General features: G+C 40.4%; 5 protein-coding genes across 9 annotated transcripts; 2 read left to right on the plus strand and 3 right to left on the minus strand.

Annotated features, from left to right (window-relative positions):
* Nucleotides 1-9555: 9555 nt before the first annotated feature.
* CYSLTR2 (cysteinyl leukotriene receptor 2) lies at nt 9556-10528 on the minus strand. The gene has a single exon (XM_038146592.1). The coding sequence runs from the start codon at nt 10526-10528 to the stop codon at nt 9584-9586; it is 945 nt and encodes a 314-aa protein (XP_038002520.1). The 3' UTR covers nt 9556-9583.
* Nucleotides 10529-62409: 51881 nt separating this feature from the next.
* LOC119702398 (RCC1 and BTB domain-containing protein 2) lies at nt 62410-95224 on the plus strand. 4 transcript variants are annotated; one of them, XM_038140556.1, is made up of 13 exons: nt 62410-62712; nt 70814-70874; nt 72809-72967; nt 73452-73602; nt 75167-75333; nt 76016-76174; nt 77124-77231; nt 79361-79503; nt 81220-81410; nt 84317-84443; nt 87446-87582; nt 88183-88313; nt 91570-95224. In XM_038140556.1, the coding sequence occupies exons 2-13, from the start codon at nt 70836-70838 to the stop codon at nt 91708-91710; spliced, it is 1653 nt and encodes a 550-aa protein (XP_037996484.1). In that variant the 5' UTR covers nt 62410-62712; nt 70814-70835; the 3' UTR covers nt 91711-95224. The 4 variants fall into 4 exon arrangements, with proteins under 4 accessions (XP_037996484.1, XP_037996658.1, XP_037996572.1 ...); XM_038140730.1 differs by lacking the exon at nt 62410-62712 and adding an exon at nt 62797-63021; XM_038140644.1 differs by lacking the exon at nt 62410-62712 and adding an exon at nt 63040-67204.
* Nucleotides 95225-96273: 1049 nt separating this feature from the next.
* RB1 (RB transcriptional corepressor 1) lies at nt 96274-168445 on the minus strand. The gene is made up of 27 exons (XM_038140323.1): nt 168232-168445; nt 167931-168048; nt 157894-158006; nt 155829-155963; nt 154885-154923; nt 154034-154101; nt 152445-152555; nt 150022-150170; nt 149220-149297; nt 145572-145681; nt 144572-144649; nt 141790-141877; nt 141220-141336; nt 140465-140521; nt 140345-140376; nt 140190-140266; nt 139773-139975; nt 104360-104478; nt 103828-103973; nt 103015-103160; nt 102438-102542; nt 101302-101415; nt 101051-101217; nt 100150-100180; nt 99681-99826; nt 99385-99434; nt 96274-98405 (listed from the first exon to the last, which is right to left on the minus strand). Exons 1-27 carry the CDS (start codon nt 168318-168320, stop codon nt 98332-98334), a joined length of 2760 nt encoding a protein of 919 aa, XP_037996251.1. The 5' UTR covers nt 168321-168445; the 3' UTR covers nt 96274-98331.
* Nucleotides 108473-130682, plus strand: LPAR6 (lysophosphatidic acid receptor 6). The gene is given in 2 exon segments (XM_038140855.1): nt 108473-125057; nt 125060-130682. Coding segments are annotated over 2 exon segments (939 nt in total). The 5' UTR covers nt 108473-124177; the 3' UTR covers nt 125119-130682.
* Nucleotides 168446-176831: 8386 nt separating the features above from the next.
* Nucleotides 176832-203409, minus strand: ITM2B (integral membrane protein 2B). Of its 2 annotated transcripts, none has more exons than XM_038139859.1 (6): nt 203161-203409; nt 186375-186503; nt 184049-184252; nt 182003-182113; nt 178740-178890; nt 176832-177562 (listed from the first exon to the last, which is right to left on the minus strand). In XM_038139859.1, the coding sequence occupies exons 1-6, from the start codon at nt 203257-203259 to the stop codon at nt 177474-177476; spliced, it is 783 nt and encodes a 260-aa protein (XP_037995787.1). In that variant the 5' UTR covers nt 203260-203409; the 3' UTR covers nt 176832-177473. The 2 variants fall into 2 exon arrangements, with proteins under 2 accessions (XP_037995787.1, XP_037995777.1); XM_038139849.1 differs by having other exon boundaries at nt 184049-184255.
* Nucleotides 203410-213255: the final 9846 nt, after the last annotated feature.

Consider the following 213255-nt stretch of genomic DNA (forward strand, 5'->3'; position numbering starts at 1 on the left):
CCTGCACACCACAGGGTAAGAAACACTATTTTACTATACCAGCATCAGGCCAAAAACCTGTTCTTAATTTCACAGCTGTCAGTAGAGATTTTTGAAATCTTTTCCACATGGTTTTCCCAAGTGTGAAAAATAGACAGCTTGTCAACTTCTTTAAAAAGACAGCATGTCAAAGGTTTTACCTGTCACCTCAGGCCAAAGGGAGAGTCACTATGAAACTGGAAGCAGAAATTTTCTCATAATAGGGATGTCAAGCAAAATTTAGCAAGATGTAGTACAAGAGGTATTTGGGTTTGAATTTTCCCCTATTGAAGAATGCTCATCAGAGCAGGTATGAATTTCGATACATCACTTAGGGAGCAAGCTTCACTTTCTTATACTTCAGATCTACATTACAATTTCATGATGGAGGGGAGTTAGTCCTGAATATGTTCTTTTTATAAATCCATTACTGAGATATTAATGGAATAGGGTTATACAAGACATTAATTTTGAGAGGTTTGACACTGATTGCTAAATATGTATTCATTGGCTTTGCAAATTAAGATCTGTGGTCATGTACATAAACATGTAAACACATAGAAATGTAAAAAAATTATTAAATAAATAAATATGAGAGTGTGTATGTTCCTGCATTTGTATATATGTGTATATATATGTGTGTGTGTGTGTATGTGTGTATATGTGTATATATATATGAATATATTTAACTCTTTTACTTATTATGGTTAAAGTATTTTATTTTTCTGCTGCTGTCTTTAATTACTGGATGTGAAGTATAAAATCCAAGACTAATAAATCACAGAATCGCAGAATGGATGGGGTTGGAAGGCACCTCTAGAGACCATCCCAGCCAACACCCCTGTTAAAGCAGGCTCTCCTGGAGCACGTTACTCAGGATTGTATCCAGATATTTTTTGAATATTTTCAATGAGAAGACTTGTATGGGCAGTCTGTTCCTGTGCATGGTCACTCACACAGTAAAGAAGTTCTTCCTCATGTTCACATGGAACTTTCTGTGCATTGGTTTCTGCCTCTTGTACTATTGCTTGGCACCACCAAGAAGAGCCTGGATCTATCCTCTGGCATCTCCAGGGCACCAGCATAATTTAACAGCAATCCCAAATTTTTGCTGTTCTTCCCTTTGTTACTTGACTACTGGAAGAAATAAGGAATCAGGATGGCACTCTGAAGGCAAGTATATTATAGTACTGTGTGATGGCAATGATGTCTTTTATAAGCCAGAAATTAAATATCTTGAAATGTACTTTATGTGAAACAAAGAAAGTTCTTGGCTGTGAGACACAGCCTAAGCAACAGAGGCACAGTTCTTTGTGACTTCTGAGGCTCCTTCCTGGTACAGCAGTTCAAAGTAGATGAATTTCTGAAATGGAGATTTGCCCATGACTTTCTATTCACAGAACACAGAGCCACAGATTACCTTGAGTTGGAAGGAACCCACAAAGGTCATCAAAGCTCAACTCCTGGCCCTGCCCAGGACACCCAAGAGTTGCACTGCCTGAGAGCAATGTCCAAATGTTTCTTGAACACTGTCAAGCTTAGTGCTCTGGCAACTTCCCTGGAGAGCCTGTTCCAGTGCCCAACCATCCTCTGAGCGAAGAACCTTTTCCTGATATCCAGCCTAAGCCTCTCCTGACTCAGCTTCTCGCCACCCCTTTGTTCCTGTTGCTGGTCACAGAAGCAAAGAGATCAGTGCCTGCCCCTCCTCTTCCCCTCACAAGGAAGCTGTAACTGTGATGAAGTCTCTCCTGTCTCCTCCAGGCTGAGCAGACCAAGTGACCTCAGATGCTTCTCACATAGCTTCCTCCCAAAGGCCTGTCGCCACATTTGTAGTCCTCCTTTGAGCACTCTATAAGAGTTCCATGTCTTCCTTACGTCGTGTCACCCAAAACTGCCCCTAGCACTCGAGGTGAGGCTGCCCCAGTGCAGAACAGAGCAGGAAAATCCCCTCCCTTTCCCGGCTGGCCATGCCGTGCCTGATGCACCCCAGGAGAGGGTTGGCCCTCCTGGCTGCCAGGGCACTCCTGACTTGTGTTCAACTTGCCACTGATCAGAACCCCCAGGTGCTTTTCCAAGGGGCTGCTTTCCAGATTCTCATTACCCAGTCTGTCCCCACATCCAGGTTTGCCCTTCTCTAGGTGCAGAATCCTCCACTTGTCTTTGTTAAACTTCATGTAGTTGGTGATTGCCCAGCCCTCTAATCTGTCAAGATATTTCTGCAGGGCTTCTTCGCCTTCAAGGGGGTCAACAGCTCCTCCCAAATCCTGGAAATATATATAGTATAGATATTTTACAAATAGTATTCCTAATGGAGGTTTCATAAGTCCCTTGATTTTTGCAGCTTTCTGAGAAAGTCTCTGGCATTCATGCCTGACTGTTGGTTTCTCTTTGCTAAGTGACCCTGGTTCCCTATGAAAAATGCAGCTGAGCCAGCCATGCTCAGCTCAGTATTTTCCCTCTGCTCATTGGACTTTCAAGGTAAGAAAGTTGTCATATATCTGTTTGAGTGGAGAGGGGGACAGGGAAGATGGGCAGGTGTCAGGGTATTCTTGATGGCCAAGCAGCTCAGGAATGATTTTTGTTGTTGTCCCTTCTCTTCTGATCAGGTACAAATTCTCTGTGAACGTGTGAAGTCTCTCCAAAGCTACCTACTCACACGGCCCTGTCCTTAGATGAGGTACACACTGTAGGGGTGGAAACAGCAAGGTGTACTAGACCAGGAGAAGGATAGGAGAGGGGATATTTTGGTTTGGCAGCTTCCTTTTATCAGTGGGTTTCTCTGAACTGATCTTGCTATCTTGCTTGAGTGGGTAGCTCTGTGTACAGTTTTTCTCTAGAGGATGTCTTAAAAGAGCACAGTTGCCTAAGGATTTTCAATAAGAGATCCTGTGGCTTTTAAAAGCTCTTACTGATGGCTTGTTCAGGAAAAAAGGCCTTATTTGGGTAGAGGTGTTGGGAAAGGCTTGTTTAGATGCCCTCTGTCTTTGCCTCAGCATGCTGGTGACCATGGTGTCAGTGCAGTTGAGGGTGGGTTAGGAGGAGCTCCACCCATGGGCAACTGCAGTGCCTTGGATTGAAGCCAAGGGACATGTCTGTGGTGGATGGTGGCTTTGAGGGCCTGATTTTTTTTTCATAGTTTTGAATAATCCTAAGAAAATACATGGGGAGACAACAATACTTTCCAGTAATAAGAATGTTTTGACCCTCGCCAGTGTAAAGTGCATCACTGGAATTGGTGTCTGAAGCAAATCCAGCACTTCCATATTCTTTCTCTCCCACAGCCCAACCCAAAGAACATGTTCTTCTCCCCGTTGCCAGGCTGCCTGTGTCATGTCATCCTGTGCTTCTGAGCTTCACTGATTTTGAATCAGGTGTCCAGGATCCCTCCAGAAAGACATACCATGCAAAATCTAGATCAGATGGTCAGAAAATAACAAGAGACGCTACAGACCATGTCAGTAGTCCCTGAGCTCATCTTGCTCCTTGCAAGCATGAAGATAGATTCTCCCTGTGAGAGCGTGGCCTGCTACTTGCTCTGTCATGGCCCTGACAGTGAATGTCACAGTGAGAGATGGTTCAGCAGGTGGACATCAGCTCCTTCGGGCATTGTCTTGAAGGTCCCGTTCCTCTGAGAATGGGGCAGCATGTTCTCCTATACCGTTCCCAGCTGGGCCATGTGCCCATCCACTTACATTTCCCAGGGCAAACTTCACCTACATAGCCCAGCTAGCTCAAGTGTCACTAGATGCCATCAGGAATTTGAAGGGAAAGGAACTGGGAAGCGGCAAATCTGGAATTGTACCTGGCACTAACAGGTTGGTGGAGGTGGCATGGCCAGACACATCACTTGGGTGTGTCATGCATGCTGGTGACCTGCTGGAGCATGTCCTTCCCATCTGGTCTCTGCACCTGGTTTTCCTTTCCATGGCAACTGTGACACACAGGTGTGGGAGGGGCTGGGCTTGTGCTGGTGTGGAGTCAGGTGTATCTGGATGGTTCCCAGGCCAAAGGAAGGTTGACAAACCTGGCTGGCCATGGGGCATCCTTCTGCTCAGCTCCACAGACTGCCCCAGTGACTGTGTGCCTGGGAAAGGCTGGGGTAGCAGCTCTGAGCCAGGTACTCCACATGGCACCTCCACTTCTGGAGGATCCAGGCGTGCCTGTGCTGCTGATAGCAGCTTTACCAAGGAAATTCTACAAGCTTCGATGTCTTTAGTGGTTAGGTGAGTGAGATTCAAAATTAAGAAAAGAAAAGAAGAAAAGAAGCCTATCTGAGAACACTGTTTTCAAGAGGATATTCTCATTCATTATCTGCATGTATACTTTCTTTTTTAATGGTGAGGGAGCACCAGAAAAGATTGCTCCAGCTGCAGTAATAAAGATCAGTAGATGGAAATGGCTGACTCTTGAACTGGATTATTTTGCTCATTCCTTCTGAATTACTTGTCTTCGCACACAAGTTGCCAACAAAAAGCTAACTTACAGCATGTAAGGAGTATCTTACCAATGAGCAAAACATCCTTAAATATCCGGAAACTCTGGTGAGAGACTGTTTGCAAGAAGAAACTAAACACAAGAAGATATTTATCTGTTATGGAGGGCTTTTTGGGCTGGATATCAGACTGGTACTGGAGCTGGCCTGCCAGAGACAGTCCGGCTCCTTGCCTCCCAAACTGAAAGCTGGTTATAATGTAAAAAAAATCTGCAGAGAACAAAGATCCCTTCTTCAGGGGTTCATTTGCCAAAATTTTTGTAATGAAACACAGCTCCATGCTGAGTACGTCATCCCCAGTTGCATTTCCCATGGCTGCTCAGAAGACATACTATCATCCAGCAGTTAGCATGATCAGCATCTCAGCATCTGGAAATGCAGACAGCAAACATGACAAACAAACCTGCCAGCCACCATTCTGAGCATTCAAGCTTTGAGTGATGCAATATGAGAGGTGGACTAAGGTCCAGAGCTTTATTTCTCAGCTTCAGAAGTAGAGACTCACATTTTGCTCCTGTGAACAGGAATGTGACTTGTGTGACGAGGTCTCTGTGTTAGGCAGCTTCATCCTTTCAGCTGTAAAATCAAAAGAAGCAGTGGTGGAATTCTGGCCAGTTTTTCTGAAAGGCAGAAAAGGAAATTGGGACAACGAAAGTTACTTAACTTCTTTGGCCTCCTTAAGCTGTTGACTGGTGGATGAACAGATGTAGCTACATAATATCAGCTGAATGCAATTAAATATACTGCTTGCCTTTGCAGATGTCCAGGAAGGTTCCTGTGTATACACAGCACAACATGTGAGAGGGACCAGACTGCACAGCATGTTGGGACAGTCACAGTGCCTGGCAGGTCATGCTCAGTGCTAGCCAGGAAGCCGAAGCACCTCAAACAATACTGGACTCTCTCAGGAAATTTGTGTTTGCACATAATTTACACTGTCTTTTAAATAGACCATCATTTAAACTGCCTCAGATATAATGTAGGAATTCAAAACACTAGCCCAGGGATGGTATCACTGTTGAAACAGCATCTGACTCCTCTTGACTGTGATTACACTTGGTTGCTTTGGCTAGATCTTATTTCCACTCCTATCAGCAGCAGGTGGTTTCTATCTTGACCATCCCAAGTGACCAAGAGAAGTGTCAATACATCCAAGATGGAGAAAAATCATGATGCCTGCTCTGCTGCCAGCACAGCGTGCTGTTGTAGCATAAAGGAATAGGCAACTCAGAAGCAGATGCTGATCAGTGAAATCTGCATCCCTTTCTCCCAACACACTTAGGAGCCAAAGCAAAATATAAGCTATGGTGACAGGATGTATGATGAGGAAGGCAGAGGATGTATCATGAAAATTAGTGGTATAATACTTTGATTAAAATAAAAATAATAAAATCATAGAATGATCGAATGGTTTGGGACCTTAGAGGTCATCTAGTTTCAATCTCCCTACTGTGGTCAGTGATACATGTCATTAGACCAGTGTGTTCAAAGCCCCATCCAGCCTGGCCTTGAGCACTTGCAAGGGTGGAGTGAACACAACTTCTTTGGAGAACCTGTTCAACATCCTCACAGTACAGAATTTCTTCGTAATTTCTAATCTAAACCTGCCCTCTTTCAGTTTCAAGCCTTTTCCCCTTGTGCTATCACTACATTATCAAAAGTCCCTTTCCAGCTCTTCTGTAGCCACCTTAAGGTATTGGAAGGTGCTATAAGATCTCCCTGAAGCCTTTTTTTCTCCAGACTGAAATACCCCCCACTCCCTCAGCCTGTCTTCATGGGAGAGGTGCTCCAGCCCCCTGACCATCTTCATGGCCCTTCTCTGGGCTCACTTGAACAGGTCCAAGTTTTTCTCATGTTGGAGGCCCCAGAGCTGGACAGAGCTCTCTTCGTGGGGTCTCATGAGAGCAGAGTCGAAGGAGAGGATCACAGTCATGTAATGCTTCCCTGCTTGCTGTGACACCATTGGGCAATCACAGCCACACGTGGTCTCAAACTGGGGCTTAAAAGCTGATGTGAAGAGTGGCATTTTCTTCTGCTGCCTCTCTATGACTCTAGCGTAGCTTTGAACTGAAAAATTAACTTTGTCTAGAAGTACCAGGGATTCCCTGAATCACAGAAAAATGGGCATTGAAGGTAGATCTTTTGCTGCTGCTTAAGGGTCCCAGTCACTTAAAGACTTCATTTCCTTTTCTTATGTCTCCTTCAAGCTCACAAGTTTACTGTTGCTTTAACTTTCTATGCACACAGCTATTCTTAGATTTTGCTTCCTAGAAATTTGAGGAAACATATCAAAGTACTTTTTAAGGGGAATGTGGTCCCTTGAGGGACCTAGAGGCATAGCTAGCAATTTAACTGCCAAGAGTTTTATTTTTTTAGAATAGATATGATGGTGCTTTTTTAACTGCATTTTTTACTATGATACTTCCACAGTGAAGAAGCCAAATCTTCAGCTCCGTGGGCAGAAACATGCAAAAGGAATAAATAGAGAAAAGGCAGTAAATGGGAATGTGGCATGTTATACAAGTGTTGTTGAAACTTCATGAGAAAATCCCTAACAAGGATGATCTAGAATCCTTTTGTAACTAAATCATAATTTAAAAATTTTATTACTTTATCTGCACCTCAGACTTTGACTCATGTTCCCCACTATTTTGTCGGTAATGTGAATAAGGCAGCAGGATGTCCTCACACATCCAAGGACATTTCATGGCCCACATACAGAAACTCAGTATCTGTTTCTTGTTCCTTCTCCCCTGCGCTCAGAGGAGATCCCTTGTTAGCTGTGCGATCAATAAAAAACATTTCTTCAGCCACAGGTAAATCTAGTTTATTAAAACGCAGTTCTGACAGTTAATTCAATTGCCAACAAAGTGGTAGCATGATCAATACAAAAAAAAGTGACCTCATAAGTGAGATACATATAGCCACTAAATGCAAAATTATCTGATATTCGGGTGCACTGGACAGATACAGACAGAAGCATGTGGATGAGATTAGACTGTGGCTAACTTTTTGCATTTTCTTGCAGTATTTGAAGTGGGTGGTATCTCATGAGAGGCTTCAAGATTGTCACTTGTTGCTGTTCAGGTTTCCTCCTGATGGGTGAAAACCACAGAAAAAGAGTTTGCCCCTTCCTTCCAATTATGTGCCTGCTATATCTGCATGGTTATCATCTCAATCAAATTCCCATTGCAAACCACTGCTAATATTCCCTTTTTCATCAACAGCATGGGATCAAGGAGTTCACGTGGCATCATTAGGTCAGCTCTCAGGTATGCTGCTGCATTATTGAAATAAGGATTTGGAGCATGAACTTTAGTGAAGACTTCTGATAAAACTCTGTGCTTACAGCAAAGGCAGCATCAAGTGACTGGAGCAGATTGAACATAACCCTCAGATAGCCAAGAAAAAAATGTGCCCTTTCCAGTGATTTGTCAAGTACTTTTCCACCTGACCAGCAATGATTTGTTTTCTGCATCTTTCAGACAGAGCTAAAAATAGCTTGTTGCTGTTATTTTTGTTTGGGAGCAATAGCATTCAGTTTATGGAGGACTTTCTCCATAAAAAGTTCAGAGCATTGAAACGTATCTTCACAGAGAGAAACCTTCCATTGGTTGAATTTCACAGTGAGGGAAGGCTTTCAGCATTTTTGTTAGTTTTCATATAAGTCCAGCTGCTTTCTTGGAAAATATGACTAAACTTCTTGTCTGTTTTTAGTAAAAGATGAGGTAATTAAACCCAAAATCTAAATATGGTCTAACTGAGTTTGGAGCCTGTTTTCACTTAGGTCTAATATTTAGAAAACATATTTTAGAAAATATTCAGAGACTTACAAATACAGACAGCCATTTGATGAAATTTTCCAAAGTACACACAGGAGTAGATTCCCTTTGCTTTCTAAAAAAAGCTCTCCTCGACCTTCTCTGTTGCCCATCTTTCTTTCTTTACCTGGGTTAGTGCCTCCCTGTTAGATTCTTCCATGTTTGATGTAGGAAATTCAAACCAATAGGAAGTTAATCCTATGAACAAAGGGATCAGTTTCCTCCTCAGAGGAGACTGAAGACAAGTGATTGGGAGTGCCTTTTGCAGCTGTTTGGTGTCAGACTGATTTACCTGTGCAGTGGAAACCACTCCCTAGCAACCTTTTTGGAGGAAAATAATTTTTAAAGTTTGTCTTTGGATCCCTGCATGGGAATGGAACTGCTTAGCCTCAGCTTTGTGAAAAGCACTGGTGACACTGGGCATAAAAACAAAGTGTTGCAATGACCTTGAAGGAATTGACTCCACATGAAGAGCTGCAGGATGCAGCCCAGTGCTCTGGGTGCCCGCATCCTGCCCTCACTGCCAGCAGTCATCTTACTCACAACACTCCAGGACTATGCCACTTGCTTGAAATCATTCTCTCGCTTGACAACCCACGAAATGTTAAGCAGAATACCTTGGTGGCTGGCTTAGAGTGGAAAATTTAGACATGTTAGTGACTTCTGAGCAGCCTGAGCCAGTGCTGGGTCCTGTTTGCCTCTCTTCCTGCTTTTTAAGTCAGCCTCAGTAGAAAGCATAAGTGGTGATTTATATTTCTTTAATGTGCAACCCCTTTGACAGTGTTTGCAATGGGAACTGGCAGGGTACTGTGAATATGTAGGGAATCAGTGTCTGAACCCCTGCACATGCAGGGAAATGGAGTGCTGAGAGGTTCAGTGGTCAGGTGAGCAGTTTCCCTTTCAAGTTATTTACTATTGTGAAATGAAATAACAGGACTCCAGTAGCAAGGTGAATTCATTTCAATGCCTTGTCCTGGCAAGGGTGAACCACAGAGGTGTTGCTACCCTGCTAAAGAGAAGACAACCAGGGATCATACCCAGCCACCTGTCCTCAGATCATCCAGACTCAGTTTTGGTCACCCACAAAGAGTTCTGTCCCAGATACTTCTGCTCCAGAGATGCCTGACACTGAGCAGCAGAGCTGCAAACTGCCCGCAACACAGCACACAGTCTCTGTCATTGAACAGCATGAGCCCAGTCTAGAGATCCCATCAGGACCGTATATATATATTGTTTTGCAATTCTGCACCAGCTATCTGCAGCACAAACTTCTGATTTTTGCTTTGAAATTTTCAGCAGCAAAGTAATAGAGGAAGGGATCAAGGCAGCTGTTCATGGCAGCGAGGCAGAGAGTGACCACCAGTGCCTTGTGCAGGTTGGCCTGGCTGCAGCTGCTGTACATCAGGTGCACAGTCCGCAGGATGTGATAGGGCAGGAAACAGATGAGGGAGAGGACGAGAGTGATGACAATGGTTAACAGCGCCTTCCTGTGACAGACTGCCCTCCCGCTCTGCGGAGCCCTGGACTTGAGCAGCGCTCTGATGGCAAAGACATAGCAGAACACAATTGTGCAGAAGGGCAGAATGAAGCCCACGACGAGGACAAAGCTGTTCATCATGAGGAGCCTGTGCGTGCTGGAGGGGTGGAGGTCCAAGCATTTGACTGGGTTGCTGTAGCCAGCGATTCCCTTGTTTAACAGAGGGCTGGAAGCTGCCAGCACGAAGATCCATATGGCCGCGCAGGTAATCTTGGCATACTTCATGTTGGTCACTTTTCCGTGTTTGAACGGGTGGACGATGGCTACGAAACGAACCACGCTGAGCACTGTGAGGAAATAAATGCTGCAGTACATATTCATGTACAAGGTGTAAGTCATGATCCTGCAGAGGATGTCACCAAATATCCAACGTGATCCCATGAGGAAATACGAGGCCCGAAAGGGCAAAGTGCTGACAAACATGAGGTCTGAAATAGCCAAGTTCTGCATGTAAATGTTTACTGAGGTTCTTGGCGAAGTCTGGAAGAAAACATAAATGGAGAGGCTGTTTCCAACAGCACCCGGGAAGAAGATAAAGAGATACGTGATGGGATAAATTACTTGTTTGAAGCCGTCAATTGTACAGTTGGAGGAGCTGTTAGTGAAGCTGCCATCTAGTGCCACCTTGGAAATATTCATAGTCTGAGCCAGCGTCTCCATTATTCTGCCAAAGGGAAAAGAAGTGGTGTGAGTGCTGGGTTACAAGCTGGGCAGGGAGTTTGCCTACTTGGGACTGTTTCACTGAGGGCAGAAATTGCAAGATGCAGATGACAGTGGGAAGTAAGGGTTCATTAACAAGTAATTACTTGTGATGTCCCAATAAATACACATCTCAAGACACAAAGCCCCAAGTAAGCTCTAATGAGTTTCAGTGCTACAGCAGCTGGTTGTGTTCTCAGCCTGTAAGTGCTGCCTTTTAGAGGTGCTCTGTGTGTGTTTTAATGACAAGTCTCTGATCTTTGCTGTGCAAAACAAGCCAACTTGCTGTCAGCCATTTTGTGGCAGGGAAGTTTTGAGTCCACAGTCACCTACCATGGAAACATCAAAACCTGATCAGAAAAGAAATCACTGCCCACTTCTAGGCCTGCACTTCAAATTGGGATGGAAAGCCAAAAGAACGGAATCTGCCTTTTGGAACCAGGGAAATTTTTCTGGTATGTTTTTAGCAGTATTTCCTGAGCAATACCAGACGTATTTTGATACACGTAAAAATTAAGGACATTTTGACCTTAAAGACTGTGCAAACACTGTGCTAATTATGCACGGTTCATTTTTTAACTCCCTCCTCCTTGCCCTGTATTCCTACTTTCTTGTTAGCTCCTGGTGGCTTTCTATGTCTCTTTTTGTGGGGCCTTTGCTCCACGTACCACTCTCTTTACCTCTTTTGTGCTTAGCTGTTCTGCACCAGTCAGTCATCCGCACACACTGCAGCTTCCAGGGCAGCCCACACTTGCAGCCCTAATGAAAATGGCCTCTGAGAAAATGGGCTGTGCTCAGAGAGATGCATTTCTCCTCCTGTGAAGCTATAATTCAATCAAATCAAAACCACTCACCACTGAAACACTCTAAATAATAAATTTTTTTCCCATTAGTGTCTATTTATTTTCTGAACTCTTGATTTCTTATCTCAGCTGTCCTGCAGCTAGTAGTATTTTCAAAGGAAGGTGTCAGTATTGTTTCTTGTTTGACAGTGGGAGCAATTCCCTCTTTGTATCTGCCAATATATTCTAAAGATGGGGCATGGAAATTTTTAGCCTGAAAACCACAACCACATGGTATTTTCAGATGCATGGAAAAGAAGCTTTTAATTTGGCCCAGTGTGAGTGATAATGTGTCCATGGTACACAACAGCAACCTATCTCTTATTCTGAACCTCACTGGCTTCCCAATTTGAAACATATTTATTTGTATAGGTGGAGCCTCCTTGGGGGTAAATTTGGCTTTACGTTTGGGTGCTTCTAACACCCCGCTACCCAGTGTGCTGTAAATGGGAGCTAATTGGCAAACTGAAGCCATGGCGTGGGAGCCTGAGCTATGTTCAGAGCAGGCCATGGTATTTCCAGGGCTGCGTCTCAGAGTCTGTCCAAGTCCCTTAAATATAGCAACCAGATGTGCCCCAGCAGGCATCTTTCTATCCAGCCCCACTGGGATGGGAAGCGTGGGAAGCACAACCCCAGGCTGGGCTCCCAAGGAGCACTTCATGGATATTAGGTCTCAGGAAAGCCCTGGACTGACTAAACATGTGTTCCTAAAGGTAATCTCCTTCTCGTTTGGGATCCTCTTTCTTCATGAAGGAGATGGAAAAGATATTCTTCTTAAAGACAAATCTTCAGCAATCAAAGGGATTTTAATTGTTTTCGTTTTCTTTATGGAACAACTGTCTGATATACACATTTTCTGTATGAGATCAAAGATCAGCTTTTCTCTGGAATTAATGTGATTCCCCCATTTTTCAGGGAAACATTACAGCCTGAGGTACGGCAAAGGAAAGAGCCTTTCTAACTCTGTTTTCCTGTGGTCCAAGAATCCTTGCCTTTAGAAACCCCAAAACACAAGAAAATATTAGTGAAGAGATCTGCCACCTTTTGAAGCATTCTTGTTTTGTGTGCCAGCTGTGAGGTAGAGGAGTCAAATGAGGTTGAAGAACTTGGACTGTAGACAAATTCCAAGTCCTGCTCAGCACTATGAGTGATGGCTTGTGTGCAATGCTATCTGATGAAGGATGGGACTGAGGCAATGAAGATTCAGTTGATGAAAAGCCCTTGGGTCCCTGCACCCTGCTGAAAGGACTACAAGCACAGGGGCTGAGGCACTTTGCTCAGGCTCCTCACACGAGGGTATCTAGCCAACAACTACCATTTAAGCAATTTTGTCCTCTTAACAGCACAAATGCTCCTCAATTCTCTTTCCAGCTAGACCAAGAGTAGAACAGTGCACGTGCAATTGAGAAAATTCAGTATCCTTGACCCTAGCAAGAAAATCCCTTCTCAGGCTCCTCTCCAAGTTATTCCAACACAAGTTTCAAGCTGTTATGGGATGTCCAAGAGAAAGAAGCTGTAGACCAGTCAGCTGAAAGCTCTTAAAGCACCATGGTGCCTGCACTCAGTACAGGGCCAACAATGACCCATACAATTTTCCTGAGTAGATGCTCCTGTTAGCTGTGTCTTGACACACAAAACAGTGTGGAAAGGAAGGTGAAGTAAAAGATATATTTCATGTGGGACTGCCTCAACCAACCACAGAGGATAAGGGGAGAATTTTAGCCTTCCTTGAATCCAAGAACTGTTATTAGCTAGCTAAGGTTAGGAGATAGCTCCTAGATATACAGAACTAATGATCTACCTACGGACAGGCCATAAACTTCATTTTCAGCAAAAGTATCCAGATGGTCTCCTGGGTCAGGAATGACCAGGATGGGTGAAGGCTGAGAGACTGGACCTATAGGAATTTTCTGTGTCTCCCAAAAGAAGGGAGAAAGAAGGGAGATTTGCAGTAAGATCTGACAGCCCTCCAAAAAAAAAAAAAAAAAAAAAAAAAAAGGGACAAACTGAAATGGGATTCTCTCTTCAGTGGTACTGCAAGACTCCTCTGATAGAAATATTCTAACATAATATTTTTTTCTATATACAAGTTTGACTGATGGAAGCTATCAAATGGAAGCAGCTGACACATGTCCTGAGGCTCTGACAATCTCCCTGGCAAGAGAAAGAGAAAATCAGCTGAGAAAGAAAAAGGGAGCCTTTTCTGAAATAATTGCTGCATGAGTAGATTAGATGTAGAGTTTGGGTGGGTTTTTTATCTTTTCTTCTGTGAAATCTTTAAAAAAATATTTACAGCTTGATTAGCATGGATTTTATTAAGAAATATTTATATTTCATTACAAATTAAATCTATATTATAAATTATACATATTTATTATGAATGTATATTCTTCCTTTTATCTTAACCTGGGTTGAGTGCAATTTTAGGTAAGATGATAGCAGAAAGACATTCCTTGCCTAAGGTGAATTTTACATCCTTAACAAACGGATGGGTGTGCAAGACCGGTAGGGGGTTGATAGAGCAAAAGTAGGAGGAGCTTTGTTTATTTGAAAGAGGTACTAAACTAATGAAAGTGCCCCAAACCTCTCATATTTTAAGCTCAGTTTCCAAGTGCCTGCAAATCCAATAGACTGGCACATGCTATCTTGAATGTCTGATCAAATCCAAATCTTACATGTAATTCTGCACTGATCTCAAACCTGAAAAAGAGACAGCACCCATCAGGCTTGGCGTGAGACCAAAACCCTGGTGCAAAGGAAACCTCGGAGACTTGCAGGAGGAAGGATAATCAATAGGAGCCTGTGTTGCCATGCTACCAGCTTTATGGTAATGATACTGTAGGATGCTCAGGTGGAGGAGTGGCACTGTGCAGGAGGGACTACATAACTCACAACACTGTAAAAATATTGCGGCTAAAGAGAAGCACAACAGTGCTCTTGTAGGCAGACTCTAATAATAAAAATATCCTACTAGGAATGTACTACCAAGCTCCTTACCAGGTCATGACAGTTGCCAGAGCACATTAACTAAGGGTAGGAAGATGAAAGCAGGTAGCAATGGGAGGAGGTTTGGGGCGTCTTTATAATGATGCAAATGCAGCAGGATGAGATGTTATGTCCATAAGGAACAACTTCCTGATTCCTAGAATAATTAGTCCTGTAAAAAAATCAGCAACACAAGATGCCATTCTACCTTGGCATTGTACCTCCAGAAGATGCCATCTGATCTTTAATGCCGCACAGGTTTTGGTGGAGGTAGCTCTGTACTGTTAATCACAGTAGAGCTGGGCTCAGCAGCATTGTGGGACGGGGAAGCAGTCCCAGAAGGAAGAAGCCTACATAAATTTGGGGGCTGTTTTTGAAAACAAACAGAAAATTCAACAAGCCTGCATTCCAAAATAAATAGGCATTTTAAGAAATATTGAGCCCAATGTCTATCAGTAAAATAGTTACCAAGACCACTCTAAGGAAAAGATCTCCATTTGGAAAGCAGAAGGCTTGTCAAAATGGGGAGAACAGCAAAGTCTGTATCGTGACAGATCAAATGTGGAGAGGAAACCAGGAGCATTAAAGAAAAAAAAATAGTGAAGAGCTTCTGATAAAGGATGTTCTGGGTTAACAGTAAGTTTTGTAAATCTACTGAAAGATGAAAAACCACTTGGGAACTGGCAGGAGAGTTTGGTGGCAAAGATCTCCTAGGAACAAGGTAATAGCAGGAAAACTCGGGGAATTCACTCTTCCCAACCAAAGATGCTGGGATATTTTCAGGACTTATAGAGTAAAAAGGACAGAGGAGCCAGCTCCACTCAACAGATGTGGGCAGGAAGTGTTAAACCAACTAGATAAGTGGGAATCCAAAAAGTAATTGAGACCAGATGGCACTCATATCAGTATCCCAAAGGACCTCAACCGTGAGACTGCTGGCCAAGGCACGTAACCCACCATTGCAATCAGGCCCTGTGCCAGCGGACTGATGTGTCATCAGTGCAGCTCTCATTTACCAGAAAGGCTTGATAAGGCTACTCAAGGCTGTGAGCTCATCATCAGTCCTGGGAGCTACTGACCACCAGGACCAATCTCCTCTGGGACATTTTGGGGGCATTTGTAATGAAGAACGAAGGCACTGAGCTCATTGAAATGCCAATCTGCTGAGAAAAAGTCATTATGTCTTCTGAAAAGGGAGATCCTGTTTGGCTTATCCCCTGAAGGTCTGCAATGACAATGGATGACGGGGACCCAGTGGTCGTCTTATACATACATATATGGATGTACATATATGGCTGAAGGAGATTTTCCCCTCTCCTTCACTCTTGTGAAACCCCACCTGAGCACTGCACTCAGCTCTGAAACCCTGACATAAGAACATCATGGACGTGCTGGAGATAGCCCAGAGCAGGACCATGAAGACAGACTGAGAGAGCTGGGGCCATTCATCCTGGAGAAGAGAAGAACCCAGAGAGACCTTAAAGCACATTCCAATACCTAAAGGAGCCCTACAAGATTGCTTGACAGGGACTTTTTACAAGGGCATGTTGTGATAGGACAAGGGGGAATGGAATCCCTGGCAGTGTTCAAGGCCAGGTTAGATGGGGTTTTAAGCAACCAGGTCTAGTGGAAGGTGTCCCTGCCCATGGCAGGGGGCTTCAAATGAGATGATCTCTAAGATCTCTTCCCACCCAAACCATTCTATGATTCTATGATGTGTGTGCATTTATCGAGTTGCATTTGTCAAAGCCTTCAACATAGCTCTGCAACAAAGGTTTCTTAAGTACCTAAGTTGCCAGAGAGCTGGAAGGCATGCTCTTTTGTGGGCTGAAAGCAGGCTGAAGTGTAGGAAGCAAAGTGGGGGCTCAATAAATAAGCAATAGAGTCCTTTAGCGTTTGGCACTCTGACTAGATTTATCCGGTGTCTCTATCAACAGTCTGGAGATGACAGTTCTCCATGTTGGCAGATGCCATGCTGGAAGGGTGGCAGATGAGAATTAGTACATTTTAATGTACTAATGATGCATGCTGGGGAAAAATAATCCAATTTCTGCCTAATTACATGGACTTTAAACTGGCTGTTGCATTTGGGAAAGGGCACTTGGCACTGGCGTCATTGGCCATTTGCTGAAGTCAGTTCTGCATTGGCTACAACAGCAGAAGAACCAAAATTGTCAGCAAAATGAGGGGCACCATCAAGTAGGGTATCAAATCTTGTATAAAATCTTGATGCATTCCCATAGTGGACAGTTCTTGTCTCCACACTAAAACCAGAGATTTCAGACCTCTGATGGGACAGAGAATGTGCAGAAAAAGGCAAGTAAAGTAGTCAGCAGCCCTGGGCTACCCCTGTTCTTACATAGGGCAGTCAATCAAGTGATATGGCACCCCAGCAGAGAATGGGATGGTTTTCTGTGCCATGTCTGGACAGAAGAACACAGTCCTTTCTGAAGATGTGTGGTGGAGGTGTGCTGCTGCTGAAGGGCTAAATATGAAACCTCCACTGTCTCTAAAGGTCTAAATAAACTCTCCATTTCCAAACTGTTGATCTGAGGTCTGCTGCTCTAAAATGCTGCACTCACTATAACATGAGGAATGACAAAACAACTTTTTTTTAATAAGATGTTCTCCATATGCAAAGTTAAACAGGGAAATCAGGCTGTTCCATCAAAATATACTACTTTGCTATGTAAAGTGAGAAGCAGTTAGAACCTCTTGTATGATCTTTGCATCTATCACAGTCACCTTTTGTCTAAAGAGAACCCCAGACACCTGAGTCTGTTTTTTATTTCCCAAATAGGAAGGCAATTATAATATTTCTGCTATATAGGAGATCATTTGCATTTGCCGCTGCACTTCCAAGAAAAACAGAAGTTCTCATGTTTTTTTCAAGTTCCCACTGGCTTTCTTGCTAATATTCACTTTGTGTTTCAGGAGCAGCATTACCCAGAATAAATGAAAAAAATTGCAATATTTAGAATCAACACTAAATTGATCAAAACATGGCATATTATTCACCTTTCTAAATGCACAATAATGGAGAAAACCCCAAGAGTCTGACATTTAATACCTTTTATTTTTAAAGTTCGCCATAAGCTGAATACAAGTTTTTCATCTAGTTAAAAAACAAGGCTCTCTTAAGCAGATCCACAACTTCATTGTTATCTTCCATCTGGCAAACAATACTAGTTACATAAATCTACCCTTTTTTCTGCCAAAAATATTTCTCAACACCAGCTTTGTCATAGAGAAGTTTGGTCAACTATCACTGTCTCTGGCAAGTAATACCCTAACTGCAAATAATGAGAAAGAAAAGTACATTGTATTTAAATCATTGCAACCATTTTATCTACAGCAGAGAAAGTAAACCAATCTTGTCTTACCTCAGCTCATGGGCCTTCTGGTGTGTTCAGTATTTCCTTCTTCTTCTTGCTGTTGCTCACTGACTTCAGAATTTTTAATGGAAAGGAAACCCACAAAACTTGATGCAAAACCTGAGTGCTACTAATGCAGAAGCCAAAGAAAAACCATGAACAGGGTAAAGGGAAGTAAATCCTGATTCAAATTTCGCACATATACTTAAAAGAGAAATGTTCTCAGCTCAAGGAGTGGTGCTAGCAATAACAGGGCAGTCTTTCATTATTTTCACCCAATGAAAGAGGTTTCACAGCTACATGGCATGTTGAGAAGCGTTCTGAATTTCTGTGTTTGAGCCTTTGTTTCTATATATGTGCTTTCATTAGTCAGACTTGCCCAAAATATTAGTGGGATGCCCAAATAATATTCCCACGAATCACGACAGATGTTCTTGGAATCAGGGAGAGGATATTTGGTATTTTACTTCCCAGAAAACACATTAATAACAGAATTGTTAACAGGCTTCTGGGATTTGGGGCATAATCTCATTCAACTCATAATTCAAGGCTGAGTCGACAAGCTGAGAGACTAATTTTCTTTGAATTTTTATAAGAACAGATAGAGCTCTGTTAGGCCATGAGCAAATGGCTGCAGTGAATGCCTTACCCCCTCTTAAGCTTCACCACTTCTTAGTGGAGCAACGCTGACAGCACAGATGGGTTCTCTGAGCCCACTGCTGTTGTAAAATAGGTTTCTATACACACTGTAGATGTAAAAGCTTGGTTATTTCTTTTCTTGTATGTGCTGTCAGCATGTGCAGGTGGACCAAAGACATCCAAGTGCTTTCTGGTTGCTGTGCTGTATTTCTTACCGGCAGCAGGTCAGGAGTCCACACACGGCTGCCTAGCGCAGCAGATGAAGAGTCTCCAAAACAACCCAACCTTCTTGCCACCCACACTTGTAGTTATCTATACCCCAAAGCGCTTTGGATAAAGATTGTAATCTCTCCTCTATTTACCACTTGTACATGTCACCTTGAGAATGGCCAAAATAGTCCTTTGGGTGTGCTTCTCATGTGGGGTGATGGTGGCAATGTGCAGTGGTTGCAAAGACTTGTGTCACCTGAGCTCACAAATCCCTAGACCTGCAAACAGCTCTGTTGGTACTCTTCTTTAGCATGGAGCTGAAAAACGACATAGAAAACCGGCTCAGCTAAGAACTAGTCTAACTCTTTTGGTCTCCAAAGTGGGCACAAAAAGTGGTTTTTTACACTTGCCTGCATTTGAGTTGACAGAGCAAAGTCAACTTAAAAAGCTTCCCAACAGAGATCCACATCAAGGGAATTTTCAAGGTGCAGCACGACAATGAATTAAGACCCTCTTGAAACAACTGTTTGCCAACTCTTGTGGCACCTAAGCCCATGGATAAGCATCCTCTTCCAGCTCTGGTTGTGCTGGCTGCTTTGGTTGCTGTCCCAGCTGTTTCCCTGTCTGCCAAGGTCCGCCTGCAGAGTGGCTCCTGGGTGCTCCCTAACCCCACAGAGTCGTTGGGACAGGTTCTGTAGACACCTGAAACTGGAGGTGTCTTCTCACCCAGGTCACATGGATTAAAGAGGGATGGAAATGATCCTGTGGGCATCTTTGTGAATGGAGTTCTTTGGGAAAGAGACAAGACATGCCTCAGGAGCTGAGGCCACATCAGCCAGTGAGACCACTGCCAAAGGGCAGCTCTGGCCTCAGTCTTCACTTGGGTAATGCCCAAGTAACTCAGACTGCATCTTTTCTGCAACTGGCAGAGACTAATTTAGGCATTGCAGTAGCAGTATGATGACATCCCCATCACAAGGCATTTGGCGATAATTACTTCGGGACTGATAAAGGAGGCTGTTCTCAGACACAGAATCAGAGACTGAAACACGCAGAAAAGTTAAGACATTGATCACATTTTATTTTCCTGAGATATTTTGAGAACATCTTTTTCACCATGTGATATGACTATCTTCATTGCCTGGGTAATTTCCCACATTCACCTTCTTAAACGCCCTGCTTTCTGGAGAGTACAGCTTCCTCCCTTTTATAAAGTAATTCTATGTTTTGCTTTAAGCCTGGCTTTGAATAAATGAGGTTGGCTGCCAACTCACCCTGCACCTGATGAGCTAGATCCGGAGTGACTGCTTGGAATTTTTTAGAAACATTCACTGTATGACTCAGCTTCCGACGGGAGTTTATTACATTTCTTACTAATAAAAACTTCAGTAATTCTGGAGAAGACATCTCAGAATATCATGAAGAATCAAAGACTTTCATCACAAGATACTGCGTGCATATCACATATTTAACAGTTAGGAGCCTAGACTATTTCTGAATTTTGAGTCCCTAAAATGCATAGATGTTTGAGGACACAGCCGAGTGCAAACCACCCCTCTGGGCTGCAGTCTCCATCCTGCCTCTGTTTCCTTTTGCGTTTCTGGGTCCACAACAGCCCAGTTTCAAGACAGAAATGCAGGACAGGGTTTCTCATCCTATTCCTTCCCCTTGGCAATAAAAACACATGCCCTCCAGCTCTGCACAGAGGTACTGCCCACAGGGGAGGGCCCCAAATGTATGAAGAAGCCAGATTTGGGGTCTGAAATAAGTACTCCAGGCTAAGTAGAAGCAAAAATTTGGATTCTCCTTCACCTTTTCAAAGTTTCCTTTAGGCTAGTTCAAGTGTCCTTGTAGGCTGAGCACTACCTGCTGGGGGTGCCAGTCAAGGAGCCTGTGCACCACACTCCCTATATAGGACACCTTGGACATCCCAAATACACATCATGCCATCATGTGCTCCATAGGCCAGGCTTCCCCCTCCAGCCACCCTAAAGTCAGGTGAGGGGCTGTCTCAGAATGGTCATCCCTACCCCCTTTTCTGGTGCATCCCTCCAGCACTGCAGTCTCACTGGGCAGTGGTCACCAAATTCACACCTCAGCAGAGGTGCTGAGAGCCCCTGAAACCCACCTGGGTCTGTGCTGGAGGCACAGAGCCCAGCAGAGTCCTGAAAGCTCATCAGCTCACAGAGCATGGACAGCCTTGTGCAGCAGCTCCAGTGTCTCAGCCTCCCACAGACACAAGGAGTGTGCATGGGAGACACAGCCATCCCCAGCATCAGGAGAGCCGGGTGAGATACCAGGTCTCCCAGGCAACCCAGGTGAAGGAGCCTGCATATTTTTCCAGTTGCTCAGTCAATGTTTTGCTGTCTGGAGGCACAAAACTCTAGTGGCAGAGTTTCACTTTTTTTCATGCCAAAAGATTCTTGGTAAAAATGGATCTGTCAAAAAACCAGAAGGGATTACCTCCATTGAAGATTTTAGCACTGCATGACTTCAACACGGCAGCTTAGCCTACTAACACATATCTATTTCCAGAGACCAAAATTACAAGCCTACATTCATTTTCTGTGCAATCCAGAAAAAAACCAGCATCCAATGTTTGTAGCTCATCTGCTGTCAGCCATAAGGCTGGATGGATAGGAAGACAAAAGTGACAGCTGCATGAAGAAAGGGGAAGAAGCAGGGGCAATTTTGAAAGGAATTTTGCAGAAGGGAAAAGCACAGACGGTTTTCAAGCTGTTTCTCTTGCAACATTAGTAATGACATCTTTTTAAATTGCCTATGGTCCATTCTTATTTGTTTGCAGCTCCTCATTAAAATACTGTTGAGAGTGGAGGAGCATTAATATATAGCTGGAATGGAAAAAAAACATCTAATGCTGTCTTTAGGTAAAGCAAACTGTTCTTTATTAGCTACGAAGCACTAAAACTGGCAATATTTTTGCCAGCTCCTTCAAAGGTGGCTGTGGGCCTTGGGAAAAATTGATTGTCTCCAAAAGCTGTGGAGCTGATGGCAGCTGGGAGCATTACTGCTCTTCCCAGAGAATAATCGATCCAATTCTTGATTCTGAAAAGACTGAACTGGAGCAGGACAAAACACAAAACACCTTCCAAGGCCTTCATCTAAAACCCATTGAAGTCACTGGAAAGAATAGTGTCTTTTAGGCTTCAAACCTATGTTAGACAGACTCAGGAACTGTGACTGTAAAAAAAAACAACTCTTCTTTTCTTTTTTCTCCAGCTAGCTAAAAGCATTTCAGATCTAACATGTGCAAGCTTGTCAGCATGTCAGGTGTATTCTGTCTTCTCCATGTAATGTACCTCTCAAAACTTTTCTGCAGCCATTTCTCTACCTTCAATCTCCATGGTGCTGAAGTTGCTTTCTGCTTGTTATTATTTCTGGTTTGCACGTGAGACATTGCAGGATTACACACTGTCAGAATAATGAAAGTATGGAATTTGAAGGATTTGGCAATGAATCTAGTTACCTCTATCTTAAGATTTGGGAGACCAAATGCACACAGTGCTGTGCATGCACACAGTGCTGTGTTTTGGTCTGTGTTTACCACATATTAAATATTCTGTGAATCCTGAGAATTCTGCTGAACTCTCCTTCCTCACAAATATAGAAACTCAAAGCAAAACAAGATCTCTTTTTTTTCTTTTTCTCACAATACCACTGACCCAAGAGCTGGATAAAATCCAACCACAACATTCTAAAATCAGAATGACTAGATGTAGATGCTGTGCTGCTTCTATCCAATGGCCAAACACCAGTGTGAGATACAACCTGCAAGTCCTTCCACATAACCCACTACAACCAAGTCCACTTTCATATCAATGTACTCATTAATGATGGTCACCAAAAACTTCAGAGACCACGATGTCCCTCTCTGCACAATGTGGGACATAAGTCCCCCAATCTTTTCATCTGAGGCTGATGGGTCCCACTGCCAGAGGGCCCTCTCCCTGGGGCATGTGGGAAATTCTTCCTCCAGGCATTGGCTGCTGCCAACACAAAACAAGTTTAAATTTCTGTCCTCAGTCTGGATTTTAATGATGTTCCTTTGGATAAAACTCAGATGGGATTAGACCTCAGTAGACACATTTCTATTTTACTGACTTTGGGAAATGGTTTATGGTGTGCTGTTTGATATTTTTTAAACTGTATTTTATAATGCCATATAAAGTTATCTATAGATGTGATTTTGAAAGAGATCATTTTTTTTTGCTTGGCATTTCAGGACAATATCCACATGTCGGTGATGAGCCATAAATACATTGAAAAAAAGTCCATTTATAAATGAAATTTCTAGCCATGAAAATTGCTGGGATTATATATATTTTTCATAATTAGTTTGCAATTAGTGACCCCCAGATAAAAAAGAGAATTTATTTAAGCTCATGTTTGTCACAGGCTACATGTTTTTGTGACATGATCTCTCACTCCTCATGGTAATGAGTCCACATGTTTTTTTATCCCTATTATCATCTTTTTTTCAGACAGGGAATCTCCAACTCTCCAGGCTGTAATCTCCTCTGTATCTTCTGGTTACTCCATTTTATCCTGAAAGGGACATAAATTTAACATCCCAGATATGCAATCTTTGACTCCCTCAAGCTTTGTTTATTGAAGCTTACCAGGGTAAGTTTAGCAAACTTCATGTTTTGGTGATTTAATGATCAAGGTAACAATAAGAGTCTGTGAAAAAGAAATGTAATTTGTGTTGGCTACAAGTGGACACTGCTTATGAATAATAAAACAACTTATTTAAAATTAGTTGGGAAAGTTATATCATTTCGAATACCAGCACCACTCTTTGTGGTTGGTTGTCATCAGGTGACCTTGTTCACCAGTTCAAGTAATGCTGGGGACTAGTCTGGGCAGCTCTGAGCTGCCTCACATAGGCTGGCTACAGAACCAGTGACAGGGTGACAGTCAGTCACCTTACTAGGGTTTTTCAATGCTGACTAAACTACCTCATGTTTTGCTTTCAGAGTCCTCAGTGCAATGTGGAGAAGCTGGGCAGAGGCTGACTGGTCTTTTGCTGGAAGAAAAAACTAAAGAGAAAGACATGATTTTATTCAGTTTTGTTTGGCAGAATATTTCTTCCACTTTGTTGCTGCTGCTACAAGACCAGCACTGTAATTCTCTGGAAATACAGAGCATGCCACCAGAGAAGAATTAGCTCAATGGTTTTAGTTTTACACAACTTTCTCAACACCCAGGGACTGATCATTTAGAAGAGAATAAACAAAATGAAGTCAGCTGTTTGTTCAGCATGTTCCAACACCCGTCCATCTGCTTCCTTTTGTACTCACAGTCCCTCAGCCACAACTTTTCTTATCATTCAAAAATATGACTCATTTTTCACATAAAAGACTGGGTGGAAAGTAGAGAAGTTTTTATTTGTAACAAAGCTTTCTCTTGCCCAGGATCTCCTGCATTAGCTCATATTCTATTTCTCATTGCAGAGAATGACACAATGGAAATGCACTCTTCCTAGCCCTAGTTAGCTGCAGCAGGGCTCACTGTCCATGCCACAATTAGCTCTACTTGGCTCTTCACAGGACCAGGTACATGAAGCTTTGGTCTAGCTAATTCTAGGACAAGGAGGAGCCACAAGGGGACTAAGTGTTAGTACAGTTTATGCACAGTGTTCTCCTCTCTACTCAGGCATCTTGTAAGCTCAGCTAACACACTTTCATGGCTGCAGAGCAGAAGCCACTCTGAAGTGCGAACATTGGCCAAAACATCTGCCCACACAGCTCCCTCAGGTTTTGAATCTGTGTTGCAACACCATAAAAGCCATATCCCCAGGCAGATGAAATGGTTCCATGGGAGACGTCTGTGTAGTCTTCCCTGCTGATGACATCTTCAGTAACCATTCCTTTTCCATGGTCTCTGCTGGCAACAAGGCTGATCCTGGATTCCCAGGTAAAGGCTGTGTTTGCCTAGCACATTTATCTCCACTCTTGCTTTCCACATGCTAGACTGGTTTTAACAACATCTTGCCTGGCTGAGAGACAAGTGGCAAAACACAGAGCAGGCTGCCAGTAGATTTCCAGTTCAGATGAAATCTCATGGCTTTTGTCACACAGATTTTGTGCTTTGTCCCAGTGAGACCCTCATGTGCATCAGACTACCACTGCTGCTGTAGAAATCTCTTATGAGCTCAACCAATTTCCCTAGGATCAGAACATCAGTGCTGGGCTAAGGAAAGCTCCTATCAGTGTAAATTATGTGTCTGACTGACAAACTGATGTTTTGCATTTCTCAGTGTTGACCTACGTAATTTTTCTTTCTTGCTACAATCACAAGTACCCATCCACAGGACAAGAGTGGGACCGAGGCCCATCACATCTGGTTGAGATGCTCAGACTTTGCTAGGTTAATTTGTGATGCTAAGGTTATTGCAGAAAGTCAAAGGCTTATGTAAAGAGGAAACAAGATGAAGTTAATATGCTTTAAAATCAAGGGAGCAACTCACCTTTTGTATCTGATAATAACTTGAGAGAACTACATGATGCAAACTAAAAAACATCACTGAGGAAAGTTCCACAGAACAAGACCTTTAATATGTCTTTTGCACTTCATTTGCTCCATTCTACATTTTAATTTCCTAGGCATTGCCTAAGTGCATTCAGTAGGATAGTAAGTATAATTCCTATGAGCTAGCTAAATTACTTCTAGCAAATTTGTATCAGCACTTATATTGCATTTGCATCATTACATTATAATTTAAACCTTTCATTTCACCACTAATCAAAGACAATTTTTGCATATAGACCAAATCTTCTAATTTGCCTACAGTCTCATTTTTTACTTTCTTTTTTCACAATTAAGCATGGTCACTATAGCCTCTGTAGGTAATAGAGTATCTTCTACATATCAGCAACATTGCCTTTTGTCAAGCAAAATTCCTAGGTCTAATATCCTCTTTGCATCTCTGCAAAGCAGCATTATGTACAATATCCACCAGATATAACACTGGAAAATTCTGCTTCCCTTTGACAGGCAATACTGAAAACATCTGCTGGTGTAAGCAAATTGGCTGAGGAAACTGCATGCTCCCACTTTAGGAATGTTTTCTATTCATTTTTCATCTCTCTAGTGCATAGATCCATCACTTGTATTGCTGACACATATTAGAACAGGAATTGTAACACTAAAGTGCTGGAATTATCCAAAAGACGAAAGCACAATTTTGCTATGTCAAGAGTTTGCAAATGGATGATAGAGGCTCTTTGCTATTTGAAATGGCAAACTGTAGTAAACCTAACACAATTTTAAATATTCTAAAATGAAAACTTGCTTTGCTTCAGCACAAGAAATCTTAGCCACAGCTAAGATTCTCATCAATAAAGATACCATACAAATTACGTTTGGTTCTTTCTTGAGATACGATATACAACGTCTGCAGGCCATAGCCACAGAAACATAAATATTTTGCTTCCTTTTATGCAACTATTCAATTGAAGGAGAAAAGAAATCAAACTAGTGATGAAGAGCTGGTCTAAATGTATGAACTCACTCCTGGGTGATCATCAGGCCATGCTTGCGTTCACCAGCAACAGGAGAGACTGCAGCTAGAAAGCAGGGACTACCTTTGATAGAAAACAATAGTAACCTTCTTTAAACCATTCAGCTATAAAATACAAGCTATACAATAAGAATTAGCCTTGTGTCTCCACCATTTGTGTGTGCCTGGGAAAAAGCTCTTTCTGGTGTCAGTGATGAAAATAAAAGAGATGATATATCCAACATACTGCTGGCAGATGACTTAAAAAAAAAAACAACAAGCTTTATCATGAAGATCAGGTTTTGGAAGATCAAACCTATGGATGTACACACACATTCTTCACATCACTGCAGGAGCAAGTCAAATGTCAAGAAAGGCCACACAAAATCAGTCAAGATGCTCGCTTTGCCTGGCACCCTGATTGTAACAGGGGACAAATCAAGGATGCCTGTGGAGCAGTTCAATAAAAAACAAGTATGTAGTGATGCTTTCCTAGTCTTTCAGCTGTCTACAATTCTTGCTTAAAGATTTGCTGCAGGAGAAAAGTCTGGAGATTTAATAACCCTTGATGGGTTTTCCTTCAATGAACGTCAGCCTTTGGCAGCACAACATCTTGCACAGAAAACTTCCTTGGAATGAGTATACATCAAGGAAAAAAATGTTGCAGAATTAGATCACGTACATTAGACATAGATACATTAGAACTACCTGCATGAAATTCACATTCTTTCATCTTTATTGAACCTGCTGACTGTCACCTTTCTTTGAGACTCCTTGCTTCTTCCACTGAAAAAGGAAAGGAAAAAATTGCTCCTTCCTACATACAAAGAAAACATTGTCTGGTTCAGAATGAGGATGTACCTAGAGCAGCACCCAGTCTTCTGTGTGCATGGTGAAGAAGTACAGGAACAAGGCAAACTTATATACTACTTCCCCTTAGTATTCTGCCACCTTGCAATTATTTTTAGCATGGACAATGTTGTTTGTTTATTCTAAATAATTTTTGGCCCCTTGAGCCAGAACAGAAAGTCATGGTGCACGTGACAGAAAGCATGCATCTTTCTGGCATTTACATTGGTGAAAGATTTTCATTCAGTCAAGAATTTGATTTCCAAACTTGGTGTAAGTACAGTCAATTTGTAATCACCTCTTCCAGGCTGTAGACCTTTGACACAATTCCAGGTCATTTCTGGCAGGCTGGAGGGTCCCAGCCTACACATTCAATCCATGAATGGAAGCCAGGTTGCTCACCTTGCTCATTTTTATCTGTAAACCTTATTGGAGTTAATAACCACTGAGCAGGTGTCCTCAAAGTTGCACAGAATGTAAAGACCTCTGGATTTACCCAGTGGTGCAGTAACTTGGGGGTTTCGTCTTCTCCTGAACTCCTAGGTTTTCATATAATGAACTTTTGTGTTTGAGAGGCAGCTGTGAGTTTGGAGCACCCCATCTTAGAGATAAAGGTAAAACTGCCAAACACAGAGGCTTCTGATGCACATCATTTTGCATCCATCTCTGCTAAATTTCATGTGTCATTTAATTGCTCTGTTATTCATACTCACATGGTGCTTTTGCAGCTCTTCAAAGTCAGTCCTCATCTTTGCTGTTTTGCAGAATAGCAAAGTATTCTGCATATCATCTTCAAATTTTATCTCCTCACTTTTTTACCTTCCTTTCTAGACTGTTTCATTATGTGGAACAGCTCAGTCCCAGTAAATGCTTTTAGAACACACAGGTAGCAACCCCTTTTTGCCCTTAAAAATTATTTTGCTCTACAGTTTCTCCTCATTATTAATACAAGGACCTTCCCCTCTAGGCACCAGCTGCTCAATTGTTTGAAAGGTTTACGTTCAGATTCTTCAATATTGTTTAGACATTATTAGATATGTTGAATCCTAGACCTCCTTCATTCTCATAACTTTTCTTTCAGAGGAACCCAATATGCTTTTTGTGAGACAATTTACCGGTGTAAAATTTCTTCCTCACTAGAAAAAAGTTCTTCCTCACACTGTCTGGTTTATGCACTGATTCTCTATGGTTCTTTAAGAGCATTACTAGTCATTTGCCCAGTACACACGCCAGGTTTCCAAATTAGTGGCTTAATTTTTCACATTAACTCTCTTCCATTCATTTGGTAGTAAGACAGCTCTAAGTGCAGTGCTATACATTGCAGTGAGAAATGCAGCATTTCTGCCTGGAGCTGCTTGGGTGCACTTTGGATAAAAACCTTCAAGTAATGGGGACTCATTAATGGTAATACTCTCTGCATCTTCCAAGACACTTTTAGTTAAAATTGAGATGTTCATTGATACGTTCTCTGCAAGAAGGGCTATCCAGGTTCTTCTTCAGTGGATAGATCCAAAAAGCATGAATACTTTTTTTTTTTCTTCTATCCGTGGCTTTTTCTTCCCTGTGTGTTTCATACTCCAGTCATTGAGCTACTGAAACAAACCCCTGTCAGGCTTTCTGACATGGTTTTAGGGTTTATTAATTGATTTTAGTAAATAATTCCCTGGATAATTTGAATTTGGAAGGGGGATTTGGGAGGAAGTTGGCCTCCTTGCTACACTTTTGCCCTTAATTACAGCCAACAGATCTTCCCACTCACCCTGTTTGGGCACAACTTCAGCTGCTCAAAGGAAGACTTCTTGTCTGTAACAGCATTCTTTTCAATGGTGTCTATGTATGCTGCCCTCCTTCTGTGCTCCCTCAAATCTTTTTTGATTAACAGAAAGTTAATATTTGTTAATGTTACTACTAACAGAAAGTTAGTATTTGTTTTTTTCCTCCACTGTGGAACACTTACCTGGTACTAAAGTTGTGTGCAGAGATTCAGTGCCCTTGTAAACACTTAATAAATACATGTTCCTTTATATAGCTCCCCTTAGCAAAATTTAAAAGCTGTAAGGTGTTTGTTGCTTCGTTGAGTGTTCTTGCTTCTTTTGATCCTGAAAATGCTGTGAATTCATGTACATCAGGGTCACAACGACCAAATGGCTCTTCCACAGTTAGTGGTTAAATGCTAATATTGTTCCTTCATGAAGTCCCAGGTAATCTACTCCAGCTGAGGCAGAGTGACATTAAAAAAAATAACACACAACACATTTACTTACTGCCCATTGATCAATGCCCAGGCAGTCACTGTGCAGCCATCGGCCCCTACTATCTCCCCTGGAATTAATTTTAAATCTTTCCCTCTTCTTGGCCTTGCACAATGTGCCAGTACAGCCAAAGAGATCCTGATATTCAACTTCCTGCTGAACACAGGTCACAAGTACTAACACCTCTCCAGTATTTCCTAGAAGCTAGTTCAGATGCACTTTGAGGTTCACTTGGCAAGGAAGCTACTGCTATGAGCTCAGTTATTTCTATCGGTGATGATCAAACTGGCCACTGCTACAGCTTTTCCTCCCTTCCATGGGCATCTCTGCCTCCAGAAGGTTAACCTTATGCAAGCAGCTTAATTCTGATATATAAGACCTGGGGGAGGGAAGGGAGTGATGGCAGCTGGTTCATTCTGATTAGTAAGGGAAATACAGCAATATCAGAGCACCCCTGGGAAAAAATTCATCTACTTGTGGTTTCCAGTGTAAGGTAGAAATATGTCAGTATTAAGTTACTCCTGAAACAGTTATTTAAGGACTTAATAAAGAACCTAATTTCTCAAATTAAAGATCAGGGGATTAATTTTAGCCTGAAAAGAATATGTCGGATGCAGGAGAATCTGTTTTTATTGAAGCCAGTAGGGCAGCTAGTAGGCCACGCTTGGGTCATACTGGAAATGAAATGCCTTCCTAAGTGACATTAAAACTCCATGGCAAAAGAGGGGAAGGTTTTAAGACTGAAGATTTAACTGAAAGGCTTTAAGGGGGCTTCTTGAAGCACAGGAAGAGCTAAAAGGAATCAAGGGAAAAGGGTGGTTTTGGGTTTTTTTTCATTTTCACAGCACAAGATGACAGACTCAGTCATGTTTCATACTTGTCAGACCGTGACTAGAAGGCTCAGAAGATGGGCAGAGATGTCTCCATCTCTCCCAGTGGCATCACTAATCAATAGATAAAGACAGGCCTTAGAGCAAAGCACACAGATCAACACTGAGACCTGAAGTGACAGAGACAAGGAATTGTCTTGTGGGAATTCTGGTTTGTTCATATCAATGATGCCTGCTTATACTTGGAAAAGTATTAATAAAATGTGGACAGCAATAGAATGAGGTAGATTGTTGCTAACACACTGTGAAAGAATATTGATATTGCAAATGCTTGTTTCTCTCCCAGGAACTGGGCTGGCAAGGCTGGGTTTGAAGGAACTTAGAATACTATCATTCAAAATAGTGCTGGGAGAGAATGAGGCCTTTGGTGCCCAGACATTCATTAGGAGCACAAGTCAGGTCCTTTGAAGGTTGTCTTGGACTTGAGCATCCAGTTGCTGCATGGCTAAAATTCAGCCTCCCAGGAGGACAACACCCAAGGTATGCAATTTGCTAAGGGTTGTCACCATATTTTCTGAAAATCCTCTTTGCCCAGGATTCTTCTCCTGGGAAGCTGAGAAGCCTAAGAGAAAAAGGAAAACAATATTATCTCATTTGCTTCTCCTGTGTTTTGCTTCTTTGGAATGTGGTTGGAGATTGTTTATCCAACATGTGAATTGTTTTAACTTAAGGACCAATCACGGTCAGGCTGTGTCAGGACTCTGGAAGGAGTCACGAGTTTTCATTATCATTCTTTGTAGCCTTCTGCCTGTATCCTTTCTCTATTCTTTAGTATAGTTTAGTATAGCATTCTTTAATATCATTTCATATCATATCATATCATATCATATCATATCATATCATAAAATAACAAATTAGCCTTCTAAGAACATGGAGCCAGATTCCTTCCTTCCTTCCTTCCTTCCTTCCTTCCTTCCTTCCTTCCTTCCTTCCTTCCTTCCTTCCTTCCTTCCTTCCTTCCTTCCTTCCTTCCTTCGTCCAGGGCACCTCACAAATATGACAGAGGGTGACTTACTAAATCAAGAAACAAAGGAAAGAAGAGTTTTGTTAACAGATTTCATCCAGTTGTACAAAGGAAATCAAAGAAAGTCTGCAACAGATAGATAGGACTGGGTACAACAGGATAATAGAGTGAGAAAATAAATATCAGCTTCTGAGGCAGGGGAAGACTGTCAACAGGGTCACCAGTGTCCTGTGTCCACTGAAAGCTGTCCCTGGGATCTCCTCAGATAGAGGTGAGGAGGTTCTGGCTGCAATTACCAACAACTCTGTGTATCTAAGGTTTTTAGATGAACAGTAAACACTAGTAGCATTTGCAGTAGAAAAAAATGCTTACCTTAGACATTATTTCTGGAAAACCCCCCACTGGGAAATCTCATAAATGGATATTTCTAGGAAGACCATGAGTCTGTGGAACAGCTATTTTAAGAAATGCAGGCTAAAATGAGAAGAATGAAATGATACATGCCCAGAGATGTTCTCAGATGTCAGAAGTGTTCCCAGATAGTCTACAGTGACAAATGCTTAAAACAATCTGGTAATGGGAATGCCAGCCTGGGGTCTTCCAATTTTTGTGTATGTTTTGGAAGTTACCAGGGTCACTACGATGGGTCATTTGGAAAACACGGGATCATAAAGTCTGAAGCAGTCAGTTTTGCAATGTGTGTGTAGGCCATTCAGTTCAGTGTTAGAGGATGGTTCAGCACACTTAGTAGTTTAGCCAGAGTCATGGGAATTGCAATAGGTCTGGGAAGTGAGATGAAAAATAGGAATGACTATAACCTATCAGAGCAGACTCATCTTCCCTGCTAATTCAGAGATTCAGGACAAGAGTTGAGGCATGATCTGGATGGGAAACAGGAGATTTATGAGTAAATAAAGTATGATTTTATAAGAAAACAGACACATCTGAATTGAGGGAGAGGGTCCTTGGCTGCAAAAACCTAAAGTAGCTCCTAAAGCTGGGAAAAGACATTGAAAAATATGCTAACAATTGCCTACCATGCAAAGGCACCAACACTAATTGTAATGAACTGAGCATTCCTACTTTTAATATAATATCTTGTCCATGGAGCAGATTACAAGGAGATTTTACAAAACCACTGCCACTTGGCAGGCATACATACTGATTCAGCAGTTACAGGACTTGAAACATTTCCCATTAAAGGCAAAAGAGAGAAAAAAATCTACCTGGAGATGTCAAGAAGAAGAGAGACATTGCCAGAGGAGTTGCTTTTTTGGGAGACATTATTAAATTGTACCTCAAATCCATGATGATGAATGAATTAGCCAGTGAGCCCCTATTCCCCTTTCCCTCAGTGCAACAAACCCGCAGAGAACACTGGGGCTATGAAATTTTTGATTCCACTGCAGCATAGAAAACAGTATTAGAATACTGATAGACAATATTCCAGTTAATTTAAAGGGTGCCTGTTTTTACTTTGTTTCTGGTGGTGCACAAACACTTGTCTATTGGCATAGGATGCTGCTTGAAGTCCGGTTAAAGAATTATTTGCCTGAGCCAAGGTAATCCATGGAGCTGGGGTGTGCAAAGCCTTGCAGAAGTATGAGCAAAATATGCACAAAGGAAAATGATTAGTCTTACAACCCACCCATCTGTGGCTCTTCTGTCCGAAGACCAGGTATTCTATTAATGACCTTGACTCCAGAGCAAGTCTTGAATTGACTCTTTGATGTCTCATCTTTGTGACTGCACCTCTGACAGGTGATGCAGTGGTATTTCACTAAGCAGGGTATGTGCACAAAATTCACTTGATGCAGATGGCTTTCTTATATAAACTATTGTAAAACTCCCAAAAAAGCTGAAGGAACAGCCTGAGTTATTTTAGAGTCCATCTGACTGAGGAGCCGGATTACCTATTCTAAACCAAATCTTTCTCTACTGAAATTCACTTGGATATATTTTTGTTTTAAGACTGGTTGTTCTTGGCAACTTATTAGCAAAAGCAAAAAAAAGCTTTCAGAAAATGGCTTAAGAACCTTGACCTAAGCAGTCAGCAATCTAAAACTACAAATGTCTAGTGCATACATGGAGGAATAGGAAAGGATCTTTTTTACAGCAAAATTACTTACCTATGCAGTAAGAAAGGATCTTTGAAGTGAATCAGTATGCATTCATTTCTGATACACATTAAAATTATGGCTTCATCAGTGAGAAAATCATGACAGTGAATAAAAAGAAAGGTTATTAATTTTGAAATAAGTTTGGGTTGTTGTCTCATTATGATTGCATGCCAGAAGAAAGTAATGTTCGAGGCACTTTGTAGATCTTGCCTTTCCAGCCTACCTGCGGAAGGAACTTGTACTAAGCAACCATCTTCATAAAGGTATAGAAAATAAGTCTCGAAAATACCAAGGAACAGCTAAATTATATCTATTTAGGGAAATATCTGTAAGAGATTTCACTTAGAGCTCTTCCTTCCCACACTCCGGTATATCAGTAACTGCACTGCCTACCCAAAGTGTCCAGGAAGATGAAGATGGCAAAATACAGAATTGTTACTTAAGGTACAGCAACACTGATTCTCAAATGCAGTATTTTCTTTTCAATTGTATGTGTTCCTGGTTACTAGCTATGAGTAAATGATATGGCACCTAAAATAGTCCCTCTGGTACTGATCTATTGCAAGTAATGGTTGTACTGTGCCCAGCACATGAGCTCCCAAGCCAAGGCTTGAGGACAATGTCATAAAGTGCACCAAGTTCATTTTGTGCTTGATCTCTTTCCTTGCCAGGTGCTAATGAAGAGTGATGGGCTTTGCTGGGTTTATTGTGGCTGAGAAATGATATGCCAAGAATGATCTGAGAGGCGACAAATCCCTGACTGTCAGAAGGGACAGTGTCTTCAAGGATCCCGGGGGTGCTGCAGCCCCTGAACTGAATACCCCAGCAGAACTGGAGTGCTCCAAAAAAACTAGATAGTGGAAGTCACATTTTAAAGGGCCAAAATATGAGTGGTTGCCTCCTCAACACAGTGCTCCTTGCATTTCAGGTCTGCTGTTCAATAATATCTCCATGTAGACAGAGGAAAAGAAAATCTGAAAAACAAGCCTGAGCAAAGAACTGAAAGCAGAGTTTTTAATATATCTGCAGTTTTATGAACCACCAAAACAAGCACAGGCAGACACTGCATTAAGAAGTACTTTAACACCCTCTACAGGAACCAGAAATGAAAAAGAAAGTAATTTATACCTGTAGCTAATTCTGACAAAATTTAACAAAAAGGCTAAAATTATTTTAGATTACTCAACCAATCTTGGAGCTCTCACTTTCCTGACCAGGTTAATAAGTGTGTTATATCCTAGAAGCTATTACATGTCTGGTTTGTATCTCAGAAAAGATGTTGCCTTGAAGGATACAAACCTTCCTCACCTTGTCACTTTCTTCTTTCTTGGTTTCAGGAATGGATTGCTACCACCATGCACTCTCTGAAGAACTTTATAATGTTAATGTTTGAGAGTAAATTTAGTCCAAGTGGTCCACGCTATATCTAGAAGCCAAATGTGCCTCTTGGCCAGCATCTACTAACAACATTGTATATTGTTTCTGTGTAAAATTCTATGTCCTAACTTATTTAGGAAGTGCTGGGAAGGATTTACTTCATTCCTGTTAGCTCCTATTGTGCCTCAGCCTATGAAAACATCATTTCCACTAGGGTGGCTTTCTCTGTCACAGAACAAGGGAGAACAGGATCAGGTGGTCATGACATAACACAGACAAACACACAAACCACCAGCACACTGAGGCCTTCTTCTGGCAGGGGGCAAGGTCCTGAAGGACTTCTTCCAGAGAAGAAGCTTACAAGAGTCAGACAAAAGCAGCACAACTTGGGAGCACCCATGGACATGACAGACCACATGCCTAGGCCATGGGAGAGGGGGAACAACTATCCTCATGGATTTATACTTGGGTGTGATGAAGGAGTGGTGCGGGATTTGGGAGCTTTAATGCAGCAAGTCAGGATGCAAGGAACACACAGTCTAGCAATACACATTTCATTTCCACTTCCCCTGCCAGGCTTAACACATTGGTTTTCCTTCCTCACTCACAGACACTGCAGGGCTCTCATGGGCAGTCTTCTGAGATAGCCTTGCAGAAGCCACACAAGCCTGGGTCTGCAGCCTGATCCACTGAGTGCCCAAGGAGAGCCTGCCCAGGGCACTTAGCAGGAGACAGGCAGTGTTATAGATAAATAGCCAAATTAAGCCAAATCAAATAATTTGCGAGAGCCAAATTACGGGGCAACAAAAATATAATTTATTTTGTGAATCGGATCGTTAAATTTGCCAGCCACGAATCAAAGGAACAGAGCCAAGTACGGGTCTCGACTCTGGGTGAACGCAGCTCTGACCCTCTGGCGCATCACAACTGGTGAGTTCACTAAGTCCGTTCAAGTGAGTCCAGGTTTTATACTCTTTTTCTTGCCCGAAGCTACTTTTCCTTCGTCCTTTTCTTTGACGAGTATTTCGATGTTTTTCTGGTGCTGGAGAATCCTATCAGATGGGAAAACTGTGCTGAATCTGGAGTCTCTGGAATATTCATGTAGTCCCCTTATTCTCTGTCTGTTGGCTGTAGACTTCTGTCTCTCACTTCAACAGTGCAGCCTCGGAATACACATTACACATCCGAGAACACATACGTGTACAATGAAGGTTACGGGAATCCCCTTTTACATGCTAGTTACATTTTAGGGGAACTCTTTTTACATGCTACTTGGTTTACGGGAACTCAGTATTCACACAAGACAGTTTGCTGGCACCGCATCGTCTCCGGTTTATCTAGGATCCCTAAGGGCCGATGATGGCTCAGATGTTTCTGAGATCCGCTCGGAGCTTCTATAGGAGAAGACCCTCTTTACTTACTAATTGGAGTTTCTATTCAATGGACACCTGTGGAAGTTACAAGATGATGAGGAGACCGATGTCTCAATTCCTGCGTAGGATTTTTAGGATTCCAGGTGCCCTTTCTGTGTTAAACCCTGAATCATGATTTTAAGTCATATGTTTCATATATATTTCTTTAGTGTTATAATTTATTGAGCACAAATCTTAATATATCTATAACAGGCAGCATCAAGAGAACTCCTGATGGCCACAGCCCCACAGCTCTCCCTGTACCCCTAGTCCATAGCACAGTGAGGTTCCCCAAAAAAAGATGCACAATTCCCTGTGTGCCCAAGTGGAACCTGTGGGAGAAGTCAGACGCATGTACCCTCAACCCACATTCCAGGGGAAATCACCAAGGCAAAATCAGGGTGTCAGCTCTGTTGTTTGGGTTTTCTATCTCCATCGGTTTTTTAAATCAGGCCGTGTGCTGGAATGCTCTGTGCCCTGAAGGCCTGTCTATCTGTGCTGTCTCTGTCAAAATCTTGGGAGGGTGATACACACGTTCAAGCCAGGACAGGCTGTGGCTGCACACAGCAGCTACTCAAGCATAAAATCTCTTCAGGCACGTACCTGTTGTGAGGTAAATTTGAGTCCCTTGGCCGTGGGGCAGCACTGAGGCAGGAGATGCCATTGAGGGGTGGCACAAGGTCTGAGCAAGGCCAGATGTGCCAGCTGTGTCCTACTGGGCAAGTCTGTCCTTGACAGCAGAAGAGAGGAGCTCGGTTATTCTGGAGGGTGACAGCAATTGCACAGCAGTGCTGGAATGATGCAGGATTTGGTCTGGGGTACTGCTGACAGGGTGGTACCAGTGTGAATACAGGCAGAATGCCAGAACATGCAGCCACAGTGCCTACAAGCTTAAAAACCTCACACAAAATTGGATGATTTGTTAGCCACAAGCCTCTTGCCCCTTGTTGTACCTGACTTTATTAGCCTCTTCTAACAGATTTGATGTGATTCAAGACATGGGGTGGTAAAGCCTCTATTAGCCAGAGCTGTTCACAGTGAAGTTTCAGTTCATCTTTGAAAAGGTCAGACTTCTCACTTGCGTGTTTGGAAAAAGGAACAATTGTGTTATAGAAGAACTAAAAATACCTAAAAACTGACTTGGAATTACTTCTCAAAGAGGTGTCAATCTGCTTGCTAAGTGAATTTGTCTGAATAGGGAGAATTGGTGTGAATAGGGAGAGCAGAATTTCAGGCATGCTGGTTCTTGCAGTCTCTTAATGGATGCCTATTTGTCATATAATTTTGCCATTTGCTATTTGATTAAGGGGTTTTTAACTTTTCCAGTAATCTGCTGAATTATGTGTGATCTGTGGGTGTGAGCATTCTTTGATCTCCATTTATATCTACAGAGTTAGCAAAAGTCCCTGCCAGTTCCTGTTAAAGGAAGAAAGCAAGTTCTTACGTGTAGAGTGGTTCATATGACACTTTGCAATCATCTGGATTAAAAACAGTGCGGTTTTTTTTTTTACTGAAGTGGCTTTAGAATTAAAATTCCTCAGTTAAGCCTTTTTCAGTCTGAACACAAAACTTGCTTTTATGTACACTTGTATTTTCTCTCTTTTCCATGTATATCAAAAGAGAGACCAGGGATTTTTGTTCTTTTTTATGGTTGAAGCATGTGGGCTATTTTTAGGAACACCACAGTGTCACTGCAGGATGGCAGAGGACTGCCATCTTTGTGCTTATGATGCACAAAGAATGTTCCAAGAGGTGTGCATGCAGTTCTGTTTGCAGGTTCTGCATCTGATGGCTGACATCTACTCTGATGCTGAAAGTTTGTTTTTGGAAGAAACAAAAAAACACCACAGGAGAGAGAAGGAAGAAAGGGAATACTGTCTGAGTGAACAGCCAGAGCAGGAAGAGCAGTGATGGGGGCCCAGATGAGAATCTCCCTTTGGTAGCCCCTTAGGTGCAGGCATTGCATGTAAATTACTGGACAATATTCATTCAGTATGTAAATTATTTCTATCTACTTTACTAAAAACTATGTTTTAGATTTCTCTGATTCAAACTACAAAATGAGAGATAAGGAAAAAGGGGAAATAAGGTGGCAGACTCCTGCCAGTGGTAATTGTCCCCTGTGAAAATACATTATAACCATGCCTGGGTTTGAGGGTACAAAGCCATGAAAAGAGCATGAAAAATAACACGAGGATGAGCCCAACAAGGAAACGGCACCACTTCAGAAGCTCTGAAATCTGCCACCACAACAGCTGTGGTAAGGCTGTGGAGCTGGGAGTAAAATGCAGGCTGCAGGGCTGCAAATAGCAGCCCCTCAGCACTAGCAAGGCAGTGGGATTGAGGTATTGAAGGTGCAGAGCAGCACCCATCCTAGGAGCTGGGCAGAAAAGCATCAGGTCCAGGCACAGACACCTGCTACAGTGGGGCTCCCTCTTCCCTGTGCCACCTCGGCGGCTGCTGGCTGCTGAAACAAAGCTCAGTGTCAAAGCCGTGAGTCACAGACAGATGTTTGCAGTTCAAGATTTCCAATGGGGAATGAAACCCTGAAGGAAATGGAAATAATAAAAACTGGTTTTAACCTTCAGGTATGCCACAAAATCCTCCTTCTTCTTTCAACATTCCTACTAGAAAAACCAGAAAAATCCCAGTTCCACTGAGGGCATTTGGGATTTTGGATGATACATGCTGTAGAAAACCTTGTGACAGGTATGGATTTTGACTAGCAGAGCAAAATAATAAAAAATCTGTTAGGCAGGGTGGGTAGACAAAAATAAGTTGGTCCAGAGTTTAGAAAGCAACAATACCCTTGTAACAAAAAATCATTACTTTAAGGAGTAGCTCTTTATACCTAACATCTCCTTTGCTTGGGTCTTTGTATGATTCATCTGAAAGTAAAAGGCATAATCTTTTCTTGAAACAAGTAAGTGTGGAAAATCACATTTCTTTGTAGCCAGAGACATGCACCCTCCATTTAAATTGGAAGAACCAATTTAAATGTTTTACCACCAATTAGGTGGTAAAGCATTTAAAAGTACAGTGGTATAGAGAATACAAACTGAACTGCATCAGCTACACGTGAAAGGATACCACAAACCCCCTGATTTCTTCCTTACACGTGAACTGTGATGTCTCAGCACAAACAGGCTCCATTCTGCTCTTAGAGAATATCTGTTCCTAAGGAGCAGCTCTCCTGAGGGCCCAGGAGCATGGGAAAATCAGACTAATATCATTAATCTTCTTTCATATTTCATGTTAACTGACACGCTCCATTTAACGACAATAAGGCATAAAACAGGTGTAAAAGAAATACTAAAACCATGAACACCTGCAGAAAATATTCCATGCCATAAAGTCAAGAGTGTGTGAAAAATAACAGCCACTGGCAAAAGTTAGCAGAAGAGCATGCAAACCTGGGTCTTGGCAAATACCTATTTCAGTCCTTTACATAAGCAGTCACTAAAATAAAAACATAAAAATAAGATGCACGGAGAGCAGTGAGCCCTCTCAGTAATGAGACACTGGCGCCATCTAGAAGAGGAATAAAACACACACCTAAAAAAAGTGGAGTGGAGCATAAAAAGCAGCTCATCTTGGTTTACAGGGTATAAAAGGCATTTCTCATCCACAGTATTTTTATGAATGACAAGGACACATTTCAGTGAAAAGTGTTCTCCATTTTCCCAACTCTCAGTGACTCTAAAAAATACTTTAAAGTGTCTTAATCCTGTTTTTACACATATTTTTCATATGGCTTAGACCCTGGATGTTTCTGCCCCATGAAGCAGGAATTTTTAGGGAATTCTTAGGCAGCTCCTGCCCCCTCTTTGCCTGTCGCTGGCAGGGCCACAGCAAGGCTGAGAGAAGCACCGTGAATTGCAGTGGTCTGTGTGACTGTGGCTTGCTGCTGGGGAAGCTTAGGGAAGAGTGAGGGAAAGAATGACGGCTTTTTTCTTCCTTTCTTTGCCGCAGCAGACAATTTAGCACAGATGAGGAACCATTTCCAGATGGGAGAGCAAAGGTGGGAAACAGAATTGGTTTTGCTGGCATGTTGAAAATTAATTCTTCGTGCTGTCCTTATTGAATTCTGGTATTCACAAACATTTTGGACGTTATTGAACCTTGTGACACAAGAGTCAGCACTCAGATATAGAATGGATATGTGTAGTCTCTTCCTTCCTTTTTTAAGGGAGTTGTTGCACAACATTCCTGCAAGGAGGTACAGCAGATGCAGCTTGTTCTCTCTGCTAATAGAGCCATAGAGGAGAAAGACCAGACCAGCTGAGCCACAGCACAGCTCAAACTGATAACCAGGAACCAGAGCTTCAGCTATCCAAGATGTCCCCCTAACTGGGAATTCCCATCTGCAACTGCCATGTCTTGAAAACATCTACCTGAGCTGTGTCTTTACACACACATCTCTAATTTTGCAATCCTGTCTTCTTCTTCACGCGTTGTTGTACTAAAGACAAGAACTGACTGCTCTTCTTAGCTCCACTTGCCATGAAGAAACTGTTCTGTCCTTTCACTTATAAAGGACAAATCAAGGCCCTTAGCAGATGCCCTCTTTCAGGTTTAAATTCCATCTGACATCCGCCTGGGTTCAAATGACTTTCAGTTTGATTCAGTTTCTTTTGTGTGCTTGAGTCAACAAATTTCATAACTGTGGTACGAAGTCTCTAGCGTGTTTCCACGAGACTAGACAGGCCATAATTTCTGAGTTCAAAACATACCTGTACACCCATGTTGCTCAGAGAGTGGATTCAATCCACAAATTAGCTTAAAAAAAGGGAGAAAGAAATCACAAAAGTATTATAATCTGTGGCTCCAACACAGAACATTTAGACAAGATGGTACTAAACAAGGAGAGCTTTAAATGCCCATTTAGCAGAAAATTCATGTGTGATTTATGTACCTTGTGCATTCATTCACTCAGCAAAACCCAGGGCAGAAGCCCTTAACAAGGATAAGATTACTGGGTCATGGAGGTTCACAGAGTCACCTACTAGAAACACCAGGGACAGTTTCACCAGCAACGTAGGAGTAGCCGGAGGAAAGTGTGTGGGCATGATGCATGTGCCTCTGTGGCTGCCAAATAACTGGCTGGCCAGGGCTGTGGCTTTGAGCTGCACTCTGCTGACCAGGTCAGCTGGTCACTGCTGCAGGGCACACAGGGCTGCTCCAGAGGCCAAGGGGGCTGGGACCCTGATCGAGGTGCTCCAAGGGAAGTATCAACCATCTGTCTTTGAAACAGCAGCTCTCATGAGACATGTGTAAGGTCACTGAGAGCATCCAAGAGCCTAATATAGCCATAATGACATAGACATAAATTAACTGATGCTTGGCCTGTGGGGAACAGCCACAAAATAGCCAGAAAATTGCATGATTTGGGCAATGGCTGAGGAATGCTTTTGGAAATGCCCCTCAAGCTCATTGCCCCTACATCTGCTCTTTCTCTTCTTCTGGCCTGAAAAGCAGCTTGTGAGCATGAAAAGCATAATAAACTAATATAAAGTTATTCTTTGTGATTTTATTTTACTAAATTGTAACAATTATAAACATTAACTCTACCTCCTGATTTCTATTTAACTAAGCTTCTAACTTCAGTGTTACACTCTTGGAATGAGTTATCCAAATCATTCCCAGCTAAAATAAGTGTTCTCTTGGCACCATGTCTAAACTCAGTCTAATCAGATGTAATTCTGTGCGTTTAATTCCAAGAAAACTGAGATTAAATTAAAATCCAAAAGTGGATTCCAGACTTTCTGGTCTCTGAATTTTCAAAACATTCAGTCTTGGATCAAGGTGTTAAAATGGAAAACCTGAAATGTAGAAAAGTTGTCAGTTGTGTTTGATTCTGCCTCTGAACTTTGAGGGCTGGCAAGCTCTTTTCCCCTGTGGTAAGCCTAAAGTAATAGCAGTCACAACATGGCACAAAGTCCATAGGGCCAATATTTTAACGAGGTCAGGCTTTTCTTTGGATAAGAAATGTACAAGCAAAGCCAAAATGTGACAAGAAAAACTACTGTGAGTGGAAAATAATTTATCTGAACCAGAGTCTCAACTCAGTGCGGCAGCTGACCTATGGACTGCTGGATATTCTGTATTTCAGATGTAGCTTCAAACCAGAGCCAAGGTGGTTACTTAATGCCAAGACAATTTTTTAAAGAAGGTCCCTGTAAAGAGCTATTCTTGGGAGACCCTTCTACTGTACTGAGGTAGCTGAGGAAGTTTCCTGATGTGGCTCAGGGGAATGAAAGCCAAGACTGAGGTAGCTGAGAAGTGAAGGGGGCCAAGAGGAAGGCAGACCTGGAGCAGGAAGACCTGAACTAACAGGAATTGTAAGACAACTGATGAATGAGGTAAGGGAAGGAGGAGAAAGACATGCAGTTCAGCTGACAGAAAGATGCTGTGGAGAAGGATGCTCTCTTTCCTGAATGATGCTGAGCAGATTGTCCACTCAAGACCACTCACAGTGGCTCACAAAGTGCATTTTTCTGGGCTTGCCCTGAATCCTGTCAGGTGATCTGGTCTTCATGCATCGACACAGAGCTACAGCCAAAGGCAATGAGAACCCCCTCTAAATTTATATACAATGCATAGTATATGGAAGCCAAAATTAACAGGGCTTTTTTTTTTATTGTTATTCAGAATATCAGCTCTCAACAGACAGTTGGAAGTTGTGTCATCCTCTCATTTTAGAGGACCTTGAAAAAATGTTATAATTTGGAAAGCACTGAGATACTGAACCAATACATATCATGGCAAATCACATAGCAAAATTGACCATTGTTTGGAGAAAAGGAAAGGAACATTTTCTGTAAACAAAGCTTATGGAACAGCTTTTTTTTCACCCAAATAAAAGGTAATTTAAAGTGTATGATACAAGCACTTTTTCTCCTTAGGCTCCCTGCTGCAGAAAGGTGAGAAAGAAATGCTTCCAGAAAGCAACTTAAAACCTATGCTGAACTGAAAAACTCTGAGGAAGCACTAATGTGTCTCCACTGACCCCAGAGGGAGCTTTGGAAACTGTCCTCTAATTCCATTGCCAGGAAACCAGGCCAAAGGCTGAAGGCTAAAGCAGGATAAAGCAAACTGAGAAGCAGCTCTTGAACAATCAGCACTCTTCCTCTTTGTGGAGATCAAGGCAGAAATTCTTTGGAGGAAAAGTAACAGCTAAAGCCCATATTATAACATGTCTGTACAAAGGGGGGAAATTAAGGTTCCCTGTGCATTTTTTCCCCTGGCATTTCCTAACTTTTTAGAGATTGGGTCCAAAGCATTCATTCTCTTTTAGCACAGCTTGGTGTGCCAGATGTGCAGGTAGCTCTCAGGTATTCAGGCCATCTCTGTTGCCAGCTCTAAATACATCAGTCTCAACTTACTGGCCAAAATGGCAACCAAAGACCAGTCATAATACTTGGCCTTTTTCCTTCTTGTTACCTTTTAATTTTCAGTTTTCAGTTGGATACAGGATTTCTTTAAATTTCAGGGTTGCTCTGTGAATGCGTGAGCTGGGTTTTAGATTGCACAATCTCTTATTTTAAACACAATATGCTGAGGTGTATTGTAACACATAGTACATTTAGGAGTAGCATTAGGTAATAAAAACATGCCTGAATGAAGAGGATTTTTTTAGAGGAAATAACAATATCTCAGTGATGACTGGATTCTGGTTTTCCTTAGCTTTTTGTGAGAGGAAGAAATGTGGCTTTGACAGCCCCCTCTTCTGTACCTGTGTTAAAGGCAGCTGAGATACTCCCTTTGTGAGGCTGAGAAAGAGGTTACACACAAGTGCCCTAATTCAAGTACAGATGTTTCCAGAGAGGATGTAGAGTTCATTTCTAAAAAGCAGTGTTGAGCAGCTTTAAAGGGAGCTTTCCCAGGAGCCACAGAAAATTTCAGCCTGCAGCAGCACCACCAGCAAAATGCCTTCGGCCAGAACTGCTGGTGAGGTGCCACTTCTCATCTTCCCGTTTTCCTGCTGCTCTGGGTGGAAAAGCCATATCACTGCATATCTGGAACATACCCAATTGTATATGGAAACATTATTTATAGAGTATAATTATGTAAGTATCAATGTCTTTGGGTTGAATTGCATACAGTATCATTCTTCCTGTATTTCTCCCTAAGGGAATTAGCTGCTGCAATGATTTACACATTTGAGTAGGAATATTTGAGTGAAACCTTTGGTTACTACTGTCATGTGAGGAAAACAGCCATGTTATAGCAAGCTACTTTGGTGAAGTTTCACTGGAATAAAAGATATTTTAGGAAAGGAGATTTTGCTTCCATTTCCAACATCTCCCATCAGATATAAGCAAACAAAGTGACAAGTTATAGCTCTTGACACATGACAGCACCCACAGACAGGCACAGCAAACAGTGCTGTGCTTCTCAAAGCAAACACAGCTGTGCAGTGTTATGCAATCTACCGGCCCTGCTCCATCTTGTGCTCTTCCAGGAACACAATGGGAATTATCAAATTACAGACAATCCAGAATAAAATCTAGAACCAATTACAGACCTCAGTAAAACTAAGGGTGACCTCTTGCTTTATTTATTTTCTGAATCTACATCCATCTATGGTCTGTCAGAATTTTTCTCCATGGTCTAATTACTGGCTGATTTGTGGCCAGGAGTCAAACTTCGAAACCATTTTGCTTCAACTCAGTAATTTCTCCCTCTGCAGTAGCTCTAAGTGTTGGCACTGCTCTCTTGTTTTCAGTTATTTCAGACTGAATATCTTATTACATCCATGATCTGATTCAATTCATGCAGCATTGGCTAGGGTCACAGGAAATGTTGGATGTGCCTTTTAATTCTGAGTGGCAATTCCAATCTAAACATTGTCTTACTGTAAATTCCAAGCAAGCTGGAACACATTATTACAGTAATATGAAAAATTAAAATTAGAATTAAAATTTTAATATGAAAAATTAAATTTTTATTAAAATAAAATTAAATTTAAATTATTACAGTAATATTAAAAATTTTAATTGGGTTTTAAGGTGCCACTGTTTCTGAAGTAGAATTCCTATTAGTGCCAAATCGTACACAAGTTACAATCTGTGTAGTTTTACCTATATCCCATGCTTTCTTTACAGTAAAAAGAAGTGAGCAGGCAGGTCTGAGGCAGTGCATCTGACCTAGTTCAGACATTTAAAAAGGAATCAAGCCCCAACATCACTGCCCCTCTCTAATGACTCACAACCAGCTCAGACACAGGCATTGACACAATACACTCCAATTTGCTCAGAAGGATCCTACACAAAAGCTTTAAGTTAAAAAGTCAGTATATCAAAAAGCTTACATGAAAATAAGAGCTTGATTGTGCTTATACAACCTGCTGAGAGCACAGGTAGAGTGTGTGGGTGCAGAGCCCAAGGAACAGGAACTGGTTGCTGTCAGCAGAACTGCTCCTGACTGCAAGGACATGATGAGCTCCCTCTTTTCTCCTATGTGCCACAGTTGCTCAGATCCCATGAAGCGTGCCTTTCCATCCCTCCCTGCCTGTTTGTTCAGAAACTCAGGTGCTGGACCTAGCACCTTGGGCATAAATGCCACCAAACCCAATGTTTGTAATTATTTTTCACTGGCAGGTGGCCTGTGAGACCAGAGATGATGAAATCTCATGTGTCTGATGCATTTTGCTATGAACAAATACATACATATCATGTGATTCTCCCCAAGAGAGAACAGGCTTACAACAAAATTGAAAGCAACAACTTCCTGATTCTTTGGTTCACTTCCAAAACATCTAAAATTTGTCTGCAGATTGTCTAAATTTGCAGTAATCAGCCAATGTCAGCTGTACATTGCAGGAGTGGGACATAATTCTGCCACTCCTTGAAATAAAACTGCCAGCACAAAGAGGAGTTGAATGAGGAAGCTTTCTCTATAATCTTCCCTCTGTTTAAAAATGCTAATCCACACTAACTCTTTCTCCAAATTTTGCCTCAGACTTTCTTTTCCAATCCAGATGTAAATTTTGAGGTCAGAAGCTTATTAATCACACTGCCTGCCTTGGTTCACTGCAAGTCTGGGTGTCCATCAGTCCAAACAAAATGATCTGCCTTACAATGTGTGGTTCAAAACATAATTCTGTGATGGCTGAAGTAATTACAATCTATGAAACCATCAGAAAAAAATAGCTTATTTCCATTTTGGGGAAAAAAAGGGAAGTTTTTAAAGTTTAAAAGTACTGTAAATACTCCTAGAAAAGAACAATAGGAAAAGAGTATTTAGGCTTCAAAATCCAGCAGCACTTTACTGGAAGATTGTGTTGATCCCACCAGCCCCAGTCACCATCCCTGGAGCCATTTAAAAGGTGTGTAGGTGTGGCACATAGGGACAGGGTTTAGTGATGGACTTGGCAGTGCTGTGTTAATGGCTGGGCTCAATGTTCTCAGAGGTCTTTTCCAACCTAAACCATTCTATGATTCTTTGATTCTATGCTACTCAGCAAATTACCCAATCCACTCCCATACCAGATCATGAACTTTTAAGAGATAGGTTTCAGGGCCTATATGTGATAAGGAGTAAAAAACATATAATTTTTCTCTTTCAAATGCCTCAAGATGTCACAAGTAGGAATTTCAAAATACCTCATTTTCACAGCCAAGGTGGGTTGAAATCTGTTCTGTGGTAGAGTGTTAAAATCTTTGCAGGGTTAAGGGTTTTACCCAGTTAGTACAAAATCACATGAGTGCCAGATGCACCATGACCTCCTCCTTACAAAGTGACAATTGCCTCTTGCAATGAGATCCCAGCTGGAGTTAGAGCCCACAGTGGAGGTGCCAGTCTGCCCATTTCAGGGCTGTGGGGAGCTCACCCCATGCTTTGTTAAGGAGAAGCTGCCACGACCAGGCTCACATGGATCCTTCCATAAGCAGGACATCCAGGGAGGGGGTTGTGATAAGAGTTCCAGGACTGAGCTTCACCACCCAGTATGAGAACTTTCAGAGAGGTTTTTTTCTTCAGACAGCAACAGCTTTCTGCACAGGGCAGACCAAGCCAGGGAGTTCTTTCTATCACATGCAAATAATGAAACTGAAACAAATGCATTTGTACGAAAAGGAGTTTTCATTTCAGATAACTGGCATTTTGTGTTGACAATTGCCTCGGACAAAAGTTCATGGCCATGTCTAATCTACATAGAAAACGTCACTGAATGTTTTTTGCTTCTGGTTTGTGTTTCAGTCTGCTTCTTGCATGCATGCACTTGTAAAACATCAAGCTCAGAGGCCACAATCCCATCTGAGGCTTCCACAAGTAGTGAGTAAATGTAACGCTAATTACAGTGTATCCATAGTGTATGTCATTCTCTGGCACAGAAATAGCAGCCCTGATTCTGAGTTCAAGGAGTTCATGTTAAAACTTTGAGATCACAAATCACTTTTCCTGGAATTTTACTTGCCTTTCTTGAAAACACCCTGAAAAGCTTCTCCTGAGGCAGTGAACTAAGGTCAAATGGACTCTGTTTTCAGTCTATTTGCATATTTGCACAAGTTTAGAAAGCTCTTATCAGTTCATTTAAACAGAGTAAAGTAAAGAAAAACAAACCAGAGGGCAAAGAAAGGCCCCTTCAAAGAACCTGATTCATGCAAGACACAAGTAATAGGTAAATCAGATTTCTTGATTTGAGTCCCCTTCTTTTATGTACACTTAAGCGCTACTACAGTGGCCCAAATTCCCCCCAAGTCCCCTTGGAATCCTCCAAGGACCACAAAAATAATTGCATTCCAGGGCCAAAGCAGTGCCATGACCTAAGTCTGCTTGTTTGTCCATCAGCAGAGCCCTTTGTTCAGCTCTTTCCTCTTCTTAGCTGTCAATCTTCACAGATCTGGTAGGAATGTAATTATTCTGAAAACTTCTCTCCCTCTGTTTCATTTGGTTGAAACAGGACAAGAAATGTAAAAGTCATTTGTTGAGGGGATGGGATGGGGAGAGGTCAGCAAATGAAGTGGTCATATGGATTTTTATTTTTTTAGTAAAACTAAAAACTTTAAAACTCCAGTGAGGAACACCCACAAAATAGGAAGAGAGAGAAATAGTATTAGGATTATTATTAGCATGACCAAAAAAAACCCAGAGCTAGTCAGTGACAAGAATAGATATCAATAATGAAACCTTCAGGTTTAGGAATTTTCAGAAAGCAGTTTGCGTTTTAAGTAACCCAGTACATAGTGAAACTAATAATATCCAATATCCAATTTTTTTATTGCAATGTTCTGAAGAAGTTTCTAGATTTTTTAAAATTATGTTGTTTAATATCTTCATTGCAATTTAAATGCCCAGAGAAGTTATCAATTTAAAATTAAGCCTGTGGGTTCAAAGATTATGTTCAGCTTTTCCTGATGGAGTGAGAGAACAGATATTTTTGATTTTTTTTTCAGATCAGAGTAAAAATAGTGTGACTTAAAGTGATTTGTCCTGCTGAAAATCAACTGAAAGCATCAGATATCATTTGTAGTTCACTACAGTGTTGCAAAAAATCTCAGTGCATTTCAGCAGGTTGTCATGCTGCTGCCTTGCAAACAGCCATGTTCCCATGAAGCCTAGTAGCCTGTGATGGATTTACCCCATCAAACAAGGACTTCTTGTCAGTCACCATCCCAAATTCCAACTATTTTAGCAGAGAGAAAGAGCCACCACTAGGATTTAATTCACCTTGTCCTACAGGAGACCTCTAAAATAAAGTAAATCCCCCCTCAAAAAGGGGATTGTACTTCCCTGATTAGAAGAGATCCATGGGTGATTGTATAGGTCTACCCTGTGGACATCTAAAGGTAGGAAAGATGCTCCTACCCCTGATGCCTGCTTGTGTGGGGACTGGATCTGGACTCACTGAGGAATACAAACATTGCTCTCAGCACATGTCACCGCGAACTCTGGTCCCTGCTTAAGAGATCATGGCATTTCACAGCAAGAAGGAAGGAATACTTTAGAATCATTAACAAGGGAAGTCATTTACACTTCTGTGAGGCCTCTTCTTTTTGGAGAATCGAGACAGATTCCTCTTGATATCCCACATAATAAAAAGACTCACTTTTAGCCTGGCATTCTTCACATAGATTAGCTTCTATCCATATTTATTTGCTTATGTATTTTTTCCTGTCTCTGAAACATTTTCCCATAGAGTAGATGGCAAAGCCTGTATGTGCTGGGAAGATTAAGGTACAATTTGAACAGCACTTTTTGGTTCATATTTTAATTCCTAATTACCTTGCTTCATAGAACTCCATCCCATCAAGATTCCTGTTGCTCAAGCAGAGCAATGAACAAACTGAAGCTTCAAATATAATTTCAAGCTTCCTTAATCTAGGCTGTGATACTGAAGTTAAGCTACATCCCTAATTTAGTACTCACAAAGACAAACCAGTAGTAGTTAGGTTTTTTGCTTCACTGTAACTGATTTTTCTCAGTTAAATTTCAGGTTTGATTAGCCATTTGGACTCAAAGAAACAGGTAGAAGAAGTTAAAATTTGCTTTTAGAAGATTGGGTAGAGGGCAGAAGAGAACTTTTTTAGAGAGGATTGTAACCATAGGTCTTCTTTAGAAAGAAATTCCACTAAGGGGGAATAAAAGACAAAGAAGGAGATTCTGAAGAACAATTCCCTATACATGAAGCCCCTGTGGGGGACAAAATTGCATTAAAGGAATACTTTAGGTAAACTGGACCTAGGAGAAACTTCTCTTGAAATTTTGAATAGTTCCATCCCAGGATTCTCTATATGAAGCTTGCACCCAATGAAAAAATATCTATTTTGACCAAATGCCATTTAGCCCCATTTTGCTTCTTTTTCTGTCCACTGAACCGTGCTAATCTGTACCCTGCATGTTCTGTCACTTGTCATGCAGCATGCTTAGAAGTCTCCAGCCTTGCTTCAGTCCCCTGGCAGCAAGTCAACCAGTCAGCTGGCAAAGCTGGATAATTACTGCTTAGCCCTAAAGAGCTTAAAGTTTGTTTGCATGGACCTGTGTCCTGGCAATACCAAGGCATTGAACCAGAGGGCAAATTTTCCTTCCCCTGAACAAGTTCTGTAGGGAAGGAACATGGGGGACTTTCAAACAGATGCTAAATGCTGGTTACCAGGAAGGACTACCAGGGACTGAGATATGTGGACTATATTCTGTGATTGATTTGCTGTCATTATAAGGCAAAAGGGACCACTGAGCTTCATCTTTTCCTTCCTTCCTTCCTTCCTTCCTTCCTTCCTTCCTTCCTTCCTTCCTTCCTTCCTTCCTTCCTTCCTTCCTTCCTTCCTTCCTTCCTTCCTTCCTTCCTTCCTTCCGCCACTTCCGCCACTTCCGCCACTTCCGCCACTTCCGCCACTTCCGCCACTTCCTTCCGCCACTTCCTTCTGCCACTTCCTTCCTTCCGCCACTTCCTTCCTTCCTTCCTTCCGCCACTTCCTTCCTTCCGCCACTTCCTTCCTTCTGCCACTTCCTTCCTTCCTTCCGCCACTTCCTTCCTTCCTTCCGCCACTTCCTTCCGCCACTTCCTTCCTTCCTTCCGCCACTTCCTTCCTTCCTTCTGCCACTTCCTTCCTTCTGCCACTTCCTTCCTTCTGCCACTTCCTTCCGCCACTTCCTTCCGCCACTTCCTTCCTTCCTTCCTTCCTTCCTAGAAAAGTGCACATGGTTCCACTGACCTAAAGGGTTTTTTGGGAACTGTCTTTGTGGAAATACTTAAACAACCTGAAAAGCAAGCTGTAGTAGAGACAAGACAAACACAGACATCAGGTTACACATTCTAAGTAAAGCTGGTGTTTTCTTTGTTTATTCAGTGCAATTTGCTCACGATAACTTCTGTCTTTTGAGTTTCTCCTGATTGTCATTGCTGTTTTTCATGGCTGAAGCAGCTTGGCTGGCTCCATGTGGAAGAAATAACAGACAGGTGAGGATGATAAGGAATGCAGTTAAGTAAGACTAAGCCACATTCAGCACTGTTCCTCTTGGCTGGCTGCTCTGTGGTGTCCATGTACAATGTGTAGCATGTGACACTGGAGAACAGCCCACCCTTCATGTCACAGTCATGCCTGAAGTGAGGTGATCCTAGAACCACAGAATGGAAGCCCTAAAGTACTTCCTTACTAAATCATCTTGAAAATGCTGGCAGTGAGGTTATACAATCCTGCTCATGGTCTGAAGCAAAGCATTAAAACAATCTTTAGTATTCTAAGTACCCCCATGTGTCAGTCGTGCTGCTAACTCCAGTAGCACACAAACTGATAAGCACTGGGGTGGTTCAAAGCTGTGTTAAACATGATGGATGAGGAGTAGCAAGACACTCTGGAGTCCAGTGTGAGCATCACCAAAATAATGAGGGGAGTTGCATCCTGCCTCATTATTCAGCACTTGTCTGCAAAAACAAACTTGAACTACTTTAGGACCAGATTTGCTGCTTGATCGCAAAAAACCTGTGGGAGTCTTCTGAGGCAGCCTAAACTGTATGTCCAGAGAAAAACTTACCACTTTGTCAGGGGGATCTCAAGGTGTTTTTCATCCCTATAGACCAGCCCTGCTTCTCTAAATCATTTTGGTTTCACATGGCTGAGTGGCAAACCACTCCGTGGTCTTTCCTGGAGGAACATTGGCCCTGCTGTCAGCCAGGGTAGATGGAAGTATAAGGAGCTTTAAATTGGGATGAGAGAAGTGTAGATGTTCAGGGAGAGGTTTAAGAAATTCTTTAAGCTTTGGGTTTGCAGCAGAAACATAAAGAGATCTTTGGAGGGTTTTTTAAGACTGAGAGGTTGTGGTTTGGTGTGCACCCCCAAACCTTGAGCATTAAGCACCAGAAATACATCGTGCCTAAGCCTCTTAATCCAAATTTATTCTTAGAAAATATTCTACCTATGTCCCCTAAAATGTTACTGGCCACAACTCTGAGGAGATCCAAACTTATTATGTGGCAACAAATGGCACCCAACATCTCAGGGATCTGATTAGTTATTTAGATATGCTTTTTACTTGAAATTTTTATGGGGTTGTAATAACACTTAATATGTGATATTCCAGTGCAAACTTCTCTTACAGCAACAATACCAATCACAGCTTGCAATGTTACTGTGTTTGTCCATTAACAGCACATTTCTTTTTCCTAATTCAGGTGGGGCCTTTTTTGGAAAGCTGTGTATGGGGCAGTTGAATTTTTATGGATAAGCAGTTCCAAAACAAACAAACAAAAAATTTTGAAAATGTGCTAAGGGCAAGTCTGTTCTCTAGTTACTTGATGCACTCCCTTAAATCTGTCTAGCAAAATAGATGGCATCTTAATTTTTTTTTGTTTACTTAGCAAATCCTGCAATGCTGATGTAAACTTTATTCTCTTGGATGGTTAAACTATGGTGGCAGAAACATAAGACTGTAGTGCTTCCATTAATGATGCATGGGAAGGAGTGACAAGCACTTTACTTGGAGAACCTCAGAGGATTTACATACTGAAGCTGGGACATGGATGGAATGTCACTTCCTGATTCCACATTGTTACGAAACCTGCCAAAAAGCCATTGCCCAGCCTCTGACATGTGAGTGTCCTGGGGAAGTGAGCACAGCTGGATACTGGCCCTGTTGAAAGGCCTGGGTTCCCATTTGTTTTTTCATCCTGACCAGCACTCACAGGACAAATAGAGACTGGTGTGCTGGGCACAGTTCCAGATGGTCATTTCAGGGATTCTTTGGGTTTTCTTGGTCCATCTTATCCCAAAAGGGAAATAGCAATGGACATGAAAGATGAATGAAATCTGGCTCCCTGACATCAGGAAAGTGGTCTCCAGCCTGTACTGCCCTGCAGTGCTCACAGTCAGACCTCCTTCTCTCAGGTGCAATCACACAGGTCAGGTCTGGAATTTGCATTGGCCCAGATGTCAGTTGAGACAAAGCCATTGGATACACAGGCATACAGATCTGGAAATGGCATTTGGACTCAGGGTGAGAAATACAGTCAAGTCCTTGAGAAACTAGGCCTTTGTGCATTTTCAGAAGTTACTGAAATTCAAATATTCATTCTTCTCCTTGCCTGGGGAAAGAGAAGGTTCCTCAGGGAGGAAACTGGTCTCATTAGAGAACTTCTCTAGCTGAATATACAAAGTTCCAGCCTCTCCTGGCTGGTGGTCATTGTCCAAGGGAGCCTTTCTCCCCACATCCTTTCCATCTGCTACAAGGATGGTGCCCAGAAAAGCCATTAGCGCTGGTTCGAGCAAGCAGCTAAAGTGGGGTACAGCTCTGCTGCTTATCCCCTTTTCTCCAAATGAGAACTTTACACTTCTTTTCCACTTGATCTTGCTGCAGCTCATCCACCCAGACCACGGGACTTGCCGGGAAAGGGCAAATCAAGATGTGATCCAGCTGTATCCTGATGTCCCTGGAGATTGCTGTTCCTGTCTGATGGGGTTAACATAAACCATTATGGTGTACCCAGTTACCTGGCAGCTGGAGTCCTACCATCCAATTACATGTTAGCTTTTATACACATATTGTTAAAATTTAATTTCGTTTTGCTTGTTTGTTTGTTTAATCTGCCCCCACTATATTATTTCATGAGCTGTGGGCTAAAAGTGTGTTCTGTCATGAAAGTCCTCCTTCACATGAATAGAATACCTTTAGTGATGGTAGGCCTGATTTACAGATAAGAAAGGTGTGGGCATGGAGCAGTGACAAGAAGACAAGAACAAGTCTGCCCTTTGAAAATGGAGTCAGTGGAATGCATACCTATAAGGTGAGCTTCTGAAAGTGATACATGCAGGAGTTCTCAAGGATTTCGGTGCTAAGGTCATTCCATCCATTACCCAACTCCAAGCCTTTTTACAAATTAATATGTAGAACCAACATCTACATAATAAAGCAGTGCACCAAATGTTGATAACTCTTCTCTGAAGTTAGAAAACAAAGGAAAGACTGAACAGGCTGTACTTAAGGCATTGAACTTCCCCCAGGAGGCCTTATTACATACCTGACTGCGCCTGAAACTCTCTGCGATTGTGATCAAAGCATTTTCTAGTTTAGTCTCTGTATTGGATTTGAAAAGGAAGAGAGAGGAAATAGCTCACAGCAAGGATGTTTAACATTGTAGAATCTTAATGTTTTAGATAGAAAAAATGCTAATCCACTGATGGAAGGCAAGTTACTTAGGGCGATGAGACTTCTCCCAGAGAATGCCAATTCAGACACATTCCTTGGAAAGTCAGGACCAGCTGGGACCCTTCTGTCTTTATCTTGAAACAATGAAAAAGAGAACACCACTAACAAGTAAAGTTGTGGTGAACACAAAACCATGTGACCTCCACTACTGAAAGAAGTGTAATTGACCACCACTTGTGTTCCTTGAGCATTGTCCTAGGAGAGTTGTGTGCCCCAAACTTGATCCCAAGACTTGTTTATACCATACACCAGTGCTTATGCATGATGCCCAGACCCAGAGGAAGTAGCAAAGAGGAGTGACATCTGAAATGGTAATTCTGCTTTGGTGCTTAATTACAGGTCTGGGCTAAGCACTCTACTGAAGAATGTGATTTACATATCAAAGGTGCTTCCTGGACTCCTGCATCTATTGTTTTAACAAGTGGGTTTTGTATTATAGCAGGGAGGTCAGAGCCCTGTTTTGGCCATTTAATGACCAGGCCAGAGGTCTGGCCAAGATTCAATTGAAGCAATTTCATCCAATTTGTGAGATTTTCAAGAAGACAAAGGAAAGGTAGGGGCGTTGAGGAAAGAGAAGGGAAGGAAAACTGTTGAACATGTGGTGTATAAATGAGCAGTAGTAATAAAAGAGAAAAAACATAGCCCTTAAAGACAAAAGAAGTGGAACAAAAAAGACACGTAATTCATTTTCCATGCAAATCAAGAATTATAGATTAACTATTCTGTTCTGTTATTGCTAAACTGTAAAGCATGATTTGTATCTATGAGTCCAATAAATTAATTTTACTTAGAATAAAGTTTTTTCACGTTAAAATTAGGACAAAATTATCATTTTGGCTTCTTTATTCTTCCAGTTTTTCTTGCAAAAGCAAAAACTCCCCCGAATGGCAGAATTTCCATCACGTTTTTAGAACCATCTTCATTTTTCCATTGGAAGAGAAACTGACAGGGTGACTGATGAATTGTCACACACCGTGACTTGCACTTAGAGAAACACATGAAAAAGCTGTGAAGCGCAGTGTGAGCAATTTCCTAGGCTACAAAAAAGAACATTGAAACCTTGTGGTGATCCAAAGACTTCTGTCACTGGGAAAGATTAAGGGTTTCAGGAATATTTCAAATGAAGCTCAAATTGTCCATGTCCAGTTTATAGCTCCAGCTTCTTCCCCTGAGCAACTTGTTTATTTTCCTTTCCCCGTGTATTTCAAGAACTAATGGTTCCACATCACTTTGGGGAAAACGAAACATGATCACTTCCTCAAGTAGATCCAGATTTGTTGCTTAATTGATTCATCTTCATTTCAAATTCTCCGTTTATTTTTTGATGTTGCTGTTTAATAAACATGACCATCTATTTCCCTTAAGTGTGGTGCTCTGTAAATCGTCTTTAGAGCTGCTGTATCACAGATTAGTGTAGCATTTTAAGTGTATCAAGAGCTATATATGGAGTAGACTTCATAAGGAGCATATGGTAGGATACTACAATACTGCTAACGGCAATAAAATACTTTTATACAGAACATATAGTATGCTTTCTTTTCAAAGCTGTTAATTTCTGTATGCTTTAATATAGTAGTATAAAAGACACCCTCAATGTTAGATTCAGTGTGGGTTGGGGCATGCCTGGCTGCCCAGCTGGTCTTACAGGGAATTTCCGACTTGTCCAAAATCTTCAGTCCCTCTGACCTTAACAGAGAATAATCCTTACCTCAACAAACAGCAACAATGCTTCCATTAAAAACAAAACACAAAAAAATACTCCAATCCCAGAAAGCATTGAGCATTTCCTCACAGGAAATAAAAAGTGCATATCAGTGTTATGCAGTGTCAAAAGCGAGACACATACTTCAACATCCTCCACATAAGGACAAATAATGGGAAAAGTGCCGTAAAGGGTCAGGCCTTCTAACAAAGTCTGTTCTCTGGCAGCGAGTTAGAAAAGAACAGGGTAAGTAAATCCAAAACTTCCTTTAAATATTATCCTAGGCTTTGAACACTCATACCTCAGAGATTTCTCAGCAGGAGACCCTCGTGAGCAGCCTCAGTCAAGTGCTCTCCCTTGACTTGTTCATGCAAAGTTTTAGCACTTCCAGAATCTTAAAATGGAAAGTTCTGAAAGTTGAATTGCAGGAGGAAAACTACTTTTTTTTTTTTTTTTTTTTTTTAACTCTTAGGATTAATACTGTACATTAAAAAAAAAGAAAAAGTCTTCTGACAATTAATTTTATAAATTCAAATTTTGATAGCAATCATAAATAATGTAACATTGCTCTTGGCTTCTGATAAAATGGGATGCTTCTATCATCTGTAACATTCTTTCTAAAACACATTCAAAAAGCAATTGCTTGATTTTATTTAGCATTTCAACAGCCCATAGAGTGACTTGCAAATTATTTCCAATGGAAAAAAATCCAGACTGTTTTTAAATTGTTTGCACCAAATAACAGAAATCCCACAAAACCTGAGATATAAGTCATTACCTCTCATAAGGTTGCTGTGTATGTTCCTTTCCAGAGAGATATCTGAGACCAATATTAAAGCATTTGCCTAAAATTAGCAATTACTTGTCTTTCAATAAGACAGTTATGCAACTAAAGGCAATTTGGTGAAAAATGTTACACCTCATCAAACATATGCTACCATAAATTTTACATTTTTAGTACAGGAAACTGCTTTATTCATGAGGGTCAAAGGCAACGTCTGCTGAGATGTCTGTTCCACAGAAAGCAGATGATGTCAATGGACGCGATACACTATCCATAAATAGCATTCACTTTGCCTTACTTATTACTTATTGCTAGAGTCCAACAATAGAAAATCAATCTACTTTAGCCTCACCATTACTGGACTCAGTGCAATCAATTTTGTTTCCTTTTGGAATTCCAGAAATCAAGGTTGTGAGTTCATTTTCCTGCTCCACAAACACTTCATATTTTTACACTCATCCTCAGTGAGTGACATGTATGATAACATCAATGTCACCTTCTTTCAGATGCCTTAATAGATTGTGCAGTCAGCACTGGGTTGCATGACTGGGACCAACTCTTGTAAGAATACTTTATTTACTCTCTTCCAGTCCAATTAAAGCAAACAAACAAACAAACAAACCCCCAAAAGACACCGTCAGATTCTGTTTCCTTGGATATTTTCCCAAGAATGCATTCAGGACATGCATGCAAAATTAGTTATCCACAACACACCAAATTGATTTTTTTTTTCAAATTTAACCCTATGCATGTAGGCTTTTCCCAAAGGCTTGACCTCCAGATTCTTCTTTCCTCAGGGCTTTCCAACAGACATAAAGCTTAAGGCAAAGTGTTATTTAGACTCCATGAACTTCCCATGCCTGAGCACTTGACCTCTGATCACCCAGGCTGCTGCTTAGCTGATTTCCCAGCAGACTTGTCCTGTGCCAACTAGAACAGTTCAGGAGTAGGGCACGTTAAATACCATTTCCAATGGGCTCTATGGATAACCCTGCTCCATGTCTGCTCTCTCTAGACTCCCTCAATGCTGTCTCAGCGGGTCTTGCACCCTCAAATACTACATGCTTTCATTTAAGTGACCTAATTTTTATATTTTTTTTTTAAACTGAGGGAAGAAAACTGTGGAAGTGAAACTTTTAAACAAAAGGTAATGAACAGCCACTTTGCAATGCAATGAACTGGATAAAAAACCCTGCAGACATAAGCAAGTTGTGTTTGAAGGCCACAGGATGACAAACAGCACAGGGGAGCTCCAGGGCCCTTTGAGATGTGGTGTTCATTGGCCAATCTGATCTTAAGGGGAATACAGCCCTCAAAATATGGACAGGAGCCAGGCTATGCCTCCAGGCAGGGAGAGAGGCTGTGTCCTGGCCATCTACAGTTTAGCAGAGGCATAGCTAAAATATGCCTGTGATCTTCGTGTGGCTGAGAACCAGACTGAGCTGTATGATAGTGATGCTCTCACCACTTAGAAAGTAAGTAGGTAGGTACAAAAATGGCAAAAGTAGATCTGCTGACTGTTGTAATGTGATACGAAAAGATGATATGGACGCTGCTGCTCTCTAGGTGAATAAAAAGGAGGGTCCTTTATTTTTTGACTTCAACATTTATAGTTTTCTAAAAGTGACAGTGGATTGGAGGGTGATAGTGCTACCTCTCCAATGACACTGGATAGACTAAGAGTCTATTAATTCTCTCTTCTTCCATGAAAGAATGCAAAACATAAGTTGTTTACAGAACTGTGTGTGAGAAAGTTCGTTACAAGAATGCAAACATTAGAAGGCTTAGCAAAGTCTTAGAAAATCAGGGTGACAGCTGACTGAAAAGATATTTTGATAGCTAAAACGTGTGATTCATTTCACAATTCTTGAATGAAGTCTCCTTTGCAAGGACAATGCTTCAAAACTGCTTAGAAAGTGACAAATTTCTGGTATTCTTCAAGTCAATTCAAGTCCAAGTCTGTTTTAAACAACAAGATTCTACGTGAAGTCCCATCTTCTCATCTAAAGTTATTTTGGAAGCTCACTGGGCTCACAGCAGACAATGCTCTATTTGGAATATTGAGGAACCTCCACCCTTCTGGGAATTCCCCGTTCCCAGAATGCTGCTCGTGTAGTGCTCCTTCATTTAGTGCTCCAGACGAAGTGGAAATGAAGGGAAATGGACAATATAAACTCTTGCATGACATTAAAATTAAATGTGTGACTTGTCAAAACCTTTGTTTAACAGGATGAGCACACTTAGCCAGATCCCATATGTGTGTTAATTATAGCAAGAAAGCAAACAAAATGTCAATATTTAAAGCAAATCCTACCAACAGGAAATGGTTATCAAGCTGTGATAAAATGTTTACCAGGAAATGTTTTTACACTATCCAAAACATTTCCTGTCTGTAACCTTTTTTGTGGGAAAAAGAATATCTGTGGTGCTAGAAATAGAATCTTTGCAAGGAATTAAATGGCAGCGCTTATAGAAAATGGTAATAGTCACAGATCTAGCTTCTTTCCTGTTTTCTTCTTTGTACATAGTATGATGTAACTCTGAAAGAAAACTATTTGCAGAAGTTACACGGGCATCACTAAAGTTTGTACTTCACAGATTTAAAGATAATTCAAGCCAAATTTTTAATAGGTAATATCTAAGCAATGTAATCATGGAGGTAGTGGAAAGTTGAGCCTTTGCTTCCTGAGACTGATAGTGAAACAGTATTTCTATTAAAATATGTGGAAAAGATCAAAAGAGATTAATAGGCTGAAAAACAGTACTATTGAAGGCATCAAAAGATGATACTTAAGGGAAAGGGGAGCCAGAGATTATCTGTTGAAATGCTTACTCAAAAATCATGAAGAATTACTGAAAATAGAAGCATGGTAGACAATTCTTCCTAGATTTTTTCAATCAGCCGTATGACATCTAACTTGTAGTCTGTTATTCCATTCTTAAAATAGTCCATCCTCCCAAAAAAGAACAGTGAACTTTAAAGGCTTTTTAAAGGGAATTCAGCCACTAAATCTGCTTGAGTATTAGGAAAAATTATTAGGTTATTGTGAAATAATCTTTTTATTAATCAACACCTAAAATAAAAAAGACATTTTGCTTTGATTAAAAACTGTTATTTGTTCCTACTTTAACTGCAGATTCTATACCTCTTATATATTGCTTTTTTTTCCCCCTGTACATGGAAAATGCAAGTACAATGGAACTTGTACAATGGAACTAATGATAAAATCCTAAAAGTGGAAAGAACTTCAACAGGTCATCTGATCAATTTTCATGAACTGAATTAGGATCAACAAAAGTTACTTTAATTTTGATCTACAATCTCAAATCATGGAAACTAGAACTTCACTGGGCAATCAGTTCCCAACTTCCTTATTCTCACTGCAACAGCAGTTTTCCCTATTGCCAAAGCTGAATCTCCTTTGCTTCAATATTTTTCCTGATTTTTCCTGATCCTGACGCAGTGATCAAAAATTTTCCTTGCTCTTTGCAGTAGTATTTTCTCATAACCTGGCAATGTTTCTTTTCTGCCTTAAGATACTATTTTTGGACATCCCAGTATGAGGTTTACCTGTTTTGATGTGATGCTACTGTACAAGCTAAAATTGGACTGCCTTGCAGTGCACCATCAGTCCTTCCTGGCTTCATGTCAAACAGAAATGGAATGAGCATCATCCTAGTCATTAATTGAAATATTGGAAGGATCTACAAGCTGCTTGTTAGATGAGACAGGCACATATTAGAACCATACAATCACAGAATAGTTTTGGGTTGGAAGGGACCTTTAAAGGTCATCTGGACTAACTCCCCTGCAATGAGCATTCCTTTCCATTCCAATTCCTTTTCATTCATTGCTGCTGATTTCTAAATTTGGCATCACATTTAGGAAAGAAGAAAAACAACCCAGGGATAGTTCAAATGAAAGGACGAAAATGAGACAGGAGTTCAACAAATGGCATGTAAGGAAAGGCAGAAATAACTGGATCAGGTTTTTACTTGAAGGCATAAATAATGGAGGCCACTTTCCACTTTCACTGTCAGAAATTTGTGCACCATTTCTCATTTGAACTCTTGCGGCTTTAATATATCTCCACTGCTTTTTATTATGGCTTTTTCTTTTCCATTAAATTAAAATGCCACTCAGTACCTAATATTTTCTCATTGTAAGGAAGCTATAAACAGCAATTACCTTTAAACTCTTTCCAGTAAGCTAAACAAACAATCCCTTTAGCTATGTCTTATTTTCAAGCCATTGATCATCTTCATGCAGTCTATCCCACTTCCAATGTCCCTACCCAAATGTATAGTAGCATTATTTGCAGCATCCTAATAACTAGCCTAAAATACTAATTACTGGATGCAAATTACCTTTCAATTACTGTTGATTCCTATCTTGGCACATTCATGAATGAAATTAGCCTTTTTCCCTTCTACATCCTCTGGCATTCAGCTGTTGTTCACTGAACTCAATCCTTTAGCTAAATGTTTCAGAATGCAGTTTGTCTGCTTGTAGATCCACATCTCTTTCTTGTAGATTTAGGGACATTCCCACATCAAAATGCATTTTGTTTCAGAGGATCAAATCCAGAACCTGTGCCACTGCTTCTAAGTGAGACCTTCAGCCTAACACAGTACACAGCACTGCCGTGAGTCACACCGAGCATAACTCCTAGAAAAATACCCAATATTGTTTTAAAGTATGCCCTGTAGAATTGATACACACAATTGTTTTAGGGGACCATTACTATTTGCTTCACTGCCAATCCAAATACTACTAGCTTCAGCTTCCAGCCTAAACCATTCTTTGATTCCGTGCACTGGGCAGCACATCAGGGAAGAGCACTGGTAGTCAGCACGGTGCCGCCAGCACTCCATGTATGATATAGGTGAAGAATGGGATGAAAGGCATGTGCAGCCCATAGACTGAGACTGCCATGCAACAGAGCCAAGTATGGAGAACATACAAGTATGGAACCTCGGCTTCTTTGGTAATTCTTAGGACAGGGTTTTTGCAACTTTAGGTACTTACACAAACCTCATTTTTGGACAGTCAAAGGCTTGCATCTAGTACATCAATCTTTAAAATGTCAAAATATTCTTATGAAGCTGTCATTCCCACAAGAAAAACTGAGACTTTCCCTAGGTCATAAAGGAATTTTTTTTTTATGGGAGTTCCTTAGCTTCACAGCAAACTTTCTCCTTCTGGATAAGGTTTCCACTGCAATAATGTAACAATATCATTGGGTATGGCAGCAAGGGTCTTTGAGTATTTCCCACAGCAAAACAACAGGCAATTGTCACACTCAAGGTAAGAGACACAGCCAGGCATAACAGCCAGGTTGTTGCTTTTAGGAAAACTTACCAAGTGTATCTTCTTTGGGGGTGCTTAATTTTAAACATAAGCTATAGGAGATACAGAATACTTCATTATCTCCTCACTTCCTTTGGGACAAAAATGTAAATGATTGCAGGTTGGAACAGCATAGCAATATTTGACATTCCCCTTTGACCATGTGTCTCCCAGTGTGTGGCTGACGCGTGTATTTTGGCCCAGGCGACAGCCTGGAAGGGGCTGCCCAGGGACCTGCTGGAGCCACCGTCCCGGGAAGTGCTAAGGAAAGACTGGATGAGGAACTCAGTGCCCCGGTCTAGCTGTCACGGCGGTGGCGGGTCACAGGTTGGGCTCAGGACCTCAAAGGTCTTTTCCAAGCTCATTGATTCTGTGACTCGGGGGCGGGAAGGGGTGGTGTCTCCCGCGACGCCGAGCTCGCTCTGGGCACGGCTGTTCCCAAAGCAGCCATGTCATCCCGGGGGCCAGGCCCTGCGAGAGCTCCCGCCTCTCCCGCAGCTCTCCCCGGCACCCAGCACTGCCCCTCTACCCCGCGGGCTCCGAGGACAGCGGCCGCCGCTCTCCAGGCGCCTGCTGCAGTGGGTGGATCCTGGGAGGTGCCAGCCGCTTCCCTCCCCTTCCCCTCTCCCTGCGGGCTCGGCGGTGAGGAGGCGCCCGAGCGCGGCAGCATCTTCCCTTGGCTCGCCGGGGCGGGGGGAGGAGCCGCCGCCGCCGCCTCGGAGAAGGAAGGTAAGCAGCGGAGCACGGGGGTGGGAAGGGGAGGGAAGGGGCTTGGCTCCCCCCCTTCCCTGAGCTTCCCCTCCCTGGGCGGCCGGCGGTGGGGAGCGGGGCCGGGGCAGGGCGCGGCCGCCTGTGCTGCGTGTGCTGGGCCGGGCTGGGGCTGCGCTCCGCGGGGCCTCGTCTCGCAGGCACCCGGTCTGTAAATGGCCGATGACGGGGATGGCGGTGTGTCTGTCTGTGCGGCTGTGAGTCTGTCTGCGTGTGCTCCGCTCCCGTCAGGAGTGCCGTCTGTGTGGTGCTGCTGCGCGCTGCCCGCAGGTGCGCAGAGGTGTGGTGGTGGTGGTGGTGGCACTGCAGGCGAGCTGAGCTTGGCGGCCCGGTTATGGGTTTAAGGAAAAGAAGGGATACTTTGGAATCCAGTCACCGTTTGTTGATTGTGTGGGAGATGGGAGGATTTCGTGGCGTTTCCTTGGGCAAGTGAAATTGCTAATATCAGGCGCAGTCAGCAAAGAGGTTTACTGAGGTTGCAGATGGGGTGAGGTCTGCAGGAGTGATGCTTGGGCGCCATCAGAAACTATTTGGGCTGATGAACCGATGTGCTTTCCAGTACATGAAGGGAACTTACAGGAAAGATGGGGCAAGGCTGTTTACAAGAGAATGTAGTGAGAGGACAAGGGGGAACAGGTTCAAATTGAAAGGGAGTGCATTTAGCTTAGATGTTAGGAAAAAATCTTCACTCTGGTTGGTGGGATATTGGAACAGGTTGCCCAGAGAGCTGTGGATGCCCCATCGCTGGAGGTGTTCAAGGCCAGTTTGGATGGGGCTCTGAGCAGCCTGGTCCAGTGGAAGGTGTCCCTGCCCATGACAAGCGTTGGAACAAAATTATGTGTGTGGTCCCTTCCAAGCCAAATCATTCTATGATTCCATGTTGGAGGATGTGAAAGCAAACACGGGGTAAAGGAAACGTTTAGAAGTAATCGTGCTGGTCAGTGTTGATAGAAGAGATAATACCATTCAGATATAGGAAATAAACGTGACAGAATTATGTAGGATGTGAATGATGTGATGGACTGTAAAATAGCAGGAAGAGACTGTGGATAAAGAAAAACAGTCAAGCGTATCATTGCTTTGAGACAAGAAAATTATAAGAGCTTTTGATGGTGTCTGCTATCAACCACAGGAGTTGGATTTGTGTAAGAATATTGCTTACTGGGAGATACTGTCAGGAATTTTGTCACAGATGGATTTATTTCTTAGACTGTAGAATCACAGAGTGGTGTGTATTGGAAGGGACCTTAAAGATCATCTGGTTCCAGCCTCCCTGCCATGGGCAGGAATACCATTCACTAGACCAGGTTGCCCCTGGCCCCATCCAGTGGCCTCGGACACTGCCAGGGATGAGGCATCCACACCTTTTCTTAGCAAACTGTTAGTGCCCTCACCACCATCTGAATAAAGAATTTCTTCCTGGGATCTGATCTGATTCTGTCCTCTTGCAGTTTAAATCCATTCTCCCTTGTTCAATCACTATCTGCCTGTTTAAAAAGTTACCCTCCATCCTTTTTATAAGCCTCCTTTAAGTACTGAAAGGCCACAGCGAGGTCTCCCTGGAGCCTCTTCTTCTCCAGGCTGAGGAGCCAAGCGATGCAGATGATGGCATCATTTAGACACATAGTGATCCAGATGATCTTACACACGGCTGCTGTAAGCTTGCCCAGTAAGCACTGAATTGCCTTAGACTTGCTCTCAGGTAAGCAGTGTGAAAATTCTGGAAAAGGGTGGTTCGTTAATCAGCTTGTGATCTTGGATCACATTTTAAATTAGATTAAATAAATAGAAATAAAATAGGTGACTAAACAGGTTTGAAATTCTTCATTTTTGAAACTTGGAAAAATCAAGAGGGTTAATTAGTGATGTTGTTTGTACAGGAGTCCTGAGGGCCCTAGAAAGAAAAGAGGGTATAAAGCTGTTTTATGCTGAAGGTAGAATCCATCTGGAATTTATGTCCAAAAAATTTTTAAGAAGGTTGTTGAAAACAGCTTCTAACCATCAAAAAGGATTTTAGGAATAAAGACTAGAAAAAGGGTAGTTAAGCAAAGTGAAGAGGTAAAGTACCAGTTCAACAGTAAGAATTGCAAAAGAATAGCAAAAGTAATTCTGAGTTAGTTACAGACAATTGTTTTTGTAAGTTTCTTTAATCATGTAAGTGAAAACAGTAATAGAAGTAAGACCACTGAGTGATCAATTTGAGGTAAAATGGCCTTGGCATCATGATGCGTATCATCTGTTGCAGTGTGGAGGAGGCTACTGCAGTGGATATACTTAATGTTAGATGCTCCAACTTTTGCCTTGAAAGAATAACATTTTGTCTCTTAATTATTTTTTAAGGGTTGAGAAACCTCTGTTTGTTGTGTCTGATGCTGTTATGCTCTTGCCACGTAATGTCCAGTAGTTCCAGTATCAGAAGACTGGAACAGTACATTTGGGTATTTAACAGTATCATTTATTGGTAGAGGAAGTGGAGTAACTTTCCTTCCTCATGCACATTCTATTTTCTGTTTTTTCTCTCTCCTATAACATGCAGTATCTTCTTAGGCAGACAGCATTAAGAGAATTAATAAAATGAATAAAATTCTTAGCTCCAGTTGATGGATTTACCTAGGTAAATTCTGGCTTTGTCAGGTGTAGGTACGTGTAGGTACAATGCCACCTGACATCTGAAGCTGGTACATGGTTTATCCTGAACAACTGACCTGTTGGTCCTTCTTAAGTTCTTAAAGCTTTAATATTTTCTGTACTGCAGTTCCTTAACCTTATTTTTTAGAAAAAAAAAAAAAAAGGCTATTTATTTTGCATATTTACTGCATTATTCTGGGTGGTTTTTGTCTGTTGCATGGTCAATATTTTTAAGAAAGTTTTTTTTTTCTTAAACTGAATCTTTGGATTAATTTTGTTTCCCTAAAGCTGGTTCCTTGACCTCTCATATTGGAAGCTCAAAATCAAGATAAGTTATCAATTCTACCAAATCAGTTGCATAGTAAATGAAGTTTTATGTAGAATATAAAGTAGGCAAGAGCCAACAGTTGCATCAGTTGTATTTTATTATGTTTGTGTTTCTGTATGGAATACAGGAACTGAAGTGTATTTTGAGTTTGGGTAACAATTCAGCAAAAAGAAGGAACTTTTCAAGTTAATTTTCTGATAATCTTGGGTTAGCCATATCAAAATTGTGAACAGATGTTTTTCTTTAGCACCTCAGGTTAGATTTAGGTTACATTAGGTTAGATTTTGATACAGGAATGGCATCTTGTTCCCAAGAGACTGGAATTCCCAAAAGGTTTGCTTATTTTAACACATCTCAGGGTCTAGAGATAATGCTCATTATGTTTTTTTCCTTTTCCTCAAGTCACTTTTTATGTGAAAGTGACTCCAGCATCTTCCTATAATACTTTTTAGCACTTAAAATAGTTCCATGATCAGAAACACTTGTCTTCAAAAGATACTTTTGCATGTGTAGAAGGAAGTGTAAATACTTTTAAGTGAAAATGTGTTTTGATTGACATTTTCTTATCAGGCTTTTTAGCTGCTGACTTTGACATTTCAGTAAGTCCACTGGAGCTTAATTTTTAGTAAATACTACTGTTTTCTTGTCTTTGTATTTCTGTCTTTTATTTGTTTGTTATATAGCTTCTCTTTCTTAGTAGTTGCCAGCTTCTTTCTTCAAATATTCTTCTTTTAAAGTCAAGTAGGTAGCTAGCCAAAGGCATGGGATTATTTTTTCCAGATTGACTCTAGGGTTTGTAGAATGAGAAAAGAATTTGGGATTATTTTTTAATTTCTGATTTCTGCTTTAAATATTTTCTTTCTGGTGGGTGATGATGATTTTTTCCAGTTGCTTCCTCTCTTGTTGCTGGCTGGTCGAGAGTCCACCATTCTACATCAACGATCGTGATAGACATTTCTAAAGGGGAAAAAGTAACTGGAATAGGAATGAGGAAAATAAATAGACGTAATAGGAGCACTTGTCTTACCATCACTTAGTATATGGATTTTGCATGTGAACCTCTGGAAACTTCAGTGGGGTCGTGCTGGATGTCCATTCCTGGAGCCAACAGGTGGAGCTGGATGTCATGCCAATAGACAGGTGGTGTCTGACAAGATGCTTGGCTGAAGTTTTGCTTCTGGAGATGGAGTCAATAAAGAGTTTCTTGGATATAGCCTCTAAACTGTGTGTTGATTTGCTTGTCTATTGAGTAGGCATACAGTGGAACTTGCATCAGGAGCAAAGAATTCACAGTCTGGTGTCATGGAGCAAGAAAGGAAGGAGAGAAGATTATATTTTAGTTGGAGTTTGAAATTTTCCAAACAACCACTCACTGTTTGTCATGGTCTGCAAATTCTTGATAATGGAAAATCCCACATCAGTGGAAGAATGAATGATAAACTGAGTTCTGTCAATTTATTGTCAGCACTGGCATTTCACTGTACATGAAGAAAGAAGGTAATTTTGGAAATAGTCTTCCTAGAAAGGAATGTGACCTGTTCAATGAGTGCATGTTGGCAGTATTGGTGATCTGATCTCCTCTGCAAAATTGCTTGGACAAGTTAGCAGCATCTAATGACTACTCTGGTAGGAAACTGCTGAGAAATCAGGAATATCAGAGAAGGTTAGGTTCCTTTTAGAAAAGTCTTATGAAATCCCTTTTCTCTGTAACTTTTGCTTTTTAATCTTTCCTAAGCCTGTGGTTAGAGTCCTTGGGGAAGAAGCTGCAAACAGACCTTTGAATCAGCAGATGAGGTTCATAAATGCTTAAGTGGGAGGAAATACTAAGTGGAGTTCTGAAAATTTTTGTTCACTTGCCAAGTTCCTAGAGAGAGAATCTGCAAGAATGTTTACATTCAGATGAGTCAGTGAAGCTGTTTAAATATTTAGGGTTAAATGGTTTTGGACTACTAATGAAGCTTGGCTACCAGATTTAGTATTTATGTTCCTTAACTCAGTCATACGTGTACTGCAGAAACATGTGTGTCTCACCCAAAGACCTATCTGGGATGGACCAAAATGAGGGTTGAAGCTTCCAGTTTCCAAGATCTAAACTCAGACTGCCAGAGTATGCTGTCCAGATTCTTAATTGTACTTGGATTCCAGATAAGAGATTTGTGGAAGTTTAATATAAATATTTTTATATCAAAAGGCTGTGCACATCCTCAAGAAATGGATGTTTACAATAATGATGTTTTCTCCTTTAGATTTGCACTTCAGATTTTTTTGAGGAAGTACAGATAGTGAAAATTATATGAAGTTTTCAGTCATGAGAAATATTTCTGGCTTACCTTTTTACTTTCTAAAATAAGTATTGCATTCTTTTTAAATCTAGTGGCTAGCTATTTTAAAGTAATGGGTTTTAGCAGTTGTGCACATATTACAAGATTTAGTAGATAAACAATCCCAACTTGTCTGAAATAGCTGGGGTATGTTTTTCTCCTGTATCTGATTTACTCAAATATACAGGTTTTTGTCTTTTCATTTTTGATAAAAATACTGTTTTTTCTTTGCTTGACTGCCTTCACAATGGTTACTTTTCTGGAGGAAAATTCGTGCAAGTAGCCAAATATGAATCATTGCTAATATTTTAAAGGTATATGGATAAGAATGGTTCTTAAACAGGCTTATTTTTTATTCTGTCATTATTTTTGGGATCCCCAGGTGGATATATACTCCTAAATCAATTACAGGTTTTTAGAAAGAACAACTTTGCAGATAGAGATATGTGGCACTCAGTATGTACTTTTATTAGAAGACATGAATTTGAATAAAAGAATAAACTGGAATAATTTGCGTCACCCCGTGTACTCCCGTGGGGTTGCTCAGAAATAAGATGTCTGTGTTTGCAGAGCAAACTGAAAATGGAGTTGCAGGGTAATTTTCTCATAGTTATACAGAAGAAAAAACATGTTCTAAAGAGTCTGAAAAGTAATGAAGTGGAGCACTTTTTGTTAATTAACTGAGGTGGTTAGGTCCTAATGTATCTTTATGCTAACAAATCAACTGCTTTTAAGTGAAACTGTGCTTTTGTCTGAACAGGTGCAATTGAAGTAAAAGACTGAGACCTGAAGAATCATGGGTATCAGTTTTGTATCAAATGGCTTGAGGAAGGAAACATGGAATTCTGCATTTGTTTGAGCTAGAAAATTCAGTAATTATTCTGTTGGGATCTGAGTGTAGGCTAAAGATGGTCAAGAAGTGGGTAACATATGTCAGCATTGCTAGGGAGTGCTGGAAATTGGTGCTGCAAAATATTGGGTAGCCTTGATAGTCAGTTTCATCGTAGGACTGCTGACACACTTGAAATTAAATGTTTCAGGACAGTTCAGTAGTACAGGCAAAGGCCTTGATTAGGGGAGTTGTTTCTACTTTGAATAATGTCCACAAAATCAACTGTTGCATTCTTGTTTTTTGAACAAGTATATTGAAGAAAATAAGCGATTGCTTAACTGCAAGAACTCAGCAAGTTCCCCCATTTCCACCAAGGTGTAAAGCTTGGTAAAAGGCTGTGTGTGCTTATTCAGGGCTCTGCTCAGCTCCACAGGCAGACCTGTCTGGTGCCGTTTAGTTCTTTGCTGCTGCTCCAGCTTGGCATGGATGTGTGGCTATCCCGTGGGTCCTGTATCATATCTGCCAGCACTGTTTGGTGTCAGGGATCCCCAAGGTCATCTCAGATACCAGTAGGTGCTGATGTGTAGGTGAGTGAGTCAGCCCTTCAGTCTATTCTAGCTGAAGGGGAATATAATTTGGCTTCTAGTTGTTTCAGTTTGGTTGTGTGTTTGAGCCTTAAGCTCAAAGTCACTGTGGACTTTCACACATGAGCTGAATTCTTCATGTAATGTCTCAAACTAGGTAAATAAAATACACTCTGTGTGTGTATAGATCTGTGGGTTTTGTTGAAGCTTAAGCTTAACAGTTGTGCATATTCAGTATGGTTGAGCTGCAGCAGTTGTTCAGCTTTTTATTTGTTTCAAGAAAATAATTTTTGTTTGTTTATTCAGTAGATTACACGATGAATCATTAACATTTATCATACTTAAGTCATACTAAATTAATATATTTTGTGTAGTTGGATTAGGTCTTATGGCATGAAGTCTTACATAAGAGATGTGTTTAGTAGTAAGTTAAGTGGTTTTATGCAGTTACATTTGATACTTGTTTTAATGTGGTATTAGTCTGAAAATTATTTCATTGAAATGGTAGCTGGTTTGTTGGATGTTATTCTGCCTGTAGTCAGAATTTTACAGACGTGTGATTTTATGGGAGAAGTAAACAGATTTTAGCTATGTCTGAACCAATGTACCTCAAAGAAAGTTATGTGTACAATTTTCATCACTGTTCAGTGAAAGAAGCTTGTACAGCTTCAGAGCTGCTTCTCATTTTTGTAGTTTTACTGAAAACAGAGTTGCATGGCTTTATGTTAGGAAATAATTTTAGGATAGTAGAGTTGTGTATATTTGTGAAGAAACATGTGGTCTGAAGGTCTGTTTTTATTGATAATGTATGTCATAGAAATTATACAGGTAATTTACAGGGCTGACAATACTTTCTAAAGCAGAATGAATTTTTTAGCAGCTCTCAGTAAACCTGAAAAGACACAAATGTTTTTCTAGCATTGGTTTCAGAGTGGAACTGGAATAATTTTGAAGACTTAAGCCAGAAATTGAATTCTCTGAGCAGTGTGCTTTTTCTTTGCTGAAAGAAATGTCTTGAAGCATTATGTCAGCAAGGTTCTCAATTTATTTTTACTGCAATGAAAAGACATTGGAGTATGGTGCTCATAAAACGTCTTTCTTTCCAATCACAGTCTGATTAATTTTCCTATTTGTTTTAAAAAGATGTTTTGTCCAAGAATTAATATTCTAGGTAAGAATACAGAAGAGCAGAGTTTGCCTAACTGATCATTGTATAGTTGTATGTAAAAGCAAAACTGACAGCTTTGCATTTCTTGTTTTCTTACCCCACAGAAGAAGATAATATTAAGCCAGAACTAAGTGTGCACAGTTTCAGAAAGTATTGTTGCAGCATGATATGATGATTTTAACCACAGTTCTCTCTCTGCAGGGGGACACAAGCACAAATCCATATGGAGGATGAACCTCCTCCTCAAGGAGTCAGTGCCAAGGTCAGAGTGTTGATTTGTATTGGGAATTCTGTACTGCTCTGCTCAAAAGGTTTCATTTAGCAGTAGCTTAGTACATGCAAGTACTTTTCAAGGTAGACAGAGAACAAAAGCTATGGTTAGAAGAAATGATACTAGCTGAAGAAATCTTGCCTAAGACATCCGTAAAATATAAGAAGAACAATATGTTCATATAACATCTGAGATTCATGTCTGTCTGCCTTTCATGACTTTGTGCAGTATGAGGGAACTGATCACTTATGGGATATAAATTTTGGTAGGTTAATATTTGAAGTTGGTTTTCATATTTTTGAAACAAAATATAGTGCGGAACTCTATATTTTGGGGAGAAAAAGGAAGAAAGTCTTGAAAAGTAGTGTAACTAATAATTCCAGAGACAGGGTTTAGATTATGGATTTTTTTGTCTGATAAAGTTTTGGTTTTCTTTTTTTTTTTAATCAGTATCAAGTATTTCCTTGGGTGCTTTTTATAAGAGTAGTTGGGGATTTCTTTTCTTTCAGTATATTATTTTAGTGTTGAGAAATGCTACAGTTTGGGTTTTTTTTTTTAACCTGTTTATTATAAGGGTACAACATAAGTGCTTTGTGGAACAAAACCAGCTTTTCTTTATAAGATTAATGGGTTCTGACCCACTGAGCACTTGGAATTTAGGGCCCACATTATAAAGAAATGGATATCTTATTCCAATAAAAGAATCTGTAAAATTGAAGGACATCCTGACTGTCCTTTTGAATTTCAGGCTTCTTCAGTATTGTGCAAAAGTGGGATGCAGTTTTGTTGATGCACTTGGAGGAATAGTCTGTGATGCTTTCAGTATTTATTATCATATCTTAGGAGGGCCTAAAAATCTCTGTAGAATGAATGGTAACCTCTTGACATAAAAGAAATTACTCTGCAAGTAGCAGATGAACCAAGACTGATTCCATATGGATTCTGGTCCTTCGTCCCTGATAACCCTGCTACGTGTCACAGGGAACAGCATCTGCTAGGATTAGCTTGGACCTACTTGCTCACTGACTTATTTCATAACATAATGTCTGTTTGTCCAGCTGCCTCCTGCCAAGCTGATTGTGTCAGCAAAATCTTACTTCCCTTTCACTTGCAAATTTGGCTGAAGTTGGTCAGTTATTTGCTGCAAGGACATGAGGAAAGAACTGGTGTGATCAAAACCGCAACTTTTTTTCCTGTGAAGATGGCCAATCCTTCTTTCCCCTCCTCTGAAGTACCTAATAAAAAAATGCGTGATTAGCTAGTATTTGTCTAAAGAATTTAATTTAGGATTAATTTAGGGTGTTGGTTTTGATTTTCTAATGTTATGTGTATTCCTGTGTATATTTTTTCATGGTCAGTGATAATAATTGAAAAAGCAGTATTCCTATGGTTGATATAACATGTTTCAGACTCCAAACTAGAATTTATTCACATCTTTGTATAATTTGGAGGTACAAAAAATACACACATGAAAACAAAAATACATATTTCTCAAAGATAAATGTATTCTTGGGCAGAGTTCTTTTATGGTTTCTTTTTTTAACAGCAATTTTAACATCAAGGCAAAATACAGAGATTTCAGATTTTGAATATACACTTCACACTTTGTGTTGGAATGCTGTCTTACAGAATTCAATGTATATTGAATTCTGTAAGGTGGCACTTAGGTTGCATGAATATAGTGAAAATACAACCTCCCCATTTAACCTCCTACATGGTACTTTTCTCCATTAATATAGATCCTTTATTTCTAGATCATGATATATTTTATATGTTTATTTAATGTCTTCCTTTCAAGTATTGTAGAATTAAAATACTGGTTTGTGGGTGAAAAAGGAAATGGTGGTGTTTATCTAATTTTTTGCTATGCAAAGGCATATTTGTTTTTCTGTGCAGATATTTGATAGTATTTTTTATAATACCAGGCCCTGGAGGCAACACTCTTGTCAGCCCTGAAGATGCTGGATGTTGGGAAATGGCCGATTTTTTCTCTCTGTTCCCCAGAAGAGATCAAGTTAATTCGTCAAGCCTGTGTATTTGGCAGTGCTGGTAATGAAGTGTTGTATGCAACTGAAAATGATGAGGTAATTGTCCAAGAGTGTGTATGAGTGTGACATGTTTAATCAGTTATGTGTCAAGTTATTCTGAAGGCCAGTAGTATAATAGTACACCTGGAGAAAGTTGCATGCAAAAATGTCTGATTGTTTTGTTTGCTACTGAAACATTTTTGGTTTAAATTAAAGGCTTCTCACCACAATCACAGAACAAAGAGAAGATGAAGTTAGGCATTTATTGCAAGCGCATAGTGACAGGATGAGAGGCAGTGGACACAAACTGCAAAATGGCATTTTCTGATTCAGTACTAGGAAAAAAATGCCATAAGAGGTGTTAAGTCCTGAAGCAGTTGTTAGATTTGTTTTCCTTGGACATGTACAAGAATCTTTTGGACATGGACTTGAGTCAACTGATCTGTTAGATCTTTGGTGAGCCCAAGGGTGGACTAGTTGGCCTTTGGAGGAGGCTTTCTGTGGCAACCTGTGTTATGAGTCTGTGATTCTTTTATAACAGGTTTTTGTGCTTGGCATGAACTGCAGTGGCTGTTTGGGAACAGGAGACATGCAGAGCACTATAGAACCAAGGAGGTTAGATTCCCTCTGTGGCAAAAAGATAGCCTGCCTGAGTTATGGAAGTGGCCCTCATGTTGTTCTTGCTACAGAAGGTAAAGTATGATTTGAATATTGCACCTTCAGAGAGTCCACTTAAATTCATCCAGGAGGTGTGAAAGGTCTGGGCTGGTAACATAAGAGAGAGAGTTGAGTATTCTGGGCTGTTAACTCAAAAGTATTTTAATTGGCAAATATGACATGTCATTAGCTTGTTATTTTCAAGAGTTTTTCAAGCCCTACTTTGACTTTGTTACTACTTTTGGAAAGGTTTTTTCTTTCACTTCTTAGTTAAGTTTGAAACTTCTGATTGCTCTTGAAATGCATTAGTGGCTACATTATACCCCTATGTTCTTGTGCCAACACTGTCCTTCAGCTAAAATGCATCTTTTCCCTCCAGTACCTACTTTTGGATGTGCTTCAAAGACCCATTATGTTGCCTTCCAGCCTTCATGCTTCCTGCACTGACACTCTATTATCCACATTGTGGTAGTGGCTTTTATGCTCATAATTAAGTATGTTGCACTTGGGGAAAAATTAATATTGTGTTCCCAGTGAGGTTCTGTTAGAGCTTAATTGATGATATTCACACTTCTCTGTCTCTGTTAATGAGAGGAAATGTTTTTCAGTATTCTAGATATGACTAAAAGTAGGTGGAATTATGTTGCAAATGTGTTCTTTTAAGTTCAGTTGTGTTCCATCATTTCCTCCAGTCTTCATGTCACACCATTCTGCATGCTTTTTTTGTTTATGCATCTGTATTCCTCTGAGCTTTGTTACTGGCAGATCCCACTGACACATACTCCTTAACCTGATGATGAAGTACTGCCAAAGAGCAGGTCAAGAACTGATCCTTGAGGATTTCTACTCATAACTCCATTTGCATTATTAGCTTTTCTTCAGCACAGCCTTTTTAAACTTACCTTTTGAGGGCTGTTATATGTTGCACAATTCTTGTGTTAATTATTGTCATTGCCACTTTGCTGTATGTTTCTGTGCCATGTGTTTCACATGTTTACTGAAATTTGTGTTCATATGTTGGTGAACTGAGGAAAAGGTTGTTCACTTTTGACAGGATAAAGTAATTAGATTTAACCAGTTATTGTAGAGAAGTATTGGCTTAGTGTAGCATATTTTGACTTTGTAGTTCTGAGGGAATCCTCCTTAGGAAATATGAATATTGTAAGGGAATGAAAGCTTATTTTTTGAATTTTCCAAAGTGGGAAACAGCGCCAGAGCATAGACAAGAAATTCTGATTTGTTGTCAGTAACATAGAAATTGAAATGGGGATTCTGACTGTCATTTCATCCTTTTCTCTTCTGTATTACACCATCCCTTTTCTTGCAGCAGTATGTTTTCCTTTGCTATGATTATGCTGATGCTATCCATTTGGATTTGTGGTCAACACTATGTGAGCCTGGTAGCATTGGTAATGTCCATGGGTTGAACAGCCCCATAGGTCATATATGTATTTATACACTTAAGTATGCATATTGTTACTGAATTTGACTTTTTAGTTGGTAATTTTATGTTGTGCACTCCATAAGTACAAAGAACATAAGAAAAGTACATAAGAAAAGTAGAGATTTTTCAACCAGCTCTTTACATTTTTCTTGTAGAAGGAGAAGTGTATACATGGGGTCATAACGCTTACAGTCAGCTGGGCAATGGTACAACAAATCATGGCTTTGTTCCCTGTCAAGTCTCCACTAACTTGGTGAACAAGAAGGTCATTGAGGTTGCCTGTGGCTCTCACCACTCCATGGTGTTAACCTCTGATGGAGAGGTGAGTAGAGTGGGAACCAGTGTCTGTTTTCTCTTAATGAAACTCACATATGTGAGAAACAGGAAAACACTCTGCACCTCTGGTATTAGACGTTGCTTCCTCCAGTCCTCACAGTGGTGATATAACACAAATATTTCAAAAAAATTGAAACTTGTGAGGGTGTAGCTGTTTTGAAGTGTGTACAGAGCACTGATTTTGTGCCATTTCTGCTTGTAATAACAAATTATGCAGCCAGTTCCTTCCTATGCTGTAATCTACTTTAAATGCTTAGTGGCATTAAAGCTGATGTTAATGTAAATCACATTCACTGTAAGGAATTTTACCTGCCAAAGTAAAAAGTTTCCTGGAATTTGCCTTGAGGTGCCATTTGTGCCACTTAGATATTCTAGTTTGGGTTCTGGAAAAGTAGCAATGGATTCTTCCAGCATTAACTGCAGCCATCATGTTTCCTCTTACCTTCGAGTGGAGGAACAGAAAAGAATGGAATATATAAATGCTTAGATTGGCATATTTTTGTTAGAAACAGTTCACTTGTAAACCTATGTGTCTTCCTAGTAAAACAATACATCCACTTTCACATAAAAAATTAAATTTTTTATTCATACCCCTTTTTCCTCTCTTGAATATGTACTTTGGACTGTATATTATAAAGCCGTCTTTGATGACAATTCTTTTGCACCAGGTATACACATGGGGTTATAATAACTCGGGCCAGGTTGGATCTGGTTCAACAGCAAATCAACCAATTCCTCGAAGAGTTACCAGCTGCCTACAAAATAAAATAGTTGTTAATATAGCTTGTGGACAGATGTGCTCTATGGCTGTGGTGGAAAATGGAGAGGTAAGAAATTTCGAGTTAATATTTGGACTGAATTTTACTTGATGTAATAACTTGGCATGTAGATAATTTCAAACCTGGTCGTAATGAGCTCTTACTCAGAAAGGAAGTTTACCTTTCCAAACTCCCTCAAGTCTAGCTGCTTATACTGCTCATAACAACCTTTGTTATGCTGTCTTCAGCATTCATGGACAAATAAGTTATACTAGAATCTGGAGTGTTGTATGTGAGAATAATCAGTGAATGTGAGAATAATCATTGAATGATATTTTAATTTTCAGTGCTCATATTCACATATCTTAAGAGAAAACAAAAGTACATTGCATATATTTTTTGTACTGAAGTACCTCTTGAATCTCTCTTTTTATCCTCTTTGCAAAGATACAAGGAGGTTGTAGAGTTCTAGGTTTTGTTCATATGAGCTGATGATGTTGGGCAGTATACATCTCGCTAGCTCTATTTCTCCAAACACTTGTGTTTAGAACTAAGTAGCTATTGACTGCAAGGAAACATAATGTCACTGAAATTATCAGAGCTCAGTGTTTTCCCTTTTTCTTATGTTTGGCATGAAGCTGCCTACTCAAAGTGTTGTGCACAGCTTCCATTTTATAATTCTTCTAGTGTGTTTTTGTTAGAAGATTTTGGAATGAGAAATCAGCTCTTTGAAGAAGGGAAGTATTGTTCTGGATTTACTCTGTGCTGGCAAGCAGCCATATGAGTCACTGATTTTCTGTTATTCCTATTAAAATCTTGTAGTCCTACATAATCTAACTCATAAGGAGCATGAATGTGGAAGTTAAGAATTCTAGATGAGTACGTAACCAGCATTTAAAAAAAAATATATGTATTTATATAGGTAGGTATATGTATGAATATGTTTGTGTTTTAGTTAAATATAAAACAAAGAAGTGAATAGTAGCAAACAGCTAAAAGTCCCTGTCTCTGTTTCAAGGTCTATGTCTGGGGGTACAATGGGAATGGCCAGCTGGGGCTGGGCAGCAGCGGCAACCAGCCCACGCCGTGCCGGATCGCAGCCCTGCAGGGCATTCGTGTGCAGCGGGTACGTCTGGGCTGCTCCGCCTCAAACCCTCCAGGAACCTCTGCAAGAGTCCTGTAGACAGCATAGGCTGCCTTTGAAGGAGATAGTTCTTTGTTTAAAAAGTGACGTCAGAATAAAACACATGTGTCCCAAAGTGGACCTCTCCCAACAGGGGAGAAACTGTGTCCCTGTGGAGTTTGGTGGAAATTTTGCCATTGACTTCAGTGAGGTCAGGATTTTACTTAGAGGACTAGACCATTAAAAATGTTGGTTTTGTTTTCTTCTTTTTTTTTTTTTCCTGTGAAAGTTAATTAAAAGATACTGCTGTTATTTTAGTAAATAACAGAGTCTTTCTAGTATAGTCCATTCTTCATTAACCCTTGCCTTTTTTTTTCTGGAAAAATGCTGCAGTTTAGCATTTTGTCTGTCTTGCAGACTGAATTTCATTTTAGAACTGCTCTCCAGCCACATTGACTTACTGGTGGTTGGACACCGCACACTGAACAAATTGCCTCCCACTGCATTTGGCTAACATTTGGTATGATTCCGCAGTTAGTCTTGACCTTTGGAGATTATTGCACTTTACCAAGTAGTGGGGCTGCCAACAGACCAACTAGCAAACTGATAACTTCTTTTGTATAATAAGAAATATTTAAAGTGACTGCAAGAAAGATTCTGGAAGTTTTAATTGATTCATGTGAAATAGAGGATACTGACAGGAAAATGATACAAGCTGTTAGAAAACATTGGTTTTGTAACTAATGAAAATTTACAACAGCATTTTGAACTTTGGGTCCTATTTATTGCATTTACTCAGGAAAGCTATGATTTTTTTAAGTCTTTTAAAAGAAACTCATTTAATGACATCATTTTATATTCAGTGCCTAGGATGTAGACAGTAGCTTTGCTGGTAGCAACTACTGTTGGATAGTAACATAACAAAGTGAGTATTATGTTCCCCTGTATTTATTCTTTTATTTAGAGAGTGAATGCTCCGGCAAGTTTGGCTTAGATTCTATTGCCATTCACTTACTTTACTTGATATCTATCAATACCATGTTGTAGATCTCCACCCAGTAAATAACTTGATGGTTTATTTCACTTAAAGTACATCACATGCTTCATGGATGTCAGTGGAGTATATGTGTTTATGGTGTATCTTTGCAGATCATATAAAGATAGCTGAGGTAGGTATGAACAATGTACATTGGTTTTTGGTAGCTGTCTATCTCTACTAAGTTACACAAACTCCTGCAGAGCAGGACTGCTGCTGTAGTGTTGCCACTGTGTTATCTGTCTGTATGTGGGGCATGTGCTGCATATGTGAAGTGGATTTTTTGAACAATCTGATGTGAGGAGGCAGCTCAGCAGGAGCAAGGGGGTTTCCATGAAGTTATGAGTTGATAGAGTTGTGGGCTGCCATCAAAATGGAAAGTTTTGTCTCTTCCCTCTCTTTCCTGGCTGATTGCTCTTGTTGCTTATCTTGTGTGGTTCTCAGACCGTACTGTTTAGAGTTTTCTTGCAGTGATGTAAGTTTAGAGAATTACAGAATGGCCTGGATTGAAAGGGACCCTAAAAACAATCCAGTTCCATCCACTGCCATGGACAGGGACACCTTCCACTAGACTGTGTTCCTCAGTGCCCCAGTGAACCTGGCCTCAAACACTTCAGGGATGGGGCCCTCAGCAGAGGATCCTCTGAGCATGAGAGCTGGTGCAGGGAGGGGGCAGTTTTATGAAGCTGTCAGTCAGGGATGAGAGGATCAGACAGGGAGACCTTAGCTGTTTTTCCAGTGGTGAAGCTATTCATATTGGAGCAGTTGTCCATGGAGCAAGGTCAATGCAGGACAGACTATCTTCACTTTTCTGCATATTGTTCAAATTTGTTATATAGCTTTCCTTCTTTCTCAGTTTCCAGCTATTCTTTTTGCTCTGCTCTTGAGATTATCTGTCAGGGTTTCTCATTGGTAAATTTTTTTTCGCCAAAGTCACTTCATCTACTTTCCTTCCATTTTTAATAAACTTACCTGTATTTTTAATTTTTACACTAGTATAGAATCAATGGCATTAACCTATAGCATAAGATGCATCTCTGTATTAACTTGCTATTGCATAAAAATTACGTTTTGTTCTTTTTATTATTCCTTACAGGTTGCCTGTGGCTATGCACATACATTAGTGCTAACAGATGAAGGTCAGATATATGCCTGGGGAGCCAATTCATACGGCCAGTTAGGTACTGGGAATAAAAGTAACCAGTCTTACCCTACAACAGTTATTGTGGATAAGGACAGGTAATACTTACAGTCTTGCAATCAGACATTGGTTGACATACTCACAGAAGAACTACATAAAATGATGGTATTTTTAATATTTTTTGGGGTAGAAGGAACCTATAATTTTTTGCAATGGTTCATCTGCTAAATGTGAAAAGAATTTTCATTGAAAGTGCTTGAATCTGTCCCATAACCATCCCTGTGAAAGAGAAACTGAACATTCTGAGCCTGAATATGCTATTTTCTACTTCAGCTCACACTGTACTTTAAAGGCCTTAATTGCAGTTTCCTTTCAGTGGTGTAGTTTCATTGCTTGAAATCAACAATAAAGGCTTTATTGTCTGTGAATATAAATTGTATTTTAATATGCTACTTTTGACAAGAAATGTACTCAGAAAAAGTGAAGGGTGGACGTCTGCAATTTGTGTTATTTCTGCTATTAAATCTGGCTCATAATCCAGGAGAGAGAGAAAGGGAAGACTTCTTTATTGGTATTGTTGCCTAAAAATAAAGCTTTGATTTTTACAAGTTAAATATTTTCCTCTAGGTCCTTGAGGGACAGTGGGGCAGTTGTTTCTGTTGCTGTTGTAAAGCTTTGTATGTATATGACCAGAAATCTTGATTTTGGACTCCTGTTGTGAATAAGAAGGAAAGTGAGATGTCCCTCTTAACCCTGTGTCTGAGTACATCATTGTGAAGAAGTGGCATCTCTGCTCTGGTGATGAGACATGGCCTGATCTTCAGCATTGCTATTTCTATGTGTGTACTTGTGGTTTTGCTTCAAATATTACTGATTTTCTTCCAGACACTTTTAAAATGTTACAATAAGAATTTAATACAAGTTTTAATGTTGCATGCTACCTTTGGCTTTTGTTGGTCAGAATATGAATTCTTGGTGTCAGTGAAAATACTGCCTCACTAAAGCCTGCGAGATTTGTGCATACAGCTTTAAACAAGTTGTTTCCCTGCCATTATCCCCAGGCAGCTGAGAACACAAGTAAACAAGCAGTAGTTCAGACTGCAAAACAGTGGATTGTGTAATGCTGTACACAGTGGGAGTTTTGAAGTCCTAAATCTATCTTGAGATTAGAGACATAGCCTAGCTAAAGGACACTTAGAAACAGCTTTAAGTGCTGTTTGGCTCTACATTTTAGTTTTCAAAATGGAAGTCCTTTAAACATAAGTAATAATAATTATATCAGTAAGAAGAAGTATGTTTAACTTGTTGGTTTATAATTGTTACCAATAAGCAAAGAGAAAAAAGACTTTCATTGTCTTTCAATTATAAGCCAAAATACAATTTTAATTTTTTTTAATGCATCCTTGTTTCCTTCTTCATCTTCTCCAAGTATTTGTTCTCTACAGCTTAATACAGCTACTCCCCTCACTGCCCAGCACCACCAAGGACATTCAGAGACTTGAAACTCATCATAGCTTTGCTTGAGAGAGCTGAGGGGTCAGCAGAGTATGTGCTGCAGCAGACACAGGGCTCTGCTGCAGCTCTGGCTTCTCTCTCCTAAGATGCTTTTCCAAAGAGAATCTTGGAGTGCACGCTGTTTGCAGAAACACAGCGTTTTAATTTTGCTGTGTGTGACCAGGAAGCATTCTTGCTTACACGCACGCTTAAAAGTACGTCTTGCACTAGAGAAAGACAGGAGGCAGCGAGCTCATTGCTGCATTTTGTTCTTAATGAGAGTGACTTGCTTTTCTCCTTTTGTTTGCTTGTCAATTCAGAGTTATCGAGATCGCCGCCTGCCACTCGGCGCACACGTCGGCGGCCAAGACGCAGAGTGGCCAGGTGTACATGTGGGGCCAGTGCCGGGGGCAGTCCGTGACCTTCCCCCACCTCACCCACTTTGCCTGCACTGACGATGTGTTCGCCTGCTTCGCCACCCCGGCTGTCATGTGGCGCCTGCTCTCCGTAGGTGAGCTGAAGTGGTTTTTTATTCTGATACCTTCTAAACAGAACTGTTAGCTCATAAAACAGTTGAGTGTATTCGAAGCCTAGTTTCTCACAAAAATTTACACCGGGAAGCATAGTCATAATGACATGTTATGTATGTGTGATATGGCATGGTAAAAAATTGCTAAAGCCTGGTGGCAGGGCTAGACAATTGTCTGTTTCATTGATGTGGCTGATTTCTATGGGGAAGTGCCTCAGGTTTGGGGAGGGGTTTTTTTGTGTAACCTCTGTGTGTGACTGTCCAGTGGCTCTGGGTGGAAAATCTGAGTTAGAATTTGGAGATTTGGGTTGAGGAGCTCTGAAGCTTTCTTTGATGCCCTTAAGTAGACTACTAAGAATGGAGGGATCCAAATTCCCATGTTCTGAACTGGCCACATGCACTCAGTCTCATCACAAGTGATTGTGACCTGGTCTTCTGAAGAGATAAGTTGCTGGATCTCAGGTGTTTGATTAGCATTAAGATCTGTCTTGATGGCCTTGAGTAGAAAGAGTTAAGTATACAGCATTGGCTACCAGAGAGCTCATTCTTTAGCTGCAATTTAATCCCATTATAGTTTCTAATAAAGTTGCTGGTGTGTTGTTGGATATTTTTTTTGGTTTCTTGGGTTTTCTCTTTTTGTTGTGGTGGTTTTTTTGTGTGTTTGTTTTGGCTTGTTGTGGGTTTTGGGGTTTTGTTTGTTGCTGTTCTTGGGGGGGGGGGGGTTGTGTATTTGTTTATTGTTTGGGTTTTTAGGAAGTTTGGGACTTTTTGACCTTGGCTTCCAGGTCCCTTTGGAAATAGAGCTACAACACTGTAGCAGTGTTGTACCAAAGCATAAGGTAAAGCCTTACAGGAGGAAAAGGTTAGTTTAAAAAAAAAACAAGTTGCAGATGCACTTTCGAAGCCCCTTTTTCATATGTGCCAAGTAGTCTCTCCAGCCTCCTAGCACTATTCAGGAGGTCTGAACAGGGTTCCTTGTGATGACACAGGGAAAAGGATGCTGGCTATCAGGTCCTTGTCATGTCTTCTGGGTTGTTTTTAGTTAGGTGACTCTGTGCTGGTGTCAGTTGTGCCTTTTTGCACACTCCAGGAGCTGAGGGTGACTGGCCTCTTCATCCTGTCCCACCCTGGCAAGCTCTCATGACTGACTCACTGCTGTTTGTCATCTGATGTGTGTGTGGTGAGAATCCTCAGGCAGCTGTGTCCTGGCATCTTACATCTGCTGATCTATATGCCATGGACATCTACCATGCTTACAGCCCTTCTCTGTCCTTTTTATTCTGGTGCTTCCACACCCAGGCATTTCCATTCTCTCCATGTTTGTGGCAGTTTTACCATTTCTAATACAACTCTTAGCGCTGGCTGCTAAGGAGTTTTTTTGGCTTTGTGCCTTGTCAGTGGGAACTGCCTCTTCATTTCCTTCCTCAGGCTCCACTTTCACTGCTGTAACAAATAAAAGCATCTGATTTCCCTCTAAGAGTTTCAAAGCTGAACCCCACTATATTCAGTTTTCTTCTGATGGCTTTAGGAAGTCAGCTGGAGATGTGTCTTGGTGGACACCTGGATTGCCAGTTAACTTTGAAGGAGTTTCACCTTTGCATTAGTTGCTAAAATGCTTACTTGTTTAGTTAGCAGAGGTCTGAATAAATAAACCACACATTGTACAAAATAAGAACTAACCAAGTATTTTATAGTATCATTGTTTCAGAAATATTTCTCTTTTTTATCATTACTGTATTGGGTTTCTTTCCCCCATCCATTTTACCTGTACCTACCCAAATTGTGCATACCTGATACTCTCTAAGTGGAGTGCAAAATGAACTTGCTAAACAAAGTGTAACAGTATCAAAATGTATGTGTGTGTGTGTGTGTTTTAAGCTATTTTAGATCTTGTGGAGAAGGTCTTTCCATTTCCAGCAGAATACTATTCTAATTTCTAGCTTGATAGGTTACAGGACCTGGCATTTATCTAATTTTCTGTAGAGAACAGCTAATTACTGACCCACAAGATCTGTCTAAACCCATAATATGTATTTTTATGGTAAGAAGACAAAATGTTGTCACAGTTAAGAATGAGATTTGGGGGTAGAATGGGTTGTTGATTTTTTTAGTAGTATTAAAGAAGATGGTTCTCTGAGGCTGTGTGATGGAGATTTGGATCATTTCAGTAGGTAAAAATTTTGTATGCAGATAATGGAGGACTTTTCAAAGCTGTTTGGTAACTTTATAATGCAAATATCATGTGCACTGTAGGATTTACAGACATATGACACCAACAGGAGTATGCAGACCTTGACACACTGTGCTTCTAACACCATTAAGTCTAGGGAAAGGTATTATTTTAGAATAAACTTGTAAGTGTTGGTATTTACTTTTAGGGATATTGAACTGGGCAGTTTCACTGCCAACCACGATGTTGTTTCTGTAATAGATTCATTTTTGTAATATAATGTCTCCTTATGGAAGCCTTTCAGAAAATTTTATTATGATTTTTTATTAATCTTTTGAGGCTCTTATAATAACTAATAGTTTCATTTTCATATAATTTACTTACTAATGTTTGATAGCATTTTCTGTCATATGGAGCAGTAAACTTCTGAGAATTAATTTTTTTTTTCTGGCCTTATATAGATGAGTTAGAGGAGTGGAATTCACAGGTTTTTTAATAGAGATATTTGCTTGGAGCAGGAAACTAGAAAGGACTGAAGAAAGCAGTCCTTTCTTTGCTTTTCTGGCCCAGACAAAACACACAGGCTGCTGGGGGGGGTTTACTAGCTTTAAGGGGATGTATTTATTAAGAGTGTTAATTGCTGACAGATACCCAGAATCTTGTAGTGGGAGATATTTGTATTGCTTACTACTTTATATAAGTCCCCTGTTTATTCTAGAGCCTGATGACCATCTAACTGTAGCCCAGTCACTAAAGAAGGAATTTGACAACCCTGAAACTGCAGACCTGAAGTTCCTAGTGGATGGAAAATACATTCACGTTCATAAAGTTCTTCTTAAAATTAGGTAAGAAACAAACAGTATAAATTGTATAAGTTAAACTGTGCAGTGTAGTCCACTGTGTGGAGTCATCACTGCAAAAAAATTCTTAACTTCTTCTTACAAATTCCCTTTTCTCTGAGTCAGGGATTCATCTGCTGTTCTTCACTGTTACTCTCTTTGTAATTATCAAGCATGTTGCTCTACTACCTCTACCTGCCTTTCCATCACTTCCCTCCATCTGACATTTATCCTCCTTTGTGCTCCTAAATGGCCTTGACCTTAAATTCCAAGAACCTTTTGCTGGAAGAAAAAGGAAAAGGCTCACTTCCTTCTGCTGTCTTCTCAGTAGTTAGAATCAGTTTTTTCCTCCTTTATATGCTTGGCTTCCTCTGCCAGAATGATTTGAGGGGTTGTGTTTATTCTTGGCACTCTTTCCTTCCACAAGACCTTTCAGTTGTTTCGGCAACTTCTTCACGTTCTATCCAGATGATCTATTTTCCCCTTTTATGACAGATTTCTTGTTCTACATGTTTGAAACATTCTTATCAGTGAGTTTGACTTTTAAGCTGGGTTTTTGTTTTTTTCTGTTTTTACAACTTTTTTGCAAGTTAAGACCACTTGATGGTGAGATTTTACATAAGCAGATCTCCAGAATGTTAATAACAATACAGAGAGATTAATTTTTTACTGCTAATGTGGTTTCTCCTGTGATATTCTAGAGACACTGCTTTAGATCTCTTCTGCCTTGCCAACTGCTTCTGCTTCATCCTCCTCATTCTTATAATATTTTTCTCTATTTGCTTTTTTTTTTTTCTCAAAATGTTTGGCCATCTCACTCAGCTTATCACCACTTTCATCTTCCTGCTTTTGCTCCTGAGTCCTGTTAGTGATTTCTTGTATATTACTGTGTGAAATTAAAATTCCCTGTTAATTCTTGCCTGTACTTTGTTGGGGTTTTTTTTCTGCTCTCCTCTTACTTCTCTGATTACCTGTATTACTTTTGTCTTCCCTTTATGGTTTCATTGCATGTTCATTACATTCATGCCTATAGTCCACCCTCTTCATTTGGAATGCCATGTGTTCTCCATCAAATTCCACATCAAATCTTGTGTATGCCCAAAATGTTCCTGAGGTTCCTTTTCCTGATAACCAGACTACATGTAGCTTTCCCTTATTTCCTTTTTGTTGCTCTGTTTTTCTCAGATTATATGGCATTCTGTGAAGGAAATGCCTAATTCTAAAATGGATTTACATATATGGTGTTACCAAAATACTGTGAAGGAAAAATAAAGCATCAGGCACAGTCTGTAAAATTAATATTTTCTTTACTCTCATGGTGCAACTGGATCAAAGTATTTAAAAATGTGTTTTGCAACATTTGGCCTGGAGCATTGTCATGAAAGCAGTGCTGCTGAAAGTTCCTTTTTGTTGTTTAGTCATTTCTTCACTGCTTACGAGGACTTCTTTCCATCTTGTTCCATTCCTGTTCTTGAACTGGGTCCCATTGTTGGTGGTTACTGGCTGGCAGGGATGGAGGAATGGCAGGGAACACCCAGCTCAGTGAGAGCAGCCCAAGGCCAGCTCTGCCTGCAGGAACAGAGAAATCCCAGCAGGATTTACCAGCCCTGCATTCAGCCAGCCAGAGCGGGCTGTCTGCGCTGTGTCTGCTCAGGGATAGCGACAGGGAGAGACACACTCCAAGGGATCAGTCACTCCAAGATACTTTGCAGACTGGAGGATGTGTGCTAACCAGTTTTTATTTTCCTTTGCTCAGTTTTTCAGGGATCAGTGTGTACCACGTTCTTTCTGACTTTTGTGTGGTGCCGTTGGAGCACAGACCGTTCCCAAGGTCTGATCCATGCTGGATGGATAGCATGGTCACCACTAACATTTAACATGGGGCTCTGGGAAGCAAAACAATGAGGTTTTGTCTGCCTCTCCCAATGCCAGAATATGCAAAGATGTGGCAGAAGCTAGATAATGACTATATTTCTTTATGAATTAGACAAGAGGTTCTATTATTTTATTAAAATCCCCAAAATACTAAGATAAAAAAAAATTCTTTCATTAACAAGTAAAATGTGAAGAACTTAAGTCATTAGTTAAATAATTATTTTTCATTTGGATTTAAGTGATACTGTCTTTAAGTTGTAGTTTTGTCTCAGAGACATTAAAAGGAAACCATCTTACTTTTTACAGGAAAGTTTGAGTAAAAGAAGAGAAAATTCAGATGTGGGAGAGTTACAAATTAGTGTAGTACAAAGAAGTATGATTAAATTGTGGTTGTTGTAGGAGAATTTACCGGAAGTGGAGATGTTCATTTTTATCAACAAAAAGTTTGAAAACAATGCTCATGTTAGGATGCTTTTTAGGGAATAGTAAGTTACAGTGCATTGTAAATTACTGTGATCTGGAAGTTGCAGATTACAGCTACCAAAGGCAGTGCTTTGTCCTTGGTTGCATCTGTCACAAACGTATTCTGACTTGTAAGGAAAAGATGATGAAAAATCTGAGTGAGAGGTCTTCACTTTCAGTAATTTAATCCTTGAATTTTATGATTAATGCCAAATTGTGTATGGACTCTGACACTGGAATAAATGAAATCTAAAATTATGAATAATTTCTCTCTTCATTAGGAAATGCTGGAGAAATCAGGGTCAAATCTCAGAAATGTCTAAGTTAATTGTAAACTTTATGTGCTACGAGACAGGTAATAAAATTGTTAATCTATAATGTATTTTAAAAAATGGCATCAAAACCAGATGGATAATTCTTGTAGATATTGTAAGTAGAAATGAATTCTGCCATAAAATATTAACAACAGAAATAAAATTCTGAATTATATATATCAGGCTTATATAAGGCTTAAAGAAATGAACATGTTCAAAGCAAGAAATCATGTAGCTAGAGGTTCTCCTTTCCCATTTAGTCTGTAGGACTGACTTATTTTTTTACCAACTTCTTGCTGCAGCTCATCTTTCAAGCTTAACTCTTTGCCGTGTACAATCTCTGTTCATGTTTTGTAGGTGTGAACATTTTCGCTCCATACTCAATAATGAGGATGAAATTATAGAAATGAGTGAATTTTCTTATCCTGTTTACCGAGCCTTCCTGGAATATCTGTATACAGACAACATTAGGCTCCCTCCTGAAGATGCAATAGGTATTTGCCATAAATGGAAATTACTCCAGAGACAGCAAAGTTCCATCTATGTGTCATTACAGAGTAAGGAAAGCAGGGCTTGCTGATTTTAGTTTCTTCAGCACTTAATCTTGAATTTGGCAGGTGTCAGGAAGAAAAGATGCAGTAGCAGGAAACATGCCCAAGGAGAATGAGTGGTGAGCATGCAATGAGATCATAGGTGAAAAGTTTTCAGAAAGAACTCATTGTTGCTCTTATTAAGAACTTTATTTTATTTAGAAAGGCACTAATGCCATCCTGAAAGTTTACTTGTTTGAATAGCTGTAGTGATTTTTGATCCTGAATGAAAATGGAGCTCTCCCTGCATGAATTTAAGAGGATGTAAGTCAGTAATTGATGTCCAGAATGAGAACAAGAGAACAGAACACTTCCATAGTAATAAAATGGTTCCTTTCTTGATAGGTCTGTAGGGGACCTTAAAAATGCACACATCATCTAGGGAAAAAAACCCAGAGCAAGTGTTTGATTAATTCAGCCTAAAACAAAAGGGTGATTGATTAATTTGAAAAGCCACTAATACATTTTGCACCAGAATAGTTAAAGCTGTTTAAATTTTCACAGGGCTGCTAGATTTGGCAACATTGTATAGAGAAAACAGACTGAAAAAGCTTTGCCAGCAAACAATCAAGCAAGGCATTTGTGAAGAGAATGCCATTGCTCTCCTCTCTGCCGCTGTCAAGTATGAAGCTCAGGTAAGAACTTCTCCTCAGGTAAGCAGTTATTTTCTGAGAAATGAAGCTGCCTGATGTAAATATGACTGTATTAAACTGATGAGGCATGATTACTGTAATTTCCCCTTCTGGCTTAACAAATGGGTTTTTTTTTCCTTTTTCAGCTGTTAAATAAAAATTTGAAAACTCCTAGTTTAGTGTTTTCTTCCTGCCCTTTTGGCTTGCCCCTGTGAGTCAGGGTTTTTAATCTGCTTCCTTCCTTGTCATGTGGCACTGCAGGGCTTGGCATGCAAATTCCTTACTGCCATTTACATCTCTGCCTTTGGATTTTGCCCTTTCACTTCCTGAGTTTTCCACCTCATCATTTTGTCTGCCGCTGTCTGGTACAATCATTCTGGTGCTGACTTTTACAGGCAGTGGAAAAAGTCAGCTGTAAAGTCCCTGCATATTTACACTTGTGCTTTTATTTTAAAAAATCCACTTTATCAGTACTGTTTACAATAAATTATGCTGACCTACAATAAATTACCTATTGTTAATACTCCCCCCATATCCTGTCATCTGGCCTGCCCTTGGTTCTGGAATGAGTCACTAGTGCTCAACCTGTTCTCCGTGCTTTTATGGTGAAGAAATCCTTTCAAAGATATTTTCCTTTTCTCATCTTCCTAGTGCTGTGATGATTGTGAAAATAACTGTGTGGTGGGTTTTATTATTCAAAAAGTCTGCTTATGTATTTCAGATGTAGGGGACATTGTTATAAATACCTTTCAGGTATAGGAGGCAAGTAGAAGAGACTGAAACAAACACTGAATTAAAAATGTTGCAGCAGCAGGATGGAGACAGCAAACTACAGGAGATGAATTTGTGTAGGAGTTGCAAAGAGGAGACTGGAAGTCAGTGAGTTCTGTGCATTGAAAGAGAGGATAACAAAAGACCAGTAGATAGTAAGAGTGCCAGCTGCCAGTTACAAGACATTTGTAACCCAGGTATCAGAAACAGAGGGCATGGATGGCTGGGTCAAAAAGGACTTGTGCTTTCAGTGTGCTGTGCTGCTACAAGCCCAGCATGGCAGGGAAAACTCTACAGAAAGGCATGACCCAATGGTTTGGTTCTCTTAACAGCAGATTTTTCATTAAAATTTTATTATTCAGTTTCTCCTCTTACAAGCTTTCCAAAAATTTTGAACGTCTTCAAAGCAGAAGTATTTTTGGTTGGTCTGTATCTGGTGAAGTAGTTAAAGAGTAGTTAAAGATATGTTTAGGTGTGTTGTGAAGTAGTAAAACTAGCCTGAACAACATACCAGAGTCCATAAGAGACACAATAAAAGGGATTGGCTGGATAACTAAATACATGTTGTCCTCCTCTTCCTTCAGTGATTCAGCGTTTTGCTCTTTCAAAACATGTAACAGTTTAACACAATTGTCAGATGATGAATTGGTTCACTTGCCCTGGCTGCAGCGTGTGCCAAACTCAGGAGTGTATTGTTGCCCTCCTCCCTACACCCACAGCTCAGAAAGGGATGGAAGTGCAGCAAAGGTTTATCAGAGACATGGGGATAGCCTCTCTCTATGGAATCATGGAATAAACCAGGATCTTCTAGTGTACATTAATATTGTAACTCCTGGTTTGAGAACCATGTGCACTGTGTCAGGACTTCAATAGAAAGTGCCAAAAGAAGGATTATGAAAAAGGCCTCATATTTTGGAAGTTTGAAAAGATAGAATTCCATTTTTTTGTCATTAAATGTGAACACTGCAAGTGAAAGATTGTAGTGGTGTGTGACATGCCATTCACTTTGCAAATTAAATTAAGGCTAACATCTGTTAGGATTTAAGATGTACAAAATTTTTTTTCCTATCCTCAGAAAAACAAAGAGTTTCTGCTACAAGTTATTTGAAAGCATATTTCTCATATACACTGCAGCAAACTAATCATCTTCTTTAGACTAATCATCTTCTATAAAACAGAATTAAAAAGACAGTATTTCTTGAAACTGCAAAATGAGTGACAAGGATTCTCTATAATCTATGGTCCTATTCATACCAGCATCAGAAAAATTAATTGCTCATAGTTTTAGCTGGCATAAAAATTTACACATTGACTGTAAAGCAGCTCAGGTTCTAACAGTACCATTTCAGAAGTCTGCTGGAACCTAAGGTGTCACTGTCTTTGATTGTCTACATTTTTTATTTCCTCTGGTTTTTTGATTCTTCATTTCTCATTCCTTTTCTACTTTCCCAGTAGTTGATGAGAAATACTTGCTATACCATATTTTTTCTTTAAGGGTATTTTGTGCCTCAGTTTATGCTTTAGTTACATCTTGAAACACAGAATCTAAGGAAAAGTTTTCAAAAGGAAATGCACAGGTAGTCTGCTGAGTATCTTTCTACTATTAATCCCAGGCTGCAATGTTTGTGTAGTTAATATAGAATCAAATTGGCATGGGTTACTCTTTTTGCTGTAACCCTTGAAGAGTTTTATAGTTTATGGATCAATTCTGACTTCCTTGCTGAGGGCTCCAGGCTCCATCTCTGGCTGCAGAAGGTAATTCATTTTTCTTCACAGCAAGTTGTTGCATAGGAGCCAACTAGAGCAGACTGAGCCAGTGCATGGAGACAGTGGGAAGGACTTACTGCATGCAATCCTGGTTGTTTGGCTTGATGGTTTGTACGCATCCTGTGCTGAATACCTGAGTGTCCTCTTACAGTGAGACCAGGACAAGACTGAACCTTTTGTGCTATCTGGGAATCCCATTAGACAGAGGGATCCAGTTCCTAGGTTTGCCATGAAAGACACATGTATCCTAACATGCAGTTAGTGTTCAGCAAGCATCATCCCCTTTTCCATCACATTGTGCTTTTATTTCCAGCATGACTAGCAGATCTGCTGTTTTTCACAGGACCAGTACTGAGTGCAGTGCAGGGAGGACAAGAAAGGAGTTATTGATGCTCTAGTAGTTCTGTTTGGGGCAATTTGATGGCTTCACCTGTTGGTAACTTTTCTAATGAATGTGTAGTAAATTCTAGTAAATGTGATGGAGTTGTAGAGATGATTTTGGTGGCTGTTCCTGTTTTCTCAAAGTGGGTTTATTGAATAGTTTGTATGAAAAAATTTCATCCTGTCATTTGTGATCTCATCAAAAGGATTGGGAAATGGATTGATAATGGACACAGTCTGCTATATTCTGTGCTAATTAAATGACAGATTTGAAACAAAGTAATAATGTTAATAATTCTATCAGTCATTCATATTACAAATTATTCAAATTTGTTCCTAGGACTTGGAAGAATTTTGCTTCAGATTTTGCATAAACCATTTGACTGTTGTTACACAAACTCAAGGCTTTGCAGACATGGACCATGATCTCCTGAAAAACTTCATTAGCAAAGCCAGCAGAGTGGGAGCATTCCGAAACTGAGGTCTGACTACTACCAAGCTGAAGAGCACATCCTCTTCCCTTCTGGAAATACTTCTCCTTTGGAGAATTCCTCCGTGGTCAGAATGTGCAATGGTTTGGAAGGATAGTCTCGGTGTCCATCAGCTAGGGAGTGAGTAGAAGTCTACTAACATGTAGGCTTTGTTGTAAGGATGGCTACAGTGTAGGTGTGTGGTGACTGTTCATTGCCAACAGCCAGAATTTAACACAAAAATCTAATGCAGTTACTACCCTTTCCCACCCAAAGTCAAGCAAACTAAGCTAGTCATTATCTAGTCTGTCTCATTTTTAATTTTTTTTAAAACAGTCTGTCTTTGGATTTTATGGGACAGTGACCTCTTTGCTGCTAAAAACTTTCACAGTGTATTTTTGTCTCAAAACTCAGTTAGTATGCCATAATGGGCTTCTTTTTATAATCTAGTGAAGATTCAAACTTGTTTTTCTGGACATATGGTAAAGTACCATAAGTTCTTTAGGATGAGAAGCTTTCTGGTTTGTAGGAGGGTATGTCTCACTTGTTGTTTATTTGCAGTTAATTTATGAGGAGCTTCAGCGGGATGTTACAGTTTTGAGTTCCCAGCACTCGTCTCATTGCTTAGCCAGAATGAAAAGGATCTCCCTTTCCATTACACTAGGCATGTCCCTGGCACCCCAGTGGAAGCACTCACTAGGTTTGTCTGGATGTGAATTGTCATGCTATGAGTTTTACTGCTAAGAAAACCACCTAGTTACAAACCCAAACAAGCCTTTAAGAAAAGGAAGTTCTGCTTGAGGCTTATTTATTCCTGTTTTACTGTCTCTCCTCAGACCCATCAACTTCAGAAAAATGGAGAAAGAGGTGATTTTGAAGTGGTAACTTCAAATCAATTAAATTTTAAGAGTGAACTGACACTAAATTCCAAATGGTGATAAAGGTATCTTGTCCAAATAGGGCATTTCAGATTCTCCTGTGGTCAGAGCTCTCAGGTGACCACTCCACTTCCCTTTCAAGGCTGTTCAGGAGAGAGGAGATGCCCTCTGGACATGCCTCTCTGCCAGCACTGATCATCGGTGGCTAAGGTAGAGTAGATGCTTCATTCCTAACTGGCTGAAGGGAATTAAGTTGAAAAACCCACCCAGTGTTGCAGAGAGAGGTTTGCCCCATTACAGAAGATGTGGAGCTTATGGAGCATTTACTTGAATTTTCTAACAGGTAACTATGAATTAACCCTGAGAATTTCAGATTTTGATTGAGTGAAGTGACGTCAAGTGCCTTTTGCAGTATTTTATGAATGGGTAAGACAAAAAGCTGGAGGACCAGGCTCAGTACACCTGCCTTCCTGCAGGTTCTTGCTGTGCCCGCAGCATCCTTCGACGACGTTTTCTAATCCTCAGATGTGGTTTCTAAGAATTAAATTACCACATCTTCATGTCTAAGATAGAAATAGCTGTTCTTTACTGTATTGGAGGCTCATTTATCAAACAATCTTGTTCTTTGAGGAAGAGTAGGAAGAAAAAGAGGAAGTGGAATAGTGTACCCCCTTCACCCCAGGCCCTGTGTGTGTGAGTGGAAAGGTGAAGCACACAGGTAGCAGAATTTACTTAGGAAGGAAGAGGGTGATGAGCAAGTGTTTTAGAAAATGCTGTGGTAAATATTTACTTGCATTTGAGACTTTTGCCTCAGACCCTCACTACAAATAGACTGGATTATCTACTGCTAACAAGCACATTCTGCCACCCCCTCAGTGATGAGTAGGATTTCCTCCAGCAGTGTTGAGTTTGTTCTTAGCAGCTGTGTCAGTATTTTGTATTCAAACAGAAGTGGTCTAAACCTTTCCAATTCACAATGCAAATTCATCAAAAACACAGCTTTGCTGGGGGAGGAGATCAGTTTTGTTAAGTTTGTGTTGACACCAGCACACAGACAGAGGTTACTGCAGACAGTGAAATGGTGTCACCACACCATTTACTGGGCATTTACCATTTACTGGGCACAATTTTACTGCCAACCCTGTGTGCTCTAGCCCAGAACTGATCATACCAGTATGGGCACAAGGGATTCCATGTAAGCTAAGGCTGCATATCCCTGGCTAAGCTTGAGATGCCAGATTCACGTGCCAGCACTGCCTTCAGGGTCACAGTGCACAGAACGAGGGCATACACCCATGTCCCAGCCTTGGGGCAGCAGCTGGCACCTGCCCCTGTCCCACCCGCCCCGATGGCATCACACTGGCACACATCCACTCTCACTGGAAAAGGAACCAGCTGGGCACCTCCAGCCCTGGTGCTGGCTTGGCAGTGGTCACTCCAGCTTTCCTAAGGTGTGGATTATGAAAGGTCTCTCCACACCTTTCTGTTGTTTTACGCAGGAGAATCAAACAAAAAACTATAAACATAAAATGATGGGGTTTTTTTTGACTCAACATCTGATCAGAAACCTTCTCTTGCTCTCTGGGGCCACTACTGCATGGAATGATAGCACTGGAGAGGGACAGCACTCTCCTCCATTAGCTCAAGTTCATAACAAAGTAGTTGAACAGAGATTGCAGCTGAAGTGGCATGCTGCTTGGAACAAGACATTTTTTAATAGAAGAAAGTGTCATTTTTTTTTCCAGTTTACTTTTTTCCTGCTCATTATTTCCAGCCAACCATTAAACACATTAAAGCCTACTTGCAATTTCAGAATAATTGACAAAGCCTGTAATTTTGAGAAAAAGCATCTCTGCACTAAATGAGAGTGATTCTAAAGGTCCAATGTGTCAGTGTTGGCTTTTATTCTGTGTCATCTGACCTGGATGTGGTAGTGTTACATTCATAGAACCATTTATTTATTTAATTTTTTAAATTTTCATTGCATGTGTTCAAAGAAAAACCACCCTTACTGGCTTAGGTGTTTAAATGTGGGTGCATGGATGTAAATATGTGCTTGAAACCCAACAATGGGACATTTCAGAAGAAATTAGGGATAGATTTTACTGTGGTGAGATAGACTGCAACAACCTTGTGTTTGCGTATGTTGTAGGTTAAATACTTTATAAAGTATTGTTCTGTTTTAGGATACCACAGAAAAAAGGTATTTATTAAAAAGTGAAAGTTTGGTCAAACAGAAATTCTGTCTGGGGTTTAAATAGAAAGCAATGTTCCACGTTCCAGAAAAGGAGTCTGAAAATAAAAAAGAAATTACATGGGTAGGATCATTTGAAGGGTCTCCTAAGTTACTGAAGCTAAAAGCCAGCACTGCCTTGTCATCTAGTATCCACCTGTAGAGTTCTGTTACAATGCTTGGTAACTATGTAAGCTGCTGTTTTTATATGATCTGAACACTTTCCATGGGCTTTCCTTGTAAAAAAAACAAAACATTTGTTTGCCCCAGAGAGGCAGGATTCATTGGCCACCACCCAATGATGTAGAAAGTTTACAGAAAGTTTACAGCCTGATTTTACATAAATGATTTTTTTGTTCTATATAAGCTTACCTGGTTTAATAGACCATTAATAAAAATGCCATATTTAAAACAGTTTGAGTGGGACTTTTTTCCTTGAAGAAAGTTTGATGCTTGTAGACCGAATTGACTGTATGTGGGGGAAAAAAAAAGTAAAGCAGATAATATTTCACAGAGGTACTTTGAAGGCTGTTTGTGTTGTTAGGAAATCACTGTCACCAGATAAGGCATTTGTAAGCTGGAGAATTTCTTCAAGTGTATTTCCAGCTTTAAAAGAAATCAATGCCCTGGTGACTTAATAAACTGTGGTTAATAAAATGGTTCTCAGAACACCAACCATTGTTTCTTAAGCAAATGTGTATTATCACAAGCTTGTTACATTTTAGAATATTTCACTTTATACTGTGTGCTGGCATCACACAGCCATGATCTTCTCCAGCTGCTTCCCATTTGACACAGGTGTTTTCCTGCAGCCACTCCTGTGCCTGAAAATGTGCACTTGCACATTCCCTGTGGCTGTTCTGGTACCTGTGAGGAACTTGCTGTTTAGTACAGCCCCTCTGCACAAGCACTGCCTCAGCACAAAATCCTTCACTTGCAAGTCCAGAGGCAGGGAAGAAGAAATAAACTCCTATGACATTTAAGAACAAGCAACATTTGGAAACAGTGGACAGCAGGAAGAGATAAGGGTATAAAACATCAAATGAAGAGGCTGGCAGTCAGCTCATCCACCTTCACACGGCTACAGAGCCAAGCTGATAGATTCCATTCCCTTAAGCACCAATGGACAGAAATGAGCCTTCAAAGGATACAATTTACCTGACCTCATCTTGCACCCAGGGCTTCAGCCTTCTACAGAAATTGATGCTTGGTGTTAAGCACCTAAAATGGCCATCACATTTTGTGCCAAGCTTCTGCTGCGATTCCAAATTTTCTTTTTTCCTGGAACAGTTTCAATATTCCAGGCCATTTTTAGTACAGCAAGGCCTCACTCTAAGAAAAGTGCTGTCAAACACAGTAAGATTTCCATATCTAATAAAAAGCCCTTAGTTTCAATATGTATTTATTTGGATGGGTACCATAGGAAATCACCTAATATAAGAAAATCACTGACTGTAAATCCTTTAAAAGCTATTTTATTTATCTTGAAAGGCGAGAACTGATTAGTTGTATAAAATAATATTGTACATTTGATGTAAAGCCTTCAGTCTGTTTGAACAAAAAAAAAAATACATTGTCACAGTAAAGAAAGAATGAATCTGTTTAGATACAGGACTCTGTATCATCCCTCTAGCCAAAGGACTGCTGTAACAGAGCTTACAGTCAGTGCACCCCAATGTTAACATATATCCTGCCTGTAAAACTGCAAAAAGTGAGAAAATAAACATAAGGTACTCTGGAAAGTTCTGTACATTTTTCAGTAAGGAAGTTGAAGCCATACTGAGTAAAAACACCCCTCAATATTATTTTTAAATTAATTTACAGTTTTTGCTGCTCATAGAATTTTTAGTAGTTCTAGGGTTAGCTTTGAATCAACACAAGACTGGATCTTTAAAAAACTTCCTACTCTAAGTACTCTAGGATCAGCTAAACAATCTGTAAATAAGCTCCCTGGAAGACATTGGTTTAAAACGTTTGTGCCATTAATAGCATGCTTTTTTACTGTACCTGTTCTTAATTTAAGAAGCTGCAAAAGCTAAAATTCAGAAAAATCGGTAATTTTAAAGCAGAACAATTGATTTGCTTAAATTTTAATCCACTGGAAATAAAACGTGCTTTTGTTAATTGGCTATTTTAACAAAACTTTCTTGTTGCAAGAAAAGTTCCAGTATCTGAATCAGTAACTTACAAATACCAAATATGAAAAAAGTTTTGTTTGGGTTTTTTTGCTAGTTGCAACCATTCACAAGTTGCCCAATTACCAGCCTTTTCAGTAAAGGCAGATGGGTTTTCCCAACGTGGGTTCACCACGTTCAGGGTTTTGCAAATGCTGCAGTAAGGCCAACAAGGGATGTCCTGTGCTTTTAGAGACCAGGCTGCTCTTACCTGGAACCCAGCTGGAGACACTCTGCTTCCAGCTGTTTCTCAAGCTGTTTGGCTTGGCTACAATTAGGTCAAAATTTGAAGAAATCAATAACATTCTGCATCTTTAGAATTTTGAAATCTTGTGTGTAAACCAGGTATGGTTTAGGTATGTTGGTTTTTTTGGGGTTTTTTTGTTGTTGTTGGGTGTTTGGGTGGTTTTTTGTTTGTTTTATGGTGGGGTTTTTTTGGGGGTTTTTCTGTTGATGTTTTGGTTTTTTGTTGGTTTGTTTTTTGTTTTTTGGTTTTTTTTGTCGTTGTTTGGGGGTTTTTTTTGTTGGTTTTTTTTGTTTGTTTTTTCTTTTAATACTTGACATTTCCCAAGATAAGAAAGGGCACATCAATTACTCTGCATATGGGAAGAAGCTTCAGCTTCTGGGAAGATTCAGTGTGGGATTCTTGGATGAATCTCTATGGATTCATACTCCATGAAATTCAAACTGAGGGACAGTGTAAATGCCTTCCAAAATGACACTGAAGTGGGAGATGCAGGAAGCAAAACTACAAAATGCCAAGTGTTGGTTTCAGTAGTAAGGCTATGAAATGAGTTCACTTTGAATTCAGGTTGTACTCCTGAGGTGAGGCCCCTTCTCTGCAAGGCCCCCAGCTGCTGTCCCATTTAATTTAATGGGAATTGGATGTGCTAATTATGAACAGAGACAGGAAATCTTTGCAGTAATTGGCCCGCCATTTTCAAAATTTGCAAGTAATGAAAATCTAATAATCAAATCTAAGAAACAAAATTAGTGCATTTCAAATCATTCTAGCTAACATTTCATCTTTAGACGTAAAAAATTCAATCCAACGAGACTGAACTGGCTTAAATCAGTAATGCTGCAACAGGAAATTCAGACACTTTCCAAGACTTTTTAAAAATCCTCAAAAAATATATAAATTAAATTCAGTGGCTTAAATTGTGTATATGCTACATCATAAGGCAAAGTATAATAGAAAACATTTAACAATTTAAAAAGTACAAATGTTTTCAACTAGCAGTTTGGAATAAAAAGCAACTAAAAAGCAACTCTATTAATGAAGGCTGTAAAACAAAAACAATCTTAAGAGGGCTGGCAGTGCAGCCCCTGGTCCTGAGAAGAATCTCACTTATCTTCACTGGCTGAGGTATCATTTCCATCATTCAGCTTCTGCTTTTGCATTCTTGTTCGAGTAGATGCTACAAGAAAACCCAACAGAGAAAAAGAATGAAATATTTTCTTCACAATTACTTTGGATTGATTATTGGAAAAATTTGTAATGACACAAGGAATAGAAGTACATTATTCTATTGTAAACAAACCAAATCCCTCATAGGATGGATGCCTAATTCTGCACTGTTTCGGCCCTTCTTGCTCAGTCTTACAGATCTTATGAAATTCCTTCCACCTGTTCACTCCAGTTCTCCTTGTCTCTGTGTCCTCATTGTGTCCATTTCCATCCTCCAGGTGGGCAGATGGTGTGTTCCACATCAGGAATCTCATCCTGTAGCCAGACAGAGGCTGCAGGCTGAGCAGTGCCCACATCCCAGAGACAGCCTGCCCAGGAATGCCTTTTCCCCTCAGTGGCACACACCAACACCACCAGACGCAAGACAGAGTGGTGCCCCTGCCATAAGTCAACACTGAAACATTTTCCATACCTTAAAGCAGAGGTGCCTGGATCCACACTCATACCTATCTTGATGAGCAATGTAAGAGTTTTTAATGGGCAAATCTGCTCAGCTGCAGAGCTCAGATTCTCGGAGAGTGAGAATGCCTGGCCAGGGCAAGTGTGCTCCTTCCCACAAGTGGAAAATACAACTCAAGATGTGGGGTTGGGGCAATTTTGCTTTTCATGAGCTAGATTTGAATTTCATTTCAAAACAGAAAAGTGATGCCGTAAGATCTGAAAGAAATGCTGACCCAGAGTAGAAGAAAAAGCAGTCTCAGACATTTCCCTATAAAAGCAAAGCAACAAAAAACCTACATATGGTTTTCCTGTGTACATAAATTTCCATTTTGTAATCTGCATTTTCAAGATTATATGCAGGAAGTACAAAAGTCAAGCAAATTACCCAAATCACATCAGTGTTGAACAATGTTTTCATCTGAGTGGGCCCAAGCTCTCTTATCCAAGGCACTCGGTGCTCCACAGATTATGAGAAAAGTAATACTCACTCATTTCTGCAAGCTTTTGTTGGAACTTGGACTCCTGGGGTAGGTGTTTGCTACAGAAAGAAAGCATAAGGTTAAGTTAATAAAAATAAATTTTTACCTTCATCACCTAAACTTTAAATCATGGGAGTTGCTTTTTGACATCAAAGCATGTAACTGAGGAGCTTCATGCTTCCATCTCTCATTTGATACAGCTACTGAAGCTCACAAATTAACAAGAGCTAGGGTATCAGGAAGAAGTTAGGATGAAAGCCCTGAGAATATGCAAGATCTCTGAAAAGCCCAGGGCGATCTCTCACCTTCCATCTGCCTCGTCTGTCCCCTCTATATCGAAGCGCAACCTCTTCAGTGGCTTTGGGGCTGCAGCTCCTGCTTCTGCACTGCGCTTCAGCTGGCCCTCGCTGTTGCACAACATCTGGTTTATTTTCTGAAACTTCTCAGAAGTCTGAAGTGACAAGAAAATAGGGAAAGAATTGCCAATAATTCCTGAAAACACTCCAACTTTCCAGATTATCCACAAAAAATTAGGAGTTCTTAAAACTCTGGAGTTTTAAGAACGCTTCTCTTGTGCCAAAGCAACTAAAATAAAATGCAACACATTTTGAAGGTGAAGTTTAGATACTTGAAAGGAGTTAACAGAATTTCCCTATAATTACTATATTAAATCAGGTAGACTCACTGGCCTGCTCTAGAGATGTGAGCAGGCTATCCTATTCCTCCAAAAGTTACATGCATCTAAGATCATACATCAAAGATTTTAAAACTCACCCCAAATGATTCTCCAATGGACACCAAAATTCTGCCAAATGAAGAAGAGAAGTTTAAGCTCCATTAACAATGACAGAAGCATTGACTAATTTGCACAGGTTAGCACAAGGCATTAACAAGGTCTCTTCCTCTCTCTCTCTGCATTAACAGTGCAAATCCATACTGTGCTTTTCTGTGTTGAGGCATTTCTCTTTGAGCCACTGAATGCTCCATCACCAAATGAACTGAATCACACAGATAGAAATGAAATTGTGGCTTGGAAGAATCAGAGGCCCCCATAGTCTGTCCTGTATCAGCAAGAAGACCCTTCAGTGCTGGGTACACAGACAATCATCCTCTCATCTCTACCTTCAGGTGTCTGCTAATCAAAACATGCAGGACTTCAACCTAAAATACACAATAACATTTTAACTTTTGTGCACAGTGGGACACACTTGATCCTAGTCTGAAAAGCCACTGGAAACTGCTATATTTACTGTCATCCTCATCTGCTAAGAACCAGTAACCAACAGTTTGAAATGTTCTGTTCAGCCAGCTAAACAAACATTTTGTTGCAGAAATGTATTTTCCCTTTAAAGAAGCTGACCAAGCTTTTCAGGAGTGTGATGCAGGGTCAAAGTCAACAACATTTATAGCAACCAGGTCAGGAAAGTCCTCTTTGGTGGGCGGTAAAAAAAAAAAAAAAAAGAGGAAAAAAACCAACAAAAAAAGCTCCTTGAGCACAACAAAAAAGCAGTGAATGATGAATAAAGATTCCAAATACAGGACAAAAACTATTAACCAGAAATTATATTCTAGCCACAGACTAATGACGAACTTGACTGCAGTGTTCCAATTTGCTTCCACTAAAATCCCTCAAATACCTTAAATTTAGTCAAAAAAATGCTTGTCAACAACGTACCTAGACCTTGGAGTCATCTTTGTGGGTGACTGAAACCCATCAGAGAATTTGTATGGGCTCTTCAGAGGTGAGATGTAGATGTTATTGCCAGCAGGGACACGCCGGGGAGAGTTGGAGAACTGGTAAGGACTGCGAGGAATGTGTGGGATTGGTGACAGAGTGGGAGGCTATAAAAATAATAAAATAATCATAAGGTTTTATTGCCTATATATTTCTAATCTATTGAATAATGAACAGAGCTAATGGCTTACCCTGCTGGAAGCATACTGCAAAATGTTTGTTTTCAGCTTTTGCATAAAGACTAAGTTGTAAAAGACTATGATGGAGTCATATTGTTCTTCCCGGATAAGAACACGTTTGAAAGTCTGCATAGAGTGAGAAAATCATATACAGATTAAAAAAAAAAGGAATAAAAATTTTACATTTGACAAACTCATAAAGTTACTCAAAGTCTGCGTTAGATTAAGAGCTAGGATGGCACATGAGTTGTATGCAAGCCATTGTAATTTCTCTAAACTGTTTGGGATTTTTCCAAATGTGTTTGAACACCAGCACAAGCACCTACTTCATTAACTGGCACAGCCCCTTGGTGTGAACACAGCTCTAACATTTTCCAAATTTAAGAAGGATTTGCTTTCACACACATGTGTCAAAAAGTCTAGACTACTGTGCATGCCTTGGAAGGCTAAAAAACTCGTTACTGACCTGATGGGGATAAAATAGTTCTATAGGCTTGGAGACAGAAGTCTGGAGTTTAGCCAAGATCCACAAATACATTATGAGAAATTCTGCTACTGAGAGGATGCTACAGTTCCATTAACTGGTGAGGGTTTTTCTATAGATTTCATTACTGTGCTGTGCAAAAATTTCAGTGCATTGAAGTTCCTGTGAAGGAAGGAACTTCTTTATGTTAGAATTAAGCCTACAACTTTGACACATACGCAGCTGTTTGATTTATAGCCATGCACCTTTATTTGCTATCAAACCATGTGTCTGTTGAAAACTTCTGTAGAAAGTAATCTGCTTCTCTTCCCTTAATGCTCCAAGGAAGTTAGACAACTCATAAAGAAACTTGTGTTACTTTTGAAAATCTTATTAGCTCTAGACAAATTTTCCATCTAAACTCCAAATACAGTCGTAAACCATTGTTATGTATTTTTCAAAAGCTGGAACAAAATTTGTTTTCTGAGGAGAGTTACCAAACTATTTATGCAAGATGTTTAAGAGATATTTAGTATTAGAGTTAGTTTTCTCCTCCACAAAATGGAGATGTAGTGAAGCAGAAGCTTCCTTTTGTATGTTCAAATGTAGTTTGTTTTGATTTCAGGGGAAAATAATTAAGTTTTTAAGATTTTTATGGAGGAATAACATTTAAGAACTTCCATACCTCTTGATTTGTGTTGCAAAGCTCCTTGTATGCTGAAACTATCATTTTAAATCGAAGATCTACATTCTTTACTTTGCATATGCCATACATGGAACACATCATGATCTATTAAAGAAACAAGACAACTCAAAATTAATTCAGCTTCTTTATTTCAAGTTACAAAATAACTTTCTTTTACTGACTGTGCTCTATAAATTAGCAGACAACTCAACTTAGAAAGAACTTCTAGAACATAAGTTAACATAATGCTACCTCCATTTCTGTGTGACAAACAACTAATTGCAGCTGATAGTACCTTCTCAAACTCCTACCATATGCTGCAATTTTAGGGTAGAGTAACAAAGAAATTTATCAGCCACACATCTTGTCTACCTAAAGAAAATCACTATATTTTTATGCAAATTATTAGAAACCGTGGTCTGTCTTTGTTATTTTGATAAAAGCTCAAAATTGTATTTGAAGGTGCCACATCAAGTAGTTGCCAGTGCTTAAAAAACTGAGATGACAGACTTCACTCTAAACTAAGGCCTCCTTTCAGTGATCAATAGATTAATAAGAACTTTTTTGTCCATGTTACCTGGTCCAGGTGCCTGTCTCTCATTAGCTCATACTCATTTTGCAGTGTGTGCTGGAAGAGGGTCCAGATCAGGGGTTCCAGGTCAGGATGGTCGGAGAGAAGGTGAAGGAACAGGGTGTGGAGTCGACGATAGGCCAGTAGATACACTTCAGAAACAAAGAAAAATGAACCGAAATTTTTGTAACAGGATTATACAAAATGAAAGACTGCAATGAAGGAGGGACAACATTGTACTCTTCACTGTCTCCAAGGGAAAAAAACTACCAGACATCAAGTAGTAGAAGCCAGGCTCAAAATAAATGGAATAGATTTTCATACAAGAGACAGTGGACAACATGGAAGGCCACACCAAACACCACTGCACACTCATGTCTATGTCAATTCAAACAAGCACCTGGAACATGAATCTGCTGAGAATTACTAAGCAGACAGAGCACAAAAGGTTCAGCAAACCCCCCAAGTGGGATGAAGATCAAGCCTTGGAAAGCACCAGCCATGTCTGCCCAGTTGTCCAGCTTCACATGACATCTCTTTTTGGTCACTGCTGGGAAAAGGATGCTATGACAGAAGAGCCCTCCATCTGAGCCCATATGGACATTCTTCCAGCCAGGATAGGGAAGTTTTCACTTCTAACTCTCAGAATGCACACAGGAAACACCTGCTGGCACCATTTTGCCCTTGCTTCCAGAGGTTTGCCTGGTGTTCACTACAGATTATACAACAAACTTTCCAGAAATTCTGAGTGCCAAAACCCAAAAAGGATAAAATGCAAGAGATAACCTTGCAAAGTCAGCACATGCAGAAGGAACAAACCTTTCTTGTAGAACAGCGAGAGGGAGGTAGATTTCTGTGGTTTCTGTGTTTGGGGGGTCACAGCAGGTTGAGCATCTGGAGTGGAAGTAGCACTTAGAGAAGGTCCAGATGCCTTCTTCGTAGGAGATTTCACAGGAGAAAGATAGCTGGAGGTTCAACATATATTAAGCATTTAACATCACAGGATGAAGAAATTTCTTAATTCAATTCTGTATGAATAATACTTGCAGGAGCTCTTCCCTCTTCCCCATTAGAAGACATAAATTGCTCTTGTGATATGTTAACCCCAACACCTGATACAGAGACTTGTTTATTCCTAGGCAAGTAATGTACCAGTTTACAATTATATATTTTATAGGGCTGGGGAAAATATTTCAACATTTGATTTAACTTTCAATATATAATGAATATCTGCAAATACAATGGTTTAACAAAACTTAAGTACCAAGCCTAAGAAGTAGAATACAGCTGGATTTGAATATTAAGGGTAATATCAATTTCACATTTCCCTAGACGTCAGGCATTCACTTACAGGTCTGCAGCAGTGTGGTTATGCTGGAAAGGCATGTTGGGAGTAGAAGTGGGTTCAGGCTGATCAGCTTGGCCTTCTCGCTCTTTTGACTGCTTGATAAGATCAAACAGAGGAGACCCCTGGAAAAATGACAGGAATCCTGCATCACACTAAGAACAGACAACAACTCAGAATGAATTCCGTTCCTTCTCTAAACCCAACCACCAAAATGTGAACCTCAACAGAAGATTAAAGCTTTGAAGTACTTCAGAACATTCATACTTTGCAAGACGAATTTTAACCATTTAACTTTGAGTTACTAAATACATCAAGTGCTTTGTTTCCTGTTTCAACAGCAGTCCATTAGATATAGGTCAACTGCAGATTTGAGACAGTTGTATTAGTTGTATTCTAGAGTCCCTTGCTACTTCCTATTAAAGCCATTTCTGAAAAGAGGAGTAATCAATACAAGAAAATACACAAAAGGTCACATTTCAAAAAACACAGAACGATACAAACAAAAAATCCTCCCAACCACCCCAAAAAATCCAAAACCAAACCAACCAACACCCAAAAACCAGCCAAAGGAAAACTCAGCCCACTGGTGACTGAAAGTTACTGCTGTACCTACTGTCAATCCATTTTTGCCACAACATCTACCCAATATTTTACATTTGATAATATAAACCACAGTCACTTAACTGCATGGGGGACTATTTAGTCTCTGCAGTATCAGGTTCCAGAGCCACCCCTGAAAAGAGTTAGAGTGACCCTGGATACAGTAAGTCTCTGCCCTCATGGCCCAAAACAAACCCTAATTTTGATTTGAGGCTAACTATCAGTACTTTAAACCAAGTCCTCTGGAATACATCAGAAACTAAGAGCTCAAGATAGGAGGTGAGAAAAAAGGAGCAGAGAGAATGTAAGAGGAATGGAGGAGGTTCTGGCTGAAACCACATCAGCCCTTCTGCTGACATTAGTAATGAACAGCAGTCCTGCAGAAACAAAGTCTCAGCCTGCCTGCGTGTCACACGCAATAGAATTATGCTGAGACAGCAAAACTACATGGGAAAGTATTTTGACACCATATTTATAAATAAATTTGAAAGCACAGGGTTGATGGCTTCTGTTTGTTTCATTTTTTTTTAAACAGGAGACTCATCCTTAAGTACAATGTTGCCTCTCACCAGTGCAGCATCAGAACTCCTGAAGCAACAGAGGAACATTTGATGAGCAAATATGTGCCTTCTTGAGAGTGAGAGGTGGGGGAAGCAGTGTCCATAAACTCAGGATTAAGTGGGCAAAACCAGACATGCAGCATTTTCCTCAAATGATCTTCCCCAAAAGACAGCAGTAACATCTGTCAGCTCATTGCTCTGTACACAATGCACTGTCTGATGGTTCCTGGTCTGTTTGAGCTTCCAAATGCACATTTTAGATATTAAAATGCACCGGCACAGATGACAAATCTATAGCTGTGAACAGGAGCACAGCATGCATGTAAAGCATGCAGCATCACCTGGCTAAGGCAATAAGAAATAGCCTAGTAAAATTAGACTACATTTACTAGAATTAAAACTAGCATTAAGACATTCCTTATTTAGACTTACTCCTAAAAAAATTAACACCTTTTTTTAAAGCACATCAAATAGAAATTCAGAGTAACAAGATGAGAGTGCTGAGATTTACAATTTTTCACACTGCAATTTTTAAGTTATGATTTTGGCAACACTGGAGCTGTTTCATCCACAGCAGAAAAAAACATCAGTTAGTGATTCATAACCACATAGCTCTTTCTCCACCATTTCTCAACCAGTTCAGCTCTTGGGCTGGTTTGCATCATTCTTCCCTTCATTTAGGAGTGCACGCACTTCTCACTTGTGTCTCTCAGTGCTGCCCTTGCTGGAAACACTGGCACATGTCCTCCATTTCTCGTTCATCTGGCCACTTGGCCTCTTCCTTTTTTATTATTCCCACCAGCACTTCACTTTGCTCCGAGGAATCCAAATTTCTTTCCCAGAGCAATCAGTGACATATCTTGACTAAGAGTGAACCCTGCTTCATTCACATCACATTTTAGTGATTAATGACTGGAAAAGTATTGTTTTTAATGAAGGAGGAAAAGGGGTTGATGAAAGGGAATGAGAGGTCTAGAAAGAGAAGCAAAAGTTACTATTCTTCAGTTAGCACTTGAGACCAGCAGTTCCAGGTCCTCTCTCACCCCTGCTCCAATTCTGCTCACATTATTCTGAGTGTGATTCCACTAGATAAGGTATGAAGACACAGCAGTTTGCTACACACAGAAGGGATCTGCCTATTTCTGCATCATTTCCACTCCTCTTCTACCTGCCAGCCTCAACAACCAGACAACCTCCACATAAGTCAACTAAACCATCAGAAAGCCAACAGAGAAAGCAAACTCAGATTTAAGTTTGCTCTGGAGAGAATCACAGAGCCAGAACAAGCAGCAAGAACAGACAGGGCAGCCACACCACGAAGGCTGGGAGCAGAGCAGAACACAAAGTACAAGATGCTGTGCACTTATTGACAACAACCTGTTCCATAACCTGATTAGCATGTGGAATTTTATCTGACGGGAATGTAGAGAACTGACTGCTGCTTTCCATCAGTTAGAAGGGCTGCCTTCAGCAAGAGGATATTTTTGTGTAGAAACATCTACCCACAGAGCCTGAACAGCAAGATGCAGTGAGTCCCACACATCTCTTTTGGTTCCCACAAATATTAATTGATGCTGTGGTTAAAAAGGCAAGACAAAGAGGGTGCTGCAGCCCTGCTGGCCCCAGCAGTGCAGAGCTACCAGCCCCAACAATGGTAGGGTGTGAGAAAGCCCCATTCAATGTCTGCCCCTGGGGAAACCACAGCCTTGTCACCTATGCTGGCTGCACAAGCTTGTCAGCCCTGTGGCTGCATGAGCAGAAAGGTTATTTAGCTTTCAGACCTGGTGACATTTAAAGTAGGTGTTTTGTTGATCACCATATCCACCTTTCTCTCAGACTTTAGGTGCAGCCCCCTGTGCTCTTTCCCCAGGGACCCCATCCACTCTCACGGGTACCTTTCCAAGTGCATGGCCACGTAGTTGGAGAAGTAGGTGCTGCACTGACAAGACTGATGCCTCACAAAAACCTGTGTGTGCCACAATGCAGAAACATAGAGAGGGGTTTTCTCAAGTGCAACTACCCCCATGCTGTAAAACTGATGGTTTTAATTACAGCCATGTCTCCTTTCTTTATACTTGATCACGAAAAACACTTCTATTCCATGAATTCAAAGGGCATTCTGCAGCTTGCAGGGCGTTTCCAAGCTTATCAGGGCAAATTTCAGCTTCAGTCCACAATTTGGTATTCAACACTCAAATGAGAGAAATACAACATCGTTTACCAGGCAATTACCAGTCCTCTAAGTAATAATCACAAAAGAACTTTAACCCCCGGGTCCAGCTTAATCGAACAGGAATGTTTATCAGGAACTCGTTCCTAAAGCGATGTTATTCGTGCTATCTTTTACAAATTTCATATTGCTTTCTAAAGCTTTTAAGCAGCACTTAAGATGAACAGGTCACCTCCAGTGCATTGCCTTAACACGAAAGGAAATTTGCAATTTTTACATTAATTTAATGCTCAGTAAGTGATTAATGTTACTGTATTAGATGAAGCTACAGAATGAATTTCAATAATTAAGCAAAATGTTGATTTTTCATTGGAGACTTCCCTGTGATGGCTACAGAAACACCATTTTATTAGTGCAAAAAGTGAGAAAGCAAGAAATGAAGAGTTATAATTTCTCAGGGTCAAAAGGCCACTGGAATAAGAATGAAGAATAAGGCTGAAGTTTGACTCAGTTCCCCCTCAAAATACCCAGGGCTAACTAACTCACCAAGGCTAAACTCTGTGAATTAAGTGGGGCTTTGTTAAGAGCGGCTTTGCAGGATGCTTCCCTGCAGCAACACTTCCATCACAAGCATCTGCAGTGATTTGTCCCCATCTGAAAGCTCCTTTTATGGAAAAAAACAGGCAGAATTTCTTACTTGCTACTCTTTATTTGGCTACAGTTAAACTACAGGACACACAGGTGCTTCCCAATCTTTGTATATTGGCTTTATCCCAACTAAGTTTAATTGGACTTTGGTTTCCATGAAAAGATTTTAAAAAAACCCTAAATCCTTATATATGGGGAAGAACCACCCTGGGATTTGGGTGTATCCACTGACCACAGAGGAAAAGCCCTGAGCAGCTTTACTCTAAACAGTGCAATTAGTAGTTCACTAATAAAAAATATCTTCTCTTGTCTTTGTTTTCTATATGCTTTATGGTTTTGTTCTTGGTAATAATTTCCTAATATATTTTCAGGTTTTAGTTATCTGTTCATATTAAATTTTAATGCAGTGTTTAGCACTTAACTGTGTATATATCTCAATGCCAAGGTCCCTCGAGTGCTGGGTTGGTTGGGGTTTTTTTTGCCTTGGGCTTTCTTTTTTTCTTTTGCTTGTTTTCAAATTATTAAACCAGTCAATACAACACATAATGTTAAGACATGTTCTTCTTCATAATGTCATATAAGATGGCAGTGATTTTGTAAGGCAAAACAGAGCCAGCTTAGAACTGACAGCTTTGGAATGGAAGTGCAAGGACTGGATCAGCACAAGCTATTTCCAACCCTCTTTCCCAAGGGAAAACTGCATGCCCAGAAAGTTGGCTTTTGTTTGCAACCATGTTTTCAGAAATTTCACATGACAATTAGTTACCAGAATTCTGAAATAATTCAGAGCTGCTAAAGCAAAGTAGATGTCCCAGTCTAAATTGAAATAGTATTGATCATGGAAAAAAAAAATCAACAAAATTAAGGATTGTGTCCTAACTTCACACAAGAGTTGTGTTATTTAAATTATGTTCGTATTGGGGCTTGTTTTTACAAAATTTATAAAGAAAAACATTAAAAACTACAGTGTTAATAGTTTAATTCATTTAAGAATACTGGCAGATCTGCTTTTAACTCCATAGAGTGTGTGTATGTTTAATACAAGTCCTATTCCTATCCCTATCCCACTCATCTTGAGCATTTAAGAGTCATCCAGCTTTGTGAGGATCTCCTTTTATCTAGCGATAAAGGAGTTCAAATCTCCCCAGAGAAGGAAAGCCAGGCTGCCACAGCCTGAATATACATCTTACACTTCATAGCTTTAGATGACACTGCAAATCCATTCTCCTCACAGCTTTGCAATAACCTACTCTTCCTCGGAGTAGGTTCCAGAGACTCGGAAGTCTCTGGAAAGACCTGGCAAATCTTGTTAGAAATCAGACTTTATTTCAGAATAATCAATACCATACCTTTCAGCCCCTCTGCTCCTAAAATTACTCTTCACCAAATGAACACCAATTAACCAATTCTCTATCATTTAGAGCATCTCTTGGCAAAGGTCCGTGGGACCTACCTCACTCTACAAAAGCAGTACAAGAGCATCATGAAAATAGCCTTCCTAGCAATGCACAAGGAATTATGTGAAAACACTTTTTAGCCATAAAGATGATAGACCTTCTGTCAACATAGTGACTAAAACTATTGGTTATGTTCAAAAATATTACACAAACCTGTGATAATAGTTGGCAAACAGGGAACTTTTGACACAGTTACTGGTTTGTGGCTCTGCAACCAATCACCAGCTCAATACTGAAGGGAAAAAACAAACCCTGGTCATTAGGACTGCTCCTGTTTGCCAAGCCTGTGAGACTAACCTTTTAAAAATCACTTTGAAAGGAATTTTGAAAGACAGTCTACAAGCAGAACTATGCTTTTATACAACCGTTTTGTTTACACTGCCCAGGATAACCCTGGGCAGGCTGCTACTACAGGGTTTGCAGCTCTTGCACCACTTCCTTCAGCAGTTTTTCTGCTCAATTCACACAAGTGCACATGCAGGTACACAAAGCACTACAAAATACAGCAATCCTTGGTTTTTTTTGCTGAACATTATCCAAGAAAATATAATTTTAGGCTCATTTGCCACACTTTTTTCCCCCAAAACAATTGCTATGAGCATCTTCCAGAGGGATCTGTGTACTGCACTGGTAGTGCTGCTGCAGAAACAATATGTATCTGAAGTAATTAGCAAGTTTATCATCTAGCTCCCAGGGCAGCCAGGCTTCAGTATGACTGATTCTTGGACAAATCTCAAGATTTTTGGGCAAGAGCCAAAGGCCTCAAGGACAACTGAATGAATACCAGTTTCCCACCACTATCTGCACTGGAAGTTGTGTACAATAAACCAAAGCCCACCTGATGTGAACCACTTGACTGTTGGAAATGACAATATATCAAGAAAAAAAAATCTTGAGGTTGAAAATTTTTCCAACAGCTTTAAGCTGTGAAAAAACTACAGGGTGTAATAATTTTCAGCACGGTAAGTAGAGGAGAGATGCTTTAAGGGATCATTATGTTAACAAACATCACACAGTACTAGAAATAACAGTTCTACAGTTATTTCTATGCAGAAAAAAATTCTTACACTGGGGAGCAAAACAGCACTCAAGCACTTACTTTCTTCAGAGGAACTTCTGGGTCACAAAATGCCTATCCTGGTAAAGGCAACTTATTTACATAATTACTATTGTAACAATCAAATTGTCATAGTATTGCCTCACATTTTCTATCAGCTTCATTTACACAGTCCCAGTCCCCAGAAAAACAATTAAGAGCAGTTCTGGGAAATATTTTCACAAGTACAAGTGGAAACATGACAATGAAGCGCCTCTGAGACTTTCGGTTAAAGCCCAAGATTCAGTTTCAAGTTAGGTGCTCTTTCCAATTTCTCATTAGCTGGACAAATTAGGGTACAATGTACCATAAACAATTCTCTTAACGACCTAAAAGTGGTAAGTGTGCCAAAAAACTTTGTAGACAGCAGTTCTTGAGAGCAGGAGAATATCTTTTAGCAGTGTAACCAAGGAGTCAACCAATTACAGATTGAGCAAAAGAAGATGTAACAGATCCTGGGCAGAGGATGTGACCAAGCTGCATGCACAGAAAGAGCAATTCCCCAGAAAAGTTAATACTAGGTAGGGGTTGTTACATGTCTTCAAACCATTAAAAGCAGACTGCTTGTGATATGTAAAAGAAAAAAAGGACTACAAATATCTTGCATTGTACTTCATATAATCTAGAAGAGAAAAATGGCACAAATTGGAGTTCCATAAACAATATGCCATGTTTTGTAAGAAAACATGACAACAAGAGCATGAAAACCATTTTATGTCACAGATTTATCAACCAATTCTGGAAAACATTTTAATGTGAAGAAAATTAGATGTGACAAAGAAGAAAAACCTGGTGCTGTAACAAAACTATCCATGTCACAACATTTTGGGCAGAAACCCACCCTCTGAGAAGAGTTTTGATCTCAATTTAAGCCAATACTTGTATGACTATCATGAAGAGATATCTCAAGCTGAGTTGTCTATACCCTGGTGTGAGCTCAAGGCAGACAAGACCTGGCAGCCACCCTGCTGTGCTTGGCTTTTGAAGCAGAAGCATATACAGAGCTTCTGAGTGCTCAGCTGGCAGAATTTAAGAAGATATTTCCAATTAAGCATTTCAGCCTTACAAGCACTTATTTAACAATCAGTCAAAATGTAGCATTCTAGAGGTAAGAAAGGCTGCACCTGCATGGGGAATCAAATTGACAAGAGAATGTTAGAAAAGTTCTTGCGCTATTATTTAGACTTCATTAAAAAACAAAACAAAGCATTCTTTCCAAACTGAAAAAAAAAAAATTGACAGTGTGATACAAAATAGTATAAAAATCACTAGAAACACCCTGAAGTTTTCAATAACTTGTCTTATCAGACCTGAAATGAAAACTTGGAAAGCTTTTTTTTCTGTTACACCTGTTTCATACGCACTTTTCAGTAATTGTATACATCTACTATTTTATCACTTACTAAGTGTTTTTTCACTCAGCTTTCTCTCAAAGTGTTGCAGCTGATTCTGAGGCAGATCACAAAATGAGTTTGGGTTGGAAGGGACCTTCAAGTTGGACCTCATCTAAGGGTCCAACCCCCTGCCATGGCCAGGGACACCTTCCACTAGACTAGGTTTCTCAGAGCTCCATCCAGTCTGACCTTGAACACCTCCCAGAAATGGGATACTCACAGCTTCTCTGAGCAACCTGTGCCAGTGCCTCCCACCCCCACAGTAAAGGATTTGCAACTAGTATCTAATCTAAACCCAACCTCTCTCAGCTCAAAGCCATTTCCCTTGTCCTGTCACTACATCCCTTATTAAAAGGGATAAAAGATACTACAGAGCTTTCTACTAAAAAAAAAAAAAAAAAAAAAAGAAAAAAGAAAAAGTGCTGATCTCCTTACCACCCCAGCTTTTTTTTTCTGGTTATTTCTTCATTTCCCACCACTCACCTCAAGGGTAATTTCACTGATCTACAGCATTAGGTGGTTTCCATAACTACAAACTGTAAATTTGTATAACCATAGGAGAAACAATGCGAGAATTACTATGACAGCAGAATTACTAGGTCAGCATTAGCTTCCCATAGATCTGAAGCAGAGAAACAATTGTAGCTATTATTATCAAATGTAAGAGTATCCCTTAGCAAATGATAGGAGTCAAAAAAGTATCTTACACTAAAATGGACTATCTGGACTATCCATATACATGGAATACACATGAAGGTACCCTAGGAGCCTTAAAAAGTAGACTAAATAAACCTTAAAACAATGCAATATACCAGCTTTAATTTTTTTTTTGTAAGACCGACATGCAGCTGACAAAGAAAGGCAAAAGCAATAAAAAGGTGCAAAAAATGCTAAACAATTTATCTAAGATCTAAGCGAGTGTGTGGATGTGGTAAATGCAGACCACACTTGGATCACATCAACATCTGCAAGAAGTTTGAGCTCACATTGCTGCAAACTAGGCCAGTACTATTTTTCAGAAAATAATGTAAGACGTGATATTCTGTGCCTTTTCTCATGGCCACACAAGAATCCTTTATGAAGACTGATCAGTGATGGCCAGCTCAGACTCTGGAAAACCACACTGGAAGGTGCAACATTTCCCCCTTGGATATTTAGAGCAAAATTATGTGGGATATTAGAGAGCCACAGAATGGTTAAGGTTGGAAGGGAACACAGTGGGGCATCTGGTCCAACCTCCCTACTCCAGCAGGGTGTTTAAAGCCCAGTGCATTTCTATTTGGATGCATTCACAGGGATCTGGGAAAACAACATTTACTTCTTCAAGGTTTAAAATCTACAGCTATAAAAATATAAAATCGTGTTTGGTTGGGTTTTTTCCAAAACACCACAAACCACATCCACCACCCCCCTTCCCATCTGAGTAGCACCAATGCAGAAACCTCCCTCCTCACAGGAAACCTTTGTGCTACACATCTGTGCAGTGAAGGACCCATACTCAGCACCCCACCTGCAGCCCCTTCGCCCACCCACTGCAGAACCCGAAGCCAGAACTTGGGTTGGAGGCTTTGTGCAGGAGGGAGTGGATTTAAAATCAAGAACATTTTATGCCCTCTGCTCTCTCCTTGCGCTGTACAACGCTTACTCCTTTTAATTATATGACCGTGGCATATAATTAAAAACTGCGCCACGTCTATAGAAAGAACTTATGAGACTCCCTGAAGCAATAAATCAATGACATCAAGCAATTAATGAAGAGTACATATCAATAAAGCAGTAAAACTGACTTAGGTGATAAGGTGCACTCAGTTACTAAATGATCAAAATATGCTTCCCCGATCTCATTAAACTACAAATATCCTGCAAGAAAACACAAATGAAAAATGTGAAATCCTTCAATAACAATGTGCTTTTCTGTCAAAGCTCTGCATTTTTATTGTGAGAAATTCTTGGTCATTTGTAAACAAAGCAAACCCCAAGTTCAATGTTTCTGAGGCAACCACTATGCTTTGCATACTGATTTGAGATAATTCAAGATTTTTAATCCAGGTTTTTCTCTCTTAAATTTAAGGAAAGCTTAATCAGCTTCTTAAAACTTTTCTTTTACTTCAGTCAGCCTTTTTGGAAGAAATTTCATTGAAACATATTCCTGCAAAAACCCTACATTTTGCCAATGTTTTTCAACAAAAGCATTTTGAACTCTCTGCCAGTACTACCAATCTGGTTGTAGCACCTCTTTTAAAGCAGTGTTTTAAAAGGCATCATATGCTCGTTTTGAGTCTCGATCACTTCATGAACTGTCATTGTGCATGACTTCAAAGTATTTCACCTCTGTTTTAAGTTACAAATGACCACATTGAATCTGTTGCTGTTTACTTCCTGTGGGGTAAGCAGATGCAGGAAGGTTGTGATGACTGGGAAGCTTTCCTCTCCTGACAAGGGATTTTTAAAGTGTTTTATAGAAACTCCTCCAAAATGTTTCCCTTTAGCTCTCAAGCTCCAGAGCCTGTAAAGGTCTCACATTATTGTAGACAATAATGCAATTCCAAGTTCAGTTGAATTTTACAGCTTCTCATATTTGCTCTAGAAAAAACAAACCTGAGCTCAGCCATTTCTCCCAAACTTGCCTCTCACATACTTTCACATGAGATTAAGAAGTCATAACTCTCACAGATCTAGGTTGCATTTTAATCAGGATAACCTGCTTGCCTCAGAAAGTATAAAGAACAAAAGGAAGACTTTAAGACACAAGCTGACCTTGAGATTTCACCACATTGCTTCTGGTAAAGAAGCAGACAGTTTTCACACTGACTTAGGTGTATATACTCAAGTTTTTCTGTGCATCTATATACACACTCCTGATATTTCAGAGAAAGATGGACAAAGAACACTTGGAAACAGTTGTCAAATTTAAAGGAGTTACTTTGATTTGAATGCACTTTTACTTTACTTTCACTGCGAGGAAAATGCTTTTGGTCAGTGTGGGATCCGTTATGGGTAGCTCCACTGCCTGCACCACAAACATACTGGTGTCAAACTCATAGAGAAACCAAAACCCAAAGTGAGCCCACAAGCACAGCAGAGCAGCAGCCAGAAGCCTTACCTAGAAATAACTTGTTAAGAAAAGCTCATACAAGGCACCTCAACCAAGATATTTCAATCCAGTAGAAATTCTGCTATATAGACTTAGGTATTTTTTTTCTTAAGTATCCAACAGGTTCTTTGTTTGTCATTCAGTGGGAATTTTCTATAGCTACTCTGAAGCACAGAAACCAATGACTGAGCTACAGCAAAATCAAAACAGGTTTTATAATTTACTTCCAGGGAAATAAGAGGCTGCAAATGAATGCATTTCTGAGGTTAGACCCACAAATTACAATCTCAACCTGAATCCATCTCCCTGCAACCCAACTCTCTATTTTGTCCATTTTATAACTGCAGGTGATAGGAGGTACCTGTAGCATATTTATTTGTCTGTGATTTTCTAACTCTCTAGACTGGTTGGCCTGAGACAATGAAAACAAAAACCAGTATCAAGAGTGAAGACAGTTGGTCCAAAGCATCCAACACCCTTAAGTCAGTAAGAAAACTTACAGCATCTTCAACGCACTCTGGATCAGGTATTTGCCTAGAAAGCTGTCATCCTTTATCATCCTTTATCATCCCATCAATCTTATGAAAGAAAGCATGACTATGCATACCATGTCTGCATTACTGCTCATTTTTATCCTGCTTTGTGGAAAAATCAATTAGGCATACATGGCTCTCATTCAATACATTATAAATATCATCATTCCAAACAGTTTACATGAAAATAAATGATAGGGTAGTAGACCAAGAGCATAGATCTCACTCTTGAGTTTAGCTGAGGCTGTCAAAACTCACACCACCAAACACTAGGCTAATGTCTGGCCAAGAGTCAAAACAATACAGATTTGAAAGCCTCAAAGCTGAAGATTGCCACAACACTTCCAGCACAGTTTAAGCACGATGGTGCTTCTCCAAGTTACACACCTGCACTTTCTGCCTCATCCCTTGCTTTAGCATTAGCACAGCTATGACTGCAAATTATGTATTTGTTAGGATTAGTTTTAAACCAAATAGCTGTCCTCCTTTGCTGACTGCCTATGTACACACAGCACAAGGGAAGAAGCAGAAAGGCTTAAATGGACAGCAGAAGGATTACTTTGAGCAACAGCCCACATTTAAATGGTTTAAATCAACCATAAAAAACTGTATCAGAACCCAAGGAGTTCAAGAAGTACAGAAAAAGTTAAGGGAGTATTTGTGAGCAGAAGTAGGACCCTTGTGATCCTTCCACAATAACCTGAGTAGGTACATCATACCTACTTAACCACCACAGACAATAGCTGAAGAAATTTGGCAAAACCCAGAGACTTGAGCAAGGGTTGTGCAGGACATTGTAGGCTGCACAACACTACTTGGAACTTCCTCTACCACCTTCATCACAGGAGCAAAATACTATTGCAAGGATATCTCACCAGGAAATGCAACACAAAGCTCCTCTTCTCAGTGTACTGCCTTTTTCTGAGGCTAAATACATTATCACAGAATGGTTTGGGTTGAAAAGGAGTTTAAAGATCACTTAGTTCCAAAACCCTCACCAGAGGCAGGGCCACCTTTGCCTAGACCAGGTGGCTCAAAGCCCCATCCCCCCATGGGCTTGAAAATTTTCACAGATGGAGCACCTTTCTTTCAGAGGACCCACTCCCTTACAGCTAAGGATAAGAATCCCTCATAGCAAGAGCACTTGCTCAGGGCATGAGATGTGGGTTCCAGCCTCTCCCTCTTCTGCCAGGGTCAAACTAATGTCTCCCAGAAAAACACCTTGTCACTTCCAGGATGGTTATTAACAGAGATTCAATGAAAATGCATCATTTATGTTTTGCATTTGAGAACATCACTCCATTTCTCCAAGATTTCAGCAGAAAAAAATGTAATTATCACTTGAGAAGCATGACTTTTGTTCATCCTCCAAAGTTTTAACATTTCCTTTCTTATGTTCTAGGTATTAGCTGATTGCCACATTGAAAAAGCAACTGCTCAATGTGGTCAACTGTGCAGTAAAATGGTTCATAAAGTACCAAATTGGTTCCATAAAACTTCAGGATACAGGCTGGAAGGAAAGAGCAGTAAGGGAAAGTCAGCTGAAGTATTTGTAATCATTGTTTACCAGTACTAATGATATGCTAAATAATCATTATAAGTGATCTTATCACGCAGAATTTAAAGAGTTATTTGCTGACTTACACATTTAGAAAGTAATAGTTCTTCACATTAATCAAGCCCAAGTTCTGCTTTTTGGCAGCAGTTTTCCCCTGACAAGCATTTTCATGTCAGTATTTATCTAAACTAATTAGCTTACCAGCTTGAATAATTCTTATGAAACTTTTCTTCCCCCCTTAACTTCTTACGTTCCGGTTTTGTGAAGGAAACCAAATTAATATCATGGGGTTTGGGTTTTTTTAAACAATACTAACTCACATAGATCTTATTGAATGACTATGGCAAATTCTTTCAATAACTTAATAATGTTACATTTTATAAAAAGCAGTATAGGAATGTGACTGTGGGCTTCTTGCTGCCTCTGACAAACAGAGGTTAAAATCCTCTGTATATAAAGTCAGAGTCCTCCATTTGGCCAAAACTGAAAGAGACTGTAAACACTGGATGCAGTATTTGCAAGTAATTTGGCATGAAAATAAAACATGTCCTCAAGAACCAGTGCAGTAACACCAGTAATCCTGACACAGAACCAGACTACCTTAATCCTGCCCAGAGAACATATGCTGGGCAAAACCTTACACCAATGATCTGAAAAACAGCAAGCAATTGCTTTGGAAGGACACAAATTACAGATGTTCTTCTACAAGTTCTGTTACCCCGACCACTTCACCCCCTACACTTGGAAGAGTTTCTAAAATAATAGATGAGGCTTCTTCTTTCCTACAATTTCTAATGTTTGCTTACCATAGCAAGTGATTTTTAAATTTATTTTAGATTTTCTTAGAACAGCCACGTTCTGCACTTGAAAAGTATTTTGAGTGAAAACAATTAGCCATGGAACATCTGGCAAATTTCTGCCAACTCAGACTTTGAGTTTTTAATCCTAGGACTTAGAAAGTATAAGAATGAGTAGAGCCAGAACTTGCCACAGTGTTTGGGAAAGGCATTTAACTTATTTCCTGTATCTACAGCAGACAGAAACTTCAAGTATTGATGTTATTTCAATCACATTTACAGAGTGACTGAAAAAACCACTTTTTTAAGTTAGAAAAAAATGTAAATGAAAGTTTAGGAACTCAGGTATTTTGTCCTAGTTAAGGCATTTCTCTTCCTACCTGACATTTTAGAGATTCCTTTCATTCTATTCCTATCCACTGAAAATCATGCTGTTAAGATTGTTTACAGTCTTTTTGCCATTTTTATTCCCTCTGAAGCACATCAACATCCACTTTTCAAGCTTTTAGTCTCTATGATCCTTTCCTTCGCTGTTTAGTCCATCCCTTTTAAACCAATCAATCCACAGATAAAAGCTTGGAAAGATTTCATCTTTTATCTAACCTCTACTAGCCTACCATGAGATCAACTAGACTTACACCATCAACCCAAGAGTAGAGGGGGGGAAAAAAAGTACTCTTACAGCCTAAAAACTCATACCAAAGGAGAGAAATTGTTTCCTCTATCTACAAGCAGGAGAGGAGCAGTTGTGTCTCTTGCAAAGGAAACTGAAACAATTTCAAAGAGGGAAGAGAAGCATTTCAAATGCACAAGGAGGAAGTCTGGGATTTTATTCTGAGCTTCCTTTTCCCTTTTAAAGCAATCACACAACCAACTTTTACTTGTAATTTGTATGTGTGATTTCATATGCGTTAAGCTAACAAGTTTCCCGACATGGAGGAGCCTTTAACTGCTTCTGCAACAGCTGGAAGGGATTAAGCTGGCTAGATAAAAATTCTCTGCTCATCCCAAGTTTTATAATGCTCATTTGAAGACCTGCCTGCCACATCAACACAAAATAGGGAAATTTTCAGTGCCATAACAGCTTCACTCTATCTGCATAGGTGGAGACCACCGCTGCATTTTAAGATGGCAGTGAGCCATTTCTCAAAAGCAGTCTTGGAGTAACTTCAGGGGAGCTGAGCAGGCAGCCCCAAAAGACAGCTGAGAAGGTCAAAATATCCAGCCCTGCTTCCTCTGTATCTATTTTTCCAGAGACTTATGGAGGCGAAACAAATGAAGTTTCTTAATGGATCCTTTTGCTTGGCTGGAATCTAATCTAAAAATACAAAATTTTAATGTCTATATTTTTGTCACGTTCAGTAGCCACCGTAATTATCTCAAGATGACATTTAATAGAGGGTTCTCTATGCAAGGGCTTCAAACTATAGCAGTCAAGGCAGTCTCACATCCCAGTGTGGAAGTGAACGAGCTCTTATGTGGAGGGATGCTTGAGGACCAAGTCATAGAAAACTTTGCCAGGATTGGAACAGAAAATCTGTGGCACAGCCAAAAAGATTTCCTGGCTCTTAGCCCTACTTCTCAACCATAACAAATTCTTTCCAGCACATACACATGTTCAAAGAGAAACTCCAGTGAATAAACAAACCAAAAAAAAAAAAAGCTAAAATCCATTAAAATAACTAGATAAATAACAATACTTAGGTGAAAGAAAATATTATCCTGCCAGGGCTTGTCTTCCCTGCACCAGACAGCACAAGTTCTTCTGCATAAGACTGCTTAACCCAAGTGAGAACAAATGCCTGTACCATGACACAGGTGTGCCTCTAAAAGCAGTAACAGTAGTTACTGAATAATGGTCTAACACAGACCATTTTGTGCACCTGACAACCCTCATTTAAAACTGCATACTCTGGCCTTGGAAACACTGTAAGAATTTATTGCAATGCTATTAATGTTGAAGTTGCTTTTTTTCCCTACTAAAGAACTTTCACTGTGAGCATTGGCACAGACTGAATGCACAGACTGAATGCGGACAAGTTCAAATACATTTCACCCTTGACCACAACTTTGGTTTAATTCCAGCTCTGAAGGTGAGGGTACCACCAGAGGAACATACTACACTGGTCAGCACAACTCCAAAAGCTTGGAAAGCCTTCAAATACTTGTTTTATTTCAGTGAAATGGTTTTTGCCAATCAACTTGGACTTCTGAATTTAAGGGTTCCTACCCCCTGTGTCCTAAATGACAGCAAGTAATCAACTCTGTGGCATCTTGGGGAGGAAGAAACAGTGTCCCCTACAGCCACTCTCCTAGGACATTGCTAAAATTATAAGCACTTTTCCTTCTGAACCCTTGAGGTGAAGCAGGCTTGCCACACAAATCCAAAATTGCTTAAACAGGTACCTAAACTCAGAGCAGCAGAGTTATGGGGTAACTGCCTGAAGCAGTACAAAAAACTTGCTCGCTGCCGAAGTGAGAGATGATTTCAAACATCTCATCAGCTCCTGGCTTTAAGGAGCCCATTCTTACTCTGCCTTTGGTGCCCTTTCAAGAGCCACAGGAAGCCTGCTGATGGAAATGCAGGCTTTGCTCATATAGCACTAGCAACAAATGACAGGTCCTAACTCATTCCCATCTCTGATGCAGAAAGGCAGACAGATTCACATATGCATTTCCCTGCAGCAACAGCATTGTTTCCTTTGGAGACAAAAAACCCCTCAGTGTACAAGGCCCGCCCTGCAGCTGCTTCCTCCTGCCTACCCCCTCCTTCCCATCCTAAAGGAAAATAGCCTGTGGTGAAGGAGTATAAGCAAGGCCACTACCCTGTCAGTTCTTCTTCCATAACTGTTAAACTCTAAAATTTAAGGGGTTGGGGGCTACTAAAGTCTTTTCTGAACCTGTCAGCACAAAGCCCAACATCTCAAAACATGATCCAACAAAAGGAGAGAGCAAAATGAGGCTTCCCCCTTGCTCATGCTGGAGCCTGGCCAGAAGGGAAGCTAGTCCTGACTCCCAAATGCTCCCAGTGCACTAACACAGGTTCTTCAGCTTGGACAAGCTCACAGAAACTAAAACACAGCTTAGTAACAATCAGCTACATCTAAATTAAGCAAGTGGATATACAATTCGCCTTTGCCATTCACACTTTTACACTAAAACGACTCAGCCTGACTGCTCAGTGGTAACTCCTTGCTGAAACAAGAAGGGAAGGAAAAACCTGTCAATTCAGGGGTTTCACCTTTTTCATCTGCAGAAAACCTGCAGTTGAATGCTGTTTCTGGACATACACAAATACCACTTAGGTCATCAATTAGCTCAAGGTGCATGTACTGTACTGCACCAGAAGGGTTCAGGGAAAACAGAGTCCTAATGACAATACAACCATACACATAAAGCCCTAAAATAGGCTCTGAGTAGTATCCATGCTTGTAACAGGAGCAACAACTAGGAGCTACAGCAAGGCAGGAGCTGTGACAGAAAGAGCAAAGGCTGAGGATGCACCTTCACCACTGTTTCAAAGCACATTTACAGTGGTAAAATGGACCAGACATCCCACCCTGCCTCTGTGCATCTACACCTTTGTCAAAACGCCAAATCAAGTTCTAATCAGTGAGATACACATTCATTAGTTTCTCTCCCTAAACATGAATTATCGCTTAAGGCTTTGACCTGTGACACCAAATTTCTGTACTGCAGGGATTTTCATTTCAGTAACTGGGCCCGCTCCACAGTCTTCATGTGCAAAGTTGGAGCAGTAAAACTGAGAGCAGAGCTCCTGTGACCTGATGCAGAACGTTTACAGGAAAACCCTTCTTTTACCATGCAAGTTGCCAGGAGCAGAAACAAAATTTAGCGTGTGATGACTGCTTTTGTGAGAAAAGCCAGGAAAAGCTTTATGCTAAGGTACACGTTAAGTTGGACATCTGACTTTAGAAGTCTAAGATGACTATGCTTTACATTTAAGCATGGATTTCAATAGTCAAAGAAGTTTCTTGTGGTTATAGCCTATTGAAGTTAAACTGCTTGATTTCACCTCAAAATCAAGGTGAAAATGTTTCACAGAAGACTATAAAGAAAACTTGAAATTAAATAAGCAAGACCCACTTTTGCATGTTTCTGAATTTCATCTGACATACCTTACGCTAAGAAACTGTGCCAAAATCCTGTGAAGCGCTGTTATTTACTCTCCTTCACAGCAGACTAGAAAGGTTTTGCCCAGAGCCTTGCTTAGGTGCAACTGATTAAAATACAATTCAAAAGAACCATGCCACCCAGCCAGATATGAAGAGATTTGTATCCTAAGACTTAGAAATAGACTGGGTTTGATGCCAGAAGTGAGTCTATCCAAGTTGTTGTTTAATAAATGAGTCTGTCTAAACTGAGATTTATCTCATATCTGCCCCTAAAGGCAGTAAGAACTGGTTTTTTTTACTATTTACTTAACAATGTAATTAGCTACAACATGTTTTTGTTTCAATTATTAGTGACTAATGGGACTATTTTGTGCATATGTGGTAACTGTCCCCCTTGAAATTACCAGAACCAATTGCAGAGTACACTATATGCATTTTGCTGTATTAATTCTGTACTTACATATTCAAGAAAATGCTTTCTGTATCACAACATTTCAAAAAACCACTGGAGTCAATTTTTTTTTAACAAAAGAACCACCTTTCTCATTAGAAATAAAGCTTGAGATGTGCCTTCTAATATGGAACAAGTTTAAAAAAAATCTCTCCTCCCACTGCAACACATCTCAGTCCTGTGAATCTCCAAGAGCAATCCTCTTTTTTCAGTAATTATTTGGTGCAATTATTAAATTACCTATGAATGTTACTTTGTCCCTCTTGAGGTTTGTGCTGGTGTATTGGGGGAATTTGAACAGAACCACTCAGCTGATTTCTGGTGATTAATGTGTTCACTATTACAAGCCAAGCTACTAACAAAAGGCACAATGTCAGTTCAATCCTATATAAAATCCCACAATTACTGCTATCACCAAAGAAAAACTTAAGGGCATGAGAGTTTAGACACTGCAAAGTCTCGTCATAACTAAAGAGAAAGGTTTCCAGACCCCAGCAACACTGACAAAGGACCTCTCAGGAAGCATGGAAAGAGTTAAGAAGCAGCTGCAGCACTTTACAAGCTACATCTGCAAGGTAGAGCAGAGACAGGGGAAGGCAAACAAACCAAACTGAAACCATTCTTCCGCGCCCAGCCTCTTCTTCCTGTGATGTCACGCTACAAATTGCCTGGGCGCTCTGCTCTGCTCTCCAGAAGGAGCTGGGCTGGCAAGAGCTGCCGAGGGCTGTGGGCTGCAGGAGCAAACACGCTCTGGAATTCGGTTTCTGCCCTGGCAGGCAGCTCCCTTCTGCTTCTGTCTCCCGCCCCATGGGGCCAGCCAGCAAGCTGACAAACTTGTTGTATAGAAAGAAGGGAGAGGGGGAAATGCAAGCGCCGACACTTCGCAGCGTCCAGGAAATCGTTTCCTAAAGCACACTCTCCTGGTAAATTCGGATGGATGAAGCTTTGCCGGCACAATCTGCAGCCAAGAGTAAGGCAGAAAGTCCCACAATGGCTTCATTGAATCAAGGTGGGAAATGCAACTAAGCAAGCTTTGGGGCGATCTCATCTGCCACAAGTGATGCGTTTTCTGACTTTTGCAGACTGGCTATGTGATTACAAATAGCACTTGGCAGAGAAGAGAGACTTCCTGGTGATTTCTGCTGGAGATGTACTCCCCTGCCACAGAGCTCACCTTCCTTTCCTGAAGCTTCCCAGCATAACAAATTTGCCAAAGCACACCGTTCAAATATATCTGACCTGCAAGTTCTTCTGGAATTTCAAAACAGTTGCAATAAAAATACCAGAGAAGACGCCAAATCACAGGAATTTTTAACATACCATTATAATGGTAAGCTCTAATTGTTCCACTGAGGACTCCTTTAAATATACTTTGTACGGGTGTATCTTTAGCATGGTGTTTGTTCTCGGCCTCATAGCGAACTGTGTAGCAATCTACATTTTCACTTGTACTTTAAAAGTGCGAAATGAGACTACAACTTACATGCTTAATTTAGCCATATCAGATCTGCTTTTCGTGTTTACATTACCCTTCAGGATTTATTACTTTGTAACCAGAAACTGGCCGTTTGGAGACATTCTCTGCAGGATTTCTGTCACCCTCTTTTACACAAATATGTACGGGAGCATTTTGTTTCTGACTTGCATCAGCGTGGATCGCTTTTTAGCTATAGTACACCCCTTCCGATCCAAGACTCTGCGGACCAAACGGAATGCAAAGATTGTCTGTGCTGCAGTATGGATAACCGTGCTAGCAGGCAGCACACCAGCAAGCTTTTTCCAGTCCACAAACCGCCGGAACAACACGGAGCAAAGGACGTGCTTTGAAAACTTTTCAGAGGACACGTGGAAAACCTACCTATCCCGGATTGTTATCTTCATCGAGACCGTTGGGTTTTTTATCCCGCTCATCCTGAACGTGACCTGCTCCACTGTGGTCCTACGGACCTTGAATAAACCGCTTACATTAAGCCGGAATAAAGTAAGCAAGAAAAAGGTACTCAAAATGATTTTTGTCCATTTGGTGATATTCTGCTTCTGCTTTGTGCCTTATAACATTACCTTAATACTCTACTCCCTTATGAGAACACAGACCTGGGTCAATTGCTCAGTGGTGACTGCAGTCAGGACTATGTACCCCATAACTCTGTGCATTGCTGTTTCAAACTGCTGCTTTGACCCCATTGTCTATTACTTCACATCAGATACCATTCAAAATTCCATAAAAAAGAACCGGTCCACCAGACCACGGGATGTCAGATTCTCTGAAAGGCCAGTTTCAGAAAGCTTCATTCAACACAGCCTTCAGACCATAAAAATGAAAATATTTGACAGTGACTCTACAATATAAACTATATTAAAATACTATTGGGACTAAACTGGAATTAGAAGCCTGCACATTTCTTCAGCTGTGGACATATATTCATATATGTAAAGGCTGTGCTTCCTTCACATCTGAAAAGTTTATTACAAGGCTGTAAAAGTGTTAAGTGTAATAGCACACAGAAAAAGTGTTTTAAAAAAATCTATGTCAAAGGTTTGTTCTGACAGATTGTATGTTAGAAATGAACTTTTGAGTTTAGAGGTTAACCAAAGTCCAAAGACTGTTTCTCCAGTCAAACACAAATGAAAAAGTAGCTTGCTTTCCTTCCTGAAGTTAAAACAGTTGCTGAATTTAATAATGATATCAGTTTCCAAGTTACTGAGGATGGGGGTGAAGCTACCTGCTCCACACTGCAGGAAAATTGCCCTATATTGTCATATCACTTCAGCTACTGTATCTTCCCCAGTTTCCTCTTGCTTCTCTTACTCCTCCCCTACTGTCTTTTCCCCTGCACTTTCCTTCTTAGGGACCATTATGTTCACAGGAGGCTTCAATCAGTGGGTTACAAGAACTTTGTTTCTCCCAGGTTTATATGATAAAAATACATGCTCTCTCCACCAGCCTGGCCCCCATAAAGCAATTATGTCTCCTGGTAGTTTAGAGCATTTGGAAATGTCTCAGACAAACTGGTTTTTCTTCTCACCTCTCTCTTAGAAGCCTGTGTGATTAAAACAAAGTAACTTGTGATGACTGAAGTTAATGCTCTAGGTACAGTACCACTTTAATAAACTCTTCTGTGAGGAGTTCTTAAACTCAGCATGACTTTTGAGGAAAATAACATCCTCTGAGTAAGTTAATTTGATCTCAAAGTACAGTTTATTAGTAAAATAAGACCTTTTCTAACTAGAAATAAACATGTGCATCAAGTTGATTATTTCTTCCAGGAGATTATTTGGTGTCCCATTAAGAAATTCAAGATGCTGTAATTTTGGAGTTCAACTTCCTCTCAATTTTTGCATCCTAGAAATCATTTTAACATGAGCATTTAAAACTTAAAATGCTATTTTCTTTCAAAATTTAAAGGGTATAAAAATAAAGTACTTGGGGCTACGTGCTGGCAAAATTAATCAAGACACTTGGAAAAGTCAGCAACATGTAAAAGGAGAAATCTACATATATTACTGTTACAAACAAGAATAAATAGACAAAACTGCTTTAAAACATCCTGCTATATATGTTTCCCAGCTACTAGGACACTGTGTACATTTTCCTCAGAATTAATTTAACATCACTGTAAAATAAAATAAAATTTAAAAGGTAAAGTGTTGTTTTTTCCTCCTCAAAAACAATAGAGTAAAGAATAAGAACTGAGTTTAAACAAATTTGCACTTAAGATTTAGGGCAGTTAGCTGCAACACACATACAGCACTGAGACATTTTTGCACCAGGGCTGACTACAGAGGAGTGAATCAATGTAGGAAAAAATGCATATTGAGCCATCAAACCATATGATACGTTGTTATCTGAATGAGTTTATTTCTCTATGCAAAGCTTCTGTTTAACTGTTATAAATCAACCATACATTGCCTCCTACTACTGGAAACCGAGTTACTCAACGACTGCTAGGAACTAGTGTTGATTGAATTTTAAATTTAACAGCATTTTCAATCTTTATCCACAAAAAAAAAATTTTTTTCAATCTTTTCCTTTATGAAAGGAAAATTCTTATACTATGGGCTTAAGCTAAAAAGATAGCATACATATACAAATGTCTGCATGACGTCTGAAATAAACTATTATCTTTGTTGGGAATCCTAAACTCTTCTGTTTCATATCCAACTTCAAAAAAGTGCACAAAACTCTTGGCATGAGTAGAAATACTGTTTTCCGTATGCCACTGACAAATCCAAAGTCCAAAACCAGATATGCATCTCTGAAGTCCCAATGCCTCTCTCTCTCTAAGGGGTGTGTTTAATATTAGACTCCCTCCCAGAAGTGTGAGACAAAAGCCCCCAGTGTCACTGCTGGGCTATGCTTCCAGGCTACTACTCCCCTGAGCTTGTCATAGCTCTTACTCAATTGAGTGACAGCTTGTTCAGCAACACCCCTCTGCCTTACAGCAGTGAGCACCCCAGAGCCTCAGTCGGGCAAACAGAACCTACTCTTTCTGAGATTAAAAAACTGCAGGGGAAAAATAAAAACCCATCACTGACTTAAAAGCAGAACAAGCAGACGAAGCCACATATATGAGTACTTCCCCTTCAGACCAAACTTTCCTTGGTATATTACCTCAAGTAGTCTGCAGAGGCACAGACAGTAGCTCTGCTTTGCACTTACTCTCCAGGGCAGCAGCTCCTGTTCTTTGAAAGAGCACAGTGCAACACAGTACAATAGCTTCTGGACATTGAGCTATTAAGTGATCAGAAAGCTCTCTGAGGAAACTTTGTTTATTAGTAAACATTTTCACTTTTTCACAGGAGAAAAAAAAAAACCACAACAAATATCCTAACAAAATAACACAAGAGAGTCAAAAAGCATCATCTGTAACGATGAGAATCAGACCATTACTTGAAAAATTCCTGATCTGACTGATTCACAAGAGGGGGAGTAAAACTGTACCTCCCACAACAAGGTGGTATAGAGACAGGGTACCAGATATTCAGGACTGGATGAGGTTTTCTCTGCCTTTTCTGGTTCTGCAACAAGATTATGCTGGAGAGCTGTGGATGGAGCAATGCTTTCACTGGTACATTCCTCAACAGATGCACTCCCTCCCTCTGCTCTTCACTTTGATACCAACTCTTCTGTCTCTCTGGTAAGGTCTTATGACAAAATTTAAATGTAAAAGCTAGATAAGAAGTTACATTCCTAAGTCATGCCAAGACATTTCAAAGAAAAAAAAGGCTTACATTGTCAGAGCTCCTGAGGATCTGAATGTGTTGCAACCAGTACTTCCTAAAAGTGCATTATTTTTACATATATGCCTACCCAGAGAGAGCTAGGAGTTCAGTTTTAGGATCAAAACTTTAAACACTGTTCTTTGTAGTGTGGTTTCTTCATCTACAGGGTGCAGAAAAGGCACACTTCCTATAAAAATAAAAGCAGGGCAAATTTCATTGATTCCAAGCATGTTTTAGATCTAAAGGCAGGTAGATATTGATAACTAGTTAATTAACCAGCAGTTTTAAAAGACAAGGAAAAAAATTTGCTATAAACACCTTAAACTTACTTGAACATATCATTACTTCAAATGAAAATCAAAAGATCTCCTATTTTATACTTTCTGTATTTAGCTTGAAGTTTTAATTTTTTAATTGCCAGGCAAATTTTTTTCACCTCAGTATAGAAGTATTTTACATTTGAAGAAATACCAAGTCAAATATGTCTTCATATTTTTCATCTAAAGGTGTTTAAAAAAACTCTACAGAAAATACTTCAGGCAGGTAAGGAATACTCAAATGAAATAAACCTCTGATCTTCGGTTTCTTAAGGAAGTAACCTCAGTCACAGAAATGCAAAAATTGAAAAAGAGCTCTTGAGATCCGGTAAAAGATAAGAATAGCTGATCAGACCCCAAACATACAGCCAATCTACAATCCTGACTCCAACAGCAGACAAGGCTGGATGCCTGGGGAACAAGATAACAGCAGGAGAAGCACACAAGGCTTTCTCAAGTGCTGTCCCACTTCATCAGCCATATGTCAGGATTTTCTGGGTCAGATATATTTGTGTGTTCAGGAAAAATGTTTCTTCTGTGAGCTTCTTCTGCCTTCCTGTAAATGTGTGTAAAGTTTTTAATGTTGACAGTAGTAAAAAGTTCACATTATGTGTGTGCACAGGGGGAACAAAACTAAGAAACCCAAACATCCTTTTGTTTCACATCTACTAGTTTCATTAGTGCCCCTCTCATTTCTTTGGAAAGGGGCAGGGAGCACCAGACTGTCATTCAATCTTTCCATATCACTCCTGATCCAACAGTCTTCCATCATCTCTTGCAAATGAGAAAGAGATTTTCACTTGCAATTTCAAGCACCATCATAACCAAAGATGAGATTTCTAGAATTACACAAAGAAGTCAGCTAAAATTAGAGAACCCAGTGAGGTTCACTTTGAGACTGGTAATTTTGAAAATCCCACCTGAGCACAGTATCCTATGTCCTTATTTATTCTTTCAAGTTATTTTCTAAGAGTTTTATCCATTAAAAGAAATTTGTTCATACTTTTCCAGCAGTAAATGTAATATTACAAGGTTCCTGCATCTAGGCAGACCTGTGACTCCTGAGAAGTTCCCTTTTTTACTAGACTATCATCATTCAGACCTCAGGGTTTCTGGCATTTGAGCACCACTGACAAAATGAAAGATGATACATTTCAAAAGCTAAGGCAAAATGTAAATCAGAATGATTCTACATCTAGAAGACAGAAATGCCTGGGTTGCATTTGTTATCCAATTACCAGAATATTGAAAACTTTGTATAAACACAACTATCACTGCATTAGCACATTTACAGAACATACTCAATAGGGTTCATTTAAGATGAGCCAAACTCAGAAAGCCAAGCTTGCAAAGTCTAACACTTTTGCAAGAAGCTGCATGGAGAAGTTTTGCTTTCACAATTCTGGTTTGATACTGAAGCCTTTCACATTTATCACCTCAGCTCCATCCAGTTCCTGTCAGACAGCTGCTTCTAAAAGCAAGCCCAGCTCTTCCCGTAAGAGAACTGAACTTACTACAAAGTTAAAACAAACAAAAAGAACCCTTTACACATTTTCTGATCTTTTATAAAACCTACCACACTGCTGGAAAACTGAAAATTCCAGAGCTGAGAATTTAGATTTTAAATAATTCTTTTTTTCTACCTAAGAAGCAGTCTGTCCACTCCAGTTCTATCAGAACTAAAAGCTGCCCAGCAATAAGAAGGGGTAAATTTTCAGTAGTTTAAATCTGAGGATCAAACCACAAGCAACGACAAAGGAAGGCCGCTAGAAAGAAGTTATTTTATGATGAGATAAAAAGAATATTTTTGCACACACATAGTTTTAATATTTCCCCTAACTCTATCTTTTTTAAACAGTGAGTTCCTGCCTTAAAGGACAAAATTCTTAAATAACAATGCTAGCAACAGGAGGCACCCAAAATTAATGCAACCATCTTGTGAATAATATTAACTCTACCTCGCATGAAAACAACTTTGGTTAGGTTAACTCTGCTTTTCAAAAGAATTCTGCAAATCCCGCTGCTTTATGAAAGGAAGTCAACTGGAAAATTTTATTAAGTACATAGCAAAACATGGACAAAAATGAGAATACCAACAGTGAAGCAAGTACCAAAATATCTACCTTTTCAGCCTAACAAAAAATGTTTCCTTAATGAAATCAAATCTGAAAACTGCTGGTCTACTTAAGTTATTTCACACTTCTTACATGTAAAAGAAAGTTTACCACATATACTGCATGTTATTGTATTTCACACACTCCTCTGGGTAGCAAATGAAAAAAAAAAAAAAAATCAGTACCGACTGCTGTCCAGATAAGATCTGTGAGTTCCTCCCAGCTGCTGGAAGGTGCAACAGGCACGCAGAAAGCGTGCCAAGCACGGGCTCTGGTGTAGGCAGGGTGACTCCCAAAGGGAAAGCACAGGGTGCTGGCACTCCGGGGATGTACCCAAGCCAAGTTCAGACCAGGCAGAGTCTACGTGGGTGAGCCTCCAGTCCCTGCTCAGGAGAACACCAAGGATGCAGCTGCAGAGGCTCCGCACTCAGCTGTACCACGGGCACCTACCAGCCTGCACCCACCCCATTCTGACAGGCACAAAGGAAAAGCTTCCACCAAACCTAGAGGGATCACCTTTCTGCAGGGGGCTGAACACTATGCCTGCTCAACAGCTGTGAACAGGGGCATCCAAATTCCCCACAAGGGCTTTTTATTACTAGAAAGTTACTGTAAGATAGTGATACAAACACATAACTGAAGTACTATATATTTATACAGTATAAAAGCAGGCACAAAAGCACTTATTTGGCCTACAAAAAAGCAACTCAAACCCCATGCTTTTATGCATGCAATAATTTAAAGAAAGTTAGCAGCAAGAAAATAAACAAAACCACCTTCCAATAATATATAATTTGACAGTTTGACACAATACTAGTATCACCTTAAGAGCTTGAAAATTGAGCACACAGCTAGGGAAAAAACCCAAGCCGCCACATTAGAATGTTTCTTTGGTACCCACTTTGCATCTTAACACAAAATAGTTCTACCTTCCATAGAAAAGTTAGCCAGAGTGAGTCAAATGACACAGCAGTAAGGAAAGAAAGAGTAATAAAAGGTTGCGACAATTATTCAGGACTTTGGTTCAGACCAAAACAAAAACAACCAATCAACAACAACAACACCCCCCAAAAAACCCCCTACATTTTAATAATTTTATCAATTTCACCACAGAGATTCCTAAAACTACAAAGTAGGAGAGCACAGTGCCATCCAAGGAAGGAACAACTGGGATACAAACAGAACTTAACCCAAGCTTTATTTACTTTTGTATTTAAGGAGACAGTTATATCAAATTTGCCACAAGTCAGCAAGATTTCACAAAACTGAAAAACTGCCAAAATACCTCCCTGAATTCTAATACATTTTTCCCTCATGGACAACCTTTAAACATTCCTACAAAGTATTTACAATGCAGATATAGCAGCATTGCAGGATGAAAAGTTCAAACTACGTAGAAACATAATAGGACTAAAATCAAATTCCTACAGCTGAGATATGACCACCATTGAACAGTATTAAAATAAACTTTAAAAAAATTTTTAAAAACCCCAACAACTTGAAAGGCAAGGACTCCCAGAAAACTATTTCACTATTCCTTGTTACTTATAATCAGCCAACCTTAAAGAAAAACAGACTAAAGAAAAGTCTACCATGTTAATGCAGACATTTCTGTGACAAAATCTGTACTTAGTACTGGTGTACAGACCAGTAGAGATATCTTTATGGTGCAACCAAGAGAGCTGGCAGTTCCACTGAGCACAGCCTGTGAGTCCCAGCTCCTTGTCACAGCTGTAAATCTATAACCAGAGCAATCCTGACATGGCCTGGGTACGTGACCTCCACGTGAAAACACAACAGCAACTGCAGGCAAGATACAGCACAAGCAGCCACCTAAAGCAAACCTAGGCATAATTACACAACCACCTCTAGCTAATCTCCCTTTCATGCTTTAAGGAAGGGGGAAACACAGTTCTGAAAAGTAGAATTTAGCACTTGACTTGCTTCTCCTTACCTTAACAGACAAAACTATAAACCTACTTTAGGTTTGTCACTGAGACAGATGACAGTGGAAAGTGAATAATCCCACCGTAAAATACCTGTTTAAAATAAATAGAATGAACTGCTTCCTGGAAGTAAAGATCTGTCTCAAATTTAGAGGAAACCTAAATATCTAAGTTGTAGAATTAGAACTCATATTCTCTTAACTAGAGAAACTCTATACCTCAAAGCAGTAGAAAAAAACTTAACATTCTTAATCAAGAATGGCATCTAAATGTCACAGAATGAAAACTCTGGATAGTTGCTGTGTCTTAGGTAATCCCTTTGGTCATGTTTGTACTTGAAGCAAGAGCATCTTAAGGGCTGGGCTGACTTGGTATACCTACAACAGATAAACCTGTTAACACTGCTAACATAACCAAAATCCTCCAGTACTAGTGAGTGCTTTATGCACTTTGTGAGTGCCTACCAAGAAGTGAACACACTGTCAACAGAGACAAAAGCAGGAAACACAGGACCTCAGCTTTAAATGTTCTGGCTTCTCTTCCAGTAGCCTGGAGGACTTGCTCAAATGGTAACACCCAAGCATGAATAACAGCTTGAGTCATCCTCACGATAAATAGGAGTGGCAGGGAAGATTTTCAAAGTGATGGGAGAGACAGTGAAGACTATAATTCGCTATTCTTCCTGGTTTTTCAATTTGCCTTCAGCTGTTAAGGCAGATAAAAGTTTCAACTCCCAAAAAGCACAGCACGGTTTTCATTAAAGGAAACTCTTCAGGAGTACTAGAAAGGCAAGCATTTATTAAAGAGTGTGTGTATAATACATATAGCCAAAATAAAAAAAAAACATATAAACATAAATATATTCATATATTTTTATTACACCATGTGCTATTTTCACTAATACCCAAAAAGCAATCATCTTACAGACTCCTAAAACTGTGCCCTGTATGATAAAGGCAAAATCATAGAAGGTTTTTCAGTCACAGCTGTGACAACTGAAATGTCATAACCTTAAAAAAATTTAGAGCACATGCAGCAGAATCAGTATGAGCCTTCAGCACTATCACGCCGAGGAGCAGTGGTGGTCGTGACCTCTCCCATCCCACATGCTTCTGGAATACACTCGTGATGCAGGCAGAAATATATTTAGTATGTACAGACAGAAAACCTCAAATATGTTCTCAGTTCCTTTCTGAAGGTTAAAGCTGCGTACTCCTAATGTAACTTTCTCAAAAGTAGCGTGGTGAGCACATGACAAGCCATCCTTTAGTGGCCCTTAGCATGTCTTGTCCCCTGCAAGAAAAACCCTAGAAAATTCCATATTACAAATCATTGCCCATTGCAACTTCCAAGCTGAGACAAGATAGTAGGTGCCTAAAATCCAGAAACCCACAAGACATGAGTGATGTCTGCAATTCCCGAGATGCCTATCTTTACACTGATGAAGCTCCCTTGGTAGACTGCATCCTGCCAGTGAGCACGCTTGCAAATGGTGTACTTCTGGCCATGCCCAGAACTTTTTTTGTGCCTAAGGCTGTCCCCCATTCATAAATTTGGTATTCCTGTATCTGAGGAAAGGCAAATATTACCAGGCATGGAAGGAGTATGCCTGACATAGACTAGCTTTCCCAAGAGAAGCCAGCTGCTGTGCAGAATCGGGCACGAGTCCCGCAGCCCAGAGGGGAGACAGCACAGGAACGCGTGACTCATTTGCAGCGCTGGAGTCACTCGTGGTTGAACCCGCGACTACATCTGGGGCTGGCAGCACAACAAGCCACAGCCTGTCCTGAGGCCTCAGGGGCAAGTGGCAAAGCACAGCTTGCACCCACATAACTACACATTCTCCACTGCTAATCCATACCAGCAGCTGAAAATAGTCCCTGAGCTGCATCATGCCCCAAATCTTGCCTAGGCATTGTCCCGAAGAGTGCTGACAAATGCCAGAACAGGCCAGGGAACACGTTACCAAGGAAACACCCCCAATGACTGTGGGGCAATACTTAAGCCCAAACTATAGTCCCTTTGAGGCCAGTAGTAGAAACTCAGCCCCAAATACCCAGCCCTTGCTGCCTGGCCTTACTTGGCTGCCTATCAAAAGGATTTTAGATTCATTCTTCTAACACAACAGTAAATCACTTATCCAGCAACCTAATGAATCAAATGTTAACAGTGCGACCATTCCTACTTCTTCCTGATTTAAAAGGAATCACTTAAGATGTCAAAACAAAAGAGGATTTTAAACTGCATGCAGACAGCTACCTTGAGAGAAGCTGTAGGACTTCAGACACACCTAACACAAATCCCTACCAAGGAGTCAACCCACAAGAAAATGTATCAACTCCCCTTTCTAGATGCTCAATTCCTCCTTACAAGGAGCACAGAAATCTAATTTGAAATTGCATATCCAAGGAAACAGGCACTAAACACTTGAGAACGTGAACTCCACACCTTGTACAGTCAAAGACCAGGAGGTTGCTTGGCTAAGCCTGTATTATTCCAAAGTACTAAAGAGCACTTGCTGACCTGTAACTGCTCACAGCTTGACCCTGACCTGGATTTGTCTAACGCTTTTTATGCAAATCTTAAACATATTATTTAATATTTTTTTTCCTTAATGCGTGATCAAAGTAGGTCTGCTGTTATTCCAGCTCAGCAAGTTCACCATATTAATGCAATAATATATTCTTTGGGAATACATGGTTTTGAGCACGAAGGCACTCTGCTGCAGTGAGCTGCATAATTTAAAACCAACAGAAGTCTTTGGTGTGGGATGAGGTATTTAAGCATAAACACTGACTACACAGTTAGTTGACAAATACTTACTGCAAACATTGAGTTATTTTAAATCAACGCTGCGTGATAAAACAATACTGTAGATTTCACTGCAAATGTTGAATCGACAATAGAAACCACAGAAAAGAAGAAGCTACAAAAGGAGAAGCATTATGGAGCACAGTTTAGGCAATGCCACACGAAAGATGTTATAAATAAAGCAAAGCACACTTGTCTACTTCTACTCGTATTCTAACCATAAAGAGAAGTAACTTCATGAAGCATGTTTTTCTGGCATCAGTCATTAAAACTCCAAAATATACTACCATTCCAAATCACAACATATATCAATACCAGTGTTCCTCCCTCCTTATAAAAATTAAAACACTAATTAGGACAGCACATATTACAAAGCAGTACAACCAAAGTGTCAAAAGCTGCAGTGCAATGCACTGCTTTAGTTTCCCATCTGTTTGTTATTCACACAAAAACAAACATGAAAACCACAGCTGAAGTCACCAGACCAAAGCAGGCTGGGAATCGAATTCCCTTTAGCCTGCCACATTGAACCCTCACTTTCTGTTCTGAGCTGTTGGAGGGCTGCAGGTGGTGATGGAGCTGACTCTCATCCCTGTTAACAGCAAGAGCTAACACATAACCTTTTCAAACTCCAGTCCTAAGAGAAATACTGCTTGGAATACTCCTAGTGCTCACATGGAGAAGCTAACAAGTTAGCAGAACACTGTGGTCTGTAGAGCTAACCAGGAAAGTGTGGAGTGCTTCTGTCTCTAACTTGCTTTACCTTCACACAAGGCTGAGGTTGGCCTGCAGCTCCAGTGCAGAAGAACAAGACCCTTTCACTACCCAAACACTGTACATGTGAAAGGGCATTTGCAAGGAGCACACTCTCTAAGCAGCAGCATGAAAAACACAGTACCTTGCTTGTACCTCCCCATCCAGAGCATGTGAGCAGAATGGAAGGAAGAGGCAGAGAAATACAGCTGGATTGCTTTTCAGATGAAACAAATATACTCCACAGGCATGCACTTCCTTAAACGGCAAAACCAAAACATCCCACAGGTATTTCACTCAAAATAGATTGAAAACTGAGAGACTTTGTGTTTCATTTGCTTGCCTGAAAACCTGTTCTTCCTTGTTTATTCCTAACAAACTGCAGCAAACAGCAACAATACTTCAGTCAAAGATGTGACATGGCAGTTGACAGGGCTTTCTGTAAGGGAAATTCAGATATTCTGGAATTTGTTCACATAACCTTCATTTGAGATATTCAAAACAATTACTTTTTTTTGGGTGGCCACAAGGGAGGTCAAATTGATAGAATTATGGAAAAGGCTGAGCATGAACTCCCAGGCTGGCAGGTAACAAGCTATTCCTTTCATAGGAAACAGATTTTAACTGTGGAAGGGTTTAAATCATATTTCTATAAGTATGGTAAAAATGAAACAAAGGCTATTCAGCATCTTTGAGTCTGAGTTTCAGTTCCCTTTAAAGTTACAAAATCAAAATGGTGCTCAAAATACTGTAAGTGAGCACAAATTCAAACTAAAGAATATTGTATAGTGTATTTCTATTTTGCAAATAAAAATTATGCAGCATTATTAATATACTCTAAACTGATCTCCACATAATCTTCATCTGAAAGCATCATTACCTCACTGGTAAATATTTGAGTGGTTAAATAAGACTTCTTCTCTCAGGGTTTGATAAAGATTTAACAAAAAGGAAGTACTTTTCACATGATTTAGTCAGTATGTCTTTGCCCCTTTTTAAAATCAAGAATTATTGAGAAGAACCTTCAACTGGTTTCCACCCTTTATTTTGTCTAGCTATGCTTTTTTGTTGTTGTTAAAAGAAAGGATGACCTAGCAAAGTTTCATTTCCTTCCTAAAGCACAGATGACTAAATCAGCTAGCTATGCAAAAGCCATAAACATATTCACAATGAGCAGCTAAGGAGTAATATATTATCTTCAGAAAACAGTAAAAAACAGAATCTTTTGCATTCACTCAATGCAGCTTCTCAAGTCAGGTAAAGGTCAGATGTATTTGAGACCTTTTTTTCAGAGAAATTCTACAAGGCATTTTTCCTCACAAAAGCCCTGTGACAAGTAAAACTGCAATAAATTCAAGCTATTTGGTATTAAATTGCTCAATCCTTTTAAATCTCTCATCAAAGTCTTCCTTTTTAAAGCAGTCAGGAGAATGAGCAACAACTGAAGCAGACAAGCCTTGCAATGAAATGCACCACCTGGGAGGGTGGAGAACACAAGAACTTAATAAAAATAGACAGCAAGTAAGTGGGGAAATCTAAGTTGCATTAAGCAAATATTTGTAAATAAATGTTTCTCAGAAGTTTATATTCTTATTTACTAAGCTAGATGTTTTTGGGGTTTTTTGCATAAGCTTTACTCATTCCATGCTTTTCTTCTTCATTTTAAAACTTTTTTGGGAAAAAAAAAATTAAAAACCCAAAAAACAAAACCACTCTCTAACCATATGAGGACACTTGAACTTTCAAGATTCCATCTTTCTTGGACTGTTTACAATTAATCCAAAGAAACCACTTATGGTGATACATTCTTTAGGAGTAAGAAGGCGGCATCTGGCTTTTCTCTACTCCTTTATCAAGTGTTTGGAGGTTCAGAGGTATTTACTGGTATGAATTACACTTCCCTAATTGCCTGCCCATTCTTGAGGGAATTGCTAATTAAGCAGACACTTGCAAACCTTGTACACCATTGCATGGAGGCAATACCCAGATAAAGAATTGCAGAAGAATACAATACACCATTCTTTTGTTCACCAGCTAAGCCTTTCTGGGATACCTCAACAGTGTCCTGAATCAGCCACCTATTTTCTCCTGTTTCTAATAAGTTAAACTTTTCAGGCAAAACCAGAGAACATTCAGATGTGAGGAAGGGGTAGATTTTCAGCACTTGGCTTTACATTTCTATGGGAGGGGTTCAGGATCCTTGCTGCAGTGACCCAAAGACTCAGCAAGACATTTTGGCACGGATAATATTTCACTGCTCATCCTCCTCCTCCCCTGAGCACTCTGCCATTTACAGCTCACAGCCCTTTCTCTCCTCATGGGCAGCCAGAGGAGGCAATGGAGGCCAGCACAGAATCTTGGGGTGCCTGTCCTGGCTGCCACAGCTGCCCTCAGCTTTTAAGGGAAACCTGCTGTGCCCTCTGGAGCCAAGGTTCCAACAATAGGAGACACTCACTGTCTGGAGCCTGGGGAGACCCAGACCAGTGGGGAGACCCACTGACCAGGAGGTGAGTGAAGCAGCAGGGCCCCTGGATACATGTTAGGCACATTTCTTTTCATCCCCTCCACATCCTTCTCTGGCACTAGGTGATCTTTGTAGGCCCCTTCCAACTGAAATATTAACACTCAAATCAGCCACCCCAAACTAGTACCAAACATACCCCTCTAGAAACTCAAAAAGAGAGAGTCAAAACATTAAAACACATTCAAGCAGAGCAATCAAAAACCCCTGGAAGAATGCTGTGCTTGTTGATGACATTATAATTTGTTTCACGAAAGCCTGCAACACCCTTAATTTTTGAAAACACAGCTCTCCGGATTTTCCAGTCTGAAAGTCCAGGTCTAAATTAGATTATCCTGCATTCCTGTTTGACTTATTGGGTAAAAAATGCTGGATTTGGTGTATTGCTGATCAGCAAACTGGCTTCAAGCTGGTTTGTAGAAGGTAGCAGGAGCCACTTCTTGCTTGTAGAGAGTCAAACCCAAGTATCTTTTGTCCTCTTAAGGTTCCTCTTAATTCCTAAACACCTTTTGCATGCTTGCAAGTTTCCTAAAATAGTGTCTGCCTCTTAAAATAGCTCTTCCTCTCCAGAACTAAAAGATATGGGATAGGTTCTAAAATGGTTCCTTTATGTCTGGTCAAAATTACCAGCCTCTATAGTCTCCTGCTTTGTGACATAAACAGCCTATTTCTGGTTTATAAGTAACCAACAATGAAAAGAAACAAATGTTTGATTTACTGAAATAGAGCCTAAAAAAACAACCCAACCTTCCAGCATTTTATTTTAATGGCATCCAAAAATACCAAAGTGACTGGAATGCAAAGGACAATGCAAAACAATATTTTAAGTACTATTAGCAAATATATCAGATGCCCAAAACAGAGGCCCTATTGCCAAGTAGGAATAGCAACTGGATAAAAATTAACTTTCAAATAAAAATATTGAATTTATTGCTGATTTTGGTACCAAAACACAGTTAAGGGTATTACCCTTATGATTTTTGCCAGACTAGTAAAATGATGCTGGCTTACAATCACATAAATCAGCAGACCTATGTTGGCTTCTTCCTCTGATATGCTCCCTTTTTCTAAAACCAGAAGACATGACAAAACTAATCCTGTTTTGCTCTTTTAATTTATTTTTCTAGAACCAAATCTCAGCAAGACCACAACTTATTCTATGGAGTGGGCTGTGACTTCTTTTTTTCTAGGCAAGCACACTACACAAGGGCAAATTCTACTTTAAAGTGTTACTTACAGATTGCCAAGCGAGACACTCCATAATTCGATGCTCACAGTGTTCTAGGTGCTTTATCATTTCCCGTGTTAGGTTGGGTTCTGCTCTAATAAAGCTTTCAATCACCTTGTAGAAGTCAAAAGCTTTTAAATCAAATACATTGAGAATCCATGGGAAAGACAAGTCTGTTTCAGCACTGGTACTGTCACTTTGTGAAGCATTTCCTGAAGGGAAAACAGACTAAAATTATCACATATTCTACATTCTTCCACTTTTGATGTTTTTTTCCTTTTTGTATTTATTGAATCATTGCTAGCTCAGACATTTCAGTGAGTTGCTTTTTGTGTTTTGGGAGGGTTTTTTGCTATTTATATTAGAATAGATAGTAATAACTACCAATAAGTAACAGTGCAATTAAGGACTTTAGATTTAACTTACTGCCATATGTAGCCATGACAACCTCGACAGCACATGCCAGAAGAGATGTGTGGAAGATGTTATCATTCAGAAGTTTGCTGAAGAGAAAGGGAGTTATTAGTACTTGATCCAAGACTTCAAATAGCAGACTTCAAAAACAAGTTAGGGGCAAGTACCTGAAATTTTGCACTGAGAGGCGCTCTTCCTCCTGAAATAAATAAATCAGACCAAACATGTGAATATTCTTAGTAATTCTAGAGGTACTGCCAGTACTGAGATAGCAGCACTAAACTTACCGACTTCAGCATGGACTCCATTACTCTGTAATAGAGACGCACTCCAAGCTTGTACCTCTGTTAGAATGAGAAATGTAGGAATATTACAAGAAGTTTTGACAGAATACAACAGGCAGACTCTTGTGTTTTAACAATCCAGAACATTCCAGTTTTTGACAGAGCCACTATAAACAAGTCACTGTCCCCAGTTCCACTGGCCTACAACACTGGAGAGGCCTCAAGGGCTACTAAGGTGTGCGACTACCCCAACCACGTGAAGATTTAACCAAGTGTAACAACGTGAATTGTGTTCACACTGATTCACAGCTAACAGGATAAAAAAGCAGGGCTGACAGACAGGAAGGAGACTGTCGAGTACAAACTTGGTTGGGTTTATTTTCCAAAATCCTTGTTGAAAGCACAGCTGCTCTCCTGACTTTATGAGGAAGTGAGTCACGTTTGGCAGTTTTAGGCCAAGTTAGCCTAATGAACGCAAATATATGTTTCACTTAATGTATTATGCCCAAAAATTTTTTTCCATTCTTCAGTAAAGTACTTCCAACATATTTCCACCCAATTACTATTGGTCCTTACATATTAAGAGGAATTTCTGACATCTTTACAGTTATCTTTACAGTGCTTCCTCAATTTGAAAAGTATACTGTTACTTTTTACCTTTACTGATCTACACTGAATGAGGATAGTCAGTAAGTCAGGTCTCATACCAGCTAGTGCTAACAGAGCTCAAGTGAGTGATATTCAACCCAAATACTTGCCTGTGAGCCAATTTCAGCCCATCCCTGTCCAACTGCTTCAGCAAATTTCTTTTTGAAGATATGTTCAAAACTTTCCACTCTTTTCAGGATACTATCCTTAGGGTTCACTGTGCAATTCTAAAAAAGTACAGGAAACAAATTAAGGGAAGGAAAGACAAAGAAAAGACAATTTACTTCATAAACATTTCAATCATTTAAATGATTGGAAGTCCTGCTTCCCTTTGTAACACTTTTCAATACGGTCATCAGCATAAATAAAATGGAGTATTTAAAAGAGTGCTGTACATCTTTTTCCTCTTTTGTTTCCCTTCTATACCCCCTTGCTTTTCCATTTAATACACACATAAAAGAATTTTAATATGTTGCTCAGTAACTGAAGTATTTAAGCACTTGAAAGGTTCCACTACACAACAGTTAGACAGAAGAGCTTTTTAAAATGACTGATGACATTTAAACCAACGCAAATAAAATGTACTTTTTCAAAAACATGTGCATCAGATCTACAGGTGTATATTTTGCTTGAGTGGTAATTCCAAGAATCCTACACAAATCTTCTTTGTAGTCACTTACATTGAAGTACTTGATGAGAGTATCTGATGGTTTATCAGTTGCTGAGTTTAAAATCATAATCAACTGCTGAATGTTATTCATTGCCGCTCTGGAAAAACACAATAAAATGCATAATAAGCATTAAGGCAGGCTTGACAGTTTCCAGAAAATGAACAGCAAATCCACACACCAAAAAATTATGATTCCCGTTCTCACTCCAGTTATCAGTTTGAGAAAATCTACTGCACTGTGGTAACAATTATGAATTCTAACAATGCAATTTATCTAATTACTTACACATGGATTGTGATAATTTTAATAACTAAAAGAATGGCTTAACACCCAAGAAATAGCTTGATTCTTCTATGGTATTGTTATTTCCTGAATTCTTCATTGCTGTTTTTGGTTTTCATTAGAATTTTGTGTGTTTGTGTCATGGTTTAGCATAGTTTAGCTTTTAGTTAAGGAAAAAAAATTCAGGAGTTACGGAAGTGATTCCCTGTAAGGACCTTGGCAGCATCCTTTGGACCTGACAGAACCAATCAGCTGGCTAGTTTTGAATATTAGCACTCTGCTAAACCACTTAAGAGAGCTGAATACGCCCTGTGAAATCACATTTAAGGATGAACAAGCTGTGGGAAAACCTCTGTTGCTCCCAGCCTTTGAACAGGTGCCTGGACAGTGGCTGGGCCAGGCTCCTCTCTGCTGCATGGCCGGGCACTGCTCTGCTGCTGAGTTCCAACCACGGCCAGAGGGCCAGGCTGGCTCTGCTCAGCTTGAGGTGGAGCCGAGCCAGGCCTCGCTCCGGCCGTGAGCTGCCCAACCATCCTGCTGGCACGGCACAAAAGAGAAAAGAGGCAGCCCTGCAGCCCCACAGCTGGAACTGACTGTGGCAGGGGCTGGAAAACACCCATGCAGCCAGAGCAGCCACCGCCCGGCAGAGAGCACATCACCATCCGCAGGCACGGGCGAGATATTAACTCTCTCACAGATGAAACTTGCAGGTGTCAGTCCTCTCTCAAGTGACTGAATGAGGAAAGGGTGAAGACATGTAGAGAAAACAACATGGAGACACCAAGGTCAATGAAGAAGGAGTCAAATCCCAGATGGGAAGAGAATGAGAACATGCCTTAGTCTTGGGCTGAAATTGTCTTGTAAGGCTATGGTGAAGATATAAGTGATACAGCCAACTCTTTTTTTCCCATGTAACTCATGGAATGCATTGGGGGATGTAGAGTTCTAACCACAGCCATGAGCACCCAAGTAAATGCTGAAGTGGCTGGGCTCCAATGAGAAGCCTGAACCGAGAGAGATGAAAAAGATGAGAAACCTTGCCCCAGGATAGAAGAAAACCTCTGCTCCCAGAGATAAAAGAGGAGAACTTTTTGTTTCTATACTAGAACAGCTCATTCTTCAAACTGTACCCCAACAAGCTGAAAAGCCCTATGATGGTAGCTGTGGAAAGACTACCAAACCGTGGGAGGGACTTCACGATTGCAGATTTTCCGGGCGACTGCTATTCGTGAAAATTAAAACCGCAAGAGAACTGTTTCTTGTGGAAAACTCTCCATGGCATGGCAAGAGACACTCCTCCCCCTAAGTGAACTGGGAAAAAAAGACTACTCTTTACATTATGAGTGGGAAAGGAAAGAAGAGTTGGGGGAAGAAGCGTTCTGAAGGTTTATGAAGGTTTCTTCTGATTTTTTTTTTCAGTTCTGTTAATGAAGTTTTCTGTATACCCTTTAGAGTTTTGAGCCTGCTTTGCTCTCCTCCTAATCCTTATCTTGCAGCAGAAAATGAGCAAATAATTCTAGTGGGCGCACTGGCGTTTGGCTGGCCCACTACAGTTTGTCTGTTTCAAATTTCTATATCATTTAACCTCAATTTGGCTCATATCACCAGTCAAGTAAGTGCAAACCCAACAAAAATGGGTTCAATCACTACAACAAAATGCATTTTTCTTTAATCTACTTTTTACGAAGTATTGGTAAAAATTACTTTTGCCACAACTCTCCTAATGATAAGGAAAAGCATAAGAACACTGGAAAAACATAAAATGAAAACATAGAACCCATTCTTATTATGCTCTTAACTAGTACTTACACTCTTTTTATAAAATAATTTTTACATAAATGACCAGATGCAAATCCACTGATAAAAATTATTACATTCTCTCCAGTATCAGGAGGCTTTAAAGCAGATTCCATGAATCTAGGTTCAGAAATACAACACTGTAAGGTAACTCAAAGGAATAAGCATGGTGCTTTCAGTTGATACGACACAGGGTACTTAATACAATATTTAATCAGGGAGAGATAAGGATACACTTTCCACTCTAAGCTGGTGATCAAACCTTTGCTGCCATCTAGTGACACTTCTTTGGCTTCATGAAAAACAGTTAACTACAGCCCGAAATCACTACTGGTGAATAGGGCTTCACATGAATTGCCTTAAATAGCATCAGTTTGGAAAAATCAGAGCAAAGCCCAAGTGAGAATGGAAAGAATCTAAACATCACTAGACTTTCTCTCAAAAACAAAGTTGGTTTAGCACGTTTTGAATTTTTAGCAATGCAGAAACTTCATACTCCTGGACTTTCCTAATGTCAAGACCTTTAAGGAAGCATCTTTGCCATCTTTATATCTACCATAAATAAAAAGTATCAGTGATCACAACTACAGTATAGTTTATGCAAAAAACCAAGGCCACAGTTCCTTAAAAATGAAAAAAAGAATATTCTAAAGATGAATATTTTTAGCTATGATATTAAACAAAAGAACATATTCAAGAGAAAAACTCATACCGAACAGGAGTCTGTGGAAGTATAATATTGATTTCCTCATCTGGATTGTTTTTTAGTGGTGTCCTCTCCAACTGTGAGCTACAGAAATGGAAAACAAATTTATCAAAGACTAATACAATTCCAAAGACAATGTTTTCTATAAAGACTTATTAATCTGAAGAGAAAAATGTGTAACAGATTTTTAAAGATCTAGATGTTCAATCACTCTAATTGTTTAAATTCCCAAGTAGATCTGCTTTGAGCAGGATGTTGGACTAGACAAGCCCTAAAGTTTCTTTCCAAGCTTTTTTTCTTTTCTAAAATTCTATTTACAAACAGCTTAATTTATATGTAAAGATGGTATTAGTTGCATTTTAATCCCATTTTAAATTCATGTATTTTCATGGCATAGATAAATTCAGACTCACATGGTGAGCTCACATTAAATTATAGAGATGTTGAATTGTCAGCAATCACTAGCATGTAAGGGTAGGACTGAAAAAAAACCAAATTAAACCAAACAATCATAGAATGGTTTGGGTTGGAGGGGACCTTTGAAGGCCATCAAGTCCCATCCACCTTCAATGACCAGGGACATCTCCAACTAAATGGTGGTCCTCAGAGCCCTGTCCAGCCCAACCTTGAATGTTCCCAAGATGGGGCATCCACCACCCAAACCATTCAGTGCCAGCTGGCTCAGAGCCATAAGACTACCTCTGGCAAGCTAGCATGACACGCCTCCTCCTCATGACTCCTCAGCTTTCCCTGGATGAAAAGGGCCTTGCACAGAGGAAGAGTTAGAGCAGAGCCAAATCATTTTAGGCAGTCACAGTCATATGTTCCCTAATTACTTAAGTGATGATGTAAAGCAAGGCTGGTGATGCTAGAAATACCTTAGATGAACCACAAAGCTAGTAGGTCAACAGGATAGAGAGATCTCCATTTATAACACAAGGGGGCAGAGAGCAACACAAGTTTGCACTCTCTGTTAAGGAATGAAAGCAGTAAATGGAAATATTACCATGCAATGACATCAGGCTGCAGAGTCTCGTCGTGATTCAGAAATAGTCTTGCGTCTATATCTTTGTTCTTGAGATAGAGCTCGTCATACTGTTTCAAGATAACTTCAACCTCAAAAAGACATTGAAAAAACCCGGAATTCATTATACAGAAACAAATTTGACAATCTGCTGAATAACATAAGTTATTCCTACTTCATGATTGCAATGCTGAAATGCTAAAAGAATGACCTTGGACCTCACAAAGTTACTTCTTATACAACAGCTGAAACATACCCAGAGGAAAAGTACTGTTTATAAGAGAAAACAATCCAAGATCATAAGAATTTTTTTGATGAAATGTAGGTCTTGACTCTGTAAAAATAACTAGATTAGGAAACAGACCTGCAAACCAAACTAACATTTCCACATTTTTAAATCTTTCCTTCTAGAAAAAGGGGTGTCTTCAAGAGCAGGAAATGTAAAATGCTTGCTCTTAGATGCTGGGCAACTGGCTCAGTCCTTGTCTTCGCTGGTTTGGACAAGGTCTAAACTCAAACCTTTTTTTTCTCAGTAGGAGTTTCCTCATTTTATATTAATATATTTACACTGGAGTAGCTCTTAAGAGACATGCCTATTGCTACACAAATAGACTTGTTATTTCATAGCCACACTGTGGTTTTTTAGTAACTGTTAAAAAATCTTAATTGACTAAATCCCAGATTGATGTGACCTCGCTTTGCATGGAGAAGTTTATTGGATTTTTCTGAATGTTTTTTAATTACTTCTTTTTATTTTTACTTTGAGTGACTAACAGTAACTGGATGTCCACAATTTCTTTATCTGGCCCTCCAAACCTGCTGCTGTGCTCATGAAGAAGTAGGCAGCCACCTCAATTATCTGCTCCCTGAGCCCTTGAACTTATTAAATGATGCTGTGCTCTGGCAAACTCCTGCTAGGAAAACAGGCAACAATGCATATGAATCCAAATTAGTCCCCTCTCAGTCTCAAGAGAGAGAAAGCTGCAAATACTTCCTACACAGCTTTGCTCCTTACCCTCTTCTTCACCTTTGCCAAATGGATTTGCTCCAAACTGATCTCACAACTAAAACTTTGAGATTAGGTCTATTAAACTAAAGATTATATTTCAATTCTCATTATCACTATTCTTTTTATTTAAAAACTTAATTATATTTTCCTTTTTTGTTATCTTCTTAATGGCTTATGTGTTCTTTTCATCTAAAATATTTCAGTATTTCATAAATTTCTACAAAACAGGAGCTCTTAGACAGGATGGCTGTACCGGGCTAACTTGGAAGAAACCTTCAGTCAAAAATAACAGTTCTGTATCAATCTATTCATTAGTGCATAAAGCCTGACCAGCAAACACGCAGGAAAGACAAACAAAATACCAACATTAAGCCTCAAAAGCTTTACTTGCTCTGGAAGAAGCATTAAAATTTTTCAAAAGCTCAGTGGTTTTTTATGAAAGTCGATTTAAATGTACCACATTACTAGCTATTGTACTGATGATCTCATCCATGCTTTTTGGTTAGCTGACCACATGTATGAACCGACTACCTCTGAAATACAGCTCTAACTTTCTGCTCTGGCACTCAAGGTTAAGGAACAAAGATCATGTGATTTGATTTTTCTTCAATTGCATTCTTTTGTAAAAGTTTCACCAGCAAGTCTTATGCTAATAATTTTGATATTGTGCTTAAGTTGAGCAGCATTGGATGAAAACCCTCTGATTTGAGAATAAGCTGTATAATGACCTTTGCCTGGAAGTTCACATGGGGTTTCCCAACTATACATACACACATAAATTAAAAAGTCTAAACAGGCTCCTGATACCCTGAAACTGATTTAGGAAAACATTAAGATCTTCAGAGAGTCCTGTACTTTGTTCCCCACCCAACACACTATGACACTGAACAGAAGATACATTTGATTGAACCCTGCAGACTCATTGTTCTGATCAGCTTCAGAGCTGCTTATTTTCAGGTTACCACATCTATTAATGACACACAGCTAAACTTACACTTTTAATAATGATGAATGTAAACACACTGCAAGAAGTTACCTATTAAAATGCATTCTGGATGCAATTGCATAGAGGTAGAGTCTGCTGCATCCAGGCAACAGCTCAGCAAGATGAAAGTAATTTTGCACAGACACAGCAGTCCAAACTCTGCCAAGTTGTGAAACTGAGACTAATCTTGTGGATATCTTTCTAACAACACTCCAATAACACGTCTCATTTATATTCAAATTAAGGTACGTAATTTAAGACTTTAAGCATTTATAGAGCGACTTCAGAGACCTAGTATTGTAATAGTTGTATTTTAGATGAATGGCCTTACCAAGGCCATGGATATGCAACTCTTATGTTTTGCTTGGAGCAAAAGGTTTTTGCTTTGAGCAAAGCCTGCTTTAGCCTCAGGAGATTAATTTATTAAATTCAAAAGTATAAGCTAAATATACTTTATGAATACTGGAATCCCTGCTAGCCCACATTCCTAAAAAACAGTTCATTTTGCTACATGATTTTAGAAGAACCTATTAGAACTCCACCAATGAGTAAAGTGTATCTTGGCATGAAGTAAGACACAATTGTTGAACTGTCTGTACTGGGGTTTGCATGGGAAGGTTTTGGTAACCGGAGGGGCCACAGGAGTGGCTTCTGTGAGAAGCTGCTAGAAGCTTTGCCCACATCCACCAGAGCCAATCCTGATGGCTCCAGGATTGACCCTTTCTATTGGTCAAGGCTAGAACAATCAGGAATTACAGTAGTGCATCTGTGATAACATATTTATGAAGGGAAAAAAGTTATTATACAGAAACAACTACTGTCTGAGAAAAGAGGTGTGAAAGTATGTGAAGGGAGCAACTCTGCAGACACCGAGGTCAGTGGACAAGGAGGGGCAGGAGGTGCTTCAGGGGCCAGAGCTGGGATTCCCCTGCAGCCCCTGGCGCAGAGCATGGTGAGGCAGGATGTCCCCTGCAGCCCAGGGAGGTCCATGGGGATTCAGAGACCCACGCACAGCCTGTGGAGGAGATGGGTGCCTGAGAGAAGGCTGTGACCCCATGGGGGGCCCATGCTGGAGCAGGGTCCTGGCAGGAACTGGCAGACCTGTGGAGAGGGAGCCCACACTGGAGCAGGTTTCCTGGTGGGACTTGCGACCCTTGGGGGGACCCACACTGGAGTAGTTTGTGAAGAACTGTTGCCTGCGGAATGGACTCATGTTGGAGAAGTTCATGGAAGATGTTCTCCTGTAGGAAGAACCCCCCACTGGAGCAGGGGAAGGACTCCACTCCCTGTGCAGTGGCAGGAACATGTGATAAACTGACTCCCCATCTCCTGGCACTGCTGATGGGGAGCAGGTGAGCCTGGGAAGGAGACAGGGGTGGGGGGAAGGTGTTTTTAACATTTATTTTACTTCTTATTATCCTGCTCTGATTTTGTTTGCAATAAATTCATCTAACATCTCTAAGCTGAGTCTGTTTTGCCAGTGATGGTACTTGGTGAGCAATCTAAACTCATGAACCTTTTGTTGTATTTTCTCTCCCCATTCTGCTGCAGAGAGGAGTTAAAAGAGTGGCTTAGGTGGGTTCCTGGCACCCAGCCAGGGTCTACCCGCCACAATGTCTTAAATTCCTCCACTTACCTCTGGTAGTCCATTTGAAGCTACAATACCAGCAGAATTCAAGAAAGGAATGAAGCTTGTGAAATACACATTTTTGACCTAAAAAAAAAAAAGGAAAAAATGTAGCATTAGCAAGGGAGAGGTCAGCCATGCATACACTGCTTTCGCATCTTTAGATCAAGAAACGGAGACAGTTCTGTAATGCACTGTGGTTTGTCTTCAATAAAGCAAGAACAAAACTTGCTATTCATCCAAAACACAGTGATATGTAAGCATGCAAATACAATCCTTTGCTGGAATACTAAGTGATTAAACTGGAAAAGAACTGCACTCTTTCCAGCTCTCTCACATTTCTGCTTCTATCATCCATTTGGATATTCAAAAATCAGTCCTTTTTACACAGAAATAGATTTAGCAGCAGAGGGAAAGGTGAATGGGGTCTTTTAAGATCTTCCACAGAAGCAATGTGCTTTTTGCATACATTTTCTCATCATGGGATGCAGCTGTGAAACTCCATCAGAGCAGCCCTGCATCCATATGCAACATGCTGTGATCAGCCTGTAGCTTCATATTGTATTCTTCACAAATCAGTTACCCTAGCAAAATTATCACCCATACCAAAGGGCTTGTTTTGGGTAGTTTTTGTTTGTTTTGTACACTACTGACTAGAGAAACTATAAAATGGTAAAATACCTTCACTGCTTGACAGAATAGTTAAGCTGGCCCAAATAATGACACTTTAAAAAAAGACTATTTAAATAAATACATATTCCAGGTGGAGTCTAGCAGCAAGATCTATCAGACTTTGCAGTGCAGGCATTACCTCATCTAAATTACAATCATGCTCTTTGCAAAGGATTTCGATAATTTTTGTGTCGGTATCAAGCTGCTTTGCAGTGCGTGAACTCCTGTTCTGACCTCTTCTTGGAGTGCGAGCTGAACCATTTACAGTCACTGCAGACACAGAAGACTCTGGAAAGAGATTCAGAACCATCACAAGGTTAGGGCCATCTTAAGAAAGAAGAAATTCAAGTCATTAAGCCTAGAAGATGCTACTTCTTATATACTTTTCTCAGGTCTTCCCCTTAAATATATTTTCTTTCTCATCCGTTCAGCTTCGTAAGAAATCTTCATTACAGAAAATGTATACAAAAAGAATGTTAATTTTTAAATTCCTGTATCAGTATTTGGACATTTTGTTTTTAAGAAGCTACTATATACAGAATGTAACAGCACTTTCTGCAAGTAGCTTTAACTGAGAATCTGTTTTGCAAAGCTAGGAAAGCCTTATCTGTTCACAGATTGGTAACTATTTTTTCTATTTTTAAAGAAGTACAAAACAAGAATCTGAAGGACAACAAACTAATGCAGGACTTAAGTGATGGTGGGAACCTGGAATATGGCCCTGGAGGGAATTCCTCCTTTCCCTAAATACACCCAGACACACAAGCAGAAACAAACAAGTCCAACTAGAAGAAAGTATCAAAAAACCTTAATACTGTGAGGTAAAAATATTTCATTTCGTTAAACTCAAAATAGGTGGCTTAAATATGTGAATTATATTAATAACATACATCAATATGATTAAATATTGTTGGTTTAAATATTGTTGGCTTAAACTTGACACTGTAATCAGAATCCTGTTCTCACCTGTAACTTCATCTGCATTTGACAACTGCTCTGAGAAACTCTGACAAACTACACTGCAGAGGTGGCTGCATCATAATCCCCTCAGTCTTAGTCAGATCATAAAGCTTGGCATCATTTATCACAACATGAAGCCTCTTGGTCACAAGGGTTTGAACAATACATTGTGTTATTTTCTCAAAGAATGCAGAGCTGTTTGACAGTTCATACACTGTCAAACTGTGTTTGACAGTTCATACGCAGCTTCACATCAGGAACCCAGTGCTTTGCACTTAGGACAGTGACACTCATATCTGCAATTCAGTCTCAAGTGGCAGAATTTTTTTTCAAGACACGATGCACAGAACCAAACTGTTTCTAAAAATGAGCTCCTATTCTGCATGGTTTTACTATGAAAAAATAAATCAGTGTGAACACAGAATTCAAAACCAGGTAGTTTTAATTCAGTGTTTTTGAAAAGGATCTGGTTTATAACACCTGAAATCAGCAGCAGCACATATGTCTGTCCTACTAGGAATGACAATTTTAAATTCAAAATAGTACTGGAGGAAAGCAGGGATCTGCCTGTCCTAAGTCCATCCTTTATTCACATTAGAATAAGACCAAGGTTATTTGTTCTTACCTACAACAAATAATGACTAAGTCAGATAAATATCTGCAAAGTATAGAATTTAAAGAATATAGTAGTGAATACCTTATCTATTGGATGACATTGCAACCTAGGTAGATGTTTAGTTGCCAAAGACCGAAATAAAGCAAATTGATTTAGGCTAAATATACTAGGGTTGCATTTCAACCCAGCAGAGGATAAACTAATGAGTAAAAAAAGTGAGTCACTTTCTGAGGCTCCAAATATTTCAGTATATTAATTCCATAGCTTGCTAAAGAAAACAGATAATTCAAATAGAATTCTATTTTTGAAAGTTTCTATAAATATTTACTTTCTCTACCTTTCTGGTGAGATTTTCCAAGTTTTAGGTATAAAAACTTAATGGGTAAAAGCTTACCACTGAACAGAAGTTTTTATAGTGAAGACCCATTCTATTTTTACTTAATAGTGACACCTGCAATAGCAAAGAGGATGTAATAAAAGCAAAGCTGTCTACATTTTACTTCTACTCTTTTATTTTTGAGCTGCTATTCACTGTGTATTTGTTTTAAATATCTGTACAGTCCAGTATCTTGTACATTTTTGCTGTTGTAATACTGTTAAAAATCAACACAGTAAGAGTCCACCACATCAATAAAGTAAGATACCGCCACATTTCCCTTTTGTAACACAAGACAAACCTAAATAATAGTTCTCAGTTATAATCTACCCAGAACCTGAATTTTCTTACCAATTAGACTAGCTGTTTTAACAAGTCCCTACACAACTAGGATGGGGCGAGGACATAGCAAAAATTGTATTAAATATACTGCCACATTCAGGTCATTGAATTCAAGTTCACTATCATGTAAATTTAACTAAAACAGGAAAAATGCATTTCAATAAGCTTAAGAAGTTTAATTATGTTAATTATGAATGTTAGCATGGCTAACAGAAATATAATAAATTTACTTTCTACTTCAATAAAAAAAAACCAAAAAAATTCTTACTGTATGGTTCCTTGAGCACAGCAGGAGGTGACAGTTTGATAAAATAATCTAAGACACACAACAACAACTGGAAAGAAATCACCAGGTCATCTTCCACTTGCAACACTTTACCTGCAAATATTTAAAAGGGTAAAGAAAATCTTTTTGAGAATGGCTGACTTAATTCTAAGTAATTTTGCAAAACAAAGATTTGGAACTTCATACAGTAAAGCAGTACCACTAGAATTCAGGAAGCATCATACAGGATTCCAGTGCTCTTTAAAGGCTATTGATTTTATAACTCATGGAACTTCATGGCTTTAGAGATAGCATACACACAAACAAAATTACTCTGTACAAAATCCTGCTCTCAGTGCTCAGCCCTGATTTTTCTTTTTACTGTAAAAGAATAACCTCTTCTGTGTAATTCCTCCCTGCTTGCTTTTTTTGTGGTCTTATGCAAGCTTTTTGAAAGCTGCTAAATATTCAAAAAGCAGGAGCTGCTAGTATACAGTGAAGAGAAATTCAAAACATGCTATCACACTGTAGACTCAGCCTGTCAAATTTTTATGAAATTACTTAAAAGTCACACAAGTAATAGCATGAAGAGCACTTTCAGAGCTGCATTATTCCAGTTTTTCCCAAATTATGACTCATACGCCAGAGAAGATCTACAGGGCCATCCCAAGACAGCGTACAGTGCCATGAAAATTTCAGGAAGTCCATAATGGTTTTGAACAGGTACAGATCTACCTGTGCTCTACTTACACGTGCAATTTTTGTATTTATTTTCTATCAGAAGTAGCAAGCATCACCCAGGCTCTTCTGAAGCTCCAACTATTTTCTAGTAAATTTCAGCTTTCTTTGTTCCCAAGAAAAGGCAAGCTAAAAAACCTTTAGTGGGTTTTGCTTTGTGCTTACACTTGGAGAATTCTAGTGACAAAGCTCCAAAAAACTCAGGTGATCCAAGTCTGGTTTTGCTATCAGAGATGCATACACTTCACTGATAGCACACACCTGCAGTAGGCAGCACTTGAGAGACACGATTCACTCCTTTCAGTAGGAGTACAATGAGAAAGGAACTCCATAGACCACTATAAACATTTCCTCACTCAACATTAACTGTAACTTACAACTTTTCAAGAAAGATTTGTAGCATTCAAAGGACATGCTTCCAGAGACTGACCACAATAACTTATAATTAAATTTGTTTTATGAAATATAATTTATAATATATATAAGCTTATTTTTTAAATATGCCCGTTTTTTAAGGTAATTATCCATTATTAAAAAACTGGCAGACTACAAATCACCCCAGAATAGACTTAAATATGGAACAGCAAGCTTGAAAGAAAAAGAAAAAAAATCATAGAAATTTTAGAAAGCTTAAGTATATGTTTATATACAGTAAGTGTATCAGTGAGAAGAACAGTCGAACTGTATATAAAGAAATACAATTGAGCGGTTACAAAAGCTAGGAAATCAAACCATTCTGGGTCTGTACAGTACTTATTTGTAATAAGGATACTAGTCTCATGTTGGACATGTAAAACAAATATACTCACTTCAAAAATATTCATCAAAATTACTGTGTTTTAACCAAAACTCACCTTTTGCCAGCAAAAAAGTAATCCAGTAATTTTTTAGGACTAATACAGAACTGAGTTCAGCAGAAATCCTGCAGGGAAACAAAAATATTTTGCATTGATAGCTCTGTAATAATTTAAACTACAACATTTGAAAACATGCTTCTGTCTGTGGAACTATTTAACAACATGCAACATTTCCCATGGAGTTAAGTTTACTAAAAATCTCATGCCATACCCTTGGTAATTATGACTACACATTTGAAAAACTTAAGTCCCTGTAAAGTCATTCAAGAATCAGGAAATATCTGTATCATCCTCGGAAAAGAAACCGAATGTAGACAAAATTCAAGTGCTCTGAGCTGTCTTCTCTTGTATCTCTGACTAATGCCCTACTCTCCAGCCACAGCATGAACTCAAGCTCATTGGGGAGCTGTTAAGGCATCTTTTAGTACACTCATTTGTTGCTGTGATGAGGAAGCTCACTCTCCTTCCCAATGTTCATTTCCGCCATGCCAAGACATAGGCCGTTGGGTGGCAATACTTCATGGATGAAGGACAGATATATAAAAATATATATAAATACAATATGATACATATTTACTGATATATACATACACTCTATATATATTTTATAAGAATATACTTATATAATATAAATAATGTGTATAGATCACATATACAGAGACATATTTGTAACATATATATAATTTCTGCATCTCCCATCATCTCACTGAAATTCAAAGTTCACACTAAATCTTAAGTAAACACACAGCATATTACAACTAAGGCCAGTCCTGAAGGGTTAAAAGATAACATGCCATCATGTTTTACATCTTATCTTGACAAACACAATTTAGGAAAATCAAACTTACTCACTACTAGGTTGTTCCAGATAAATAAGGCCACAAGTCCTAGAAAATAAAAAAATTCTTATTTTGAACATGCTTCTGTAAGCAAACTATGAAATATCTCTGACTTGAACGTAGTTAAAAAAGACATCAGTTCACAAAACATTTTTCTAACTTAAAAAAATAAAAAGCTGACTCAACAGTTAACAACAGATCAACTGCCAAGCCTGAAATAATGTTGTTGTTTGCATATTTATGTCAAAGCTTAGACAGCAAAACAACTTTAACTTGGTATAATAAAATTGCTTTTTTCCAGAAAGACAAGATTTGTACATACATTGTTACTCAGTGTTCTGTACAACACAGCAAAGTGTGCCACAGCTGCACAAAACACACTATAAAAGGGCATTTAAAAATCTTTAGTATTTCTTCAGTGTCACTGCAAGCCTTGTGGTGTAATGTTGCTTCCCAATTACTCTAGGTACATACCATTTCAAGAAAAAAATTTAGTTTATGCAAAAACAGACTAGGATATATATGCCTTCATTCTATAAACTACCAAAGGGTGATCTCCTACCCCTTTCAAAGTTTATTTAAGAGACATTTGAGAGTTTTTTGTGATTCAGAAGGCAAAATATTAAGTTTAAAAAATATTTAGGTAGTAAACCAAGCCTCTTTACATCTGTAAAAAGTTTAAAGTGAGTACTAATCACTTGTCATGCTATTCTTACTACTATTTGTACAGCAACAAGGGGGTTGTTTAACCTGTGTTAAAAACATTGTGATAGTTATGGAGTAAAACGTAAGAGGTGTTTATTTAATGCATGTAAACAGCTCAATTTCACTGTTCTGCAAATATTAGCCCACACAGTTTAAATGGGCTCCTATAACACATAGTTTGAAAAATTCAAATACTTAAATGTTGACAGACAAAGAAATCAATTTCAAAATGAAAAGGCATACACTACCTTTCAAACTTGTGGTATAGTGCAAATAATACATCATATTTCTTTTTCAGCCTTGATACAGTGCTATCAACTTTAGTGCTTACAGTATCCATGTTAACATCCACCTCTTTCAGAAACTGAAAAAATGTGCATACACTGAAAGAAAGAAAAACAAAAAGATGACACATTATCATAACTTGAGAAAACAAGTATTCTGAAGTAGCTCTTAAAAAGAGAGAAAATAAAAAACACATCTCCATGAAAACCCATTGCCTTACTCCACTACTCCACTAGACTCCAGCACCTTTTTACTACTATTACCAGTGACTGAACCCTTGCCTTGGGAAACATCACTTGTTTGTTTACCTTGAGCCCCACCTTTACATTTCCCAGACAGTAGGAATACTGTTCAGAGGCATCTCATGATACAGGCTGTACTACAAAAGGAAAATTTTCTTGCCTAGCACAGATATTATCTCTGGAAGTCAGAATTTGCTAACTAGACACACCTTTGTCTTGCACTGCTGGTAATACCACAAATATCCAACACACACCTCTCAGCTCTCCTGTTCTGCTTTAGAAATGCTCCTACTACTCTAAGAACATAAACCTTGGCTCCATCCATGCTAAAGAAAGACCTAGGAATGAAAACTTAGATGAATGCATTGAATTATATAGAATTTCAAGTCCTTCAACAGGACATCTCCACCCTTTGGAAATATTACACAAGGGATCAAAGTTCTCCCTACTTATCCTTCTAATATTATGGCTACCAAGGAAGAATTTTGTTACGTTCATAAGTAAAATGTGCAGATTGCTAAAAATTAAAGAGAAGGAAGCTATCAAATATTTTCAACTATTTCAACTGTATCAAATATATCTTGATTCTTTATCAGAACATAATATTCTTAGAGATTTTTTGATCTTTGTCAGATTAAAGATACAAAACCAGCCAGAAGCTCATTTAAGAATGCTTATGATGGAACAAAAGATCTTTCCTATATATCTGAAGGCTCTAGAGAATGACTAGTAGAAATCTCTGCCAGTTTTACCTTATAGCTGAGAAAAAGCCCAGGGCTAATAAGCAATTGAGTATTGCATCACCATCAGCAGAGTAACAGCTTACTCTTTGAAACCCTAAGGGAAAAAGTCTCTCACTTTTCAGCACAAGCTTGTCTGTGGAACTAGGGTGGAACACGCTGGACGTTGCTACACAAATGCAATGGATTTTATGTGGTTCCAAGGCAGTCAACACTGAAGAGATTAAGTCAAAACATTGGACCTGACCCTGCTCTGGGAGATGATGCAAGCTAGAAGAGGGCATGGCGAAGTCTAACCATAACAGATGACTTCAAGGAAAAGGAAATTCTGGCCCAAGCCTGAGGTTATTGCCAGGACTCAGCCTCCTGCCTTAGAGCATTGAGAGGCTCTGCTCCTGCACATGCTTCCCACACACAGCACAGTTCCTGGGCATTTGGCACTGGAATTCTTTCCTTAGATGAATGTAACACAAGGCTGCTGTTCCCATCTAAATTTACCTTAAAAGCAGATACTAGAATCTTAATTTCTGTATTATGAACATAATTAATATACAATGTAACAGTAACGTCCCCCCAGCAAAAAGAGTATATGAAAGCACAAAGTTTAGCCTAGCATTAAAATGTCTGAGAAAGAGCAGCATGCTGGTAAACTGTTTGAAGAGTAATGCTTTTTTTCCCCACTTCTTGATTTAGCCTAAGCCCAATGCTGGGAAAAAGGTTTTATGAAAAATCATCACAGAGGGAAAGTAAGAAAGAAATATTTTAAGTGCAATTTGCACTGACCTGAACCAATGAATACTTTAGGGAGATCAAGAACAACGAGATGAGTGATATAACCAAAGCCAACCACAGATGAATCAAACAAGTATCACTGCTCCCTCAACTTCTAGTTTACCAATATATTCATAATTTCCATAAGTAACCTTCATTGTAAAACCAACTAGTCTGACATACACAAAGATTCACAATGCCTTAAAAACATTCTTTATAAAAATGTTGACAAGTTAATTGTTGAAATCTAAATTCACACACTTAAACTCACTTACCTCATTTTTATACTTTTCAAAAGCTCAGTGAAAGTAAATGTCACTTCATCCAGATCAATTGCTACAATAAAGATACATACACCCCATGTTTCCTTTTTCTTTGTGTTGCAAGCCTTTTTGAAACAAGAGAGGAAAGAGTTTTTATTAATCAACAGAAATGGGTAATGCATGGAAGGCAATAATTTGTCCAAACATGATTAGAAATGGTTGAACAAAACAAACATTTGACTATGACAGCCAATTACTTTATAACAGAAAGCCATTCCAGGTTTTACAATAGAGGTAAAAGACTGAGCATTTCAACTCTTATTCCTACAGTACAGGATCAATTTTACACATACAATTAAGCAAAGCTTCAAAATACAAGCTTTGGTTACATGAAATGTTTTTGTAGAGCTGAAGTAATTACTTCTTTTCTTTATTTTCCTAAATTACTATATTTGATCATAACAAAACACTGAAGTTAAGGAATAAGAAGCCAAACCTTAAAAACATAATTGAAATCTTTACAATGACAGGCAATAAACACTCATAAATGAGTACAGCTGTGTCAACCACTCATCACTGTGGTTTGCTGAACCACAAACCCATCTCTGCTTAGAAAAGTGTGATAATAACAAGCACTTCCAGCCATTTTCCTACCATATATCTACTTTTAAGGTCTGCCATCTGCTATTTAGAAGATGCAAGTTATAAGCAATCATCCATCATCAAAAGAAGCCAACCCACAATGACAGACATGCCATCCACATGGAGTAGAACTCCTGATGATGGCTCACAAGCCACTCACTCAAAGCCAGACAGGCATCACTTAAGATTCCAATATCCTTTCACCAAAACAGCCAGCCACTCAGCAGAAAACATCTGATGAACAATGACTTATAGAATCATGAAAAAAAAACCCTTAAGCAGGTATATCCCAAGTTTTGGAAACAAAGCTGTCTTGAAGACAGAACTAGGCATGGGGGCCGGCCAAAACTGCAGAAACAGCAAACTTGTAAAATACTTTTTGGACATCCAGCATCCTTGTAAATAAAACTGCAACACCACCCAGGCCCATAGCAAGGGAGCAGCATCTGAATGCGTTCTCTGCAGCTCCGCGTTGGACATGGCATCTCTTGGAGGACAGACGTGAAATGGAGCACCAGGAGCAAGTGAAAGGAAACACTGCATTCCTGCTCTTCTACGTTGCTTAGCTTTAGCCCACTCCCCAGCCTACTATTTTATACTTTCCCTGATCACTCCACCTAGCTGCCTCCTAGACAACACCAATGAAAGTTGCAGAGACCTGTTCACTCTAGAAAATGTTCCCCAAAGGCAGTAGGAGTAAGACTGCTCCAGACCTAGCTCACTCCATCTTAGGCGGTTGTCTAAACCTGCTCCAAAATCCTCTGCACCATCAGCATCCTCCCATGTCCTTGCTTAGCCAGCAGTGAAACCATGACCAATAACCCACTGTGCCCATGAATGATACAACTGCACTAATACTGCCAACTTTTTTTTTTTTTTTTTTTTTTTTTGCGATAGCTGTTCTGCTGTGTCTTTCTTGGGAACAGTATTTATTCTTCAGAGAAGACTGGCTGGGGGCCTTCTCCAAAGAACAAAAACTTCGACTGGCTTGTGCAATTTTTAAGAGTTACAGAACAGGCTTCAATGCAAAACTAACCAGCCACCCTCAACAACGTGGTAACTGACAATTATTTAAGTCACTATTTTCTTCCTGCATTCCTGTTTGAGTGTTTCTACAAATCATGACTCCTTGCACAAGAGAAAATGATTTTGAAATAAGCTATTAACAGACTGAGATGCATTTGTTGATACACAAGGGGATATAAAAAACTGTGAAGGTTAATGCTAACTAGTGAACTACCAAGAAGGAAGACTACTCACACTGAGCATACCCCTGCCCCTGGAGTCAGCAGACCTTGTTTATTAAATAAGTTCCTTTCACTCCATGCTCCTGCAAACTCAGGCCGTGGTGTTGTCCTGAAAATACATCACCTCGTAGGGCAGGAGGACTGAGTGCTACCAAGCGATGAAATTGTTCCTGGTTTGTTGCCTATCCAAACAAGCCTAGATTTCCTGGGCAGCCTAGCTCAACTCTGGCAGGATGAGTGCTAGAAAGCCACAACAATGCTTTATTTGACAGGAGCGAGGTCTGGTTTTGCAAGTACAACCTTTAAACTCCTTGTCCAGTATGGCTGGGGGTAATAACTCATTTGTTTCTACCATTAAACAAGAAGGCAGTCTCAGAGGCAGCCCAGCAATCCATGAGATTCAAACCATTACAGATGGCCAAACTCCAGTATCAGGACTACTCCCACACACATTACTGAAGGTACAGGATGCTTTGGACAACTTCTGCTCAACACAAGATGTTGGATGACTGCTGGCCTAACAAGAAAAATGACACACAACCCCAGATAAATAGATTATGGATTGGGGTTTTTCTACTAGTAGCAAGGAAAAAGTGAGCAGCACCTGAGCATGCCTGCCTAATAACATAGCTGAGACAGGAAGGAGAGGAAAACATTAAAGACCACCAGACTGGGAACATCCCAGCAGCTGCTGCTGGTTAAAACAACCAAAGACACAGGTTTTCTCAGGAAATAAGGTATCTGCCATAGCCATGCATGAAAATTCCAGTGATTTCAATCCATAAATATTGTCATGGTTTAACTCCAGCTAGCAACTAAGCACCACACAGCTGCTTGCTCACTGCTCATCCCCACAGTAAGGAGGCGTGTCAGAAACCAACCATTACAGCTTGAGAACAGAACAGTTTAATAACTGAAACAAAATAAAATGCAGCAATAATAACAACAACATTAATAATAATTGCAATGGAAACAAAAGACATAGAGAGGCACAAAACCCAGCAGAAACAAGTGATGCTCAATACATTTGCTCACCATACACTGACCAATGCCCAGCCCATCCCCGAGCAGCAATCAGCAACTCCCAGCACAACTCCAATGCAATTTGTATAGTGGGCATGATGTTCTTTGGTATGGAATACCCTTTTGGCAGTTCAGGACACCTGTCCTGGCCATGCTCCTTCCAGATCTATGTGTGCATGCCCACACTGGCAGAGCATGGGAACCTGAAAAGTCCTTGACTTAGGGCAAGTACTACATAGCAAGCACTAAAACATCAGCATTGTCAACATTCTCATATGCTAAATACAAAACACAGCACTATACCAGCTACTGGAAACAAAATCAACTTTATTCCAGCTGAAACCAGAACAAATATAAACATCATGAGGCAGAGGAAGGGGAGAAGAGGTAAGGAGATGTCTTCCTGGCAAGTCACACTCATAAGAACTCCTCTTCACACCCCTTCCCTCCCCAAGTTCTCTTCTTTCCTATACAAATGAGTTAAAGTTGACTGCTGAACAAAAAACACACCAGCATCACTTCTTCCAACTATTTTGCTTTGTTTACAGCCTAAGCAGGTGATTCATCTCAGAGGGACTTGAATGCATGGGAATGAAATGAAGACAAATTCAGAGCCAGAAATTAATTTCCAAGGGTTTTCTTCTTCACCAGTTTGACTCAAGATCTTTGTTGATACAGCATCACTGTAGAAAATGGGCAGGACAACAGCTCAACATCTTCCCTTGGCTGTCCTTCAGTTTCAGTAAGTGCAGTGACCTTAATTCAACTCATCAAGGAGCAAAGCCTACCTACCAATCACTAGCCCTAAGATTATTTAACATCTAGTAGTTCACATAGATTTCTTTCTCTTTTTTTCATCTTTTATTTAGGATGAGGAACCTATGCTATAACTTTGGGCAAGGTTCTTTTGAATCAATATAGTTTTCTTCAGGAAAAGATCTAAAACTCTTAAAAAATATTTCAAAATATTTCTCATTCTGGACTTACCACTACTTTTATTCAATCTGATTTTTACCAGATAACTAGCTTATTTAAATCTAGTGAAAACAACCTGGGAAGAGTCATTAGCTTAAAATGCTCATGCAGCACTTAATTATTGTAAAATGGGATTCTTGCCTCTCTTCTTTCCAAATGTAGCTGGAAAGGTGTTAAAGGCACTAACAGGAATAACATCTGTTCCCTGCCTCCAGAGGTTCTCCAGTGCTCAACAGTCCCAAGGAGGAGATGGTCACAGGAAATCTCAGCTCTAGTACGCAGTTAGAGATGTTTACTCTTCTGCCAACACTGATAACAATTTTGATGACAGCCTACAAAAGTGACCCAGGAATAGAAACTTCAAATGATGTGTAAAAGAAGGTCAAGGGAAATGTACATGAGAAATATGCAAACACAGATGGATACTTGAATCAAATGGGATATAGGATGTCTCACTGTAAATATCAAGCACCTGATTTTTGAAGAGGAAGATATGGAACTGGGCTTCCTAACATAAAATCTCAGTTACTACATTCCAATCAATATGGAGAACTAGCTTGATGGTACAAGAACACAGACATTTATTAGAGATAGTCCAAAGGAGGTTACAGAGATGATCAGAGGGTTGGAGAGAGTTGGAGGTGTTCAGCCTGGAGATGAAGAGGCTTCAGGGAGATCATACAACAGGTTCCAGTACCTCAAGGGAGCTATAAGAGAGCTGGAGAGGGACTTTTCACAAGGGCGTGTAGTGATAGGACATGGGGGAATGGCTTCAAACTGAAAGAGAGCAGATTCAGAACAGGATTAGGAAGAAATTCTTTACTGAGAGAGTGGTGAGACATCAGGACAGGCTGACCAGAGAAGCTGTGGAAGCCCCGTCCCTGGAAGTGCTCAAGGCCAAGCTGAACAATCAACTTGGGCCCTGAGCAAACTGGTCTAGTGGAAGTTGTCCCTGCCCATGGCAGGGGGGTTGGAATGAGATGACCTTTAAAGGTTCCTTCCAACCCAAACCATTCTGACTTTACATGTTTATGATTACAGTGGGTGGGTGACTGGAGAGTAAACTCAAAGAGCTCTCACAATAGAAAGCTGTTCGGAATAAAAACCTGCAGCAAAAACATCCCAGAGGAAAAAAAAAATCTGCAACCATTATAAGCCCTGTCTACATATAAGAAGTTCTGTGTAAAGACAGATCCTTCATTTTTTCATCAACACCAGTTTTAAATTTTCTATTGAACATTGTCTGGGATAGAAGATTATTATCAGTTCACAACAGAGAAGATCAAATTCAAATATAATACTAGCTGAAAGTAATGAAGTCAATGGAAAGTACTGAACTAGTAAAAATAGTTCATCTGATATGCAAAGTTCCCATTACACTTTTACATGCAGCAAGACTGGAGAGGTCATCAATCTCTCCCCAGGATAGGCAGAAGATGAGTAAAAAAAGAAACTCTATACCAGTTGCCTGAGCTTTTAGAGTCCAAGGGCACATACAAGCAGTGCATCTGCTGCTAAGATACTGAATATCATCAGCAAGAGGCCATGGAGATGATTTGTTTGTTTTGGACTTTCTGTAGCTCTTCTTTTTTTAATAACAGAGGATCCTAAAATATCTGTAATTTTGCTCATCCATCCAAAGCTTCAATAGATTCAGGTTCAGTTCAGCTGCAGTTCTATAAATTAGAGACAAAGTCTAGACAGAAAATACTTTATTACCTCATATGTGTTTCATGCTTTTGTCAAAAGCAAGAGGCCTGTCTTTTAACATGAGGATGAGGTGGCTTACCAATTCAAATATTCTCTTTTTAATAAGAAACCACAATCAAAAGGAATTTTTTCAATTTAAATGTGAAATTTTATGGACTGGGGACACTTGGCCTGCTGCACATGAACTCTTCGGTCTATGCAGACCAACCTTCCATATTTAAACAGTCTTTACTTCATTTCTCAACTTAAGCTACAGTTTACCTGGTACATTTTCTTCACTAAGAAAGCTGTTCAACTCCTGCACAAATCAAGTGCACTGCAGCACCTCCATACCAGTGTAGAGTCACCAGCTGGAGAGAATTTCAGGATGTAAGAAAAGTAATTAGAGACAAGAAAAAACGCCTAGAACATCATCATATGCTAGCGACTTTCTGAAGGAAAAGAAAAGGCAGCAATAACACATCTCTCATGGGGTACAGAATTGGCCGGTACAGAATTTTACACCACTGGTTTAAATTATAACAGAAACAAATGAGTACAGTACTTGGGGGAAAATAAATGGGCAAATAAAGCTAAACTAGGAAAAACTAACTATGCAGATCTTTCACCACAACAATTTTTTAATAGCGGGTTAGACAAATACTTGATAAAAATGGCTCAGGAATTCCTGCCTCTGAACAGCTGAGCTGCAGCAGGAGAACAGTGAGCCACATTTCCCAAACAGTGCTATGAACAGCCAACAAAAAAATGGAGCTTCTACCCACGCACCACATATTACAGCTAAGTAAACCAATCAGCTCAAAGCATACCAGACCCTATTCCTTAAGGTCCTTAGCAGACTCCAAATTCTATCAATTTCTTAAACCACTTGAATTTTCTTTGGAGAAGTTTGGTTCCAATTGAGTCACCAAATCATCTGCTCCTCACATGGGTTCTTTCCAATATATTCAGCAGCAATTTGCTCAAGCTTTTCTTTCCTGCTTATATCACCCCATATTCTACTTCAGACTCTCATTTTGTTGTTCTCTACCAAAACAAACAGTAGCAGAACACAACAAACGCCCCGAGCTTCTTCATACTAGTGCCAGTATGGCTTCCTGGACTATTTCTAATATCCCTTACACCAACAATCACAGGCTGCTCACCAAAATACATTAGTAATTCCACTAAATCTATTCTCTCCATCTAGACTTTACAAGCACTATTGATTCATAATACAGATTTCAGGAGAGTTACAAAAAACTTAATAGTACAAGAGAAGCAGGGATCAGAGCCAATCTTAAGCTAACAACAATCAGTGTAAAAGTTTTGAAACTAAGACTGTAAAAACTACAACTCTAAAAGATTCTGTTCATCTAGGTAACTTGGCTTGATAAAGAAAAAAATGATAGAGAGAACAAAAATATTTGTTTGACACCAATGAAAAGCATTTGTTTAGATAAACACTTCCATGTTCACAACAAGATTGTGTGGGAGTTCACCAGATACCAAGAGAATTTAAAAAGAAACATCTTTCTGATTACACATCAGACACCTTCCTTCAGCCCACACACCAAGAGTGCTGATTCAGCATTTGGGGCTCTAAGAGATTTTGAGTTACCATTTTATTGTAGAAGAATGTCATTAAACTTGGCTGTCACAGAGGAAAGCTTTTATGTTCTCCCACTATGAAGGAAAACACCACCATATTTAACAGACAGCTGTGGTGCTTTTGAACAATCCCCCTCTGCACACCTAGTGCAGACAACTACACAACTACAGGTCAGCCACATTTCCAGAAAAGTTGTGTTATCATCTCTCTCTTGTCACCTTCCTCCTCCTCCACACCTCTCAAAGAGGTTCAGCTGCTCCAAGGACTCACAGCCCAGCTGCAATAGGGTGCATCTGTATATCCTTGACTCACATGCTGTGGAAACAGATAACTGGAGAGCACTGCAAGGAAAGCTACAGAGCACAGAAAGAAAGGGCAAGATAAGAAAGCTGAAATTTCAAAGTATCATCACGAGTAGCTCAAATGCTCAAAAGAAAAAATATCAGAGTGGAAAGGTGTGACATCCTGAAGGAAAAAAAAGCAGTGGCTCCAGTGGGCATTGGCATTCATTCCAGGGAGCAGCAGATAGGTTCTCCCCTCCTGGCTGATGCCTGCCTGGCCAATAAAATATCTCACTGAAGCACAGGCACATTTAGGCTGGTAGGTGACTACATTCTAGCAATTTTTTGTGTATATGCCTGCCAAAAAGAATTGCTTTATACTTCTAAGCCATATGTACCCAGTTCGCAGAGTCTCTGCACATGCAACCTAAGCGACCCAAAAAGGTCAGTACTACAAGATGTTTTCAAGTCACTAAATATTCACTGAACAAGGATACAGCAGATGTTCAGACTGCATCCAAACCCACATCTGCACCCTGAGTATCTGCCAGTTACCACAATACCTAAAGTCTGGGCCACGCTGCTTCCTAGTTACCACTACAAGTGCTCTTCACATCCTCAGAGATTTGGCAGGCACAATTCTACCATCAACCACAATACAATAAGGCCAGTGAGCCAAGAAAGGCAAGGTTTCAGGTCTTTGTACCTTGTAAATGGCTTGAGAGGGGGATTCTTAGATGCTACCTCTATTTACACCAGCAGCCTTTTGATTTCAGATTCCTCAAATCAAACCAACTGCATTGCTAAACAGAAGTGTTCTGGTAAGTATTTGTCTCAACTGGTGGCCTGCTGTTTAATCTTTTGCTTGAGAACAGAAAGCTGCTACACAGCTCCTGCTCCAGTTCAGAATTGAACAGGTTACTACTGAACCTCACTGATTTAAACACCTGCAGCTGGTGCTTGCAGGACCAAACCCTGGGACAGCCCCTCTGACATAATACCTTTAACAGAGAGAAGAAAAGTGCAGCCTCCTCCTGAATCCCTGCAATTCGAACTAGAGGGTCATCCTGAGAAGCCAGGCTCACCATAGCAGCCTGATTTGGGAAAAGAAGCAGCAATTAACCAAGCTGTTAATTTGCTTGACTTCAGAGTCAGATGAAGCCTGCTCTCAGCTAGAAGTAGCAACTCCAGTGCCTTCCAGGTCCCCATGGAGCATGGAGGCACACACTTGACAGCTTACTCATTTCAACACCCTGCAGATGGATCTCTAAGTTTGAGGGAAAGGCCTTAGACTGAAATAAAAAGTAGATTTTTTTCCCCCCCCTGTACATTAAAAGGCTCTCAACAATCAATTTTAATTGCAAGACAAAAGATATTAGTCATATATCATAATGAAGGTCTGGTTCTGAATAGGTAAAAGAAGCAATCTTCAGCTGCTGCAAGGTTTCAAATACCATGCATCTTATCTGGCCACTGCTAAGTAATGATCAGTGAAAACAAAACTTTAGCTGTAAATGAAATTTGCAGGATTATACTGCAACCTGCCTTGTTATTTTTTTCAGTCAAGGGAACTGACTACTCCTGTTTTCATTCTTATAGGGAAACTCAACTATGCTTTTAGGTAAATGCTTCCCATGAACATCCACGACCAGAAATTGTATCTGTTACTGAAAGAACTGTGCACAGTCTCTCTCTTCCATGCTATTATTACTCTGTGATGTGAATGCATCAAGACCTGGTACAGCCACACTGCAGTTTAAAAAACACAGATTACAAAGTATTAGTAGTGACAGCATAGCTGCGACAGGTCAGCTCAAGTTGCAGAAGGGTAAGCAAAAGTCAGAACACATACATCAATGCAAGTCCCCACAGTGGGAACAATACCCCAGCTGGGTACATAAAACTGCATCTGGACTTTCTAACAAAGCTTCTGCCACAATTTAGCTGTATTATAGCTGTTCTCTGAGCCAGCTTGTCGACACAGCAGTCATACTGAGGAGAAGGAAAAGCAAAAATCAAGAAAGGCCCTAACACTTTATTAATCTGTTTACACATGCCCAATGACTAACTTTGAACGGAAATGCCTCAATGATAAGCACAGGTTAACACTATGCAACAAAAAAGGAAATGTTCCTGTCTCTGCAATAGTCATCTCCATACCCTTTCTGCAGCCTCATAAAGGATGCAGAGGGGAAAAAATTCACACAAACACACAGTAAGACTACCCGTATAAAGCTGACTAAGACATATTTGAGATAACTTGCAGTTCAAAGAATTAGCTGATCGCATGGTGCTGCTTTCTACTGCCACTTGTTAGTAACCTAAAAGGACTCCTGAGCGAGTACCTTTATCACAAAATAGTAACAAAAAATGGCAATCTATAGAAGCTAGTTTACACAGAGGTGAACACGGCAACATCCCTCTTCAGTCTACCTTCACTTGGAAAAAGCTAAGTCACAATCCTGAGCTTTGGTTGTGGGACCCCCGGCCGCCGCAGCAGCGAAGTTGCGGCTCAGCATCTGAGCTGGGGCACAGGGCACACTCTGCTGCCGAGCCATGCTACGAGCAGCAGCAACTCACCAGAGCTCCATCCGCTGCCGACAAGCTCTCGTACGTCTTCCACGCTTTCTCCCTCACGCTCTCCGACACCTTCAGCGCATCACAGAGCACGACGAAGTCCGCTTCGCCGACCTCGACCCTAGGAAAAGCATCGCACATCGCCAGCGGGGACACGGCACCGGGGAGCGGCCACGGAACCCACACCAGCCGCTGCCGGAGCCGCCCCGGGGTGACGCCGCCCCACAGCCCGGACCCCCGGGCGCCGAGAGCCTCGGGGTGGCCCGCCTGCCCCCAGCCCGCTCCCGGCCCGGGCGCCGCTTACCGGGGGGCGGCGGGCGGCGCGGAGCCGCCGTCGGGGCTGTGGCGCTGCGTCCTGGCGGCGCCCGCCCTGCGCGGGGGCTTGGGCGGCATGGCGGGAGCGGCTGCCGGGAGCGCCCGCCGCGGGCGGCACTGACCAGGGGCCGCCGGCTCCCGCTCCCGGCCCCCGCCCGCCGCCCTGAACCGCGGGAAAACGGCGTCACCGACACCCTCCGTCACTTCCGTGCCGGCGGCCGCGCCCCCGCCCCGCCCGCGGCCCCGGGCACGGGGCGGGACCGAGCGGCAGAGGCGGCACCGCGGCCCGGCCTCACGGAGCCGCCCGGCCCCGCGCCCGCCACAGGGACGGCGGCCCCGCCGCGCCTGACACTTCGGGTACTGAGCGGGTACAGCCGATACATCTTCTCCGTGAGATGGGAAGGAACGCAGAGCTGTGTATAAGAATAACTACAGAATAACTGTACAGGTGCGGAGCAGGGCAGGAATTGCAGATCCTGTAGGATCTGTCTGCTGGTTCAGTCAGACCAAATGCTGGGTCCTGCACTTTGTCCACAACAGCCCCAGGCAGCGCTTCAGGCTGGTGGCAGAGTGGCTGGAAGGTGGCCCAGGGGAAAAGGACCTGGGGGTGCTGGTCAACAGCAGCTGAACTGAACCAGAGTGTGCCCAGGGGGCCAAGAAGGCCAATGGCACCCTGGCCTGGATCAGCAATGTGGCCAGCAGGACCAGGGCAGGGATTGTCCCCTCGTACTCAGCACTGGTGGAGTTACATCTTAACTGTGTCCGGTTCCTCATGAGAAGAAAGTCCAGAGAGGGGCAGGAAGCTGGGGAAGGGTCTGGATCACAAGTCCCATGAGGAGTGGCTGAGGGAGCTGGGGGTGTTTAACATGGAAACGGGAGACTTAGGAGACCTTACTGCTCTCTGCAACTGCCTGAACACAGGCTGTAGTGAGGTGAGGGTTTGTGTCTTCTCCCAGGTAACTAGTGACAGGACAGGAGGACATGGCCTCAGACTGTACCGGGGGAGATTTAGGTTGGACATCAAGAGGAATTTCATCATGGAAAGGGTTGCTAAACATTGGGGCTGCCCCATGGGCAGTAGTGAAGTCACCATCCAGGAGGTGTTCAGGAAGCAGCTAGGCATGATGGCATTTGGTGCCACGGTCTAGTTGACAAGGTGGTGGGTCACCAGTCAAAGGTTGGGCTCGATGATCTCAAGGGTCTTCTCCATCCTAAATGATTCGGTGATTCAGTGACCACTCAATCTGACATTCATCCCATTCCTATCTGAAATGTTATTTTTAACACTGTGCGGTAAAATTACATTTAATGTAAGAAGTTCAGGCTGTGGGCATCTCCTGGATTTTAAGTCAATGATGTTCAAAGCTCCAGTGCCCTGATTCAAAGATCTTAAAAATCTGCTTTGTTGTCTGCAGTTGCATACTCCTATTTAGAAGGCCAATCTCTGCTGCAAGCTAGCACATTTATTTTCAGACTTACATGATGACAGCTTCCTAGAACAGGAAAAGTATTTGTCTGTAAGGATTCTTACTACCTGCACATATCTGTCATTCACCTGTAAAGCAACTGCTTTTAGTGAGACTGCTGTCAAAACTCTGGATTTAAGAAAAACCCAAACAAAAATCAGCATGAGCATTAATATGTTACACAAGTAAAATTCCCTAGTATTTTTACATTCATACATTCCAGTAATTTGTCCAGGCTTGTCCTTTATAATCATTAACTTAAACAGGAGAACAGTGTCTGGCTTTCTGCTTTATAATTAGAATTAAACCAATTACAGAAAAGTGAATACAGAACAAATCAAAGTACATAAACTCCAAATTAAATGTTTGAGTCGTAGACTGTAGTGGGATTTGGACATTCCTGATTATGATTCTAGTAAAACTGTGGCAATAACTTTACCCTGCTTCTACACACATTATATACTTTTTGTATTCAGATGGTACCAGATGCTGTGGAAGGTTTGGGGTTTAGGACTTGTCTGTCATTGAACCACAGAGAAGTAGACAGACCAGCTTGGAAAAGTAAGCTGAACCCCTAAACCACAGCTGAGCCCACTGCCTTCTCCTCACAACTGGCTTTAAGAGCACAGAAGAATTTAAAATGAGAACAATGCATCTCAGAAGACTTGGTCACAGCCAGTGGAGACCATGCCAGCTGTCAGCGAGAAGGAAACAAACACACCCTACTGGGTTGCTTCCCTCACAGCTGTTTTAACATGCTGTTACAGCCAGGCCCTGCACCGTCCAGATGGCAGGCAAAGAATTTGTCTCATGTCCCTCAGTGCATTGCTCCTTTTTAAAAGTTCACAAACCAGCCTCAGTGTAAATACTAGGTTGTTGGTTTTTTTTAATTGTTAGTGCACCGAGCACCTTCTCAAGTCAAATTTTATGCACTTTTTCATCCAGCAAGGCTCTTAGGACTCCCCTCCATAAATAGGTAAAACCAAAATATAATTTCAGAATGCTTCAAGTTTCAGCTGGAGGGAGACAAAGGGAGCAGCAGATGAATCAAGCAACAATGACCTTTAATAATCCATCCCAAAGCCTTGGATATAGTAACTACATCTAAACTGTAGTAAGAAGAGTTAACATGTATGTACCTCCAAAAAAGGCACATCCTTGAGTAAAACCATATTTAAGTTGCTGCACCTTTTCCCCCTTCTCCTTTTAAGATGTACTGATTTGAATGTTTTAATCCTGTATTCTAAAACATCTTCTAAATGAAGCCTTTAGACTTTTCAATAAAATTACAAAGGAAAGAAAAAAAAGCTCCTGCTGGGGCAAAGCAAAAGAAAGGACCACTGCAATGTCCAATAAAGTATTCATGATAATTTTTGCATCTGACCTGACAAAATACTAATTTTGAACATCTTGCTACAACTTCTTTTAGAGTATAGGTCACGGACATATGTGAAACACTGTCCAGTCAGGCAGTCCTGACTCATTGTTTCCAGCTGCTACACAACCTTAGGTAATTTTATTATCCTATTTTTTTCACTTAGAAGTATTGCTGTAGTTTCATGGTAATTGCCAGTGGGAATTAAAGCCATTATTTCAATTATAGTAAAATCAGTTTTCTGAAGCTGCATGACCAAAACATACGCATTTAAAAACCCACTAAATTGAGAGCTTCTGGATATTAGTCCAAATACTAAATATTGGCAGAATTTCTGCTTGAATAAAGCCCATAGGCTGTAAAACTCAAGGATTATGAAGATGTCTGTGTATCACACCCATTTTCCTGCATGTAACAGGCAGAATTACCCAGGGAGGGGATAGAGTATTTCCTGGCCAGCCTTTTCTGTGCATTCACATTCCTTGCACTGTGTAGCACCCCCCAGCTCTCTGCCATCAGTGTCACCTGGAGCCCAGCTGTCCCTCTCGAGCCCCAGCACGAGTGCTAACAGGAGCAAGGAGGTGACGGACCTGCAGGCCAACTTTTCACCAGCTGCTGCCCTACAGGCCCCAGGCCTTAAGAAGAGCCTTGCTGGAGAAGCACCTGGTGCAGAAGGCAGACCTAAGTGACAGTCTTGCTGCAGGAGAGCCTCAGGGACACTCAGGCGATGGCTTGAACAGGCCCTTTGCGTTTCCCAGCATCACCTCCCCGGGTAACGCTGTGATTGCGTAGACATCAGCTCTGTCTTTGAAGCTGGAAAGGGTTTCCTGGGGTGATGGGGTGAAACTGACTGGTTGTGCCTCTTGGTGGGGGTGAGCCTGGCCCCTATGCCATTGCTTTCTACACAAATACACAGCTTGAGAGGTGAAGAATAAAAACCATTTCTGTAAGTTAATATTTCTACAGTGATGTAAAGTCCATAGGGACCATAGCAAACATCTACACGTTTCTCTTTAAGATGAGAGGTATCTGTCAGATGTTAACTTTTAACTATTCAAATCCTCTTCCTATACATTGACCTTATTAATAAAAATAATATTTTTCGCTCCACAGTTACACACAATTGGTGGCTTGTTCTTCTCAGAGCACTACACAGGGCACTGCTGGACTCCCAGGACTGCAGTGATGAGTTTAAGGCAGGAATCTCTATCAATAAAGCATTTGACCAAACTGCCAGTGGGCTCTGAAAGGATGCCACTGTTACTGGATGGGGAAATGGCTATATGTAAATGATGCCTATGTGGAAAACCTCAACCCTTCACAGATACTTCCAGCTATTTTTCTGAGGTTTTGCATTGATCAATCTTTTAGACTTGAGTGTCACTTTTTTCTCTTTTTACTCAGTTGTTTATAGAAGAATCATAACTACTTATACAGACCTTCCACATTTCTTGTTCTCTGTGAGAATGGCTGTCAGAGCTGTGTCTATTTTAACAGATTTGCAGTAGTGCTGAGAACCAGGGTACTAAAAAATAAAATCCCTGACTAATGGAATTTATCAGATTAAGCCCTAGTGACAGTGCAATTACATCAGACAAAAATGATCATTCCTGGTATGGCTTTTCTTGCTTACAGAGGTTCCTGGATATCAGTGTACATCATGCCCTTGCATGTACAGCTGCATCACACACACCCTGTGCTTTGTCACACAGGTGTCCTTGGCAGGCACAGCACTTCAAACCCTGGGTACACCATGCCCCGAGAGGGTGCAGGGAGGGCATCCTGCGTCCCCTCTGCAGGGCAGTTCATTTCAGCTGGTACTGCCAGCTGGTAATAAAATAAAGATCAGCAAGCAAACCACAGCCCTCTTGTTGCAATTACACAGCCACATTAAGGGCCCTGCTGCAATCCCTCCCTTCCCGACCTTCTCAGTCTCAAGTTCTGCTTCCTCTCACTGCATGAGAAAGTGTCCTCTGGCACAGGCAACACCCTGTCCTGCTGCTGGCCATCTCCCCAGAGAGGATGTTTCCCATGCCTTCACTTCCAAGATTTCCTAAGCCCACAAGAAGCAGAACGCACTCTCCTAGAAGTAGTTTTTAGAAATCAAATTAATCTTAACAAACAATCTGAAAACCAATTGAAAATTAGCAGCCATAGTCTGTAGTGAGTGAGCATAGGCATTTCTCTGAACTAAACCAACCAACCTTGTTTATTTCTTTTTGCTACAAGTGGGTCTAAGAGAAAGACATTCTTTACTAATCCCTGGCAGTGAAATACCCTAATTAGGTGAAAACATTTGTATATGGGATTCCAGAAAAACTCCTGGTGTGACAACAGCACTGTCGGCTCTTCTGTGTTGCTTCCTCCGTAGCAATAAAATCTCCTCCTACCACTGGAGCAAGCAATGTCAGTGAGAGTGCAGCTCTGCTGATTTCTCTAAACCACAAGCTTCTGCTAACGCTGATGTGTCAGATCTCCATCCTCCCACCCAACCCGTATGAACAAATGCACGTACGCACCTTGACAGGCATCAGGTAACCAAACTCTTGCATTTTCAGTCTTGCAGGCCCAAAGGATTTTCTTCATGCCAAAACTTGCCCTGTGCCTCTTTACTAAAGCTGCAACACTTTAGCAGGAGGGGAGAGGCCTTGGAGCTTTTATTGTGCTTTGCAAGCCCAGATGACATCGATCACATTGACTGGTCATGACAACTTTACTCATGCAAAGACCAGCTGAACATCAGAGGCTCTTTCCGACCCATGAGAGAGCAACACAGCCCCCTCCTACAACTAAACATGGTGGGACAGGATACTGATTTTGCTACTCCAGTAATAAAGTATGTCTCAGCATTAGGATTGATTTTGTTTTTTATGAGGAGTTTTAAAACTATTTCCAAAGATAATTGTCCAATGAGGTCATTTTTACACTAACCCTTTTCTGGAATTTGCTCCGCTGGAAATGTGGTTTCCTCAGTAGAGCACAGCCATCTTTGTTTATTAGACTCTTAACTATTACTATACTTATATTTATTATACTTTTATTATTTAAAAAGGAAAAAAGCCCAAGCATCTCCAAGAGCTATTTCTTTCCATGGATTTGTGTCCCATGCTTCATTGACTTGGTCTAAGAGGGCAGAAGTTCCACCATGAGCTTTAGATGCCTGCACTCCAGGTGTTTTAAGTTGTCTTCCTACACAAACTGTTTGGCATTTAATAAGGCTGGGAGCTTTTCCTCAGTGCACAGGAGTTTCTCCCTCCTTCCCCACACTTACTTTTACACTGCTGATCGAAGTAAATTTCCTTCCAACAGGTTCAAAAGCTATTAGAGACAGGCATACAGCATGATCATAGAAACCTCCCGTGTGTAAGAACAAATCTGTTTCTCCCCCTGTCGGGACTCACCCCCGATTTGGAGTGACCCCGAAAGATGGAAAAGTCTCTCCTCCAACCTGTGCCTTCAAAGAAAGACTCAGTTGTCTGGTCTCAAGGTAGTTTATTGTAAGTTATCTAAAAGATTTTCTTCCTGAACTGCTGCGGCCCATTCAGCAGCTCAGACAAAGGCACACTGCCCTCCCAGGGGGCTGGTGCCATCTTTTATATCATACATTACATGTTACATGTTTATACTTCTTCCCCAATGCCTATTACCTATATTGAATGGTGACTTTCTACTCTAAACCAATCTGTGAGTGCCAACATCACCAAAGACATGGAGGTGAGGAAGAAGAAAGGAGGAGGACAGGGCACACCCAAATCCCTCCATCTTAGAACCCCTGACCCCCATGTACAAAACTCGGACCCCTGCGTACAAGGCTTAAAACCCCCCTGTACAGCACTCAAAAATCCTTCTCTTTACTTTGTGACTACTTCTACTACAATACCTAAACTTTTGTGACTTCTTGTTCTTCCTGCAAGGTTGGTAAATTGTTCCATGGGTCAGATTCAAAGCCACAGGGGTTTCTGGCTGCATGCCAGGGTCTCAGATGCTCCTGACCTGGGTCTGGAACATCCAAGAATGTCTGAGGGACCTTCTGGGTTCCGACATCCTCCTGCTCAACCAACCCTTCAGCAGCTTCATTTGCTGGTGTCTCCATTAAAGGGCACACCACAGATCACCAAGTTTGGCTACTCAGTTTTATTTTGAAAACAAGTTAAAGACCAGACGGAGCTTGCTTACAGATTAACAGGTTTCATGTTTAACTTGGGGAAAATAAGAACAGAATGCTCCTGAAAAGGTAGGAAACATCCTTAAAAGTACTTCAGCATAAATCTTGCGTCATACAGGGCTCCAAAGAATGCACCAGCAACCTTGTGCTGACATATACTTGACCTTTGTGGCAAGCACACAATTGCAACATCCTGAATGTCTGTAGCTAAAGTTTTCTCAGCAGGTTTTCCAGCTTGCTTGCACATATACTGAGCAGCAGGGTAAATTTTATTTATACATTAATATCTAATCTGTATGCATGTGAGGCCTTATTTGATGTTCATGATTGCCATGCACCATCAAACATGGATTTAATAAGTCCAGCTTTGGAATACAGCAGTTGTACTTTTCATGTTACTTGCACCAGAACCAATCCGTAAATTAAGCCACATGCAGATGAAGAAAAAAAAAAAGTATTGTGTATTTAGGAAACTTCCTTTAAAACAAATTGTTTCATCTCAGTCCAAACATTCACAATAGCAGGAAGCTGGATCATAGCATGTTTACAGTTGTATAATAGCTCCAAAAACAGTAAAGCATCCTCCCACTGTATTAAGAAAAGAGCCTTTAAAAGATGTAAAATAAGATTAGTACGAAGTCTCTTGACTGAATTAACCTAAGACAAATTATTTGGACACCTATGGTGTATATTATTTAAAAATAGATTAAAAATAGATTAAACCGTGTTCTGGTTTTTTTTTTTTCAAATATGCAATTATTCTATAAGCATTCCTACTTTTCTGATGAATCAATGCTCAAAATTTGGTCAGAAGACAAGTCAGTTCCCATGTCATAGAAGCTCTCAAATGGATCTAGGGGGATATTTTCCAGCTTTGTTTTTTCAATGTTACCCTCTTTTTTTCTGTCCCCCCTTTTTTTCTGTCCTGTATTTTTTCTTGCAAACAGCTTCAAAAGAGCAAGTACATCTTATTCTTCTTATACATCTCATTCTGCACTCTCCCCTAGAAAAGTTGGCAGGCATTACAAGGATCCAAATTGTATTAAAAAAGTAAAACCAATCTTGCTTTAAGAATAGCAGTTTTAAGTGTAAATGGCATGGTACAGAATGGTATTGGTGATATTTGAGCAAGCCCCAGATTACTTGGCAAAGCTCAGTGGCACAGGCTGGCAGGAACACCACGATGGGGAACAAAGGGAATGGCAAAGTCCTGCAGGCAGTGAACACTCCTGGGTCTCAGCTGGGTCAGCCTGACTGACAGCATACGTTGGATGATGCCCATCATTTGACAAATATGCGGGACAGGGATTTCAGACATTAACAATGTGTTAGATCACCTTTGGGTCTCCACTCTGATCATATGTATTGTGGAAATACCCATTTAGAATTTCAGCAAGCAGCACACTATTGCCTTTAATTGAAAAGGACAGAAAAGCATGTTTCTCTGTTCGTATTTAATTTCTCAGCCATCTATTCTATCTTTAGAAATAGCACTTCAAGTAAAATGCATTAATTTTAACTGTAGTCCCCTCTTCTTAAAAATAATCCAGTAGTAAGCTGGAATCCAGAAGAAAACACAAGACTTTTAGACAAACAGGTTTATAAGGTTTATTTTCCATTGCACATACATGGATTATATACAAGTTAGTAACATAAGTTACTTCTTAATTTTCTAAAAGATTGTTACAGCAAACACTTGCCATTTGAAAACATCAAGTCAGAAATCAATCTCAAAAAGGTAAATATGACAATATTTTAAGAACAAAACAAATTGCACTTGGTTAGGAGTCAAATACAGGTTTGTCTATATGCTGTAACAAACTATATAGCAGGTAATATTACAGTTAGAAGTAGCTCTTGCAGTCCATTTGTACATTATTAATTTTTTTCAATTTTACTTATTTAAAAACTGGTGGATATTTCAAAGATTTCTTCTTCTTCTTCTTCTTCCTAGTATTTGAGATTCACATGAAATGCACTAGCAACTAAGTCTTTATACAATTCCTATTCAAATATAAGAAGAACACCACACCTGAAAATAAGGAGAAAACTAAAACGTATTGATTTTACATTTATCATGAGATGAGAAGTATGGAAGGTGTGTTCAGCAAGAAAGCCCTGTCCACTACTTACATAAAAGATTTAAAAAAATAATCACTGCACACAATACAAAGGGTGGGGTCATACTGTACTTTTTAAATCTCCTGTATCAGTACTATTCCTCATTACTGTTCACAGATGAGTGTTTCCATGGCAAACTTGTTCTCAAAGTGTCGAATCTTTCGGCAGTTGATGGCTTCACGCTTCTGAATTCCTGTTGTATTGGTAAAGAACAACAGATTGTCAAGAGAAGAAGGGCTGAGGTACATGAGAGGCAGAAGTTTTATGTTTGCTATGATAAGATGTCACCAGAAATCAGAACTACCCCTCTCCAACCCTCCACTCCAACAAAACACACACAGGCACACATTCAGATGTAGAAAATCAATTAGCAGGGAATGATCCTGAAAGTGTGGTGAACCAAATCCCAGTACTGGTTTAGTGAAAACCAACCTGCCAAGACCCCCACTGGCTAGTTTTTAACTCAGATCAGTTCCCAATCTCCCTCTCTGTGTGTCTGTAAAAATGCTCGTGGGGACGTTTATTACTACTGGATAAACATACTAAATTTTTAATTGGATTTTGCTATTAAAACCTTTTCATTTTAAAACATCAATCTAAACTGCTTTTATAAATTGTCTTTCTTCTCTTTGTTTTCCCAAGCAGTCAGGTCTCACAATATGACAGAAGCAATTAAACTGCTTTGGTGTGCACTCGCACACCACATGCAGATTACACAACAACAAGAAATCAAACAACCAAAAAGCAGAAAAACCAAACCAAAAAGCAAATCCAAGTAACATCTGAATGCAAATTTTAAGGCAGTATTTAACAGCTCTTCAAGACTCTTCCAAATAATGTTTTTCAGCCATTTTTCCATAAAAAAGTACCAAGCACTGTAATTTTCCTGTGAAGACATGCTCTTATTGACATTTCACTGACACAAATAGGAAGACATGTAACAATGTATATATGGCTTTAATGACAAAAAGAACCCGCAATTCTCTATGTGGACTATAAGGCTAAAGCTTCTCCTGTTTCAAGGATTTTTCTTTGGTTTGGGGTGGGGTGGGTGGTTTAGAGCTCAAGATTGAGGAACAGCATCATTTCTGAGCTCCAGAAAACACACCCATGCACACACAGACAGACAGACAGACACACACACACACACAGACATTTTGGCACTCCCAGGTCACTGGGGCCTCTGGGGCCTCGAGCACTTTTGCACCATGACATGACTTATTTGCACACCTACACAAGAAAATATCAGACACACTGAGGCCCACAGAGCCAGTTAGTGCAATAAGCAAGCCTTGCTTTAATTAGACTCTGAACACACTCGGGTGTCACTGAAGCTGTGGCCAACACACCAGACAGGGAAGAGCGTTTACCTTTCATGGCTTCCTTGCGCTGTAGCTTGTAGGTTTCCTTGCCGCGGCAGAGGCGGTAAATGAAGAATCCCAGCTGATCCACATTTTCAATGCGATCAGTAACAATCATCTGCTCATGAATCAAATAGGACTGAGGCAAGTATGTTCCAGCCTGTTGAACAAAAATGTAACAGCTCTGTCAAAAACCATCTTTTCATGGTCTGAGTACACAAGAAACACTGTGCAGAGTTTTTCTTCAATATATCTTCAAATTATTTCAAAATATGTATTATCCACTGACTTTCATTCTAAAGGTGCAAACTTCACTACAGTACAGAAGCATGTAACAATTACATGCAAAAAGGTCACAGAACTTCTATTGATGCTAACACCCACTGCCGTCCTGCTACAGTAACATCGCCCTTCAGCAGGTTTTTTTTTCTAGGGGTACCCACTGTCACAGGCCAGTTCTGAAATTATCATCCAAAGTTTTCACTTAATTAGTAACAGCCCACCAGACCTCACTGGGAACAACTCCGAAGCAGGAGTTGGCAGAACCATGATCCACATGGAGACACTCCTGCTGATGAAGCAGGCCAGCTGCAGTATAGTCCAGCTGCAGTCCATGGGGTTGGGAAGCCTTGAACTTATTCACAGCTTGGGTCACTGCTGTCAAACCAAAGCCAAGATGAGACTATCTATCCCTGCAAGTCATTATGGTGACTTGTAAGTTATGTAAGTTATTATGGCAAAGCCAAAGTGGGACATCAGGTGTTTCAAGGCAATACAATGAAAAAGGGGAGAGCCGTGATGACATACAAAGGCTTTCCAAGCCTGCTCTAGACCCTCCAGTATTATTCTGCCACAGATGAAATGATGGAGGAATCTGCACACCTCACTGTACATGGCTGAAGATGCCAGCCAGTTTTCTACCACCTCTATTAAATAATCGTCCATTTTTTAAAATACTAAGAAACCTTGTTAAGAGTGTTTCTAATTTATAGCAGTGTAAAGAGGGAGTTCCTTGCTTTTAAAAAGAAAATGATCAGCTGTTGTGAAAACAAATTCAGATTTGGTTGTGAAAGATCTCTGTATTTTTTAGTGACAATAAACAACTTGAAATTTCCGCTGTGAAACAAGATCATCTTTTCAGCTCCAGTGACGTTGAGAAGCTGATTAAATGCTACTATACCCAGTACAGAAAGAAAGGACTGCATAAAATTCACTTTAAATTTTGCATGAATGAATAAACTATGAATATTTTCTTCAATATATATTGTGTGGAAATCAACAGCAACTTTTTTTTTCTCTAAGTAACAGCTTAGCAAACATCACTCTCCCAAATTACCCCACTCATTATTTTGTAATTAAATCTCTGCAAATTACTGCATCTTAACTCCTGGTCTCTCGAATCTCAGGAAGGAGCCCTGAGGGAGTGCCAGAGCACAGCAGCAGTGCAGGGACACTGGCAGGGTAGGCAGCAGTGCTGAGGACTTGGGGGGCAGCCTGCAAGGGCACTCCTGGGCTCATGCCCTCCAAACCACAGGACCTCCCAGCCACCCCAGACCCAGCCTTCTCAGTCCTCCCTGGGTGGGACAGGAGAAGAGGAAACTCAGGGCAGGAATCTCCTCTGCCCAGTTGCTGCAGGAGCAATTACCCAGCACTGGGACCCAGCACAGCCACAAATATCATCATTTTTGAGACATCCTGTGCACTGTGTTCAGTTTAAAATTAGCCAGCTGGCTCAGCAGAGGTGGATGAGCAAATATATCTGGGTTTCAGTTTTGTTTCCCAAAGAAACAAAGGAGGCCTTTCATGTCTGCACATTGAAGCAAACTATATCAATATATAGAAATGTGGAATTTTAGGCTAAAATTATGGTGTTTCTTAAACATCAGAAAAGCCCAGAGCTCCTCCATGTACATAAAATGCCCTCTGCATGAATTCAGAGCTCATTTTAATGAAACTAACACATTAATTTCATACATTCTTTTTGCTGATGCAACCAGTGCGACTGCAGGACAGTATTTACTCATTTTATGTATCTGCAGCATAGTTTTCCAAATTCCAGTTACAAACGTTTAGCCTGATTTTCTGTGACATCAAATGCCCACAGCATTTGTTAATACAATGAGAATTAAGCAGATGTCTCATAAAATTAGGGCACCCACTGTTGGGGACAATGATCAAAACTGTTTGCTTTTGCACGGATTTTCAGTTAAATGCGTGATGCCTGGTTATCCTCTTACTTGTAAACCAAGCATATTTGATTCTGTACTAATGACAAACTAGGAAATTAACAGATTTTAATAGTGGAATTTGTGTGATCTAAAAGCGGAGAGAAAACAGCATAGATAAAGTTAAAAAAAATGGGGTCACTGAGTTTTTCAGACACCACATCATCCTTATGTACAGGAAATGAAAATGTGGTTAAATAGCCAGTCTCAAAATAGGAAGCAAAAAAAGCAGCAAAGGACTTACTTGTGGTAAATTTTCACATGAAATTTATTTATACATACAATCCACTCAGAAATGGCTAAAATGTTTCCTGGAGTCCTAATTCCAAAGCCTTTTTTGAAAGATGTAAACCCAAAGATGATGTAACTGTTCTAAAGTAACAAAAGCCCAGTAAAATATTAAAACATTCTCCTCAGACATTAGCCACATTTCATCAGGTCTCTTCCCCACTGGACTATTTTGCTGTTCTATGAAGAAACCAGAAGGCCAGAACCCAAGGTAAATACTATTTAAAACAGCAATTGAAAGCATACATTATGCCAAGTGCACAGCAGATCCAACACATCTCATGTGCATCACTCTCAAGCCACTGGATCGAAGTGGGGGCCAACTCCCACTTTAACAATGGGGCTTTAAACAATGCCTCCGTAAAAAACATTTCCCAGTCTTATCTACTCCATGCCTCTCAGCTAACCAGTCTTAGTCCAGTGCACACATGCTTTATAGAAACTTCAGTCACAATGGATTACAACTTAAAAAACACAGACTATTATCAAAGAGTCCAGCTATGCCACATTTACATGGTTTTGTCAGCCAAATTTATAGCACTGAAGAAAATCAGATTTTTTTGCCTTCCTCTTAATTAATGATTCCTTCATGATTGTAGATCATTGTCTAAGTAGGTTACAGAGTTTTTTTCTCTTTGCAAAGACCTCTAGCGATCATGTGCCTTTTGTGAATGTCAGAGTTCTGCAGAAGGGAAAGAAACCAAAAAAACTTCTACTTGTTCCTGTCTTAAGAACAAATTACTTGTGATTTAATCATACCTTGATATTGATGAGCAGCTCCAGGAAATTTTTTGGTGGCATAACAACTGAAGTGTTCAGAGGAATCACATAGCACTTATCCAGGCTAAGGTCAAGATAGGCAGTGAGTCTCTATTGAGAAAACATTTATTTTAATCAAAATAACAAGAAGATCAGAAAACTGACAAACAGACGTTGCTGAACTGCTATTGCCTTGTGCTGTTCTTCAAATTATTCTTTTGTTCATTGTAAAGTCTGTCCAACAAACTCCAATCTAAGGGCAAGTAAAAGCACAAACAAAGGGCAGCCTTGATGAGAGTTTATATTTTCAACAGGGATTTGGGAAAAGCAGCAGGCAATGAGGAGCTCAAATGCACCATGCAAGGAAACTACAAAGGTGGACCCGAGCTGTTATGAGTGTTCATTTATGCTTAGTGCCTTCATTGTGAAACAACAGGGAAAAAACCTGGCTCTAATCTTCATGCTTTTAAAGAGGAAATGCTGCTGTAAGAACAAAACACAGAAGGAAAAAATTGCTACAGATAATGCAACAAAAGTAGTTTTAGGTTCAAAAGTATGACTGACTTGCAAGGTTAATGATTATTCATAGTTGAATTATTATCTTTATACAGTACCTGAACTGCAGTATTTGCCATTATTTGATAAAAAGCTCAGGGAATTACCCTGATGAATCCTGTAGCTCTGTTCACTGAGCTGTGTTTTACTGCACCTGTTCTTGCTAAAGAAGATGTTATCTCTAGCTGTTGAAAGCTCTGAGGCTGTGTATGTATATAAAATACTGAGCACCAGGAGCCCAGCAGTCAAAATAAGGCCAGGACAGCAATCATTAGTGCAGCTAATCTCATTACAAGGAGCAAGTGCTGTATCTATGGCAAATGACCCTTGCACTGGCCTTTAGAGCAAAGCCTTGAACTTACTACATCCCAAAGTAAATTTTTAATATTGTATTGTTCTTACTTGCTTCTTTGATGCTGCTTTCTTTTTTCATTTTCTAGTTTTCCCTTTTTAGAGTCTTTATTCTAACTCTTAACAGAAGGTCCCTAAATATATTCTGAAATATTATTTGAATTACATAGCTTGAGCAAGCAATGTTTTCCTCCAAATCTGGCTATGAATATTTGATAGATAGCACTTTAAACTCCGAAGTTTGCATAAAAAAATAGGACACTTCCCTATTCTTTTTCAGCTTAGCTTAAAAAAAGCTGTTCAGCGAAGTCTTCAAATGTTCACAGAGATTTAGCTTCCTGAAAACCAGCTGTACAACATTTCATCGCCATCAGACAGCTCCAACCATGCTGATACAGAAAAGGAAGGCTTCTAATTGTTTTGCAGCTGCTCTTAACATTGAGAGCTGTAGGCCTGTCAACTGCCTTAACAGAAATTTATTACCATGATTCCTATCAATCAAGGTTATTTCTCCAAAAAAGGAAGATAGCTTTGAAACCCTAGTTCAATGCCTCTAGGAATGGTAGTAGCCTGTGGTGCACAAAGAAATTAAACTTTGGCTTCCTGTGGCATCTGCAAAATGAGCTGTCTTCCATGGTCCTTCTCCTTCTGCTGATGCTTTGGGGGTTTGAGCCATGCTAGGAGAGCACCTCTAGGAGTGCTTGAGCACACCCAGTAACATCAGATGCAATCAGCCCCTCCAAGCTGATGTCGAAGCTACCTCAGCTCCTTCCAAATTCCCCTTGGCACCACAGCAGTTGGTCAAATTCTGTCTCAGTAGACTCAGCAGAGCAAGAACAATAGTCTCTTTCATTTCTCATACTAAGGAGAGCAAATAGATCCAAGATTTTTCCCTTTCTAAAAACAGAACTGTATTTGTAAAAGGTGGTTTACACACTACCTGATGATGACTCTATTGTGCTGTACTTTATGCCCAGTTAATAACTGCTTGCAGCCTGCTGCTGATCAAAATATTCTGCTGCCTCCTCCGCCTCTCTGCTTTCCCCCCACCATAATAATTGAGTATATTTATCAGGATGACTGAGGGGGAACATTTTTCAAGTTTTAAATGCTTTCAACTTCTTCAGACATATTTCTTACCCGGTGGAAGTCATGGACGATATCAGCAGGATCACTATCAGCAAATTCAGGGACTGGCACACTGATAAACTCAACATCTTCCTCCTCCAGGATCTGAATATTTTGCTCAATTGTGTGGTAGCGAGCAGTCTGAGCCTCTGCCCCAGGCTCAGGTAAACTTAAGCCATCTTCAATGTACTTTATTCCGCAGAAATACACGCCACCCTGCTAAAAATAGTAAACAACCCAGCAACGAAAGATCAGTAACGCAGAAGTTTAAAAGTAATATTCTCTGAAGAAAAACCTGTCAGACTAAACGAAATTTTTGCCTTTAATTTGATTCATACACCAAAGCAGCAGCCAGTTGCTATCAACAACAGGACCATGGCTAAAACCTCAATTACACTCAAGCCAGAGGGAGTTCTTCACTTGAATTCAATGAAAACAGGATCCCATAAAGGAGACTCTTAAAATCCAGTCTTCCATGTATTTTTAGAAAGACAATGAAGTTCCTACCTCTATATGCATGTGTATTATTATTATTAAATTATGATCTAACTGTAAAATTATTAAATTTTAAGTTAAATCTAAACAGTTAAATCTAACTGTTAAATTATTAAAAGTCAAAATTACGAATAAAACCATTGAAACTGGTCATCCAAATCACCTCTAAAAAGCAAGTCTAACTTTAAATTTGGTCCTGCTTGCAGCAGAGGGTTGGACTAGATGATGTCAAGACTTTCCTTTCAAACTCAACTATTCTGTGAAGTTGCTTAGTTTTACAAGACTTCAAGAGTCTGGAAAGTCAGTTTCTAAATTAATTTTTGAATAGTTTTAAGAGACAAAAAGGTAAAAAGAGAAATTGAAATAACAAATTTGTGTCCTTCTGCCACAGAACAGGTGGCAGGCTACCAAAGTTAAATGTAAAAAACAGTTCTGAGTCAGAGGAAGTCATGTACCAAATTTACACACCAAATAATTTTAGAAATATAGAACTCTGCATATGCACATGCCATCAATTTAAAATTTTACATTGAAAACGTGTCTTCAGTGCAGCATCAGCTCAATTCCTGAATGTTTCCTTTAACGCAGATCTGACTCATAAACAAGCAGCACAGGTTTGAATTAAATGGCACTTTCAGTTTCACCTCACTGGCAGGTGAAAGGTGGAGCATCCAGTGCTAAGCAGAGGTGAAATGTGCATTAGAAATGCAACGGCCTTCAGCTCCTCAGCTCGTTAATCCACCCACCCAGATAAGCTGTGCTGTTTAAGCATCATCGTTTGCAACACTACTTATCCGCTGTAAATTTGGTTAATGTGATAGCCAAATAGACTACAAACTGCAAGTTCAGCTAGAATTTCTCAAGTTTAATCACTTGGCTTTCCACATTAGCGCTACTGAAATGGGGGAAAAGCAACAGTCCTGCTATCAGGGACAAGAACATGATTTTTTACCTTATAATTAGGTGCTCTAACCAGTGGGCTAGAGAGATTCATGTTTTGCTTACCCTGTCCCTTTCTGGCTCTGTGATCTTGCAACCCCAGCAGTTTCTGAAGCAGGGAGGGTGTGCTCCCACCACTTGGGCAACAGCCTAGCACATCCAGCACTGCCCAGTGACAACTCCCCACAAGGGAGACAGTATTTAACTCAGATCTCCCATGTTTCAGGTAAATGCTCCATTTCCCTGGCACTGCTGCCTTCACAGAGCTCCTCTTGCAGCAGTGCTATTTGTAAAAAGACTGAAAATACATTTTGTTAGAGGTCTAATCTTGTCAGTGTGGATTAGACTTGACAGGGCATGTTTAAACCACACTGACTGTGCTTTTCCCAAGTCCCCTGCAGGGCCCATATTTCTTATCCATGTGGAGGCTAGGAAAGGGGAGAGTCACCACGGTGCTTTCACAAGCAGCTCCTTTCCTGTACATTAGCATTGCCTCCTGCGTTAGGAAACTGGGATCAAACAAGGAGGCTTTCAAGGGGTTAATCCACCTCCAGTATTTGGCACTGCAAAAGAGAAATGAGAGTAGATAAAAATCTGGGACACCACTGGGGCTCCTAAACCCAAGTCCTATTTAGATACAATCTTTTCTCTGCAAAGTGAGGTTTTCAAAACTGTTGCTGTCTTTTATTTGCCAGCTTCACTTCTGCCCTCCTGTGCTGATAGGTAACTTCAGAGAAGGTAAAACTCTAGCCTTTAGAAAACATGAAGTTTTGGAAAGAAAAAATAGTTCACTTCCTTTGGTTTAGTCTGTTCCTCCTCTTCTAAATGTAACACAAAAAGAACAGTCTGCTGCTCCTCTTCCCACAGAGAAAAACAGCCCTCTCATAATGAGTATGTGACTTACCTGGAATGCAAAATATTTGTACAGATAGGCACCACCCAGAAACACACCAGCCAGCATAAAGGCCAATCCAAAGCACATGCACCAGCACCAGGCCCTTCTCTGTCCAACAGGCACAGCATCCTCAGGGTCCTGCAAGGCATCAGAGAGGGATTCAACACACTTCTTCCAAGGCAGGTAAAAGAGCAGATACTTCAGGCTCAGCAAATGCAAACACTGCATCCACCAGAAAAGGCTGTATGCACTTTAGCACAAGTGTTCAGAAACTTAGCTTGTTTGGTAAAACTTAAAACAAGTCTATTAAAGTAGATGTTTAGTAAAACTTGTACTTTTGATGCCATCATCACTGACTAAATCAGCAGACTTAAGAGAAAAATGTAACAAAAATCTCCTAAGATACCTAATAATACACAGTGAGCTACTTCCCAGGTTGCAGACAGAAAAATATGCATATTCAGGCAACCTCCATGCAACAACAGCAGAGCGAGGAATTCAACTCAGAAAGGTCAGATTCTGTTTTACCTTAGTATATGCAATATAAGTGAACCCAAAGAACAGCAAAAGATCAAAGGTAGTAAGAGCAGCAAAATATATCCTTTCCTGTGTTGTTCCATCAGAACAAAACAGCCCTTACCACAACCTGGCTGGCAGAATAGGGAATGAAAAAAATATAAAGATGCTTTGTAAGTTGTTGTTAAGGAAGCTTTCTGCTCTATCTGCTGTTCGTGTAATACTGAAGGAATGACAGGATGTTTCCCCTTTAGGGCACTAGTTTGCATAACCATGCAGTCCCCACAGGCATCCTAAGCAATAAACTGCTGCTTGCAAAATCTTTCCTCTATCAGCCACATTACAATGCTCTCTCCTCCCCCAAGTGTTTGTGTAACTCATAGACGAAGTAAAAAAGAAAATGATAACAACAATAACGATAACAATAACAACAATAATAATTATAATACAATAAAAAAATTTTAAAATCAAACTTTGAGCTACCCTGTTCCAAGCCAGGATAATCCTGGGAAAACATCTGAATTCAAATAAATACAAAGAAATTCATTATCCCTTTGCAACCACAAAACAATAATGTAGAAGGACGACAGGCAAAATCATTATGACTGAATGAACAAAAAACACCAAACCAGAAAACCGAGGAAGAGCAGGACAGAAGTGCTTTAGAAGGCTTTGACAGCCATAGTTGTTAGCTAATGTTCTGCCTGATGTGTTGGGTCTTTTTGCTGCATTTGCTAATGAAGATGATACCAACTTGAACAAAGGTGTGGGTACAGTACCCAGCTGCCTTGGCCCAATTAGGAAGGAATTCCCTTTATCTGGCTGAAGCAAGTCTGACACCAAATGGAAAGGGAACCCTCCCTGTAAATGGTGGGAAAAAGTGGCACTTCCTGGGAATGACTCAGCTATCCCAGAGAAGGGTAAGTAGCATTTTGGAGGGGCTTACTTCTTTTCACTGATTACAGAGGGAAATTCCTTGGTTAACAAAGTAGGTACCTAATTCACATGCAGCTAAATGTAAGTGATGCAAAATCCACCACGCTGCAATTACCTTTCATGCAGAAGTGGCAATGCAGCTTCTTTTCCTGGCAACTGCTGCCAAAATCTGATTCAGAAATATTTAGAGTCAAACTGAAGATATTTCACACATTTTATTTTACTTTACCTTGCTAAATACCACGGTAAATCAGATTGTTAAATCTCCATCTTTGGAGGTTTTCAAGACTCAACTAGAGAAAGCTATGGCTAATCTTGCTTTGGCAACCACCCTGTTTCTAAAGGGAGGCTGCAGCAGATGACTTCCAGAGGCCCCTTCAAACCAGCATTTCTGGGATACATCACAAGGCAAAGTGAAATCAGCAAGATAACATTCACTGTGGACTGAAAAGACACAATGTAAAGACAAGAAACAACTTTTTAACACTTTTAGAATATTAATTATTTAAGGAATTCAGTGTAAAAAACTACAGGATTACTAGATACCTGATTTTTAACCTGGCTCTTTGCAAAGACTGAGAATAGGATGTAATACCCATGCTAATCTAATTAACTCTCAGGTCACGTTGAGAGTCACTATGGATTCTTCTATAAATCATCTCAATTATAAATCTAAACCAGGTAAACCAAGGATTTTTTATTTTTATGTTGCCCTGTATCATTAGGTAACTATTTCCCTAGAGATTGCAAAGCATACAGGACACCTGATTGAAACTTTCTGTAATAGCTGTCACTTAAACCATTCCAAGTTAATGCCAGAAAAAGGGACAGCAAACTGCCTTTGGGATACAGTATCAAAATATTCCCTAGTGAAGAATATAAACAGTATCTTTATTCTTTCCTTGTCCTGCCTTCATCCTCCACACCTGTTTAACTTCAGCTAGAATTATCCATTAATGAAATAACTGCCTCTTCCATTTTTTTCATTATTTTTTAAGTCCAGAAAGACAAAGAAAACATGCACCTGGGAAATGGTGAGGAAGGCACGCAGAGTATGAACACCTGCCTGGAAATGGGGGTTAATGTCAGCTCAATTTTCCATAAGCCACCAAAATAATCAGAAATAAAGAAAGTAACTTCTACTCTTTAACCATGCTAGGAGAAACCTGAAAGACAAGTTTTATCAGTATTCCATCTTAAATAATTTTCCTTTGATATATGAGATGTAAACAATGGGTTTAATACAACTCTTTTATCCTTTACCACCAGCTAAAGGCTATCATTATTATTTCTGAAGGTGTCCCTTGTGGTGGCACGTTAAGCTATTTTGTATTTGTAGTTGCCTATCATTGATTTGTCCCCAGCCTACCAAAATTTGTCCCCAGCCCATTAAATTCACAGCAAGAGTTCAAGCCCAGTTTAGGCTCCTGCTCAGGAGAATGAATGAAAGCACAGCACCTTAGTACAGGCAGCACCTGAAACTGACAACACTGAAAAGATTTTATGCTACTGAAAGAGAATAAACAATTTACTTCCTAGCCTGAAAACTAAGTACATTATCAAGCAGTTTAAAACCAGCTTAGATTAAAATATTATAAATAATTTACTGAAGCCAAATTATATATGTAGCTGACCCATGGCTAAGCCCTCTAAGCTTTTGTATTGCTGCCCTAACAGCTTCGTTTGGGCTGTATTGACCCAAAAGAATAATTTATCCCTTGCTATAAAAATCTGACCCTCTGCACTGCAAAAGAAGGAAGTGCAATGGATGCTCACCCTCTTTCCAGGTGACTCATGGTCTGAAAAAAAAACCCATTAAGTGAAAGCAGATCCCCACTAAGAGGGACAGTGCTGAATTAGCGCTTCTCCCCACATGGTTACAACTGCACTTTGTTCCCCGGCAGCAGCACCGACTTCTGAAGCCAGAGCACAACATGAGACTGCAGCCTCAATGACTAATTTTTCTCTAGGCCAGCTTTCCACTGCCAGAGGTATCCCACAAAAGAAAGCATCATGTACTTGAGGTGAAGACTGACCTCTAAAAATACGCCTCTCTACTTCTGTGAGCAATAATAAATAATTACTGTCCCTTTCTCTCCTCTCTTCTGCTTCATCCCTGCCCCATGTACTTTCAGCTCCTTTGTGAATCCTCAGCCTTAAAGTGATGCCACAAAATTCATCTCTGATGCAAAATGCCTTAAGAGGAACTGGATGCAGGCCCAAAACTGGCTTGTTTCCCTTGATGAGCTGATTGTTCTAATTGGAAAACATTTGATTAGCCTATTTCCCATGGATAAGACATGAAACAGAAACATCTCTCTGCCACTTGTACACTAAATCCTAGGGTGTTAAAATTAAATCGTTCGGGACTTCCGAACCTGAATAGCTTTAAGCTCTGCAGTAACAATTTCCTTTCAGATAGAAAACAAGTATTGAATTCTCTATTGTTTGAGACTAGCAAGATTCAAATCTAGAGTCTTCTCACAAAGAAGTGACAAGATGACTGCAGTTTTCAGAACAGGTCCCTTCATTGGTGACCACAGCAGTGAATGTAAATGTGCTCTCTGCCTTCTTACTAAAACCATGAAACACTTTTCAGATGGGCACATGATATCACAAACCATTTATCAGAGCACTCTCAACTACAGAGAGATGTGCACAAGAACATCTTTATGACAATTAGCATTAACTGTTCTGCTAGTTAATTAAAAAAATAAAATATTAGTAAATTAAAAAAGAAAATGTTAAGAACCCCATAAACCTGCAAACACTAGCAGTTATTAATGGCTAGTGGCCATATATTCTCTTGATTTTTTCAGTTCAATTTTAGTGCTACTTTTTTTTTTTTCTTTAATATATGCTGTATTTTAGAATGGCCAAATTCATGTTTGGGGTAATATCACAAATGTATTCTAAGAAGCTCCAATGCTGAGCCACAAATGTGTATAATTAGACTTGATAATTACTTAGATTTTCCCCTTGTGGCTTTTTGTACATAGTGGAATATAATTGCTTTAACATTATAAAAGTAAAGCAGTCTATAAACTTACAAGGCATATGTCTAGTTCATATTAAAATCAGTGAGAAGATTATCAGACCTTGTTCCTGTGCAGAAATTAAGGACATCTATCTGAAGCAGATATGATGGACAACATGCTGTGAGAAGTCCAGAATACTGTCTGACTGCTGGACAGCTATGCAAAAGATAATGTCCCATATTTAAAAATAGATAAGATAGCAATAAAAATAATTATGGGAGGGGGAAATGTCTTTTGGAATGAACAGTCTTTGATCCACAGAGAAACCAGATGTAGAGCATTACTGAGTATTACAAACATTACTAAAAATGTTTGCAGCATAATACACAAAATGTCCATAATTATGCATGTGGGAATAACATCTATTACATATACACAAACACATATATAAAAGCTTACAGTTACTGTGGGTAAAACTGGCTGGAAGTTATTCAGAACAGTTTTTCCTCCAAGGTCCTCTGTGTGCCACTTAGCTCACATGGATGGACAGAACACAGTGGGACAGACTGAGTTTCCTGAAGGCAAATATTGACCAACTGCAGCTGTAATTAGTGGAGCGGGAAGAAAGGAAGTTAATGATGACTCCCTAGAAGTGTTTTTTAATGAGAGAAGCTAAAAAGTCTTTAAATAAAATATTGACCAATGGCTGTATAAACTGAATTCTGTTGGTCAGGCTCACCTGCTCTGACTTGTAAATATGACATCTGTAGAAAATCCTCACAAAAGAAAGTCAATTTAAAATGAACTTAATTTAGAAAGAGCTCTGCATTCCTTCGGTGGTATTCCTGCCTGAAGACTGCTCCAAGCCTGGTATTCTATTTATTACTTGTTGCAGATGGGAAATTAAGGCAGGCTTTTGCAAGACTCCTCACTTGGCAGATGCTGCGAATCTGGAAGGCGATCATACTGATCTGCCTCTAAAACAGCAATTCTATGCTTACTAACAAAATTAAATTTAAATTTTAAGTATAATCATCTTTTAACTTGCTAGTTGGAAAAAACCACTCTATATGCAATAGATGCTTCAGAGATTTCTTGCTTGTCCAGAAAACAACCTATGGCTGCTTATATGCAGCTGGTATCTGAACATTGCAACTCCTCAGTGCCAGCACTGCCACTTCTTCGGTCACGATGGACAGGGACTTGTCCATCTGACCAAAGGCTCTCTGCCTAAAGAACAACATGAAAACACAACCTTAGTTGTGCTGCTGCTCACTGTAGTTGCATAGCCTGAATAACCAAGGAGATAAGTCAATTAGAATTATCCATTAGGCAGCTGGTACTATTAACCTCTTCTTCTATTTCTTACATCGGTATATGGTCTTTGAAATAGTATTGTAAATACAAAATCTTTAGACAGCACTAGGAAATCCAGAAGTAAGAAGAAACCAAATTCCAGGAGCTTTACAAGTTCAAAGTCCAAGGTCGTTTTAATTGGTTGAATGTTATCTTTGACGAAATAATGGGGGAGTTTTATTAAAACATACAGGGTCTGACAAATGACTCATTTCATTGTTCAAACATTGTAACTATAACAGAATAAAAACATCAGTATAAGCAGCCAGCTCAAGATCATCCTAAAAGGGGAATGAAAGCTGGTGGGTAGGAAGGTAGCTGCAGCTGCATGTATTAGGAGAAACAGAGGTGAAGACAGAACAAAAATTGGAAAACAGGCAAGAGCAGGGAAACAAGAAATAAAATTCAGAAACATGTTGGAACATGACGAGTTCAAATCTTCTGCAGGAAGTAAAGGAAAATTACAACTGTAAAGTGAATGTTTAGGACAGCGATCAGCAGTTCATCCACAGCTATGTGAGAGACAACAAAAGATGCATGTTCCTGAAGAGTAATCCAGCAACTCCTAACCAACATGAGTAATCCTGATTTACTTAAACATGACCTTTATTTCTGAGATAAGAGACTGCAAAACCTGATGGCAGTCAACAATTAAAGAGGATGGGAAAGAAGGAAAAAGCCTGTAACTATTCAAATTGCTGTTTTGGTTAAATTTTGGAGTAGCATTAAGATGAGTCAGTTAGCTCTAGCCTTACATGGACTAGAAAGTGACAGGGTACTTAAATGGCCTGAAAGTTGTCTTTTTAGACCAGGCAAAGACTTCTTTTCAGGTGATTCACCTGCACTTTTGGCTATATCCTCATCCCAGGCTGTCTAGAGCAAGTATACAACTAACCACACACTGAATTTGATGTTTTCTTCAAACAGATTCCCCAGATTGTTCCTCTTCTCTGTCCAGTTTCAAGCTCTACCAGCTTCCTTCTCTGGGCACTTACCTTATGTCTATGCCCCCTGCATCTTTCCCCACCCAAGACAGAGCTCTCCAGTATCTGCCACACACAGAGTAACTGGGCACACCTTATCTCCATTTCCTCCCTTCACCACTGCCCCAAGATAAACCGCTCATCACCGTGCTCTGGTGAAGAGGAGCTGGGCTACAGCCACAGGGCTTTGGTCTGCCACATCAACCAGCACAGCACTCCTGGGCCTCCTGGCCTGTACTTTCACTGCAAACACTCAGGGCAAGGACTGCTCTCCTGGCTCTTCTTCTGTACAGGTATTAGCACCACAGGACCTTAGTATCATCTTATACTCCTATTGAACATGATGAAACACTTCTTTTACTGCATGACCCCTAACACTGGCACAGTTTGCCCAGGGAGACTGTGGAGCCTTCCATCCTTGGAGATACTCAGAAGCTGACTGGAGGTGGTCCCAAGCAACCAGCTGCAGGTGGTCTGGCTAGAGCAGGGGAGTTGACCCAGATGACCTCCAGTGCCAGCCATTCTGTGATACTCATCTACACTCTTTAAGTAACACTAACACTATAGAGGATGAGGATTAACAAATAACTCTAACCACTTGCTTCATTTAAGGAAAAAAAAAAAAAATCAGACTTCCAGGAGTGCTGGGTCTGTGCTAGACAAGTAATAAAGCTCCACACATCCTTTACTTCGCTTTGGAGTTTTATGATTCTTCTGCCTTCTCCCCACTCCCTGCCATGAAAACTTTGAAAAAACCTACAACATTTGAAAAATGTCTTGCTTCTAAATGTCTGGATGCTCGGGATGGAAATCAAGTTTATTTAGAAAATATATTAACGCTGCTGAATTTCTCTACATATTTTCATAAACTGGAATGACGGAAATTTGTTCTGCATTCCACACTTAGTTTTCTCACATATTTAAAAGAAAGAGAAGTGTTCTGGTTTGCAAGTGACAGACCAAAACATGCAGGTGGAAAGCTTGCACTGGTATCTGGCAAGAGGGATAAATTTTTTAAACAAAACACCTCAAACCTAGAAGTCATATGGGACAATCTTCAGAATGCATTTTGCTTGCAGAAAACAAAATCACCACACCCTTTATAGTTACAGCATACAGAACATGGCATTTCATTAAACTGTCCAATTTTGAAAAATGCTTCATTTTCAAACATTGCCAAAATAAACCCTTTACCCACCTGCACTTTTTGACCTACAACTGACTTACATTCTACCATACTCACAAAAACTGCACTAAATCAATCTATAACTTTAATGAAGTATTTCTTTCATCTTTATCCTGAATGAGATCAGTGCTTGAAAACAGGAACTTAGAAGGTTCCTATTCCACTTTAAATGAATCAATACTAAATTATCTCTTTGACCTTGATTGTTCCAGTCCCTGTTTCTCCCTTACCCTGCTCAATTCTTATATCTGAAATTTCTTTTTTCCTATGACTGCCTGATTCTCAGACATCAGTATGATGGAACACTATGTGAATTTAACCTAGATTTCTCTCAAGGCTATTTTCCCAAGTGGCATTGGCTCTTTCACCCAAGAGATCTCATTAGCATGCACATATGCACCACTGAGCCTCGGAATTTAATAACTCTATTCCCAGTTCAGCCACAGATGGTATGTCATCTCAAGCAAGTTACAAAAGCTGTGTCTCAGTTTCTCTCAAAAGTAGAATCCAGCATCACAAAACCCTCTTGTGAGGTCTGCAGTCCTGCTTCAAAGCAGAGTAGACTCTGAAGCCTGTCTAGGTTGCTCAGGGCTCTTGACCAGTCAAGGTTTGAAAACTGCTAAGACTGACACTTCAAAGCTTCTCTGGGTAATTTCCTCAGCAGCATTCAGTTCTCCTCAAGACTGAAAAATATTTTGCTCCTATCAGTCAGAAGCTCTCTTTTTTCAATTTATTACCACTGTCTTTTCAGTCATCTCCCCAGGCACTGGGAGGCTGCTGTGAAATCCTCCCAGCAGCAGCTTCATCTCTGGGTTGAACAAGCTCCACTCCCTTGGCTGCTCCTCACAGGGCGTAACCTCCAGCCTCTGACTATTGTGGTGGCCCCTGCTGGACTCACACCAGTTTGTTGCTGTCTTTTTTTGGATCAGAGAGCTCAGCCTTCAGTGATGCCAGTGATGAGCATCCAGCTGACTGTCTACCAGAAGCCCTGGGCCCTTTTCAAGCAGAGTAGCTTTGCAGCCAGGTGGTGCCCTGTGTATCCTGATGGCTGGGATGAGTCTACTCCAGGTATAGGACTTGGCATTTGCTATTTCTGAAACTAACAAGATTTTGTTCAGCCCATTACTGTAGTCTTGTGAATGGCAGCCCTGTCCTCAAACACATACGCTCTGCTAATACATGTATTAGTGAATTAGAATGCATAGCACCTGAACGCACAGTTCTCTGAGTGGAAACCATTCTATATGCAAATACAGAATAGCATTTAATTGTAGCAGTTATGAGTATCAGCACAGGAGAGCTGACCTTGGAAGGCTGACGTTTAATTATGCCCTCTTTCTAGACAAAACTGTTGTAACAAACTGAAGGGCTGCAGTGCAATTAGACTATTCCAAGTGTGAAGTGGAGCACACACTCCAGTGCCCAGCACCTGGCAGCATCACACCCTGCAGGATCACAGACGTGGCCAGTGTTCCAACACCTCACCAAGAGCTTCCCAAAACTGCTCACTGCACTGTGCAGCAGCATCCGAGTCGCGTTTGGCCTCACAACCTTGCAAAGGCTGCTGCATTTTCAAATGTGTAAGTGCAAGGGTTTTCTATTTCTGTGTAGGCTTTATCTTTTTAAATAAATAAATAAATAAATAAACAGGCCTTAGTGATTCAGCAACTATGTGAGATCCACCCCAGAGATCACTGACCCCTCCCAGTTATGATCTCTCCAGCCTCCTCTTTTTTCACAGTCATTCCACCATCTCATTCTGCCCACAAAAGAGCAGAAAGCTGCCATCAAAGCAGGAGTTTGCTGAACACTACACAAAGACAACCACAAATTAACCAAGGACTTGCATTCAAGGAACTCTACTCTTAAAATGCCTGTGGGTTTTATTTTTGTGTGTTTATATATATGAAATTATATGTATTGCATACTTAATAATATATCAACTTTAGAAAAATTTAGAAAAATATTTGTGTACACACACATACACACAGACACTACATGGAGAGGACAAACAAAATACCAATTTATTCTTTTTCAGGATCTCTATAATAACTGTTGGGCAAATATGACTTTGGCATTTTGTCATGATGAATTTTGTACAGCTGTTGCACAGAGGAGCCTTGCTTGCAGATGACACATGGATCACTCAGGAAGGACCTAGTGCTTTTCTGTAGGTCCGTTGTGGCCCAAACCCTACCTAGATCACATGATGTCTGCCACAAAACCATTTCTGACTTCGTTGCAGAGCTCAATCTTATTAATTATCTCATTCCTTTGGTTTACCACATCTGTAAAATTAGGACAGATATCCGAATTTTATAAATTAGCATGCTTTTCATCTGTAGATTCAAAGTAATTTCCACTGAGGATAAAAAGCAGTACATAAATAGTAAGAAAATGAATGTTGTATTATTCATACAGATCAGGAGACTAAAGGCCGATAATGCTAACCTTTGTCAATCACAGCACAAGGGGAGGAAGGGGAGAAAAAACATAGGGAAAAGAAAAAGGAATCTGTGCAATAAGTAACAAAACAGAATAAAGAATTTTAAAATTACTAGGATTTTAAAATGCAGTATTTTGTTTGAAGGTATTTCCTGAGGGTCACAGAGAGGGCTATTTTCTTTTTATGAAGAGCTATCTGATGCCTGTAGCTACTGGCTACAGGCTAGAAAATACATATAAAGCTGACAAATATTCCAAAACTACAACTGCAGAACAGTTACTACTCAAATATTACTGGAGGTAAGTATGCTTACCATTCTTACATACCCCCCACTCCAAATATTAACATCAACATTTACTAAAATGCTGATATGAGAAAGAAAAAAAATCAGGAAAAAACCTACATATATTAGAAAGACAATAGATTTGAAAATAGAAAATAGTCTATAAAACCACTACTGTTAGGTTACATTTGCAACTGCAAACATGTCATTAAAATACTTAACAGAAGAAAAACATATATACACATTACATTTTAAAATTAAACTTTCCTTGAAATAGATGTTCACATGTTGGATTAAATATTCATTATAATGGAATGAGTCAAAACCATTTCCCTTGAAAATACTGCTGATTCCAAGAAAACTTCCTTTCAAATGATTTTCACAGGAAAGCTCAGCTTTTCATTTTGATCCACATCTTCAGAAATTAACTAATTTAACTTGATCTTTCCCATTGAACAGAACTTTCATTTCAACAGCCTCTGTTTAAGTGGTATTCTTCATACTGCTATGCAACGTTAATATCTGAACTAGTTTCTTGAGGCTTATCAAAAAGAGTATTGCAGCACAGAAAGACAGCAGTGAACATAAGAGAAGTACTTCTGGCATTCACTGTAAAGATACATTACAGTGCAGGATAGTTTTTCTAGATACTGCACTAAATAAAGCATCATCTAAATACAGACTCTTCCATATGATGATATGAAGGGGAAAAAAAGTTCTTCAAATACATTTTTAGGGCGAGGGGTGTCAGCCAAGTGAAAGTTTGGGAAACTGAAGAGAAACTATTTAGAACTGCAGAAAGTATTCACATTGTCTCTCTAGTCACCCCTGCACTGAGCTCACACGAGCTGTATGGTACAGCCATCAGCTCTTGCTCAGTCAGCCAAAAACGTGAATGATACAAACAACTGATGAAGCAGTTATCACAAAGGTCTGGCAGAATACATCCTGTTTGAAACATTAAATATAATTCTTCTGGGAAATGGTTGTATTTCTCAACCAAAGCTTTGTGTTTGTTATTCAGGTCGGGAGGTTATGAGAGACAGAAAAGGAAGTGAGATACAGAGCACTGACAGAACTCTGTCCCACAGGTTCGTGCCCATTGCTGGGGCATGACACAGACTCCTCCAGATCACATTTTGGATTTCGGAATTCCAAATCCCTAAACTCACTTTAAAATGGCAAGAGATTGTCAAAGGAGCACCACAAACTTTTAAGAGATCTTGGCTTTTAAGTATTGTCTCAACTGCTGGCAGCCTTTAAGGAATAGCTTTAGGAGCCAAAAGTCTCAAGGCCACATTTACCTCATTTTCAGGAAGCTGCACTACTTAACCAGTAGCACAAATTCATAATGTAAAAGGATGCAGCGGAAGGTATCAGCCACAAGGCTTCTTTTCTTAGGAGCAGTCTCTCATTAACAATACAAATTTTGTTCAATAAAACTTATTTTACCCTAATTTATCTTTTTGGGTACCCATTAAGTCAAATAAAATAACAGAACGAGCCTTGGGTACTCTTTGTGCCTGAAGCTGGAGGGTTTTCATCTGTGGTTTGGTGGATTTTCATTAAAATTTTAGCAACATCTGGGAGTAGAGGGAGAGAATTTACTCTGTTAGGCTTTTTTACTTCTGGTCCTCTTTTAAATAATCATGTCTTAATCTCCACAGTGCTCTGACAGATAGCAGAAGCTGGTTGGTTTAATGACCTAGTTGCATCACAGAAAATAGAGGAAAATACAAAGACTGCTCTTTCCCCAACGGCATCTGGTGTAAGGCCTATAGAAATTTGGCTGGAGAAAGCCTATAATGGGAATATGGAAACTCCTGAAAGATAAAAAGAAATGAAAACCAAACCAAACAATCCTAAACCACCCAGCTACAAGGATGGTCCATAAAGTGGAAAAACCTGCTTTCTTGACAGCAAAATAATAAGCAAATTACTATTTTTTAGTGGATACAGTAACTGTTGTATACATATATATGTATACAGATATGTTAAAAACTCGTAAAGTTAATTCCTTTATTTCAGAAACATTTAACACCAATTACACAAAATCTGATGGTTTTTCTACACAGCAAAAGAGTGCTCACTAGTTGTTGCTCAACAGTATTTCCTAGGTGGCCTTCACTCTGTGTTAAAAAAATGTCTGTTTTAGTATGCTTTAGGCAAGATTAAGCTAAAGTGAAAAAAAGAAGGTTAATTTTAAAGGTCACAGTAATAACGTTCTTATGAGGAATAAATGCAGAAAGCTGCTGCTTTTAAAAGTCTTACCATTTACACGTTCACACTGAACTCTCTGCATATGCAGTTATCCAATGGCCAGCCACAATACATATGTGCGAATCCACAGCTTCTGTGCACAAAGCTGGATGTGGTAAAGATGCACCATGCTGAGCACCCCAAAAAGAGAAAAACAGTTTTGAAAGGTTGCCACTGAATCCGGCAGAAGGGAGCAACAGCCTAAGTCATTGAGGGCACAAAGATTTTTGGGAAGGCTTAACCTATTAAATGGCCTTTATAAAATGTCTGAAGACTTCAGCTATGCTCAGAACCATCTCTGGCTCTCCAAAGATCTATTGTAGAGAGAAATGTTAAAAGACAGCACATTGTTTGTTTGTTGGGAAACTGGGTCATAAAACACCCTATTGTAAAGACAATGAGCAAAATGGAAAATGAAATGTGGCCTAAGACCCTTCACTAGGAGTATTCTGTATTTTGGCCAAGAATTATGGCATAGAAGTACCACCCCAACAGCAAAACCAGAGTTGTAATGGCTGCCTACAAGTAATTATGGAGACACTTTCACTACATGCCATAATACCGAGCAGTGATTTATGCAGAGACAGGATTAGCACTCTAGATTTTTCAACTCCTTTTTAAGTAACATACTCCAAAGCATAAGACCACTGACATCTGCAAAACCTTTTTTTTTTTTAAGACGTTGTTTCCGTGACACATCCCCTACTCTTCTTCCCTCTTCCTGTCTTACCTTCCCTGAATAATTTCCGATTAGTATCTGCATCAGAGGTTACTGGGGAATTTTTGGCAAATTCAGAGTATTTCTATGCTGTATCATCAGCATATTTTAGCTGCAAAATGCTCTTTGCTAAGTCCTTGGAAGATTATGTATTTGAGAGTAATCCTGCAATGGCAGAGTGGCAGTCTTCAAGGCACTGTGCAGGGAAAAGCCGCAGAACAAGACTGTCAAAGAATTACCCCAAAAGCTCATTCCATAATTTTTATTTTCTTGGCATTTCAGAGTATTAGGCATTATTCATTAATCTCAACTAGTTTACCAGTATCTCTGGCTCAAATATTTTTAAGTTCTTGGTAATAAAATTGTGATAGTGCAATTCTGCTGAGCCTCTTCTTAGAGTTTTCCCTTTACTTCAGTCCAGAATGCCTTCCAGGACTTTGTTCATAAAAGAGAGCTTCATAAAGTGTTGCAATATTTTTCATGTTTACACTTGTGATCCAGATCTAATTATTTTCCTACAGAAACAATGTAAGAGAAGGGAAAACAAATGTCCCATATATGCTGTTTTGGAAATGTGACCTTTTTCAGTCTACCAGAATTCTTTCTTCTAATATACATTCCCACACTGCCTCCAAACCTCACTTGAAGCGAAGGGTTTTCCAGCAGCGACGTGATGTGAATAATGCATTTGTCAGATGTGGTTTATTTTCTCCCCTTTCCTCCAAAGAGCTGCACAGGCAATTGAAGTTGTGGAGGGGTGGGGGAAGATCTGTTTCTAATGCACTTGTATTCGAGAAGGCAAAGTTCAAAGAGTGGATCTAGCACTTACCTCAAAGGTATCAAGTTTTACAAGGGCCCTCAGTTGCTTTTCACTCACCCCCCCACCCAAAGATCTGAGAATAAGCTCCCAGACTTGAAGAATCACAATACCTCTAGAGCTACACGGGCAGTGCTTGTTCCACTACTGTTGATCCTGCATGGATTGCACAGCCTGTTCTACAAAAGCTACAGACAACGCTACTGTACCAGATCTGCTTTTATTGATGCTTTAAAACACAAAAGCTCAAAAAAAGCTTACTCGAGAATTTTGCACACTATTAGGTGCAGGTCTGCAGTTCTGCAGACAAAAGATAGAAATGTGTCAAGGAGAATGTCAAAGACTCATCCCTCAAGAGCACTCTTTTGTTTTTGGAATTTTCATCTGCACTGAGCATCCCCTTCTAGCAAGCTATTTTAGGAGTGTTTCAAGCTTCGTTTAGGCGTGTTCATCCCCTGACAGCCGTGCAAGAACTTTTAAGTAGCTACTGTGAGATCAGACCGCCTTTTGACCTGGTTAATAAATGTTTACAAGTCTCATTTCTAGACAAGGAAACCAGAGTTAAGGCAGATCTTGTATGTCATCCTCAGCTGCTAGAATCTGCAGCTCCACATTAAGGAAATCATAGTCAAATGACATGCTTCCGTCAGTATCTGGACAGGGTCGAGAGGGTTTGTTCCCCAGTGTACAATTAGCCAGATGTATTTTGTTTGTTTAGCAGCAGAAAAACAAGGCCAATTTGGTAGGCTATCTGAAAACAAACATCATCCAGGGCAGGTCTGGATTCCAAGGTAATAACAAAAACCCATTTTCTGGAACATGCAGCTTATGTGCTTGGTGTCCCACTGACCACCAAATCTGGGGTTAGGAAGGAATTCTACAGCTTAATATGGGTTCAGGGAAGCCACTACTTCCTAGAGAATAGCACTCCTCTAGGAACAGGAGCACCTAATGGATTTCATCCAGTATAATTGCAGGCAATCTGAGCAACAATACTGTCTCATCCGTTGTGGCACACTGTTCTAGAGACTTAAATACTCTGGTCAGAGTTCTATCTGAAAGTGCAGGATGCTCAGCAGAAGTGTGAAATTTAACCACTTGCTGTATCAGGAAGATGTCACCAGAAGCACCTTTCTGGTTCCCCTCGGCTGTCAAATGACAGTGGATTCTGCAGGTGAAGAACCTGGCCCCATCAAAATCACAGCAAAACCTGCACCGGGGCACAACTTCACGCCACAAACTGAACTGATACCGTCTTCCTGTGCAGAAATTTACCACAAAGATTTAGGAAATTAATAAACACTATCACTTTTGAAGAGCCAATCTGGTAACTCAGAGGCCCGATGAACAAGAGACTGCGAAAGCAAACGAAAACAGCAAGACACTGTTTATGTGCAGCTGGCCATTTTTCAAGTTTTCATTCCCTTCTGAAAGAACTTAGAGCAAATTACACTACTCCGAATTAAAAACTGCTTTTGATTACGGGAGCATAGGAATTGCAACCAAAAACCTTTATATTCCAGGCAGTTTTGCACTTCAAAAACTTGAAAAGCGGCTGGTGTTTTTTCTTCCTTGCTGTTTGCAGAGGGGAGGCGACAGCAGCGCCCGGAGTTTGGGTGCTGTTTTGGGGCGGGGGGAGGCAGCTCTTTGTTCCTTTATTTAAGTTCCGAGGCGAAGTTCAGCGCACCACACAACCACCAGGCTCTGCGAACACGCTGCGGCACCAGCGCGGCCGAACCCCCAACTTCACCCTCCAAGCGCTCCCTTGCCCTGGAGCATCCGGGCTCCGGGAGCTCGCCAGCAGCCGGCCGGGCCCCGCCGGAGGGAATGGCAGCGGGGATAACAGCGGGCACGACCCACCCTCTCCTCACAAACCGGCTCCCACCGCCAGCCCAACACAGCCCGGGGGCTGCGGGAGCGGGCGCGCAGCCGGCCCCGAACGCCGAGGTGGCCGCGGTCCACGCGCTGTAGCGGCTAACAAAAAAAAAAAAAACAAACCTCCAAAACAAAACCCCAACAAAAACCCCCAACCAAACAAACAGAAAAACGGAACCAGCACAGAGATCCCCGGAGTCGGGAGAAGCGGAGCCGAGAAGCTCGCCCGGTCAGCCATTTTAGAAGCGGGAGCCGATGGGGCGGCGGGGCGCACCGCCGCGCAGCCTTCCCCCGGCCCGCCCGGGGGCCATGGCCGCGGGCAAGGGGCGTACAAAGCACGGCAGCGGCCCCGCCGCGCTCCCCTCCCCGGGCTCCGAGCCGAGCGGAGCTGAGCGCCCGGCGCCGCCGGGCTCCGGAGGGTCGGTCCCCCCGCCGCCCTCACCTTGGCGTCCGGCGGCAGGATCAGCACCTGGCTGTTCTCCTCCTCCTTCTTCGCCGCCTCCTTCTGCGCCAACGCGGAGTTGAACGACACCTTCACCATGGTCGGTCCTCAGCACTCCGCACGCAGGAGAACGAGGACGAGAAGCAGCCCCGCACCGGCGGAGCTCCGCGGGCTGTCCCCTACCTTGCCACCCCCCCGCTGCTGCCTCGCCGCGGCTGCCGCCCCCGTCCCCTTGTCAGGCAGCTGAGGAGGAGGAGGAGAAGAGGAGGACGAGGAGGAGGAGGAGGCGGTGCCTGACGGGGCGGGCGGAAAGAGGGGAGGTGGTGGCAGCAGGGCCTCGCCCTCCGCCCAGTGCCTGGCCCGGCGCGGCCGGGTGGGGGGCTGCGACCGGGCGGGCGGGTCTCAGCTCGGGGCTCGGTGCCCGAGGGGCCGCCGCTCACTGGGTGCCTGGCTGTGCCCCGGGCGGTATGGCACTGACCTCAGGGCAGAGATCCTCGGGGGTCCGTGTCCCCCCGCCCGGGGCTTGGCTCCTGCGCATGGAGGAGCCCCAGGCTGAGGCGCTGCTGGCGCTGCGCTGCCCGGGGGCACGGCTGGCACAAGCGGTTCCGCTCACACCGCGCAGTGCCAGCATTTCCCTGGTTGCCATTTTAATTTGGGGTGCTTTGCGAAAAGAAAATGTTTGGGCCTTATGTTCGTGAAGAAAATGCCCAAAATCCTATATAGGCAGCGTGGAGGTGACATCCATCAGTTGTTAAACCCCTGGGGAAGGATGCGAGAGCACCTGGAGGAGCATGGAGGTGTAACCTTCCCCCTTCGTCTCCGGTGCGGTGGGGTAAGAACTCGGTGAACTCGGCACACCATCCCAGTAGGGTGCTCTCCAGTAAAACGGTGTGATGCATATATTTGAATTCGCACTGGGGATCTGGTTGTAGTCTGCTCCAAGAACTTAATTTTGGTGACTCATCTGGGTAGAGTTGATTTCCGGTTAGAGCTTGGCAGTGTAGTGCTTCTGTCACTCTCTGTGAGACACCAGGCAAACAAAATGCAGTCCTTCAATTCAGTGGGTGCTCTGCTGCTGACTTAGTCAAAATCTGGTCTTTCTCCCTAGAGCATTAGATGGACTGAATTGTCCTTACGCTTTGTACCTCATCAGCAGCATCCTTTAAAATTGTTCACCTAAAATAATCAACAGAAAAGCTAACTTAACCTGCTTCATCCTATCATCCTAAAGTATTTAAAGATCTGCAGATAATTTAAGGATTTTTTTTCCTAATGAAGATATAAAATTCACAAAGCAAGTCATAGTAATTTTATATGCTCTAAAGATAAAACAGCTGATGGCACAGCTTGCACCCAAGTCTGTGAATTACCCAGATATTACAAGAATTCTATCTGACTACCTTAAAATTCAACAGAGGTTGACTGAATTATTTGCAGATCCTTCACTGAAGTAGAAAACGTCATGGACTCCAAGGAAGACAAAATACAGAGATTTCCCTAGGCAATTTCTGACCATATTTGGTATGACCCTGGAGGTTTTACTTTTGTAGGAACTTTCATTAAAAGTATTTGAGCATTCTTCATGGAAATGATAAAGTACTTTAATAAAGCTATCATAAGCTACAGTTTCCCAAGCTACTACTATGGATTTTTAATTTTTTTTCTTACAAGTGGGACTTTATTTTCTCACTCCTAGATTAGACAAAAAGCACCAGGTGACACCTCTGCTCCCATTTCAAAGGGAATCTGTGCAGGCGCACTGTGTATTCAGGACAATATTTAGCATGCAAAGGCTGTAGTTCAGAGTTTTGCTTTGCTTTGTTCTCCTTAATGACATCTTCAGATATTCCTCACAGGGAGATGGGTATGCAAAAGACAGTCAAGGCTAAGGCATGGCATCTTATTATCTGTGTCAAAGTACATCTAACTCTTTCCCCAGGCAGCGTACACTCTTATCTTTCCAGATCAAATATACTCTGTCTGCCTCTTGAATCATGTTTACAAACCATGGCGGCTGACTGCAGCTGGATTAGAGCAGCACCTTTATGTGTTGCCAATTCTGACCTTTTTATTAGCGAGAATTTAGGATATTAGGATTATTTCTATTAGAGACCAAAGTAAGGATAAAGCATGAGGAGAACCTCCCAACTTACTTCCTGACTGTACTTCAATGTGCTTTCAGGCTGTGGTTTCACAGGCAGCTGAGCTGTAGGATGGCTCCATTTCTCCAAATGGAAATCTTGCCTCAACTCTTCCTTCTTTTGTCCTCCATCATCCACCTCATGTCACTCCTCATACATCCTTCCTTTCACCAGCAGTTCCTCCCAGTGCCTGTGCTAGATGTATGACCCATCCATACCTAAGTTTTTCTGCATCAGTTTTCTGCTGGGTTGGTGAGTTACATCACTTCAGATAGATACAAGGACCAGCACCAGCATGAACAGTGGACCTGTGAGACTAAGAACGAGGAAGAAAGGGCAATAGGTCTAAGTAGTAAATCAGCCCATCACATCTCTCAAAACTACAGTGTTGTTTTCTCTCAGACAAGTAGGTTTATATCCAGATGACTTTCTCATTCTCTCTCATGTTTCTGCCCCTTTCCTTTCACATTACAGGTCTTTATTTCCTTCCCCTGCCTCATTCGTGTATCAGATATCGGGACCCCTCCCAGGAACAGATGTCACTGTTTAGATCTGGCTGTGTCCTTGGGCACATGCTTTCCATTGTTTCAGCTGACACTAAAAGGGGAGAACTCATTGATTTCTTGTTTACCCTGAGTGGAAAATGGCTATTACATCTATCAGGACAGGAAGCTGCTTTTTCCCTTGTAGAATGTCGCAATGCTTCAAGCAGTACCTCTGCTTACCCATCTACAATTCAAAATGAGCCTACTTGCTAGCTCTTACACCAGGGTTATTAATTTCTAATGCCTGTACTAGACATCTGTAGATTCAAGCATGTAAAACTGGGGGGGTGGGGGGGTGGTGTTAAATATTGATATTGTCTGCCAACAAAGAACATTGTTTTGAGGTGAAGAGAATGTAGTTGTTTAATTTAAAGTTTCTTTTATAAAGCTTTTAAATGCAACTGAAAATGGAAAGTTGCATATCATGTCATAGTATTTTTTAATTGTTTCTGCTACTCCTTGTTTCTTGTTAACTGCATAACATTGTGATACGGTGTGTCTTACTATTCCTGCAATCACTCTTCCCAATTTTATGTCTCTCTCCATATATATATCCATTTATCTATCTCTGTCTAAATATGCATATCATTCTCATTTCTTGGGGGAGAGAGGAGACAAGCAGAAGTTGGTCTTGTGACAGACATTTATTCAGCTGTCTTTCTTAGCCAGAAGTTCAAATCCATTTGCACTGTTTCAAGGCTTTTCACACCGTGGCTGGCTCTTCCTCTCTGCTTTATTCTCCCTTCCACCTCCCCATCTTCTCTGCACAGCCCCCTCAGCGTCATCTGAGAGAAGTCTCATCTACCAGATACTTACCCAAATGGCCCACAACAAACATGCTGTCACAGTGTCCCTTTTGTGCAACCCCTGAATCAATAGATACATTAAAACATAGGTAAGACTACTAGTTTTATTTGTATAATTCCAGTGACAAAATGAGAATGCCATTTTTATCAGCAAAATTAGGGGTTTTTTTCATTTATTAATGTGTTGATATGGGAATTCTTTTCCAGATTGTTTGTTTTTGTTAGATGGGGGAATATGGCCATGGCAGCATTTTTTAGCTTTGTCACAAGGTAAATCTGCTACCACCCACAAGTCTACCTTGTCTTTAACAACTCAAAACAAAAAGAACAACCTAAATTCCTGAAGGCTAAAGCAGAAAGGAAAAGATGGCACTTACTATTTTAAACAGAATAAGATAAGAAAGAGAACATACCAAAAGCCACATGAGCAAGTCTGTTTCTCAGCCTCTATATTCTTCTAAATATGCCAGAGCCTGCTGAAGTTGGCAAACCAAATGCTGCAGAAATCTTTGCAATTCTTTAGCTTGCAGATGATTGGGATTGCAGACTGTTGGTGTTTTCACAGAATTTTGGACCTGACATTTACAACGGAATCTCCAATTTTTATTAATCTCTAGGCAATACTGTAATCTGAACCTTAGAAATAACATAATTTTCACAATCTATCTAAAATGCAGCCACCACAACAAAGCATGAAATAAGCCTGACAAATCTGTTTCAACTTGGCTTGTGCCTCCCGGCACCTCAATCATCCCTACTGTGAATAAAGCCCTTTAGAGTGAGTAAGCTGTATCACAGCAATGAATTATGCCTTAATCCAGCAAGCTGCTTTGCATGGCCAGCTTCTGCACCCACGTGGAGCCCTGGGGTCCACCAAGATGCAGCAGCTTGCCTGCCTGCGTCTGCAGTTTGTCTGGTGTGAAATTGCCATATGCAATATGCAGAAATGTCCCTGTGTGTACAGTACCCAATTGCATGCTTTTAATTTCAAAGAATTGTTTGCAACATGAACCAGAACCTCCCTTGTTTGAAGGCAGTGGAAGGCCTCTCATGCTCTTCCCTTGGAGCTGATCCTGTCAGTCTTAACTGGTGTCATCTATTAAATGCCAGACTGCAGACAAGAACCCTTTATATGAATTTATCAACACTTTATTTGCTCATTAAGCATCATGATTTGGCCAGTACTGAAGAAGACTCAAATTAAAGACCACTGCTGCCCTAGGGACTTTATAATCTAAATCAGATACAGAAAGAAAAAATTCTCAGGGAAGCTAAGGTCATGGAATAACTTTGAAGGCTTCACTCTCTTTTCCCTTAAGCGCTTTTCCTTCTCTCATTTCTGTTCACAGAAATTAAAATTGTGTGCAAGCCCTTGTCCTCCAGTATTCTAGCAGCTGCTTCCTTCTCCTTACCAGCTCAGCAATGCTATTTCCCCCTTTTTAATACATTAAATATATGCTGCAAATATCTTTTGTCTTTTAGGCTTTATTGAGCTGATCCTATTGCTCCTTTTCGCTTTGTCCATTAGCACCCAAGACTTCCGGAACTGTTGGGTGCACATCACTAAATTACCCTAGGACAGCAGCTTTAGGAAATTAAAGACAAATCCAGCTTGGTCCATTACAGTATATCCTAGAAGACAATGTCATAGTCTCAAATTTCTATTTAGGCCTTAGGGATTTTTTTGTACCTGTCTTTTTGTCTCCTTTTCTGCTGCATCAAACGCAAACTTCCTCACTTGGCCTTCCAGGCCTTCCCTGGCTGGCACGTGGCCCTGTCCATATTGGCTGTTAGTTCCTGTGGCAGGTCCTACGCTTCACTACCGGTGCAAACCTTTCTTTTCTTTGACCTTGGCTCACCCATACAAGGAAGAAGCTATCCTGTCCATCAAAGCCCACAGCACTGCTAAAACTATGTGTTCACAGCCCAACAGAAGAGCCACATCTGTGGCAGCTGGGTCACCACAGATTTGTAAAGTTGCCCTTGTCTCATAGTTGCCAGCCAGATTACCAGGATATCACAGGCTTGCATTTAATGCAATGTAGCATTGCTCTCCCTTGGGCAAACAGTGGCTTTACGGGAGAGAACATGAAGATATACCCGAAGCCTGAGGTCTGCTGGATGGACTCACAGACTGTAAGGCCCTACTGCTACTGTTCCTCTGCAGTCCCAGGAGTCAGGATACAGCCTCCTTTGCATGGGTGTGCAGGTGAAATGACAGCCCTGCTGAGGTGAAGTGATAGGCTGCTCACCTGACTAGTCAATGACCTGACCTGATCCTATCATTGCTCTGCACTCTTCCTTTTATCCCTTTCTCCACATTTGCTGCGTATCAGTATGTTCCCCTGGCTTTTCTGGACCTGTGGTTGTCTTTTCAAAGACCCTGTGGAAGTGTGAGCATGCACACAGTGCTTTTTGACACCAGCTAACTCGCCCTGGGCACTCCTGTAGTATCACCCATTCTGATAGCATCCTTGCTACTCATTTCAAGTAAGCAAGGGGGTGGGATGTCAGTGGTGTGGGGTTGGAACAAAATTCTCATTTACCAGTTTTGTCAAAATTTCTATTAGCCAAGGTCTTTTTTTTTTTTAATTGGTTTTGGGGTTTTGTTGATTTAATTTTTTTTTTTTGTTTGGGTTGGGTTTTTTTGCTCCCTCCAGCTTTTGTTTGCCTTGATGATTTTCAAATCTCTTCTGTGTTTGCCAGCATTCTACAAAGAAGGGAAGAACTGACTTTTCCAGCCTGATGATGTAAGACTAATTCTTACTACTTCTTCCACCTTGCAACTGGTGGGTTTTAGGATAAACTTCTGCAAAGCTGCATAAGTTGCATACTGCAAAGCATGAACAACTCTGTCCTGTTTAAACAGGTTTGGATGTGGTTGGCTCTGGATGCTGCTCAGAGAACAGTAAACTATGACTTGTGTTGGAGGGTTAATTTCTCTGCTGGCTGCTCTGCCATGTCTCAGACAAACCTTCCCAAATAGCAGGAGTCATAGGCTGCACCCAGATGTGCCTGTTCTCTTCAGGAGAAGATTCATGTTACACCAAATTTTGGACAACTCCATCTATCTGCTACAGTGACAGCCCCATTGCTTCCTATGAGTTAGGCCCCGGTGTGATCAGAGATAAACTGGATCCAAGAGCAAGATGCTGCTTTTTTTTATTACTATTTTTTATCAGTAATTTATCGTTATTATTGGTGGATGAGCTCTCACTGGATCAGCTCTGAGGTTCTCACTGCTCAGCTGCACCATCCCCGGAGTTGCCTCCAGGGCAGCAGCCAGAGGTGGCTGGTGGGGGTGGAAGGGGAAGGAGCAGTGGAAGGACTCCTGGCAGGGCCCTGATGCTTGGATCTCTGTGTACAGCAGTTTGGGGGTTTTGTTTTTGTTTCTTCTGGCAAGACAGAAGGAGCAGCAGCATGAATTATGAGAAGCGGCAAAAGCTGCAAGAGAATACTGTTAAGAGAGGATGGGATCCACCACTTGTCCTGTGGCAGTAATCAGAGGTGTCTTTATTTCTGCATTTGAGATAAGTTTTTAAGAGGTTATAAGACTTTTTAGTGCAAAATGTTTTAAGTTTTAAGACTTTCTATTGAGTTTCTGAACTTGTAAAATACCTCACCCCATTTTATATATGTTTTAAAGCACCTCTAAGTTCAATGAGGTCACTTGGCTTAATAAGAACAAGGAAAGATTTCCCCAGGAATGCTCAGCATGAGGGAGGTTTCCTTTATGATACTTTAATTCTAGTAAGACAGAGCAGTAAGCATACATCCCCAGACTATGACTCATTCACATCATGCAGCTCAGACTTTTCAGTATTGCTCACAATTTCAAGGAGAGAAAAAAACTGAGAGGAGAGAGAAGAGAAGAGAAGAGAAGAGAAGAGAAGAGAAGAGAAGAGAAGAGAAGAGAAGAGAAGAGAAGAGAAGAGAAGAGAAGAGAAGAGAAGAGAAGGGAAGAGAAGAGAAGAGAAGAAATTTAAAACCATGGGTTATAATGACAGCAGGATTTGAAGTCGGTTGCAGCATACTGCTTGTTAAGTGTTGTCCCTGGGCCAAAGAGAGATATCTGTCAATAATTTAAACCTGTTTTAAAATTTCCTTCAGGAAAATTTCATAAGGGACCACCTTGTCAAATCCTGAATGTATTTGAGAAAATATGTTTACTCCCCAGAAAGCCTCAATGTTTGCCTTATTATAGAGACAAAAAATTAAATAACATGCAATCTCTGTCCAACACTTTTCTCTTCAGGATTATTTAAAACTATAGAGCTAACAAATCAAGTTTCCTTTATATTTTTGAGACTGATTAGGGGGGTAATGATATGATTACAAGGATGAGAACTGAAAGAAATGAAAGAGATATTTCTTAGTTTCTCAGGAAAATCTCCTCTATCTGCCATAACACAGCACTGGTGGCACCAGCACAGGGTAGAACAAGCTGCGGTGAGGTGGCTGCTGACCTGTGCAGGGTGGCTCAGCCTCTGCCTTGGGGAGATAAATTGTGCAGGAAAGATAAAGGTAATAGTAATTTGTAAGGAAAAATCAAGACTCAAAGAGAAAACTGTAGTCTCAATATAAGAATTCTCAGCTGCGTCCTCTGGGGAGGCTTAGACACCCCCAAAAAATCCGTGTTCCTGCCTATGACTTTGTTCTGTAGTTATTGAAGTCAAGAGCAATATTCCCATTAACTGAAGATGTGCAATTATGGGTCTTGACTGCCTTAGAGGTAAATCATCCATCTTCACTCTGCTAAAAAAGGAGTTCACAATCCCCTTTCAGGATTAATAAAATGTATATACCAAGAAACATCTGGCCATTTCTGGAAGCAACAATGAAGAATACAGTTTTTTGCAGAAATTGCATCACTCAAGTGATTGACAAGAAGACATCATCAGTCAAAGTTTTTACACAAAAAATGTAAACTCTGTAAAAACATATGTACCTTACCAGCAAATCAGTCAGTTTTCCTTCAGTCTTCAATGATGCATAGTACAAGAATCATATTCCTAAATAATACTGTCCCTTCTGAATAGAAAGCATTTAAAAATAGGTCAAAAGTAGTATATTTTATGAGCAATAGATTCTTTACATAGATTACTAATGGAAACATAATATTTAATCAGTCATTTGTGGTGAAATCTGAGACTACTTATATTGGTGAATATTGGTGAATATTCCTACCATCATGCAGCTTGTCAGAGAAGCCACAACAATCCTAATATGAAAACCATGGGTCATTTCCATTGCCTTTTCCCCAATAAGATTGCCATTTGTTTTCAGTAAATAACTGCCTGAGTAAAGACAATAGAAGCAGGTCTCATGTTTGAAAAATAAGAACAATCAGAACTAAATATGAACCAGGAATGACAGAAGAGCCAAAAATAAATATTCAGAGAAAAGAGAGCAAGAGGAATAGACAGTTTAATGAGACTGGGAGTGTGAAGATTAAGACAATTTTCATGCTAGTTTTTTAAACCCAAATTAAAAAGAAGGTGATAAGTATTTTATAAAAAAAACTGTGTAGGCATGTTTTGGTATATCACTCTTTTCTCAGTATGTATGGGGGCTATCAGCTTGTTTTAGTTTAGGAGACCTAAAGAGATGTCTGTCAGTGGGAAAACATCTTTGAATAAGTCACATTATCATATTTGCTAGACTGTGTTTTCTCCTCTGTTTTGTACAAGTCACAGGCTGAGTTGAGAGTACTACACTCAAGTCAGTGAGGTACGTGTGTCTTCTCTAAAGCCCCAACTTCTGAACACAGTTTCCACTTATTTCTCACGTTTCAAGGTGTGTTCCTGGCACAAGTGGGCAGAACTCTCTTGCTTTTAGTAAATATGTAATAATGAAGGAGGAACAAAAAATTAAGAGGATAGAAGACCTTTTCTTTTTGTTCATCAGAACTGCAGTCCCGGGCAATTTTCTAAATATATAGTGAACCAAAAACCCATTAATATCTTCCTAGATAACAGTGCCCAACTTTCCTCTCTGTCCACACAAGTGGGACACATCCACAGCCAGAAATAAAATCTCATAGTAGTAGTGGAGGAATGAGTGTGAACCCAGCCATGGAACTAGGGAGGGAAGGGAGTGTGGGGAGCCTGAATTGTAAAGCAAAAACCAGCATCAAGTCCGTAGCACAAATAGGGCATAAGGAAATGGGGGTCAACTAACCTAAGAGTGGGACAAATGAGAGGAAGACAAAATCCTTGCAACTGGGTATGAGGGTTGGTGGCAAGGGAAAATTATATGGGCAGAGAGCATTTGGCATGTGAAAAGAATTGAGATCCTGGCAGAAAAATTGGGGTACACTGGTGTGTGTGTCTCAGGGTGGGAGTGTTTACAGTATCTTTTCAGTGGGGAGCAGGCAAAGAGGGACACTGAGCCACTGAGTAGTAAAATATTGACCACGTGGTGCCTTAGGTATGAAACAGAGACTTGAGGGAACCCTGAAACAAGAGGTGGCATACAGGGGCTGTTTTGAAAGGTGACTTTAAAAGGGAAAAAGATTCACAGAGTGAGGCAAGACAAATGAGGAGTCAAGTTAAGCTGGGTGTTCAGGAATCGGTTCCTCTGGAGTCCCTTTGCATAAATTCC

The sequence above is a fragment of the Motacilla alba genome, chromosome 1 (assembly GCF_015832195.1).
Source record: "Motacilla alba alba isolate MOTALB_02 chromosome 1, Motacilla_alba_V1.0_pri, whole genome shotgun sequence".
NCBI lineage: Eukaryota > Metazoa > Chordata > Aves > Passeriformes > Motacillidae > Motacilla > Motacilla alba.

Excerpts from the sequence above, each read along its gene's own strand:
- CYSLTR2 (XM_038146592.1), bottom strand. The coding sequence starts at position 10,528 with ATGGAGACGCTGGCTCAGACTATGAATATTTCCAAGGTGGCACTAGAT.
- LOC119702398 (XM_038140462.1), top strand. Across the intron at positions 75,334-76,015 it reads TGTTAACCTCTGATGGAGAG|GTATACACATGGGGTTATAA; the intron begins GTGAGTAGAGTG and ends CTTTTGCACCAG. Across the intron at positions 81,411-84,316 it reads GTGGCGCCTGCTCTCCGTAG|AGCCTGATGACCATCTAACT; the intron begins GTGAGCTGAAGT and ends TGTTTATTCTAG.
- RB1 (XM_038140323.1), bottom strand. The coding sequence starts at position 168,320 with ATGCCGCCCAAGCCCCCGCGCAGGGCGGGCGCCGCCAGGACGCAGCGC. Across the intron at positions 158,007-167,930 it reads CGGCAGCGGATGGAGCTCTG|GCTTGCAACACAAAGAAAAA; the intron begins GTGAGTTGCTGC and ends TGTTTCAAAAAG. Across the intron at positions 100,181-101,050 it reads AAGATGACTCCAAGGTCTAG|AATTTTGGTGTCCATTGGAG; the intron begins GTACGTTGTTGA and ends TTCATTTGGCAG.
- ITM2B (XM_038139849.1), bottom strand. The coding sequence starts at position 203,259 with ATGGTGAAGGTGTCGTTCAACTCCGCGTTGGCGCAGAAGGAGGCGGCG. Across the intron at positions 186,504-203,160 it reads TCCTGCCGCCGGACGCCAAG|GACCCTGAGGATGCTGTGCC; the intron begins GTGAGGGCGGCG and ends GATGCCTTGCAG. Across the intron at positions 177,563-178,739 it reads GCGCAAGGAAGCCATGAAAG|GAATTCAGAAGCGTGAAGCC; the intron begins GTAAACGCTCTT and ends CCAATACAACAG.